The sequence below is a fragment of the Oenanthe melanoleuca genome, chromosome 2 (genome assembly GCF_029582105.1).
Source record: "Oenanthe melanoleuca isolate GR-GAL-2019-014 chromosome 2, OMel1.0, whole genome shotgun sequence".
Taxonomy (NCBI): Eukaryota; Metazoa; Chordata; class Aves; order Passeriformes; family Muscicapidae; genus Oenanthe; species Oenanthe melanoleuca.
The window spans coordinates 131,978,970-132,267,327 of NC_079335.1; the positions used below are offsets into that span (position 1 = coordinate 131,978,970).

Here is a 288,358-nt window from a genome sequence, read left to right on the forward strand (position 1 = left end):
TTTAAAATCAGTCTTTGTAGGATAAATTTCACTTTATGTTACAACTCAAAATACCAGAATCTTAAAAAAATCTTGTAATAAGCATTTTGTAGTTAATGTAATTAAGTTCCTTGGACTGCAAATAGAGAGTTTTATTTCCCTTTTGGAATCAGGTACTCTTTGAAATGTTCATGATGAAGTTCTGTAAACTGTGTTGTCATTCTGCTGACACTGTGTTGTCACTGTATTTCTTTCAAGAGAATTTTAAAAACTGCCATGAGTTCTGACTGAAAGAAAGTGTATGCATGCAACAATTTTCAGTAGAAAGGAAAACCAGAAGACATGATTTTGTTGTTATAACTTTACCTAAGGGGAAAAGAGGTGCTTATGTATGAGCGTGCAAATATTTGATAAGTTTATATCTTTCTCAGAAAGCTTGAAAGTGGTGATTTTTGCAAGATTTCAGATTGATTAGGGGATGCTGGGTTTTTTGTCCACCTTACTCCTATGCAAACTTATAAATGAATGACACATGAATTTTTAAAATCAGACTTCAGTGTGTAGAAAGTAAAAAGTGGGGAGAAAGAGTATCAAAAATCAGATCCAGTAGATACTCAGAAACTGGACACAATTCTGCTGAGTGTCTGTCAATTAAAGCCCAAGATTGAAATTCTGACCCTTTAAACAATTCCTTTAACCATAACTAGCCTTAATGTCTTACTATAAAAGTGGAGCTGTGGTTTTCTGGAGAGATTTGTGTAAAAGCCTGCTGCAGTGAGGCTGGGTACCAGGGAAGCAGCTTTTTGGGGGAGGGGGGGCTGAGAAGAGTGATTCTACTTTTTGTCTGGCAGTAATTTTGAGCTAAAAGAGGAAGAAAGCATTAAAAATTTTATTTAAACTTTTTTATTCAAAAATTGTGTTTAACATGGAATGAGGATTTATGGTTTAGCAGTCTATCTGAAGTTTATGGTTTTATGAATATGCACATGTATATATAATGTACATACCTACAGATTGTGTATGTATTTCAGTTTGTTGTGTGCATGGAATATCATGCTCACTGGATCAATGTGAAGGGATCAATCTTCACTGGTGCATCTCAGATCATGTGTTGAAAGAGATGTGCATACCCATGAAGAAAGAGATCCCTGTGGGTACCAGTCTGCTGCATCATCACACCCACATGGGATCTGGCCCATGCAGTTGTCCTTCCTACTCAATTTGTGAGTTTGATGTCACAGAGGGACCACAGGACTTCCCTGAGCTGTGTCAGGTTCAGAGCTCCTGCAGCCCAGGGCTCTAGCTGGCCTTGGCCCTTGGCTGGTTCTGTGCAGCTCCATTGCCTGACCTTGGTTCACTGTTGAGGAAGCTGTTGCTGAGCTCTGAGAGTCTGTAAACTGAAACTGCAAGATAAGAAAAGTAAAAACAAGCAAAACTGAACGTGCTGAGCTGGGAACACTGTCTCGGGGATTGGGGACAAATACTGACATGGAATCTAAAAGTGTAAGGGAGAAAGCAAAGACTTAGAAGATGGCATCTCTGCAACTATAAGGACTTGTACTGATTTACTGGGGTAATTTGACATGAATGAAATACATTTCTTATTAAATATGAAGTGTGCAACACCAATAAAAAGCAACAGAAACCACTTTATATGCTTTTCTATTCTTTTCCCTTCTCCCTTATCCTTTTCCATATGAATCCTCATCTCATCAGCTCCTTCCTGACCCATTTGAAGGATGCTTCTCTGATCAGCCTCTGGTCAAAAGTGCCTCTTGATACCCTTTACTTTTCTCATTTCACTCTGTGAATCATACAACCCCCAAGGCACACTTGGCATGTGGTACTGTTCTCTCACTGCTCTTGACCCCAATGTCCACACTGGTGTGGCATGGTGTGGTGGCCCTGGAGTGGCTGCAGTGACCAGCCAGCCCTCTGGCCACCCACACAGGTGCCCAGCTTGGCAGCGGGGCTGGAGGAGCAAGAACAACATTGTCAGCCCTGATGAGAGTATTTAGGGCTGGGATAGAGACTGGGGACCCAAAAGACTCTGCACTATTGCTTATACAAGCAGCCAGGTGAAAATAACTCTGGTTTCCAATCACAGCACTCACCAGTCTCTGCTGAGCCTTGGCAGAGGTTCCCCACCTTCCTGTCATAGCCTGAGTCACCAGCTGTCTCCAGAAGCTACATTTATACATGGCAGACTCTCTGCTGCCTTCAGATCCCTCTCATTAAAGAAGTAATGCCATTTTGGGAGTAGACTTTACAGGCTTCATGTTTGGATATACTATTTGTATAGATGTCATTGATATGCAGCCAAAGCCTTGCTGAACTTCTGTTGGTTTTCACTTGGTTTGGACATAGAAGAAATGTGTGTGTGGTTTCTGGCATGTGCTCTGCAGCTCCTCAGACCAAAGTGGAGATGCTGCATCTCCTTGTCTCTCGTGTCCTCCAGACCAGCACCATGTTTCTTGTTGCCAGTCTCTTCATCTCACTTCTGATGCCAGGTAATTAAGCAAGCAGAAGGACATTGGACAAAACACACAACCTGGACAATTTAAGCTGGACTTTAAACTGGTCCAAGGGAAGTGCAAGTATCCTGTGATTCCATACATTTTAATCTGAGGGCGTTTTGTTTGGTTGGGTTTTTTATTTGTTGATTGGTTTGTTTATTTTTAAATGAAGATGCTAACACAAAATGGCAATTTAGCTGTCCCTGAAATGTCAGTTCTGAAGAATGGATTTGGAATGGGATTTATGTCTGATTTTGTTGGAGAGTCCATTTAGGTATATAGTGGAAGTTGCATCTACTTCACTAGTTGCAATCAGACCAATCAATACCAATACCAATCAAATTTTTCTTTTATCCATACTGTGTGGATTTCAGCTGTAGTTTCCAATTCATGAACAATGCCTGCTATTTGCCAACTGACATTTAAAGAAAACCCTTAGAGGTTGGAAAATAGTAACATTCAAAGAAATTAGAGATATGATTTTGTATTTTAAGTGGTTAAGAAATTCCTTCTGTGTATTCTTAACTAAAGAGAGGAATAAAAAAGTGCTGGAGAATCAACCAAGAGGCAGAGGCAGAAGATAGAGAAGTGGTTGTAGTGTTAAGAAGGAAGATCATAACTCATTAATGTATGGGAATTATTTGAAGATATTAATGTTATGGTGTACAAGGGAAGTGCAACAGATTTCTACAGCTTTTGGCAAAATTTCAGATGTGAGTACAATGGCTACAAATAAATGGAAGTTCTTTCATTAAGTTGCTAATTAGGCAAAAAGCAGGGGGGGAAAAAAGCTGTAAAAAGGAGCTTCTTTTGTCTGGAAAAAAATTATAGTCATGTTGAAAGCTGTTTATTACAGAGAAACATATGACCTCCATCTGGCCTATAAACTTTGTACTTGGATGATTTTCTGTACAAGAAAAACCCCATGAATGTTAACTCTAAAGTAGCAGTGAGACATGATACTATTGAGAGGTCTCCAAAGTTAAAAAATATGAACTAGATATAGACAAAATATAAAAAATATATCCAGTAAACTAAACTGCCCACGTGGTTAAATCACTTGGGAACCTGGAGAAGTAGAATTTCATACACCAGAAAGAGACAAAGCTGGTCAGGAATAAAAGGCTTCCTAGTCACACTGAGCTTCTGCTGTGCAGAAACTGCTGCTGCCCAAACTCCTCTAAGGAAACCAGTCTTTGGTGTAGGCTGAAGGCAGAAATGTTATTGCACAGTGCACAATAGCATTTACCTTTGGGCACTTGCTAAAAAGGCAAAAGATACATTTTGGAGAGAGACTCACAGCAGTCTATCAACTGGAAAATAGATTATCCTCTTCTGCAGCCCACTCCATTATGCCCCTCTGCCCTTAGCTGCCTCCTTTGAACTTGGATTCACTACATTTCCAGGAACATCTGAGCTTAAAGAACATGTTATGTAGCACAAGGGAGAGCAGGTGGTCCTGTGCAGCCCTGTTTGTGTTCAGCCTAATCTGAAAGATTGGTTTTTGGAGGAGGGGCAGGGATCTGGGGGCAATGTATGCAATTCATCATTACTCTTTTCACTGACTGTGAGAAACTGCTACACCTGCTGCTCTGCTTCAGATGGGCTTTGAAATACTGGCAGGCTGAAGGACATAGGAGTTTTTCTTTCATGATAAGAAAAATAAGCACTTTGTTCTGGTATCTGTAAAGCCAAGGCAGTTTCCTACAAGCAGCGATAATTTGAGAGCCGTTTCTGGCTTGCAATTGATACATAAACAAGGGTATTTTTGGAAATGCTAGTTGCTTTTATTATTAAAAAAAAAAAAAGAAAAGAAAAAAAGAAGAAAAGAAAATCACTGCTAATTTTCAGTTTGCTGAGTCTTTTAAAACATAATTTTCAAAAGAAATGCTTTGAATTATCAGGCAGAATGGAAATAACTCTTTTCTGTGAGAGAAAACAGCAGTGCATAGTACAGAGTAACTACTAGAAGTCATTGTGCTCTCAGAAGGAGCCTGAGTGCCTTTATGCCACAAAAAGTTCAGTGTTCATCTGTGAACCAGAACCCAGAATATTGATGCAAAGCAAATGCTCATTGATGTACACAACCTGTCCAAGGAGAATCAGAGTGTGTTAGAGGACTGGCATGATGCCTAAAACCAAACTGCTGGTATGGCTGCCCTGATGGAAAAAAGACCCAATACACCATAGCTCAGAGTCTGTGTTGGAAGATGCAAGCTGTGAGTGCATTTTCTGTGTTTGCCAGGCACTTTCAGAGAAAACAGAGAAAAGTCACTCCTGATTCATCAAAGGTTTTCACAAATCTGCAGATGCCAGGCCTGACTCTGAGGTCCAGGAGAGGCCACGTGGTGCCTGTGTGACTTTAGAGGCAGCAAGACTGATGCATCCTCCCCAGTGCAGAGACTGGGGAACTCGGCTGCCCTGCCCAGGGTGTCACACCTGGGGTGAGATCAGGGCTCTGGTTCTGCTTTCCAGTGCTGGCTGCCCCATCCCATCGTGCCTGCCCCATCCTCTCCTGGCCCACTTCACCCTGTGCCTTGCTGCAATACCACAGCTGACTGCTCCACTCCCTGCAGTGAATGGTTTTACCTGCATTGCTGAGAGCCCTGGGGCTAATTTGGGCATTTAGGGAGGGCAGTAACAGATATGCTAACAGTGCATATAGATAAGTAATATTTTATTTTGGAAAAAAAATTGAAATACAGTTTCCAAACAGCATTTAAAAATGGATTGCAAGAAGAAGCTGAACTTCTCTTGTAAATAATAAACATTTAAAATTCTCCATTGTAAATACAACCTGTAGCTTCACTGAAGTGCATTTATTTAAGCAGGTTATGAATTATTCTAGTTTTGTTCATCCCCTGGCTATGTGACTGACTGTGTAATGTTAGCATCTACTTCTGTGTGGGATTAATATTACTGTGCATCTTTGAAGATGAACCTGGAATTTCAGAATAAAGGGTTTAATTAAGTGTTGGATTTTACTTTATGGAAACCCTGCAACCTGATTCATTTCAAGCGAATCACAAAAGTGCCATGGAGTCCAGTGGGAGCAAGATTGAATTATTGCAAAATGCAGGCTTAAAATTAATTATATATTTATTAACTTTAAAACAATTATCCATGACATTCCCTCTTAACCTGTTCATTATTGTTTTACACAGCCTAAAATAGCTACCCATGAGGTGGCTTTAAATGTGAACATGAACAGGACATCATGCTTTCCAAAACAATTAAAATTCTCATTCACCTTTTCCATCTCCTTCATGCTTGCTGTGTGTAATGAAGCTGAAAGACAATAAGGGACATGGTCACTGGAGATACTTGTCAAGTCTGTGATTGAAGCTATTGAAGCTACTAATATGGCACATGAAAACTTAGCTAAAGAAGTGCTACAGTTCCAAGGTCAAACATTCAGCTACTAGAAAGAACCAAGTCATACCTACCAAGGTAGCCTTAGCTCAATGTCCCTATTTAATACATATATGCTTTATAAATAGCATTTAATTACATCATCACAGAAAAGTTACTCCTGAAATTTTTTCCTAATACCTTCTCTGAGCATATGTATATCTATGTAGCCCAATGAGCTGGGTCTTAATTTCTTCCAGAGAGCATTGTATTAGAACCTGGCAGAGAGAGATTTGATCTGAACTTTTGACTTCCTAAAGTTTCAAAGGCAAAGTCAACCTGGTGTGGCTACCTTGACTGAGGAGAGCTGTGGGGGGCCCACAGAGGAGAGAGGAGCCACAGGTCTCTTTGTCCCATCCACTACTCTATATTTTGCTAGAAGGACACTGATCAAAGTGACAGTCCAGTGCCTTCCCAGCAATACAGCCCCACCACTCACTGATTAACCAAAGAAAAAGCCCCTTGGCCAGTTGGAAAGCTCATCCATGCTAGCTGAGCATCCAGGGGTTTGTTTTGCTCTAGAGACAGGGAAAATGCAGTGTGGTTTTAAATTCTGTCACAGAGGAAGGGTACACAGCAGGTAGGCAAACATGCCAAGAAGGGCTTTGGAATGAGGTTGGTCAGAAATTGGAAGGTGTCAGGAAACACCTTGCAAATCATTGGGAATGAGAGCAGAAGAGCAGCTCTGCAAATCTCTGTTTTCTTTTGGCAGTAGCTAATTAGTCTTGACTTCAGGAGCAGGTTTCTGGTGAAAAGCAAAGCCCTGCACTAGCTGTTACCAAGCAATTATTCATTGCCATTCAAGCAATTATTGCTGCCTCTGAGACTGCAGCTACTTTCTTCTTTGAGAAACATAGGAGATGACTTTCCATTAAGCAGTCAGTCTTGTTTACAGGAAAATTCATAAATAAATAATGGAAATAATCTACCAAGGCAAAATCTAATCTTTTTGATTTTTAAGTGAAAAACCTGAGGGAAGCCACTGAGGTAGAAAACAGTGAAGGTTTTTGACTCTACCTGAGAAAAAATAAAAGAAAAAGCCCGAATAATGTAAAACCTTTTTTTTTTGTATAAGATTTACCTAATGTTTTCAATAATTATGATAACTTCTCCAGTTGGGAAAAAAATATCCCAGCTCCTAGGTTGATGGGCAAACAAAGAGTTTGCAGTCTTTTCTGCCAAAGACTTAGTTGGTTTCAAATGTTCCAATTCCTGAATATTTTGCTAGGAACGCTGTGCCATGGCTCTGGGGGGAGGCATTGGCTCATTCACCCTGCACTGATAACATATTGCAGCTCTTTGGCAGAGCACAGCTGAGCTTTCTGGTGCCTCCCGAGACCTAAAGAGTGTTTTGTTCCTTTTGCCTTCACTGCTGGTTCCTCTGTGATACTTTGGAGGGCAGAACCTGTCATCCCACATGATATTACTCTGGTACATCTCCTCCTGTGAGAGAATTGGGGTGTTGGTTCTGCTGAAGAAATCAGAAAATCGCCTGTTAAAGGGGGTCTACTTGCCAAAAAAGTTACTATAGCACAACCTGCTATAAATGTTCTTAAAACTTTGGATTAATGCCTTAAAATCACCTTACATTACTTTATTGTGGTTCTATTATAGTCCACTACTTTAAATTCTCCTATTCTATTCTATTCTATTCTATTCTATTCTATTCTATTCTATTCTATTCTATTCTATTCTATTCTATTCTATTCTTTTAGTTTTATTTTCTTATTCTGTTATTTTATTTTATTTTATTTTATTTTATTTTATTTTATTTTATTTTATTTTATTTTATTTTATTTTATTTTATTTTATTTTATTCTTCAGCTTGCTTGTTATACTCCAACATTGCTCTTATGCATGCACCACATATGTTGCTATTTGTACACCAGGATCAAAGAAAAAAAGAAAGACACTCTATTGCTATCTCTTTTCATCCTCCCCTGAGGATGCTGTGATTTAGTCTCTAATCTGGAGGGCACTGTCATTGGGAACAATGCCAAGTCCTTTTTTCATAGCGTGTATGAGACTGAAATTACTCATTAAAATTCTTCCCCACCTTAGTGCACAGTGTTTGCTGTGGGCTGTGCTGCTGTTTGACTGTCTGTGTCAATACCATCTGGGCTCTCAGCATCTCTGGCCTGGGACTGCCTTGTTATCCCTCTCTGACCCTGCTTTGGAATACTTGCAGGATTGTTTTCGGATACCTTCCAAGTTTCAGCATCTTCCTTTTATAGATTTAATGGCCTCACCAGTTTTATCTGCTTCTGTTTTTTTCATCTCATTTATCTTGGTTACATTTAGTTAATTGAGACTAATGTTTTGTTGAAAAATATCTCTCTTGGTCCCCAAGCTGAGCTTTTGAAGTGAGTAGATTTGAGTAAAAATTTTCAAATGAGCTATTAATATCAGCTCTGCAAAGATACTCTCTCTTCACCCATCATTTCCACATTGGCCTGGAGGGGATTCCCTTTCCTGACTGGTAGTCAAACAGTTGCCAGCATGCCTGTAAGCCTAGTCTACTGCTGACTGCTCTACTAGAGCTAGTCTTTGTTCTGAAGGTGAGACTGATTTATATTACATTTTATCCCAAATGAAAGGAAAATATGTATTTTATCTTCAACTCCTTAGTATAGTTTTATAAATTAATCTGAATTCTGGTTTGGCTACTAAGTTTGAGTATCAGCAGATACTGCCTGGGAGCAGGAGGTAGAAGGAGCTACACCTGGAGGAGGAGGAATGTGTAAAACTGAGAGGTACTTGGGAGATCCCAGCAGTGCCAGAGGCCCACCTCCTGAGAAACACAGTTCAGCAACAGGGGAGCACTTGGTAATCTTTTTGGAATTTGTCTGTCCTTTTGCTTATAAAAGGATCTGCAGTTTTCTCATTTTTACAGGCTTAATGTAGCAAAGGGCATAAAGGTGCACTCATTTTTCTGTGTTAGAAGTAGTTCTTGGCATTCCTTCAAAGTGGGGGAACCTGGGTTTGTCTAAACTCCAGATTTGTGTGGCTGGGGATGCCTCTACTGCTGCCCTTTCCAGCCTGTCACTGTGACACACACTGTGCCAGGTCCCCATGGCCCAGGCACCACGAGGGTTGGTTGCTCAGCTGCTCTACAGCTGCAGCACTCTCTGTCCAGCTGGAGAAATGCCATGTGTACCAGCTGAAGTCTTTCTCAAATATTTAGTGGTCACATCTTTCACAGCTCCTGCCTATTTTTGTATCCTTAATGATGTGTGAGTGAATGCTTAAAAATCTTCTACTAAAAGTATAAAGATGTTTGGAAAAAGTTGAATCTACACCCCACAGAAGAAAGAAAAATGTCATAAGGTCTTGCACTTGGACTGAGAAACTGGTCACATTCTCAGAGATACAGATCAACCTGAAAAACAAATCTAATTTCCTAAAACTGGGAGAAAACTCAATAGACTGTATCTTAAGACAATAAATCATTTTATTAGGAGAGAACCAGGAGACAGAGACAGTCCAGGAGAAGAACAAGCTCCTCCATGTCAGTCTGACTGCAGGGCACTGCTGGGGCATGTGGGAGCAGAGAACTCAGGCAGGCACAAGCCTCTCTCTGGCTGGGAGTGGTGGCAGCACCCTGAGCAGGGGTGCCAGATTATTTTTTTTCTGTAAAGTGAAGGTGGGAATGTCCCATCAGTGAATTCACAGGCTGCATTTCAGTAGACTGCAGAGGCTAATAGCATGCCTGGAGACAGGGAAACAATCACAAGACCTAACTGCACCTTCAACCACCAGTTATCAGTGCAAGAGAGTTATGTGAGAGAGACCAGTCTGGAAGTGAGTTTACAGCTCTTCATCGTGATATTCTCACCAAAGACACATTAGCTGAAAAGCTGTGAGGCATTTCTAAAACTTTTATAATGACTTATTATCATGGCTGCTTTCTGCTGGATATTCCCAGCCTCACAGGCCTCTTAATATTTATAGCAGCTATCACCAAAATGAGTGCAATATGTCTTCAGTCTCTTAGTCCAGGATAGATGAGATTCAGAGAGCAGGGAAGGTGTTTCTCCTGGAGACCCTCATCTCCTGTGGTGATTTAGCCTAAACTGAAACTAATCAAGCAGGTTGTATCTTTTAAAAGGAATACTCCCAGATGGACAGGTAAACACATGCTTCAGAGTAAGGCAAGGTTAGGGGGTAGAGAAACATCCCTGATACTCAGGGGTGTTTAATGTGAAATGATAACTGAGGGCTTCGTTTTGGCAGGATAAAATGACCAGCCAGCATTTCTAGATTGCACAGCCAAGTTGATAACAGGTATTTTCCTCAGTTTTAGTCCATGAATTACCATCTAGTGACACCAAATTACTGCTAGTAATGCTAATCTGTGGCAGGGAGTTGAGAGCAGAAGGGCATCCCAGTGACCAAGGCAGGACTTGTGCTGAGCAGGGCACAAATTAACTCAACACATGTTGGCACAGATGGAAAATCTTCAGGACAAAGCATTTTCCTTTCCCTTTGGAGAGTGCTTTCTCCAAAAGCACTGCTTTGCCTTTAAGTGAAAAAATTGACTTCATGTTGCTAGGAGGATGTGCTGAATGAACAGAGTGGGATAACCACGTTATTATTGGATGTCTTGGAAGGATATTTATAAGGTAATAATGTATTATATTAATACCAAGAAAGTGTAGGGTCAGTGCTCCCTGGTCTTGCCTTCACAGACATGGAAGAAAGCAATCCCATGAGAGAAAATAAATCTCAATATTTCCATAAGAAACTTATGTTTGCTTGGATTTGCTTTTTAGTGCCCAGAATTAGACATTACAAAGATTTTTTTAGAAACTATTGATCATATTCCAGCTCTGAACATAAAGGCTCCTGGCAATTCTGCCATGGTCAGTATGCACAGTTCTGTATTTAGGTATCTGAATGTAAGGACCCTGATCTCCAAGACAACTTAATGAAAGCACACAGAGCAGCTGCAGCTCAGCTCAGTCTGCTATTTTCATGACCTTTTGTGCTCTGTAGGTAAATTTGTAATTGAAGGAAATTTGAAGGAAAACAGCCCTGTTTTATGGGAACTTTGGGAATGAAATAGCCTTCCTTGAATATGTCTTTGGTTTTGTTTTTTATTTTAAATCTGAACAGAGCACTGAAGCTTTTGGCTTCCGCAAGTTCAATAAAGTGTTTAAATACTGAAACATTTTCACTCTTGGCTCATTACTTGGGACTTTCATCATTGTGTTCGAAAGGGAGCTATTTATGGGTTATCAAACAACTGTGCTGGGAGAAAGGAATTTAAAGAATGTCCTTGAGCCTTTGGGGAGCTTTGCAGAACAGGAACAACACAATCTTGTGCCAACCCTTAGTGCGTCCCCAGCCAGAGTGCCCTTTGGCATTTGTCTGCTGCCACAGCAGGATCCTCCCCACAATGACATGGGGACAGGGTTCAGGAATGGAATCAGTACATCCCTTTAAAGATAGTTCAGGTGCTGTTCTTGAAGGGTTTTATTTGGGATAGACTAAAATAAAGAGTAGATGTCCCACAAGAGAAAATTCTGATCAAAACAGAGCCCTGACATTATTTCTTTGTACTTGGACAATATGCAGTGATGTTTAAAGCATGTTAATGAAATGTTTGTATGAATCTCTATTAAACACAGCAGATTTTGTAGATGACATGACAACAAGAAATCATGATAGAAAACTCACTTATTGCTCACGATTAACTTGAGTGATGGGCAGAAGGAAAGTGCCTCAGCCACCCGTGCAGGCTCATATGCCTATCCTGACCTCTTCTGGCTCCTGATCTCTTTCCCCATCAGGGCAATTTCATCAGGGAGACACAGATTTTGTCCCATCATTGGGGACAGGAGAGCAAGGATGCTCTGCCATTTGAGAGATGGCAGCACAGACCTCTTGCAGAGCTCTGTTAGCAAATCTTAGGGACATGTCAAGTCCAGCAAACCACTGTCCCTGCCTGCTGATGCACCAAAGGGAAAACACTGAGAAAACTATTGAAAGAGCAGTACCAGCCCACAAACTGGCATTCAGACAGGACATACACAGAGTACATTTCAGCCAGAAACCTTCTAACCCCCAGACACTGAGATTTTGCAATAAGCTCTCTAAGATTTCACAAAGCAGAAGCTTTGCTATTTTGCCAAAGAAAAGGGGCTAGCATCTGGAAGGTATGGCACCATCTGGGCTATGGGACAGCAGGGGATGAGACTTATAGACCTGGCTGGCTGTTCTAGGTCTCTGTTTTTCTCTGCTTTCAGGAACTTTCTCTCTCTGCTCCCCCAGTTACTCAGCATTTCTAAACTTGCTTATCCTCGAGTATAAATCCTACACTGTCTGTATAACTAGAGAAAGCATTATCCTCATCAAAACCAGGTATTAGTATCTTTTTGCAGCACAGCAACCTAAACTCTGGCTTAAACAGTTGATACTGGTGTTGTCTTGGTGTTTTGTGGCTCAGTAGGTAACAGCTGTATAAAGCCCCCTCTATTGAATCCAGTATCTCATGCTTTAAATATTCTCAGCAGTGCCTGAGGGATGCTCTTCCCACCTTAAACTCCTCCGTGCCCTGGATAACCACTTGTGGACAGCCAGGAAAAGCAATAGCTGCTGGCAGAAATCAGCTCCCCAAACCCTATAGTCCTGCTGTAAATCTGAGGAGATATGAGAGGGATATGTTAAGAGCTCTGCTTATATCCTAAGTCATCTACTGATGAATAACAACAGAAGACCTTTCTCCCATCTCTTCCCAGCCAAAACTTGACTCCAAGGAAGGGCTGTAAATCCAGCACGTTAATTTTGAATTTGTTTTACCAGCAATGACAATCTCTCCTGAGTAGGATGTGACAAACTAGGGAAAGAATTTGAACTCCAACTGGCTTCCCATGAGCCAGGGAGACCATAGAATCATTGCATGGTTTATGTTGGAAGGGACCCGAAGATCATCAAGTTCTACCCCCCCTGCTGTGGTGAGGGACAGCTTTCACAAAAACAGGCTGCTCAGAGCCCCATTTAACTTGGTCTTGAACACTTCCAGGGATAGGGCAATCCTGTCTTCTCTGGGCAACCTCTTTAGTGCCTCCCAAAGCTCACAGACAGGAATTTCTTTCTACTATCTAATTTAGACCTACTCTTTTATAGTTTGAAACTGCTGCCCCTTGTCCTGCCACTATATGCCCTTGTAAAAATTCCCTTTCCATCTTTCTTGTAGGGCCCCTTCAGGTACTGGAAGACACAATGAGGTCAGTCCAGAGCCTTCTCTTTTCCAGGCTGAACAATCCCAATTCTCCCTTTCCTCATAGCAGAGGTGCTCCAGTCTTATGGTCAAGTGGTGGTCCTCATCTGGACTTGCTCCAACAGGTGAATGTCCTTCCTGCTGGGATCCCAGAGGTGGATTCAGTGCCCCAGGTGGGGTCTCACAAGAATGGAGTAGAGGGGCAGAAGCAACTGCCTTGACCAGCTACTCTGCTGCTTTTAATACAGAAATGTACTGGAGAAATGCTGCTGACTGAGGAAATAGGCAGGCTGTTGCTTTAAGGGTATAAAAAGATCAGTGTCTGAAAGAACAGATCTCCTGACACTACAGGGATGACATTTGCTGTATTACATGAATTTTAAGATCATTTAGAGTGAGGGGCCCTCTTGGCTTTTACACTTCCACAGGACAGTGAGGTATTTCAAAGATGTGCAGAATCTGGCACTTGGGGACATGCTTTACTGTTGGGCTTGGAGTGTTAGGTTTAACACTTGGACTTGATGATCTTAAAGGTCTTTTCCATCCTAAATAATTCCATGATTCTATACTTGCTCAGTTGTTCCTGTTGGACAGCAGAGGCACAGCCAGGGTCCCTGCTATGCATTCGTAGGCATTTTCCAGATTTCCTGCCTTAAAGTAACCTGAATTTATCACCTGGCAAGCTCGGCAGTGAAGTGTAGTTTTTACCTGTCACAGAGCAGACAGCAGTGGAAATGGATGTTTATTACTTTCTCTTCAGGAGCTCAGTGCTCCCTGTTTCACCCACTGGCTGCTGGCTGCAGACTGGTCGCTCTGCACAGCTGACAGGGGCTGTTGCAGACACCAGCTCACCACTGATCTGATTATGTCGAGATGAGGGAGGATGTGGTTCTGAAACCTTGAACGCCCTTCACTCTCCAGCTGCTCTGCCGTGTGGCAGCTGCTGTGCAGCGTGGGCTCTTCAGTTGTCTCCTGGATGAAATGATCCCATTAGGTGATTTCAGTGAGCTGGATGGAGCAGAGCCACCTCCTTTCTCAGAAGGAGAGTCTCATCAGCTTTCCTGGAATTGATAAAGCATATGTGAAAGGGATGTCTGCATCCCATGAAAGCCTTACTTTAAAGACACAGCTCCAAGATTTCTTTGTTTGGACAGTAGTGAAATAGACCAGCCCTTTGCCTCTTCTCCCTCCAATACTTTCCCTCCCCTTTACCCAGGCTTTTTTGTTTACATTATACTTCCAACCAGCTTAGGAATATTTATCAGTCACCAATATTTTTATTCTAGTACATGTAAGCCAATATGGATACTCAGGAATAAATCCCCATAGGAAAACCCCACTTCTGGAATAAGGGAATTTCTAATCCACAGTGGTAAAATGAAAAAAATCAACCCCTTGATCCTGGAGTAAGACCATGTCTGGGAGTATATTACCAACATGGTTGTAATCACAGTGCCATGTCAACACATGCTGGTGCAGCTCTTCTACCAAGAAGAGCTGCTGTGTGGTTAGAAGTGCTGCTCCTGAGACTCCAGGAAGGCAAGTTCCTGTGCCTGCCTGTGCCTGCCTGTGCCTGCACTTGAGGAGTGCACTCTGGGCATCCACATTCCAGCCTGTCCATGGGCTGCACAGAAGAACCATTTCTGGGAACAGAGGGAGGCTTGGGACTAAATTGTCTCCGGTAAGAAAAACAATAGCTCTGATGGAGATTTTTCTAATGGGAGTATCTACTGCCTCCAAAGTGGGGTGATATTAGCAGCTCATTTCATGCAGGTCATAAGGTAGCTACCTAATCCACCTTTAAATGGCCTGCCTGGTTTTGTGTTGCAGTACCAGTTCCCAATTCTCCTTCTGTTCTGTAAAACAAGCAGTATTAGAGCTGTAACTGAAGCTACCACTTGTGGGGTGGCCTGTTATCTTTTTAATAAACACCATAGACTATTTGCTCAGCTTACAACTGACATTTTTTCATTGCAATCCTTTTAAACATCACCTGTGTTCTGGAAAGCCAGGCTGGCTTTCTGCAGTGTGTGCACATCAGTAGCTGTAAGGTAGAAGACAGCATTCAGTTTTCCTGATGATGCAAAGGGCAGACAGAATCTGCTGCTCTCCTCTTGTGCTACTGCCTTTGTGGGGCTGGCAGATCAAGGGTTTTTGGGTAGGAAACGTGGCTGGGTAAATCAGGAGAGATCATGTATGAGCAGAAGGAAAGTGCCATTCCATGAGGTTTTTTATCTTAATGGAATTTTTAAAATTACAGTTGGTTTAATCTTCTGTATTACTTTTGCTCGAAAGCTGAGGGGTTGCTAGTTAGATTATGGAAAACATGCATTCTCATGAGATGGTTTTCTAAGACATTCTCAGAGCTATTAGAGAAAAATACCCTTTTCTCTCAGCATCATGGGTATAGTCTGCTGTCTTCTCCTGTGATCTTCAGAATGGTTGCTATTTAATTATTGATATTTACAACATGGCAGTAGTTAAATGTGGCTGCTGTTCTGAAGGTAATCTTTATATGCCTACATTCAGCTAGAAAAATATTTGTGTTATGATGAGTCACAGGAACTGATTTAAAATGCTGCATGTAAACATCTATACAACCTCTATCTGCAGCCTGAAATTCCTGGCGTGAGCAGCGGGTGCTGACTGAAGTCTGCAGGGTTTAATCTGCCTGTTGTTTCCCTTTGCTGGCACGCAGGGAACTGTGCTTGCTCCTGTCTCTGTCTGTTCAGCAGTGGCTGTGGCTGGATCACTGCAGCAGGGGAGCCTCAGTAGCACCCCTGCAGCCAGCCCCTCCTGCTGCCTGCACCAGATGCATGAGACACCAGATGCCCTATGGCTGCCAAACCCTCTCTGCTTTTCTGCCTTTAGATTTTGGCGTTGCTTCCCTGAGGGATTTGCTTGTGGAAAAGCTCTCTGCAGTGACAGGAAAGGCACTGCTTTCCTCCTGAAAGGCATCCCCAGCCCTGGTCTTTGCTGCTGGGATTTCTCTGGGTGCTTGAACTTCCTCTGCCATTAGCAGCTGTGCTGGAGAGCAGCAGCTGAAGGCACCAAGAGCAGCTGAGCTGCTGGATGGGGAAATGTCCCCACTGGGGAAGCAGCAGTGACAGCAGCTCAGGCACTGCCTCTCTGAGGATGCTTTTGCCCTCCCTTCTGCTGAAAGCACTCTGGCTCTGGCTGCTGACAGCTGACATTCCTCCACTTGACATTCCTTCTCCCTGCCCATCCAGCTGCATGGTAGGTTTAGCTTTCAGTAAAAATCAGACCAAGGGACCCATTAAACAATCTCACATTAGGGCTTAGCAGTCTGGGTAGTCTCTCTTGCAGGCAGGTTCATCATGCCAGGATTTTACACTGGTGGATGGATGGGGCCCCATTCCCTAAAAGTGCCCTGGGTACCCATGGTTCACACTCTGGAAAAGTGGGCTGTTGCTCAGAGACCTCTGCTGTCTGCTGCTCTAGGGAGAGGCTGATGAGGATTAATTGATTCATCTGGGGCCACCAGCTTCCTCAGCTGGTTGCCACTCCCAGAGAAACAGTATTTTCCTTAATCAGATTTGACTAATTGCAAACCTTTAAAAATGGCAGTTCCAAAACGGAGGGACCTGCTGAGTGAGTTATTAGTCATCCTTATCTGGGAGGGAAGGGACAGTTGCTGCACCAGCTTCTTTATCTCTGCAGCACCATGTTCTCTGGAGAGGGGGCTATGGGATGCCAGGTGCAGGCAGCTGCCAAACACCTTCCTTCAAGGGGAGCAAAGGGTAGAACAGTTTGTTTCTGAAGGGTTGTCTCTGCACTCTTCAAACCATGGCTTTGTTTTTAAAAGCTGCTTATTTTTAACAGGTCATAACTAATAAAGCCACGTGTATTTTTCTGTTGATGTCTGACACAAGTTGAGTTTTGGGGTTTTTTATGCAAATAGAGGAAGCTGAGTGGATGGATGATCCAGCTCCACGTCTCAGAGCTTGCAGCAGACTCCAAATGTCTGACTGGGAATATTCTCACTCTGCAGAAGTGTGATCCTCTGTTTGCAGGCACAACGGAGCTCAGAACACATTTTGAAGGATGCTGTGGTTAAATTCACTTCAGTATGTCCTCTGATGCCCTTCCTCTTGGGTTCAAAATGGTTTCTCACATACTTTCCAGTCTTGACTGTGTTGTGACTCCTTTTCTGTGCTGATGAAGAAGCCTCCAGAAAGCATATTGAGCACATTATATACTACACATATGTGCAATCCACTGCTGGGAAATGGCAATGGCATGGGCAACTGGTCTTGTCCTAAATGGGAATGTGAGAGCATCACATTGTCTTCTCTCTGTAATCCTCATATGTCTTGAGAAAGGGAGAACAGCCTTGTTTGGAACCTCTCTTAGCTATGCCTCCTCACCCTCTCCATCCCACAGCAGCCCCAAGGAACCTCTGGAAAATGCTGCCCACCACAGCCATTCAGTGTAACTGGTAGATGTCATCAATCAAACAGTTTGGTCTGTGATTCAGACGTTCACTCATTGGCATTTCCCATCAATCAGCAAAATACTTGTTCTCCAGAAAAACTGGGCAGTGATCTGCCTGTCTGGAGTAACTGAATTGCTGTCAGACTGTCCATCCTGCCCCTCCTTTGCATAATGCACTCTCATACAGAGCCTGCTTAATACAGCAGCATTGCCTAAGAAATGACATTTGACTTTTGCCTTGACAAGAGTTTGACAGTATCTCACCACCTTTCCCATTATTTTCCCATTACAAGTTTTTTCTCTAATGAGGCTGAGAACAGGGGCTGCTTTGTCCTTCTCACAGAGATTGTCACAAATGAATTTACCCCCAGTTTCTTGGAAGGACCCATCAGCACCCATTTACTGATTAGACCTTGGGAGTCTAATCAGCAAATTCCTCTGGTACAGCAGAGAGATGTGTCTCTGCCAAGCCTTGGCTTCTGCAGGTTGAGGAGCTGCTCTGCTGTTTTCTTTAGCTGTGATATCCACATAGGCATTAATGGGTCAGGTTTTGTTCCTTATCTGTGACCTTCAGTCCTGTTTGTTAGGACACTTGTGTGATAAAGGAGTGCACCTCCTAGGTTGATAACATGGTTTGTTTTTCATGAGACATGTATTTGCATACCAAATACACAGTATTACTTGAAAAAAATGAATATAATTTTAAATTTAGTATCTCTCTTGTGTTTAAAACATTCCAGGCAAACTCTGTATCAAAAAGTACTCACAATTTCTGTTTCAGAATTTTTCTGGTCTTTTTTTCCATCAGCAGAATTGACCTCATCTGGGCACACAGAGGGGATGATGTCAGGGGCTGAGGTTAACATGAGGTTCCTAGGGCTGTCATCCTGTATGCTCTTTTTCCACTGAAAGAAAAACAGAAAAAAATGGCTTAAACAGAAAAAAAATGCATTAAACCATTTTAGAAGTCAGAGTATCTAATCAAATCCCTTCAAGCCTTTCTCTACAAGAAAAACATTGAAGTGCTGGAGCGAGAAGTGATGCTCCAGAGAACAGCAAAAAAGCTGGTGAAGGGTCTGGAGCACAGGTCTGATGAGGAGCATCTGAGGGAGCTGGGGGTGGTCAGTCTGGAGAAAAAGACACTCAAGGATGACCTTACTGCTCTCTACAAGCAACAGAAAAAAGTTTGAAGCAGGTTGGGAACTGGTGTCTTCTCTGAGGTAACAAGAAGAAACAGCCTCAAGTTGTTCCAGGGAAGGTTCAGACTGGATATTAGAAAAGAATTCATCACCAAGGACTGGAACATGCCACTCAGGAAGGCCATGTAGCTCTCATCCCTGGAAGCATTTAAATTACATGTAGACATGGCAGGAAGGTCTCTGGCAACTTAAACAATTCTATGATTCTATAAAAAGTCTTCTAATTCAGAATACACCACCTACTTATTGATCATGCTATTGATCATGAGTTTATAATTCTCCATACATTGCAAAAGGTTGTGAATAACTGATGATGTAATAAATTTTGCTTCAGCACATGCTTCTGGTTAAAGTCATATGTGAAAGTGCTCACAGTTTCCATTATGGTTTAAAAAACAGGACAAAAAGTCTAATGGAAAATTTGGATCACTTTGCTCAGAATTTAGCTAGGTTAAAAAGTTGCTGAAAAAGTACCTTTTTCATTTATACACATATAAATTCAGGGAGATTTCCCTTTTAATGATAGATCAGATATGAGATCACATCCCAGTGACAGCTAGCTAAGTCCCCTGGCTGACACAATACAGTTTGTCAAACAAATGGCAAGGAGAGCAGGTTGCAGGAGCCTCTCTGCCAATGAAACGCCTCCTGCCAGCGCCGTAGGTGGCTGATGGACAGCTCCTTCCAAAGAGGGACAGTTATGTAATAACAACTCCACTCTGTGTCACTGGTGATGCTAATGTATGCAAGTACTGCTGCAATGAATCAAATTAGATTTCTCTGTATACAGAAATATGTCAGACTAGCTGTATCTAATATCATGATAAGGAGAGAGAAGAGGAGTTCAGCCTTGGAGACATCACCCCTGTCTCTGCTCCTGCAGCTGCTCTGCACTGGGCTGGGATCCTGGTACACAGCAAAACTCCCAGCTCCTGCCAAGTCCTGGTGGCTGCTGCAGCTGCCTGGAAAATGCCTAGAAAAGAGGCATTGCAGCTGGGAGGCAGAGACTGGCATTGCCCACTTTACCAGGCTCAGTAGGTTCAGAGGTACATCTGGGCAAGGCCAACAGAGTAACAGAGACCTGTGGAGCCTGATCACCTGCTTTCTACTTTCAGTAGCTCATATTCACTTCTCTTACAGAATCATAGAAGAGCCCATGTTGGAAGCAGCCACAAAAGATCTTCTGGTCCAAGCTCTTATGGGAAAAGGAACCCTATCTTACACCCTGGGACTGGCCCAGCTTGAAGATCTCCAGTGATGGGGAGCCTACCGTATCCTTGTTTTTCCACTGTAAAAAATGTCTTTATTCCATCATGGTTAGGTTATTGCTTTCTCTTGGTTTCATACAAAGTTCTGTGAGTGTTTTCAGCCTAGTGAACAGACTGCTGTGCCAGGAGGCTGGAGGGGAAGCTGCTGTCTCAGTAGTCATGAATGAGACACTTCCAGACTTCATGAAAGAGAGGTTGTTATTTATTAAGGAAATTTTTCTTCAGGGCCTCCTGTATACTTACTGTGTTCTGGTTCCTGCTGATCAATGTTTCTGTTGTCTTGATTAATCAACTGATCTTGTGAAGAGTTTTAATCAGCTTCAGTGTTGCCAGGAACTAGCCCCAATTCAAGTGGAGGAAACACGACTGTCAGCAGCTGACAGGACACACAGCTGCTCAGTGGGCCTGAGGCTGGATGCTGGGGATGGTACAAAGGCAGATTCTGGGAGAAGGAAAGAAGATGCTGGGAAACACAAGAAAAGAAAAAAGGACAGGTGAAACCCCAGGAGGCCATTGCTGTGACTGTGGACAAGGCACTGGCACCATGAGCATGGCAACATGCAGGTGGCCAGACTGGTGTCCAGTGGGAATATCTACTGCTTGGTTTATTTAGGTCATGCTGTGAAAAATGAGTCAACCCTGCTTAGACTTCATTTAGCTGCATTTATACCATTGGCCCTGATCCTTAGGGGACAGATTGACTTAAAAACACAAGATTTTTCTATGTAATATATTTATATTCCTTTTTGTTTGTTTTGTAAGCTGTGGATTCACCCAAATTCATATGCTAATATTTTTCCCTTGTGATGACAGGAGCCACAGCAACAAGCACTGTGCATGTGTGACTTTGTCCAGCTGTTCAAAATTCAGTGAACCTGTGGGCACTGCTTCAGAGAGGCAGAGCATGCTGCTGCCACGTCTGGGCAGGGCAGCTGGCTCAGATGTGGCAGCCAGAGAGCTGTGGCCAGGCTGTGCCACACATCTGCACACAGCTCAAAGCACTTGGGGGCACTCAGCTTAATGCAGCCTGTGCCCCTTTAGATGGGCACTGCTGCAGTGGTTCATGTCAAATTCCTGCTCCCTGCCCTCCCAACACTAGACATCAGGCTCCATCTAAAAGTCCTGTTAGTTTCCCTGCTCAAATGGAGCACAACATAAATGGGATCAGGTTAGCCAGGTCCAAGCTGCTGGAAATGCTTGCTTTGATCCCCACAGTGCAGGGTTTCTGCAGTGCTTCCCTGGGCACACTGGAGCAGTTCCCCTGCACTCCCACACCCCCTGCAGGTTCACACCCCATCCCCTGGTGACCTGATGGCTGCATTTCACAATGAGGTTTGCTTTCTTTGCACTGGCAGGGCAGCTCCAGCCTGGTGCCCACCTGGTCTGGCTGGAGCTTTGCAAGGCACAAACTGTCTGCTTCACATATCTCATGGCACATCTCTTCCCACAATTTTAACTATTGGGTGGTTAAATTTATTTTACAGGATTTAATTAATGGATTTACATCCATTGCTGCTGGGTACCAGCCAAGGAGAAATGGCTTCTTTTCACCATCTTGTGTAAAAAATGCCCTTTCCAGGGCTGACTCCCTACCAGCCACCAGTGACAATAAACACTGGTCACCATCATGGGCAGCTGTGCTGGACCCTGCTTTAAAACCACATCTTTCTAGGACCAAACTTCCTCTGCCTTCGTGCCTTCAGCCTGGTACCAGAGTTGCACTGCAGATTTCTTACCCTGATGAGAGCAGAAAACTGATCAGCCACAAGGTGCAGCCAATGATCATCCCTTCCACAATCCAGTTCCTTCCCAATACATTCTTTTATGACTTTTCCTATTCCTACAATGCATTTTTCTAATGACTAAATTATATTATCTGAATGCCAAATATGTGCTGAGTGGGATCCTATTGTTTGCAGTTGTTGTTCTGTAAACATGAGCTGAAAGGAAGAAAGCCTAGGAATGCCCTCCACAGAAATGTTGCACTCACAGTTGTGGATGGAAAAGAGTAGAAAAAGGACAATCTGCTACTGCTAAAGTAAAATAGTTTCTATAAGGCTTCAGTACTAAATTTCTGATAACAGGCCCAGGAATGAGAATTACAGCTGGAAGCTCTGAGCCCTACCTTCAAGATTACTCACTGATAAAGAGGCCAGTTCTCTGGCAGAGGAGAATTCTTACTTGAATTTACCTGAGCTGTAAAGAAACTCTGAAGCCATTTGCTGATAGAAATCTTCACTTGAACATGAGCTCAGATATGGGTTGATCCTTCCTTTAATAGCTTACCTCTAATATGAAATTATCTCTCTTTTTAAGGCCAGCAGATATCCCTCTTTGCTGTTTGCAGTCCAGCTTCTTTCTGTTAATCCAGCAGATAGGATATCATAGTTCACCACTCACATCTGATGCTCTTTGCTTCTAATGCTTTCCTGTTAATTTATTTCCCATTAACATTAATTAGAATGATCAAAGTCAAGCTGAGGCTTGTGGTATCCTTCACTCATATTCTTCTACCTCTCCTACTTCCAACTGCATCTAGATTGCTTACTATGATTTAGCATAACAAGGCCCACAATACTGAATATTGAAATATATTGAATAATCAATATTGTCATGCTCCACAACTTTTAATGCCATATGTCACAGTTTCCTGGATCCTGCTCAGTGCTCATGTGCCACAGTTGTCTCACCTCAGCCTCTGTCAGTCCTTTGGGAGGTCACAGACAGGCACAACACCTGATTGTGCCTGTACCTGCCCCATGTCAAGCACACCACTGCTCCAGTGGCACACATGCAGCAATAAGGCTTCACAGCTTCACGGCTTGGAGGCTTCACTTTCACCTATCATGTAACCCTTGATCAAGGCCACCAGATATTTCAAGTCATCACAGTATTGAGTAGACACTAGCTGGTTTTACTCACCTGGCCACATTCTCTGCTGAAGGTTTCCTTTTGAGTAGGAGGTGCATAAGGCTTTAGCAAATCTTGGAATTTGCCTTTTGTCATTAACATTGGCATCTGCTCTCCAGCAGAACTGGAAAGACAGTGGCAAGAAAGGCACATTAGCCTCAAAAACTGAAATTTGTGATTTAATATGTAGTTGTCACTGCATACTGAGGGCTTGTGATAGAAGTTTGAAATTGAGATTTGTGGATTGCTGATAGACAGATTTCCAAAACTATTCCATTTACCACCAATCTGCCAGCATAAATGACTGACAAGGTATACAGGTGGTATAAAAATCTCTCTTATATCCCTTTTATCAGGCTTGGCTACACAATTCTGTCTGTTTTCCACAGAAAATCAATGGCAATAAATAGCTGTTGCATTAGGGCCATCACAGTGTCACTAACTCAGATTCTTTGCAGGGCCAAAATATTGGCTGGCCTATTTTTTCTTTCACATTTAGGGATCTAGAAACACCAGAGAGAGCTGTTCAAATTACTTTTGGAATATTTTTTTCAAAAGTCACAGCCTTCTTTATGAGAAGCTATGTGGATACTGGTGAAGACTCAGGGAAAGATGCAGCTTGGATTTTCCCAAGCTACTTAAAGGAAAACAGAGGCAAAGGAATTAATGACAGAGATTAGCACCTGCTGTTGTGACAGGAGAGTGCATGAGAGACATGATACTTTGGTAAAAGCATGTTTTCAAGAGGTGTAGCCTTCCTTGGGCCAATGAGCTTTTTCTATCCTTTGTTCCACAATCCAGTCTATAAAAGTGTGTCTAATTTTGCAATAAACTACTTCTTCTTCCTTCAGAAGAGATCAGTGCTGCTGTATCATTTTGCTGTTCCTAGCCCTATAGCAACAGAGCTGGGCTAATCTTCGAGACTAGTCCAGCAGTTCAGCATCTGCTTTTGTGCAGAAATAATCTTCTATCTAGAGCCTAGAATTTCAATTATCTTGACTATTTCCAAGAAAATTGATGATAAAATTAAATTAATGTTCCCATTTTATCTATTAAATATTCACTCAGACTCTGTAGCAAGGCCTTCTTACAAACTGAAAAAACACCAAAACAAGCCTTTCTTCTCTATGCGAGCTGGGCTGTGTGGAAAAGCCTCCAGGCAGGATCTTGAGGTTTTCTTGAGTTATTCGTGTTCCTTGGTGGGGCATTGCCTCCCTTTTGGCCTTGGTGCTGTGGAAGCCCTGTGTTCTGGCACTGAGCTCCTCCAGTACTCCTTTTCCAGGTCCATTTGTCTGTCCTTGGAGAACACTGTTGTACAGAGCTGGTTGAACCATGAGGTATCTGCAGCACCCTGGTATCACCTGCTCTTTCTGCCAGCAGCTGCCATTAAGGCAGGATTTGACTTTATTCCAAGGGTGCCCTGGGAGGGATCAGTGCTTGTTCTGAGCAGCAGTGACCTGCCAATTCTCCACCAACCTGACCCAGACCTGAAAAGTGTTCTGACTGAGAGAGCTGAGAGGTTGTGTGTGGAGACAAGGAGACAACAAAGCCAAGCAGCTGAGAAGGAAACTGTTTTCTGGAAGGAGCTGCTGTCGATTACATTTGGATTGAAGAATAAAACCAAAAAATAATTACAATTGTTTTGAAAAGTCTCTTTTCCAAAATCGTACTGCAGTTTTTAACTTGGGTGATTTAAAGGCTCTCTGGAAGGCTGCACTGGGGCTACCAAAGGGTGCTGAAATGAGTGGTCCTCCTGGGAGGGTCAGTCACATCCTCACAAAGATCAGCTTGCTTCTGAGTGCCATTAACACAAGGCTCAGTCCCTGCCTGGTCCTGAACACCACATTTGAGAGGTCAGTGTTGAAAGATCTACAATAAAAAAATCACATATTACTGTTAGTTTTTAAAAATGCTCCAGCCCTCTTAGAAAGCTGACAGCAGGCAGAGGATGCAATAGATCTTTGCCCAAGGTCATCCAGAAAAGCATCCTGACAGCAAACTGGGCAGAAGAATCATGCCTTGCCACCTCAGCCTGATCCCTGCAAGTGCCCTCAACTTTCACAGGGTTGGAGACCTCAAACTATACTGACTGTTTGGATTTCACTGATACAATGAACCTCAGCATCCTAACTCCAAGTGTGCATATCTTTTCTCCTTTTCCCATTCCTTTATGTGTAGGAAGAACCACACTATAGGGTGGATTTGATTGTGTTTATTTGACTTCATTTGAGCCTTGTAAGTCTATTTTATATCCCTCAAGTGAGACATTGCTCCACTGTAAGGCAAGAACAGCTTTTTGTCATTTATCACCCTGCTCTTTTATAAACAGACTGTGTTAGCACTAAATAGAATAGGAACTGCTCAGAAGAAACATCTATTTTCATGAGGGACGAGTCTGAGATCCTTCTATACAGGGTCATTGGAAAACCCAGGAGTCCCTGCCTCTGCAGAGATGTGCTGTGTGCACATTTAATCTCCCAACACTTGTGCTGACTGTCAGTGATGCTGATGCTTCCAACCTTCCCACCAGTGTGCAAACTGCTCGAGCCATTAAATAACTGCTGCCTTTCCACCCCATACTGGCTTGTACCTGTGGTGACAGGAATATTTCCTAGGACTATAAGTCTGTATATATTTTTGCATCTGCAGGCCAAGGGCAGAGTTTTAAACTGACTATGGCTACTGATAAAGAAGGGCTCCCAGAGACACTACCTTCTCCTTTTCCTCAGCAGCTCATAAGCAGAAATTACATAAACCAAAGAAATCTCCTAGGAGAATGAATGCAGGAATATCTCACTTTGCTGTTTGCCTCTCCAGCTCCTGTCCTTAATTATCTTTTTAGGGGATATGGACTCTGCAGAAGAATCTTGGTGTGTATGATTTCTATGAGGACAGCAGAACTGGAGGAGGCTGAAACTCCCTGGAATAGGTTGTGGAGAAGCAGGACATCTGTGTGGCTCTCCCTGGGCTGCACTGCTCTTCTCATTGCTGTGCAGATGCTACAGGATATTGGTGGTGGCCTTGTTTGCCTTGTTCCTGCCTTGTCCTTGGGAAGAAAAGAGATAAGAGTGTTTATATGGAGCAGGAAGAAAGGATAGGATGTTGTGAAGGGAAACTCACTGACTGCAGTGAACTGCACAGGAGTAACCTGAGATGGAATTTTCCACACTTTACACACTTTACAGACCAGGCAGTATTTTGTAATGCATCTGTGTATCCTTCAGTGCCAAGGTACCAAGCAAATGAGTCAAGACTACAGGTGGAAAAAAATAATTAGGAAGGCAAGACACCTCATTCTGATAATCTCATTTAATAATAACAACCTCCATTTCATCCTAACGGCTCTGAGGCTAATCTGGCAGTTTTATTTCTGAGCATTCTTGAGTGTGACTTTTAAAATCTCTTCAACTAATCCACTGCCTTCTATTTGGGGATAAGCCTTGAGAGGTGCTGCTAATGAAGACAAATGAAGGAAAAGGAACTTGACCCCAGAGTATGAAATTTTGCTCATTAACTTGCACTTCCAGTTGGCTGATTGATATTATTTGGATGTAGATGGGGTAATTAATGACAGGAAGTAATGCAGCAGGATATGTGTTGTGCAGAATGCACCTCAGTAGATCTACCTTTTATTATGCCTTGCCTTATTTATGTGCACTGTATTTGTTATGCCACTGCCTGATGTAGTTACCACCTTAATTTGGAATTTCCTTAACTTTATAGTTTTCTTAATCCTTTTATGCTATTTTGGGATTTTTTTGTTTATGTTTCTGTAAGTAACGATTTCCTAGTCTGTTTTTAGTAGCATGAGGATGCATTTTCATGGTCATATGGAACATTTCAGCATGTGAAACCCTTCTTACAATAGGAATTGCCATTGAGATGAACTATATTTCCTTCCTTCCTTCAGAGGAAAGGCTTTTGGGATTGCCAGTAAATTAACGGTCACAAATCTCCCATGTACTCTCACTCACATTATTTCTCTACTCCAGAAGGAAATGAGCTAAATATATATTTATTTTTTATTTTTTTTTTACATTTTTGAGGTGGGTGGAGGGTGAAAGAACTCTTTTAAAATGACACATTCTCCTGGGAAGGAAAATGTCTTATGGTTTAAGCCAAAGGATTTTAAAACTGTAAAATACCTCCTTGCTTTTGGTTTAGCTCCTTGATGTATGAACAGTATATATCACTAAAGGAAAAGATGAGCTTGGAACAGTGAATGATGTGAAATGACCTCTGGTAAGGTTCTGAAAGTATTTATGCATGGGAATAATTTTACATAAACTTACTGGGGTGATAAGAAAATCTACCCCCAAAAAAATTATTGACTTTAATCTTTGTCTGGATGATCAGGCTGTTGCTATGAGTGTTTTTACCCGGGTTTTTCAAATAATACTGTGTTTTGTACATTTGTCTGTCCACTTGTCTTTTACCACCCCAAACTGCTTTGAATCTTTTGACATAAACCTGGTACTTCCATTCGAGGTCATACAACCTTTTACATAATGAATAGCTCATAAAATTTAAAAAATGGAACAAAAACCGCATTCTTTTATGCAAGATGCAAAGCAGAAGATGAAAGAAAGTGCCAGGACAGATTAAGAATCTGAAATTAAGAATTAGTGTCTGTGTAAGTGGAGCTTCTATGGTCATTCAGCACATATCAGCACATTGTTCGGAGGCAGACAAAGTGGGAGTTATATCTTGGGCTACACAGCAATTGTTCTGTATCCACCTCTCTGTATCAAGGACACTGAGACTGCTTATCTGCGAGTTGAAGGGCGAAAATGAGCTCACACGTCCTGCAAGGAAGAACATTCAGATGAGCAATTATCAGACAATAGCTGACACTCTGGAATTTCCTCTAGTAACAATAACTTGATCGCTTGCATATTCACACACGCACTGAAAGGAGAGGTGGGGAGAATCAAGTACTCCAACCACTTTGATAGTCTCCATGATTTTATTTAGGACACATTGAGATAGAAAGTAGGAAGTGGTGTTATAGAATTGCATTCCTGCTGAGTATGACTGTGTGGATCGGGTCTGTGCTGCTTTTAGACTGCAGAAGTATCTTTCTCCATGGCAGATGTGCCATGCTCCATCCTGCTTACTTAAAACATGGGCACTGGATGTCCATGGATGCTGAGCATCATCCCAGACATAAACCTGAGATCTTTCCTCCTGAAGATACCCAATGCTGGCTTCAGATTCTTTGCTATAAACAGTGGTTTGTACTTACTTGTGTCCTGTACCTAGACATGGCATTTGCTTGTCATTTTGGATCACTGTGCAGTGAAGGTAGTGCAAAGTTTCCATTTCACCCCAGAACTGTCTTCATTCCTCACTTTTTATAAATGGAACACATTAGGAAGAAAAATACCTCTTTAAAATTACTTTAGGTATTGGAACATGTTTGGATTAGTTCAGGTATAGGCTCAGTGGGTGATCTGTAAGTGATCTTGTTCTTTAGTATGCTTCAAAGAACTAATTACACCTAAATAATGAATATTAATCAATGTGGACTATTTCTATGAGATAGTAGCAATCTGAAGTGAAAGTTCATCTTGCTGGAAATATGTAACATAGCCAAGAGAAAGAAAAGCTCTCACCCTCTCCAGTGCGAACTGCAGAAAGGAAAAAGCAGGCTTCCATCATTCAGAATTTACTGAAAACATGTTGAATGTTTATTTGAAATGAGAGGAATGGCCAGCCAGCTGGCAGCCTTCTGAAAGTCTGTGTGTCTCCTCTCAGCAGATGGTGCACACAGAACCCAAACACAGAGCCTCCTCCTTTTGTCTGAGGTGCTTAAAACATGCTTCAAGGCAGGAGTGTGGGCTGCTGTGTGACCACTGCTGCTGTCTGCAGGGGACTGGTGAGGGTAGGAAGTATTTTGAGTATAAGACCATTTCATTTAGTGTTAAGTATTTTATTATTTTCCTGTTTAAATAAGCTTAGAGTTGATCTTTTTGTCCCAGAGGAAAAAAAAAAAAAAAAAAAGGGAAAGAGAAGAAAAAGAGACAAAGACTTAAAAATCCCTCTGTGCAATACTAGCAGTCAATTGCACACACTTTTTTGTCACTTCCAGTCTCTCCTGCTCTTCTCCTTTCCCTAGAACACCCATCTTTGCTCCTCCCCAGAACAGCTCTGCTGTGATCTGCTCACATTCATTCTCTGTAACTCAAATTCATCCCATCTTCTTTGAATCAGAACTTCTCTTTTACTTTTTCTCCATTTCTTCTCTAATGATTATTTATGAAGTAAATTATGCACATTACAGCTTGTATGAAAATAATAAATGTTCCTGCATAATTACTATAGTAAACTGTCTGGGTAATAAGCCCTGAAAATTGCAGGGAAAATGCCAAAACATTTCATTGTGTAAGCGCCACAACCTGGGAGCAAGAAGTGCCCATGACTAATAATTGGTCTCATTAACTAATCCGCTGGTGGATATAAAGACAATAATTAAGTCTGTGGCATTTCTGACTTTTCAGCCTGAAATGGTGAAACCATCCTTGGTAATTGGCCACTTTGAGGGGTAGGATTAGCTGACGGCCAGTTTTCCTAGCAAGAAATGAAGCTGACCTTAGTGCTCGTGGGCGTTCGCTGTTCCCCCGGGCAGCTGAGCCGGGAGGGACAGATGGACAGGTGTCCCCAGGGCAGCCGGGAGGGACGGGACAGACGGACGTGTCCCCAGGACAGAAGGACACGGGTCCGCAGGACAGACGGACATGTGTCCCCAGGACAGATGGACACAGGTCCCCGGGACAGGCGGACACGCGTCCCCAGGACAGAAGGACACATGTCCGCAGGACAGGCGGACACGCGTCCCCAGGACAGACGGACACAGGTCCCCGGGACAGACGGACACAGGTCCCCGGGACAGACGGACACGCGTCCCCGGGACAGGCGGACACGCGTCCCCAGGACAGACGGACACAGGTCCCCAGGACAGGCTGACACGCGTCCCCGGGACAGGCGGACACAGGTCCCCGGGACAGACGGACACGCGTCCCCGGGACAGACTGACACGCGTCCCCGGGACAGACTGACACGCGTCCCCAGGACAGACGGACACGCGTCCCCAGGACAGACGGACACAGGTCCCCGGGACAGACTGACACGCGTCCCCAGGACAGGCGGACACGCGTCCCCGGGACAGGCGGACACAGGTCCCCGGGACAGACTGACACGCGTCCCCGGGACAGGCGGACACGCGTCCCCAGGACAGACGGACACGCGTCCCCCGGACGCCGCGGCTCTGCCCGTGCCCGAGCGGGAGCAGGGCACGGAGCTCCCCCTAATGTTGTTTCCCAATCCTACAGCCCCGGCTCCCGGCAGGGATGCTCAGGACACTAAACCCGAACCTGGAGCCCTTCCTGGCCCGCCCCAAAGGTGTTTGCCGGCTCCACTCTTAGGACTGGGCAATATTAGTGTAATCACAGACTCACAGAATGGTTTCTGTCGGAAAGCACCTTCCAAACACCATCTAATCAAACCCCCCTGCCACGGGCACCTTTGACTAAATCAGGTGTCTCAGAACCCCCTTCAGCTTGACCTTGAACACTTCCAGGGATTTGCCTCTCTGGGCAAATAATAAATAATTAATTAATCGAGTATTCTTGCTGTTAAGCCTCCTAGGAAAAGCTCTTCATAGCCAAGAAGGTGGTTATCACTAAAGCAGGAACAAAGTGAAAACTAAATTTCTATTTAAAGGATTAAAGGCAAACTCTGACATGTCAGAGGATTGCCTTTTACTACTGTGGGTCGCCAACACTTTCTGGGCCCAGCAATCAGGACAGTTTTTTACCAAGCAAAACCATTGAAAGGAGGGGAACAGACAAGTTTTAGAAAGATTTATTTGACCTTGTGTGATTTAAGAGCAAAACCTACAGATGAAGGAATCTTGAGTGCCAGAAGTGGTGTTGCTCATTCTCTTGGATTTATCTATCACAAAAGCAGTATTTCAGATTTTACAGTTCTCTCAGACTAATGTCTAAACTAATTTTAAGATATGGAATAGACTCTGTTGAGATTTGCAAAAAACAAAAGTTCAAAAGTTCACATTGTGACTTTAACATATTCTGTGTGTGTCTGTGGGTGGATATCCACCTCCAATAGCCCTTACCTGTCACTCAGAATGAATTCTCACCATTTATTTTACCGTGTTGCCCTTCAGGCTATCCTCATTTTCTACACTACCATCAGGACCCACAAAGTTATTGTAGGGAAATTACAGGTTTAACATTAGCTGCAACCTTTGTCACAACAAGAAGTTAGACAAGCTCTCAGAAAAATCTACCACAGGCAGCCAGCACCTCGTTAGAGGAAAAATCTGTCCAAATGTGGATTTTTTTATAAACAGTTTGAGCACTTTGCCCTGAGGATAGATGCAAAAGGTGTGAATAAATCAAGGGGTAAAATAACTGCTATAAAATCTTTTCTTGAAAACATTACACTAGGGATCCCAGATATTACTTTTCCCTATGCTTATATTTTTCATCCATCAGAGTTTTTTCAATGTGAGCTAGTTCTGCAAATCCTGAAAGGTCACCAATTGTAGGTGGATTTATATACTTCTGTTATTTCAAATAGAAATATAGCACTGAACTTTGTGTGTTTGGCCCTTTATATGTCTTCAGGAAATTCTAGAAATGAAATACTGATGGGTAACACAAATCCTATAACTAACCCTTGCCATTTTAGGGAGAAAGAAAACTGCTAGTGCAAATGAAATGGGCTTCTCAGCAGTAAAGTCTTGCAGACTGGAGGAATTGACAGTGAAACCAAGGATGCCCTCAGCCCAAAGTCACTGCTAAGAGAATAGAGTCAGGAAAAAGCAACATACCTGTGCTGAAAGGGTGGCTGAGGAGTGAAGGAAGCATGTCCTACATGATATCAGAATTATTCCAAATGCTTCAAAATATTTTAACAAGCATTCAGACTTATGTTTAAATCATATATACAAACCAAAGATCTCCATATTGAAATTTCCTCTCTAATACAGAAGAATATAAGTATAATGTTTACTGGGGAATGGGCAGACTAACAAAGGCTTCTCTTCAATAAAGCAGTGTTTGTTTGTTGGTGGGAATAATCAGGCAGGGAGGGACATCCTGAGGTGTGGGAGTCCAGGGTATTCCCCTGACTCCTTTGGGGATGCAAAAACCTACATGGCAGACCCCTCTGAGACCCCCAAATGGTGCCCAAGAGCTGCAGGGGCTGGATTTAGCTCCTTGGAAGAGTTTGCCAACACTGAGGGAAGAATTGCAAAACATGAAAGTTAGCAAAGTGTACATTAGAATATTAAAATATAAAATAAGTAAGTTTTTAGATTGTTTATATTAAGGGCCATGTGGTCAAGATGGAAAAACCTGGGTGTGGTGGACTCCTTCTTCCTTCTTCTTCATGTCACCCATGTTGGGGAGGCATCCTGGGAACCACAAATTAGATGGAGAAAAAACTGGACATTGTAAAGAAATTGCATAGCATTGGAAAGAGTCTGTAAACATTGTACACGTAGTTTTAGGTATAAAAGATTTAGCACAGCCCGCTCGGGGGCAGTTCTGTGATGGTCGCTTTGCAGAGCGGACCCTGAGGGACCTGGGGAGAGAGCACAAGAATGATCAGAGCTCTAGAAAATATAACCAAAGAAGAAAATGATTGAAATCGCTGTGGTAACTCAAACCAGAGAAGAGAAATCTGAAAGTGGATGTGTGCAAAACCTAAACGGTACCTGAAAAAAGGAGGGAATTAATAGTTCACCATATCCACTGTGTTAGCAAGAGAAAAATGGGCTGACATTGCAACAGGGATAAGCAAGGGTGGGGAGCAAGGTTACTGGGGCTGGCATCTGGTTGCTAGGGAAGGCTGTGGCAACTCCATCACTAAGAAATTTTGAGAAATTACCTAATCCTAGAATAAGAAGTATGCTTTCTGTTGCATTTTAATGGCAAAAGTGAGAGAGTGAATGGGGAAAAGCTTTAGGAAAATAACTCTTTTCAAGACTGATATAGAGGTACAGACATGGAAAAAGAGATAAACTGTGGGCCAAAACCTCTGAGCTAGACAGAGTTGATTGGCACTAACCCCAAGGATGAATAAGAACTCATGGGGACAAACCTTTCTCCAGTGCTCTAATTCATCAGAATCTGGAGAATCATGAATCTTTAATTCATCTGAATCTAAATTTAACAGTGTTTGCAATCTGGTATTCTCTAAAAGAAAATATTGAAAGAAAATTTCCTGTGGAAACAAGGCTCTTCTGCCTCTAGGATAAAAAGCAAGGGAGTCACAGTGCAGAGCAGATAAAAAAATGATGTGGGGAAAGCCATGAAAGGCACCAGGAAAACTAGACTATGCAAATGCAGACCAGATATAAAGTGAGAAGCTGGGGCACAAGAGATGACAGGTGTTGCACTGAGATTAACAGTTCCTGCAAAGATTAAGAGTGGCCGCTGCCTCTGAAAAAGAAGGAAAAAACTCCAAAGCTTGCAAAGCTGCAGAGGGAATAGCAGGGTGCTGGTGAGCTCTAAAAATGTAGGAAATGAAAATGAAATGGCTTGGAAAGAAAGTCAGTGGAGAAGATAACCAGAGAAAAAGGAATGAGGGAAGAATAAAAGAACTATGAGATTTAAAACCTTTACCATCACATATTATCACTTGCCAATAAAATGTGCCATTACGAGGGTTTTGCCACCAGAATCAACAGAAAAAAAAAAAAAAAAAAAAAAAAAAAAGAAGAAGAAGTGAAATAGCAAGGATGGAAGAGTACCAGGGATTTTCAAATTATTTGAAGGAGAGTGTTCAGATGACAAGAAATGGAAGATGGTAAGAGGTGGTCGACTGGCAAAACTGAACACAGGAAAGAGATCAATAAGGCAACACACAAGGGTTGTCTGCAAGTGAGAATGCAGAGCAGAGACAGAGAAAGAGAGAGAGATATCCTGTTTAGAGAGGTGCAGCTAACCTTGAAATGGCTGGATTTATGGGGTGAAAATAGCAAAGACAAGAGCAAATTCAGATGAGAGTTATAGGCTGTCTCACACTACAAAACATCCAAGGGACCACTTGGAGACTAACTGGCAGATTGCACCTATAGATGTAAATGTTCAGACCAGAATTGGATGGCTGTGACCAGAAAGCCTGTTGGAAATGTTCCCAAGTTGGCATTAATGTCCTAAAACTTCCATGGAAGGAGTGCTGGGCAAGGCCAGCACCCTCCCAGGATCTGCACTACCTGTGCAGGCTGGGTGCTGCTGCTCAGGGCTGTGCCCTTGCTCCTCCTGTCACAGATGACTCCCACAGAGGCCAACATATCAAGAGAGAGGGAAGATTAAGAGCCTGTGGAGGGTGTTTTACCATTGCTACTGAGAGGACCACACAAATTTCATTATCAAAAATAAGGTGGCTCAAACCAGAAAATATTAGGCAGCTGAATAGGATCATGAGTTAAAAGCCTGTTCAGGTAAATACATCATCATCATGTCACTGCCAGAAACAAAGGTAATCATTTCAGCTGACAGGAAGATGCAGAATTGAGTCCAACTGGCATAAATGTAGGACGTATGCATAATGCATATTCTTGGAGTAGCAGAAATGAAAATAGGCTTGGTATCATTCTATTTTGATAAACATGGAGCTTATCTTCTGTTTGCAATAGGAATTTATCAAGTCTGATGGCCTAGAGCAAAGTGACAGGGGAACATCTGCAGCGTAGCATGAACAGCAGCAATGGAAAGCACAGCAGAGGTGGCTGCACACCTTTGTGGAGTGCACAGGGTGCAGAAAAAAGAAAAGTTCTGCAAGCTTCAGTCAGAGGGTGTGCTCTGGAGCTCAGCTGATTTAACCCTTACCTCTCACCACTGCAGCCTTTGTTAGGTGCTACTCCTGGACATAATAGGGATGCTGGAAAGGCTTTTCCTCCTCTTTTGCCCCTGCTTCTTCCCAGCTGTGTGAAATGCTTCATCTTCCTCTTCCTGTCCTTGCAAACGCTGGCTCTGACCTTGCCCCAGCTGAGCAACTGAGTCTCCCAGGGCTGAAAATGCAGATGGGGCTGGAGTATAAAAGGAACATGGTTAGGACAATCCATTGGGTTTAAAGCATGTGGATATGTGTGTCTGTGTACGTACATAGTTGAATATATGAGTGTAATGGAAGAGACAAAAGCAGAGAACTTAATTAATATCAGAGGATCAGAGCTATTCACCAGAACAGGATGGCAAGGGAAGGAATTTTTTCCCCAGTTTTGGACTTTTTTTGCAGCACTTGGTCGTTTAATGGTGGTACCTGATGTGTTTGGTGTGTGACAGCTCACCAGCACAAAAGCATTGTCATTCACAGCAAAGACAAAGGCAATAGGAGACACAGCTGCAGCACCACTCCCAGACACCAAACCTGTGCTTGTATCACACTGAAAGGTGCTGCCTCTTCCTCTAACTGCACCTGGTTTCAGGCAGACCTTGGTAAACCCCAGCCCAGAGTACACAGTTCTGGCTTGCCTCAGGGTGGGACACACACTCCTGGAAGGTGGGCCCCACTGGAAGGTGGAAAGGTAACCTGACCCTGGGACACTGAGTTGCAGAGAGAGGATCTGATGGGCTTTAAGCAGATGATGTGAATTTTACCCTACAGGTACGTCACAATGCCTAGAGAAAATTTTTCATTTGGGCAGAAGTGGGGAAAGGAGAGTCCTCCTGCCTTGGATCACAGAGATGGAGGGACCAATCCAGCTGCTGGGTTTCCCAGTACAAGCTGCAGCATGCACAGGCTCTGAAGGCACTGAAGGCACCCTTCTCTTCTCTTCCCATCTTTAATGGCTTTAACTGAGCCCTAAAGCCTGCCAGTCTTCATTCTTTGGTCTTAATTTGTTGTGATTATTTCTATGCAGTCTTGGTAGACATTTAAGAGCCTAGTCCTAGAATATTTCCTTGTAGAGTTAGGAGGGAAGTTAATACAGCTGATTTTACTTTCAGAGAAAGAATGAACTCGCCAAATATCGCAGCTGATTTTTATAGAGAAATGTTTCTACACAAACTAATTTAGCATATTTAATTTGAAAAAGCATGAAACCCCCTTAAGTACAGTATTTTTGTCTTAAATGAAATTACAGAAAGTCAAATGGAATGGCTGGAAGAGGAAAAAATTATCTCATTTCATATTTGATTTCCCTGACTGCTTCTTGTTGGCTCACTGAGCACATTCACTTTTTCATCAAAATGGTCACCAGAATTTTGTTCTGCTCTGTTTGTTGCAGAGCATCACAGACACTGCAGATCTTAGGAAAAAACATCTATTTTCCCTCCTTCTCCCAATGTGTTAAACTGCCATCTTGTAAAATGAACTAACCTTGCAATTTGGTATTAAAATAAACCTCTATGCAAGTCGTTTTTACAGCAGGAACAAAATTTAAGCAATGAATGCTGATACGCCTACACAAATACACATACATGCACACACGCCCACACACAGCCATCCAAAGTGAAGACTCAGTTCCAGCCTCTCTAGAAATTTGATCTGGGTTGTGCTCATTTAGGATGTGGAAATCTGCAGGTTTTGTGGAAAATGCTTTAGAACAGCGTGCAGGGCAGTGATAACACATTTGCAGAAGGGCAGTATAAATAGCAGATCTGAGATAAGATGGCTGATAAGTTCTGGTTTATCAGACAGAAGATGCCTCTTCTGCTTGTGGAAGAGAATGGATGATTTACACATCTCTTAAGAAAATTCTTTCATAACTTTTAGGAAAAAAAGTAGAATGTTGTGAATTTTCCAAACCTACAGAGTCCAAGTCTCACTTTCCAAAATGATTTTTAACTAGAACATTGTGATTCAGAAGAATCAGAAGCATAGAGGCTGCTTACACTTGCTGAAATTATTAGCTACAAATGACTGATGCTGAAATCAAAGCTGAAGGTTATGTATCTTCTAATCACAGCAGGGTAAACCCAGATGACATTCTCTTGCAAGTAACTGAAAAAAAGACATTGACCTGAATTGTCCTTAGTGGAGTTATCTGTGAAGGGAGCCCACTTTCCACAAATGCCATCCAGCAGTGTGAGATTGGATATATTTGATCTGTCTCTTATCTAGCTGCTGTTTCAAACTTTGGAACATGCTCCAAGGGAGGACAGAATGAAGGACTTATAGTGTCAAAAGCTACATTAACCCATATCTTCTCCTCTCTGATGTTAAATGTTTGCAAGGCACAGAGTCAGCCCAGTGCAAAACTCGATGGCATCTCTTCTTTGTCAGCGTAGGCTAAATTACTGACTCTGGCAAAATCTGTAAGTGGTTTACCATTGATTGCAGTGTAAATAGATTTTAGCCTTTGCATCTAGTTGAAAATAAAGAGAGACTTTAGACAGATTAACTGAAAAAAAAAAAAAAAGTAGATTTTGAATAGGGAAGTAGCACTAATAATAGTGCACTTGTCAAAATAGGTCCCTGGATTATCTTACTACCACCAGTATTTTTACTGCTCTGAAAGTTGTAATTTGTGTTTCAATGAAATACCTAGAGCTGGCTGGCTTCTCTTACAGCTACTGGAAGTCTATTTTACGTGAAGAACTGCATGTCCTTATGTAGGTTACTCAGAATCAGTAAATTTACTGTACCTTAGTAAAACAAAAACAAACTTATGCTTGGTAAAAGTATTGTCTGTCTATGAAAACTGGCAGACTGCAGTCCTGTTACTCATGCTACAATCACAGTGGGTCACTACTTACACTCTTGGAAAAGGACACACTGATGTGGCTTCTTTGCCTTTAGTCTTTTGGTGCAGCTGAGTCAGAAGAGATGCAGGTTTAAGAAGTGACCCAGCTCATCCTTCTTTTTCTGGAGCACAGTGGAGATCAAGAAGAACCCTGATTCAAGAGAGAGTATTTTAGCCTGCACTGGCAAAAGAGAGGCATCATGCCCTGCACTGGACTGATGCTGTCCCTTGCAAACATTTAATGAAAGAGAATGGAAAGTACAGGTAGCAAAGCTCTCGACACTAAGTCCCAAGTCCTCCCCTCTGTCTGCCCTTGGTGTGTGTTCCATAGATTGAAACAACAGCTGGATAATACTGTCAAGACAACTCAAGTGCACCCATCCCACATTGCTGGACAGGATTTGTGAAAAATAGGCACCTTGCTCAAATTATGATTTGTAGTAAGCAAATATCAACTGTCTATTAGATGAAAACTGAATATGAACAAGTATGTCCTTGAAGCTACAACTTAATGTGTAGCTGACACACCTCTGTTTTGATTTCACTATTTGAATAGCCTTAAAAAAGTAATTGAGATAATCAGTGCAAAAACTAAACCACTGGCTATGTTATGCCTTAGAGAAAGGAATTGCAGGGTGAGATCAGATGTAGAATAACAGTTATCCTTCTTTTCTATTGCTGCAAAGTAGGTTGGGCTTTTTTTTCATGGGAAATCATCACTCTTTCTAAAGAAGGTAAATTGAAATGTTCCTCTGAAATAGCTTTCCTCTTGACAATAATGGCTGAATCCTCCCTCTACGTCATCAGTATTAGCTTTCAATCTTTTCAGAAGCCTCCAATTTCTAGAATCAGTGGGGAACAAGCAGTTTCTGCTGAACGCCATCCTTGCTCAGTTGAACCATAGATTCAAGTCTCCCCAATTTTACAGACATGTATGAAAATTCCCTTCAGCTCTTGATCTGACATTAATTTTGAATATAATTCTAGAGGAAGGCTGGATTGGCTGATGAGATTACTTTTCTATAGAGATTTCTTCTCAGTGCAAAGAACAAAGAACAAAAGTTCTTAGCTCCACAAGACCTCTTTACCATCTGTATTAATGATGTAGCTCTGTGCATCTTTATTCACTACAGGTCCTAGTGACCAGTGATCCACATCAGGAAATCTGAACACCGAAGCTGCAAATATAGGGCATTGGTGATGAGAGACCTGAAAGTGCATTTGTCAGGCTGCTCCTACCCACTGTCTGCCTTATTTCTTCATGTCATGCCTTCCTCTTCAGTGCCAGAGGATTGTCCAGACCAACCTTACAGAGTTCCCACTCCAACACTGGCGTGGCAAATGACTCTCTCATCTCACTTTTGCTGTCCCTGCTTTATAGGGTTTGTATGACTTTTGAAGTTTTGGCCCAAAGCTTATCTGGGCATGTGCCCTCTTGTCCATTAAAACTGCTTTCATCAATCAAAAACATGGGTGTTCTGGAGCCTTGTACACATGACAAAAGGCTGAATCATTATTTTCTTTTTCTCATTGTACTACCTCCAACACCTTACCTTTTTCCTCCAGAATGAAGTCTGTCTGACCTATAGTAAAGCAGAGCCTCTCTTATTCCAAGTTATGAAAAAAAGAGTCAGAAAAATGAAATTTCCTTGCCTCCACTTTCTCCTTTCATCTCTGATATCATTAATATGTCCCTCTCATTCATTGTTATAAAAAAAATCTCCGTCTCACCTCTTGCTTTTCTGTTGAACATGGGATGGGGCAGACGGACAGGAGTAGAGAGAGGATAGTCTGGTTTTCTTGCATAAATCTTGTTTCTTCCAAGAAGAAAGAGAAAAAGCAGCATTTTAACTGAAGGTTTATTTTGAATATTTTATCAGCATGAAAGCAAGGGCTGCCTCAGACTTCAGGGTCCATGATCAGTAGCTTCTATTATTTGCTTCTTATTTCAAGTGGACAGCTCTACATGAAACAGCAAAGCTTTTTAAAGACCCACTTAACAACACAGCATAAAGCAACCATTTCTAAACAGAACTTGTTCTGAGATTGTGATTTAACTCCAAATTAATTCAAATTATTCCTCCCTTAGAAGTTTATTTTCATTAGCTGACATCTGCAAATTCTTAGAACAAAATGTAACAGGATGTAGGTTTTCTTAACATTTTAATGGGAATTCTGTATTCGTCCTTCTGTATATGAGGTGAGTGGGCAAATACTTACCCATGTAAATTCATATAATTTCATTGGCTTCAGTAAAGATATGATAATCTACAACAGATTTGTTCTGTTTTACGTAATGCAGAGAAAATGCAAGATGATTTTAATCTAGAAACATATTTGAAAAAAAGTAATTGCCATAATAATTGGGAGGGAGAATATTTCATCATTCAGACAAAGTTAAATCCAAAGTAGTTACCATGTCATCATATTGTGGGTTACATCTTTGAAAGTTCAAAAAATATTTTTAATTTGCCTAAATCCCTAAAGCAGCAAAGAAGAACACAACAGCCAGCAATTTTGCTGTACAGACTGGATTAGGATTGTATGCATTCATGGTTTATTGCTCGATAACAAAATTATTTTTTCTTGAGATATTGTTGGATGAAGTATGGAAGTGCTATGAATGTTATTCTTGTAAGAGAACAAATAAACCCACCTTGTCTGTGCTCTTCTCCCAGTGATTATTCTTCCCTGATAGTTCTGAAGGATGTATACTTAGTTGTTAAAAAGCGCTGTATTAATTTGAATGCTCATTGTAATCAACTAGTTCATTACTGAAACCAAGGTGCTCAGAAGAAACTTAGCTACTTCATATAACATGTCCTGGTTGTGATGTTATTTTCTGATGCTTATAATATTTTTTTAACTTTCTTTTCCAGGTGATTCCTCCTTTATGTCATCTTAGTGCATTTATCTCTTGTTCATTTCTTGCCTACTTCATTCTGACCCTGACAAGGTGCTGGACTGCTGTTGGGCTGTCTCCTCAAAGCTGTGGGTTTGAAGCTCTTGTTAAGAAGGCTGTCTGACTTGCCATAGCAATGTTCTAGGCCCTGGCTATTAATCCAAAGAAAAGCACTCCTACCACCTCTGCCTGTGCTTCAGCAGACATCCAGTAATCTGTACTCAAATACTCAAGGTAGGTGGACAAGAAATATTTTTACCCCTTGAATGAATACTGCTCTTGCTGCAGCTGAGACTGATTATCAGGGGATGGAGCACTCCTCTCTGCATGAGTTACTGCTCACCCAGAGATGGCTGAGGGTCTGAGCTCAGCAGATCCTTCTGCTGCAGGGGCTGGCCATACATGCCAGCTTTTAGGCTTCATAAAACACAGCCAGAAACACTAATGTCTCCTTCTGGATACAGCAGTGAACCTTCTTCTACCATTACTAGGGGTGATGCTCACCTAATGTCCTTATTTAGCACTGGAAATTTATACTGGAAATTAAAGGGAAGTGGGATTTGCTTTGTGAAGGCAGCTCACCTACTACATTAGTCATTTATTCCATTTGCTGCATCTGCCTTAATTGTCACAGGAGTTTCTGGTTTACATTTGTTTTAATTTCAAATAAAGAATTAGTGGAAACTGTCTCAGGGTTCTGGCTGTTCTGGGTATGTGTTCTGAGCTGCAGTTTTGCTCTCCTCAGACCAATTTTGTTACACTGTGTGTTCTTGCCACAGAGGCTGAGGGCACCACCAGCTCTCAGTATATGTGCACAGTGTTTCCCAACATTTACATCATGTCTGTAAAATACAAGCAGAGTGGACTGTACTTTTATTTGTATTCCATATGGACTATATTTAGACCTGCATTTCAGTATCCCCCATATTTTCCCAACTGTGAATAAACTAACAAAGCTTTTGAATAGTGTTTATTTAAACTGTAGAGTCTGTATCTGCATATTAGATCCATCTGCATATCAGATGCAAGTTCTCCATAAACAATTAGGCATCAAAGTCATCAATGTATTTTCTGTCATTTTCTCCTAATCTAGAATAATATTCTCTGCTGGAGATAAGGTGTGATCTTTCAAGCATATACTACCACTTGCTATTTCAAGTGGTTGGAGGGGAGATTCTAAAGTTGGAAAAAAATCATGCTATGTATTTTCAGAAAAAGAGATGAGAGAAATTATAAAGAAACTAATGAAATAGATATCACCAGAAGACTCACAAAAGAATTATTAAGCTATTTTTTAGTAATCACCTAAAAATAATAAATTGATTAAGTTTAGCCATTGTGAGTTTGTCAAGAAAACTCCACATGAACAAGCTGAATTCTCTTCTTAGACTCATAACTGACCTCATGGACAGTGACAAAGCAGTAGATATGCTATATGTCTGCAAAAGCAGCATTCACTATATACTTGAGGTTCTTATCAGTAAGCTAAGGACATATTGTGTAGGTGATTCATGAGTGGGTAAGTAATTGACCCTGAACTAATTCTCAAAAGTAAGTATCAGTTGTGTATTATCAAACCAGGAAGATGTTTCTAAGTTCCTGAAGGGTTCTGATCTCAGATACATTCTGTTAAATAGGTTAATGAACAGACTGGCTAAGGAAATAAAAGGTCAAATCATTAGCAAATGACTACAAGAAAAAGGAGATAGCTATAAGCATTTTGAAAAATAGAATAGGAACAAAAATATAATTTGGAAAAATCAGAGGTTGCCTAAAATCACTTTGGTAAAATTCAGCAAATACTAGTACAAAATACTACCCAGAGGTAGCAGAGCTCAAATCCTCAAATAAAAATAGATAATAGATAACTGGGAAGCAATATGTTTTGAAAGGTTATGAGGATTACTCAGCATTACAGACTTGAGTAGTGGTTAATACTGTGATGAAGGTGAAAAAGCAGGCAGACCTCAATGTGGGGTACATTAACAGAGAATTTTACATGCTCTGGAGAAGATGCATAATGGGAGGCCTTGTCTGGGACACCTAGAGAAGCAGGCTAATGGAATCAAGAAGAGAACAGCAGGGCCAACAACAGTTTTGGAAAGCAAAGCATAACCTGTTAAGAAATTTCATTAATTTAGCTCAGATAAAGAAAAAAAGGAGTAAGTCAAAGTGGTCTTTTGCAGATAGATACTAGTTTATCGTGATTGTGCTCTGAGGAAAGAAAAAAAGAAACTGAAGAAGACTTTAAGTGTGTTATGGGGTCCCCTCACCCCACAGCTGCTGCTAAGGCAATGAAATGTGGAAGAAGGTAGTTAGGGTGGCTGTGGGGTCTACCTGGCTGGAAGCTCTGAGAGTAGGAAAGCAAGACCCTGCCAGAGACAGTTGTGCTGGATGTAGTCTTGCTGCAGTGCTGGAGTGCTCCACTACTACTACCTCTGACAGATTCCTTCTGTCCCAATGTTTCTAACAAAATATCCAGTGGGTTGGAAATTCTTCCTAACAGTGAACATCAAATGACAGGCAAGCTCTTGCTGCTTCTTTTGTCCACTTCCAAGTAAAAACTTTAGTACTTTGCATTTTGACTATTTCCTCCTGACATATTTAGCTGATGGTTTAAACTCATTTGTGAGAGAAAACAAGAGAAGCAACAAAGCCTGCTTTCCAGTGGATTCATGTTCACTTTTTCTCTCACCCTCTGCTGTAATATCAGTATTTCTCTCAGTCCCCATGGACTCTGCATTGTTTCTTAAAGTCTCATGGCTCTGTGCCCACTGTCAACAGTACTTGCAGCTCCCCCTTGTCTTTTTTGAGTTCTACCCTATCAGCCTCCTGTTGGATAGGGAGGCTGTTCACATGTTTCAGCTGTTTTGGGGTATATTTATACTTATTGGCCAATATAAGTGGCCAAATGAAAGACCAAAAAGACCTTTACACTGTTGAATTCACTTTGAAGCTTTTCCCTCAGCACAAAAATGAGCATGGGTTGCTTTCTCTGATCCAGCTGTGAGTTTCATGACAGCTTTTGTAGAAGCTTGTAGTCTGCTATCAAACTTACCTGAAATTAATTAAAGAGACCAGAAGTCATTAGCAGACAGACAAAAAATATTGCTGCCAGAATGTTATTTGTTTAAGTACTCAAGCTAAAGGTAGGAGCACTTTAAAGAATACTTTACTTTTCATGTGTTTTTAAATACCAAGAAACAGTTATTTTGATAAACATTTTGTCTCTGTTTTGTGAGAGAAATACAACACAATTTAAAAAGTTTTGGCAGTTACTCTTGTGGGTGTTCTCTGTATATGTCCTAAATATTTTAGGACAAAAACTAATAAACGAATCTTTAAATATATTTCCCAGCTACAACAGTCTTTCCTTGTTTCCAACTGGTTTAACAACACAGTAATTCTGATGCTTTTAGCATTTCAAATACTTCAGACAAACCAGGATCTTTTTGCATAGACCATATTTTAAGAAAGTAGGTTATACTTACTCTGTTCTGTTAATAACAGCTAACATTTTGCACTACTGTTCTTTCTTTACTGTAATTAGACTCATGTAGAGCTGACTTCAATCCTGATAGGTAATACAGTGAAATGAGATGCTTCATGTACAAGTGCATTGAGTGAAGCAATTGCAGTAGTTGTAGCAACTCAGAAATATTCAGGACAGTGGTCACATGCCTCCTGATTCCTTGCAGGATGGCTTGATGCAGCACCTCTGGCAGAACTGAGGCAGAAGCATAGGAAGCATTACTCAGTTACAGTAATCTTGTGTCTCTGGGGACCCCCAGTCCATTTTCACTTTGTCTTGGTCACAGCTGAACAGATTTCTGACACACTCAACTGATTACATACAACTGTCCAGAAATATTAATGCATTTTTATAGTAAAATAAAAATACAATGATCACAGGCTTCTACATCTCTTTCAGTCCTTAGTAAACTTGTGTAAATAAAATATTTGGTAGATTTCCCTAATCTAGGAGGATACTATATTTCCATATTGCCAGTTCCCTGGATCTGAGCCGTGAATGGTAAGTTGTGGGTCCCACAGCATAGTGCTTACAAAGTTGAAAGTTGATGCACATTTGCAATGTCTTAAAATCAGTTTGTGTCTCATTCTGGATCTGGCTGTACACAGTAGCTGTTTGGGATCAGCTCTGAACTGACTGCAGAAGGAAGCCCTACAGGATAAAGACGGCTTCTTGGAACCCTGTGTGACACAGCTGTACAAGACTCAGCCATGATCCTGAATGAGAAAATCCTCATTAAACTCCTCATCCTCTCCCTCTGACTCCAAAGTGCTAGCATAGAGACCAAACACACAGGACAGGAAAAAGAGAGACTTCTAATGCTTGAGATTAAGGGAGACTTCCAGCATCTGGAGGTTTGCACAAAGCCATTTGGGTCTTTGCTCCTGGCAAACCCTTGGGTTAAGAACTACAGCTTCTGGGGTGTTAGTGAGGGACAAGGGCAGGAGGAATGGTGGCTGCTACTGCAGAAGGGTATGTGGAAGGACTATGAAGTTATCAGGAAATACAAGGGACTTACCATGCAAGTACATTAAGGGGATATTTGATTATCCTGAGAATGTGTGAATGTGGCCATTGAGCAGGCCTAGTGCAATTCAGATGGGTATTAATAGTCAGGCTAAAGTAGGGAAAATGAATTTCCAAGAGGGAACTGATCTTTCCTTTACAGCAGCCCTTGTCTGTCAATAAAGAGAATCAGCCCAGGTACACCATTTAAAAAATGTGTTTATTTATGTTGCCAGTGATATCTCTCCACATAACAGATCCCACTTTACTTTAGCTTAGTCCTGAGAGCTGCTGCTGTCAAAAGCCCTAGTTCTCTCTTCTCCACAGCAAATGATGCATCTTTAGGTATTTGCTCAGAGCAGACTTGGAAATACAGAGTCCCTGTGCTGTACTAAACTGTAAATACCAGCTTCTGAGCTTCTCAGTATAAGCAGTTTCTAAATAATCTCACAAACTATTCACTTGAGGGAAATTTCAGTACAAGTAAATTATTCCTACGTGTTGAATATCCTCTTCTACTGCATGCAGCAAGAGAGAAAAAGCATTTATAACTTTCTCTCTTAACCAACATGTGATATTGCAATTATTAAAGGTGTCCACAGGTAAAGAAAAAGTGCACATCATCACTAAGATATATGGACTGCAAATGTAATTTACATTTAGCTATCGTAGAGTGACTAGTCTGTCAAGTGTCGTTTCAAATAATTCTAAAATAAGATTATGCTTTAAGAAGCAGATATAGCTTGTCAGTGATTTAAAACTAGATCATACATTCTGCATAGCTGAAATCTGCTCCTTATAGGATGTACATGCACGTGTACGTGTGTGGGGGAGAAAAGGAAAAAAAGATCCTCTTTTACTACTCTTTTCATCTGCACTTTTAAATTCCAAAATGGAACTTTATATAAAATGGGAATGTATGTAGTTAGAAGATTTTGCTGTGGACCATCTCCTCCAAAACTCACCCTTTGCTGTCTCCTGTCACAAATCCCTCATGCATTTGTAAGATGTTGAGCAGGTGCATACTTCTGCCAAAGAAAATGCACAAAGAAAATGCACACGTGTTGAAATGTTCTACTAAACTTGATCCTTATTACTGATCATGGTGGCTTATCTGGAAAATCCTAACTACATCTTCTAAGCATTTGTGCTATTCCAAGGGGGTTTCCACAGAGCAGGAAGAAAGCTGGGTGATCAGCCTGTTCTCCACACACATGCTCCGAAGGTCAGTGTTAAAAGCCACTGGATTAAGGGCTTCGTTTTGAAAACAGTTGTAGGAATTAGCTAGCACCTTGGAGTTAAAACACAAAGGGAAAAAAAAATCGTGGTTAGAGAAATGCAACCAGCCAGCCACCGTAGCCGCAGGGAGAGGGAAGGCGGCCCCGCGCCCGTTCCGGCGGGATGCTCTCCGTGCCGGGGCAGGTGAGGCGAGCAGGGCGGGCGGGGCAGCCCGGCCGAGCCCACGGGCCGGGGATCCCCAAGGCGCAGTTAGCTGCCCATTCCCACACAAACGTTCCCTTCGCCAAACGCCTCCGTCCTGGGCAGCCCGGCCGGTCCCACGCGTCCCTGGGCAGCCGAGCAGCCTGCGCCCCCTCCATCCACCCACCCTGCAAATGCTGGAAGCGGGAGCGCCTTCCCTCAGCGGCACGCAGCCCTGACAGGCACCAGCCCACGCTGCGGATCTAGCTGGAACTGCCTTCCCCCGCAGCGCCGGGCTTCTCCTGCTCCCCGCAGCGGCGGGGGAGGCTCGCAGGAGGGTATTTCGGGCACCCGGAGCCCCTCCTGCGCTCGCCCCGCGGGTGCCCCGCTCGCCCCGGCGCCGCCCCAGGCCCGGCCACCAGGTGTCGCTGCCACCCGCCGCGGGCGACCCCGGCCCGGGCGCGGCCGAGCCCTCACGGGTTCCCCGCCCGCGACCCCCGAGCCCCGGGAGAGCGGCGCGGCTCCCGCCGGGGCCGGCGCCTGCCCCGCCTCCGTCCCCGGCTGAGCCCGCTCAGGTGAAGCCAGGTGCCTCGACGCCTCTCCGCGGCAGCAGCACCGCCTCCCCCGGCACCGCACGGCGCCGTCCTCCTGCCCCGTGAGTGGCTGCCGGCTGACTGACAGGCGAGGCGGCCACATAGGGCGGCCGCTGCCTGCCGTACACCTATAAGGGCCGGCGGTGAGGGGCGCCGCGCGGAGCGGGGCTGCCCGTGGCAGAGCCTCCCGGCGAGCATCCGCCCTCCCACGGCCGGGCGTCCTCGCTCGCAGAGCCGAGCACTGGCGGGGGCGGGCGCTTGCCCGCTGGCTCCCCGGCAGCAGCCCCGTCCGCCGATCCCCGCAGCAAGTGGCAGTCCCGCGGCGCGGGCCCCGCTCTCCGGCAGCGGCGCCCGAAGGATGCGGAGCGGCGGAGCGCGGGCGGCGGCGGGGCTCCGCGGGGGGACCCGCCGCTGCGCCGGGCGCGGGCGCCGCCGCCCCTGCGCGCTGCGCCGGGCAGGAGCTCAGTGAGCGCGGTGGCCGCGGCGGGAGGAGGCGCAGGCGGGCTCGGCTCCGCTGTCGCCGGAGGGGCTGCGCGCCGCTCCGCGCCGGCGCTGGGGCTGTGCGGAGTCCCGCGCTGGGGCGGCTGCGGGCGGCACCGCCACAGGTGACTCGCGGGCCGGGGGTCGCGTTCCGCCCCGCTGCCGCTCGGCCGCCTCTGCGCGTTCGCACCCCTGCGCCGCGGCCGCCTGCGCGAAGCCGATCTCCGGCCGCCTCGCCGGCAGCACTGGGGGACATGGCTTTGCTCCGGCTCCTTCTCCTCTTGCTCCTCGCCCAGCGCGGGCTGGGGGCTGCCGCCGACCAAGGGCAGGCAGTGCGCGGCCGGGAGCGGGCGCTCGGAGGGAAGCATCCTATTTACAACCACATCAAGAGCCGGGAGCCTCTGCCGGCCCCGCGGAGCCGCTCTACAGAGAGCACCATCTTGGCGCAGCGGCTCGCCGAGGAGGTGCCCCAGGACGTGGCCTCGTTCCTCTACACGGGCGACTCCCGGGAGTTGCGGCGAGCCAACTGCTCCGGGCGGTACGAGCTGGCCAGCCTCGCCGGCAAGTCGCGCTTCACCTCGCACCCCTCCCTGCACGGCGCCCTGGGCACCCTCACCCACGCCACCAACTTACTCAACATGATCCTCCAGAGCAATAAGTCGCGGGAGCAGAACTTGCAGGAGGACCTGGAGTGGTACCGCGCCTTAATCAGGAGCCTGCTGGAGGAGGACCCCAACATCTCCAGGGCCGCTATCACTTTCAGCACGGAACCTTTCTCCTCCACTCCCCAGATTTTCCTCCAGGCCAGCAGGCACGAGAGCCAGGTTCTCCTGCAGGACTTGTCCTCCACGGCTCACCGCCTGGCCAACGCCTCTGTGGAAACTGAGTGGTTCCATAGCTTGAAGCGCAAGTGGAGGCCACATCTGCACAGGAAGGTCATAAACACGGGCCCCAAAACTTTGGAAAACAGTTGGAAGAGGCGGGAGAGCTTCACTGCTGAGAAGAACCACATCAGGTGGTCCTCACCATACCTGGAGTGTGAGAATGGGAATTACAAACCCGGCTGGCTAGTGACTCTCTCGGCGGCTTTCTATGGGCTGCGGCCAAACCTCCTGCCCGAGTTTAGGTAAGAGGAATGCTCTGCTTGCTTTCTGTCGAGAAGGGGAGGGGGCTTTAGTTCTGGCCCCCTCCTAAGGAAGGGCGTTCTGGTTTCTGGGTGACCTGCTCAGCCCCTGCCGCACGGGCTGCTCAGTCACACCGCAGAGCAGCCTCAGGCCTTCCTGATGAGCTGTGCCTTCGGGAGCTGTTGCTCTAGAAAAGAATTGCTGTCGTCTCCAGTAGTATTTGCTTTACCTGCTCCTATTGGAGCAGACGTGCATGTGGGTTACGTTCCTGGTGTGCCTCTGGGGGGGAGAGGGGAGCAGCAATTGCCAGTTGAAGTTTTTCTGTGTCTGCAAGAGGAAAATGCTCACTGAGATGTTATTTCTTACTATACTGTGAAATTGAACCTAGCTGAACCCCAGCTATGCTTTTAACCTGCTGGGAAATAGCATTGTTGTGCTGGTAAACTGCTGTGTCTGGTCTCCAGAGCACATCCACTGTGGGGTGCTCGAGCCTGGTCAGCGGTCAGTACACTTGTAGGTGAGTAAGTGTTGGTGACTGCAGTTCTGTCATAGTTCGTGTAGCTATAACCTGAACTGGCAGTAAGAAAGCTTTTCTTTGCACCACCATGTAAGGGTTTGCTTATTTTGTATTGCTTTATATACTTTGTTGCTTTTATATACTTTGCCACTGAAATGCAACTAACAGAGGAAGATACAAGAAAGAGCCTTTTTCTATCTTTGTATTTTAACATTGAAGAGAGATTTGGTCAAAGAATGAGAGCAACCTGTAGAGTGTGAGATGCCGGTTTTTCACCTGGCACTCCTCTGAGGGGTTCACAGGTACCTCTGTCCAGTGGGGAATGCCCACTGCACAGAAGCAGCTGGCATCTCTCAGGATGAGAGAGGAGCACAGGATTTCTTTTGTGTATGAATTAGTAGTAGGTAAAGATTGATTAGAACATAGCAGACACGGAAGAGATTTTGCCACACCTAGGTGGCGAGGCAGTAGTGTCTCAAAATGCTGTTTCTCTTGGCTTAGTCTGAAATCCAGTGAGGTCAAAGAGATAATGAGTGCAGTCATAAATTCTTGAAAAAGCCTGAAATTTGTTGAATGTATAATGGCTGCTTATTTCTCTGTTGAATTACATTTTGCCCTGAAATTTTCAAACCTATGGGGATGGTAGGGTTAAGGTAAAATGAGCTCATCTGTAGGCTGTTTGTTGCTGAATTGCTTTTGAGACCAAAACCCAGGAATAGGTCTGCTGCAGAGCTCTGCTGGACCCTAGGGAGTCCAGAGAAGTCAGGAAGCTTGTCAGAGATCATTGAAATGCAATGTTCAACATTTGATGAACTTCAGGATGAGGATGAAAGTTAATGTAGGCTGATATTCTCTTGTTGGGTATAGTTTTGCAGACCCACTAGGCTGTAGGTGCTGTAGCAGCTACAAACCAGCTCTTTGAGAATATAAATTTTGATATAAAGCTTACCTCAAAGAAGCTTCAATCTTGACTTAACTGAAGAGGAAGTAAACCCATGTTTAAAGCAAAAGAGTCTAAAGCTCCAATCCCAGCTTCATGCCAAGATTCTGTGTTGCCGGGAAGCATCTCAGTGGTGTAGGCTTCTGCTGTGGTAGCTTTGGTGTGCAGAACACACCAGGTCTGTTTTGGCATAACCCTGGCCAACCATGGCAACCAGTAGATGTCCTCCTGAATGCAGTACAGAGCACTGCCTTCCCTGCCTCTTCTTCCCAGCCTCTGTTTGCTGTGTAGGGGTCACTTCATTGAATAAATAGAATAACCTATTATAACTCTGATACTTCAAAGGGCATTCACTGAGCTCATCTAAGCATGGAGAACCACTTCTTATTTAGAAGATCTTGAGATGGAGTATGCTGTGCAAGTTCAAAGTGTTGTGTTGCTGTTAGACTGAACAGTTAGGACAAAACTAGCAAAGATTTGTTGTATCAACAGAGATAGTTTGTAAGCCTTTCTATAAAATGGCTGGAAGAAGTAAAATAATAAATACATACACATTCTGGCAAGGCTGAAAGATAGTTCCTGTCTTCCTGATTTGAAGTATGCTAGATGAAAGAAGGGCTTTAAGATTATTACTTGGGATATTGAGAAAGTAACTTCTCAGCTACACAGAAAATAGTATACACAAAATATGTTTCCAAGACTTGTTCGTCTCAGTATTTACAGTGTTTTCAGTACACAGCCTCAATGTGAATTTTTAAGAGAAAAAATGGTTTAAAGCATGAGCACATAATAGAAAAATGTAAAATCTAGTGTAGTTACTCGGAAATTAGTATAGAATTACTATAAGATATCTCTTGAAGTAAGCTTTACTTCCCTCACCATCAGTCTGAGTGACACAATATTTTGACTTTAAATTCTTATTTAAGGCCCTTATGAAGGAACAGTGATCATTAGCCTCCATCTTTTGGGGCAGCTATGTTGGTTCTCCCAAACATGTATCTTTGAACCATCTGTTAGAAACATTTTAATGAATCAGTTACCATGCTCCTCCCAGTTAGTGTTCTGACATGATACCATTAATGGTAACTTAGTGTATGCCTCTTCAATGTTATTCTAACAGTTTGTGTACTTTCTTTGCTCACATTAGGTTTAAGGAGTGGTACAACAGGGTGCGAGACATTCAGGAACATGCTACATCCGTGAAAGAGAGTTCTTTCACTTTACAGAAGGAAGAGCCATTGCTCCTTCTTGGTATCTCTTCTGTGGCAGTGACAGATGGGTTTGTTTGTGTGGCATAGCAATGGAAAGAGATTAATGAAGGCAATACTGATAACTACTCCTGGCTGTGTTCAGTGCATGCTGCTACTGCAGTGCTGTTCTCAATGATGTTCCAAAAGTGCAGCAAAAAGCAGCAAGCTTTGTTCTTAACATTGTGAAGACTTACAGTGCTTTTGGCCTGAGGCTGTGATATAGGCCAGGGGTTCTTGGAAACAGCTCATCTGTCCTCAGTTTCACCTCTCCCCTTCCCAAGAGATTACTGCCAAATTGCCTCAAGTGAAGGCCAAGGAGAGAATATAGTTAAGTTGTCTTGCCATGGCTTACACTGTAGACAAATACTGAGATGAAGTGGAGAAACCAAAGACAACTTAATTGAGCTGATGAAGCTGTTCAGGCCCAGTGGGGCCACATTAGGCTAGTACAGTGCTAAGCTAGCAGTGCTGCCTGTCTGCAGCTTCTTAGCAGTGCTTGCTGGTATTTTGTTGTCTGCATTTGCTGGTCTTTCCACCCAAAATGCATGGAGAGAACATTACTACTACCTGCTTATAAGATGCAGTGCGGCTCTTGTTCAGAAATCAGAATCCACAGAGACTCGAAGTCATCACTTGATGTTAACCATCCCTCCTGTCTAAACTGATGCTGTTTGCAGCTGAAATTCACCACCTAATGTGCCTAATCACTCTACTACTGTAGTGCTGCAGGGGGTAGCAGTACACCTATCACAGATCTTCTGTGCCCCTCCTCTGCTACTGCCTATCACATGGTCAGAATGAACCATATTTTATGGCATGTGGTGACCCAATTGTCCTCCTTGCAACCTTACTGAGAAACTAGAAAAATGTGAGGTGTTGCATGTTATAAGTACGATTCCTTTTCTAAAAGTATTTTCTTGGTGCCTGGAGAAGAAATGAGAGGTCTTCATTGCTTTAGCAGTCCAAGAGATAAGTGGGAAAGGTCACTTCATCTAGAAGAAAGATGACTAAATAGTCAGCTAATAGGAACACACAAGTTAAAATAAAGTCCTCCTGGGTCACTGAGTCAGTCTTCTGCTGTCACAAGCCCACTTGATGTCATCAGCTGACAAATCTCCATCTTTAAGTAGGTGAGTTTCTCTCTTGACTCTTCAGTTCACTGGCATGCCAGACCTAAGGGTTGGATAATGTCTCCTGATTTCTGATCTGAATTTATTTGCAGTCAGTTCTCATGAATTTGTTCTGATCCAAAACTCTTTCATCTGACTTGAGCACTTTTAGCTGTTTTTTACTGCCTTGACTTTATACACGGTGGCCCCTTTGTTTATTAGACTATACAAACTGGCTTTCTTTAGTCTCTGTCATAAGCTTGGTGTTGCCATGGTCCCTCTTCTCAAGTCCTGTTCCAGTATTTCCTGAGTGTAGTTAGTCAGATTCATGTGCACTATTTCAGCCTTGTGCAATGACATCAGTTATCCCCAAACTCTGATGAATGAGTTGCTGCTTTTGCAGTTCAAAATGTTCCCTTGTGTGCTGTTCTCATTTTCTTTAACATTGTGTTGTAATACATGTACATTTTGGGAACTGGTCATTGGTCTTGCATGGTTTCTCATTGTGGAGGTCAGATTGTCTTCAGCATATGAAGCGTTGGCTTTCTCCCACCATATTCCAGCAAATTTTTTGCCAAATTCAGCACAGCCTTTGCTCTATTTTAAAAAGGTTTTTAGGGGGAATCTAATGAAATAATGTCTGTTTTGGCAGAAAGGCACTCAATCAGCAAGCTGAATAAGTTGGGGGTGGGGTCTGTTTGTTTTGGATTTTGTTTTTTATTTTTATTTTGAATGGAATCTTGTTCTGGATCATTTACAGGTAACTTCATTCTGAAGTTTGGTCATATTTTGCTGCATCTTAATATTTTCTGTCTTCCAGAGGTTTGCTATTTCTCTCAGTTATTGGAAAGATATTCCTTGATGCAAAGATAATCTTTACTGCACAATTAAATTGATCTGTTTCTTCCCTAAAGGCAGTATAATGTAGTGATTTCCACTGTACCATTAACAACTACTTGGACCACTCCAGTATTCGACTATGATGGGACTCTTAGTTAAGGAAAAATTACTAAAGACAGATTAAACCATGGAGGTAGAAGTATTTATGCCAAAAAAGTAATTTCTTAGATATATTTTATATATATGGTATGTTTTATTATTCTGCTAAATATTTCACAGCTATTAAGTTACTTGGTAAAAATACCCTAAGCAACTGTAGACATGAAAAGAGAAATTTTAGAAATGGGTAATGTTTTTCTTTTAGACATGGTTTAATTTCTTCCTTTAGCCCCCTTTTTAAGTTTCCCCCAATCTCTCTTTAGTATTGAGCTAAGAGAAAATAAATTTTAATTGTTTAAGGAGACTTTAAATTCTTTTTGTACAATTATGTAATGCTGAAAATATTTTTAAATGATGAGGTTGACATTTTTTATAACATGTCCCAGTCCTTAACATGATTGAAGGTGTGGGTGGATTTAGAATAGGTTTCAAAAATGAAAAAGAATACTTTATTTCCTAGAATTTCTGAAAGTCTTAGATTTGTGTTCCTGAAAAGAAGTTAAAACAAAGAAGCCTCTTATTATACTGTCTGTTTGTGGAAACCCTCAGGATATTTTAAGTATTCTCTAGGCAATCAATTATGTCTCTGCCAGCATTTTTCATGAGGTCATGAATAGGGTAGAAAACTGGATGTAGATGAAACATAGGAAAGGAGCAATAAATAGGGATTTCTCTTTTAGAACCATGATTCAGGTTCCTCCAGTATTGGAGAAACAGAAGTGGGTCTTTGAAGAAAGCAGTTAAATATGGCTATGAGAGTATTGAAACACATATTGCATTCATGTCCACAATTACATGGCACATGCTAAGTTGCAATAAAAAGAACTGTTTTTTTGGGGTCAAACTTCTGTTTCCAACTCCTTTGTTCTCTACCCCCATCCCACTTGGGCCAGGCTTCCAGCACAGGAGGTTATCAAAGCTCTTCTGAAAGGGTGGACATGTGGCAGTCCTTACTATCTGAGATTCATCTCCAGAACTGTCATCTATTCTGTTTGTGAGTGTGGGCTCAGATAGAAATGTTCCTAAAGGTAAGAAAAAATGTATTGCTGTGTTGGGTCAGAGGAAAGGTTTCCACAGCCCTTTCTCCAAAAGCAGCTTCTGGCAGGTACTGAAGGGAAAACATCATGTTCTCCTATCCTGGTTATATCCAATTTACCAGTGATAAGCAGTAAAAAGATTGTTTTTTCAGACTTAATCTGAATGACTGGATAATAATTATATATTAAACTGACCTTCATGATTCTCATCCACATTTTAACTTATTTTTGTCTTCTGCAAAGTAGTTTGGCAGTGTATTCTGTAATATATTTATATATTCCATAATATCCATCTAATTCCATAATTTTCTGTTTTGAAATTCATTTAATGAATCTAAATTCATTAGGTGATCTCAGATTCTTAAATGAATACTTTCAAAATATGAAAGTATTTGAATATTGAAATGGAATTGAAAATTCATTCAAAATATTGAATGAATTTTTTTCAAAGTGTTTTATTGCATCATTTCTGTGTCAGCCAGGTTTAGTTGTGGATTATATTAAGCATTTTTATCACTTGCAGGCTTTGTCACTGGCCACCCATTTATGGTCATCTGTGAATGTGCCAAACAAAGGAGAGATAGTTGTGCTTGTTTACATCCCTGCTTGTGAAAGCTAATTTTTGTTTCATTGATTCTTTCAAGAGTGATGAAAGTAACTAATTTTTGTCAGAAGCTATCTCTACTCTGAGAAATTTTTATATCTTGGGTATTTATATCTTTGTATCTTGTGTATTGTGTTAGAGATTCTACTTCAGCCTTCTACTTCTTGAGTTATTTTAAATGTTTTTAATTAGTAGAGCCTATCCTTTTAACATGCTGTTTCTAAAAATATCTTGGTTTTGTCTTACATCCTTGCAACTAGTATGTTCCTCTTTGTCCAGGTTTATGCTTTTCCATTTTCTTTTTTTTTTTTTTTTTTTTTTTGAGGTTGGCTTCCACTTACTTTTGAGTTTTAAAATGACCTTGGTACCTTTAAATAAATCTTCAGGTTCACAGGATTTGGTATAGTTAGGCTGAGACTATCCCTCCTGTGCAGGATTCTTCTATTTCAAAGGTTCTTTGTGTTCCTAGCATATTTTCTTCTGTCATGCTCTATTCTTTGGATCCTTTTCTTTCCACCTGCCTCTTTGACCCCATGGATGGTAATGGAAACATTAAAAAAAAAAAGTAACCTGAATTTGGCTCCAAGATCTCTTTTCATAGGGATAATCTAATTTAAGTGGTACTCTATCATCACTGATACCTGGCATTTCTATACAAGCTGATGCTTTGTGACAGAGTTAAAATGCTAGCAGCAGCTTGAACATCCTAAAGCAAAAAATAAAAACCCAAACCATCCCTTCCCCTCAGAGTGTCAAAAAAACTCTAACTTCAGGGGGATCCCCAGGGAGGCAGCACTGCATGCCATAAATCTGAAGGCAGATTTAAATTTGAAATAGTTCTTCAGACAATAGAGAATTCAGCTTTAAGATTCTGCCCTTGTAGTACTGTTTCAAATGGCCTAGAGGGATTTTCTTTGCAGGTGAATCCTAATTTATGTGCCCACACTGCTATACTTTACTCCTCAGTTAAGTTTATTTTTAGTGAAAGCTGGTTCTCCTATGAAAATGTGTGTTGAAAAACATCAGTCATGCTATGGCTGAGGAATTAGGGAAGTGTCTGTCCTGTTAGTAAGGAATTGGTGGTAACTCTGTGACCAGGCCAAAATTGTGTGTCATGTCCCAGTAGCCTTTTGTGAATCTGGCTGGTTATGCATGGTAACAGCTCTAACACTGTCCAAGTGATGCAGAATCCTAAATCTTAACTTTTCAAAGGCAATTTCAACCTGCAGAAGCTGATGCTTGTCAGTAAGACTTGTAGCTGAAATTGATGTGTGAATTTGACACCAGGATTGTTTCTGGATGCTTGGTTGATGGTACCTGGGAGGAGCCTCAGGTGTCAGGTAGTATGCAGTATTTGAAGATTAATATTCTTGAAAGTGACAGCCTCCAAAATGAGAGTGGTCAGAAAATGCATCTGCCCTGAAAACATTGGCTAGGCTAGATACAGTGTGTATTTGTCTAGAGGAGCAGGCATTTGCAGATTTCTGACGACTGTAGAGAACTAGTTTTTCTTATATCCTTGTTTTCTGGTGAAGAGGACTTATGAAGGACAGCATGGAGGGCTGAATGAAAGTGACAGCAAGAATCTAAGCAGCTGTCTAGATGTGGGGGTTGATGCCCACTTCAGTGTGTAATAATCATCCCTTATACTTTAATTATGAGTGCTCACAATGCTTACAGACACAAAAGTGTACAAGCTTGGAGGGCAACCTGTGTGTGATGAGCTGAGCTGTGATGACCCCTGTGCCAGAAAAGCTTTTGAAGATCTAGAGCACAGGGATACTCTTTATCACCATTTAAATGTTGGCAGGCTATTATTTTGTATGGTTCTGGCTTAAGCTGACTAGGAGAAAAAAAACTTGTTCCTCTTGTTTTTGTTTTTTTTTATTTTTTAAAGTAGAGGAAAAAAAATTCTGTAGATAGGTTTTATAATGTGTTGTTAAAATGAAATATAACTACTGAAACTATCAAGATAGCTAGTAGTTTGGGAAAATAAGCTTAAATCAATTTCTGGCACAGATTTCAAGGCAAGCAGCATGCCAACAAACAGTAGTACTGGAAATACAGACAGGCATTAAAGCCTCTTAAATCAAACCTCTGACCTGACAGAAAATCCTTGATGACATCATTCTTCAATGATTATCTTATGTATAATTCAACTAAATCTTTCTTAACTGCATGTTTAACACGGACATGCAATCCTCAGATATCTCTTTTGTATTTGTAAGGACTATAAAATTGTGGCAGGAAACAAATATCTATTGTTACAAGGAGATTAACAAAATATACTTACCTGCCAGATGGTTCATGATTACCAATAATATTGTTACTAACTTATGACTATGGCTTGGGTTCAGCCAGGCAACATTGCCAGTGTGGATGAATGTGTTACGCTGACAAGCTGAGCCTACTCTTACACCCTTGATATGTCTTGATTGCTTCCACCAAGATAGCAACACTGCAATTATTCCCAATTAGCTCGATAAATATAACAGGGAGTTGGTCCATATACATTTTAGGAGGATGTGTTCTTCCATTTGTTTCATTTTCTGAATGTTGAATTAAAAATAACTGAAAATGTGGGTGGCTAAACAGGCTGAATCAGCTACTGTATTAAGCACAGATGAATTTCAGAAATATTTTGTGTACATATTGGTGGACTTTGTGTAATAGCAGTGGGGTGCAAGTCTGAGATGGTGTTTTAAAATGGCAAAGGATCTCAAATGAATGCAGTAGAAATCTTGTACCATCATGATACCTTTTATAAATGCTCATACATGCTTAAAGAAACTTTGCTTTTGAAAGCACTGCATCCGATCCTGGTGTCACTTCAGAACTGTGATGTTACTATGAAACACATATTGCAGAGGTCTAGTGAACAAAGAATCATGATGTGCACCGTGGGGGGAAACAGTTGAAATCCTGTGGCAGCTTGTAACTCTTAGGAGAGATTGCTTTCCTGCTCCTGCTCTGTCCTGTTTTCTTCTTGCTGTAGATTTTCACTCTAGAAACTCACAAAGCTCTGAGAAAAGGGAAAACCAGAACAGCTTAACCATGTCAAAAGTTCAGGTTGTGCTACAAAAGAACTGCAGATGGGAGAAGAGTGTCGGTAAAGAGGTTTGCACTGAGTTCATGAAGATTGAATTATGTGAAAGACTTTCTTGTAAGAAAAGCTGTAGTACAAGAGAAGCAAGAGGAACGTGTGTTTAGTTTGAAATTAAAGAATTTGGTAGTATTTGTGAAAGTAGTATTATGAAAATATTTTTGAGCTTGGATGGCTTGACAGGGTGATCCTGACAAACTTAAATATAAATTGAAAGTAGGGGTGGAAGTGGGACCAGATAACCTGGGAGGAATATGGAGACACTGTCTGAGAATGATTGATCATGAGTATCTTGTATCAGCAATATTGTGGCCAGCAGCACCAAGGAAGTGATCATTCTCCTGTACTCATCACTGCTGAGATTGTACCTCAAATCCTGAATTCAGTTTTGGGCCCCTCTCTGTAGAAAATATATTAAAGGGGCTGGAGCACAAGTCTAGAGAAGGGCAGTGGAGGTGGTGAGGGGTCTGGAGCACAAGTCCTGTGAGGAGCAGCTGAGGGAGATGGGGAAGTTCAGTCTGGAGAAAAGGAGGCTCAGGAGAGATCTTACTGCTCTACAACTGCCTGAAAGTAGATTGGGGTGAGGTCTCTTCTCTCAACTGACAAGTGATAGGACAAGAGGAAATGTCTTCAAGTTGTGCCAGAGGAGTTTTGCATTGGATATTAGGAAAACTTGTTTGACTGAAAGGATTGTCACCCACCAGAACTGGTGGGTTTGAGTAGCCATCCTGGAGGTATTTAGAAGTGGCACTTGGGACATGGTTTAGTGGTGGCTTTGGGAGTGGTTGGGACTGAATGATCTTAAAGGTCTTTTCCAAGGTCTTTGCTGAATGGAAAGCATATTTTGTGACAAAAGATGTTGAAAAGTCCAAGGTACTTCCCAGAACTGCAGGCTGATCAGTCTCACCTCAGTCCTTGGGAAGGTGATGGTGCGAATCATTGAGAGAATCCCTTCTGAAGCATGTGAAGAGGAGGGATGTGATTGGGAATAGTCAGCATGGATTTCTGAGGGGGAAATAGTGTTTAACCAACTCAGCAGCCTTCTGTGCATAGATAACTGGTGACCAATTGGAGGTCAGTCACTTGTGATGTACTCCTGGTGGACACCAGTTTGATATGAATCACAGTGTGCTTGTGGCAAAGAAAGCCAACAGTCTCCTGGTTGGTGAGAGGAAGTTTTGCCAGTGGGTTGAGGGATGTGATCCTTCCTCTTTACCCAGCCTGGTGGAGCTCCATCAAGAGTGCTGTGTCCACTTTTGGGCTCCTCAGCACAGGAGATATGGATGTACTGAAGCAAACCTAGAGAGGGGTCACACAGTTAAAGGTTAGAGCATCTGACACACAGGGAGGACTGAGTGAGCTGGTGCTGTTCAGCCTGGAGAAGAAAAGGCTCCAGGGGCATTTTACATGTAAGTACCCAGTGAAAAAGTGTAAAGGAGAGAGAGACAGACTTTTTTCAGCCTTGTCCAATGAAAACATGGAAAGCCCAAGAGGCACAAACTGAAATACAAGAAATTTCATTTAAACATCAGAAGTCTTTTTTTCTTTTGGACGTTATGAGTTTAGTCAGTCACTAGATCAGGTTTCCCAGACATGGTGAAGCCTCCATTATTGAAGATATAAAAAACCCCCCAACTTAACTGAGCCTGCTTTGAGCAGATAATTACACTATGGATGATCACAAGAGGCTTCTTCCAGTGTCAGTTGCTGAATGAACCTGATTTTCACATCTATTTTTAACAAAATAACTGTATTAAAGAGCTTTTAAAGGTTATAAGTTCTTCAATTCTGATGTGAGAAGTCCAGAACTATTTTCCTTTCTTTCTAGCACATGGCTCTGAGTGTTAGGATGCTCTCCTGCTTTCTGATGCTTGTCCCACTAGAAGATGCCATGAATTCTCCAAATTTAAGCACTTCTGGTACAAGGCCATACTCAAATACTTTCTCAGTGTACTTACTGACCCTAATTTCTTTGGCTTGTGTGTGTTGTCTTTCTCACAAGTAACCTCTAGGTAGGTTTTCTTTTGAGAATATTTATATACTTTTTTTACTGGCTCTCTGCTTCTACAGAGCTTGCTTGTGATACCACACAGCAAACTCTTGAAGGTGCTTCTTCTCTTCTGGCAGTGATTAGTTTGTCCTTTATTTTCAATCTGTACTTTTCTTTGCAGAAGTGTTTGAGGAGGGAAAGGTGAGTTTCCTCTCCTATCAGTTAAAAGCAAAATGTATATAAGGGAAAAACTTTCTGTGTAAAGGAAATAAAACCACCTTCCCTCAGGTGCTTCAGGTTTCCCAGGTGAATGGGTTTTTTTGGAGTTGAATCACCACTGCTTTTCCTACTGTATAAACGGATTTCTTTGGAATAGTTGGGATGATGTTAATCCTTGATAGCTTTGCCAATGTGACTGGTGTATAGCATGAATTAGGAGAGCAAGGAGTAGTGTTGGTCCTGGTCCTGCTGCCTGCTTTGTGCCTGTATGCAGCCATGAGGAGGTTATTCACTTGCAGTACAGGTCCTGTCCTCAGACTATGCACTAATATTGTATTGGCTCATAAAGGTCCAGAAAATATTAGAAATCTACCTGGTGGGATCTACACATGACCAGATGAGTGATCTGTTATCTCTACTGGTATGGGCATCTGATCAGGCACCTTCTTGCCAGGGTAAATTTATAATCTGCTGATATCCACATTTTAAAGAGGTAATCTGCAAGCATGGCAATTTTCCCTCTTGAGGTTATTGCTTACTGGAACATGGGAAAAACAGTTCTATGGAGTAGAAACATTGTTTTGAGCAGTCCTTGGTATTCAAAACAAGTGTACAAAGGCACAAATCTGTAAGCTAAAAATATATCAGAATATTCCGGAAGTGTGGTGTGTGCTACTTTAAATTTAAACTTGCAGGGACCAGCACTTAAATATTTCAAGTAATTTCTAAATATGCCCAGCATTAGATTGCTTAGATTCTAGTCAGGAGACCAAGTGGGATTAAGTGCTCCTGTACTGTCTAACTTCCTACTGCCTGTTTTTATGTAATTTTCTCATGCATTCTTCTGACCACTTATGTGATGTAGTTGATTTTCCATTTACTATATAGCATGCCTGAAGATGAACCTCCAAATTTAGCTGTTGTGAACTCTTGTTGTACTGGGATCACGTATGAGGGAACAGTATTGTCCTGGTTTTGATCAAGCTCACTCTTATGCCTGTTCTAACTTTGTCTGTATCCTCTCAAATATACAGCTCTGTAGCGGTCTTGTTACTATTATTTTGTTATGAGCAATAATTAAAAGAGGAAGCACACTTTGAGGTGAATGAGGTGCATTGAGATAGAGGCTGTGCTATGCCCTTGTTAGTTCACAGCCTGAAAGATGGGAGATGATGGTGTTTGTAGTTGTGGAAGACCAGAATTGTGGAAGAGAAAATGTTTGTCCTAAGTGGCTGAAATGATTGACTTGAAAGGAATGGCATTCTAGATTTAAGAAACTAGCACAGAGGATTCATCCTCTATGGATGAGTTTCTGTAATGGTTTAGCAACTAGAAGTTGTATATTGACATTTCTGTCAAGTCTGGACTGCAGCAAAGCAGTCATAGATGACATGCTCTGACAAAATGATGCTGTAAATATTCTAGGTCATTCTGAAGAATGTTAAGGCTTTTTTTTTTTTAAGATATAGAACTACAGTCTTTTTTCTTCTGATGATATTCAAGTTTTTTTAATAAAATAAAGTGTCAGCTTTGAAATTGGCTTGTTAGCTTTTCTTTCAAAATAATTTGAGGTAAGCTGTTGATCATGAAACCTAGAGACTTCTTGGTACAGACCTTACACAATTCAGATGGTCCTTCAGGATGTCTGTGTATGAAACTTTTTTTTTACTTCACAGACATCAATGGTCTGTTGCTGGCTTGTGCAGCTTTCTGATGTATCAGATTTTATTGCAGGGCCAGCTGGCTGAGGTGTGGGGGGAGGGTTTGGATGCTTGCTGGAGAAGGATGTTGAGCTGCAGAGAAGAGGCCTGAATGTCTCTGGAGCCTGGGTTGTCTCTGGGGAGAGTACAGAAAAAGGCTTTTGCCAGTTGTTTTGGGAAATAGGATTCCCTAGAGCAAAGGGGAGAATGTCGTTTTTGCTGGATATGGGGGGAGGTGCAGTGTCTGGTATCTTGCACTCAGATGGCTGGAAAAAGTAGTGCAGGTCTTTCACTGCATTTATTTTGGGTCTTTGCCTTGTAAATGTGAAGGGCATTACATTGTTTGAACATAAACTTGTTCTTAACTGCCAATTAATATGCTAGATTTACTGAGCTCTTGTCATAGTACATCTCAGTAAAGTCTAAAATAATATGTTTCTGTGACTGTGGCTCTGGGAGCACAAAAATGCTCTGGTTTTAGACATTTTATCAAATTCCATATTTAGAAGAAAGATGTAGTTCTGCTTTTCAGCCTACAGCAGAATTTAAATGTTTAACCTATTTCTGTAATTGCTCAAGGCTGTTTCTCTCTGTTTTCAGAGGTGTTGTCAAAGTTGACATCAATCTGCAGAAGGTGGACATTGACCAGTGTTCGAGCGAGGGATGGTTCTCAGGGACTCACAGGTGTCACCTCAACAATTCTGAGGTAGGTCTGTCCCCAAGGGACCTCACTTCAGTAACAAATCTTTACACTGAATTGTTTTGTAGTATCAATTTTTTTTTATTTATTTTATAGAAGTTAAATGTGGTGTGTAAGGCTGAAGAAATCTTTGTGTAAGGTGTTGTGGAAGGCATGAGTTTCAGGAGTTCCTACATTTCAGAATTATTGATGTTGAAACTAAAGCAAAGCTATTGTGAAGAGATAACAGTTACAGGGAAAAAGATTACCAATGAAGTTAAATTTGAGGTTCTGCTTTGCAAGTCAAACAATTATTTTGTGTTCAAAATCAAAACAGGATTTTAATGTCAGTGTCACTTTTGCTTGGACAGCTCTGCAAAATATAGTAGAAGTAGCTGAAATGCTAATGGTAATTATTCAGAAAAATATGATCATTTGATAGTGATGCAGAATAACAGGCAGAATTGGATACTGTAATTCCTTTTTAGTAGAATTGCCAACATTTTGACAGAGCTGACTAAAATGTTTGTGCTTATCTCCTTCCTGCTTCCCCTTTCTTCTGAAGGTCTGTGTCTGGTTCCATCTGTCAGCAAATCCATAGATCATTTGGTCTGGCCAGTCATATGTATTCAATGAAACTTGTAAACAAAATACATTTTGATTTTTCTTCTAATTCTGCTGTGTAAAGGTGATTTCAAAGGCATTCATTTATTTTCTGTGAGAGTAGGTACCTTGTGCACTTCTGCACTTTTGAAAAAGACAATTAAAATGTAGAGAAAGTTGACATTTTTCTACCAGAAGTCAGGAGATGTTTGCCTAATTTTCTGTAAAGTGCCAGTTTATCAAGTCTAAATTTAGAAAAACAGTTGGTTTTGATGAATTCAGCAGCTAACATTTTTGGGCAAGAACTACTCAGAATTTTTGTAAGCATCTTTTTTTTGGTATTTTTTTATAAAATAAACTTTAAATGCAAAATGAAGCCTTTGATAAAGACTGATTTAAGACTAAATATTTCTGCAAGTGAAAAAATGTTTTATTTTGTCGAGTACTTTTTGACTTCTGAATTCAAGGGAATGCTTTTTAAATTGCTTATGTTTCTTCCTAGAAGAAAATATTTTTTCCCATGTGGTCTGGTAAACTTTGTTTTTAATATATTCTGTATGATTATATACTTTGGCAGGTGCTCCTCCTTTTAATGTCTTATGAGCAAAATATGTCAGCAGAGGGGTGGGATTGTAAGTTGCATCTCTGCAACTGAGTATAAAAGGGAAAAAACCAGTCCTGGGTGCCTTGTGGTTTAGCCCCAGTTGGCAGCTGAGCACCACACAGTCATTCACTCATTTCCCCTGCTCCCACTGCCATGGGGAGGAGAATATGGGGGAAAAAAAACCTGGAGTGTTGAGATAAAAACAGTTTAATAATGAAAAAAAAGTACAATATAACAATACTAATGATAATAAAATATAGTACTACTGAAATGATGGGGGGGAAAAAAAAGGAAAATGAAACCAGAGAACTGGTGATGCACAGTATCACCTGCCTGTCCTGTCCCCCAGCAGCAAGTGGCCCCTCCTGCCCAACTCTTCCCAGCTTATATGCTGAGCATGGTGTTCCATGGTGTGGGATATCCCTTAGGCCAGTGCAGGTCAGCTGTGCTGGCTCTGCTTGCTTCTTGTACACCTCCTCACTGGCAGAGCAGGGAAAGCTGAACAGTCCTTGACTTAATGCAAGCATTGCTTAGCACTCTGGTGTTTTGGCTGTTGCTATCAACTTTACTCTCACAGAGAATCCAAAGCACAGCACTGCACCAGCTACTGAGGAGAAACTATCACAGCTGAACCCAGGAGAAGGTCCCATGTGCTGCTTGTCATACTTGTTTCACTGGAACCCACTGTATGGAATAAGGGTAACTTACACAGTTGTGCAACAATATTTTCCACACAGTTTTGCTTATCAGTGCTAATGAAATCATATTTCCTGTGTTCTCTTACCTAGCAGCAGTTAAACAAATACCTGCTGATGGTTGAATGCTCTGCCCCAATTTACAAAGTCTGTCTCCAGCAGAGTAGAAAGAGAATGGAGATCTCTGGATTTCCAGTTCTGCTTCAGTTAGACCCTCCTTGCTCACTTTAGTTTTTTTAGGTGACTTGAGTATTTACTGCAGCATAACCTCTGTGCAGACTGTTTGATAAGCCTTTGCCACAGTGAATTTCTGATTTGGCTCTGAAGGTGTTTACTGCATAGTCCATACCATTAAACCAAAGGCATAAAGCTCATTATTTCAGAATATTTAAAAATATTAGAAATAGAACTTCCTTCTTTCCTAATTCTGTGAAAACATAGAGAATGACTTTATGCAAGAATAAGAGGAAAAGACCAAAGTTATGGATTAATCAAAATGCTTTTATAGTGGCTAAAATCTACTAGGCACATGGCAGGCAAATTCTCCTACTTTCTGTGCTGTTCTGAAGTGTTTATTTTCTAAATAAAAATAGTTTGAAATGAAGGAGATGGCAGTGCATGACAGTGAATGGAAACATATGGTAAGCCAGTGGTCTGTATGTGCTAGACAGAAAAAGAGAAGGCATGGATGGGATCCAACTTCTACCAGAAAATAGAGGCTGTTGTTGAAAGTACTGTATTGCCTTCACATAGCCTGGCACAGCAGTGTTAGGAGATGATGCTAACTGTGGCACTGGGATTTGTCTGTCCAAGTCATCAAGAACAACCTGTTTGTGATGGAATAGTTGTAGTGCTGGTCCCTGCTTGGAAAAAAGTGCTGTCAGGTTGAGTGATTTAGGAATATTATGACTTAAATATGCAATGAGACATACTAATCTTCCTTAAACTTCCATCTGTATTTAGATTTAGGTGTTCCTTAGGATTGGTGGCTCTGAAGTATCTTGCTTTATGTATGGTGTTCTCAGGTACAAAACAAAAACTAGCACTGAGAACTTTGGATTCCTCATTTTTAATTCGACTACTTAAATTCCTAATATGTAATGAAATTTTTTCCTGATTTTTTCTCTTTTGTGGACAGTACACGTACAGCCCTGATTTCATAGCAGCCTGGATGAACAAGAGTGCCCTCCTTTAACCTCAGGGTAACTGGACACTGCTCAGCCTAATTAGTCAGGAAGTTAGGTGATACTTAACACAGGAAAGCAAATTACAGCCATGGCTAAAGTCTATTTTAGTAGTTATGTTTTTCTCCTTTTTTTTTAATAACTGGATCAGCCAGAAAGAGGCTGATGGCCAGGTGTTATTTTTGTGAGAGAGCTATGTTCTGCTTCCTGTGTTCTACCTTGACTCCCAAAGAGGCAACAGCTTCCACAAAAGCTATTGGGCAAGAGATTTGGATTCTCTGGGGCTGCAAGAAATATGACAGGTAATATCTGCAGGGTCAGAAATAATTAAGTTGGGTCGCTCATAAAATGATTCAGACAAGTCTGAAATTAGCAAACAGAACAAGTGTGGTTACCCAGTAACAAATGCAAAGTAATTTCATTGTACAGACAGTGCTGTACAATGAACAGTTAAGGCTGGCTATGGGAGTAAGAACATGCACTTTTACCCTGTTTGAAACCCTTGAAGACTTTTACTATATTGGATTTCTGCTCCATAAATACTGACAGCAGCTGCTGGCACTTTTAGTAACAACTTTAGAGTCCTTGTGGAGACACCAGCAATAATGTCAAAGCTGAGGAGCATCTGAAGAAATCAGTTGCTGTGGCCCCTTGAGCTCAGCTGGATCCTTCCAGCCAGCAGCATCAGTCTGTGAGCAGTGGCAGCAGACTCCATACTGTTCCCCTGGCCTTAATGAGCCTGCCAACAGCTTGCAGTGTGAGGCAGGCTCAGCTGACATCCCTTTGGGTTTCAACAGTATTCCACAAATGACAGCGTGCAAAAATATCTAGAGGAAACGAGGGAAGCAGAGCAAACAAAAAGCTGCATTGCTGTCTGTATATGGTGGCTGTATATCTGTGTTTGTAGAAGGATGCATAGCTACTGTGTGTTTATTGTGCACAAACACAAAACCAATTGTGAAGGGTAAACAAATGAGCAGTGCAGCCAAAAATATTTTTCCATTTTTTTTGCAAAACATTTGGGACCATCATATTTTTCAGTGTGTATGTGAGGTTACAAGCAACTGAACAAGGGGGAGGCGGGGGCTGATTAAAAATAGAATTGTAATGGGGACTGAGTTGGGAGAGAGGAGGGGAAAAAACCCAATGCTTTCCAGGTTTTTCATGCAAATGCTTTTTAGTGCCCTTGTCCAACTGGAAAAAGGCTATTAATGTGCACAGTCTGTAGGAGGGGGAACCATGGTAAGAGATTAGATCTCTTAGAGATCTAAGATTAGATATGATCTGAAGTCATAACACTGAGTATGACCCAGTGTGTCACTGATTTTGATTATTACTTGCATGTATTATCTGTCCTATCTATTAGGAAAAGTGCAGTCAGAATTAGAAGACTATGAAAGCAAAGCTGTTTGGTGATTCAGTCTGAGTGAATGGGTTTATGGACTATAGTTAGCTTCTAATTTAGAAATAATAATAATTCTTGAAGCTACAGATTGCATTCAACATAGGATAGATAAGAGCAGTACCCACCCAGAGCAGAGAGAATGTCAGGATATATTTTGTTTTAAATGACATCTTTAGTGGTAGAAAACAAATTCTAAATGCTACATCAAATCCTGGGCTGAAAGGGGAATCTAAGGCAGAAAAGGCAGTGACTCATTTCAGTACACAGGTAAACAAAACATACCCAGCAAAAGAAAACATAGCCAGTACTTCTTGGATTCAGAAGCAGACAGGTGTATCTGTTCTCTCCAACAGCTCAGGGCATTTGAAGAGGATGCATTAGACACAAAGAATGTTTCGGATGCTGTTTTAAAAATAACCTTTGCATCATTTGTGTTCATGGGAAAAGTCCTCTTATGACAATAAACCAGAGCTAATCTGGTACTCCCCCAGACACTGTTACATGAAATAAGGTGGAGATTTGTCAGAGTTCAGTGATAAACAAGGTGCTATGAAAACCAACTTTCAGTTTAAGAAAGAACCAGGTTGCTTAGCTACAGTATCTTTGCTTTAAAGGAAAAAATTTAAATGAGTCTGTGTTTTGCAGGAGCTAATCTTGGTTATCAATGTTTTCTTCAAAGAAGAAAACCTTTGCAAAAATTCCTTTCATCCTAGTTAGCAGTCTTAACTTGAGCATTTAAATTCATCTAGGTCAGTTCTATTTGCTTCTGTTTTTCCTTCTCCCAGAGTTAAAACATGAAGGGGGGTAGATGGTTGGCTCAATGATGTTGTCTGTCAAATTAAAATAGCCATGAGATTTTTGGTTTATCTTGCATATAACAGGTGGTGATAGCATTACAGCAGTTTCCAATTCTTTCAGATCTGTGACTACAATTTTTGGCTCTTTCTCTGCTGAACAGAAATGTTCAGATGATCCTGTCAGGCAATGCTGGTTAGTTGAACTGGTGCTTCTTCCTGTTGTGACTGGGGAGAGATGAGGCCCAGAAGTTTAGTTGGCTGCTGGAACATGAACAAAATATACCTGGTGGGAGCAAAGGGGAAGTTGCAGAGAGGGGGCTGGCTGCAGAAAAGAGCCCTTCCCAAGAGGGAGATTGAGAAGCTGTGGCAAGAGAAGGAAGATCAGGGTGTATTGGGAAGCACAGAAAATCTTGCAATGAGGAGCATGGGGACTGTAGCCAGGCTGCATCATTCTCATGCCAGACTGGCTGTGAATTGCCTTTCCCAGATGTGAAATGGCAGAAGCTGTAGCAAATCCACACATAAACAGTACACAGCTTCATTCAGAGTTCTCATTTGTTATCACTACATTTAGAGGCCTGTGCAATGTCTGAAAAATGCCTCTAGTAACATTACACACAATTAGATATATGAATTAGATAAAAATATGCAGCATTTTGGTTTCAAAGCATCTGACCCATTCTGTGAGAGTTTTGACAGTGCAAGTACTCCTGTATCTTGTGAGGTAGTGCAAAGACTATTACCTGCATTTTACAGCTGGCCCACAGGCAAAATTATTATCTCTAAACTGATAGACTGGAATTGAAGAGTGATCTCCAGGTGTGTGAATTAGCTTCTCCAGAGTCTGATTTCTGCAGAGAGGTGTGCCAAGCATGTGAGCTGATAGTCCTGATGTGCTCCAGCCAGGGCTCAGGCTGGGCTGTCTTCAGAATGGGGTTTTGGGGTGCATCACAGCATGTACCCACACCATGCTTCAGACACTTCCAGCAGGACATAAACATCCTGATATATTTTTGAAACCTGTGTCTGATGAACTTCATAGTTTTCTTGGTGATCTTGACTTGTGATAGAATTTTGGTCAAAAACGAAGTCACTCAAACTCCCCTTAGATAAACACTCTGTTGCTCTCATTGCAAAGGGTACAGCTTCTGATGAACTGTGCAGGCTCTGTTCTTGAGTTAATTTTCAGCTTGCTCCAGTAATATACTGCAGAGGGTTTTTTTCATTGTTAAAATAGGAAAATTCTACTCATGCATACATACTGCAGTTCATTTTTTCCTTGGAAAAAAACCTGTTTTTTTTTTTCAAGACTTGAGAAGCAGTTAACGAATAGAAAAAATGTAATGCCTATCTTACTTTTAAAAGCTTTTATCAGCTGTAGTAATGGTTTTTCCTACTTTTTTCATCCTTCATCATACCTACACAAGAGACAAGTTTAATTTAACTAAGAGAAGAAAGTTCATTCTTTTTTTTCCATAAAAAATTAAAATTAGCTTGAAAACATATTAAAGATCTCATGAAAAAAACCTAGAGACAATAGCTGCTGAATCTTTATATTCAAAGCGATTCACTGAATCATAGTAATAACCTTAATGGAAAAAAACTAATTTAACTTTATTTTTAAGCACAATTTTATAATGCTAGACATTCAAATAGTCATTTTTGTTGGTGGCTTCTGCTAGGAGGTAAATGCTTCTTTGCAAATGAAAAATGACTGCTTTTGGGTTATCTATGCTTTTGTTTAAATCTCAGGAATTTGTATAATTTTTTTCTTCTGGTTTGCATTTGCCAGTACTGGAAGCTGATGGCTATTAAGGATGGGTCTCCTGGAAATTTTAGTTTTTACTAACCCTACTTAGAATCATTTGTGTTTCTTTAATACTTGTCCTTTGCTGTTTGAGATCATGGATGTACTGAGTATAAGTACTAATATGGGAATGCAGAACATTTGATTTTTGATCTTCAGATTTGAGTATTACTGCCTTTCTGTGTTTCAACTATTTTGTAAGCTATTACTGAATTTCATCCTATTGCATTGTTATTGCTCATCTATAAGGATTTTATTCTTTTCTTCTATCACTGAAAAAATTAGTGAAAGGAAATACACTTCTTTCCAACATCCTACACATATAAACTTCCTAATATAAATAAGATAGTTGTCTTTGATTATTCCATAACTTCTAAAAGGTAAGGGAAAGTAGATATGTTTAGAGGTCAATCAGACATTGTTATACTGCTCTGTTTTCTTCTTGCAGCAAGACCAGAATCCCTCTGAAGTCAAATTTTATCCCCAGATTTACCATGACTATTCTCAAGGCAACCAGTTTTCATTTACTTGCATGAAATAGGTACTAGGATTTGCTTACTGAGCTCTACTGTTTTTGTCAGAATGTAATAGCTACTTTTTTTTTTTGCCACCAATTCCATCTAAACATTCCAATAATCTTTCCTTTTTCAAATATAGTTGGCTAGTGGAAAAAAGTATTTGTGAAGTGATATAACCATGCATTCTAATTTAAGCAAAATAAGTCACATAAGTCATCTTTACTAGTCTTACTGTACATTTTATATACTTTATATACATAATATACCTACTTACATTTTAAAATAAAACTAAGTTGGCTTGACCCAAGAAAAAAATTAAACTTTCTTCATAGCTAATAAACTGAAATATTTGCAACCCTCAAATATTTTTTTATATTAATGTGTATTTACTATTAGCATGGATATGTGTGCACATGTGAGTGTAAAATGTGTGTCTGAACATCTGTATATATGTGTGCTTGGAGCTGTGGATTACCTGGTCCTTTGCATAGAGGCATTCTGCCAGAGCAGCTTTGTGCTGAGATGTTAGAGAGGCTGGGGGATCCTGCTCCTTGTCTTACACCTCATCCCATGCACCAGCACAGGCTGCAGGGCCAAACAGCTTTGTGCAGGGGGTCCTGGTGGGTTGACCTTGGGTGAGCCAGCCTTGGGGATGTGTTAGCAGAGCTTTGCCAGCTGGTCAGGGCTGTGTCCACTTCTGGGCTTCTCAGTTTGAGACATGGATGCTCTGCAGGGAGTCCAGCCAGGGGCCACCACAATCATCAAGTGCTTGTAGTACCTGTTGATGAGGAGAGGCTGAGCAAGCTGGGACTGTACAGCATAGAGAAGAGAAGGTTTTGGGGACTTTCTCTATGTAAAGGAGGCAGACTCCTCTCGGGGGTAGGTGAGGGTAAGACCTTCAGACTGAGGCAGTAAAAAACCCCCTTTTTTTGATTACACTGCGATGAGAGACAGGCACCAGAGCAGGTTGTCCATAGATGTGGTGGAGTGACCACCATTGGTGATGTTCATGGCCCTGGGCAACCTGGTTTAGCTGAGCCAGGTTTAGAGACCCTGCTTTGAGTAGAGCTTGGGAGTGGTTGATTTTCAGAGGTGCCTTCCAGGCTCAGCTGCTGTGTGATTCTGTGGTCAGCTGCTCCTTCATCCTTCACATGATTCATTTTTCCTGTCTGATTTACATCCAGAAAACATGGCATCCCTTCTGACCTTTGCATTTCCACTCTGCTTTATTTATACTTGTGTCAAGACTCTCTTCCATTGCCAGCTACTTTTGCTCATTGCTTTTCATTTAAACTTCTAATAAGTATGTGAAAATTGCATATAATTTTTTTGAGAAATCATTTGCTTTAGACACTTTTTCTATAACAAGCTCAACACTTTGTTCTACTACAATAGAAGAGAGGGAATCAATATATACATATTCTTATTTTAATATACTAGATGCAAGTATCTCAACTTACTTTCAAAACTTCTCTGAAAGTTCATTTAGTTGATAATGCTAAATTTTGAATTATGGTGGCTTGCTGCTTGTGCAGGGTTTGAAATATTTTTATCCCTTCATACATATTATCTAAATCTAATGGTTGAATCTTTGCATGAAGGGAAGGTCTAAAATATAGATTTGGTGGTGCATTTGATTGAATAAAAAATTCTGCATTATAAATTGGGAATTTTCCAAATAGACTACAAGGTATAGAGTACTGTCCTAGAGTTAGAGGATTGCTAGGGCTGTTTAGTAAATTTTTATAGGCCCTTTTGAAAAAGGACACTCTGATATTTGTTTTCATCCTGGAACACAGTGAAGCAACGCCAGCAGTGCATTTTCCTGAATTAACATTTTAAAACAGTATAATTTTGAAACATGAAAGCATGTATTTCAGGTAGCTTCTTTTGGAAATCGTATAATTTGAAAGACTGGTAAATCTTGATTAAAGATGTGCATTAATCTTAATCCTTTCACGTGGGCAGAAAATGAAAAAACTGACACTTGGAGAGAGTTCTGCTGTATGATAACTGCATTGGCTTTGTGATGCATTTTGACCATTTCTAGAAACCTATCTACCAGTCAAAGCCCCACCAAATGCATGTCTGTTTTTCCTTTTGAAATGTTTAGAAACTTTTGATACCATTTGTCCAGTTCTATCACTAATCATATCTATCTTTATGCTGTTGGATATTCATTGTGTTACTTTAGCTCAAACAAAGCATCTTACCTCTCTTCCAAGAAAGGAAGTCAAAGAAAGCAGCACTCCAGAACTTGTAAATTTTGCCAGACATGACAAGACATCATTACCTTCCAATATTACAAGACATGGCACAAACCTGTTTTAAGTATGTGAGAGCAAATATTTGCTCTGTAGAGCTTAAATTCCATAATTCGTGTTGTTTCACTGCCTTTCAGAGTAAATACTGCATTGCACTGGCTGAAGGAGTAATTTCTTGGTAACTTAGTTAGGCAGAATTGTTGTATGGGTAACTAATATATGATGCTTGTTTGAAGTAAATGTCTAAATAAAATGCTGCCATCATCCTGGTATGAATATTCTGGAAAAATTTGTGAAAAATGATGAGGCGGATTTTTTTTCCCCTTGGTAGTAAATGAATTTCAATTTTTAAATTTGAGTTTGCTCTGTAATAATGATTCATTTCTAAGGGACCACTTTATTTCTACATAGACTGTGAATTATAAAAAGCAGTTTTCATGAAGTATTATTCAGTAAGCTACTTAAGGAAGAAATATTTTTGCATGTTTAATGCACATTTCAGTTATGTTTCATTTCCATAGGTGATTGAGAGTTGCTTTTAATTATGCATGTAAGTGGATTATTCTAACTGCCTTCTAACATTATTTTTTTAAAAAGGTACATTATGGCAGTCATTTTTGTTACAAGCGTAACCTAAAAATATTTTCTTTGTTGATTACATGATTGTATGGAGAGACATTTTGCATCTTTGTCTTGTACTGCAGCAAATTTGTTTCCCCTATTTATGTATCTTTGATGTAACACTAAGTCCAGTCCAGGAAAGAGTGATGGAAGAAGAGGAGGGTTTGAAGAGCATGAATTCCATACAACTGCTGTATACTTACCTTTTTAGTAAAAGTACATTGCTGTTCACTTATTACAAGGAAAGAATAGCTCACCTGTGCATTGAACACATCAAGCATTTGGCTGTGCTCTTGCTCTGCTCCATTTGTTTTCTCCAAAGATATAAACACTGTTACAAAGAACAGTCCTTGTGTTTTGTGAGGTTTTTTTCCCCCCTATTACTTCTTGCCTTGGTTAAGTTCCAAATAATTTTGGGTTGCAAGTGTGAGAATGTTTGTAATTATCCATTCAGATCATCCATAGTTTTATATTAGGAATTGATCTTTCAGTCTGTAGTGTGCAGACAGTTCTCACTAATATAATTTAAATCCTTGTTGATCCTGAACAGAGGCAGTGATCTGTGATCTCAGCAGCGAGGAGTGGAGCTGCTGACCTGTTGTGTTTGCCCTCAGAACTCCAGCTGTGCTTTGTTCTATGATCAACATTTTTGAGTGCATCCTCTGTAGAGAGATATTTTAGATCCTGGAGGGAGAATGAAGGCAGGTGGGATATGTTCTTCCCTCTTGCAGCAAAGGCTAATCAGCTCACCATTCAGGGGATCATTCTCTCTATCACCTTTCCAGGTACTATTGATCTTTATGTTCACTTTAACTATCAGTACAAACAACATGCTCTTAGTAAATGCAGGTCTGTGGACATGATCCAAATTGTTAACATCAGTCTGGTTTCTGGCAGGTCTTCATTCTGACTTCTGGAGTACCCTTGTGCAGGTTATAAGGAGTCTTTTTCTGCTTCCTCTTTTTAAAAAGAATGTTACCAATAATTATCTTGCCTTTTAATACAGTGTCATAACTGGGACAATCAGGCACTTTTCTTTTCACCTTCTCCCCCTACCAAATCTCACACCAAATGTTGCCTTTTCAGAAAAAAACAATGCCAAACAAGAGTATAAATTTTTCTTATTCAGTCTTATTTTAAATTGGAGTCTCTACTTAGCTTAGCCTTGGGTTTAGATTGTGTTCCTTGTTTTGGGAAGTATGCAGATGTAAATGCTGCTACCTGTGTGCAACTGTCTTAAATCTGGTTTTCCTTTTCTCCTCTCTAGATTGACTACCCACTGAAAGGCTTTCAAATTGCAGCTTTTCTAAGATTATTTATTTTGCCCTGATGACTGAGTGCAAACATGTTGCAATGCTGGGGATATTTGCATTGTTAACCAGGAAAATCAAGAGCAAATATGGCCCAACTTCTTCTCTCTATAGTGTTTAAATGCAGATAAGACCAGATACCTTCCTGGAAAACTCTTATTAGCCATTCCCATGCAGCTGGAATCCAGACAGAGATATTTTACTTGAATTTGTGTGGCCTGTTATTGTAGGTGGTCATATTATATCATCTAACACTTGCTTTTGTCTTAAAATATACTAGGAAGTCTCAGAAGTGATGAATCATTTCATCATAGGTATCGTTGGTCCTGTTCTTCTCCTTGGCAAGCACCACTGGACTGGTCACATCTATTCCTGAAAATAGTCTGTAAGAAGAAAAACAAGTAGATTTTGGATGCCTGCCTGAGACTGGCAGTTTGACCCTTTACAGAGGAAATGCTACACAGACAACTAAGTGAATCTTCTTCAGGATAGATAAAAGAAACATCCCAGCTTTTTAAGAACAGCTTGTAGAGTTTGCTCATTCACCTCAAATTGCTGTGGCCATCTGTAAGGAAAAAGTTCAGAGTCTGAACAGTGAGCACTAGACTAAATTTTTTTGACTATTTTCTCTACTTGTAGGAAGTAGTGTTGCCTTAAACTACTGTTAGCACTGATCTTGTGAGAGTTGACTCAAGAAACTGTGCTCTGACTGAAAGGAAAAGGTTATGTATTGGAAGGTTGGTGAGTTGTCAAAACACTTACATATTTAAATTGCTTCAAAAGTGACTGCCAAGTACAACTTCCTTTTAAAATTACTGTCCTTACACAAGAATTAAGTTAATGGCATACTTTTCAGGGACAGAGGCTGGCAGGGTAGTTCAACTACTGTTAGCTGTATTCATAAATATTTTTGCTGAAGTCATGAGAAAGAGTAGTTACCTTCCAAGCTTCCTATCTCTTTTCCTTGGCTTGCGTACAAAATACTTGGCTACCTTTTCCAGTCTGATTTACAATTGCTTTTAGGAACACTTACTTTTGTGACAATAAACGTGTCTGTATTCCTTAGGTCTGTGTTGTAAAACCCATCACACTTTTCTCAGTAAAAGTAGGCTTTTTAGGCAAGTGTTCTTAAAATTTGTTTCCACAGCTTCATAGAACTAGAGCAACTCTGGCACATTGCAAAATATATTCTCATTATAATTTCTCCTGAAGAAAAGTGCCAGGGGCCCTTCCTATGAAGATTGGATTGTGCCTTAACGTTCAGGACCATCAGAACTGAAATCTCAGTTAATGGCATTCTGACAGAGACAAACAATTCTTTGGGAGGAAGAGGAATAGATAAAATAATAAAAACACTATTTTGAAGGACTGCTGCAAAAAAAATACTCATTTTGGAATGTACCTTGAAAGGACAGATGCCCAGTTTGTCAATACACCCAAGAAAATCCTGACAGAGAAGCCATGTATTGTTGCTTTGTACAACACAGCTCAGCATCTTCCAGGTCGCAATGAGAAAATCCTTTCTTAAGAAAAAACACCCTAGAACTCAAAATCTAAAAGGTGCTTTTATATATAAGAAGTAATGAGGGAAAGAGATTAGGTAAAAAAGAAATTTATTTTAATGAAAGATAAATAACAGGAACCTCTTCTAGATGTAATTATTTGAGAGAGCATAGTGATGATATTAACAAAATCAATTAGATGGGCTAAAAAGCCATTTTACTAAGTTTCAAATTCGTAAACTGAGAAAAATACACATCTATTAAATGTAATTGTTTTTACTAAGTGAACCATTTCTATTCAGTAGAGCACAGCATAAAGTTTTTATATAACTAATAACTAACTTATATATTAGACTCTAAATTTAGACTTGTATATAAATCTCTATCAGGCAGTATTTTTTTATTGGTACGTCCCTGGGTTTAATGTTATTTTTAGATTAGCTAGAATGAAAGTAATGCTGAAATTGTCCTGTAATAAGATTTTTTTTTTACTCAATAAATTTAGTTCTGCCATTGCAGGAGACAAGGAGTTCTCAGCAATTTTCAGATAAAGCAGAAAAAGAAGTTGTTTCCACTGTGATGCTGCTGAGCACCTCTAAAGTTAGTTGGTCCACAGATGCTGTCAGGGTTTTCAACTATACCATGTGCATATACCCTAAAATTCTCCATGACATCATTGCACTGTCTGGGCAGGCCTGACCAACCCTTCTGAGTTCTGGTGTACTGACTTTATGTACTGTTTGTAGGACCACAGAAACGTGCCAACTGACAACTTATGGTTTGGGATGAAATGAGGGGAAAAATATGCTATGGCTGAAGAGTTACATCTTGGTTCACCTCTTTGTCACTGATGTTTGGCTGTAATTTTTTATGACAGCAGAGTAGCTTCAGTTGAGAAGCAGAAAATTCCTTCCCTACTGCAGAATGCCCTAGCAGAAAGTTAGCACACAGGAGCCACAGAGGAATCGTGTCTTTTGGTGTTGAGGTAAATGTCATCCTTTCAAGGGTAGTTTAAAATATTAAAAAAGGAGAAAAAAGAAAAAAGAAAAGTGGGCAGTACCATGTATACCTGCACAGGTAGAGCTACTACATGTAAAATCAACAGAAGCTGGTTTGGTCAGGTATGTAAATTTTCATCATTGGAGGGTGCTGCCCTTGACTTCAGTTTAGGACTGAACCTTTCTCTACATAACTTTGCTGTTCAAAAGATTGAACATAATCAAACAGCCTTTGAATTCATAAAGTAATGACAAAGACATTTGGAAGCATTGGAAGTTTCCAGAGCTTTCTAAAATGCTTACTTGGAGAGAAATGACTGTATTTGAAATTCACACAAGTATGTGTTGCTTATGGGCAAAAAGACCCTAAACCTGTTAAGATAACCCCTCTGAACCCCTTTGTTCTTCTTTTCCCTGTGCAAATTTTCTGTGCCATCTGACCACAAATGGACACTTGTCTGCCACCTCCTACATGAGTGTTTGAGCTTCACTTATTAAGAGGTGCCCAGTGGTTGGTGTCTTCCCAGAGGGCAAAATCACCTGTGCTATTTTACAGGTGTATCTGCAACAGTTCATTAGTATTCTATAGCATCCTTTGGCCTTTAAAAGGAGAGGAGTTTGAGGGCTTTCTTGGAAGAAGGTGGGAAAACCATTATGTTTTAGTTTTGACCTGCCTGAGAAGTCAAAGTAGAGCAAATAACTCCATTATGCAAACAAGTAATGGATGCATTATTCATCTCTGTCTCTCCCATTTCATGCATTTTGTATATGATCTATTTCCTTCCATTTAAGAAGATAAAACCCCCTTGGTCCTGCACTAAGTAGCTCTTTTTTTAATTCTTTTTCCCCCCCTTTTTTATTTTTACAGTGTTCTTTCCAATGCTGTCTGGTAGTAAGTCAAATCAAGGTCAGGGTGTCCAGTTTATCCAAAGTGAAAAGTCTGGACCTATTTGTAATTCTAAACTCCTGAAGGGGACACAATAGTTGAGATTTGTTTTACTGCTACAGCCAGTAATGAATACATAATTGCATGCCTGGATGGAATGAGAAGCACTTGATTTGAGAATTAGGAATTCTAAGAAAGAGCCCAACTGTATTACTGTGTGGCAGGGAGCATATCTTGCAGCTTGTTTCACACTTCACTCTTACTTTGGCAGGAGGACTTATAGAATTGTTGAAGATTAATAGTGATAAGCTGATAAAGGGTTACATTTCCTCCTTGTTTACACAGGGTTTACTTGTGTGACTGCCCAGATTCCAAGAAACTGCTTCTGGAGTTAGGTTGTGAATTCATCACCAAGTCTTGTGTTTCTGAGCAATTTCAACCTGAGTCATTCCTCTAGGAACTGGCATGAGTAGGGTGTTTAGTTCCCCCAAAAGTTTCAAAACATGACTCAGAGGTTTTTAAAATCATTGCTTCTTCACTTCCTTGCTGTTTTATATCTGTGTCTATTACCTAATTTCTGTGTTCATGATTTTTTTGTATATTTTCTATACTCTAACTTCTACCCATCCAAACTCAAGATCTCAAAATTAATCTGTGCTCTGGCTTCTTTATATGAGACAAAATCAGGTTTATGTTTGTCCAACCATATTAGTGTATTGTATAGATACCAAGGATTGAGTTCAGAGATAAGAATTAAATTCATTTGTTCACCTGAAACTAAGTTACTTTGTCTTTAAGGAACTTGAGGAGCATCCTTCTCTGAGGTTGTGTGTGTGTTACTGCTAAAATTAGAGGGAAAGATTTTCTGAATTTTCTTCTTATTCAGATCTATTGTAGGACCAAACTTACAAATATTTTGAACAATTCAGAACTGTTTTACACTGAGAATTAACTGCAGGTATGTATCTTAACAATTTACAGTTCAGTGTTTTAATGTTCCAGGTGTTGTTTTGAACTTGCTTTTCCCAAGTATTTTTCTGTACTTTGTCTACAGTATTTGTCAATTAGTCACTGAGTAGCAATACTAGTAAAGAAGGGTAAGCAAACTAATATATACATGTTTGTGGAGAGGTCACCAGGGCTTACCCTGTATGCTTGACTGTACCAAGATGGAATTTTTGTTTATGGACCATTACTATAATTAAATTCCCCCCTGCCCCTTTTTTTCTTTTTCTTTTTTTTTTTTTTCTTTTTATTTTTGTATCCTACCAGAAAATGAGGTCAGAAAGCATGATTATAAATACACAAACTGTTTTGGAAGCAGAGCTCAGCTCTTAAGGACTTTGAAAGTTCAGTTCCTTTGTGAAAGATAGGTGCTGAGCAGTCTAAATACTCTTTTTCTATGAGTGTAGTGAAAAATTAAGGAATTGCTTTTCTTGGGGATTTAATTACAGTTATCTGTGTTCTCTTTAGTGGCTGTAGGGTAGAAAGACCTTAATGACCTTTTTTTTAAAAATCTTACCATGTTAGGAAGCAGGCTTGAAAGCCTTGTTTCAGTTTAACACTGCAAACAACAATAAGAGAACCAGCAGTAAAGGAACCAACAATAAGGTTGGCTTTCACCCACAAGTGACGACTCTGGCCTTAAATCTTTTCTCAGATTGGTTCAAGGTCCTAGGTTAGACCTCTTCTTGCCCAGAGAAGTTGTGGATGTCCCATCCCTGGAAATGTTCAAGGCCTGGTTGGATGCAGCTCTGAGCAACCTGCAATAGTGAAAGGTGTCTGTGCCTGTTGGAGTCTGTAAATCAAAAGTCTCTCTGAATTCTTCAGAGAGAAATCAGAGTGAAGGAATTTAATTAAAACCTTTGGATGGATTGAAGTATATTAAGCCACTCACACATAAAGTAGAGGTGTAAGTTTAAGTTTTAGAATAAGTAAGCAAGTAAATAAGTAAGTAAAGAGCTTTAGAGAATAAAGATCTTAGATACCAGTGTAAAAGCATGAGTTCTAGTGAAGGCTGAAGAGCATAGTCCTAAACAGTAGTGTTTCTGTGGAGGCTCCAGGAACATAGTTTTAGACATAATAAAACTATGATAAAAAATATTGCTTACATTTTTAAAATAGAACAAGATAGACCATATGTGTAGCTTATACGTAACCTGGCATGCTAAAAACCTAACATTCTAATAAGTTAAGAAGAAATAGTTTGAGTTCATGTTTTTACCTTGTTGAATAATTTGTATACAAAAATGTATACATTAAAAAGAAAGTCACTTTTTGCTTTTGGTTTTATTCCTGCTCTCTTGCTTTTTTTCTCTTCTCACTGCCATCATCATCACCCAAAAAAAGAGAAAAGCTGCCAAGACCCCAACAGAAGCAGCTTCTACCTCTGATTAAAACTTTGCTTCCTTTCAAAACTCTATTCCAAAAGCTTTAACATAGACTTTAATGCTTATAACCCTATACCTTTCAAAACTAATGTACATTTACAATAAGCAACTTTATAACAACTAATAGCTGCTCAGCTCTTAAAAAAAAACCAACCACAACCCAACAAATAATACCCCCAAATACCAATAAATAACTTATAAGTGGTGCCCTGTGTCTGGTACCAGAGGGCCACAAATTATGCCCTGTTTTGACTCACTATGAAAAGAATTTCAAGCTACTTTGTTTCTATTTAAAATTCTATACCAAAAACTTTAACATAGACTTTAACACTTAAACTCTATACTTTTCAAAACTAATGTGCCTTTATGATAAACAGCTTTATGACGACTAATAGCTGCTCGGATCTTAAAAAAACAACCACAATAATACCTCAAATACCAATAAATAACCTACACCTGCCTATGGCAGTGGGGCTGGAGCAACATGGTCTCTAGGGTTCCTTCCAGCCAACAGCCATTCTTTGATTCCATGATCAGGAACACATTAGGAAGAGTCCAGAAGGAGTTAAACCTCAATGGTATTGAAATGCCACCTTAATTTTCTGCACAAGCTTAAGTGCATTCCTGATATGAAATCTGGCTTGGGAGCAACGGAAGGAATGAGGTCAGCACACTGTAAAACTTATCTTCAATCAGAAAAGTGTACAAGAGCATCTCTTTGGATTTGTGGGCTACCCATCTTTGTAGTGCATTTTTTATATGCCTCCAGGAGGAGACTTACAATACTGATTAGGATTGTTTGATAGGAGAGGTATTTTTGCACTTTAGTAAAGATAAAAGTGACAAAAGTTCATCTATTAGACAACTTTCATCTGCCTAGACCAGTTAGCAGTGGTAGAGAATAAATAAGTAACACAGAATTTGGGGCAGTTTGCACCAGTTCAGTCAGGTCTTCATGCTGCATGGTCAGATACAGATAGCTGAGTTGTTCCTGGTCATGCTGAATGTATGAGTTCTTGAGTGTTGCATAAATACACACAGGACACCACATCTCAAAAGTAATGTCCAAAAACTATGAACAATATCAAGAGGAAAAAACCTGAGGAAAATACCACAATGGATGGCATAGCCTTGTCTGTGTAATCAAATGGATTTGTCAGCATTTGTCTCAGTAATTGAACACTAAGTAATCTAATTATGTTTGACACACACAAAGCAACCCATTTTTATTTGAAGACTGATAAGGGCATAGAAAGAATGCTGAGAGTGCTTATATATCATCTGTTGAGTTTGGTGAGACTCCTCAGGAAAGGAAAACTATGTTTAGAGTTTGTTTAATAGTGGGGACAATAAGAGAAGTTGAGGAAATCAGAGATGGGTTGAGCCCTGTGGTTCTCATTTGTTATCTACTGAGAATCTTTTCAGTATCTCTTCTCTGGCAGAAATGATATCTTCCCTACTCATTAAGTCAATTTTTTTGGCTTGTCAGCATTGTCACAGTAGTAGAACTGATTACTAGTTTTAATAGACCAGAAAGAAGTAATAGACTTTTCTTACTGATGTGGGTCAATGTCTCTTGGTAGAAATATGGAAAGATTTTTATGTACTCAGAAAGAAGAGTAAATTGTATCACAGCTTTGTTGTTAGAAGCATGATGAATTTAAATTTAATGAAATACAGGACAATTTCCATTGCATTTTCTGAGAAAGATGCTTATTGCCATTCTCTATGTTAGTTACACCTCAATTCACGGGCTAATGGGTGTAGCAAGGTGATATTAGGAAAAAGTGCTTTTTCATATAAGACTTGCAGAATGTAGAAATCTTGATTTATTTGTTACACAAGATAGAGTATATTTTAAAAGATCAATTTTTATTTAATGACAAATCATTGAAAGCTATTTTCTAGCATTTTTTTTTTCTTTTATCCTTCCACCTTCAGTCTCACATCTTGGCAGTCTTCAGGTTTCTTAAAATATAGAAACATTTCAGGTTGAGCAGTGCTTTTTGCAGGGTCTGATATGAGCTGATTCCAAGGGATCCAATTTCTCATTAAAGAAGGGGACCCAAGAGTCTTACCATGTTCCTGAGAGGTAGATCCCCTTTTATTTTTAGATTTCAAATGGAAAATGAACTGTTTGATGGTATTGTGGGTTTTTCAGCAAAAGTAACTCTCTTATTCTATATCTCCTTTACTGTTGGCTAACTTGTGCTATAGATACTTGTTAACCAAATGAAGTTTGCCTTGTTTGTGAAAATGGGTTTCAATCTTAACTATCCAGACTTTTTTTTATCATGAAGTAAGTCTTCTTGAAAAGCCCATTTTCTGGTGTTCAGCTCATTTTTATGAGTCTTTCTCTGGATTTACTCTAGTGTACCACTGATCTGTCACAAACTGTGTACACCAAGAATGGGCACACATCCCAGAATATGCTTCACCATGGCTGAATTCAGAGATGATGTAATATCCTTACTTCACTACTTGATATTTTTGGTGGCACTATATGTTATCAATTAGTATTTCAGGTGACTTGAATGTTTGCCTTTTGGGTTTTTTACATATTTTGACTTCTAAGTGGATCAAAACTTAAGAAAGAAAAAATTTTAAAAATTTATTGGCATCCTTGAATGGAGCCTTTAGTGAAATAGGAAGTGGTTTTCATAAGTTCTCTATGCATTGATATTTTAACTCGGCTTTCTGCTGCTCCTGAGAAATTGGAATTTGAATTACATGCAAGTGTTGTATTTGTATATCTGTAACTGATATGAAAAAGTAAAAGAAAAGAAAATTTGAAGTGAACTGCACTTTCAGATCCATAATGCTCCAGTGTTTATCCAGGATGCTTCTCTAAGCAGGTGGAACCTGCTTGAACCAGCTGTGATTATTTTTTTGATTGGCCTGTTGCTGGTGTGTCTATTACATCTTGCAGCACTTAAAAAGTATCACTGAAAATAGCAGGTGGCATAATACCAAATGATTTTACTTAAGACCCTTATGAGGCAATATTCAACAACATAAATTGCCTAGGTATTACCACAGTATCACTTTTAAGGAAAAGTTTGCAAATGTATTTACTTCATATTGAACTGGATGTTGTGAGCTGTGATGGGTTACTGAGTCACTGTACCAGTGCTTCATGTCAGGTGTATTGCAGTGAATCTTGGATAAATTACCTGAAATCAATGAAGTTGCCCTGATGAACTGAATTTTAAAACTTAAGAGTGAGAGGAACCACTGGTTTTGTATCACTTCAGTTTAAAAAACAGTCATTTGTCTCTTTGGCATGTTTGTAATTACTCATTCAGTTTCAATGAGGTTTCCATAAGAGTATTTGGTCATGGCTGACTTTCTTACAGTCGTCTCTTACCAGCCACAGGAGGCAACAGGTTGTTGCAAAAGTCTTTAAATGGCAAAAGTAATAAACTTATTTACATTTTGAGCATATGTAACTTCAGTTTCTAATAATTGAAATTACTCAGGACATTTTGTTGGATCAAGGCAACCAGTAATAGAAGTCTGTCTGGCAGGAAAGTATTTTTGAAAATAATTGATTGTTACTTTATTTTTTATAAATTGGAATATCATTATCTGCCAACCTTTAACTAATTCCTGCAGCAATTTTTGACTGTTTTGTTTTATTTTTCCTTATATTTTCTGATATTTGGATGCTAGGACAAGATGCTACCTTTTAATTATGGCTTCATGAATGCCACAATATTATATTAATGTTGTCTCTTCACTCTTGCAGTATTCCATCTTGATATATGTCAAGATTAACTCTGCTGTCATAGCAGTGAAAAGTAATTGGTGATGATTTTTGACCACTGATTTCTAATCATTTAAAAAGTCCTTCAGAGTTTTCTTTTGCTAATTTTAAGTTAAGTGGTTAGCAGATTCCTGTGTATTTTCTGAAGATCTGAACTTCAGTCATATTCTGTGTAATGTCTTTCTCTGACACTCTTTCATATATTGTAGCTCCTTGGTCCTTAAGGTGTAAAAATTCAGATTGCATGCTCTATGAACCTCCTTAACTGGCTATGAAATTCCTGTTTTTCCTATATAGTCTTGGTAGCATTTTTTCCTGATTATGCCTTCCTTTTAAACTGTGGTTTTCCAAGTTTGACTCTACATTTCCTAGAACATCAGGAGGAGTTTTCTATATATTCCTCTTTTGTAGAAAATTTTTTATATTAACTACTTATGCATTTGATGCTAGGGGAAGAAGGTAACTGAATTTATTCATTCAAATTAGGTATCCTCAATATATAGCTGAGTTACCTATCCAAGCCTGGTTTCATTTAAATATCAGAAGACTTGAGAACCAGACTGCTGGCCCTGAATTTCTTGCTTCTAGGAGTTAATGCTTGTTGTTCTTCAGAATGGAAGAATTTTGAATTCTTATTTTAGGTAAAATTTTGTCCTGCTTATAAAGGTGGGAAATGTTTGCAGATGTTTCTGTAGCAGAAGGGCAGTGTAGCCTGTTGGACATACACTCTTTCCTTTGTAGTTTCAGCAGTATCCTGGAAGTACCAGCAACCAGGGCACAGATGAAGTTTGATGTCTGTAGTAGCTAGATAACAGGTCTAGACATCCCTGTCTGGCTAGGACAGTTCTGAAAACAGAATATCCTGGCATCCTAATGGAAATGGTCAGGGTGGTTTTGTGCTGTTTCTCAGGGTATGAGATTTTCTTTCTACAAACTACACCTCCCTCCCCCTCCCTGCAGCTGTAGGAATTAAGCAGTTTCTGGGGCTCGACTGTGAAATGTAATTATGCACTGGGTTATGGAACCTGACATAGAACAGGTCCCTGTCACATCTACTAAGTAGCCCTAACAAATCCAGGGAAAAAAATTACAAAAATTGCAAACAGGAAAAGAAAAAGTGCATATATTTAGAAGAAATTACTTTGTGTTTCTAAGGTTGCTCATTGAATGCTTGAATTGCCTCTAAATATTAGCTATTGCTCTTCATTATAGATCTTTCTTGATAAAACTGACTATTGAATGTTCTGTGGCCTTATAAAACTGACAGCATTTAATTTTGAAGATCTACAAATTAATAAGATCCAGCCAAATGAATGAGTCAGTAAAGAGATGCAGCCTCCTGTTCCTGTCTGCTCTGTAGCCATATCACCACCCTTTTCTTGTGTGTTGGAGACACCCATAGCACTTTTTCTTCAGTCAGTAATTTGGAGCATAGACATCACAGTAAGTTGCTGAAGCACCCATCACTTGAAGAATTTAAGATCAGCAGTGGAAACAATTTGCAGGCTGGTTAGGACTACATATTTTCTAATTACTTTTCCAGATATCTTGGCCCATACTCCAAACATATTATCCTGAAGTTGCTGACCTGCTTCTGCCCAGGGCTTGTCTTGTCATCCAAATGCTTTTCTCTTTCTCCTCTCTGATACAGTTAAATATTTCCAAAAGGGTGACCTGGTGGGTCAAAATGCATCTTGTCATAAACATAAATTAAAAAATGGTGAATGAAAAATGGTGAATCCTTTACAGTCTGTAGAGTAAGGACAGTTCTTCATCCTGATGTAATTGTTGGCTGGGAGAAGCAGATCTGCCTCTGTTAGCACAGAAAGGCTAGATCTATGATCTTTAAAAGTATTCTCAGCTTTTTGAACCAAGTTCTGACAGTTTATTCATATATAGTGTAATATATTTTGCTTTCAATTAGTGACCATTGCCTATGTAGAACCAGCATTTGCTGAAAAATGGATATTTTCTGTGATTGTATTTTTTTTGTTTTATCTGGAAACTTGCTCATTGATAATTTCAGCCTTTTCTTGTCTCTACATGTTTCTAATTTTTGCTCTGTTTTCTTGCTTGTGTCTGGAAAGTTTTATTATTTCCTGCTGGCTAACGGCTTCTAGTAGGAATGGCTGCTGCTGTAGAAATGGGTTTTGATAGGCACATTTCAAAACTTCAGGAAAGCAAATATGATCTACTTAGGTTGTCTTTAATGTAACAGAAGAAAGATAATTCTGTAGAACAAATGGAATGCCTTTGGTCTTATGAAATTTGGTGTCTGCTCTTCTGGAGAAGTTTTCTTAGAACTGATACTCTGCTATGCTGAGAACAGCAAAACCACTAACTATATTTATTAATATTTATGTCTGTGATTTCTCTGTTTAAACTGATACACACAAAATCCTTCTAGGCTGATCAGGGTTCAGTGCTGACTTGACTGGGGTTAAAAGTCTCAGTTCCTCACACCTGCTTGGTATAGTACATCTTATGGGGAAAAGTAGTTTTCTTCTGCCTCCAGCTGTGTCGTAAAAAATTGTGAATTGTTCCTCCCTGCTCACTTGCTTGGTGTTTGTCATTTTGAAAACATCAATAATACCTCTAGTGAAGCAGGACTCTGCCAAGCTGGAGAGTCAGTGAAAACACTGCTTAGAATACATGCTGGGTATGGTAAACACCAGCAGAACTCACTGGATGATGTTTGAAAAGCAGAATGCACAGTTTGTCATCAAGCATTATTCCCAAATTCAATCAGCTACTAATAAAGTAAACAGACAGTAATTGAAACTAAATCAAATGGGAGTAAAATCAGAATGAAAAATCTAAAGTTGTCCTTGTTACGAATGTCTGGTTATTTTTTACTATTTAAGCATTAAATTGAATTTCATGTTGATGGAACATAGTGTGAGATGCTCATGAAATAAACAGCCAAATGAGATGGTGAGTAAATAGGAAAGGGAAGAGATTTTGGAATCCCTTGTGAACATATCTCTGTTCTTGCTTTGTATTAGTGAAAACAGCATGATTTTTCATTAGATGGAGAGAGTTGAAAATTGTCTTGGGAATGTGCCTGATTTTGACTGAGGGCTGTCTTTAAAACAGTGGATGTGAAAAGGCATATCTCTCTCAGTGTGTATGTGTGTACATAACCTAGCTGTTGAAGATTTGCATTTTATTTTATTTAAAGAAAGGTTAAGAGTAAAGGATATTTATTCCTTTATCCAAATAACAAAATAGACAAATGCAAAACCATAAAAATTTAAAACATGATATGCAGCAAAATCAAAGTGGAGCTTTATTTCTGAAATAGGTGAATATCTCTTAAGTTCAGAGATTTTTTAAAAACAGTTCTGTACAGTATGGACTAGGTGTCTACAGGGGATTTTGTGTGTGGTGTGTAAGAACTGCAGGGCTGCACTCCTTGTTGGAATGGGGGAGGAATGCTTGCAGTGAATGAAATCTGCCTCCAAGCCCAAAGTGTGCTGTACCCAAAGTGTGCCATCAGACAGGCTGTGCCTTTCCTGAGCTCTCAGGTGCAGGTGAGCTCTGCTCCCCAAATATTCATAGCAGTGGCTACTTTTAAGGATCTACTGTCTGTCTCCCAGGATGATACGACATTAGGAGATGCCTGTGGTGACAAAAGCTCTGCAATTTTTCTTCTTGTTTTAGGCTAGTTATTTTCTCATTACTTTCAGCTCCCTTCATTTGGATTAGCTCTATATTAGTTAAATTTTCTTAGTCCATGCTTATTGACCCTCACATATTTATTTAATTGCCTGCCGTGTTCACCTGAGAAATGCAGTTAGAAGGAGTTTTCTTGGGAAAATATGTTGAGCATTTCTGTTTCTCCTGGGAATATTCTTTCAGAATTTATGTAAAATTCTTGTTAAGTGGCTGGTTATAAATAGACATTGAAGCATGCACATAAGTCCTTTGAATGTGAGTAATTTATTGATTAGTCTGTTAAGTGTATATAATGTTTCCTCCCATCACTCCCAAAGAGGCTGAGAGACCCAGAAACAATTCAGGTTCCTCTCTGGCTGTGACATTTGTGGCAATGACTTGACTTTTTTACAAGAGCCCAGGTAGGCAGAGCCCTGCAATCTCTGCTACTGACTACAATCACAACCACCAGCTTTAATTGTTTGCTGTAGCTTTTTGGATACAGCTCTGCCCAGAGGTACTTTCTCTTTCCATAATAGTGAGTCTGGGAAGGAAAATACCAAAGGCATCAAGCAGGTGACAAAAAGAAGAGAGGATTCCTTTGTTTGCTGAATAACTGTGCACTGAAATGCCTTGAGAGGGAGCACTGTGGTGGCTAAAAGCTCACTTATGTTCAAAAACTGTCTGGATATGTGAAGGGAAGCAAAATCAAATGGGGATTAAATCAAATGGGTATTATGAAATTCAGCAATATGGCCTCGTAGAGCAGTATCACTGTATATTGTTCCAGTCCATATGGGCTTTCCTACATTTCCTCGTAGCCATGGTATCAGACTGGATGCTAAGCATCTTCTTGCTCTGATTTAATGTGGCTATCCTGTCCTCTTGACAATTTTCTTTAAAGGATGCTCGTAATAGCACCAGATGAGGTCAGAAAGTAGAATTGTTGGCACAATGCACCTTTATGGAGAATGAGAAGAGTTGAAGTAGTGAATTTCTCTCCTTTGCTCAATTTTCTGAAGCCTTGTTCTCTATCACCATACCTTACTGAATCCTAAACCTATGGGTTTTTTTTTGGTTTTTCTTTTAAGAGATCCTCTTAAAAGCAAATTTTGGACAGGACACATACAGCTGTAGAGGGATCTCTTAAAGGTGGAAACATTATAAAAATCCATGTTAAAATTGAAAATCTACACTACAAGTTGCACAAAATACATGGGTAGATTAAGAAATTTTATCCTTCTGCTGAGCATGATTATGTTTTATTTTTCTTCTAAGTCTGCCGCATATGTGGTTATCAATTGTCAATGGCTAACAGCTTTTTGAGCTCTGCTACAGTCAACTTGTGCTGTCCCTCAAGTCAGGAGTGGTTCCTAATGCAGGCCTGGCCCACTGGTCTGCTCATCTGGGGCTGTGCTGAAGGTGATACAGGCTCTTCCATACAACCCTGCATTTTCAGGATGAAAAAAGGAGTAGATGACCATTTCTTCTTTTCTCTGCAGTTTTTTAGAGCTGGTAACTCCTACCAACACGGGGCCTTACTAACTTGTCTGCAGCTCTCACTGTATGCAGGTACTCTCCTCCTGGAGCTGAGCAGCACCTCTGCATGGTGCAGCTTTCCACGGCAAGCTGTGACCTTGCTCTTGCCTTTCAGCCTCTATGATTTCAGGACCATTAAGCCATGGACATGATCCAACAGCAGAATTCCCCCACAGACACAGCACCTCCAGGAGCCACACAGGTTCAGCTTTCCTACCCAGCATCTTGGTTTATGTAGCTCTTTTTTTACCCAGTACACCTCCCAGCATATCACGTCAGGCAATTGCTACTTTTCACACTCCACATACATATTTGTGCTCAGTGCAAAAATATGGCAAATTTACTCCTTTTATTCTTTCATGTTTTGTGTACACCTAGAGTCTGTAGCTGTTTCAAATTATTACAGTGTGCAAAAAATACATATTGTCAGTCCAGATCTAGTTATTTTCAGTTAAAATGACAAGTACAACAATTCGATTGAAAGCATTCTATTTTTGTTAGCTGTAAGAGCCAAAATGAGGGATGCTGGGCTCCAGGCCCCAGCTTTAAAATGCTGTTTATTGTGTCCAAATGATACAGCAATTCACGGGTCGTGGGTGACAAGAGCCCAGCCCACAGCCTTTTCAGTCACAGCTGTGGGTTCCTTTGAAGCTAACTCTAGTTCTGGTTATAATGCATTATATACTTTTCCTTGCAGAGCATTTTAAAATATAACAAATAATCAATACTTTTACTTATAGCCTGTTGTAACTACTAGCATTACCATAGTCATGTTACTATTTTCTAATCACAAAACGTATATTACTGTTTAAGTTAAAAGTTGTCTTTCAGTTTTCTCACAGTGGAAAATTTGAAATCTTTTTTTCTACTTGCAACATGGCACTTTTGTTTGCCTGTGAAAATCTTTTTGCTTGGCAAAAACGTCTGTTTGAGGTGGATTTATCTTTTGCTCAGAGTCATAAAAGCCCCTTCAACTCATTTGCTCTTTGCCTTCTAGTTATCCAGTAAGACTGGCTCAACAATTCTTTTCTTGTATATCAAAACTTGCTTCCTTCTTCAGATTCTACATTCAGAGATCTTTCTGTTATACATACATGTCTGTGAGACCCTCCTGTCAAATTCTTATCTTTTCCAACAGTTAGTTTTGCTAGATCTACCTGCTTGCTCAACCCCATCTGTACTACTGGGATGATCATTATTATTTTAACTCCTCTACAAGTTTATGCAATTAGCATAGTCTCTCCTCAGTGTGAAGCAGTTTTGCCTGTTGGCATGTGCACTATTTTTTTTTAATGTATGAAATATCAAGCTGTCTGAGACCTTGCTGAGCTGTCATAAAAACACAGCGAAAAATCGCACTGCCTGATATCCATATGCTCAGCTGGCATCATCCTTCAGTCACTCTGAGTGGTTGTTTTGGATGGAAATGGTCAAGTGGTTATAATACCTTTGACCCTTGCAGTAATGCCAAAGTGGTGACAAATCACTTTTATGGAAAGATACTCTGGGTTCTCCTGTGGTCTTCGGTTTGCACTGTGTTTGAAAGGAGACTTGGACATGATTTCTCACAAGAGTTTGGATAGGACAGTAACAGTACAGAGTTCAGGATATCATTCTGCACTGCCATTGGAACAGGCAAGATTGCTAAGATCAAAGTATTAAATAAAAAATTATTGGTTTTTTGGGTTTTTTTTAATCTCTATGTAGGTACTGAAAAAAATAGAGACTTCAAATTTCATGTGTAGTGGGATCACTGGAAGATTGCTACAACTTCTGTATTGTTTCTTTGAAGTTTTTTAAGGATTCTATCTTTTTTTTTGGTCAATTTTGAGAATCCTTTAGAGTGAGACAGAAAATAGGACAATTCTATTTAACTCCACAGATTTAAATTTCCTCTAGATAAGGCCTGAATAGGGCCCTATATTTATCCCCTTTTGCTGCCACTGGAGTGTGGTATCACAGAAGGACTGAGTAGTCCCTGTTTACTTGCCTTGGTCAAATTTAGCCTTAATGATATTTTTTTCATTACAGTGGTTACTGCAGTGTGAAAAGCAATGAGACAAGGAGTATATTGGTTACAAAGTGCTTTATGGTGCAGCTAGAGAAAGAGCTTTTAGGGTATACTTGGAAATTCTTATGTAACCTTGTATCATTGATGCCTTTGCCAGAGTATTTACTTACTGTGAATTGTGAGACGTGAACCTTTGATATCTGCTTCTAATCTTGCCTCCTTCCAGTTCAATTATAACTTAAGGATCCAGTATGTACAATTTCTCTAAAAAAATTAAAGGAGAAGGTTAATGCTCCATAGCCTTTGAAATGTTTTTAAGCTATTCTTAGCTAATGCAAGGATCTGATTTCTGTTTTTGGCTGTACTTGAATTATTGGTTGCTAATATTGCATCCAATAAGGGGAAAGGAAAGTAAAAATGTTATAAAAATGAACTTATGTGATTTTAATGTCTGCTATTGTGCCACTTGCCAGGAATAGAATAAAATGCTTTCTACCATTTGGTAATTGAGAATTGCTGTGTTCCATTAGCACAGCCAGTGTTCTGCTGCTGCTGGCCCATGAGATATTAACTTTCCCAGCCTTGAACGATTTTCTGTGGGGAGCTGTGGAAATTTGAGTTCACTGAATCTTGCAGTGTAACATTTAATCTTTGAGCTCTTCAAAGACATAAAAGTAATATGCTAAAGATTACAAAATCACTTAGTATTCACCTGTCTCAAAATAATTGCAGGTTAAATGTAGTTATAAAAATAAATGTATTAATGTTACTAGAAGAAAATATTGGTGGATTTTGTTTCTCATGGTGCAGTTTTTTTCAAACTGTAATTCTCAACTTGGTGAAAAATGTGCACAGTGATGTGAAATGGCTAAATTATGGTAGACTGGAGACCAGCACTGTCACAATATAGAGATGGACAGGACACTTGTTTCTTCAAGCAGAAGAGCCCATCTTTACTGCACACAGCTCATCTTTATATGGTGTCAGAAGGCACCATGTTTGAATCTAATTGGCCAGCAATGCAGTGAAACTCAGTTCTTTGGTTGGTAAAGGCCAGTGTCTATCATGTCTTTCACGTCTATCATGTCTGTCAAACCTTTTTCTTTCTAGATAGTTTACATTCTTTCTTCACGAACTCTCATGGGATAGACTTCTTATTTTTGCAGGTGTGAACTGTTTTCTTAGAAGAATAGATTGTTATGCAAACTGATTCTCATTCTTATGATTCTTTTCTCATGGGAACTTAACAGGCTATCTTAGCCAGAACAGCAAGGCCTGAACTATGTTTTACAACCCCTTTCTTTTATAGTTTTGCCTATATGTGACACCACAGGAAATAAAATTACCAGAGAAGAGACAATGAAAGGAGAGAATATCAACCATGGGAAGCATGTCATCCTGTGATACAGTGAATATTGCAACTTGTTGGCCAATGGGCAGAAGTGGTGTATGTCAGCTGAGATAATTAGTGGTGTTGAAATCATCAAAGTTGTTTAAGTTTGATTGAGAACAGAATTTGGCCACTTACGATCCATTTTTAGCATATTACTCATATAAAAACACAAAGATGGGTTTAGTTTTTTGAACAGATGTCCTTAATGTTTATTTGAGCAGTTCCATCCAAATGTTCTGGAACTTCTGCTCATCATGCAGGGTGTTTCTTGAAGCTCTAATTGCAAAACTCTTTGATAAGGAAAAGGATGTTAGGTCTTGGAATGCAAGTGTGAGTTTAAGACTGCAAACCAGCCTGTATTTTGAGCTTGGAATTGTGGACAAGGTGATAGGAAGTTATCTCGCTTATCTCTTTATTGATTCAGGAAGGCTTAGCAAGGCAGGATTTTGAAAGACACATCTCTGGCTTTTGAATTTAGCAAGACTCTTCCTTGTCTGCTGCGCTTAGTTATTTTTACTTTCTCACTAATTCTCACCTGACCTTTTGGTAACTCTTCTATTAACAACTGTTAATTTCTGGATACTGAGCTTTGGAATGTTTTGCAATAGGAAATACTTTGGGAGGGGTTGTTTTTCCTAATGTCACCCATCTCTCTTGCACTTCTGTCTCTCTGAAAATCTGATTACAAATGAATGATCATGCTGTAATTCCAGCCTGCAATATGGTGACACCATTTTTGGTACAGCCAACTACTTTGTCAGAATTAATAAACTGTAAAGTGGTTTTATAGAGGTAATTTCTGTATATGACATACTGCAGGTTTTCAGAGTCTTCCAGTTGCAGTGCTGCCCAACATCTAGAATGCTGAAAGATTCAAATATGCTCCTTTATCCACACAACTTTACATCATGTTTCAGCTGGCTATGTCAACAAGAAATATAACAATATAATCTAATTTTGCATATTTTTGTAATAAGGAACATTTTATAAGAAATATTACTTTCAATTTTCTTCAGAACATGTTTACAATTACCAATGTATTATGTATCTGACTGCTGTACATACTGCTGTATTCTGACCTGTGTTCTTAAGCAGTGAAAACCATTTACAATTTCCTCTTATTTCCAATTTAACAAGACACTGGTCTGGTACCTTAAGGCATAGACAGATGTCTCTAGCAGTATTTATTTATTTATTTATATTCAAACATAATGCCAACACTTGTGAGTTTAGTTTTGTCAGCAATGTTGTTTTGGAGAATTTAGATGGGTTATTCTGATCCCTGAATGCAAGGGGGATCTTTAGCATCCATGAGCTCAGCAGCCAGAGATAGGCAGAAGGGACTTAGTTTTATCCTCTTATCAAGGCTATAAATAGCTTTGTAATTAAAACATACAGCCTTTGCGAGTTGAGGTTCTGAAGTAATTTCGATGTTGAATAGTGTTGGTGCCTTATCATTAAATACATGGTTTGCTAATTATGTCTGATTTGGGTTATTCCTGGAGTCTCCTGTAAGTGAGAATGAATTTTGGCCTTGCTTTCGTGGAGGTTGTGGATTAATAGAAGCATTAGCATTGCTTGCAACAGCTCCCATTTCTGTTGTTGATGTAATTCAGTATCTTATCAATTGTCTGCAGAAGCAGCTTGTAAAGGTGGGGTGTGATGCAGAGGATAAGAAGTGTCCTCACTGTTCATTCGGCATCTTTGTGTGGGTTTTTGCAGAGGGAATGACAAGAGCTAAAGAAAGAGCAAAGTTTCTTGCACTGGAAGACCAGAGGGCTCACAGATTGAGCCAAGAGTATGGACAAGCCTGAGCCTAATCCAGATTTTAGCTCCTGGAGCTGCTGAAGTTCTGTTTATCAGTTCTCCTTAAGAATATGTGTGTACTTGCCAAAGTGTAAATGCATTTTCTAAGATACAGTGACTTCACTGTTCTCCATCCCAGCCTTACTTTGCAATAGCTCCTGAAGTTTCCTATAAATTATTCTGGCTAGTGAGAGAAATAATAGCAGGGGGCCATGCAGTGACACTGAAGATGCTTAAATATAAAAGAGCAGCCAAATGAGGGAAGAGCCACTCTGGCTCAGGAGGCTTGTGCTTTCTTGGAGCAGCCTGGAGTTCAGTCCTGGCTGTGCTGCCTGACTGCTCTGCAGAGAGCTCTGCCTCTGCTACTGCTTGAACTTTTCCACATGGTTTGCACACTGGCTGAGATCAGCACCATTGCAACCTGCTTCAGCGTGCTCCCATCACACTGACTTCAGCACTACAGTCAGGGAAACAGGGATTAATGAAAAAAAGGGTTTTGAAAGTCCTAAGGAGTTAGCATGCAAACCTGGGTGGGTGTGGTGGTCCCAGCTGGTGCTCTGTGCTGCTGCAGCACTGTGGCTTCCCAGAGTGCCAGCCAGGCTGTTTGAAGATGGTATCTCTCTGCTGCATTGCATCCTGCAGCACCAACACACCCACTGTCTCCTGCTGTTTGATTCCTCCTGTGCTCAGGGAAATAGGACTTTTATAAATATAAACTCACTTGTGTCAGAGGATTTGTGGATCTCAAATCAATTGTTTCTCTTTCTGTGGACAGCCCTCAAGCCATTGATTCTCATAATGTGTATCAGAAAAAGTAACAGTGACATGCAGTCACAAATTATATACACACAGATTAGCAAGTCACTTTGGCTTGTTTTGTACTTCTGTTTTTAAGCTTTTTTTTCTAAGCTGCCTTTACTTGCTGCTTCAAGATAAGTGCTCTGTGGTGTGACATCAAGCTTGTTTCTAAGAGCTGGCAAAAAAATATGGAAAACTGAGACAACTGAAGGGCAACATGTGTGTCAACTGAAGAAGAAAATCCTCAAGAAGATGGTCCGAAAATTTCTATTACCAGTGGAAATTTTGCTGATTCATGCCTGCCACAGATCTCCTAATGAAGAAGAGTCAGGGAGACTGAATGTTTTGGCTGTGCAGAGGGACCAGGGGGCTTGGCTTCCTCCACCTGACCTGTTTCTGCAGAGCTGGCGTTTGTGTGTTGGTGTGTTTGTTAGCAGGGCCTTTTCAAGTGTATCGAGCTGAAGCACCCTGGAATCAGAGCACACACAAGAGCAGGCTGTTGTACAAAATGTTACCAAATTCTACTAATACCTTTGAGGTAGCAATAGAAATGTCAGAGGGAGCATTACTCCACCTGCATCCATAGGAAAATAAACAATTATCTGAATTTAAGTCCGGGGAATTGGCAGATGTTTCCTAGCTAACCTGTGTATGACTGAAGCACTGCTACCCCCAGCCTCGTATGTCCCTGCTGTCAGAGACTTACACTCCTGCCACAGGGTGCTGCCAAGAGATTGTGGGCAGGTACATTACCTGCATCAATTTTCCATCCTGAGCTTTAATGCAAACCCACCTTTACCAGCTGCTGATGATAAAGCCATCTGTCTGAGGCAGAATAAAGAGCCAGGGCAGCAGCATCTTTAGTAGTGGCAGCTGGAGTCAGCCCTGCTGACTGTCAGGCTAAATATTCAAGATAATTAACAACAGGTAGATTCTCCAGGGAACATCTGCAAAACCTGTCTGTTTAGCATGTTTATGTGCCTCCTTTCCTTGTGAAGTATCTGAACACTTCCAGCCTTTTTCACAGCCCTTTAGGCATGTGCTGTAAGCAGTACCTTCAAATGTTGATGTGGTCTCAGAAAAACGTCAAAATTATGTTGGGGTAACAGACTGCTGCTTTTTATTTGAGGCACCGTGACTATCAACCTGATTGATTCCCAGAGTAATTCTGGAAGGCCCTCAGGAGTTCATTTGGATATTCCTAGTCTCCATGAGTAAAATGTACTAGCTTTAACCTTTTTGCTGAGGTTTTAAGTGAAGTTGCATTGCTTTATATCTTTAAGTCAAATATGGGGAATTGAAACATAAAAGGAAATTTGGACGGGAAGCAGGTTGAGGACAAGACATTTAGAGACAGCCATTGATTAGTCTAGTCCATGAGACAGGGTGATTGAAGAATATTGCTGGAACAGACATGGGTAAAATGGTGAATTTGAAGGAAGAAAAGTCAGATTTCTAGTGCCAAATCTGGCAGCAAGAGTAAAATCTTGAAGAATAGTGATTCTTAACACTGGAAGTACTCAAATGGCAGTTTAATCAACAGCAGTGCAGACCCTAAGGGCAGCAGTAAAAAAATGAATGAGATCATCTTCACATTGTTCAGAAAAGGAAACTGTTGCACATTGAGGTTCACATAGTCTGAACCACATATGATCCATAGATGGGAATTAGCAGGGCTTCTGCCATCACATTTGGGTTGTGACTAGATCTTTGAACAGTTTCTGATAAGCAGACTTAAAATTTCTGGTTTATATGTAAATTATGATAAACAGACTTACAAGTTCATGCTGTTTCAGGTTATCCTGTCTGATACTTTTACTACCATTGTGTGAACCATGTTGACATCTAAAAACATTGAAATTTGAAAGGAAGAAGTTATATATTATATGGAAGAGCTAATAAATATGACATGCCACCATGTAACTGGTGGGTTTCTTTTCTTTCAATAATATACATGTTGTCTTTTAAATTTTTTACATAATTCTACATCACTCCTTGCTCCTCCCCTCCCCCTGATTCAATCTGCCCCTATGGGAAACTCCTCTCTAAGTTACATATTTGGAAAAGTAGGACAATTTCAATTCTTCCTCCCAGAAAGGTGCCTTCTTCTCAGGCTTCTGAGTCACCATGGCTGTGACTCACATGGCTTCCTTTCATGAAGATGAGTCACTCAAATTTTCTGGCATTAAGACTGTCCCACTCTCTATCAGTGTGTTATCTGCTGTACATTGGAAATGTTCTGGAGCACAGTTTTAAGTAAGCAATAGTGAGGGATAACAAATGAGAGGGAAAATCTTCAAGTCATAGTTTGATTTATCTTCTTGGGAGAGACAGGAAGTGGAAGAAAATTATAAAGGTGATAAGGTATAGATTATTCTGGTGACATTAGCTGATGTTCTTCCTTGGGCTGCAAAGTTCCATGGATAACAGTTCATGAGACTGTTTAAGAGAAATTTTTTGCAAGTGAACTGTGAGAAAGAGATAGAAAAATCTTTTTAGAGGCTGAAATAGCTGATGTCTGAAAATAAGCCTCTCTACCTTCCAATAACTGTAAGAAGCAGGTACAGCAAAAGCCAAAGTGGGATAATGATCAAGTGTTGTATAAACTACAAGAGTAAATATTTACCTTTCTTGTGAGATAGTATTTCTCCTCTTCAGAGGACCTACAGGAGAGTGGTAACAGCAAAACTGGTTTTGTTTTGATCATGTGACCACAGCCATGCACTCTGAAAAGGCGCCCCAGAGCCTGGGCAGGTTGTCTCTTTGAATCTTCTCCCACTTGGCTTTTTTTCTCCTTTGTCCTTTTCCTGAATGTGCTGAAGAGCTTCAGGAGCCTGCAAGGCAAACTTAATTAAAGCTGATGAATCTTGGGTGGCTGAGCTCTTCTTCAGCACTGAAAGATGGGAGGTCAGAAGATGCAGCAGAAAGGGCACTGGGTTAGGAAGCAGATTTAGATCCAGTTCCCCATTGTATGACTTCTGGCAAGTCACTGAAGGCAGCAAAAGGGTTTCTTTCTGTCATGCTGAGCACCCCCTGTATTATGGGCAGCCTATTTTTATGTTTTTTTTTGCCATGGAACCTCACCATGCCTCACTCTTTCAATTTAAAACACAGCTGGAGGAACAGTTCCAGCTAATATCCTCGTGCTGCAATAGCCCAGTAATTAAAGCTCTCAGACAAGAAGAAGGAGACCAGATTCTGATATTATTCTTTCTGAGTTAATATAAAACCACTAGATCAGAGGAGGAGCATGCCACCTGAGTAGTGCTGTTCTTAGGTGGGACACTAACCATCTTCTTGTTGACTTGTGTAACCAAGAAACCAAGATGAATCAGATGGCAGAAAAGGGTTGTGGAAAGCTCTGTTCTGGAGCCAGATGGGCAGAAACCTCACTAGATCTGGAGGAAATTTGTCCTCTTCCTTCTGCATGTGTAATTTCTGGATCTTGTGCAATGAACCTTTAATTGTGTTGAATAATACTTCAGATACATGGCTGAGGAGCACTCTTGCTTCTTTGTGCCCTTCATCTCCTATCATATGTGCAGAGTCTGGTGAGTAATGCTTTTTCTTGGGATTTACATGGTGAGGATTGAACCATGTTCAGACAAGAGGGACCTAAATCTATGTCTTTCTGTGTCCTGTGCAATTGTTTGCAATTGTTCTGTTCCAAAAACAGCTAGAGAAAAGGTAGGAGGTGGCAACTAGGTGGTAACTAGGCAAGTGCAGCAGCTGCCTTGGGCAGGGACCTGCTCCTGTGAGCACCAATGTGCCTGCCAGGTACAGCTGCAGTAAGGTCAGGAGTACTTGAGTTCTGCACCTTGCTCAGGTGTCAGCATCTGTTCAGTGTGTAAAAGCCAGGTGAGCTCTTGTTACGAGGCACTGTCAACAGACCAAGGGTCTTCTGTACTCTATGGCCCAAGTTCTCACTTTTTTGCAGGCAATGGAATGGAATGAGTGTTAAGATTGAAATCCACCTGCCATTTTTGGATGTTGTCCTGAGTGGACAAATAATGGATACTCAGAGCTGAAGGCTGGGGAGAGTTATGTCACCGAGACCAAAAAGTTTTCAGACTTAACCAAGATGCTTGAGCTTCCCTGCAGTATCATCTTTTCTTTAGAGAAATCTTTTCAGAAGACAGCAACAAAGGAGCAAAGAAAGATCTTTGCTTGGGAATGTTCATGCAAAAAAACATTTAAAGTAATTTTAAAAATTACATCATTTTGATTATGTAACAGAGTTTGCATAGTTCTTTCTATTACGTACTTGTTTTGTCATGGTCATGTTTTGGAAGGGGTTCTCAACTTTATGGAAGATAATTTGAAGGAATTCAGTTTATTCTGAATTAAAGTTTATTATTTGTTGCAACATGCATTTTTGTAGTTATTAGACTTAACATCCAACATTTCCAAACCTATGCTGAATTTGCATCAAAACAGTTGATAGTATCTCTTTAAATTTATTGCAGTGCTTTCACCAAGCTAACTAGCACAATAGTCAGTGCCATGAGAAGCTTAAAGCATGCATATTTTATGAGTATTTCAGAGAGCTGCCACACAAAAAGAGAAGTAGGCTATGTCTACAGCACTATCACTTCACCTATTGTAACCTTCTCTAGGTTTTTTTTAGATGAAAAGAAAACTGCAGTGTATGATCACTGCAGAGCAGGGTCAGAGATCATAAGTGGGAGGGAAACAATGCCTTGTGTCTGAGGGCACTTCTTGTCACCTTGGTGCATGCCATCTGATCATCAAACTGTTCAGAGCTTTATTCAAGGGTTATTATTGGAGTCATTAAGGGCATGTTAACACCCAATACTTGTTTCTGGATTTTGTTTGTTTTTTTTTTTCCCTAAATGGTTTGAAATGTTGTCTGGGTGTTTTCTGTTTTTTGTTGACTCTGAAGGCTTGTGACAGCTGGGAACCACACAGGATTCATAAGTTATATATAGCATCCTTTACTCAGTTTCTATGAATCCCTGCAAAAACAGCTTTTCCCTTTAATGAGAATGAAGGGAAAGGCTTGCTAGAATGAAATGCAGTAGTTGCCTATTTAAAAATAAGCCAGCACCCTGTGCATCCTAGAATATTTACAGGTAAATTCAACTATAAAACACCGTTGGGAATAGTAGTTTAGATCTAGCATTAGCAAGTAAAACCATGTATGCAATACACCTTATGTTTGCTAGGCCATGCAGGAACGTGTGGAGCAGTATTATGTCATGTGAATATATAGGAAGAGCTGCAGCTGTTTTTATCTGTTGGCAAAGGCACAGCCAGGGACAGGGGTGACCTCCATACAAGATGTAGCTGGTGTGTGCAGAGTGCTTGGGAACTGGGTGGTGTGCAGGGCAGCCAGCAGAGCTTCTTCCTGCTGCCAGGGCTGAGTGGTGTCAGGGTCTGTGTGACTTGTGGACTGGGAGGGTGAATGAGCAGCTGGTGAGTCCGTGAGGATGCTGCTCCATGTGCAGGATGCTCCTAGTCTGTGACAAGCTGCAGGCTGCTGAGTCTTGCCTAACATTTATTTCAGATTTCTCATGAGGTGACCTTTGAAGGACTATTTACACAGGAGTTTTGGAGGCACTATGAGATAGCTCTCCCTGGAATTATTTTCCATTTTTTATTCATCAGCTTTGTTAGTATGCCATCTTTTCTTGTTCATGCTCCTGTCTGGCTGGTCATACCATGTGTGATTATCAGACTGCTTCAGCTGGCTTTCCTCACAGCAACAAAAATGTGTGATTCCAATAGCATCTTTTTTCTTTCTTCTGATCTCTGCTGCTTGGTTTAAGCAAAATCCTTTGTGCCCAGGCTTTAGCAGATCTCTGCATCTTGGAAAACTCTTATTTTCCACACCTTGATAGGATAGCTGTCAGGAGGATTCAGGAGTGCTCTGAGCTGCACACCTTCCTTATAGCTGTTGAGACAGGGCGTGAGCTATCCCTGACTATGATGGGGTTCAACAAACAGACCTCAGTAGAAGAAATCACATTCTTAATACTTCACTATACTGACTTCAGACACTTTACATGCAGCCAAGAGCCGACTTCCTGCACAGGGCATGTGAGCCTGGGCTTTGTGCTCTGGGTAGGCAGAGTCTTGGATCAGCTCACTGGCAAGGTGAGCTCAAGACTGCCAGATTGACTGCAGTACCCTTTGCAGCATGGGCTGGGACAGGAGCTTGTTCTTCATAGTTATCTGAATCATTAAATCATCCTGCAAAACCTCTCACATTTGCCTCATTTTCAGTGTCCTGCTCAACTGCAGCAGCAAATGAAGGTTACTCAGAAAGCAGGCACTGTCAGCACTGAGATTTGTCCCAAATCCAGGTTTAACCTGTGTCCTGAATGAAGAAGAGGCAACAGCCTTGGACTTGCACAATTACAGACACTATTGTGTGATTCTTTTGTTTGTCTCAGTGTTTGGTGATCCATCCTAAATTTCTCTCCTTGCTTCTCCTGTGAGATAAAGCAGATGCAGAACAGTGAATTTCAGGACTGTGGGGTGGAGGTAGATGTGATCAGACAAGCTATCCTAGAAATTCTATTGCTATGTGAAAAAATAAATTAAAAGAAGTCCAGATAATTTAGTTGGAAATGGCAACAGGATACCGCTGAATGCAATTTGTAATGGAACAATCAGTCATGAAATTCAGAGCAAGTAGAGGTGTAATGTTTATGGTATATAACTTGAGAAAATGGTAGGAAAAGGAGCCCAGTGCAGGGCATTCAGAAATGTAGGTAATGGCAGGGCTGTGAAAGGACAGTCCAGAGTCTGCAATGGAGACCAAGGCTGGCATGTCCCCTGAGTGTCACAAGATGGTCATCAGGAATGGTCCTCACCTGCTGGCATGGTACATCTTGGTGAGCTGTGTTGGAAAAATCAGAAAACAAAGGGAATCACAAGAGGGAAGTGAGGCTGCAGCTTGTTCTCCCCAGCTTTCCCAGGAGCAGCCTTTCTGACTGATGTCCCCCATAGGAAGGAACTGTGACTGAGCAAGGGGGCTCCTGGGAGCCATGGTATGAGGCAGGGCTGGGACTAAAAACACCCAGTGAGTAGTTAATTGCTCCTTCCCATCAGTCAGCAGCTGCAGCAGAGCTGGTCAGAACTGGGGGCAAACTGGTCACAGTGCACACTGCAGTCCCTTGAAGTGCCAGGTAGATATTGTGTGTGAGACAGACTCATGCCTTCTGCAAGTAAAGCATTCTAAGTACAGAAAGATGATTTATTTTTTGGTCTAGAAGTGATGGCAGAGAGACCAATGATCTCTCATGATTCTGGTTTCCACACTCCAAAATCACTGGTTTAGATACATAATGATACTCCTGGCAGTCTAATAATACAGCTGGTAGAATTATGTGTAATACATCTGTGAGTGAGATGACTTGCTTGCATCATTTGAATGAACAGAGTTTCTCTGAAAACTTAATGGTGGTCTTGTTGCTTCCACAAATTGCTCAAATGGCAGGAGACAAACCCCAGCATGACTGTGAAGCATTGCATAGGTAACACTGGATTTCACTTTTATGATGAATAACAGGATGGGTAACAGCTTCTAATGGGAATGAGTAGCCAATAATGACAGAAATGATCCTGGGGCAGACTGAAGTTATTCCCATATGGTCTGGGAAAGATTTGTGGTATCTATAAATATGCAATTAATCTTGTGAGGGAAGAAAAAAAAGCAAAAGAAGAAAACTACCACTACTTGAGTAACCTTAGTCTAGCAGTGTAAAGGAGTGATGAAATGGGAAAGGAGAAAAAAAAACCAGCAAAGATGTTGTGCAACCAATTATCTAGTAAGGCAAAAAGAAAACAGGATGCTATGAACTATTTTTCTGCAGAAATCTGTGGTGTCTTCATGTTGATATTGGTTTAAAGCTTGTTTCAAACATAAGGCAAGAGGGGTTTTACTACTAACTTGGAATGTATTTGATTTAAATTCTTTATTGCACAAATTTTTTATTCTTTTATTTCATGCATACTAGAACTGAAAAAGATCTGAAAAATGTACAGGTTTGTTTTAGAAATTGACTTGGTAGATATGGTTTTTTCTTGGTTTTCTCCATAATGTAATATTCCAAATTCAAGCAATCTCTGTTGGTTTTCTTGGAACACATTTGTCTCATATGTTCTGTACTCTTATTTATCTTACAAATATCCAGCTATTAGGCATTTGTCATTTGGTTTTCATTGCATGCACCGTTGTTTCTTTCGGTAAACTGTTTAGCTGTTTATATGTGGGTGTTTAAATAATAGAAGATTCATTGAAGCTTTTAATTATTCCACAGTATTATGTGAAAATGTTATGAAAATATATCAAATTTCTATTTAATTATTTATAACAATTCTTATGAATGATAAAGATAATGTGTATTTGGAATGATAGCTATTTATATTGGTAGAGTTAAAGAAAGCATGACTTCTTATTTATGAGAGTGATACAAAAAAATGGTCCTAATATAAGCACTTTATTCTGAGTAAATGATTTTTTTTAACTGCTTAATCAAATATGAAGAAGGGATATAAAATTTAAATCCTCTTAATGATAGTCACTTCTAGAGAAGTATCAGCATTGTGTGCTTTCAGTCCACATCCACTGAGAAATTAAATGAAAAATCATGTAATTCCCAAACCAAAAACCCACCTTAATTTAGCTGAAAGTTTAAATACATATCTGCTAATTAGAAATCTTGTTAGAGTGTTATTAGAATTTCCCAATACACCAAAAAGCAAGTCTTAAGTTCAAACAGAAAGCTAAACACAAATGCAAATGTGTTACCTGTATTTTCACCGGAAGGAGTAGCAGCACACAAATGAAAGACATTTTCCTCTGTCAGTAAGGATAATGGCAAAACCCAATATTGATTTACTCAACCTTGAACTTTATTTTATTTTTTTAAAATTATGAAATTTCCTTAGTGAATTGATACTTCAATTCCTATGTTTTCCTTGCTATTTATGTGTTTCTGTTCTGGCATTGAAACTCTTCCTTAGTGAAGGCATCTAATAATTGTTAAAACCCTGGGGAGTTACTAAGAGGAAAAAGAAAATAGATGTTGCTGTGCCCTAGACTCTGACTTCTATTTCTCCTAGAAATCTTTTGACACCATTGTTGCAGTGCTTAGAGAACAGCAAAGAAATATTCCTCATATGTTGGAGAAAGAATATAGATTTCTTGCTGTGTGCTTGCTTTTAAACATAGCAAACCAGAATGTCTTGAATGGAATCCATCAGGAAAATGAGACTAGAAAGCACATTTTTGTTCATAAGTGTTTTTCTGTAGTCCATTCTCATATTATATCCATAAAGTTGCATCTGCAGCCTTGGCAAGGTTGAGGACACTCTGATTAACAATGTCTGTCTCAACAAGGTGCAGCAGTCCCCCAGCTGTGAGGAAATTTCCAGTGATTCTCAAATTGGCATGATGCAGGTCATAGCTGCTCAGCTTGCTGTCAAGGCTGCAAAGGTGGCAGATGATGGATCAAATGCTAATGTGGTTTTTGGCTGGGAGTACTTACTAAAGGGTAGTGGTACTAACTAAACTGTTTAGGCTACTTTGTATTGGACACTTGGATTTAGGTCAGATTCTTTTATACTGCAGATGAGTGATCTCCCTGCTTGGGAAGGGGGTTCATGAAGAAACAATTATGGCAATTATGAATGCTTTGTTGTTGTTGTTGTTGTTGTTGTTGTTGTTGTTGTTGTTGTTGTTGTTGAGGGAAGGATAGAGTATCTAATGGTGAGGCTGTTGGATAAATTTTGCTCAGGAAGCTGGTTTCTGCTGCTGATAATCAAATTAATTGACGATTGATAAGCAATTTGGATTGTATAATGATCCTTGCTTTGTGTCTGCTTTGAAATGATTGGAAATTATTTTATAATCCCCTTGCTCAGAAAGCAAGTTTTGGGCAGTTCTGTGTCTTTCAAAGTTTTGGGCAATTCTTTGTCTTTTCGAGATACCATCAATCAGCAGGTGCCCATCTAATTTCTGTTGTTGGGTACTTGCAGCAGCTATTAGTGTGCTAATGTAATGAGTTTTATCTGATGTACTTCACTGAAGTGGTGGTGCTGGACACAGGAGACGTGCTCTTGATTAGCTGTAGTGAGATGACCCAATCTACGAAATGTGGAAGCTGTGGTAGAGATAATTCTAAGAAGAATTATGTGTTTGGTGGGTTTTTTTCTGATGATTTCTTCTAACTGATAAAATATCAAACATATAAGAAAATTCCATCTTTCTACAATCACTTTTCTATCCAGGTCACACAGTTGAAGTTGTGATTGCAGAAATCTACAAGCTCAACAGTAAAGAAGTGCTGAAATAGAGCTGTCCGTGCAGCCCTGGGATAAAGAGAATCAGACCATGTCAAATTTGTCAACACATTCCAATATCACAATTTTACTAAACTGGAAGTCCACTCGGAAGTGTTTCAGAGGTCAGTCCAGGTTGAGCTGGGACCGTCTCATAGCTCAGTGGGCAATAAGCACAACAACCTAGGTCTGTGAGTGACAGGGGCAGGGGGAGACTGTGTTATTGTTGGATGTATTTCTGCTGTAATTTTAGCCTGGATTCCCACAGAAAAGATGTATTCACCAACCATGTTGTGTGACTGTCAGGTCATCTCACAAAAAAATATTGAGCTGTTTGCCAATGACAGTGAAGTCACAAATATGTTCTGGTCTTATGTGTTTTATGAAAAGAAAGGAGTGGAGGAAAGGGGAAGCTCTCCATGAGGTGAAAGGTGTGGAGTGACTTCATATGTTTCAGGCAGGAGATGTTGTCAGCCACGTGAGATGATTGAAGTAGAGCTCACAGTGAAAGATGAGGTACATCTCTTAAGAAACCAGACTTCCTTCATTGTACTGACTGTAGAGATTTTTTTTAGATGGTAACAATGGCATCCAGAGTAGAAGAAACCCTATTGCCAAGCACCCTTTATATAGTCTAAGGTCTAAGAGCAGGGACTTTATAATCTGTCAATGCTATAAGGCACTGTGCAGCCTGGACAAGCCTTTTTCGGAAAACTAATTTCTAACAAAATTCAAGGGACAAAGCTTTGTGCCATCGCATGAGCTTGCTAAATTCTTGCCTGCTAATCACAAAAGGTACCTCTGCAGATTGCTTTGATGGAGCTCTGTTCCTCTGTGGCCTTTTGACGATTTTCTATTCCTATAGCACACCAGTGGGTAGTAAAGTGTTACACAAAACAGCATTTCACTTGTCAGCTGCACCCCTGCTGTTGATGCTTCCCTTTAGGGAGCCATTGAGTTAAATGCTGCATAGTCAGCTGGATGTATTTTTCTTCTCTCCCATGCAATGACTTCACCTCATTTACTTCCCAGGTGAAACTGGATCTGTCTGCATCAGCAACCTGCTTCTGATTTCAAAGAATGAGTTAGAATTTATGGCTGTTGACTGTGTGAGGCAGGGACATTGGAGCACTAGCCTATTTAAAATCTATTAGACCAACTTTCTGTTGCAATCACTGCTTTTGGAATTAATTGTTGGGCTTTGTTGGTCAGTTTTGTTTTCAAGTACCACAATAAGAAGTCGAAAAACATAGGAAAGAAAAGGAGGGCAACACTACAGAAGAAAATTTAAACTCTTCCCTGTGACTCCTGGGAAATGGCACAGTAGTCTTAGATGTAGATGTACTCTTGTAGATCTCCATTTATCAGTTTAAAAAGTGTATTGCTAAAAATTGAAGTACGCAGAACATAAAAATACCTTAGGAAAAGAAAGGGGACTCATACTGGTTTGTTTACTTCTCTGCTTTAGCAGCTTAGATAACACAGGTTGAATGCTTTAAATTGTAAGATAGGTTTGAAAATTCTAAAGCAGTTATTTAAAAATATGTAACTCCTTTCATTTCTATGGAGATGAGCAGTAACAAATTATTACAAGTGAAAGCTAGGATCCAGTGTATCTGCAATGAAAAGCCTGTGCTCTCCCAGGGTGTCTGCATTTCCAGAGTGCCTGAATCCAGGCTGCCCAGTGTGAGATTCCCTGGCATTTATCTCTTAGCAGACTAATCTTACACTGACAGCTTTTAAGAAGAAATCTTTTTTGTTCATTGTCCCTCAGCATTCAATATAACCTATTTAATGCAGAGGCAACAGCTAAAATAAAAAATAACACACTCAGCTGGTTCTGTTACTGTAAAAGCCAGTGCAGAAACTGAAGAAGTTGGATCACATGGGGCAATTTCAGGTGTATTTACAGCAGCAGCAAGCAAAGAGTGAGTAGACTGAAAAAACATTCTCAGATTCTGTCCCCAGGTGTTGTTTCATACTTCTGCATGTGATTCTATTTGCAGCACTGTTTCTTACAGAGCCCAGGTGGGAGAAGCATTTCCCACAGAGCCCTTGGGAGTGCTTAGTGTGGTGGTGCTCTATCAGCCTACACACCTTGTTTCTATTTCCCTTGGAGCTTGCCAGCTCTCCATTAGCAGCTGCTCTGATGACACAAAAATGCTCTAAGTGTGATACAGATCTCTGGAGACAAAGTGCCTGGAGAGGTGGACAGAAGTTGTTTGGGGTTGAAGGGTGCTGGTTCATCCTGCCTGAGGATGCCCAGCTTCTCCAGCCAACATAAAGATGCCTTCTAAGTTGCTGTTCTTTTTAGATTGTGTAGTTCCTTTGCAAAATAGCTCCCATAAACTTCTGCTTGATGACTGCTTAACTCTTAAGCAATTCATGTAACCTGTGTTATTGGGAAGAACAGTGTTTTTGGAGTTTGTCCTTAATTCATTAATCAAAAATGGTAATCATATCAAACTGATCTAATGACAGAATTGAAAAGAAAGGAAAAGTCAGAAGCAGAAAAAGATTCTGAAGGAAATTAAGAAATGTAAAAAATTGATCAGCAGAGTAATTTCTGCAGATGCAGCTCAGAACTGTGAAGATGCCTCTTTCTGAAAGACAAGTGCTCTAGAAGGCAGACAGGAGAGTATGTAGCACTGAGTGAATTCCCAGGCAAAAGCCTGGGAAGGGCATATCGCAGAACTTAGAAATTCTGACACTGACTGCTTCTGCTATCCTGCTGCCTTGTCCCTGCCTGCTTCTCCAGGCTGTGAGTTCCTTGGGCAGGGATCATGTGTCTCTGCCATCCAGCGCTCTCATGAGTGCTATAAAATATTTCAGTGCTCTGGTGAAATGTGAAAACTGAGAGGGCACCTTGAGGAGGGAAGTGTGTGATAAAAAATGTAACAGGGTTTTTTGGTGTGAGGAAATGGGACACTTCAACTACACCCTACTAAGTGTCAGTTAATAAATTACTTAGAGTGCTGCCATGAGGCTTGGAAGCACCAAGGAGGTGTGAATGGATTAGCTGCTGGTAGCTAAAGGGTGCATTTGAGAGATGAGGTGCTTTTTCTAAGACACATTCAGACACCTGAACTAAAATGCCCAGAGATCATTATTTTACATTGCTCTATTGAATCTGAGACAAGCTACTTCCAGAATAACTCTGGAGCATTCTCTGGAGATGGGAGATGCAAGTTGGAGTCCTTAAACACAAGAGAAGGACCTGCAGCTGTGGTGCCTACAGTTCGATGGTAGGTGTAGGTTCTCTTGGCTTTTCAGTGCCCAGTTCTGCAGCCATTATTGAATCTGTGTTTTAATCATACAAAATTTAAGCTCTCCTTCTTCTCAGCAGTATTTTTTCACTGGAGTGGATTCAGACAGTTAAATAATTTAAATATGACCCAGACAATTTTTATTTTGCAAGTAGCAGTAGAAAAGTATTTGCTCAGCCCTGACCTAAGTTAGTGCTAGAGCTTTCCTTCAGTCCATGTCTCGTAGGTGTAAGTTAGCAAAATAAGAATGGCCCCCATTTTTCAATGGAGGCCCTGGTTCTGCTCTCCTCAGTTGGTAGAATTCAAGTATTTGGGATACATCCCTTACACGACATAGGTTTGTTAGGGAAAAAGTGGTGTCACAGCTGCATTGCCATCAGCACTTGCAGGCAGACTGGTACACATCTGTAGGATAGGGCATGAAGCAGCTGAGCATGACAGGAGGTGTGGGAAGGGTCTTCAGTTTGATCTGCTGACTGCAGGAAACGTGTGTGGATAGCTGGAGAGATGGTCCTTTGCTCCTGAAGAAGGATGGCTATGGTCCCTGTGTAGTCAGCAGGGGCCCCAAACAGGCAGGAGGGTGAGAAGGAGGAGCCCAAACCTCCATCAGGCAGGAGGGAGGGGGAGCTCAGGGGAGGTCAGGAGCATCTCTGCTGTTGGAACTCTTTGGAACTGAACATTTTCCTCTTGCTCTTGTTGGAATAAATAATACTTACATCTCTCAGGCATGCTTTTTAGGCAGGATTCTCTCTGGTTAAATTGGGGAGGACCATGGACTGCCTTTGCCACTGGGTGGGACTGATGCTTTCAGACCACTCACTACCTCCTTCTGATCCACATTAAATAGGGCAGAAAGTAACATAGTGCTGTGCTAGGTATTTTTTGGCAGAAAAAATGCGATTTGCTGATGGCCTTTCCCCAGTTAAATGCTGTTCAACTACATTCTTGTAATTAATATTTAATCAGACACTAATAGTACTTTATGCAGCATTCAGATACGCTGGTGAGACTTTGATGCATCTCTCTAGATCTGTGCTGCTCAGAGAACAGTTGTGTCTATATTTTAAAATGGTACATTGACAGATAGATCTGCTTGCATCTCTGCAGTTAATGTAGAGGAAATGTATTATAACCCAGGTAAACATGACTGCAATTTGCTTTGCTCTATGAAATTTCACAACACTGACAGAAAAAGAGCTTTGGGGTCTACAGTTCCTTCAGAAAACTGGACAGCACATTTAGAAAAATATAATGAATATTGGAGTGGAACCAGCATTTACTATTTAGTTTGGTTTTTTTTACTGTTGGTTACGTTCTGAAAATTTTACCTACAAAATTGAAAGTTAATAAAAATTATAGTAAGTTTTCCTTTCTTTCTTCTCGATTCTGACCATCAGATCTCAACTGTGCTCTTGGGCAGTGGGCTTGATCTCTTGTTTTCCTGAGAATAAAACTTTGCACTGCACTGCCAAACAGAAAACCTCAAACTATGATTAAAATAGCCAGTGAAATCAAACTGAAAGGTACATGTGTACAGTTAAGAATAATAATGGGGAAAATCAATCTTCCTGGTGAAGCAAGTGTTGACATAGCAGATACTGCCTTTCAGGTTTGAATGAGGCTGCTTATAATGTTTTTCTTCAGCTGTCATTCAACACAACGTTAATTACACTGTGGGGTTTCCCCAATGACATGTTTGTTGAGCTCTGTGTAAGTGACAAGATGATTATGTCTAAATGATTGGTAAATGTTTTGGCTTTGAGGGCTTAAATATTTGTATAAATGATCCTCCAAAATCTGAGAAACACTTGACATCTTCACAGGATAACAGCTTTGTTACACACCTTATTTTAGAACTGTATTTTATTTGCCTTGCTCGTTTTGGTAGTTTATTACACCAGCAAAGCAACCATGAGAATCCACGGGGTTATTCCAGCATAAGAAGCAAATCAGGATAGGGAAGATGGCAGACTCTCTCATGCAAAGAAAGTATTTCTTTATAAGTAGCCATAAGACATATGCAGCCATGACACCTACTTGTCTTAAGAGTATTTTCTCCTTCTCAAATTAGCAGAAAGTCTATCTCAAGTTAGTGTCTCCAAGTGCAGAGTACTTCTTAGCTCCATGAAAGGGTGTAATAGAATTCTGCAGTTATTTTAAAGGATGAAATTTTGAATCCAGACTGAAATCTGAAATGTAATCCTAATAGGAATATTCGAATGATTTTCATTTCTAAGGAGCTGCTAACACATCCAGTCAAGGAGATGTGTAAGGAATGTGAATTCCAGGGTGGTTGCCTAAAAATGTTTAGTGACTTTCCACCAGTTTTTGTATAAATTGAGAAGCATATCTTGGACTGAATTGAAAAGTAGAACAGAGGACTATGTGAAGTGGGAAGGAGAGAGTTTTAACTGGCACAATTTCAGGTTGTGCAGGTAGGGAAACCTCCCAAGGCAGCAAACGGGCTGCAGACATTAGGGGGAGAGGGCAAACCCAACCTGTGCTTTGGTGCAGATGGCATTTCCAGCCCTGCAGGCAGCTCTCATGAAAAATGAGCTGGGCATGAAAAGCACTGTGGATTTACACAGTAAAGGGAGAGGATGCTGTCTACAGAGAGATAGGGGTGATGAAGGGGAAATTCTCACAGCTCAGGTGAGTGTTACTGCTGTGTAAAAACTTGCAGATTTACTGATAGGGAAAAGGCATCTCTGGGCTGTCAGTTCTGCCAGTGAAGCTGCTTTTTTCAGAGGATTTTGCAATTTAATATCTCTTTTTGTTGTCTAATAAACTGGGAGTCAGGCATAGCACAGAAGGCAACAACCCTAACTTATGTGCGTAAGTTCCACCTGAATGTGAGAAGAACTTTGCTGTGTGATGACCATGCACTGGAACAGGCTGCCCAGAGAGGGTGTGGAGTCTCCCTCACTGGAGATACTCAAGAACCATCTGGTCACAGCCCCAATTAATGTGATCTAGGGGAACCTGCTTAAGCAGGGAGGCTGGACCAAAGACTTCCAGTGGCCCCTTCCAACCTTAACCATTCTGTGATTGTATTCTGAGGCTACTTTTACTGTAAACTCGAGTGATACTATAAATAAATTTTCCAAAGGATCTTTGATTTTCATGGAAAGCACAATTGTATAATTCTCTTCCTCCCTCAGAGATCCCACAATCCACTTTATTGAGTTCAAGAAGAGCCCAGGAATTTTCCCCCACCTGCTAACACAGAAATGCAGCTGTTTCAATGGCAGAACTTGGCAATTGGCTGGAACCTCAAGGCAAGTTTGCAGTTTACAGCTAGGAGAGGGGCTTGCTCAAGCTGTGGATTGAAAAGGAAGATTTTGGCATTAAACAGTTTTAGGAAAGTATTCATTGATGAAGATGGAATTTGGTGGGGACCAGGGAGCTCATGTGGCTTAACGAGTGTTATTTGTTAATTGGCAATAGTAGCAGAGCTGCCCTACTTTCTCATCCTTCTGGAATCTGCTGGAAGCTGGTGTCAAAGGTGGCACTTAATGCTGAGGTGATCTTCATTCTTTAGGTTTTATAACTTCTTAATATTCTCAACAAATGAATTCATATTAAAGAATCTGGGTATAAATTAAAAGCAGAGGGAGACAAAGTGGGTTTGATTCAAGCATCATTAGCCAGTAATTTCAGTGAGGTGACTGGAAGCACTGGAGTCACTGGAATTTTGGTTTATTTAAAATATGGGCAAATAGAATAGAGTTGGATCCTTCTCATTTTGTCTTTCAAGTGTCTCTTACAATAAACATCATGTGACAAGGACTGTATATGTCTTTTGTTGTGCAGATCTATGCATATTATTGTGATTCTGAAAATAGCCACTAATCATTTCTGTAGAATTGTTCTTTTCTATGAACTGCTGTGTATTTTCAGCTGCTTTTGATATGCCACTAAAAGCTGGTTTGCCTTTCAAATATGTTTACACAGTTTTAGTTTGGGGTTCAGCAGCACAGGATAAATGGCTTTGTCAGGAAGATTTAGAGGCTACAAGAGGTATGAGGGAGGAAGATACTGAATGGGGTCCTTTTTTATATTAGCTTTATATGGTTGGTAATCATGTAGATTTATATAATTCATATTTATTATTGTAAATTAATGGTAGTGTTTACTTTTATTGCTAAGAGATTAGTACAAGACGAGATTTTTTTTCCCTTTCTGTGTATTTATTTTGGAGTTTTATAATAGGAGTTAGTTAGGAGATGTGGCTGAGGAGGCTGTGGCATATTTCTAGGACGAAAGACAGTTTTGAGAATAGTAATAGTTTGTATGGATACCTGGGTAAAATTTTGTAAAGTGCTAAAGAGTGCAGGTGAAGATAGTTTCTGTGTTCTGTTTTGTAGCTGTGGAAACTGTAGGAGAAAAGCCTGATGGGTGCAGTGTGTGCAGGCCCTCCCTTCTCCTGTCTCACATGTGGCAGCTGGGGGCAGAGGAAGGGGCACTAGCACTCACCTGGCTGCTGCTGCAGGGATGTGTTCTGTATGTGGGGGTGTTTAATTGCCCACTCACTTCTTTCCTTGGTCCTTACACAGGGAACTTCATGTTCACAAAACTAATCGCTCTACCACAAGTCTATAAAAATGGGGGATTGTAATTTGAAAAGTAGCCAAATGCTGAGTGCATCCCAATGTGTTTCCCAAATTTGATTTAATTTGAAAATAATTAATTTTAGTATCTATAACTTGCTCAGTCAGTACCAGCATCACTACCAAGAGTAAGTGTTTAGGGTTTTTTTTTACAGGTAAGAATAATTATAAGCAACTTAAAAGTCTCAAAAGATAGCAAAACCTAAGTACAATTTAGCTTATCAGGTGGCTTTTTGCATGTCATAGGAATACTTTAAAAATATTTGCATTAGAGTTGTTTTTTTTTCCCCCCTTCTTATTTCCCTTTGGGTATGATGCTGACTAAACAGCCTGGTATGTATACTACTTCACCAAAACATTCCTCATGGTACAAGGCTATATGAAATCCCTAATCTTGAAATGTCTTGAGAATTTGAAAGTGGGATCAAAAAAGAAAGTTCCCCACTTCAGAGAAGTCCATAGATAAGGAAAAGACCTATCATCTACCAGATAAGTGAGAAAGAAGCCTGTAAATAAGTAAAGGAAACATTTTCCTGGTGAGAGATGAGTAAGGATTGTTAGTAGGTAGGTCACCTTGACAGTCTGTGGAAGCATTTAACCTGGAGTGACCATTATGAACTTCTGAGCATTTTGAACCTTACCAAGAACCTCTGAACTTGACCTGGAAGCTCGCAGGCACTGCAAGGCTCTCAGGCTGCCAAGAGAGAACACTTTGCTTTTTCCTCTGATGTTTCTGAATTTTTTGAGCTTTCAAAACTTTGCCTCTGGGTTTTAGGGTTTTCATTGCATATTCTGTAGCTGACTCACTGAAAGGTTGATATGAGAGAGAGTAGGATTTCACCATAAGCTTCTGCCATGGTCCATTCATGCAGTTTTGTAATTCTATAATACAGTGAATGCAATCCTATAATAAGATAACTAAGATTGAACTTTTGGGTATAGTTACCATATTATGGGATTGTATTCACTGTATTATAGAATTACAACTTTGATATATAGAATTCAGAAGTTTCCTGGAATCTGTGAAGCAATAACAGCATTTTTTGAGAGTTTGTTCAGACTCAAGGAAATTCCATAGAAGCTCTTGCCTGAAAACTTAGCTGGTTTATAATTTGCTTACCATGCAGAAACATCTTAATACAATTTACCTGGTGGTTTGTGTTTGTGTTTGTTTCTTTGTTTGTTTGTTTTAATAAAGTGAATGGTTGAGATGGAATTTTTCAAGTCTCAGGATAGAAATCTGGAAGACCCAGTTTGAGTCCTTTTTGCACTTTTAGAAGATTGGGAAAATGTATTTAAACTGGAAAGGCTCTTCAGACTAAACGGACTGGGTCCTGGGCTTGTGTCTTGCTTTGTAAGTGTTTGAAATACGAGTCTGTTGGAGTGAGGCAAATGGAGAGTCTGTGCTGTTCCTGGGGATGAGGTGGGAGGCTTTTCTGGGGAAGTGGGTCACAAGTCCCATGCCCTTAGCAATGTGTTGTGTTTTGTAGAATAAGAGATGAAAGGACAATAACAGAGCAACATAATAGTAAGGGAATTTTACAAGCCTCTGTGCTATAATATCATTGTTTTGGAATTGTTAACCCAGGAAACTGCAAGCAGTATTTATTTATAAATATGAAACAAAATCTGATGCCTTTAAAGTGCATGTTAATGAAGTTACCAAGCAAAAATTTTCTCTCTTAACCTGTAAGTTGGTTCCTTTTCCACTGTGACCTTTATAACTTCTACATGTTACCAATAAAAATCTATGGATATGTGAAAGGACTTGTTTCCACATGGATTTGTCTCGGCTGTAGCTTTGCTAGTCTCCAGGATTTTTGCTGGTGGGTAGAAGTGGTAACTGTTGCCACATCTTCAAGTTACTTCAAAATGATAGCTAAAAAATAATAATAGAGGGTGAGGGTGGATGGCTGTGTGCACACCCCTGTGTCACATTAGGGCTGGCAGTCTTTGGTGCTATTTCTGTAGTGCTTCCAATAAAAATGAGTTTACTCTGTCGGATGGAAAGTAAACTTGACATTTTGTTTAGTCTGAAGCAAACTCTTCCAAGCATCCTATTGTCTACTGAGGTTTATATGTCTACAGTGTACTGCTACCAGATGCTGTTTCACCATTTCTAAGACCTCTGAAAACAAAAGGGACATTTCTATAATTCATAATTGAAAACAATTTCACTTTTAATTTTGACAATGTCAAAAAGATCCAGTCCATCATGCTTTGTGAATCAGCTCCTGCCAGTTGCTGAGTAATGGAGAGAAAACTCCAGCTTGCTTTCTCTTCAGATGATGTACTATGTTTTTTGTTATTCATTAAGCCCTGTTTTCATGCATTAAATAGAATTGGTGAGTGATAGGTACTGTTCTGCCTGAGGGCCACTTTGATTCCTGAGTTTTAGCGTTTGTTGCTCTTCTGCCACTTCTTGCCAGTGCTTGAGGAAGAAATAATTACAGTGCAAGTAAACTTGCTGGTTGTTCTGACACTCTTAATGATTCCTAGGAAATTGGTTTCCAAATTTGCAGTCACGTGTGTTTCAAATAGTATTAACAGTAGTTATCCTACCAGGAGAAGGAATAGAAAGTTCCAGAGTCTCTGGTTCCAGAGATTGATGCTCTGCTTTAGCTTTGTGCTGCAAGCCGGAACATCATCATCTATCTCTGTGGTGTGGCCATCTGCTGTTTTGGTTAGCAGGGAACTCATTCTGGAACTGGGCAATCTGTCCCAAGGTTTGGGACCTTGGCTCAAAAACAGGGCATTGCTGAACTAAGGGAAAGCACAGTACTGAACAAATTGAAAAAGAAAAAAAGTATATTTTTTTCATCCTTCCAGCCTACATTTGAACTTAACCATAGTTTTGGAATGTATAGTGTTATGCATCTCAGGAGATTGATTAAATGTGGCTGCACTTCTGGTAAAAATCAGTTATACTATAGGTTCATAGCAGAAGAAGGCTGGAGCTCTCAGTGCAGGAATCTGTACTTCATATGAAGAAAGCTGTCCTGCTTAAAGATCTCACAGCAGAGGAGGGCTGCTACCAACATTTTAAGCCACTTTGGCACATGTATGAGTCTGGGCTGTTCCATGGATTCCCTGGCATAACACTGTGCCAAAGCCCCTGCAGGGCTCTGGGAGCAGGTAAGCTGTGGGTGATGTGATCCAGCAGACACCCACTTAGAACTCCTGTGGATGTGAGAGAACTGTGACACAGGGACTCCCTGTTAGGGACAGGACAAGGGCATATTTCCATCCTATGGATATCTGGACACAACCCTTATTCTTAGTCTGAATGCTCTTTATATGGCTGTATCAAAGCTTGTGTGACACTGTGACTTTCAGAGAACAGCTTTACAGTGTGTGGCTTTCCTAATGTTAAATGAAGGAAGGCTGTAGCCTTGTATGAAGGAGGAGCTCAGCTTGGGCTGGAAATGGCAGTCAAGTAGAACAGGAAAAAGTGTCTCTTAATCACCAGGGCACAGGAATAGCCTTGTTGGAGTAAGTGCAAGCCTGAAGGAAAAATAATGATGGGCAGAGAGAAGCATCATTAAATACCAAAAGCAGACATTTAGAATGAAATTCTAAGGAATTTGCATTCATGGCCAAACCCTCCAGCTCCAGAAGGCAATGGAGGAGTGAGACATGAGTCATCAAGGCTACATTGGCTTTGGACAAAAAGTAACAATCTAGATTTGAAATAAGTGAAGCAGAAGAATAGAGGAAATATTTTCAAGGTGTCTGTCTAGAATATGATGGCTTCATACATGGGGCTTGATTACCAACCCTCTGGCTAGCCTTAGACCTTGAAGTGAGGACTTGACTATAGAACAGTTACTACTCAAAATTAGAATATTTTTCATCAAATCGATAAAAGTTACAGGAAAAAAATGCAAGCATTCAGAGCAAAAGGCAGGTTTCATTTTACTGGCTGATCTCTGGGTTGTCCTGGATGAGAAGCAGTAAGCAACTAGACAGGTATTAATTTATCAAGTGCATTTCTGTTTCATATTAGGTTTTTATTACATTTTGCTTCTGATTTGTTGCTCAAAAGTTTAACTGTCTTGCCCAAAGCATTTTTAAAAACTCTTGTGCTTGCCTAGTGCTGAAGAAGAGGTGGAATGAGCTATCAACAGCTGGCAAATAGTGGGTGCTCTGTTTTCATGGTGCTAGTGGGGCATAGAGCACCTCTGTGGGACTTGTGCCTCGTAATGAGTGAGTGTGCAGCTCCAGGCTGTGGAGATCAGTGTGAGGCTGTTGCTGTCAAGCAGTGGGATTTGGAGAGGATCTTTTTCTGACAGCAACAATATGGTGCTTCCTCTCACTGTGGGATGGAAAGCAGTCAAGGAGAATCTGTAATTTAACAGACTTTAGATCATGCTTAAACCCAGAAACTGTGCTCTGAACTTTAATTCTGAGGCATTCCAATCCTGAGGATGGGAGATTTGTGCCTGAACATGGAAATATGCTTGACAAGTAGAAAAACCCATATTCTGGTAGTATCTTGTAAGAAAGAGTACCTTTCTTGACGAGTTGACACATTGTCAAACTGTAGAGGTTACAGTCCAGAATGAAGCAAAATTAATAAAAGGATATTGATCAGGTTGTGGACAGAGCAACCACTCTGCTGCAGGATTTGGCTGTCCTCTCAAATTGAAGAAAAATATTTTTAAAATGCATGCTGCTGCTAGGCAGAACATAGCAGAGAATTTAGTTTCACCAATGACCAGCAAATGGACAGAAAGACTCCTGCAATTAACTGTGTCAGGCTCTGTTTTGTAGTACAAGATGCTGTGTCTTCATTCAAGTACTAGTGAGGTGGGTGTTTTCCTTCAATTTCTGTCTAATGTGACACTACTATAAAATGGTGTAAAATTGACCAAATATATTTAAATTTGAGCCTTTATATAGTTGTCTTCTCGACCAGCTTTTACACAAAATCCTCAAGTAGAGTTTCAGTAAGAGTTAATTTTGTAACTTGGAACATAATTTATTTAACTTTGCCCAGTTGGACGCAACTCAAGACTCCTGGCAGCCTTGAGTAGTCAAAACCTCTGGAAAAATAGGCCAAGTCCTAAAGATGGGCTGAATACCAAGGAACAGGAACATCAGATTATTATAGCCTGATTTCCTAATATGTTTTCTTATCACAGATCACAGAATGGGTCAGGTTGGAAGGAACCACAGTGTGTTATCTGGCCCAAACTCCCTGCTCAGCCTGGGTATTTCTAGAGCACATTGCACAGGATTGTGTACAGATGATTCTTGAGGACTTGCCCTTGTTGTATTTCAGTCAGTCTCTCTCTGTCCATCTCTCCAACCTGTCAAGGTCCCTCTGAAGGGCTGCACAACTCTCTGGGGTATCAGCCCCTCCTCCCAGCTCTGTGTTGACAGTGACCTTGCTGAGGAGGCCTCTGCCCCTTCATCCAAGCCATTGGTGAATAAACTAAACAATCCCCCAGGGGATACCACTAGTGACCCAGGGGATGACACTAGGCCTCCAACTAGACCCTGTGCCACTGATTATCACCCTCTGAGACCTGCCATTCAGCCAGTTCTTAATCCACTTCTCTGTCCCCTCATCCAGCCCACACTTCCTGAGTTTGTCTATGATGATGTTATGCTGTTCACTGATGTCTAAGACAGCACCAGTGCCAGCTAAAGCTTTCCTTGTGACTGTGGCATGCTCAAAGAGCATTCTCTGGTGTCTGATAAAAGATATGTCCTTGTCATGTAGTCTCCCCCTCAGCAGGGACACTCAGAGAGTCTCTCTTTTCCAGTAGGATGTTATTTGCATGAAGTTTGTGGGAACTTAGATAGTTTCTAACCCCTGCTGCACTGTCTGGAGCCATGCAGTAAATCCAGAAAGTGATGGCGGGCTGGGATAACAGACTCAAACTGTTGCAGATCTTTTCAATGTGGTTATTTATGTCTTTCTAGTGTGTGCAGTCAGCCTAAAAATCCTGTTTTAGGAATAAAGAAGTAATTACATGAATGGTTGCTATGAAATGCAATATAAATGACAAATACATCTGCTAGCTAGAAAATGTTCGTTTAGCAGTGTCCATTAAGATATCATGCACTGTGTTCTACCATTTTATTCTCCTCTTTGAATTATGCATCTAAATTACCTACTGATCATAGCAGCTATTTGTTAGCTTTTGGATGAACCATAGGAAATTTTTTCCCTTTCCTGCTAGCAGGGTGAGCAGGCTGTCCATGCTGGAAGCACTTCAAGAGTCAGATTCTTTCCAAAGAATGGTGCAGTCTCCTGGATGTTTGGCTGTGCCCTTCTCTGAGATAAGCTGTGCAATTCCTGTGCACCCCAACCCCCTGTTACTTTTTCCTATTCTGAGTAAGTTTTCTGTGCTTAAGCACCACTATTGTCTTGATGAGTTACTGGGTGGATTGACTATTCTAGTATTTCTTATTGGCCTTTAGAAGAAAATGTGAAAGTCTGTTTTTAGTACTGTAAATGCATATTTTTAATAAAGTTTATAAATGTGCAGAATGGATTTCAGAATGGAAATAGTTTGTATTGTCATAGAGCAAAGTTAAAGGTTTCTGCATGTCTTAAATTTTCTTAAAACATTGCATCTTTTGTAGGGTCAGGAATAGATACAGCTTTCCTCTCCATCCCCCTCCTTGAATGATTTCGGAAATTACTCACATTCTTGCAGATTTTGGCAAGCTTTCTTAATCCCCTGTCTCACTGTGTGGCTCATCTTCCAGGCAAACTTTGGAGCAGTTGCTGCCAAGCTACAGATGAATGCAGAAGTAGCTGGCAGAACCAGACATCCAGAGGTAAAGAACCTCTGTGTGTTTTAGCATGTTACTTGACAGCTTCTGGAAGGTATTGTGCAGATAATGTTTGATATTTCCAGTATTGCCCATGTCTAGAGCTTGCAATTACCCTAGTATTAGGAAGAAAGGATTAGAGAGACAGTATGAAGAGAATTTTCTCTTAGTTAAGACACTGAGGAAATGAATTAAACTTTGCTCTAAATGAAGTTTAACCTGTGCTAATGGTGAAAAATATCTTAACTCATCTTCAAAGCCAAGGATATGTAGCTCTGAGAAAGTGCCTTCAAATTAATTACACTGCATTATTTAATGGCTATAAAATTCTCAGTCCCTTTGGTGTCTGTTAACAGGTTCCCCTGTAATTGCAGTGCAGTTTTCTAGGAGAGGAGACATTGTAATTTTATTGTTTAGTATATTAATCAGACGCAAAGTTTGATGTGTTCTAAAATAATATTCAGGTTATCAATGTCAATTCCAGACTATCAGATAGAGAGATTTTGATTTTTAAAGTAGTCTGCTTGTAGACTGCACAGGTATTTTCAGCAGTAATGAAAAATCTGTGTTAAAAATATCGTTGCTGAGAACCTATGAGTGTCCTAGCTACCCACCTTCTGAAAACTCCTGCAATTGTTATAGTTTTATTTGTCTGGGAAGGATCCTGACTGTGGATCCTTAGTTTGTAAGCTGACCACAGGTTCTCCATGTCCATGACAACAGCTGTTGATGAGTTTTCTGCTCCTCATCCCCACCATGGCCCCCATATAACCTGCTTTCAACACTCCTCAATTAAACTTACTCCCCTTTCACCATCTTCTAAGAAGATACTATGATTCACACATATTTCTAGTCTCCTCTCTTCATTTCTTTGCAAAATGCTCCATTTCCACCATTATTTTTTTCACTAGTGCTTGCAGATTTTGCAGTGTTTGTCCACCAATGGGCTGATAACATCATTGTGCAAGTGAGGAAGAGGAGAACCAGAAGGGAGTCAATCCTATGTATCCTCAAACATGCAGCCTGATCACCAAACTGAGACACATTTCAAAAGAGGTTAACTAGATGTTAAGGACTCTACAGTCCCTTACATTTAGTGAATGACATTAACTTTTCTGCTCATGGTTTGTCAGTAGTCATGTGTCACCATTATTTGAATGAATGATCTGAGGCTCCTTTCCATCCCTGTTTATTCTCATCCTCTGCTTAAGAAAATCAGAATAATGAAAAATAAAATTAAAAAGCATTGAAGAATTTTTAGGAAAGCATCAAACTATAAAGACAAATATTGTCCTGACAACTACATTTGCTCTAAGCTGAATAAGATCAGCTATTGCTGTGTTTTGATGGACTCAGATTTGAGCAACTCAATGTTATTCTAAGTCTCTTGTTGCTGGAAAACACATTTTTAACTTGAATATAAAAAGTAATTAACTCCACCAATGCATTCAGAAAGGAGGATAAGAGCTACAGGGGCCTAAGTAACCCTGCAGTAAAAGTATAGAGTGGCCAACCCTGTCCTGTCTCTTTGAACCTAAGTGTTGTGTTTGAAAACAGAAGTTAATGAGTAGTGTGATTGGTAAGCTGGCTGCCTCCCAAGGTCTCTGGAGGCAAGCAGGGCTTTCCAGGTGATGCACGAGGTTCTTGGATGTGTGGATGTGCTCACTGCTCGTTGTGAGGCTGCAAACACAGTGTAACACAACACTCTGTCTTGACGGGTACATGCAAAAAAAAGAGACAAGACAATGGTTAAAGCCTTTTCAATGACAGAGCTGCAGAGCTGACACTGACTTTTGGCTTTTATCTTCTTTTTCTTTCCTGTTTTTTTTTTATTATTAGGTGTTGTGTGGGGGATTTGTTTGGTTTGATGGGGTTTTTTGTTGTTTATTTGGTTTTTGTTATTTGTTCTTTTGGGTTTTTTTAATGAGTGAGTGTGCTTGACTTGAGTGGTAAACAGTATCAGAAAAATCCTCCTGGGGTTTTGCAGGACACCAACCTGCTCCAGCTGCTATTGTGTGCCAGGTACAAAATTACTCTATACATTGCATTTTCTAGAAATCCTTTATGTGCTGCCCCTAACCAGAGCAAAGAAACATTGGCTTACTTGTATTATCTTTGTTGTGCTTTATCTATCATGACATTGCTCTTAGTATGTCCTTTGAACAAGGAGTTGACTTCAGAAAAGGGAGACATTCTCATTGCTTTATGCATGTGGAAATACAGATTTTGAAAGCTGCTCTTTGAAAAGCTTGAAGTATCCCAACTCAAGGCTGGCTCTATTTTTAGTATTTTTTGTTGTTGTTTTATTTTCTTTCTCTTTTTTTTTTTTCTTAAATTGGAAAATTTCTGGCTTGTCCCCTCTGCTCCAGAATGTCACAGTATGGATTTGTTTAGTTCTTTATCTGAGTGTCTAAATTAGATGTGGGACATGATGCCACGTGTTTTCTCTTAAACTACTTGTTTGGTTTTGCCCTGTTCTCCCCTTCTGGATGTCTCACCTGCTTTGAGTGTCTGCTGAATACTTCATCACTTGGTTTCTGACTAATCACATCTGATGAAGGGCTTTGTCTCTCTTGTGCCACAAGATTTGGCTCAGACTTCCAAAGCAATTGTACAGGTTATTTGAAGGGTTTATTTTCTTTCCAACAGAGATAATCTTTATCACAATAGCTTTTACCAACTTTCATTTACAACAAGCAGCATAAAATTTAACCAATACCAACTTCTAAAAAACTGGTTTAGATGCTGTGTTTAAATGTGTCAGAATCTTGTGTTGATTCAAGAGCTATTTGTTTATAAATATTCTCAAGATAAATATTCATGAAATATTTAAGGGTTTTTTTGGTCTGAATGTATGATTTAAAACTTACTATAAAAAGCTTGGCAGTTGATACATTATACTAATACTAAAAAGCTAAAAAGCTATTTTTAGCTGTAAAGCTAAAAATATAATACCAGGGAACAGGCAGGTGGAATAAATGCGCTCTGTGAATTCTAAAGACACCTATTACTCTTTCTGTAGCAAACATGATGATAAAGCTGATCTTAATTGTAACCAAGCCATCTATAAGAGCTGGAAGTTAAAGCGATACAAATTCCATTTAGGAGCTGGTGTCCTGAAGGGCAGATCGGTGCAGGATCACTCAATAGCCACCTGCATCTTTCACTGTTTGCCTCAACACTGGCTGCTGGCACACTGGAGGTGTGATGCAAGCCTAATTGGGGCTTCTGATCCAACCTAAGGCAGCTGCTTTTATGAATTGATTAAAGTATGATTTTTTTAAAAGCTGATGACTACTGATGAGGCAAAAATACTCAGGAATATGGTGGGTTTATTCCCAGAACTGTGCTTGCCCATTTATAATGAAATTTGAAACCAGGTCAGTTTTATGCTTCTTTTTTTTTGTTTTTTTTTTTTGTTTTTTTTTTTTTTTTTTTTTTTTTGCTTGTGTAGAAGCAGATATTTTTCACACATCTGTTTTTATTCAATGCCAAGTTCTGTATGAATCAAATCTTAAGTAATTTAGCAGCGGATTAATATTTTACTGGCTGTGTCTACAGAGCCTGCTGTGTGTCACTCAGTTTCTGTGCTCCTGAGGGTCTGAAGCCCAAATCCAATCCTGGGGGCTGAGCTAGGCTCAAGGCTCTGCAAGGCTTGAGCTCAAAGTCTGCCACTGGGGCCACTGGAGCCAGGTGCCACTTGTCAGGGCAAGGACAAAAGCTGCTTGCTTGTGCCTGCTATGTGTCACATAGATTCACCTATGGACAGCCAGGAAAAGCCTCTATCTGTAAATAAACATAACAAAAATCTAGACTTTCTTTGCTAAACTCCTTTTGTACACCAGAAAACAGTTTACTTATTACCCTTTTCACCATAGTGTTTGTCACCATTGGTTAAAAAAATATTATCTGTTAAATCTTTTGTAAAAAGAGTGAATTTTTTTCTTTCCAGAGAAAGTATTTTTCCCTTTTTTTTACCTTGTAGTGATTTTCCTGTTTAGGTGCTGCAATTTCTTTTAAAAAATCAGGCTGTATATTGTTATGTTTCCATGCAATGTTGAGCACAATGGACTTTCAGTCTGAAATTGCATCTAGAGGGATGTAGGCTTCTTTCTCTCCTTCTCTCCAACCTACCTGTCAACATGATATTCTGACCAACATTGCATGCTTACCTGGGATCATGTGGACTGCAAAAAACAATTTGACTGATGTTTTTTAAGCTGTATTACAGCTGCCAAATTCTAGAAAAAAGAGTAATGTCCTAGACCAATGAAAGATAACAGCATTTGGAGTGTTTTGTCCATTTTCAAGTTCTAGACTGGTCAGTGACAATAAAATAAAAGCTTCAGGTTTTTGTTTGGTGTGGATATTGAATGTTTGTGAAAGATTGATCAGTAAAGCATTTGTTTTTAATGCAGAACAGATTAGTGAGCCTGCAGCATAGTTGATATGAGCAACTCTGTGATTCTATAAATTTGTTCAGTGGCAAAGGATTATGAATACAGTACTTGGGGTGCTGCACATTCACATAATCCAATAGGAGCTACTTCTTTTCTTCCTTTTCTTCAAAAAGAAAGTGCTGTCTTCTAGAGCAGCATGTACCTTCATCCTACAAAGCAAGAAGCCAGAATGCTGAAGAGAATTTTTCTCTGAAAAAGTCTTTTTACTACATTCCTGTGCTTGGTTGAAAAGGCTTGGCTATCATTGGACTTGCACACACACTCATCCCACTTCAGTTTGTCCTGCCCTCCACCCTGTCAAGAGTCACGTTTCTGCAGGGTGAAGATAAAGTGTGGGGAAAAAATAGCTTTGAGCCTTCTCTTTCTTTTTTTTTTTTTTTTTTTCTTCTTCTTTCTTTCTTATACAAAGGCTGAAAGAATTTTCAGTGTTCTTGCATTCCAGTTTCGTACTTACTAGTTGTTTTCCAATAGCATCTGCAGGCCTGCACTGCCTGCACTGACATCAGACTGACAAAGGGTATGAGAAGAGATGATGCTGTCAGGGGAATTGAGACAAAGAAAAGCAAAGTGACTTCCCTAACATCAGTCAGAATTATGTCACAAAGCTGAAATTTGAGATGATAAGAAACTCTTAGCATTTTTCTCCAAGTTTTTCTTGAGTGTCTACAGAGCAGACTGTCCTCTCTTGGTGTATGTTTAACTTCTTTATACTCAGGTATTTTTTACTAAACCCTGTCCTCTGCATCTTCCTTCCAGTCACAGGCAGTTAGATATTGAAACATATCCTAAAGTCACAGACGGTCACAAGCAAGTGAAAAATATGGAGGTGAGAGGACAGAGGCTGTTTTAGTTAAATCATTCAATGGGTCACTGAGGAACTGCTAGTGTCTAGTTCATACTCACCTACACTGTAGGTACACCTATACTCATGGGAAAGGCATCTAGTCTAGTAGTCTACTTTCATCTGATGAAGTGAAATAAACTATCCTGGCAATCATCATTGTACAAGTGTTTCTACCTTTACGTTGCTGGACTGTTTCTTCCCTTTGTACTAGGCAAAGTCCATTTGATGTACGAAATGGTCTAATAGATGTTCTGTCATGCTAATAAATTTTCTGTGGCTGACCTGATGTCAAAACTAAGCAAGAGTGAGGCTCAGTTTAAGTAAAACTTGATTCACGTTATTGCTATTTCAAAAAATTACAAGATATTTTAAAAGTATGGGGCTCCTGTTGGAATAGGTTTTTGCACTTTCAGCCAGGTCAGATTTATGTCTGCAGCCATTTTCTCTAACAAGTAATTGTCTTTTTCTTAGCTGGGCTAGCTGTTGTTGTGGGGGCACCAGCATGTGCAAAAGGTTGGGGCTTGGCTGCAGGTGTTCATGTTCTTCCTCACATAGTGTGAGCTCCTGCTGTCTGGAACCATCCTGCTGTGCTGGGTAAAAGTGCTGGAAACCCTTCAGGAAAAAAACACAGCTGTCTAATGTCCTGCCTATGTGCAAGAGTCAGATTTGTCTCTTGGTCAGTTTATAAGTGGGACAGGCTTGATTATAGCTGTCTTTGCTGTTTGTTGGAGATGAACAGCAAGGCAAAAAAACTGGAGTGATATATGACTATGGGAAAAGATGCTGAGAAAATACTGTCAGTCTGGAAGGAGTGCCTATTTGTTCTTAGAAGTCTGTGCTGAGTATCTTGTAATGTTTTTATGCTTGAATGTACATCTGAGTATACAGTTGTGTGATCATTTGCATGACATTTATTTTTTTTCCTTTCTCACAGTGCATGCCAATTAAAGGCCTTGGATTTGTGCTTGGAGCCTACAAATGTATTTGCAAGGCTGGATTCTATCATCCCAACATCTTCTCAGTGAACAGCTTTCAGAGTAAGTGCCTTTGCTGGAGTCAAAAAAAGAGGAAAACAGAGCATTAATAATGCAGGGCTTCTTTTTATCCTCATCAGGGTTATACAGTAAAATCCCAGTGGTTTGCAACTCTTGGATTATATAATCACTTAAGGAGTTCTAGCCCTTTGGTTTGTCATTCACGGTACTCTTGAGGATCCTGTAAAACATACCCACTTGAAGAATATTTGATTTGTAAATAAATTAAAAAACATGAAAAGAAGCCTTGCTAAGGGGAAATAGAGATTTCTGGCATTTGTGCTCATGTACAAGTATTCTTGAAATTAATCTACTCATTTTCTGTTTAGCCAGAGGAAATGAGAATGCCCTAGCTTTGTGCGGGCTTTAATTGTTTTCATTTTACTTCATTTGCAAAGGAGAATTCAAAGGAGCATCCAAACTCTAATATGTGCTGATGAGGTAATAGAGATGGTTCCAGCCTAGGAGTCTGTTTGGCTGGATATATGGATAACATACATCCTACATATGCCCAGGACACACATTGTATGATTCTTAGACTGAATTGCCCACAACACGAGAAAAAAACTTGGTTGATGCTCGTCAGGGAAAATAGACAAACTGCATGCCTGATGTCTGTTGCTGTTATCATGTGACAAAATCTGTATGGATTTAGTGCTGAAATTGTTGCAGTTGTACTGGTAGAGCTCAGGTTGCAGTCACAGGTGCAAAGCTGCTGCTTGGAGGTGTAACAGGGCATCCTTCTCTGCCTCCTGCTTGCAGGTTCATCTCATGCCCAGATTCTTTGCACCATCTTTTAGCCAGAGGTTCATGTCATCAGCTCTTGCTGTGAGATCAGTCTGTGTGAGATATCCAGGGAATGGCAGTGAGTGATTTTCACTGAGTTTGGTCCAGGACTGCATGGGTTGTCTCCTGCCTTGTGTGAAAACAACTGTTTCTGTTTCCCAAAAGAAATACTTCCAGTACTAATCATCACTTAATGGACATATATATATATGCATATAATATATATATAATATGTTTATATATATATATATATATATATATATATACACATTTTAAATATGTATATGTATATTCATATGTATATGTATATTTTATATATATATAGGGCCTGTACATATTTGTAGAATAAATGGCACAGTTTGTTCAACAGTTTATCTGCTGAGTGTTTTGAGTGCTGCCCTTGTCTTTTCATATTGTAAAGTGTTGCAGAAGGCAGCCTTGTGATAGTGCTATTTCTTTGGGCTGTGTGAATCTGTTGCTAGAGTAAGGAGGATGTTTGATTCTTCCTGGAGTGCAGTGAGTTCTGGTGCAGTTAGAATTTAATTCCTTGAGAGAGCATATAAAGAAAACTTCATACCAAATACCATTGAAACACACAAAAACTGTGGCTAGAGATCATAACAACGTTGATCATTAGGGATGAGATTAACTTTATTTCATATCAGTTTTGCAAAATACATATGCTTGGTATCTATTAGTCACCCAGGTTTCAACTGCAGTCAGCATCAAGAGCGTGGTTTTCTTGGAGGGTAATTTGTCTTTCGATGGTAAAAGCAATACCTCCATCTTTTTTTTCATTTGCCTTAAAGTGAAGAGCCTTAAAATGGCTATTTAGCTCCTAATAAAGTGAAATCTGTCTTAAGGAAGTTTGTAAATGCTGATATTGAAGGATGTAGGGGGCCAGTTTGATTTGAGCTTTTGCTGCTGTGAGGTAACCTGAGTTTTGAAACAGTAATGAAGAACTTTTTAAATTCATCCAGATGCCGCTCCATCTGCCAAGTTGTGTAGATGATTTCAAAAAGTGAACAGCGAGATTGGAAATGACTAAAGTAATGAGAAAAGCCTGTGATTCAAAGGAAACTTGGCCTTGTCACACAGCTGCATTCTGTAAAAAGAAAAAGAAAAAATGACATGGCTAAAACAGCTGTAGTATGTATTTGGTGTTTCAAAATGATGTTAGCATAGGAATTCTAGACACGAATTCTGTAAGCAGTTTTGACAGAAGCTGTCTGACCTGGAGATCTCTTTGTGGAGCTAGGTTGGTGAAATCTGATGATAAAAGAGTTGAAACTGAATAGGAATGTTAATCATTTAGAAAGTATGCCTAGTGGAAAAAAATAAAGAGCCAGCAAAGATTTGCAGGTCTCAAGGTATTATAAAGGAGATAGATAGAAAGAAATAACCAGCTTTGTACTTCATTCAGTTGAAAAATTGGATTGTGTTGTGTCCTGAAATGGGAATATTTCTCAGTCATGCTGGAATTCTGCACCACAGCAAAATAGATAACTACAGTTGCACATTGTGTGTGAAGTGTTCACCTTTTGAATGAGGGAAAGGTTCTGCTTTTGGCAAACATTAATGTTTTGGTTTGAGTGTGAAAGATAACTGCATAATACAGAGATGTTGAACACTCTACACAGTTTGCTGGTGGCTCTCTGGGAACCTGCAGTGTCACATAAACAGTGTCCTGTGTAGGAAAGATTCTGCACATCAGTTGTTTTTTTTAAAGCAGTATGGTGTTGCTGCTCCCAGGGAGGATGCACATGTTGTAGACTCCCAAAGAGTGTGTGGGATGGACACAGCTGGAATTCAGGCTGTTCTCTCACTGAATAAGAAGCCAGGTAGAGAGCATTTCCCTCCCAAGTCTGCGTTCGTTCTTCAGAACTGACAGTGCCAAAACATGTAAAACCTTTCTATTTTTTCTGCGTGTGTTAATGAGGACCTTGGGTACTAGAAGAGGACAAAGTTATTACCATACTTCCAGGGTGTCTTTTGAGGCTGGAAATAGATTTTACAACAGAACACATTTCATGTACACAGGTTGTATTAACCTGTAAGTGCTTGAATACATGGTTATGCACTTTCTCTTAATGGCTTATTTTTAGATAGCATTATCAGTATAGGTAGAATAGACTAGCTGATGATTACTTATATGCTTATATAACATTCCTGTAACATCCTTCTCCAAAGCACTTCTGTTCTCTGTCTCATGGGGTAATCAGGTTTGCATTGAAAAATCTTTAGCAGAGCAATGGTGTTCTGTTCAGCCTTGAATCTGCTCTTTAGCAGTGCCTCATCCATATACTGCAGAAATTCTCAGCTCTTGCTGTTTGGATGTGGAACCCACCCTGCTTGCATCAGAAGTGGCTCTTTTGTCTGAATATGGGACTTTGCTGTCTCTAACACTGCCATGATCACATAAAAATTTCCAAGAGATGTTTCCAGTTCTGTAGGAATTCTCATTTTTTACACCTGTCCTTTGGCTTTGGTTCTTCAGCAGAAACTGCACATATATCTTTGCATATATGAAGGTTGTTACTGACTTCCATGATCTCTTTCTGGGATGAGGCTTATGACCATGGCTGATAATCAGGTTTTGGTGCCAAGTGGTCAAGTTATATTCTCACCAAATTACTGTAACATCACTGCTGCAACTGGAGTGTTCCTTAATTTACTCTATTATAGAACAGGAGCAGAATCAGTCTTTTGCTCCTCTCAGTGCTCAGCATGCACTGCACTGTCTGTGTTCATGTGCTGATTTCTGACTGGAGTGCAGGATGATTTGGTTTGGGACAAGGCAGTCCCTGCCCTGGCTCTCAGCAGTCTGTGGTGCCATTCTTACTTTGCAGGAAGATCTCAGCTGGCAGTGTTGCAGCTGCTGAGGCATCCCTTGCGTGGCAAAGTGTCCTTAGGAGAACCAAAGCTGATGAAGAGTTACCCTCAGGAGAACATTTCAAAAACAGATGGGCCAATCAGACAGAAAAAGAAGACTGGGATAGAAGAGAGAGAGCTAGGAAAAAAAATATGGTAGAGGAAATAGCTGAAACATCTAAGCTTTTTGGTTTATTTTATTATACTTCATGTTAGTTTGTGTCCCTATTCCTACTTTGCACCTAATTTGTTTTGTTCTGTTCTCCTTCCTTTTTATCCTTTTTATTTTTTGGTTACTGCATTTTATTTCTGTTCTTTTCTTTTTTTACACCTTCCTCATTTTCAGTTTTAACTCCTGCAGCACAGTGTTTGCTTCAATCTCATTTGTGGCAGTGCAAAAACTGCTGCTGCCTTACACAGAGCATAAATGACTTATTTTCCATCCACCTTACCAGTGTCTAGAATATTTTGTCATCTTTTGGGAGGAAAAACTGGTTTTATTCACTGCAGGAGACATGTAATCCCAAAGAACTGCTGAGATAGGACAAGGCACTGTGAAACATCTAGCTGTTCTATTAGAGGCACTCCAGGCTTGGCTTGGACTATCTGTGTCTTGAACTGATTGACTTTGGTGAGGGGCCAGGACCAGACAAAAAGAGCAGAAATGTTCAACTATGCATTGGGTAGCTGTGCCCTGAGACACAGAGTCAGGTCAAGGGTGTGGGTGGACAAGATCCCTGTCAGTGTATATATAATGAACAGTTCTTCCCTGAAAATTTATTTTGGAGGGTCTGAATAAAGTTCCTTCTTTTTGTCAAGGAGAAAAAAAAAAATAAAACAAAAACATAGTGATTGTTAATTGTTCCTCATTGCATTCTGGAAAATTTCACGTAGATCCAATTTTTTCGATCTTTCTTTTATTTGCTGTAAGGAAGAACCCCACAGAATCACCAAATCCAGTAGGAAAAGACCTCTAAGATCACCAAATCCAACCTGTGAGCAATCTCCACTTTGTTAACCAGACCAGAGCACTGGGTGCCACATCCAGTTGTCCCTCAGACACCTCCACCTCCATTTGATAGTCAAGAGATATTCACAGAAGAATCAGTCCTGGCTGGCTGTGCAGACAGTGCAGATGTGCATCAGTGATCTTCCTTTGTATACAACAGACAATATCACAGAAGCAATAGATTGGAAAAGACCTCTGAGATCACTGAGTCCCCCCATGACCAAACACTGCCATAGACTAGACCATAGCACTGAGTGCCACATCCAGTCTTTCCTTAAGCTCCTCCAGGGATGGTGACTCCACCACCTCCTTGTGCAGCCCATCCCAATCTCTAAACATGTCACCAGACACATCTAAACAAAAGCTTGCTGTGGGATATTTCCTTCAACATGCAGCTGTTTATTTAACTGTTATCCCTGTAGTATGTGATGAGCATCCACATGAAGACATTCCCACATAGGATTCAGATAAGAAAGTACTTGGATAAAATGGAATATAGTGTATTTGTAATGGCTTTCCAGGTTGAACATTTCAGAAATAAAGTAAGTGCATCAAGTTTAGATCATGCTAAATTACCAAGCCATATTCATATAAAATTTCTGGCAAGTAGTCTCATAACTGTGGGGCTTGAATTGTATTTTTTTCTGTGTGTAAGTTTTTATACTGCAAATAATTTATTGAGTTGACGCAATAAAAATATATTAACAAATGGCTTAGGGGGCTCAGAAATGTGAGGTTTTAAAGAGATGGGCTAATTAAAGGGCAAGTATAGAAATGCTAAAGAAGCAGCTATGTGGTGGAAAATCAGGTTGACATGAGCTTAAATGTTGAGGAAATAGAAGTGGAAAACTTGGAGAGTAGAGAATGCAGTCTTGGTTTGGATATGGAGATGGGAGGTGGGAGACTGTGACTTCTGTCTCTGGCAGAGGACAGTGTGGGTCTGTTGCTCTAGCTGTAATTAAGAAAGCAGGGATCTGATGTCAGACTTGGGGAAGGTGGTTTCTGTTAAAGTTCTTGGAATGACAATAGGCTGAGATCCATGGGTGTGCTCTGAAGAGATGTTCCTGTCCTAGAATATCTTCAACATTGGTGTTCCTTAAAGGTTCTCCGCCTGCTTGGTATGCCCAAGCATGGTTATTTTCCAAGATTTCCATTCCTGTCTCACACAGGCTGGGTCAAAAAGATCTCTTCTTGCTGACTCCTTGTATCTGAAAATCTGACTTCCAATATGAGTCAGCACTCTACTTTGCTATATTCAGGTTTCCAATATCTAGTTTAGAATCCAACTCCAAAGAGAAATTCACGATCTGCATGAGAAATACCATCCTGTTCTCTACTCACTCTGGGATGTGGGAGCAAAGCATCCTACACTGAGGACAAGGAGCATGTCCTCTGTCCCTTTCCCAGGCTTTGCCTGGCAGCAGATGTGTGCTCATGAGCACTCGGATATAGATTTGAAAAAGCAAGAAGTAATTACCCTCGTATATAACCTTCTGCATCATTTCAAGCTAAAAGTCTGAAGAGAGTTGCATAAGCCTCCGTGTATGTGCAGCCTAGGTGGAGTAGGTTGTCTCTTGAAGGACTCAGCAATGCATGATTTTCACTGTCAGAGGAGAATTTCAAAGAAATTTGAGCAGTTCTCTAGAATTGTGAAAAGTGAGAGGAGTTATCACACATTATAACACACCATTGATTTGGCTTCAGCCGCATTTTGTTGTTTCTGTGAGCTCCTAAGGCTGTCTTGCCTATAAAAAACATTTTCAACAAATTCATTTTTTCCTTTTATTTAAAAATATTCTCTTTTTTTGCCCCCTTTCTCTTTCACCTTTTAACTCTCTTCATGACCTATAGGGTAAGCAGCCTTACAGGGGTTTATGGGCAAGTGTCATGGGTCAGAAAAATTAGGATTCCTTCTGTGTGTGCTCTTGATGGGTTCACATTGATGGATGAGATGTCAGTTCAAGAGTCATTGATTTTCCTAGACAAAATGTTAAATTTCCAATAGATTTTCTTCCTGTTGTGCTTGTGTGAACAATGGAAAACTATATTTAGTCTAAGTGCACTGGTTTTGCTTTGAGGACAGTGCAATCATGCAACATCCTGTTGAACAAATGTTAATTAAGAAGGGTTTAATCTCATTTGAAACTCATTAATTCACTAGATAACATTTTTATAAAATTGAGGAACAATCTGAAATAGGATCAGAGCTTTTACTATGAACATTAGGTAGTTAATGGGTCTACCCTTCATCTATCTGTAAAATCCTTTCCTTATTCCCAAATATTTAATGTAACTTTTTCCCCATTCAAAATTCTTCTTCATAGAATTTCCCGCGCAGATTTAGCCCATTTTAAATATAACAGGAAAGCATTTGATGTTTCATAAGCTCACTTTCCCCATTGGTCTGCATTTTCTGAATGTTACAAAGGATGATTCAGTGAGAAAAGCAGCACTGGGCAAGCTATTTTGTAACCTATTGAGAGAGAACAGGAGGGAAAGGAAGAGCAGCAGAGGACTGGTGATGAGCTCCCCATCCCATACAGCTAAAGGTGTCTCTCCTCGTTCTGCTGCTTTCAGGAAAGGATGCAGAAAATCGCTTTTCTGGTGGTGAATTGTCAGAGGAAGTCTACACCTGCCTACCCTGCAGAGAAGGATGTTCTTTCTGCACAGATGATACTCCCTGCTATGCACAGGAGGACAAGTATTTACGGCTGGCTATCATCTCCTTCCAAACGCTCTGCATGCTGCTGGATTTCATCAGCATGCTGGTGGTCTACCATTTCCGCAAGGCTAAGGTAAAGCCATGTGTTTTGCTTTGATTTTCCTCCTCACTGGTTGGTTTATCTTGGGTGTGTAACTTCCCTCTTTGAGAGTCAGTTTCTCAGGCAATGAACGCAGCTCAGGGGGAAGATGGGATTTCCAAACTGGAATGTTTATGTGGTTTTGGGAAAAGAAAAAAAAAAAAAAAAAAAGTTGAATAATTTGTATCTTCCAATGAAACATGCTTGCACTTATAGATGTTCAGCAAAAATCAAGGAAACTGTTGAATAATTTTGGAAACTCAGGCCAATTAATTATGCACATATCTAAGGGGACATGGGTCATTTAGAAACTTGGGATCCTGAAAGTCTCTGTGTTACCACTACTGGGAATGATGTTTGGTTTCAATATATTTGAGAGATTAGCTGGAAAATAATTATGGCAAAGAGAAATCTTTCTGAATAAATCTAGTTCCTAGAGAGTTTAAATGTGATTCTGTGGTTAAAGATTATTATTTTTTTCAGTAAAGCATGAGTATAGTAAGGAGTGTCAGTAAATCACTGATGCAGCATTTATGTACTAAGTTAATGAACTTTCTGCTTTTACCTCACTGAAAATCTGGTAACATCTCTTGGAATCTCACTATTGCCTCAGTAAATGCAGAATATTCTCTGAAACTTCAAATTTACTATAAAGAAATTAACTGAAGCTGGCATATATTCACTACTTAAATTTGGGAAACGTAGGTGTGCACACAGTATTGAAATTAATAGTTTCATCCACTTTCTATAACTAGATAAGTATTTCCATTTTGGATTTTGGGACACTTAATCCCACAGTCTTCCTGATCCTGCAGTGTCTGTGTTACAAATGCGTGGCTCATTTTGAAAGACTTTAATATCCTGCCAGGAAATCACAGAACAAGCAATAACATTCCTTTTTTTTTATTTTTTCCTCTTCTGTTTCTAACAATGTCTTTGTATTTAATGATATTATATTAAATGATTCAAATTACAGACTTAATTGTATTAATAAAGTTTTTTGTTATGGAAAGTTTGTTGTAGGCATCTGTTTAGTTGATTGACATTAACTTAGCAGAAGAACTTCATTCCAATTTTTTGAGGTTTTAATCTGGTAATGTTACTCACTTTTAAGGTCACAACATCATGACAAGAATTTCTTGTAAGTGAAAACTTCTTCTAGACTTAAAGAGTGATATGCAGCTACTGCAATCTGGCCTTGACTTCTTTTGTACATACTGAAATATTGATTGTTTTATAGGAAATATTTAAGTTTTCTCACAAATAAGTTGCAAAATAGTTTTCACTCTTGCATTTGTACACTTGCATATGTTCTGATATAGATATCTGCTAGAGAAAAAGATATATCTTTATTAGACATAACACAAAAAATCTTGTGTTTCACAAAACCTTGCTAGTCGTTAAAAGCACATTTTTTACATTTGTAATGATTAGTAATTTCTCCAAAGTATGAGTATGAGTAAAGAAACACATGGAATCTGAATCTTTAATACCAAAGCAATACTAAAGAGGCATATACACATCTTTCATTGTTTCTAAAGTGCTTTTCAGTCATTAGGAAAGGGTTTGTGCTTATTTTTTTCCAGATTCCCTCTTGCCATTAGAAATCATATCATATGAATGAGTGAGAATTAGACATAAAACAAAGCATTCCTTTTCCCTTAAAGAAAAATTATGCCTTTGAGACATTGCAATTCATTTAGTTGACCAGAGATAGATTCAGTTATAATTTTGGTACCTTACAGGAACGCTGACTTTTCTCTAAATATTTATCTCACAAGGAAAAGGGAAGGGAGCATGAGAAAAAAGAAATAATATGGTGGTTAACAAAGCTTTCCATTATGATTGGTGTTTTCAAGGAGTAGAAACTGATAGATTTTTCATTGCTTTTCATGTCATTGAGTTGAATTTTTCTTGGATATTCCTTTAGTGTACTTTATCTTGTTGCTACAGCAGGAAAAAGATCTGGTGTGTTTACCATGAAATGAGAAGTTGTGTAAAGAGCAGACATACTGACAACAATGAGAATTTGCATAAGAAAACTGCTGGTTACATTGGGAAATTACAGAAATTCGGAGTGAAGCAAGAAAACTAGTAGCTTACTATGTACTCTCTGCCAAGGAGGTAAAATCATGAAAATGAAAGAACACATATTGAAGTATATTCAAAATATCTGTCTTTTTGAGAATTTCCAACTGTTAGTGAAGTAAACCACAATTAGCTTAGTATATATGTCTGTGATTAAAGCTGCTGTGTTAAACTGCTCATTTCCATTGTGCTGTGTGGGAGTCAGAGAAGAGCATTTCTTTGGATTCTCTCCCACGTGTAGCACTGTAATATTCAAATGGTTGCAAAAAATAGTTTTAATCCAACATTTTAACAGAAAGAACAATGTACTGCTACTATATCAAGAAGCAAACTTCAAAGTGTTCAAGGGAGCAAAAGATGGGAGGTGAAAATTAAAGGTGTTAAGTTCAGGTGCTTTCAGTGCTGAAAGGAATGAACAGAAGATATGTGGCATTTTGATCTGGCTGTTGATCAGTAAAATCAGAAGGTAAATGGGATCAGTTACCTCTTTAGTAAAAGTGACTGCAGAAGATTTCTCAGTGCTTGTACTTCATGGGGTCTCCTGGTAATTACTACCTTCAAAAAACTAAGGTCCTGAAAAGTTAAGGTCTGCCAACAGAAAGCACTTGGGAAGAAACATTGCAGGCACCTTGGCAGTGATACTGTAAGTATAATAATTCACAAAAAGAATTTATAAAGGTCCATAAGCATCCTTTAGCTTCTGACAGAAGTGGCAAGACATGTTTTTGTCTTAAAATAGATCAACGTATCAGTAAGAGCAGATGCAGATCATAAGTATTTTAGGGAAGTGGAGAAATACCTCAGCTATTCAGATTACACTGGTTGCACTTCTTATGACCAGGCAGTACCTGCAATCAGAAATTGCCATCAGCCTGGTTTTGTCAACAGTGTGGAGTATGTGTGAGATCCAAGGCAGCTGCTAAAAGACCAACCACAGGAAAAAGATGGAGCTCTGCACTGCCACAGAGCATAGCCCATGAGAACAGAGACCTTCTGGACAATGCTGAAGTGTTACTGACAAAATGTGATTATACAACTTTCATTTTGACATGATCTTTATTACTGACCTAGGCCATAATAAGACTCTACAGAGAAAGTGGTAAGTACCAGCTCATGAGTTCCCACTCAGATCTTGACAAAATGAATGGCAATAAATAGATAAAGCCTATAGCAGGCTTCTCTTTGGGGGACTTTTGCAAGTCTCTGAAATTTTAAGTCTGTTCTGCTAGAACTTCTTAGAGTTTCTGTAGAGAATCTTCTTCCAACTTCTGTCTAGAAAAATAATGAACTATTTATTGTGTAACAAGTTTACATAAATAGCAGTAAAGGAGCAATGGACGATAGGAAATGTGACATCTGTATTTATAAAGACTCCTTATAATAGTTGCAAGAACTAAAGATCAATAGGTCCAACTTACACATTTGCAAATTCAGAGTAATGGTAATAAATAATAGAACTGCTGGGGCAAGTGTGGGAAGTGGGCTTTTGGAGAATGTGATACCCTTCAAATGTAGCTCTGTGAAGGGGGATTATGAGCATGTGGATATGAGAATACTTCTTCCAAGATCTGCCAAGGTCTGCCAGGATCAAAGCTCTTGAAATTTTGATCCCAAGGGACTAGGTGAGCTGCACTATTTGTAGATAACCAAGGGGTGGCAGAGGAAAAGACAAGGGCAAGAAGTATGGCATAAAATAATGCACAACAGTGAGATGTTGATGTGTGAACATAGATGTATATTCATGGTTCCTCTTAGGGTATCAGTAGAGGGATTAAGGATCAAGGGATCTCTCAAATGTGTAATACTACTACTTAATTTTTTAAAAACAACTTTTAGTTGCTTTATGTCACTCACTGGCAAAGAATATCATAGATCCCAAAGTATAAAGCAATTCAAATAGGAAGGAATCATGGAGAATATTTCTCTCTATATATGTCTATATATGTTTTTGTATTTCTAAAGGATTTAAGCACAGTGGTTTTGGTGAAATATCTGATGCTTCAATACCATGATTTTATTTTTGGAAACTTGGAGGATAGATCAAGAAGGATCACTCTCTTCTTTATCAGGAAGGATCATTGTGCTTCACAGGCTGTGAAGTGAGGTACGACACTAGAGTCTAAATCAGAATATATTTTTTTTCTCTTGACAAAGAGTCATTAAGTTAGATTTCATGTCTGTTCTTGAAAACCCTGTAGTTACTCATGTAGACTTGCACATTTGATAGGTGACAAAACAAAATTCAGCTTTTTCATCCAAAACACAGTTGATCTAAAGTACTGGTGCCACTGACCAATTTGACCATAGCCAAACTGTAAATGTAACTGCAAAGTAGTGACTTCAAGCAGTTGTTGGAATTGGCCTAAAGAGAAAAATGGAATGGCAAAAAGATACTATGACAAAGCTCCAGTCAGTGCTGTGGGATTCATTTGAGACTGTCAAACAGAGGTGAAAGTGACTCAGCAGCCCTGAGATCAGCTCAGCAGTAATGTTATTAAACTGCAAGAGTCATAACTGGAGAAAGTCACAGACAGAAAAGGTGGCTCACTGCCAAGAGAAGGAAGAACTCCAAAATGATAAGAACAAAAAAAATTTGGAAGAAGGCACAGAAGGAGTAGCAGAAGCTAAACCACTAGTGAAAAGATTTGTAGGGAAAGATAGAAAAAGATGAAAAATATAACAGATAAAGAGGAGATGCTACTGCTATAATGGGAAAAGATTAAGCATTTCAGCAGGAGAGTAAATGGGGGAAGTGTGCTGAACAGAGAATAAAGAGGAAAGATTATTCATAGCTAATACAGAAGGGGAATCAGATATGTAGATCACTTCAAAGAAATCTTTGCTGTGGTCAGCCCTCATGCCAATCAGTAGTGAAAGCTGGAAGCCATGAACCTGATATTGACACAAGGTGCAAGAGGCTCAAAAACTCAAGGGAGATGAAAATTTGTGAAATCCCATCAGAAAAGCTGACAGCACCTGACAGCACCAGTTTAGTGCCTCTGAGGGAATAGTGTGATGAAGCCTGGGGAAAAGAGATCTTTCCTGAATAGTGAAAATGCTGGAATTCTATTTTGACTGCTCTGACAGAGTGATTTTCCTGAATCTGACGTGGGAAGATGATGAGGCTTCTCTAGTGTCAGAGAAGTAAGGGGACACTGGATGCAAAACAAGGAACAGGCTGTTGATGGTCATTTTATCTGTCTTGGCAATCACAGAGGATCCTGTGAAGGAACAGACTCTTCTTATTTCCTTGATTTTCAAAGGCTTTGGCAGAGTTTGAGTGTGAGAGGATCTTGCAGAATAACTTCCAGCCTCACCAGGTCAGATTTTCATGGCTATGTACAGAGGTGAAAAGTATTCTCTAAGTTGAACTACTAAGGAAACAAAACAGCTCAAGGTGATGCTAGCAAACGTCTTTATGTGTTGTGGCGTTATTATTGATTTAATAATGCAAACATCACTACAAAAAACATATCCAAAAAAGTATGAGACTAAGCTAACAAAAGTAGCTTTTTAGACAAGGAGAGAAATCATGGATATTAAAACATATATTCTCAAAAATGAGAAGCTGAACAGTAATTTTGTAAGAAAAAGCATCAGCAAAATAGGAGAATTTATCTGTGAGCAGTGCTGTGTGGACCAAGGGAGAGCTCAAACAGGGAGTGACCAACTGCAGCATTGATTACATGCAGTGTAAGGGTAGCAAAGCTACTGGAAAGAAACAGAGCATTTAAATAACTTGAATAAAAATGAGATCTCTTTTTAATTTCAGACTTAACATAGGGCTAGAAATCTACCAGAGCCTTAAAGAGAAAACCAACTGCATTGTAATCATATTTTTGTAAAAGTACTGGACTGTGGAAAGGACATTACCTGCAAAGAATCTAAAGGGCTCATCAGTTATCAGGCTGCCTTTTCAAATGAATCAGAAAGAAGAGCTGAAAATAACTGACCTTTGCATAGCAGCCTACCACCTCAAACAGGGAGCAGAATACAACTGCTGTGAGGAAGTGTAAGTGCCCTTAAGAAATGCCAAGAACCTCTACTGGCAAAGAGAACAGAGAAGTTGATCTCAGCCATGGAGTGAAGAGACTAATTGCTACTGCAGAGATGAGAATGTGCTGCCAGCCTTGACTCATGCTAGACCTTTTCAGAAGGGTCTTGTTTGCTGGGAATTCTCACTTAGATCAATGCTAAAGGCTTCAAAGTAGTTGCACTAAAGCCAAACTACTTTGCCCTCATTTCACCACCTTGTGGTGCTGCCAGGTTCTGAAAATAGGGGAGAGCAAGCATGGGGATCTGGTATTTCCATCTTCCTGATGCACCTGTGGCCAGTGGCTCTGGAATTAAATCCAGCATGTCAAGATAAAATTGGTAGAAGTGAGCACACAAGCGCACTTGGAGAAGGTTTTTTTCAGCTCTGAAGAAAAATGGAAAAAGTGCTTAGGGTTCAACACAGTAATTTGGAATGGTGTTGTCATATAGCATTGACTGTGATAGAGCCCATTGCCCTGTTCCAGACCATTTCCAATCCCAAATATTGGAATTTTTTAACTAAATGATATTTTATTTTACTAGTCTTCTCCACTTCTCCCCTCTCAAACTCCCCCTCCTTTTATTCAGGAACTGTTGCAAATATTGAAATACAAATACTTTTAATGTGAGGAGGAAAATATACATCTTGAACATTTATCAAGGTAAATACAGTTAACAGGACCAAACGGCTAATCATCAACGGGAATAAATAGTTTTCCTTTCTTGAGGGAAATGTGGCAAATAATAGCTACAGACTGATTTTATATGGTTTTTATCCTGTCGAATACAGGTTTCCAGTTTAGAATTCAGAGTGGCTAGATACGCTCTGCCACCACTATCCCATTTTTTTATTTAGTGTAAATATATTTAAGTGTTCTGCTAAATATAATTTCAAAACTGTGAACATAGTCCCTAAGCAGTGCAATTTTAAACACTGTAGAGAACTGCACATAGATGGAAAGGCAAGATGCAAATTTATGCTGTAGTTCCCCTTTCTAATATTGAGAAATCAAGAGCATCTTCTCTCCCTTACTGAAGCCGTGATAGGATACAGTAATTTAGAATGAGGTAATCACAGACTATTGATGTGATACGTCTTTAAATATTGAAGCTTGCTGGCTTTGCAAACCTATCTCTTTTTCGAATGTAAATCAGCCAATCCTTTTTTTGATTCTACAGTGGCATCTTGATGTGCTTATGCCTGGATAGCTTTCATCTTTGGTGCACATTCTGCTTTTTTCTCTCCCTAGACAACAATTTCTGACATTTCAGTTGAAGTGGAAACTTGATAGAGGGAAGAGATCTTGTGCAGATGGAGCAGCTGCCTTTACATGCTGTGCTGGTGGGCATACCTGGTAGTTCACTCAGCATATACACATTCTGTGCAGTCCATTAGACACCCTTTCTTCACCCTATCCTAGGGTGAGAACCTGGCTTCTTGTGATTTCTCAGGAAGTTTATTGTAGTCTTCAGCTGTGCAAGTTTAAAGACATTGCCAATGTTGTTTTCAAAACTGTTGTTTTTAGTGGAATTCTCATTTCCTTTATTTGCATATCCCTTCCCTTTTTTCTGTGTAGTTAAGATGTGCCTTTAGGGATGCTGTACTTAACTCCCACATAAATAGGGTCCCGTATTGGCAAATAAGAAGTGGAGGGGCTGTTAGCCTGCAGCAATAGTTGAGTCTCAGGGGGGATGTACTGGCTGCTGGAGCTCCTAGAGACAGCAGGTGTTGGTAGGCATGGCTGCAGTGTTTGCAAGGTATTGTGTGTATTCACTTCATAAGGCCAAAGGTTTCACATGAGTATGCATTTGTATTCTAATACAGAGTTTAGTGGCATCAAGTACTTGTGAATAGAAAAATAAACTGCAGACACTTTAGGCCTAATGAAAACTGAAGTGTGAAGAAAATAAACATCTAGATATGAAATATGTTCATCGATTTCAGTTAAGTCTCATAAAAAAGAGCTAATGAGAAGAGCAGGGTGGTAGGAAGCAGAAAAAAGTGCTCTAGTTAGAATCTACTCCTAATGGACAAGGTAGGTCATAAAAATAACTTTTCATCAATACTCAGCAGAAGCTGTAAGGATCCAAAAGCTATAATCTTCTCTGTATAACTTTATATTAAGCCAATGCTTGCCTCTACAAAGTTGAATTGCACAGTGCCTTAGGGGCCCATCGGGAAAACAGTCATGGTTTTTCAAGGAGTTCACTGCCTTCAAAGTGATGTCAATCAGCCATGGATTGTGACACATTTGCTCCACTTTGACATTGAAACTGATTCCTTGACTTTGCTTTCTTAATGTTTTGCTGCATAAGACCTTGCAGACTGTGAATCATTGTTACCTTCTGTTCCACCAGTACTCCACAAAACTCTGCAACACAGAGCCCCAAAGTTCAAATGAATGGAGTTGGTAGTGCACTTTCAGTGTAGGGTGCTGGCCAAGGATATAGTTGTCACCAAAGGAAAAGCTGTAGCAACCTTGAAGACCTGTGTTCATTTAATTCTTTTACAGTATGATTTCTCTTTAAAAAGAAATTATGAAAAAATAAGTAGTTGAATTCTTGAATTGCAGCAAATATTTTCCTACAATGACAACTATTACATCCTAGAAAAGTTTTTTCAAGGTTGTTTCAGAGTCATCAGTTAAACTGCTAAGATTTTTGCTTGTCTGTTACCCTGATTCCTGCTGAGTCTTGTATTTATACCCCTTATAGGGTATCTGAGTAGACTGATTGGTCTGTCACATGATAATAAGCTTTCCACTGATTCTTTGATGCAGTAACTTCAGGACAGTTGCATTTATCTGAAGTTTCCTTTGGGCTTCTGAACGGGCATTTACAGTTTTGCTGGGAAGAGACATCCTATCATGTCAGCAGAATAACAGCAACATTATTTATTTATCCTGCTATTTGTTTTGGACTTGTATCCTGCTGTGAACCTTCCTTGTACAATCAATAGCAATAGCAAAGCCCCTGGTGGCTTGCATGAGGTCTTTGGCAAGCCTCCCTCTCCAAGAGGACTTCTGTCTGAAGCAGCTTTCTTTTTGTTTTAAGGGTCTAATAGTAAGACCCCATTTTAATGTTGTAAAACTGATTTAACTAAGGAGATACTTATGAAAATGAGAAGATAGGGTTTTTTAGAAGTTTCACCCAGAGAGAAGAAAGAAGGAACATAAATTACAAAACAGGGAAAGAAAACACCAGAAAAAAATGTAGTATGAGAACTTTCAAATAGTAGAACTGTATTAGAAACCTTATTCTTGGAAAAGTCTTGCATTTTTTACTGCATATTTGTAACTGCAAACCTTTTAGTTAATAACAGAATGTTCGGATAAACTTTGTGCTGTTTTTAATATTTTGGTTATTTGGTTGGATTTGGCTATGCCATGTGGTACAAGCTGAACACATCTCTCAGACTAAAACATATCCCTGTTCTTCATTCTTTTCTTCGTTTCTTTGGGTAAAAGTTGAAGGTTTTTAGGAGCAGGCTCATGCTGTCAGCTAGGACTTTTTGCTATGAACTCATTGCTTTTTGCCTTCCTTGCTCCAGTCATGCTTCCCCCTGTTTTGAATAAAATCATGACATTTTTCTCTGACATCTTCTCATCAACTTCAATATAGCAGGATATAGCAGGAAAGAAACCTTGATCTCCTCCTGCTTCCCTCTAGGACATCACAGCTTCTGCTTTCATAGTTACTGTAGCAACCTGCTTGTTACCAAACGTCATTTTGGACTCTGGAGCTCACTGTGCCTCTGGCTATGTCTAAGCCTTGCTGAACTCCTTCTGAGCTCTCTTTTAATACTTGTTTTCTGCTACTCTGCAGCCCTAGGTTTGTGGTCTCAGCTTGGTGTCTTGTGTCTCGACTATTGCAGTGTCCTTTCAGCTGGCCTTGGCAGATGCAGTCACTGCTCCTGTCTGTTAGAAATGATGCTGCACTTCATTTACTGCTCTGCCACTTTCTGTCGTCCTTGTTTCATCTCCCTCTTGATATCATACATGAGCTGTACATCTCTGTTTTTCTCAACTCCCACATCACCTTTTTCCTGTCTTCTATTGCCATTTCTTTGATGAGAAGTGTCAACACCAGCCTCATCTTGTTACCTTGTCCCAAAAACACCCCTAGTTCCTTTCATACTTTCCTCATGCTTGGTGGTGGCTTTTTGAGAGCATCCCCTGCTCTCCAAATTGATTTTTCCACACAGCACTTTTACTAAGAAAAATAATAGTGTCTTTGTATTTGGGAAAAGGTATATGGGATAAGACAGAGGAAAAAGGTTCAATGGGCTTTAGAATAACAGCAAATGGAAATCAAGACAAAAATATAGTCATACTAGAAAAAAATTATATTTTGGGAAGGTATGTTTTAGTAAGAAAAGCAACTGGTAATAAAACATTTCAACCAGCTCCACTTCAGACTACATGTTTTCAACTTGACAAAAATCTCTTCTCACTCCTTTCATTAAATAGAAGTAAAGAACCACTTGTACCAGAAATAAAAAGAATTTGAACAGGAAGGGTTTTCAGAGAAGTAAGAGATAGATTTGGGAATACAGTCCTGTAAGGTCTCATCACATCTCCCATGTCCTCGTGTGCAGGGTTTCTCATATGCTTTATTTATCTGAAAGGCAAGATAGTTTTTGGTGAAACTAGCTTTTTTTCTGTAAATCACAGCCCTCTTTGGTCATTCTTTATATTGCAGAAGTGGCAAAACTGTTGACAAAAATGAAAAAAATCAAAATGTGTCAATTTTTTCCGCTCACTAGGTTTCCATGGTACCATGCTCATATAATACACAGTGACATGTGGCCCTGGAGGAGCCTGCAGTCTTCCTGGACTGACACCAAAAGTCTACAGTTCAGTTAATTCAGTATTATGCAATGTAACTGATACAGGATTTAACTTTATTTTGGCTTTTTTTTTTTTTTTCTCCACTAAGAAATACTCTTACACTCTTTTCACTGCTTTATCTGATGACATCCAGGAATTCAGTGCTAATTAATGCTGTTATATTTCCTGGATTTGATCCACAGACAAATGAAATGCAGTACCTTCTGTGCTTGTTTATACATCATTTCAGCTTTTGTTTTGTTATACTTGATGCAGCTTGGGCAGCTACACTTTTAAAATTTTCCTTGTGCAAATAATTATTGAACATTTATTTATAACCTTTTAGCAGTGGCCAAGAGGAATGTATGACTTTCTTAATGGGATTTTTCACAGAAATGGTGTTACTTTCTGAGATTCAAGGATAAGGAATGACTGTTTGTCTCAAAGGCTACTAATGTGGCCTGGATAGAATGAATGGATGGAAGACTGAGCAAATCCTAAGGCATAAATCAGTTCTTCACAAACAGTACTCTTTGCAGACCTAGGTGAGTGAGTGGTATAGGTAGCTAAGTATGAGAGTTAGTATGAAACTAGAAGCAAAATAAATTGCAGTATTGCTTAGGTGTCAACAATGTGCTACAATTGAGTGAGACAAGGAAATTCAGAAAGGACAGTTCTACTGACACAAATAAGTAAAGATAGAAATGAAACACTGAATGGGAAATGAACACACAGACAAAGTGGCAATAAACAAACCAAGCACAAAATGAACAGCCAGAGAAATAAACAAGTAAAACCGCAATAAATGCCAACAAGCAAGACAGATGCAAAACACCCCAAGCATCTGTTGAAAAATGAAAAAGAAAAAAAAGAAAAAAACAACCACACAAATATTACACTCAAGCAGAAGAAATTCCCACTGCATGAAATTTCAGGGCTGTGTCCTAAGATGCCCTAATTTCTGTGAATTCCATTGGAGAATTTTATTTGTGCAGCCTGTATATGTGAACGCCAGCTGGTGGAGACTTTGGGCTATCATTGGTTTCCTTTCTTTCATTTATTTTCTTAAAGGAGCAAGGGCTTTTTTTCCCTGAGATATGTGGGCATATTCACTGCTTGTAAGTTGCAGATGCCCATAAAGTGAAGCATTTGTGATCCTGCCCCAGCCATGCCTTAGGGACTTGTATTTGCAAAGTTTATACAGTGAAAGATTCAGCTTCTGGTGGAAAACCTATTACTCACACACTTCTGGAAATACCTGTGTATCTAATAAATTTTTTTTAGTAAATTAATTTTGAAACATTCTGCTTTAGTTTTGTTTTCTTCTCTTGTAATCCCTGTTATTAAAGTTTCAGTGCTGGATAATGTTTTCTTCCTAGACTTCCTAGATTTTTGAATTCCAGCTCTGTAGCCCACACTTCTTTAGGACAGGAAGCAGAAGTGCATAGATAGAATTTGCAGGGAATGGTCCCTACCAGAACACAGGTGAGAAGAAAATAATGGGATAATTTATTGTTATGGAAGAAGAACTAGAAATGCTGAAGTTCTTTGCCCCAACAGGTTATCTTATGATCGTGCTGCCCAGAAACAAGCTTCATAAGAAAAGATTGATCAGGATGTGACAGACTTGTTTAGAAAAGAGTGTCCATGTGGGGGTTAAATGGGCTTTAGGTGTTTTAGATAATTTCCATCTTCTCTATATGGAGCTCATTTCAGTTGCTTTGTTGGACATTCTGGTATATAGAGATTAATTGTACATAATAAGAAAAAAATATTCTTTAGCGTTGAGTATTATTATTATTATTGAGAATGTTAAAACATTCTTGGTTTTGAGTATGGTTCAGTCGTGAGAAGACATGAGCTCACTGAGCTCTGCCAGTGTCTTGTACGATGTTGGAGCCGCTCATGGAAGGGAGGGCACTGATAAAAAGCATTATCCCACCTCTCAGGATCTGCTTCTTATTGGCCTCTTCCCTCATCTGGCTCAAACTCAGCTTCTTGCTAAGCAAAGATTGATTTGTTATGGTCATCCTTTGGTGCTCACAGCTTCTGCACCTGGGCACATATCAGCAAAGCACCCCTGCTTTTGCAGTGGTTGATTCTTTGAGTCATTAACCCTTAACATTTGTTTCTCACAAGTGTTAGGTTTTGTCTCTAAGATTAGTCACAGTTGCACTGTACATAAATCATCAAACTTATTTGTATAGGATTTTTTTTTTTTATTATTTTAAAATGTAAGAAAACCTTGTTGGTTTTTTTAAACAACATGTGGTAAGGAAATGGTGCAGCATTTTACAATTCTGGCAAGTTAATGAATCAACATCTTTGTACAAAAAAGTACCTTTATGAAAATGGCATACAGAGAGAATTTTCTAATATTTTGGTTTGGTTTTTGTCTTCTAGAGTATCAGGGCCTCAGGGCTGGTGCTGTTGGAAACCATTCTTTTTGGATCACTTCTTCTGTACTTCCCAGTAAGTCAAACTATAGTTTTAAAAAAATATTATACCCTTACCGACATTTTAAAACATTGTATGAATGATTCTGGTGAAAATATAAATGTAAAAGCTATTTATTAATTATTAGTTTAATCTGACTACAACATGTGCCGTGCTCTGTAAATATTCTTAAAAACACTCAAATGTTTTACTATATTTGTAAAAATTCTCCATTTTCAATTTGGTAAAAATTGTCAGTTGTTTAATTGGACATTTTTGGGTGTTCTGGGCTAAGATGAGATTTTGCTTTGAAAGACAGTACCTCTCTCATCTATGGAAAAAAACAAGGTATGTAAAAGGAAGACACTGATTATACCAAATATTTCTCTGGAATGTAGTATAAAGGAGATTAATTATTTCAGTGCATTCCTGGCTGTATTTTGATGTTTCTGAAGGTATGTGGCATCTTAAATATTATGTCTTTGATAAAATTAAGTGGCGTTACCCTTACCCTGTTCATGGAAAAAAAAAAAGTAATTCACAGTCATGTGAGAAATATATCAGAAAACTCATAGAAATATGTGTCCATTCTCTTTACAAAAGTCCCAGAAAAACTGAATTTGTTAACTGCCACATAAATCCAAAACAATGACTAGATAAAGCAAGACATCAGAGTGTATATTGAATGAAGTTGATAGAAAGCATGCAGATTGGGAGACAATCAAAGATGGAGTTGTGGACTGTTTTAAAATATATTTATGTTCTCCTTCCCTCAGTAGTCAGAATTTTTTGTGCTTTTACAGACCATCATGTAGTTACTGAAAGATGAACTGGATAACAAAACTCTGGTAGCTGCAGAACAAGTAGGAAATAAACTGCAGTAGAATGTGTGAAGAATACTATAAATAAACACAAACCCTGGTGGAATTTTAATACATTCTTTTTTTGAATTGTGTGGGCCTTCCAAGTTCTAAAGAAAAAGTGCATGCATTTCTTTATGTATTTTTTCATCTTTCACTTTGTAGAAGTCAGGGAAATGAAAGTTTTTGGTTTTTTTTTCATGCTGACAAATGTTTTTTACAACTTGCAATAAATACATCTCCCATGGGTTTTCAGAACTTCTTTCATATTTTTTCTCAGGGAACAGAACAGAAAGCCCATGCTCTGCTTCCTCAGCTGGTGCTGGGGAACATTTACAGAAATTCATATCATAAAGCATTATGCAAGGGTTTTCCTTTCCATGGCTGTCTCCTCTTTGCTTTCTCAGAGAGCCTGGAGCCAGCTAAGGGCTTCCCCAGGCAGATGCTCAGGTAGAACCAGTCAGTGTCTCTAGAGCCTCAGCTCCAAAGTGGGAGAAGCCTCATCATAGCTCATCAGAATTGTGTCTGTGGTCTGCTCACCTGTCACCCATTCTTCAGTTCATTTCACAGTTCTTGTCTTGGTTCTCCATTTGTTGAGTTTCACAAAGGATGAACATCCTTTGGTCTTTCTTCAGGCTTCAGGTGCTCAGCACCTGGACACTGAGACACTGCTGTGGAAAAAGGCTTCTCTCAGCAGTTGCCTTGAAGGACCATGCTGTTGAATGCAAGAGCTGGTGACCATCCACAACCTATCAGTGCAGAGGGAGAAGAAAGGAAGTGGTTCTGGAAGGTTGCAGTTCAATAACCCAAGTGCCCCCTCAGCTCTTCATTGACATTTAAGCCTCTTTTTTTTTCACTAACATTAAGCATATCAAATGTACAGCGAGTTCAGAATGACAATTTGATGTATTCTGAGGAAAAAAAAAGATGGCTGGAAATTCCTGATTAGCCCATGTCTCAGATGGGATGTAGATACTTGACCAGAGTTTATCTTTCTCTGCACATCTCAAGCTCCTGCTATAAAACTGTCTGCTGGGACCACATTCAATTAGAAATGAATTGGCAAAGTGTATTATAACTTGGCTTCTCTCTTCTAGCAGTTTTATGTTCCCACAGTCTTTGCTGGGGCACTCTTCTTTCTTATACAGGGAATTACTAATCAGGCTGTTACTCCTACAGAATTGGGGAAAAAAAAGAGCAATTTTATCATTTCTATTTTGAGGGTTTTAGGGGAGGGATGTAGCAAATGTGATAGTGGGAGGTCCTTTGCATTTTCAGACAGAGAAATTAATACTAATTTCACCAACCAGAAAAATATGGTTTTGTAAAATCAAAGAAGATCAGAAAGATCAGCTTTTCCCTGTTCCTCAATTTACTGCAAGGAAGTTTCCATCAATTTCTGCTTCACGGCAAGACAGTGAAACAGTAAATATGTGAAAGCTATAAGGCATAGTCTTTTGAAGAAAGAAAAGCTGAAATGTGTGAATTATGAGGGGTGAGTCCTTGGAATGTGAACTCTTGATGTTTTGCTGTACATGGTCAGACTCTAAATGTACTCACCTGCTGATTGTCTGGGGAAGGAGGACAAAGCAAAGCAGAATGACACAAGAAAGAAAACTCAGGCTTTAAACAGTCTTTCACCAGCTGACATTCACACACATATTCACTCATAGCAGGGTGTAGAGTATGTATTATAAATATGTGTGTTGGTCATAAGTCATGTACCTGCAAAGCAGAGTTTGTTTTTCCTGAGTCATATTTATTTACTCCTTCATGTTATTTGGTGTTTTCATTTGCTTCCGAGAAGAATTGGGAATATTTTGTGACCTAGAGATGTGATTAAAGACATAGTAGCATGTGCCCAGAGGTCAATTTTTCAGCTATTTGATTTGGTCCTCATTTCGTGCTAGAGGAGTACATTAGAGCTCTAAGACTAGTTAATACAGCTCTCACATCTTATGCACCAAAATTAGGCTGTGTTTTCCACAGGTAGTATGAAATGGGAATTAATGTATGAAATGGAGTTTATAAGCACCACTGCAGTAGGATGTTGTCTTTTAACATAAGGCTGTTTTCCTTTGGTATCATCTCTTCTTCTATTGTGATTTGGAATGTAAAACTAAAAAGATTTGCTTTTGCACTCAACCAAGTGTGGAATTGCACAGCTTGGCTTAGTGTGTGTAACCATGTTAAGGTATTATGGAGTGGCGTTTCGGTTCTAAATAACTGAAATCTCTATTCATTTGAGGATTCAGTGCAAAATTACATTCTTATTTAAAAAACAAAATCCTCTTAGATTTTCTCGACTCTGCTTTAAGTCTTTGGCATCCTTGTTCTCCACTCTTCTGCACTTCCCTAATTCTTTTTCTAGATCTGTTTACTAGATCTGTCTCAGATTGTTTTGAGAGCCTTCAGCATACAAATTTCACTGTGTCTAGAAGGGGTTTATTGCATCTCTGACTTTCCCTACCCTCTAATTAAATGGAAACCAAAACCTGCTTTGTTACATTGCTGAATTTCTTTCACTAATTGTTGTTGTTTTCATGCCTATATGCAGTAATCTATTCATGGTGTAACATCATTAATTGAAAAATAATATCACCAGTCAGCTGCTTTTGGTGAGAAAAACAGCTGTTACAATGCCCTTCTAACCAAATGGGAAGTGCAAATGATGGTCTCCACCTAAATTTATTATTCAAGTTCTGCTATACTCATAACAACACTGATCTTTCCTGAATTATAAGTAGGCAGATGAGCTTTGTCTATTACAAATGTGCATAGATTTTACTCAGAAGTTGCTGGACAGCTCACATTTCTGAAGCTCTCATTTCCTATATTTTCTGTAGTCTCCTAGTAACGTCTCTAATTTGCCTTTACTTAGTCTTTCCAATTATCAATGGATCTCCTCCAAATGAACACTAGGCTTCCTAATTGATTTCATTTATATTTCTTTGTTCTTAAATTTTGAACAGAAAGCCAAAACCCAACTATCTTATGGATGAGTCCCTTAATTTCTGTACTTGGCATCTGAGGGGAAGAATCTCATTACTTTCCTTGCCCAGAAATACAAACTACTTTGAAACTTTTAGACCTTTCTTAACTCCCTGTCTTGCCAATTCTTAGAACACACTACCACAAGTTTAAAGACTCTTTGCTTGCTACAAAGACCTTCAAATAAAGTGAGCAGTAGCACCATATTGTAAGAGAGTAGCCTGTTAATTGCATTAGGGGTCAGAGCTCAGGTGATTTTACACATCTGGAATGAGCACAAGTTGGAAAATAGGAGATTCTGACAAGATATCAATAACTTTTTTTTTAAGCTGTGAGGATTGTCAATTACCAAAAACTCTTTGTCCAGAGTTTATGAAGTATCCATCTTTGGAGGTGTCAGGAATTGACTGGGCCCACGTCTGAGCAACCTGACCTGGTTTTGGGTAGGAGGCTGGGCTAGATGGCCTCCAAAGCTCTCTTGCAAATGAAATTCTGTGAGTTTGTGTTTTTTATGTATGCATCCATCCTGAGACAGTCACCCTATGCTCATCAAATCCTGAAGACGAACTGGGCCTTTTATGATTTGTTTTAGACTTGGAACTTGAAGATGAGGTGCATCATGGCCAAGTCTTCATGGACTGTAAATGAAGTCTGAGGTACTTGCCTCAGATGGTGATGAATTCCACCCTAGGCAGCTAGCATTACCTGATATATTAAATAGTTCCCATACTGCTAGTCTACATTAACTGAAACTCCAAAATACATGCAACAGATTGCATGATATAATGATATGATACCATTTCTACAGTCAGTAATTAAAGCTAAGTGAGCATGGTGATGCAAAGACCAAGGGAATAATTTCTTCTTTATGTTCTTGATATAGCAGGGAAGAAGTACTAGACTTAGATTCCAGCAAGTGAAAGTTATTAGACAGTGAGGCTCAATCTTGCAACAGTGAGGTCAGCTAGATGATAAGATGGACTAGCTTTGGAAGCTGCAGAGTATCTTTTTAAAAACTTACAATTTTCCTTCACTCTTCCTTTGGCTAAAAAAATCTAAATTCATTACAGCTTTCCCGTTTTTCCAAACTGCAAGTTATAACAAGGCAATACTGTTATCAGTTTAGAGAAATGGAGCTGTGAGATGGGGGGGCTTGATTTCCTAATGCTCATGAAGTATTTCAGTAGTGAATCCTGGCATAAACTTTGTGCTCAGACATTTTGTTGCATGTGTTAGATGTTAAGATCTGTTCCTGGGATTGTCTTACTCCATCTTTCACACTCAAGCTAAAATCACCCACCCTTTTGTTTTATGAGAAGTAATAGAAAGTGGGGAGCCTTGGAGCTTGGATATGGGGGATTTTTTTCCCCTCAAATGATCTGTATGTGCATTAGCATGGAAGAAATGAGCTGTGAAGTTTGGGAGCATGAGACTATGGTAGGTCCATAAGTGATAAGAGTCCTGAGCAGGGCAAGGTCACTGGAAAGCTCTGGTTTTGACATTGTTGAATGTGAAAATAGAACACTACAAAATACTCTTATGCATTTTTTCCTCAAATAAGGGATGTGTTACAAAAGCTCAGACATTGTTTATTCCATACACATTGATATGCACTGAGGCCAACTGAAAAATGTGCTTTTTCCAACACATTTAGCACTGCAAGTCTGTTCTGATACCCCAGATGTTTCAGGTTGATTCTTTCTCAGGATATAACTGTATTGCCTTTACTCACAAAATAGTGTTTAAAGCTTTTAGAATGAACACTCATAATTTTATTCTTGTTCAGGGAAAAAAACAAGCCTGTCTTTGGTGTCCATGTCATGAAAGTCTAAGGACACTATAAATATCTGCTCTAAAATAACCACTACAAATTTCCATAGTACTCTAGGAAAGGGTATTTTCATTTTATTTGGATCACAGTAGATTAGGTATCAAGCCAATGCAAAAGGCTTTAAAAGATTTTAAATACCATGTTGCAAGGTTTTTTAATATACAGTGTATGCTTGGGCCTAGAGGTGTGGGAGCGAGGCAGAAGATGATGCAGTAGGTTGTCTCTCTTGGTCAGTGTCCTTGTCAGATGAGCATATTTTTTGGAGTTAACATGCACCCAGTTAACCAATACCTTTTTTTGCGAGCCAGCTTGCTTTAAATGCAAAAACCAGAAGTCAGCTTGTGTAGCCTCTGCATTACAGGCTACAAAGTACAGACAGAAACCTCATAGGTACTGGAAACACTTGTGCCCTTGCCCTGAACCATGCTAATAAAAATGTTTGTATTTACTGATAGGAAGAAAGCATTGAATATTTTGTGCTTTTTAAAATGCATTTATTTAAAATGTCAGAAAAATAAGATACATGTGATAGTTCTTCATGGTTCTGTTGTCAATAATTTACATAGCTATCCTAAAAAATTCTGGCAGCTACTGTCTGGGAGATAACTGGAGGCTATTGTATAAGTGATAATCCACATTAAGAACTGTGATTAGACAGAGCTATATGCCTCCTGATCTTAGTTACTTTTTGGCATCTCTGTGTATGTTAGAAATTTAGGTTATTGGAAATTCAGTAGAGCTATGACATCATAAATTCTAAGAGATTATACAGGTGGAATTTGGTGAGGGGTATTTGTGCATGTTCTCTGTGTTTCTGAATGTCTGTGTGCTGTGTTCCCATGTTACCTTAATCTGGAAGGAACCTCAGGAGGCATCTACTCCACCTTCCTGCACAAAGGACAGTCAGCTGTAAGATTTTACACAAGACAAGGTTACTAAGGGCTTTGTCCAATAGATCTTAAAAACCTGCAGGGATGGAGACTACCCAATCAGGCAGTGTGCAGGCATGCAGTGAAGTCACATGGCTGTAGTTTTTTTGGATAGTGGTGAAATATGGGATGTTGCTGGAACATAGCATGGGGCTTCTACATGGCAGGCTGAAGATAGGTCAGTGGAGGTACAGGTACTGATTTTACTGTTTCACATCTTGGGCTCCCATGCTCATCTTTGTGGCATGACTTGTGTCATGACAAAACTCCATATTCCCCTTTCATGGATTTGAAGATGCCTTAGGTACTGTAGAAGGACATTGCTATTTTTGCTACTCTGAAAGCCTTTTTGGAGGACTAAGTTCAAAGTGCACATTTGTCAGAGTCTGGGTTCACTGAATAGCCAAGTAAATGTGTGAAGGGTTTGAGAGTAGGGGAGAAAAGGCCAGCATTCAGTGACCTGAGCCAACTTCCACATTGGGTTTTCCTTGACCTTTTTATTTTAAATTAATATCCTGCACTGCCAGCTTGCCGGCACTTACATGGTACAGTCTTGCCAGCCCTTCATTCAGGAAAATTAGTCTTGTAGTGAGGGGAGCAGGGCAAGATCTTGTGGTCTTTCCTCTTTACAAATAATTCCACTGAAGTAACTTGCATGAATAAACTTACACAAATAAGAATTTGTAGATAAAACTCTACCTTAATATACTCTTTTCAAAGAAGTGATGTAAAACCAGACTACAGTCCTGAAAAACAGTTCACAGGGATTTAAATTTCTTTTGGATAGAGTTTGAGCAGTAGCAAGTTAAAAATGTGCTACATTTGAAAAATGAACGTGTGGGGAACTCTTTCTGATCATAAAAAGCTTTGAAACACAAAAATTATCAGAGAGTAAAATGTGGGTGCATTCAAATGGAGGAAAATAGTGCTGGGACATATTTGCAGTATGTTCCTTACTAAAGCCTGGAACCATGCTCTGATAATCCATTCTCATTGCTCTGCTCTCTAAAGCTGAACCTTTTGTTGCCTGGCAAGCACTCGACCACAGCAGGGCCACTTCCATGCCAAAGAATTACTGAAGAACACATGATTGAAAAAAATTAATCAGTGAAAACCTTCACTTGGCCCACTGTTTCTGCTGAATTAGAGCTAGAAAACAGGAAGAAAGTATTTTGTATAAATCTTTTATGTTTAGTCTTTTATATAATTCTTGTTGGGTCTCAGTGCATATAAGCTAAAAAGGATTGGAATAATTTCTGCCAAATTTTTTGATGACCACTTTGATCACTTGGCAAGTGAACTGAGTCAATAGCAAGATGCTTAGAATATGTTTGAATTTTATTCTAATGACTTAATTTTATGAAAAAATTGACACATGAAAAAAGGCACACTCATATATTAGTTCAAAATATGTGATAGAACTTTTACAGGAAAAATATTATGAGACAGAATATTACATTTTTGTTAAATTGTAAAAGTAAAGAGGTGAGAGGTTTTGATAGTATAGATGAGCCAAGATTGAACTGTGCCAGAAAGTAAAGTATAAAAAATTCTAGACACCACAAACATATTCTTAGTAGGGCATAGCCCTTGCATCAGTGATTTCCCTTCTCTCATTAGTTTAGTACCTGAGAGACTGCATATTTGTGGCAGGTAAAATTCAGTCATTCTTTTTCACTTATCCAAGTGTCTGTCAGTGAAATTTGGGGGCATGTTCCTTTTTTTTTTCCATCAGATGCCTTTTCTCTTTGTTTATTCATGCTTTCATACCTAAGACCCAAGGAGCAGCACCTATAGTCAAGTGAGAGGCCTGTAAATTGTCTTGCTGAACTTGCTAGATTCAGCTGTTGCCTGTTTTGTGGTTGTTGTGATCTGCATCAATGAGAATCTGAAGCAGAATGAAAGCAGAAGCAGTTCATGCTTAAGGGAGGCTTGAGTTAGATAAGCTGATACTACCATGCTGCTTCTGGTAGGAATTTGGGTACAGCTGTAAACCAATGCTGTCAGAGGGAAACTGGCAATGATATAACTCACCATGCCTTGGAATATGAGGTTGAAATTGGACATTGACCAGTATAATATGTACAGGTGAATGACAAAACATGGCATCCTACCTGTCATCTTCCATGTCACTTGACAGACTACTCTGCATCAACACAGAGGAAAGGCAAAAGACAGAATCTCCATCTCAAGCCTGTTCCCTATGAATAATACAGGGGCTGAATTATGGAGTTTTTTTCTCCTTTTGTTTTTCTTCTCAGTCTCTCTTCTTTTATGGATGAATGCATTAGGTATTTCCTATCTGTCTACTCAGATTTTAAATGTTGCAACATGAAGGATGATTAATGGTTAATGATTAGGAGAGAGGAGAAATGCAATACCTTACAATGGAGAGGGAAAAGAGTTGATGTTTTTGGAAGAGATCCTTAAGAAAGACGATTTCATCCATCAGAGATGAGGCTGTCCATAGTCTTCTACAAGCTGAGAACTAAGCTGATGCAGGCAATGGTATCTTTATGGTTTTTAATATCAACTTCTAGAAGTTAAGCAGTTTGCAGGCAAAAGTTTATGCAACTGGTGAAATCTTTGCACTGGAAAAAAATGTTCCAGAATTGTAATAACGATAGTGCAAAGTTTTTATTACTGTGTAGCACTTCTAAACATCTTTCTAAACCCTGAGATAAATCAGTGGAATTTTAATTGGTGCTTTTAATCCAAGGCCACATATCAACTGATGTAAATAGGAAATTAGCGTTTTGCTTGTAGAGAGGAACTGGAAAAAGATAATATAAACATTTATGAGAGTAGACACAAATTTACAATATAATATATAAGTTACAATATGAAATTATCAAAACATATCAACAAATACCAGTGTACAAGCTATTTTGTATTTCTGCTAGTATTGATAATAGTAGAGTTGTCTGAAAAAAAAAATTCAAAATTTTAGTTTGCCAGGGTTAAAAAAATGAAGATTTAGGGGTCAGCAGGTCAAAAATTTGCAATATAACTAACCAGATGGATTTCTGAAAATGAGACATTCAAACTATCAGTGCCTAGATGTAAATCTACGTCACATCAAGTAGGGAGAGATGAGATTTCTGTTCTTAAAAGTAACAACAGTACTGCAGATGCAACAAAAGATGTTCATTAGAGCAAGCAATAAATATTTACAAAAAGCAGTTTTATCCTGTGTGATAAAAACTTTCTCATTTCTTGGATATAACTCTGCTTATTAGAACCACATACAAAAAGCACTGTTTTCAGCAACAATGTTTTGTAAAAACTCTTAAATTTCTAGATTTTCTGCCTTTGTGGGGCTAAGCACAGATCTGCAAATATATGCAAGTTTTGAGGAAGCTATTAGGAAATATCATATCCTTATAACCAATATGCAGTATCCATGTGCTGATCTCTCTGAAATCTGAATCCAAAGTACATCTCTTGTAGTGACATGATGCTGTGCAGTTCTGCATATTTTTGATGGGAAAAAAAATGAAAGGCAAAGAGAAATATGTCAATTTGATCAAAGCTCTTGTCAGAAATGGATGGCAGGATTTCCAAGCTAAAAAAATTTAGAGAAATTCCAAAGTAATACATATGGACAAAATACCTACAGAAAAGAAAAAGATTAAATGAGTCTTTCATTACACAAAAGGTTGTAAGTGGAAGAAAATTCTATTACATAGCCTTACATGATAATTTCCCAAAATTAAATTATTTCAATCATTCACAATTTTCATTATTATTTGGTGTTAATATTTTAAACAATCCAGGATGCCAGAGCCTTAAACCTATTAAACATATTGCATGTGGTTTAATCTGTAAAAGGAATGAGAAAAGGAAAAGAATGATAGTGAGAAAATAGAATAGAGAACTTTCTCCTGAGAATTCAAACACAGCAGAAAGGAACTGGAAAATTAAACCAAAATTGAGCAACCAAACAGTATAGAAATAAAAACAAGACACAAATGAAACCTTGTACCTTAATACAGTCAGGGCTCTTATTGTCACGACTACATGTTATAGAAGGTATTTATAAAACCAGTGATTGTACATTCAGTGCTTGTTCTTTTCTTGCAATATTTACTTCTCACTACTCCTTGCAATCTTTCTTCTTCTTTTCTAAAACACCACTTACATAATTGTAGAAGATAAATCTTTTATTCTTTCCTTTTGCTTCCTCTGTATTGATGTGTGGTTTCTCATCTCATATTTAAATTATGAACCCTTTGGTACAGGGATGTTTGGTATTGCTGCACCGTGCACAGCAGGATCCTGATCAATGAGCAAGAATCACATTACAAATGACTGTTACTAATAATAGCAGTGAAAGTGTTTAAAAATATTTATTAAAGGTGTGAGCAAGGATACAGTTAATAGTGAATTTCCCATCTTCAGATGGGAGCATGCAACTGTTTTTATACTTCTAGAGAGTATAAGTACTTTAAGAGAATTATCTTAGAACATTTGAGTTATGCTTGAAAAGATTAAGCCATAAAAATACTAATAGAAAAAAGCCTAATAGTGGTTCCATGTTAAATTGCTCTGCTAATTTCTATGGAGCTGTATCCAGCTCGTATGTGAAGACATGCATTAGATGATAAACAAAGTAGTTGGAAACAGTAGAAGAAAATTCATTGCCCTCAATAGAAAACATGAGTCTGTGGGATTTAAGGTTACAGAGGGAATAGTGGAAAAGCTGGCAATGTGAAGGGGCAACAGCAAGAAGAGGTCCCAGTTCTACTCAAATGAGTATTTCTGTCCTCTTCTGAACAGACAGAGAATGTGGAATTTGTCCATTTTTAGGGGCCTGACCTGAGCTCATAAGGTACAGGCTGTCCCAGTGAGTGCATTCAAGCATTCTGTGTAAACTGGGGCAGCTCTGTTGGCGTGGGTTGAAACCAGGACAGCTTCAGATCCCTGAGCTGCCTCGTGGGGGGAATGCCTTTACACATAAGGGACTTTGGGCTCTCTCAAGCTAATCAGGGATTTAAAACTGCTTTTCCATGGTCTGAGTAGGGTTACTCAGTCCCTTGTTTTGGCCTTGCCAGCAATACTGGATCCTACACGTTGCCAGCTGAATAGGGCTCAGAAGGGAGGAGTTAGATCCTACAGAGCTTGGCACCAGGATGAGTTGGGAGGGTTCAGATACACATAGGTTAGACAAGGTTTTGTGACTTACAGCAGCCAATAGTCTTGAAGCTAGTTCTTTAGATGCCTTAGACCCCCTGGCAAGTGATGATTACTGGGTTACTTGTCTGGTTTTCTCTTATATATTGCAGGCAATAGAGGGTCCTTGCTTTGTATGTTCCATGTGAGATTTACTCAAGTCTGGTGAGAAAGGCAGTGACCCAAAAAGCAGGCATAAGTGAACCTAAGAAGTTACTTGGAATACCTGGAATCTTTAACAGTGTCAGGATCACTGTTTTTAAAAGTAATCTTAAAGGGCCAAATGCCTTGGGAAATGCAAACCATAGTCATGGCATACACACACACATCAATTCTGACATATTCTGAATGTGTTTCACTGGTGCTCGTGGGCAAATCCACCACAAAGGCTGAGTGTGTTTCCTGGGTGTGCTGTAATCTCCATGCTTTGTGGTGGAATGCAATTTGTTAGGAATTTCTGGCAGGAGAGCATTCCCTGTGCTGCTGCCATGGCTGGCTGCCGTTCCAGCAGCAGTGCTTCATCTCTGACAGCATTTGCCAACTGAGAGGTTGTTACAAAGAGGTTTGGATCTACTTTGTGGTGTGCACAAAGTTTGGAGAAAAAATAGTTTTTCATAAAGGGATCTTAATAGTTCTTTAACTTCTTTTTTTAATTACATTTGTATCAATACAGTTTTCCTGTATGATCAAAAATCAAAGGATTTTTGATAATTTTCACTGAAATAAATGTTTAAACCTGTTACATGTATATCATAAAGGTATAATTTGTGTAGCATATGCTGGTACTTATGCAGAATGTGATTAAATTAGTAAAAAAAATATAGAAAGATAAGATAAATATAAGAAAGATACTACCCAAAGGGTGGTTGAGCACTGGAGCAGCTTGGTCACAGCACCAAGCCTGAGAGTCTTCAATAAGTCTTTGACCAATGCTCTCAGGCACATGGTGTGATTCTTGGGGTGTGCTGTGCAGAGCCAGGAGTTGGACTCAATGATCCTTGTGGATCCCTTCCAACTCAGCATATTCTGTGGTTCTGTGATTCCGTGACATTTAGGAAGAAAGGTAAACGAAGTTATGTTGGCACATGGAAGTCCTTTTCACTTTTCCTTCAAGCATTGTATCTTGTTTAAACTTTAATCTTCCTTTTAAATTTTGGAATTTTTTATAGGAAATAATTTTTTTTCTGAATATCCACAGTTTTTAAGCCATGGGTCAATGATTTAACATTCAGATCTCTTCTTCTATGTCAATCTAAGTGTATAAATTGTCACATTAATCAGAGTAAAAAAAAAGAAGTTTATATATTCCAGCAGTATGTTGTTGAATGTATAAGTATTGTTTAATTTATTAACAGTCTAATCCCCAGAACATTTTGGAGTGCTATATACATAGCAAGTGTTCCAAATGTTCAACTCTCTCTTAAATTCTTAATCTGGCATCACCAGCATGCTGAACCCTTGAAATGTGGGTTTTAAAAAAAATCTGACACGGTTTGCTGGCCCTGTCAGCCTTTTTTTTCTGCCTTTATTGATGGCATTGCCTTGAAATCTGTAGAGAACTGATCTATAAAAGTCTGTGTGGTGGATTATTTAATCAGCTATTTATATCCATATTTATTAAACTTGTATCTACTTTCCAGGCCTTAAGGCATTTTTACATCTTTGAAATCATAATCAACATAAGTTACTGCCATAGTGGCAGGCACTCTCAGTTCAAGTAATCACCAATTGTTGCTACAAGAAGGCAAAATGCTGTCATAACAAGTGTTTTAAAACCCTAAGGAACATGTTTATTAACCATTAATTCAATGTAAGTCTCTGTTAGAACATCATATGCTCAGTTGTTTGAAGACCCAGGAATGTTGAAAGAAAGCTGGATCAGAAAGATATTCTAAATGCTTACCATGTAAGTCTTAAGCAAGATTAATAAGTTAATTATTGGCAACAATAAGGTATCTGCCAATTTCAGATGTCACCAAGAATACATAGAAAAATCAAAATTTCTCTTTTAGCTGCTCTTCATGTAACTTTTCTGGAGCCAAAACACATTCCAAATTACTAGATCTGCAGGACAAGAAACTTGATCTGTTTTGATGCTGGTCCTGAACTGAGATGTCTTTATATGGGCTGTAATTACTGCTGTTGGTTGTGGGATTAATAAATAAGGAGCACATCTTTTCTCAGGCAGGATATTTTGTCTGTTTAGGATAAGGGACATCAGTGCCTACTACATTTGAAAAGGAAACCTCTAGTATATTATATTTTTCACAAATGTCTATGAGCTGGGCTGACATGTAGCTGTGAAAGGCATTCATTTCTGGTTTGACTCTCCAGTGTGTATAGCAGACATCAGATGTGATCAAGAACTTGTAGACATGAAATTGATACATAACTAATTATATTTGATACCATAATCAGTATGTGTTACTGTTAATACTTATAATAATAATAATGGATCAGATTAAACAAGGAAGATGACAGAATGAATTCTTGAGATGAGAAAAATTGGGAGGGAGAAAAATTGTCTGTTACTTTCAATAAATGCAAGAAGTTTGGAACCTTGATCCAACTTCAAGTAAAGTTTAGTCTTAAATCATTAAAAAAAGAGGTTAGAGAACAGGAAGAAGTTGAAAAAAGTTGAAAGCATTCTCTGTGAAAGAGAGAAAATTGTATAGAGTACAGAGAAGGCCCTGTTGCTAAACACTGAGTGGCTCTATTGGTCCAGAGAGCACAGCAGACATTCTTGGGATTTTGAGTTATCTTGAGTTATCTAAGCAAGCTCAAAGAAATGTTCTTTTTTTACCCTCCATGTATATCTTTCATAAAGTTGATGAAATTTTGTGGCGTGATACAGTGAATCTGCTAGGTTCATTTCCTCAGACTGTTTAAACTAATGCATTTTTCTCAGACATGTCACAAGCAATCCTGTCAAAATCTGGCTGAATGGATTTGTTTTAAATCATAAATACTTGTGTTATATATAGTAAATGTTCAAGAACCTTGAAGAAAAAGAAGGTCATGGCCTTCTGAGTGCTCACAACTCCTCAACTAAATATGAGTCTTGAAATGTTTGGTTTGGGCAGTCTCACATATGGGGTCTCACCACTTGGTTGGTTTATCTCATTGTTATCTCTCTATCTATCTTAGCAGCCTGACTTCTCTTTTTAAAAATTGCCATGTATCTCCCTGGTCCCCTGGAGTTCTGTTATTTTGGTTTCTCTTTGCCATCTCATTCTTAGTTCTGGTGATAACTGTTAATTTTGTTCTTAAATATTCTGCTTTTATGCTGTTTTTGTTATACAGTTGTTTATTTAACATCACAAGCATCTTGGTAGGAAGGATGGAGAAGGAAGTTCATATAAATAAATAATTGCAGTTAAATGCAGAGGACTGCCTAGCAACAAAATGCAGTGGAATATCTCTCTCCTGCTAGAAGGTGGGCCTTTTCTTTGATAAATCAGTGAAATGTTTGGAGGACTCCCCCTGTGCTCAGAAAGAAGTGGAACATTTGAAAAAAGGCTCCTTCTGCTGTTTTGTTATCTGTTAATGAATGCATTTTGTGGACCGTGCAAGTGAGCTGTGCCAGGAATGCAGATAAGCAATCTTTGGGAAGGCTGCTATTTCTAATGCCTTATTTTTGCAGCTGCAGCAGCAGGAGGGAACCAGCAGGTACTGGTTATATGTATTTTGGTTGGTGTCTCTCAAAGGAGGAGACCAAAGATGCTTGAATAGTTTAGCCATTAGTAGGGAGCATGTTTCCTCGTACACCTTCAATTTTAATCGTGGCAAGTCTTTTAAGCACTGAGCTTACCATTGGGTAAGCATTGCAATCACTGATTGCTGGGCTCAGTTTTGGTGCCTTGAGGTCAAGTGAGGTACTCTGTGCTCAGTCAGGGACACAGACACCAGCACGGCTGCTCTGCTTGTAGGCAGCTGGATGTCCTGGAGAGAGGAGGATTTGTGCTCATCATCTGCCTGGCTTTTCTACATGGGAAAATGCCTTCCTTCACCAGGGCTGCAGACCTGAACTCTCTTCAAGGACCTCATGCAATCTTAACTTTCTTACCAAGTACGGGTGGTAAAACACTCAGCCTATAGACAGCATTTTTATACAATATCCCACTTGTTTTCTTTCTTTCTGTTCCCCTCTCTGGCTCAGAGGATACAAACCTGTACCACCTTGAAGAAAGTTTTACTGATTTGTCTCTAGGATGCCATAGCATGAGAGGTGTTTGTTGTGCTGATACTGTTCCATTTCATATTAAACAGTAGTAAATGGGTATAAGCACAAGTATTAATCCAACTACAGAGCAGTAGGAAAGGTGTTGTACCCATTGGTTAGATTACATATTGGTTAAAATGAGGTGACCTGGCTTTATAACTGCTTCAGGGAATGGTTAGGTTATTTTTAGGTATGAGCAGAAAGTAGCATATGGGCCTCAACTGTTGTCTCTGAAAAAACATAGCTTGAATTTGGTTGTTTTCCAGGCTAAATTATTCACTGTCAAGAGCTTTGCTCAGAAACCTGCTAATTGTTGCACTGCAGACAGGTGTGTTGTTTTGTCTAATCCCACTATTTTCAAAATAATAAAAAAATTGTTCCTCTGAGGTTTGTTTTCTTATTCACAATTAATTCCTTTATAGTTAATGTACATGTTTGAAATAAATGTCAGTTACAATCACATTAAACAAACCCTAAATTACAGAGGAAGCATAGTACAGCAAAACAAACTACAAGTCCTAGAGTTTTTCTGAGTGTCTGAGTTCAAATCTTTAGGACGTGAAAGGACTTCATATCATGTGAGGAAAATTATTCAAGTTTTTAATGATAACTGAAAAAGACATTAAATATCAAAGATATGCTTGTGTAGTGCAACCTTTCATCTCAAATGTTTTTGTGGTGTCTCTTTCTTTTTGGAAAATAAATTGCCAGTGTCAATTAAGTATTCATCAATACATGCATTTGGTAATGCAGTTTTCTGGAAAACCTGAATGTATGCAAAGGCTAGAAAATGCAATATGAAAATGCAGTATCTGGAAGATGAGATGTGCCTCCTATTCCTTAGGGGTTTTACTGTTGCTGATTGTTCAAGTCATGAGCAGCTATACAGGTCATTGAGGTGTCATGAAACTTTGTTTCCAAGAGGAGGAGAATTTACTACCCTTAGTTTCAATAATGTCACTTCGTGCAAACTGGTTCCTCTCTTTCCTGCATCATTGTACTTCAGACTTCACTGTGCAGTGACCTCCAGAGACTCTCTGAAGTTTTTCATGGTCCATACTCAACTTCCTGAAAATCTGCTTCAAGATTCTTCTCTCCTACTTTCCACTTCCATGCAGTGTTTCAAAGGGGAGAGCTCTGTTCTGAGTCCTTCTGTTGGTTTGCACCTACACGTGTTGAAGCTTTTGAAGACTGCTCTTTCAGAGTCGAGTGTGTTGTTCCCAAACTCTCAAAGAAATATTCTTCTGAGGTCTGTAATGAAGGGTTCTTCTCAGGCTCCTCTCAGTCCATCCAGCTTTCGTGCTGATACATTGCTTGAGATTGGTCCATGACAGCTTGTGTGCCTAATCTTGAGATCAGTACCTTCCATTATAGAACTTTTAAATTTTTGTTCTGTAATGGAAATGTCACCTGCCCATTAAGAATATGACTCTCAATGTGCTCAATGTTACTTTCTATACCATCTTATTTCTGTGCTTCTGCATTTTTCAAGAGTTGCCTTAAAATCCATGGAACATAACTTTTGTTCTAGGTCCATTTCATTCCAAATCAGTTCAGTGTCTTAAAGTTCTTTGCTTCCTTTAAGACACCCAGCTTAAAATAGCAATAAATATTAAATTAGACTAAATAGTTCTGAAGGTTTTTCCAGGTTATTCTCTTCTTTAGTGTATCAGAGTTGAAGGATGGGCTTTACATGGTCTGACAGATTACTAGCAGATGCCTGCACTTCAGAAAGAGGAAGCACTGAAAACTCTGAATAAAACTTTGGAGTGGCTATTTGCAGTGCAGGGATTTTATTTTTTAATTAATTTTGACTCTGAACATCACATTTAACAGTAGGTTCCCTTTAGCCTGTGGAGAGAGCTAGGCACCTCTGGAGGACAGCACTCAGGTGCCTGTAGAAGGATGATACCCTCTGCTACAGTGCTCCCCATTGAATCCAGAGGGAGCTTGGGCTGACTGTCTTGGAATTTAGTTATTCACTTGTCTTCCCTGGCTCAGGTGTGTAGGATATCTGCTCCAAATTCCTAGTCCCAATAGAAATAGCTGGATTGTAATATCAAACTACCCTAATTGATTGTGGTGAGGAGAGGAATAGAGAGAGTGAGGCTTTCTCACATGCTGTGTGAAGGAGTGTTTTATGGCTCATGGAGATGCCCTGTGAATCGTTCTGCAGTAAAGTGTATTTTAGGGCTGCTTAGGGTTGCAGAACACTGATACTGGTGTGTGCTGCTTTTCATAAAGCAGAAAACATTGGCACAGATACATTCAAATTATGCTGCTGTTTTGGAATCAATGTGCTTTAGAATCAATGTGCATGAAAAATAACTAACTTTCGAAAGAGAATCATGATTTTACAGGAAAAAAAGAAATGACAACAAATGCACCAAAGCTATTTCTGTAATTAAGTGTATATGTATTCAAATATTTATACAAGCATGTGATTAATTTTATACTTTTCTTTAAAAATCACCTGGGTGGCAAAAGAAAATGACAGAAGAGCCTGATCACCTTGAATATAGAAATTAATTTTACTACATTTTTTAAAATTTCTCAGTTATAATAATTTTTTAATATCTGCTCAACACTGTAAACTTTTCATGCATAGATTTCTATTAATTTTTTTTGCCTTTTGACTAGACCAAAAATTATGAGAATTCTCACTCTTTTAGCCAAGCAAACTGTCCAAGCAATTCTTTTGGAAGGTAAAAATGTTCATATTCATGTGATTTAAGAACTGTTAAGAATGTCTTCCTCCTAGGAGGAAAAAGAGAGGTTCATTCCTCTTTCCATAGTTTCTGCTGTGGAGTGAATTTTGAGTTGCAGATGTGGCTGGCTTCTTCTGGACTTAATTAATTACCCATAATGAATTAATTATGTTAATAACATAATTTGCTTGATATGATTAGTGTAGATTGAAGATTAATGTAGAGCATGCCAGCAGAGGTATGTCACTCATTTTTGCAATTCATCCAATTACCGGTAGCTTCAGTTTACCTAAAGCAGATTTAGCAGACAGACATCCAGTCCTCCTTAGGGAACATTAGGAGATGGAGTGTTCCCAGCACTTCTTCTGGAGGCTGGTCACGCCACGGGCTCTGGCTTGTGCCCACTGCTGTTGTTGCTACAGGTGCATAAGCTGAAAATGAAAAGTCAATAGTTCCAGCAGAGATGTCTGCAGTAAACTAATCAGCACTGTCTGGATTGAGATGTCCGGCTGGTATTTTGTGGAGAGAGTTTTTCTAAATTGCTTGTTGTCAAAATAAATACCAACAAAAACTATCCTGAGGAGGATAGCAGACGGTTCTGTCCTGCTCTTTGCTGTGGTTTAGAAGGCTATTTCAGAGTCCTGGTGTGTCCCCATTATCTTTTCCAAATAACCTTCTTAATAGTTGATGTCAATAAAATTCTCACCTTGACTCGGGAACCTGCCACGTGCAATTCAGAGAGAGCATGGGCAGCAAGGAAGGAGGTATTTCTGAAGAACCTAAACCATCAGATAGGTTTTTTTTTCCCCCCACAAAGTTTGTGTTAAATACTTCTCTGGCTTTGCTAGATTAAGACAAGGAGTTAAGTTTTTTTGGAGCTCTAAATATTACATGTTTTCTTTTCCCCAGGTAGTAGTCACTATTTTGAAACACTCAAATAGCACCCCCACACACACCTTAGCTGTATATTTGTAGGGATTTCAGCTACAGTGTAACAGGATAAAAAAGTCTGAGTATCTTTTATGACCTGTGTCTTGCATTAAGTATACTTGACAAGTTGCTCTGAATAATTTAATCTGTTATGTCTGTATTTAGCTGCAGCTCTTGCAAGATTTATTTTAATATAAACTACATTACCATTATGTTTTTAAAAGATTCCTTTTCCTAAAATGACATATGTGGTCTTAAAATTAATTGTTAGATTTTCCTTTTAATAAAATAATGAAAATACATATCCTTAAAACTATTTTTAAATGTGTCAGTAGTTTGGCAAATGAAGAAGCTGAAGAGATGTCAGGATTTTTTCATAAGAGATGGTTCACTTAGAATGTTAAAATGTTTCTCTTTCTGCTTCTTTGGTTACCACATTTCTTTTAAGAAAAGAGTGAAAGAGTGTAGTAATGCACCCAAGAATTAAGTTTTGGGGATTTTTTTCAGGTATGAAGTAATTAAACGAAGACATTCACTTGACTGTTGTGATTTACCCAAGTGTCATGTCACATGGAAGAAAATGTATCTGAACAGATGAAAGAAGCAATTGGATTATAAAAGTTAACTGGCAGAAGAAGCAGATATTTTAGAAGATATTTTGACTTTGCAGCTTCCTTTGATTTTCCACTTTTAAATTTTGCATCAGCAGGAACAATTTTTGGTGTGCCTATACATTGCTGAGATAAAACGTCCTGATGAAATTATTTCTGTTAATTTTGAACTATGTTTCTTGAATGTAATGCAAACTATCAAACTATGAAAATAGAAGCTATGAATGATTAAGGAGCTCAGCTTCTCCTCTATATTTCACATGTGCTTCTTTCTCAGCCTTAGTGTGCATGAGGCTGGAGCCCTGAATGCCCTGTCTCCTCATATTTGCTTTTAGTGTTGCTGCTAGCAGATCATGTCTAATAATCTTCACTTGAAACCTGACCATTTTCTGGATCAGGAAACCCACATTTTCATGTATCTTTCAGTATCTAACTGGAAAGTAATTGAAGACCTTTTTGGAAAAGTTAAAAAAAAACATCAAATGAAAGAGTGCAGAGCATCAGTGCTATGTAGTCTGCTCTTAGCACTCTTTTTGAAGACAGGAACACAGATATTTTTTAAATATTTGGATAGTTGCCTTTCAGTGAAGTCAGCAGCTCCTGACTCCCTTACTAGACCCTAAGTATCTTTAAAATCAGATCAACAACTGTGCATTAATTTTGTGATTTCAGGCTGTGGTTGGTGACTTACATGGGTCAGGGAATGCATTTTGCTCTGTACACAGCTAGTTAGGTAGATTCAGGTAGGCTTTAAATTTTCAAACACAACAGTTATTGTTGTTTTTAAAGAATCTTGTTTAAATGCATTTTAAACTTTCTGAGGCAATGTCTTGATTTCAGTGGAAGCTTCAGATATCCAGCCAAGTCCACATCTGGCCAGTTCAAGTGTCTGAATTGCTGAGATGTCTCAAGTCCTCAGGGACTGACTTCTGAGGCAGTTCAGGCTACTTTTAGGGTAGCTGCATTGAAGACTGTGAGGTTGTCAGGAGGAAGCCAACCTGTGTGTGAGGGATAGACATCTGCCAAAGACAGAGAAATAGCTGGCATGTCAAAGCAGGTGGGTAGGAAGGTCATTTGGGCCAAGCAAGCTCATTACTTTCTGGTCTCCCCTCTTTTGCTTTATGATACTGGTGAGTTAGAAGTGCACTTGAGTGAGAACAGGAAAAGCATAGTGTGCAATTCAGACTTATTTTCTCTTCTGCCTCACATGGGGCATGATTAAAGCTAATAGACTTTTTTTTTCAGCCTGGATTTTTCAGTGTTAGGTAATTTGTTCATTGTGCTACACTTAGGCATGATATCAATTGAACTTCTGAGATTCAGACTTTCTCCCTGTCTTGTACTGCTTCTATGGAAGCATCCAATAACCAGCAGTTATCAAGAAGACACCTCCTAAGGTACTTTCCACCTCCAGCACTTCAGTGCCTATAGCCCCTTGGGCTGGGAGACCTCATACTTCCTGAATGATCATGTTTTACCTGTTTAGTATCACCACTCCCTGGGCCAGTACATTGAAATCTCTCATTGTATTTGAGAAGTTTGCAGCTGAAGTTAAATAGTTTCTTCTCTTACACTGAAATGCTAAGCATGATCTCTGTGTTTGGAAATAAATGCAGAGAATATACATGATAATTCAGTGTTTCAAGTTGATTTCTGTTTCTCCTCAGTTCCTTAGAGGGTTCCCAAGGCAGTCTGGGGTAGAGGTCTAGTCCTTTTGGTAATGCTTGTTTTTATGCTTTATTTTTCCCCAAAGAGGGTGTAGACCTGGTGTGCTGTCTTTCTGTATCTCTTTTCTCTTGTTGGTTGTGAATTGACACTTGGAGTACCTTTCATCCCTTAGGATTTATAACCAGTTCAGCCAGGGCATCAGTTGATGTCTCTCATAAGCTAATGAACTGTTTTGTGACAAAGTTTTATCCTTTATTAGGAAAAAGTCCTGGATTGCTTTTCTCTACTGTGTGGGCCTTGTTGGGCATAAAAGTTCATGTGTTGTGATCAAATCTGTCTACAGAGTGCAAGCAAGTCTCTTTTTAAAGCCATTTTGGACTACATGTTAATTTTTTATTACTTGATTTTAGAATACTATTCGCTAGGTCAAAGCAAATAGGAACAGTGAAACTGGATCTTTAGTAAGTCTTAAGAAAAAGCTAGAATTTATAGTGAATAAATGCATTTTCAGGCCATGTGTTCAAGTCACTTATAAAAAAATATTTCCAGAGCTCGTAGGATCTGTGGCACATCACTTTTTCTCTTTAAATTGGAGGAGATACATGACAGCATCTTGGAAAGCACATGTTTATATTCCTAAAAATAGCCTATTCAGTGTGTCTTGTCAGTAATTAGTTGAGATCTCCCTTATAAACAGAGGAAGGAAAAAAATAGAGGGAAAATAATTGAAGATATATCCGTAAAAAGACATTCTAAGTATGCAGTTTTTTGTCAAGTCAGAATGATCTTGAAGGTTCTGTTTGCTTAATCTCCTGTTAAATTTCTCAGGGGGCTAAATGAGCTCCACTGTAAAATATGTATTCCATAAAGAACTTTAGAGATCTGTTTTTACTGCCGGATGGGGATGAATCCATTGTGTAATGAAACCTAGTGGTAACAAATCATTCTGATTAATGAAGTTCTAGAAGTCTGCCCACTGGTGCTGGTGATTATGTGGTTATACTGGGTCACAGTCTTCCAAAAGACTTTATAGGCAAGACATGTCTTTGCTGAAACACAGACAGAGGTTTACTATATATTAATAGATATAAGATAGGCAATGAAAGAAAGACCAATTTGAAAGTATAGTGGGAGGGAAAAGAGAATTTCTGTAGGCAGAATTTCAAGCTGGACTTCGTGTGGGTGGTGAGGAAAAAATTGTCTTCTTATATGAAGAAACCCAGAAGATCTTACTTAAAGCATTGCTAGGATTTTGCTTGTGACATGCATCCTGTCTGAAATGCATTGCCCCCAGCAGCAGAGTTCTTCCAATTCTATGTACTGGGAGGTTGATTCAGTTCCAATTCAGAGGAAGAATAAAACCTACTGAGTAGGTACTGTGGTTTTGTGCAGCAAGTATGTGCTTTGCAGAGGCATTTGAGCTAATGATCCGGTGCAGCTCTGCTTTAAAATTGTGAGATTTGCAAGGATAGCAAGGTTTGATGGTACTGTATGCACAGAGGCCTATTATAGTAAGATGTAATGACTTAAAAAGCACACATGGTTTAAAAAAATGGGATGGAAATGGAAGGAAATGTTCTTCCATAATTAGCCTAAGTACCTATTGAGCTGCTATCATACCTCTGAAACGCTGTGTGTAGCTGCACCGGAAATACTCGTGGATGGAGCAGAGCTGGATAAGGAGCTGTGCCTTGGCTAATATTTAAGCAGATGATCTGAGCTGTGACTCATGGTTGGAGCAGAGCTATGTGGTGCCCGTAGTGTGCACAGGCTCATGAATGCCTTCATTCATCCCATCTGTTGAGATGGCACTGTGCCCACATAGAAGTGGATTAGTCCCTTTCCTGGGAAGCGTAGTGCCAGACTGCTAGGAGTTTGGATGGCAAGCTTATCTAACATTGCAGACAGCATCTCTGCTGCAGGAAATCCCTTCTCAGTGTTAGGACTGAGGCATTAATAGGTGACTTGATGTACCCTGCAGGATATTTGGTGTGTTGAAAGAAACTACTGAAACATGGCAGAAGGAGGAAGGCTGCCCATCCCTCAGCACGGCAGGATACTGAGAGGAAGTGTCTGATGGCTTATTGCATAGCAGAATTGCCTGCAGACAGCCCTAGACAGCTGTTGCAGTCAGGCAAGGGCAGATGGTGTTGGGCAGTGGAACAGATAAGATGGATCTCTTCACAGTATCTCCTCGATGCTTGTTAATGGAATTAGCCCAAAAGGCATTATCTTGAATAGCTGTGTCATGTCCTGCGTTGAACTGTGCAGAGTACTTGCAGAAAATTCTGAAGTTCAATTTAAAAGTAGGTAGTTTTCCTGTAAAGTTCTTTGGGTTAAGTGAGCACAATTTTAAGGTGAATTTAGTTATTTGCAAATGAGAAAAAAAAAAATTACTTTTGCATCACTTTTGTCTAAAATGGGTGACTTGCACCTCAGATCCATCAGCAGATGATGCTGATGCTCACATTCTAAGCTCTGAATTTCCTTTCCATCTATATTATATGGATAATATCCCTGTCCACAGCACTAGGAACTAGATGATCTTTAAAGGTCCATTTCAACCTAAACCTTAGTATGATTCTACAGGGGTTAAAATAAGAAGAGTTCAAGAATTTTGAACACTTTGGCTCTTTTGGAACTAAGGTCCTGCTCAAAATTTTTCATGTTTAGTTTCAGGATTTTTAGCACTGACAACACATGTATTTTTTAAAGCTCTTTGGCTTCTGATCTTTTGAGACATTATAGTGTTGCCCATTTCCTCTCAACATGAAGTATAGCTGTTTGATGATTGTAGAGGAAAATGAGTTTTTGATCTATTCATGTGACTTCTATGGCTTAAGAATTGAAGTAGAAGTACTTGTCTTAAATACATTACAAAATTGTTACAGCTGGCTATAAAGTGCTTGGCTTAGTCCTCCTAATGCAGATTATTAATTGACGTATAGTGGAGCAAATTCCCTAAAAGAAATGCTGTAGTGCCTTTCTAATCAATGGAGATGTGTACATGAAGCCTTTAGGCCAAGCTCCTGTCCAAGTAGCTGAAGCTGAACTTTTTCAAGGTACTTGCTTTTACCCCTGGGTTATCTATGGAACTTGCATTAGGCCTGATTTACTAGACTCTCCTAAAACAGTGTAAGAAGAAATTATATGTTTGATTCAGGCAGACTGAATCCCAGTCAGTGCACCTTGGGGAAGTGCACAGTATTAAAGTATTTTTGCCTGGATTGAGTGCCAAGGTGAAGGGCAGAATTAACCATATTTTAATGTGCACAGTAAAGTTAATCTGAAAGACAAAAGAGCATTTTGCAATGCACGGTTTTGCTCACTATTAGCATTATAGGACTGTAATAAGGTGGATTTTTATTTTTTTAAGAATTTTTCTAAATGCTGTTTATCTTTTAAGAAGCAATGGCATGGAGCCTATAAAACTCATTTTTTTGTATGGATGAACTCTGTTATATTTTTGAATGTTCAATTGCTCAGTGTTAGTTCTCTTTGCACTTTTACTTTCCTACCTGTCCAGATAAGAAAAAATTTCTGTAATGTGTGAGGTGCTTTTATTGACTTCAGCTGTTGTCTTTGTAGTGTGTGTGTCTGCTCATCACATCAGATGAATAACTGATCGCTGTGTCAGCAAGCTAAGCCCCTCTTCCGTGTCCGTAATTCGCCAGCTCTAAACACACTTGACACTTAGCTGATGACCTTAGGAAGTCTTTTCATCTCTGACTCCACAAGTGGTAGCGTGACTACTGGAACAATGTTTTGGCCAGGATAGTAATAGCTTTAACCACACAGAGTTTAAAAGCAAACATCTAAATGCATTTGTGCAAATGACAAAGATGAGTCACAGTTCATGAAGTCTCACGCACAGCTGCAGTAACTGGGACATGAAGAGCCACTGCTTGGCTTATCTTCTTCTGATTTCCAAATAATTTTCCCCAGATCTTTTTGTTTAAGTAACAGAAACTGATGTCTAATATTTAAGTGGATGCCAGAAGCTGGCAAAACTGACAGTAGAACATTTCTTTATGTGCAGTAATGATGTTTTGTTCCATTAATCAGCAAAACCTTCCAGAATTTTTAAGAAGATCATGATTTAATGCATCATAAATGCAAAAAGAGAAAATGAAATTGTCAGATTTTTGGTGGGCAGAGTAGTCTTTTAGAACTGAGGGATTCCCTTGTTCTGCTGAGAGCAGCCTGGGTATGTGGGTGAATCTGGTGCTCATCCTACGTTCCTCACTTGGTGCTCAGCAGCCTTTTGCTGCACATTTGTTGTCACTTGAAGAAGACAGCTCTGGGGATAACAGTAGGGAATGTAGGTTTTGATAAGGTAGAAGAGGCTGATATGAAACAAACCCAAAACTTCTCTGTGTTATGTTCCTCTTTTATGGTTTGTGGTTTTTTGTGGGTTTTTTTAGGTGGTTTTGTTTATTTGTTTGTTTGTCTGGGGTTTTTTTGGTTTTTGTTTTTTGGGGGGTTTTGGGGTTTTTTGCTAGGGAGAGTGAGAGATGGAGTGCAGCAGCCATACTTGGGACCAGATTCTTTGCAAGAATTGTATTCCACTTGGATTAAAAAATTGAGCAAGGCTTCCAGGGCAGTGTTTCTATAGCCCCTTGGCTCCAATCCATTAAAGATTGCTCTGTTTAAAAATTATACCTCTAAAATTAATGGTGCTTATAAGACACACTATTCTGATAAGAGTTTAGAGAAGTCAGTCACCTTAACATCCTGGTGAGCCCTGATGGGAGTGGGAATGACATATTCTTAGAATAGCCTTCTGCAGTGCCTAAGAGAGCAAAATGTACATATAGAAACCTGGCTCTTCAGAGCCTGGGTTGTGACAGACCACGTGCAAGAACAGGTAGAAACAGACACTGGCTCTTGTGAAGGCACTGTTACGATTCTCCATCATATAAACACAGAAAGATCCAAAAGAGACTCAAACTTGAATGAAGTCTTACTTCTATAGTATCTTTCACCACTGGGTGAAGGAGCAGTTAAAATGTGTCTGTTTCAAATGGAAAAATGAAAACTGTTTTCTCCAACAGAGCCTTGCCTCTGCAGCTTTCACGGTGAGCGGCCACGCCAGCTCACACCAGGCTGCATTTGAAGTGGTGGTTTCTTGGTTGATATCTAGCCAAATGCCTCAGCTGCTCATACAAATGATTCAATGCAAATCAATGAGATTTTTCTAGACACAAGCAGTTAATGTTTCAACAAGCAGCAGCAGATGAAATTGCTGTGTCAGATTGCATGGCAAAGAGAGCTGTTGCCCTTGTTCACAAAATTCTATGCCTGGAGAGTTTTCAGACCTTCCCATTTCAATTATCTGAAAAATTCTGCTTTCAAATCAACTTTGAAATGTACAGAGTCTCTGTATGCCAGTCTTTTTTTGACATTGTTTTTCTTGTTTGGAAGAATAAAAGATGAAACATGATGTTTTCTACCCCCTGGCAAACTTCAGGAAACAAGTTACTACTACAGACTTTGCTCTGATTTTGCAGCTGTCCTAATGTATATTACTGTACTGTATATTAGGATAAGAGGTCATTGCTGCCATTCAGGTCTTTCTGAGGAACATTTTGCTGGATGCCCTCTTTGCCCAAGCACGTTCATGCATATGTGGATGCATTTTGGTTTTCCAGCTGATTTCCCAATCCCAGAAAATGTCTATATTGAAGCATGTCAAATCAGGACAAGGTTTTTCACCCAAAGGGTGGTCAGGCAGTGGAACAGGCTCCCCAGGGCGATGGTCACAGTACCAAGCCTGACAAAGTTCAAGCAGCACTGGGACAATACTCTCAGGCACATGGTGTGACTCTCGGGGTGTCCTGTGCAGGGCCAAGAGTTGGACTTGATGATCCTTGTGGGTCCTTTCCAGTTCAGTACATTCTGTGATTCTATGTCAGTCCAATAACAGTGAAAAAAGGCAGACTAAATTTTGCACCACAGTTTGATTCAGCAAATCATATTTTTAAAAGAAATAGTTTGATTTTGCTGTATAAAAAAGCATTCCAGTGAAGCACAGCAGCTTGCGTCTCTCTCAGCCCACATCTGCCATTTTTGCCCCTACTCTTCTAAAGAAGTCTGTGTTACCCAAAGGATGTAGTCCTGGGCTTTTAGCCAATATCCTGAACTTGAATTCCCACATAGAAGAGCATTTACTTAGGAAAATAATATGTGGCAGCCAGTAGGCACAATACTACCTCTGCTGCCAGAATGTACTGACTGTAAATGAAGCTGTGACAGATGGCCTGAAATGTTTCATTGCTTGCTTTCTCTAGAGCAGGATTATCTAATTAATTTGTACTATAGTGCATTGGGTTGTTTGACCAGGTTCTGGTCAGACACATTGAATGCATGGGATCTGGGTTTGCTGGACCAAGCAGGGTCCCTACAAATGGGATAGGGGCAATTTTCCAGCAAATCCCTGGGACAGCAGGCTCCTGGTGGGACCAGGTGAGTGGGAAGGAATATGGGATCAACCCTCAGGACACCAGGGACAATGTCTGCTGGAATGAGAAAAAATGGACTCCTGATTCAAATTGTGACTGAGTTCACTGAGCAACTCTGTTTTAGAGAATATTTTACTTGATAGTGAGACTTCTATATGCTTTATACCTATAGAAATAGCTTTCTCTTACTGCTTATGGAGTGTTGTCCCTGTGCATGGTCCTTGGTAGACAGGGCAAAAGGCTAGTAGGACTTTTTTAATAGTGATTAGAGAAATGCATAGGTGGAAAAGCAAAGGCTGTTTTTCTTAAGAAAGTGATGATGCATAGGGAGATTTGAAATAGCTTAGATGAAATATATGGGGAAGAAAGAGTTAAATGTGTCATAAATATTTCATATTTTGGGTAGAAAGAGGCTACTGCAATAATTTTTAGTTTGGCAGAGAAAAATGAGCAGCTATCATTCCACTAGGTTTATTAGGAATGACTTTGAAGCATAACCTAGTAAATACATCCTATCAAGCCAGAATTAAACCAGCTGCACATTACTTGAATAGCTCAAGGAAAAAGTCCTTGTCTGTTCTATCTTCCTCTCTGGGTACATGTTTTCACTCAGTTAAGAAAAGTCAGTGGAATTGCATTTAAAAGTGTTGTCACTTCACAGTCTGTCACAGGGCTTTTGCCAGCTCTCTTCAAAAAGGAGTTGGTGCCTAGAACTGTGCCAGCTGGTTGATTTGATCATCCTGATGCTTTACTAGAAAATCTAAATATACAGCAGTACGAGTTCAAATGTGTCTGCTGTCCTGTTTTGCAACTATTCTGCATTTGAATGAAGAACTACTTTCTCATGAAAGCAGTACTGAAGCTCTCTCTGTCTTTCTGTTCTATAGGTTGTCATTTTGTATTTTGAGCCAAGTATATTTCGCTGTGTTCTCCTAAGATGGGTTCGTCTTCTGGGCTTTGCTACTGTTTATGGAACTGTGACACTCAAGCTGCACAGGTATTTCACATATTAATTTCCATCTCTGTGGGAGTATGTGCAATCTGTGTGGGTACTTAGATGGAAGAGCTACAAATATTATCATAAATAAGTGCCATTTCTGATTTTAAACCCACTGTGTATTTCTCCTCAATTTTCCTGCTCGAATTATATGCTACTAATCTGAGTTGAGAGCTATGAATGCTGACAGGATTTGATGAAAAATATATGTACATAAACTGTTAAATTGTGCAAGAATGCCTTTTCACAGGAGGTGAATGTGTTTTCCTTGATTATAAAAAACCCAGAAGTATTCATAGTGTTCAAAAGTTTCACTGTGAAGTGTTTCATAGAGAGATGCTTCTGAAGTGTTTTGATGCAGCAATGGTAGGTAAAGCAATAGACTATGGTGTATGTACTTACTGTGTTTTCTTATGGCTCTTAAATCAAGGGCTGTTTTCTTCAGGCAATCATAGCAGACAAGATACACATTCACAAGCATCAGCACCTGCCAGCAAAACTATGAGGCAGATTCTGGGTTCCATGGGATTGGCAGTGCATTCACACAGGACTCGGAGATTTAATATTTAGAGGCCCAGCTTAAATTCCCATTTCTGCATCCCCTTAAAAATCGAAGCCTTTTCTATGTATGCTGGATAAAATTCTAATACTTTGCCCTCTTTAAACTTTAATGAAAAAAATTACTGATATAGTCTGTAAGTATTTTTATTCAAGCAAAGAGATAAGCAGTATACTGATATTTGGACATATTGGATGGAGTATGCTCACTCATCTTTTTATTGTAGTTTCGTTACTGTGTTGGCATATTAGAGGAGGTTTGATATTATGCTCAAAAACTGAATGAGAACTAAAAATATCTTGTGTTTCATTATGCATTATTGACTTGTCACATTTTAGGTGAAACCCCAGTTTTCCCATTGAAACAGAGCTCCTTCTTGCAGTTCCCTTTAATTTGTGTCCCTGGTTACAAGTGTACACTTAGGCTAGTAAACTGTAATTGTAAAATGCTGTATCTGGCCACATCTTTGCATTGAAATTGACCTAGAAAATCCCACACCCCCATAGTGTTTTCTGGGATGAACAATTTCTGATGCAAAAACTAAAACAAGTAGAGCAGTAGAGAAGAGAGGGAGCTGGTGACTTTGCTTGGATGCTTTATTATCTATAACTCAGATAGATAAAAAAGCCTAAGACTATGGGTGGCTCATGTTGTCACTGCAGTTCTGCTATCCTAACAGGTTCTTTATATGATTTTATATGATGTGAGGAAGCAGCTATCCTGACAGGACACTTGATCTTCCATTCATATTGAGGATAGGCTGCAAAATTGGGCAGAAAGTCTTCTGCTTTGCTCATTCAGCTGTTTGATGTTACTTGACACCTGTGCTGACAAGGTCAGCAAACAAGACAAAATTGAATAAGAAACCAAGAATGCACTACATCCTCATCCTTGATCATCACAAAGCAATGAAGGATAGCAGCAGACTGGACTGTATCAACAGGACGGTAGCCTGAAGGCTGAGGGAAGTGATTATTCTCCTTTACTCAGACCATATCTACAGTGATATGTCCAGATGTCAGTGAACTTAGATGAGTTCAGTGAAAGGCCATCAAAATGGTCAGGGCTTGGAGCACTGGTCCTGCAAAGAGAGGTTGAGATAGCAGGGCTTGTTTAGCATTAAGGAAATATAGCATTGGAGGTATCTGACATGAGCTATCCAACACCTACAGGGAGGTGAAGCAGTGTTCTTTACAGCAGTGTATAGGGGGAGAACAAAAGACAATGACAATTCAAAATAGATGATTTCAACTTTATACAATATGAATGAATATCGGGGTCAGTGTTATACAAGGAAAGCATTTTCAGTGTCAGGGTGATCAAGCAGTGGAGTTGGTTGCTCATGAGGTCATGAATTTCCATACTTGGAGGTTTTCAAGACCTAACTGGATAAAGCCCTGAGCAACCTGGTCTGGATTCACTGTTAACCCTGCTGTGATCACTGGCTTTCTGAATAATGCTGTATTTCTCTGTGTAACACAAAGAGAGAAAAAACCTATTCAGTATGTTAATGTAGAATTGCTTTCTCTAGGAATCTTTTGTTTTCCACCCAGATATCCTGACCATTCCTTTCCTACATTTGTGATATTGTGGTCTTTTTTGGTACTGGATATCTCAGTCCCAGATTGTGCCTTGCAGAAGACCGAGTCAAGTTAGATGTATGTTTTATTATTCACAGCAATTATGCTGTTAGGAGCAATGTGATGTTAATAGAAATTTGATAGAAAATTTTGGCAGACCTAATTCAATCCACAGATCTTACAAGGTTGAGGAATGGCTTACTGCAGACATCACAAATAGTCCTGACAAGAACTGGTTGCCTCCTGCAGCTAAACTGTGTCCTGCCTGGGGGGAAGAACCAATTGCCAGCAAGGAACTTGTGACTTTTCTGAGTTAAATGGGAAAACCAATATTGTGTAAAGGTAGCTATTAATGATAATGAGATGGTCTAATGCTATAGTTCTCAACAAATGAGGTGCTTTGAGTAGCACTGAAGCATGAAGGTTAACCAAAGCCAAGTAGGAGTCACTGGAAAAAACACCTGGGGTTTTTGTAGCTTTTTTAATTTTCCTGTAGCTCCTCACTTCCCAAGGAGGTCTCAGAGGTTTTGTTAGGATCAAGCATCAAGAGGAAATTAGAAAAGAAGTCAAAAGCGGGTGCTTAAGGAAGAGTAAAAGAACTGGGAAGTCATGTACTCATTCATTCTTTGAACACCTGTCACAGTCAATTTCTACAGTGCCTCATCCTTAATTGCCTCTTTCTTATTCACTGTGCATTTTTAAAATAATGAGCTGATGTTTATGTGGGTGGAAGGATGGGGACATGGAAATGAGCTTAATTTAAGAAGTCTAGATGAAGAGCTATGAACATAAAATACAATACTTTCCTTAACAATGAATTTTTCAAAATAATTCCTTCAAGAAATAATGATGTTTCAAATTTAACCTTTTGGTTTAAAGTAGCTGCTGGCATTACACCTTTCAGTAACTGAATTTCTGTAACTGAAGACTCTCTATATCGTTTTTAAAGCCCTGTATTTTATGAACAGGTTATCTCATTTTTAATATTGTGTGAACTTCTGTAACCTTCATATCAGGATTAATGCAGAATCCTTAATTCTGGACTAAAGCATAAGAAGGAGACAAAGTAACATACACCCAGACAAATGTATGCACTTTTGTGTGTATACATAAGATAGTTTTCAGATACTTTAGGAAAAGGAAACCCTTGAATAGGATCTCTAGTTTATGGGAATCTCCATTTCTTATATTAGTTGGTGAAACAGAGGAGAGTGGGGAGAATGAGAAGATGTGGGGAAGGTGATGTTTCAGGTATGAGAAACATGACAATGACATAATCCATGCTTTTTTTGTAAGCAGTGATGGTGGGATGGGAGTGTTAGTGGGAGAAGAAGATGTTAACACTATGATGCAATTCTGCATTTCATCTAAATGCTGTGCTAAGATTATATTGCTGTGCTTTGCCATCTGGTACAGTTGGAGCAAGTAGTGGACCTTCCTACAGGTTTTGGAGGAAGGAGGAGAAAAGCAATGTGGGTAGTATGCAGGTGTTTAGAGACATGTTTTAGTGTGGGACATGGATTAGTGGCTCATTTGGCAGTTTTATATTTATGGCTGGACTTGATGATCTTGAGGGTCCTTTCCACCATAAACAATTCAATGATTCTGTGGTTCTCTGGCTTGTGATCTTACTGAATCTTACTGTAACTTACTGAAGAGAAGACCCATGCTAGCAGAGAACCCAAAGAAGATGTGAGTTTGCTTCTTGAAGCAAAAGTGGTGAGGACATGGTGTCCTGTTCCAGCCAGGAGAGGGTTAAAGTTGGCAGCAGCCAGGAGGGGCACAGCCAGGACCCTGAGGTTATTGGATATGGCCTCACACCATGTACAGGGGGAACAAGGGTGCAGGGTGGGTGGCACGTGGGTGCAACTCATGTGATCTTTACCTTTTTGTGCTTTCAGTTCTTCTCTTCATCCTGCCACAGGGGGAGGTGGGTGGAAGTGAGCAAGCAGCATGTAGTCTGGGGTTTTACAGTGGGAACACTAAATTTGGGAATACCATTCCTAACCACAACATATGACATATATCACCTCCCCTAGGTCATCTAGAGCTGGGAAAGAAGATACAGATGATCTTGTCTAAAAGGGTCTGGTGGGAATGTGGTGCAGAAAGGGGCAGAAGGTATCTTGCAGTTGGAACCTGTATGGCTGGGTTATCACATGGCCAATGTTTCACAGGTCATAGGGCCAATAGGTGACAGTTCCATGGTGCCAATACGCCACTACCCAGTGGTTCTGTGAAATGGGACACCAGTGATGAAGCACTGCAGAAAGAAATTTTGTCTAGGAGAAGTGGTTACTGTGTAATTCAGCTTAAATTGGCAAGGAAAGTGAGATGAGCATGGGCTGTAGTGGTGAACCACCCTGGTTTTTTTGAAATGAGTCAGTCTTCATGGTTATGTTGGTTGAGAATTCAAGAAAAGTGGAGGATTTACTTCCTGTTGAATATCCTTTTTGCTTGTGGAAGGTGAGAGTGAAATGCCTTTAGACAGATGCATTCACCGTTGGATTTTGACACTAGATGTTCCATAGTGATTTCTGTTGTTGTTGTTGTTATCTCACATGAAACAAGAGGAAAAATTGTTTTCAAGGCAGATGTTCCTGTTGCAGAAATGCAGTCTCCAGAGTGCTGGTCCAACACTGCCTTGTTGAATTGTTTGGATTTTTACTGCTTTAACTTGACTGACAGGATTTCAGCCTGTTTGCAATACAGGAAAAGGAGTGTTTTGGTCAAGCTGTAGAGATTTTTATACTGTAGGGGTTTTCTATAACTATTCCAACCATTTCTCTGTCTCTTCCTTAGAAGTGGCATATTTTAGCACCTGAGGTCATATGAACTGAGTCCTACAGAACTTTGTGAAAAACAGTTTTGGGGCAGAAAACAGACTTATGCATTCTCCCACAGAGTAAAGGCTGAAACCCATGGCACCAGCAGGTCCCTTTTTGCCTGGTCTGCCCTGGGTGGTCAGTGGGCTCACTGTGCTGGTGGCTCCTAAACTGTGCTGGTGGCTCCCAAACTGTGCTGATGGCTCTCACACTGTGCCTCAGGCCTGGCTGCTGGAAAAAATAGCAGAGAAATGAAGATTTTAGGGGCTGGGTACAGAAAGGCTGGGGGATGTAGGTTAGGGAGGGAAGCTGGGCTTGCTGGAAAAGTGTCTGCACATACAGTAGGAGTTCATAAGGAATGAAGTTTCAATAATTGGACCAGTCATGGAAAAATATTTTCTTGTTAGCATGCCCTAACCTAATTAATTAATTTCATGAGTATAATTCATGCCTCATGTCTGCTGCAAACCTTTGCTACTTTATTTACTTATTTTTATGGTATACAACAAAACAAGGCTTTAGATCGTAAACTCCACATAGTATTCTTGCATGATGCACATTCAAGATGAAATTCTTATTGTTGCAGTTTTTCTAGATTAAATGAGTCATATTCTGTTGCACTGTGGCTTTTTTCTCAATAAAACCTGCATTATTAAAATCCTATTTAGCTCTTCTGTATCCCTGCCATTCTCAAGCAATAACTACTCTTAACAAGACAGTATGATGGTTCCGTTTCATATTTTGGAATAAAATACCTAAATATTTCTGAATAAAATATCTTCTTATGTATAAATTTGCAAAATGTAGCACAGCTGTTAAAAAACAGTGCAAAATTAATCTTGATGGAGCACCATGTAGAAGTAAGACTAATAAACATCTTAAAGCAAAAAAATCAGCAGCATAGAATGTATTTAAGATTAATAGGGTACTGGGATCCTGTAAAATATTCTCATCCATATTCCTATTAGCATTTAATTTATATAAATTGTTGTAGGTACATCTGTACAGTTCCATGGGCTGGTGTTTTAATCACCTTAATGTAGCAAACATTCTGCTTTATCATAGATTGAGTTTGGCTAGGAAAGTTCAAAGAGAAGATAAAGAAATTATCTGGTGTTTTAATATTCATTTACATTGTTATCATGGTTTTAAAAAAACAGCAGTGGATTGGAAGGCACTTTGTAATGATCCACAGGTATCACAAAACCTCTCAGATGTCTTTTGATGGCATGCAAGAGCATCCTGGCAGATACTGTGAGAAAGGACTGGACTTTCACATTAGGTTAACATGATAGCAGAAGGGCTTCAGAGCTGGAACTGGAATTTATCCTTTCCAAGGAGATCCAAGTCCAGGCCCTCCCTCAAGTAACAAAACTGCCCTGTGAGGCAATACCTTCAAGGTAGGTGTGCAGTATTGCTTCATTATGCAGTAACAATAGCTCTACAGACCGGTCTTTCTCATTAGTGGGAAGGATGGAATTGGTCAGTGGAACAAGGTATCTCTGCTGAGTGGGATTACAGTGTAAAAGAGAAACCAGGCATTACACTGCAATCCTTGAGTTACAGCTGCTTGTGGAGGAGCCTGAGGAGGGAGTGAAGTATGTGACTCACAGATGGGCTGATCACAGTGGAAGCAGGGATTTGCAGATCACATACACTGACTGTCAGTGAAGAATCATGACTGGAGAGAGGCTTCTGGTGGGCTACTGTGAAGGATGAGGAGTAAGCTTGATGCTATTTAGCATTTTCAGTTGCACTGAACAGCCAAGAGCAAGATGATGATTCACAAAATTTGTAGGTAATGAAGCTTGGCAAAATAGTAACTTCTGTTTCAGAAAGTCTAGTAATGAAAAGTATTCTTTACTAGAATCATAGAATATCTTGAGTTGGAAGGGATCCATAAGATTCATCTAAGTCCATCTCCTGCCCCACACAGGACAGCACCAGGAGTCCCACCATGAGCCTGGCAGCATTATCCCAACACTTTTTGAACTTAGACAAGCTTGGTGCCATGGCCACTGGCCTGGGGAAGCTGTTTACCCTCTGGGTAAAGCAAGTTTTCCTAATATCCAGTTTAAACCTCCCTGACACAAACTCAGGCCGTTCCCTTGGGTCCTGTCTCTGGTTACCACAGAGAAGAGATCAGTGTCTGCCCCTCATGGGGAAGCTGTAACTGCAGTGAGGTCTCCTCTCAATCTCAGACCCATGAGCCAGATCAGTCCCATCACATGATGTGTTTTTCCAACTGTGAGCTGGACATCTTGTGCAGAAGGACACTGTGAGAGACAGCACTGAAAACTTTGCTGAAGTCCAGATAGATTATATCAACTGGCTTTCCTGGATCAACTAGTGAGTTACGTTGTCATAAAAGGAAATTAAGTTTCATAAGCAGATTTTCCCCTAGTGAAGCCATGTTGGCTGTGACCCATAACTGTGTTGTTCTTCAGGTGTCTTTCAATAATTCCCAGAATAATCTTCTGAATTCCACCAGTCGCTGAAGAGACACTAAAAGGCCTGTAGTTTCCAGGGTCATCCTTTTTGGGACATTGGGACATTAGCCATCTTCCTATAAACTCCCCAGATTCCCAAGACTGTTCAAAAAGCATTACAAGAGGCCTTGCAATGAATCACCCAGCTCTTTGAATGTTCTTTGAATCCTATCAGGCCCCATAGACTTGGAGGGATCCAGCTGGAACAGCAGATGCTGTAAAGTTCAGGGTTAGCTGGGAGTTTTTCATTCTCACAGTCATTCTCTCCAGCTCAGGGCACTGGGACCCTCTTAGCTCATCATCAGTGTTGCAGACAGAGGCAATGAAAGCATTAAGCATCTCTGCCATGTCCATGTCCATGATCATGTCCATGTTATTGTCTTAGTCAAAGAGATGCATTTGACTGCAGCCAAAAGGCAAATTATAACAAGGGACTATTTAAAGACAAAAAGTTATGGGGAATGGGAGGTTAATCAGCAGGGAATTGATTTTACAACAGGAGACGTCTTTGAAACTCATAAATGCAGTATGTCCTATTCTTGAGATGCATTTTTAAAGGAGATATACAGTAGGTGGTTGTGGTTCAGAAAGTATTTTAGGGCTGGGAAAATGCTTGATACTCTGGAAGCTAATCTGTTTTTTAGATCCACAAGAAGATTGAGAGATGACTTCTTCTGTGGTGCATAAACAAGCAGGGAGAGGAAAAGTAGTCACAAAAGACTCTTTAATCTATTGGACTGAGGTTTAATAACATCTGGTAGCTGGAAGCCAGAGAAATTCAAATGAGCAATCTGGCATGCATTTTTCTCAGAAGGGTGCTCAGCTATTGAAAAATCCAAATAGATTGGAGGAGCAATGAGAAATTTTTTGTGCTGCTTTCAGTTCAAGACTGATTCCTCTCTTGGAAGATTCTGTAGTTAAGAACTATTACAAATGGCAGGAGTTGCAATAGAAAAATGTAATGGTCTGTGTTGTACAACTGATGAAGCTGTGTAATTTAGTGGTTAGTCCAATACTTGGCCTTTATTTTACAAATATGCAATAAAAATTATATTTAATCATTCTTTCTAGTATAGATCTGTTAAGATATTAAGCATATTTATAGACTGAAATGACGTATAGTGATTCTGTTTGTTGGAGTGCACCAGTTGCTTTGACATTCATTATTCCTCATCATTTGCTCTAGTGTAGATCTTAAGTACTGGGGAAACCAGTCCCTGGACCAAATATTCTCACATAGTAGTTGCTCTTTTCTGGACTTCTATGAACAAAAAATTGCCATGATGTTCTTGAAGAATTCAGTATCTGATCAGTGGTAACCAAGCACTGGTGATATAAAATGCTGTATTGCTCTGCTGCATGTGCACAGGGGTAAAGCTCATTTAGCATCTGCACATTGGTGAGTTATTCTCGTAGATGCTTTTCTGAAAGAGTCATGAAATGCTCTAAGAATTTTACATGCAATATATTGGATCCATGATCTGAGCTGGAAAGACCAAGATAATGCTGACTTGACTGCTTGAAGCTTGGGAATATATACACAGTAGGTCCCATAGAAAGTTTCAGTCATAATTCAGTTGTAAGTATTAAGCTATTTGTTTTAGAACTAATCTGTAAGGTTTTCACTTAATATTTACTACCAAAAAATTGTATTAAAAATTAAAACTGTTTTTCTGCACTAGAGTATTACAGCACAGAACAAGTTTTAGATGTTCTTGAGTCCTACCCCCATTGTGTGCACACTGTGAGCCTCTGTTCATACTTGCATTTACTGTATATGTTTCAAGCTGGAGCCTCTGTTTGTGGCAAATCTAAAAATCATAGCTGTTAATAATCAGTGTAAAATTTTGAGTGCCTATTTCCAATGTGTGAATTAGGTTAGCTGGGAGTTGGTTCTGATGCTGAGCTCCATCACTCAGGGGTCTCTGAGTCTCTTCCCAGCCATCAGCAGTGCTATGCTCTGGCAGCACAGGGTGGAGCCCCGTTCTGCTCTTGGCCCCTGCTACAGCAACCTCTGTTCTTCTGAGATCTTCTGGAGCAAAAAAGTCCTTCTCCCTCTTTCTGGGCATTTGGGGAGATGCCACATGTTCCTCCCAGCTGTGCCTAGGGGAGGTTACAATTTCATGTGAGTGCAGGGCTGCTGGTGGGGAGGCTCTGCTCTTGGCAGGCTGTGCCTCAAGCACTGGCTAGCACAGTTGTGGGGAAGTGGCAGCCACTCTTGTGACCACAGATCTTACTAAGCTTTTTGTTTCTCCTTGCCTGTCTTTTTATACAACCATTCTAAAAAATGTCAGGCATTGGCAACCAGGGATTCACTGGCTCTGCCTTGTTGCTGCATGTGGATCAGGGTCATTGTCATAGATGTTTTTCAACATTTCTTTGATATTATTTTCTGCTGTTCACTTGTGAATAATGCAAATAGGCATTACACATCTGAAATCCTACTTCAGTTCAAACTACATAAATTCATGACCTCTAAACAAAGAGCAATGTCAGAAGGTACTGTGACAATTTCACCAGGGCTAGTAACAAGAATGTTGATATGTATAAGCATGTATGGTACCATTGTCTTACTGAAACAAGGCTAAAGATCTATGAACTGTTTACTTCTAGATGTTGTAGTCAAATTTGTGAGCACATTTTTTGCAGATCTTCTGTTCTTCTCCTTGACTTGCTTTTCTAGTTTTTGCATGTGACAACCTTTTAGATCTTTTTTCATGCTAGTTTTGTGAAATTATATATTAAAACTTAATATTTTACGTTATTTTTCTTAAACCATGTATTTTCTAGCTCTCCTATGGTTTCCTTTACTCTGTAAATGACCATCATATATTCCTGAGATATTTATCTAGCACCTCAGAAATCAGTCTCTTGTTGGCTTTGAACAAAACTCCGTATGGTGCTCAGAAGCTTGAAATTGATAAAAGAGCTGGAATTACACTGTCCCAACCATCCCTTAGTAAAAGCCTTAATTGCTTTGTGCAGGATCTTGCCTCAGCAGTAAGTCTCCCTTCTATCTTAGACTGGACAGGCTTTTTTTTCCTTTAAATCGGATTAACATAATCCAGCTCTGGACTTTGCTCCTCTGCTCTGTTTCAAATGCTTTGGAGAATGTGGCTGCAGTGACCAAATCTCAATTCTGAGTTTCTATTCAATTTGCAAATGATACTTTGCTAGTTGAGAAAATGGCCTGTGTGTTGCTCTGGGATCCTTGTAGGGCGTGACTGTCAAATTTGTGTTAAAGTAGCAATTGATGGTTATGGTGAGTGTCAGCTGCCATTGGCCTGTGAGGAGCAAAAGTCCATTTGTGTTGATTGGTAAACCATGACACTGTTGTACCCAGGAAAAGAGACATTGACTGGTTTACCATGAATGAATGTGTGAAAATGTAGGGGTTTGCAAGAACATGTACTAAGTAATGTTCAGTTTTGTCTCTGGCTCAGTCTGTTGCAATGAAATTTTGTCAGTGCACATCCTCAGAAATACTGGCTGGTGCTCAGTGTGTTTGCTTCCTAAGATGTTGCCTCAGGTCTGGAAGCTCAATCAACAAACTCCTACTGTTTTTTGCATTCTTTATTGGGATTTGCACTCACATGTGCTCCACAGCTGCATCATCAGGACCAGAGACTGTGAGCAAGGCACAAAGTCTGTTTGACCATTCTGTGTGTTTTCATGCTCTTTTTAATTTGGGTGGCAAACACGATGGTGATGCCCACTGATTATTTATACTCATCTTTGAACTTTGTTTCTGTGCTTGCTATTTCTCTCATGTGGCATTCTGATATTTGTTTATCTTTGCTCAGAACTCTTCAGAGTCTCAGGTCTCATCAGAGACTCTCAGGATCTTGGACAACTAAAATATCTGTCCTGGAGTTCTTCCTGAATGGTTTTTATGCTAACAAATGGCTTTTTTGTTTCTGGTTGAAAATTTAGGTATGCCAAAGATAAACTGTCTTGCCCAAAGGAGAATGTGAGTATGTGCCATGGATAGAAGCATGGGGCAGGTCTACCCAAACAAATGTTATTACTTGGTTTTTTTCCACAAGATACAATGTCATGTGGATACCTAAAAGCCATAAAAATGTGCAGCAGTGTGCCAAACACAGAATCCTAGAACCATTTAGATTGAAAAATACCTTTAAAATCATTGAGACCAACCATAAACTTAACACTGACGGGCTCACCACGAAACTATATTCTTTCCTGCATGCCACACTTACACATACATCTTTTAAGTATCTCCAGGGTTGGACTCAACCACTTCCCTGGGCAGCCTGTTCCAATGCCTGATAATCCTTTCCAGGAAGAAATTTTTCCTAATATTCAATCTGAACCTCCCTTGGCACAACCTGAGGCCAAACTGAAGAAAAAACCCAATTATTAACAAATAGCTGAGGTGTGCATCTCACTAACATAGGGATGGTGCTTCCAGTTGTGATACTGGTGTGCTTCTTTGCTAATATAGCATTTCTGTGCCATACCCATAATGTCTCTTGAAGATGAGAGTATCCCACAGATGTCTGAGCATTGGCCTAGTCCGTGTCCTCCAGGCTTTCCTTGGTTAGGGGACCCAAATATTTCTTTCAAATTCATATTTGTATTTAGCCTTAGAGGCAGGATTGCAAATTTAGCTGTCTTTATTTCCCTTCTGTAGAATCAGAACTACCTACTTCCTTGCTTGTTTGTCTGAGCACCAAGTGAGTCTCTCCGTTTAAGCTGTTGCCCTGTGGCAAGCAGCATAAATCACCATAAAACTGTAGGTCATTTGTATTCTTATGAATGTGCTGTGTTCTGCCAGGATGTTCCTCAGTTGTTTGTTCCTTGTCTCTCCAAAGCTGAGAAATACCAAGAATGAGGCATGCTATTATCCTCTTAATTCATAGCTGTTTTTGTTGATAAAAGCTATAAACTGACCAATTTCCAATTATCTGTTTATCTATATGTATATTTAACTTGCCAGCTACAGGATGTTTGATCACTAATTAACTCTAGAACTACACTTATTTTACATTAGCTGTGCATTTACTTTGAGCACTAGGCATTATTTCAGCTGCCATTTTGACTTGTGAGCCCTAGATCACCTTAAGCTTAATCTTAGGATGCTTCATTGGTTCATTCATCACTCCTGTGGAGCCAGCAGCATTGCTGGTTTAGTCCTGTGCAGAGTGTAAGAGCAGGCAGGCTTGTCACTTCTCAATCTTTCTTCAAACAGGCATGGCTCTAGGTAAGGCATCTTTTTCTTGAAACTCTATGACTGGTGTTTGAAGAATATAGATGTCCTGTCTAGCACCATCAGATGCAGTACAGTGTTTACTGTAGATTTTTTCACATGCCTTTTTGCCCTGCAGGTCTTCTGATCCCAAGTTCTATTTGGGTAATTTAATTGCTAGACAAATTCTAGAGGCTAATTCTGGGATCCCAGGAATTCCTTTCTGAATTTTTTTCAATTGGATGTCAGCCACCAGCTGTTGTCAGCCACAACCAGGTCTGTTGTTCAGTTTCTCCACCTCAAATGACAATTCTTTCTGATAGGTATGTTTCAAACTCTCTTCTTCCCTCCTTCTTTGGGCTGTCTGTTTGAAATGCCACTCCTATGAAGGAAATCCTGCACTTTGAAATGTCAGTGCAGCAGTTCCATAGCTCACTGCTGCTGTCTGTGCCTGCTGCCCATGTCTCAGTGCTCCTGGCTGCACATGCACAGCTTGCCTGGGTTTAACTCCAGGCACCATGAAACACTTAAACTGCTGCTTGAGCTGAGAAAGGTAGATTGGCCACAGAGAACTGAGAGTTTTCTGTGTTTCATTTGTTTTCCTTTTATAGTGCTCAGAAATCATGCAAAGTCTGCTTTACCCAGTGGGCACAATCCAGTGTTGTGTGGCAGGAGGGGCACAGCCACCAGCTGCAGTAGCTCTCTGCCACACCTTCCTGAAGATGCAGGTGCCCTCAGCTGACTAACCTTGATCAGAGTCACAGTGGTCAGAATGTCCTGTCTGTGACATCTGCAGTGCAGCCAGAGTGCACAGGCCTTCTGAACAAAACCAAACAAAAAACCCAACCCAAAGCTCTTGAGATTTCAGCTGCGAGGCTTTTTTGTAAGGAAAAAAAGTAATATTTCTAAATCAAGCCAGTGAACTTTGTAGTTGTTTTCTGCACCTTTTAATAGAAGCGTTGTGGCTGTAGTAAAGCCACTGACAAAGGTCATTCTGCAAACCCAAACAATACTATTTATCCCAAATCCCAGGAGGGTTTCCTGGGTGAGCTCATCTGTTTCTGGAATAAATGCAAGACTGTCAAGAACAGCAGGATTGAGTACCCTGAAAGATATTGGGAATGGAGAGCAGCGAGGCAGGTTTTGTAGCTGTCTTTCAGAGTGCAGTGAGCATTGAAGCTTAGCTGTTTCCTTGGCTTGCAGCCTGGGTGCAGCCCTAGCAGGCTCAGGTGCAGGAAGAGCTGGCAGCACCCCTGCCCTGGACAGCCTCAGGTCTGTCATCATGCATCATTAGCATGAAAAGTCAGAGGCATCAGTGTCATTGGCAAGACTTATCAGATAAAATACAGAAACCAAGTTATGTATCAAGACTATTTTCAGTGAAAACAGTGTGTATGCTCTGTTCCTTTTTGTCTCCATGCTCAGTTAGACCAGGCTTATTTGTTTTATTTTCATGTTCATGCTACATGAAACACCACATTTAAGCTGTTAGTTATATTCGAGTCCAAATCTGTTTCTTGTGTAATTAGGTCTTGTTGCATGGATGTCACCAAGTCTGAATTTGAGTCAATGTCTATTAATTAAAAATTAATCTTATTAATTCCCCCGTTTTTCCCTCTGTTTTCTTCCTTAGGTTATTTGTTGTGAAGCAAGATCATTGCCACTTCATTTCTTACCACTATTTAAGTCTCTCTAATTGCAATATTTCTTTTTAAACTACTACTTTCTAAAAAACAGCATGGCTATCAACACTGCTAATGTGTATGTGACCACAAAGGGAAAATGGGACTTTGCCCTTAGTTTCTCTTTGTAGATATTATGGACCTTCAAGCTTATTGCATTTTACTCCCATTCTGTTCAGTCCATGTTGTTGGCAATAAGGTCTCATTGCTCTAGATTGCCTATGTCTGTATTTTTTGCATCTTTTACATTTGATTTCAGTGAGAATACAGGAGTGTTTTATCTGTCTCATAGCAATCAACTGTTACTCTTTTGTCCTGAGAATTGTGACATTTAGATTAGCTTTCATTGTTCTTGTTTTTCTTGACAGCTAAACCTTTGGCTGCTATTTAAGTTATAATTTCTTTCATTATTTTATGGTGAAAACAGAAAACAACAGTTTTTGGAATTCAGTATGTCAAATGATGCTATTTCTTCCTCTGCGAGATGAAACAGGAGATGAGAGTTAGTATCTCTTGTAGTTGGCTTTTTTAACTTGAGTATTTTATTGCAGAATGACAAATAAAGAGAACATTTCATTTATTTATTGAAGTTGTATGTTGCAGTGATATATATAACCATGCAGAGGGGTCTGAGTAATTGCATTGCCCTCTTCATTAGAATGGGTGATGGTACTATATAGTAATAAATTTGAAAAATAAAAGTGAAAATGTGTACTTTAGTGGGCCCCTGAATGCATAATTTGTGATGCCTTGTAGAATATCCAGTCAAAGCTCAGAGGAAGATCATAGAACAAGTCATACAAAAAAGCTTCTACTGCTAACTGAGTTTTTAATACTAATACAGTTCTAAAACATATTAAATATTGAGATTTAAGGCCTGATTAAAAAGCTTGTTACAGAAAGCACACCAAGAAAATCTCGTTTTTTTCCATCTATACATCTGTATATCAACTGTAAGAAGATTATAGAGTCACAGAAAAGCTGAGGCTGGGAAGAACTTCTGGAGATCAGAGTCCAACTCGCCTGCTCAGAGCAGGCTCAGCCAGATCAGAATACTCTGAACTATGTACAGTCAGGTTCTGAATTTCTCCAAGTTTTTTCTTATGTTTATATGGATTTTCCAGGATTTCAGTTTGTGCCCATTGCCTCTTATGTGGACATAGGGCGCCACTCAGAAGAGTCTGGCTCAATCATCTTTACTCCCTCCCATCAGGTATTTATATACATGGGTAAATTTCTTTCTGAGCCTTCTCTTCTCCAGGCTGAACAGTCCCCAGCTTCTCCCCTTTAAGGTGATCAAGTCCTTCAGTCATCTTTGTGGCCCTTCACAGGGCTTATCTCCATGATGTCCCTGTCTCTCTTGTACTGGGGAGCCTGGACTGGACACAGCACCCAGCTCAGGTCCCACCAACAGCGAGTGAAGCACAGGATCACCCCCTCACCTTGCTGAGCATGCTCTGCCTGGTATGGTCCAGAGGGCCTTCCTTGCCACAAGGGAACACTGCTGCTCATGGTCAGTTTGATGTCCCCCAGCATCCCCAAGTCATCCTCTGCAAAGCTGCTCTCCAGCCAGCCAGCGAGGAATGTGCTGCTGCATGGGATTGTTCTTGCCCAGCAAGTAATTATCAAGACATGCAACTTTAATTATTTTCACAAAATTTACATTCAAACAGACTTTTGGAAACAAGTTTCCAAAAAATGTAGCTTCCTCAGAAGTACTCATGATAAACCTAATTAGCATTTTTTTCTGATTGCCATATATGCTGAGGGTAAACATAGTAGATTGAGCATTTACCTGGCAATAGATGGTGGAAGTTTATCAAACAATTAATTTTAATCAGATATAGCTGACACTATATGTACACTATACAATGATTCCATGCTACTATTATTTAAATTTCTTATAACTGTGTGTTTTATTTTATATGCCAGAACAGGAATTTCTTTTGTACTGCTGTGTATTGTGCTGCTTACACAAGTCAAGCTGAAGTTAATCAGAGCACAGGAATGCATTTTATCAGGTGTCAGTTTTATACAACTGGGGCTTTTTGACTGCTGGATTTTCTAGTTATTTGTCTTTTTACTATGGTATTACAAACTGAAGAAGTGCATTCTTCTCTTTCTTCTGTATTAGTCTGTTCTGACCAGAATTTGTTTTCTGCTTTAGCTGTGAAACTGTTTTGCACATACTGATGTTCATTTTCTTACGCAGGCACTTGTTCTTCCATCTGAAGAGGTGTTTGGCATACTAAAGTACCTAAAAAATTCTAATTTGGTCTGCTTACCTTTACTGTGGAATTTTTTTTTTAATTGAGCAATTTGTCAGGGAATTAATGTGACTCTCAGCTTGGTTATGAACTAATGTCTGTTTGTCCTCTGCATCACGTGTATTTAAAAGAAAAGACATGAGTTTGAAGTAATGAAGGCTTTGGACCTTTGTCATTGTTGCTTTTAAGAATGGAAAATGTAAAATAAGATGACTAACAAAGCAAGGCAAGGTCTGTAGTGGTACTGCAATCTCTAATAGCTATATCTGAACCCCTGTATTGATAGATTAGAGGCATATTTTTATATGATGTTGTTCCTTCATGTTAAGTATCTCCTGAGAGCCTGGAACTTGCAGTGAAAGATGTGAAGCTTCTGTGGAAACCTTTGCTATTTAATTTCATGTTAGAGTCTCTATTCTACAGAGGGTCACTGCTCCTCCATGCCAGAAACTGGCCTCTTGCTTTCCCCTCTGTAGGAGATGCTTGACATAGTCTAACAACCCCAACTCAGTAAGGCCCTCAGTAACCTGCTGTCATTGATCCAGCTTGGATCAGGGTTGTATCAGAGAATTTCTCAATTCCTCTTTTCCAGCCTTGGCTATTCTGTGAGTTAATCAACCAGAGATGTAATAACTCCCCAGATGCCTGATGAGCTTTAATAATCTTGCCAGCATTTTCACTCTGTTCTGTGTAAGCTACTCCAGGTGCACTTTTACTGAGGAATATTTTAATAACAACAATACTTTATAATCTGGAAATTTTATTCAATGAAGTTAACATTGTTTATAGTTTCAATTTCTATTGGTGTTGACACTGCTGTATCTTGTGACAGGTGGAGATGTTCCTGATTTTATCTTTTATAAAAGTGGTTTGAATCTTATCTTTTGCTGGCAAGCTGAAGAATAAACTTTCCTTTCAAATACACATGAAGGCCTTAGCCAGGATACCTGCAAGCACAACCACGAGATAAAGTTAATATTTATTCCACAAGTGGAAGGAGAACACAATGCTGATAAATAGCTTCTTTTGCAGTAGAGTTGATACAAAACACTGCTGCCTGTCAATCACATTATAAATTGGTAAACCTTTGTTTTATTAAAATGGGCACAAAAGCAGCAACAAATATTATAACTAAATAATGCAGTTACATGTCTTTCTGTACCACATTTCATTAACTCCTGTCAACATAGAATGAGCTCTGCTAAGTACAGCTGTCTGTGTTGTGGATCTGAGGGAAGGACTGTGTCCAGTGGATGTGATTATTAGTCTTTCTCATACCTAAAGGAAGTAAAATAGTCAAGATAATCTCTTTCTGCTACAGCTGAGCTTTTTAATTATCTGGCATGGCAGTGAAAGTATTTAAGTGAGAGCACAACTCATCAAAGACTGGGCCTTTCAGTGTATCCTCCTCCTTTGTCTTCATGGTTCAAAAGAAATGCATATTTACAATTATCAATGAAGTGGTAAGATTAGGAGGATAATGAGTTTAAAAAGTGAACATTTAAATGGGTTCATTTGGATATGTAAAGATGAACATGCTTCTGGTCATTCTAAATGGAAGCAATTTAGCCAGTTCACAGTAACTTCCAGCACTGAAACACTCTGACAGAAAGGAAAAAACACACTCCAAAAGATATATGGGCATAAAAATGGTGGCTTGTTGCAGGGTATAAAAACAGGACAGGCTCCTGTCCCTTTGACTGCTGATGTTTGCTTCCTGCATGTTAAATAATGCATTGCCATTTTACAGTAGTGTATAAGAACGTCATTGCACAGCAGAAAAGGAAGTGCTTGCAAGTAAATCTGTGAGGGGACAGTTTAGTGCCAAAAGATTTTCTGTATGGTGCTTTAGTCAGTGCTTCACAGATACAGTTCTTTTCCTAGTCTCTTTCTTTTTACTGGATTTTTTTCAATGCAGTATACTTAAACCAGCTTATTTTGAAAAATATTTCTCTTGAGCATCCTCTGGAAATGCAGCTGGTCCCACCATCAGTGGCACCTTTGCACTGTGTGCAGCTGCTCCTGCAGGATCCTCCATCGAAAAGACAAAGAGAAAACTCAGAAAACTGACTGATGAGTCAAGCAGGTGACTTATTTTTTTAATGGAAAGCCTCAAAGCAATGACATGTGCCAGACCAGAAGTAGCAATGCTTGTGCCTAATTCTTGATTTGTGTGCCATGCTCTTGCACGGTGGTCTTGGTTTGATCTGGCTTCATGAATTTTGAATTTTACATCAAATTCTCCACAATCTTTGTTTCTTGGGAATTTTGTTTTTCTAGATTCCTGCATCTGCTCCAGGTTTCCTACTGTTACCTGCTGCTGTCACCCAGATCTGAGCTTGCTCAGCAGTCAGTAGTTTGACAGAGAAATAGCACTTCCATCAGAGAAGTCTACTGACTGCATTGTTTCTTTAAAAAATTATATCTTTAATGTCTTACAAATGCAGATAATGCCAGACATCATACAAAGTTTGAAGATCCACCAGAAAATACCACCATGAGAAACTTCAAAAAGGAAACACAATTTGACTTCCAAGGAGAAATCAATTTTCCTGCTTTTCATCTCCTGCAAGTGGAATATTAAAAAAAATCATTAGGTCACTGAAGCTTCTGTGATGGCAAATCCAAACCCAGACTCTGTGGTTAGATCTTGTAAATCAGTGTATTTGTTCCTTTAGAACAGGATGGAAGCTCCTCTTTGCTGGGGATGTGGAGACCATGCAAACGCCTGTACTGCTCTGTGCATTAATGGGTTCCCAGGGATGTCAGCCATGAACTGTCAGCCTCAGTGAAATAAAGAGCTACATCTGCCCTGCAAGCTGCAGGATCTCAGGTGCTGCTCTGGAAAATTCAGTAACATAGCTGTATGATATTATTAGAATAACACTAATAAATAGTTTTTAATTTTCTTAAAACAACTTATAAGACAAATAGCAACACATTTCAATTTATTCTGCTTCAGTGTAGAAACTTGCTATGTAATTAGGATTAAAAGTAAGTAAAGGATGAGATATTTTTAGTGAAATTTTTTTATCTTGTTCAAATCCACACAGTAGCATACCCAAACTAACAGTTGCAGTATCACATAAACCACTAGTGAAGTAGGATATGGATACAAAGGGTCAAACAAGTTGGTGTCTACCTGTGAACATGAAAACAAATAATTTATCTGTGAAATTATGGTTGTTTTCCTTCAGCTACTGACTACTGTTTAGTGCAGTTCTTAAAACACAAAGTATATGATCTGTAAATATGCTATGGATATATAGTTCAGTCCTCACAGTAAATAACTGCTTGCAGGGTGAATTATAACTCACTCAAGTCCACTACATTTTTATTCACTGTTTTTTAATCCAGTGAAAAGTCTTAGACTCTTCTTATATAGTACCTGAATAAATTTTTCTAATACATTTATAGAAGTGGTGAACAACATAGTGCAGCTGCAGTAGAGTGCTACATCTTTATTAAAGCAGCAACTTTTCACATCATGAAGATGGACCAGAATATTTACCATCTTTAGCTTAAAAGGAGTGAGGTATTTTGGTTTTCTGACCCCATTAAAAATGCTGGAAGTACTGTCTCTTCAAAGTGGGGCTAACCATTCTCTGATAGGAAGTACAATGTTTGCCAGTGAATTTAAGGAGGAGAAGAAAGGAAAGAGAATCACAGAATATTCTGAGCTGGAAGGGACCCACAAGGTTCATCAAGTCCAGCTCTTAAAGGAATTGCCCATGAGGGGGAAAAAACCCATCCTTGGTGTTATTAGCATCATGATCTGTTTACATCAATATAAATAGCCACTCTCAAATTTACTTTGGTTTGGATTTGGGTTTTATCCATTTCAAGACTTCCCCTGTTTGTAGTATGACTATATTAAGACCAAAGCTACAAGCTTTGGTGTGAGTTTTTGCCCAGCTACCTTATTGATGATGCTAGAAAATGCCTCTGAAAATTGAAAAGGTTGTTGAAATTGTCTGTGAATGTTTTCAGTGGTAGAGGAGCAGTGTCAGACAGAGCAGCACTAACAAGGAGGGAAATTTTTCATCCCAGCTGGTTTTACTCATCAGCCTTTGTTAAATGAAACATTGTGAGCCAGGTTCACAAGGGGAGTTGCCTTTTGTACCTTCAGCTCCACAGTAGTCTGTGAAGTAAATTTTGGAATGAAAACCTTGAAAATGTTCTTGACCTGTTGTAGGAAAAGATTACCAGGAGGCAGTTCTTGCATCTGTTTTCACAGTGTAAGCTTCCTGATAAATACTGACCTTGAGATCTTTTGTACTGCCTATTCTGAAAATTTGTGATAAGGGTAAAGAACTCAATGGCTTTGGATTTGCAAAAAAGACAATAACCACCTGATTAAATTTAAGAAGCAAATATTTAACTTAGCCAGACCTTATATAGAGTGAAGGATTTGTAATCTTTAGACCAAACTACTAGCGGCAGAAGTCTTTGGGATCCATGAAGTAAAGTTTTTGTCACAAAATCTTTACAAATTTGAATGAAGGAAAGACTTCAACTTCAAGATTGGTTTGCTTATGGAGAAAATTGTCTGAGGAGCTGACCTCATTTTTCACTGAGTGAGAGATGTAGTTATTTAAACATCTGTTAGGAGGAAGATACTGAAATGGCTCTGTTAACCATTCAATAGCAGACTTGGAAAGAAATGGCTTTGTGCCTCTCCCAAGGACCTGTGATTTTCAGAACTTTAGGCATCAGATTCTGTGATCACGAGCTCTGTGTGATATAACCTTAAGCCCAAGTAGTTGACAAAGAGGAGACATTAAAGTGCTCAAGGCCAGGTTGGATGGGGCTTTCAGCAACCTTGTATAGTGGAAGCTGTCCCTGCCCATGTCACCAGGGTGGAATGAGATAATCTGTAAGGTCCCTTCCAAACCTAACCATCCTGTGATATGTCACTGCTAGTTGTTTGGGGACAGATTGATGGGCTTTTTGTTTAATGGTTTACAGGGTACTCTGTAGCAGCTCTGCCTTGTCAGTTTGACAGCAGTGTCAGACATTTCACTGGCACTCTGTAGTTCTGCTAATCTCAGCAGGATTCGTGGGAGTATTAGTGCAGTAAGTGGTTTATTATAAGAGATAATTAGCACAAAGCAGATGAGGATTTAATAAATAAGGAGACTTGGTCTGCATCACTGAAACCTAGATACGTGACTTGTTGAGCCTTCTTACCTCTCAGCTCCCCAGTGCTTAGTACCTCCATCAGCACACATTCAGCATGGCCAAATCCTGTTGAGGAGTGGCCATTTCTGATGAGACCTACCTTATGGTGATATAAACAAAAGCACTTCAAAAAGCAGGCAACCCAGGCAGAAGCTTCAGTGTCTCCTGCAATGGGAGCTGGGAGGCAGCTGGAACAGATGCAGGCAGCAGGGCTGTGAGCTGGGGAGCAAGGAGGCACTGGGGAAAAGCATGGCTCAGCTGGTCTGTCAAAAGACTCCAGCTGCAGTTCTTGGAACTGGCTGCAGGCAGAGAAAGCTTTTTGTTCTATAATCCACCAGGAAATTGAGCTTTTCTCAGGTGGGAATTTACACTTGCAGGTGAAAGGAGAAAACAAAACCTATGCATAGCATGAAATAAAGTCAGAATCCTTGGCTTCATTTAAAGAAATAATGCTCACTCCAGACTTACCTACAGATTGGCAGACAAAAGCTACTTCAAATGAATAAATTTTCATCAAAGCAAGTAGCAGTTTTAGACCTTTTCCATGTTATTAGATATGCAAGAAAATGTTAATCCAGTGCTACTTACATGGGAGTGAGTGAGTGGATCTGGTTGCAGTGGGAAATCTATTGTTGTCCTGTTGCCTCCCAATACCCAGAGCCTTTCCTTGAACTGCAACTGATTTCTCTCCCACCTTCCTCAGTCTGCTCAAACTCCTGGAAATTATGTCAGAAATTGTCCCCTGTTTATCCAGGAAGGGAATTTTCATTCAAGCACTGTAGGATTACCTTTATATGTGTAGCATTAAAACTAATCTAGGAAACTACTGTGTGAAGTAGGTTAGCATTAAGTCATGACACATGTCACTTTGCTTACTAGAGTTTGATTTTACCAGGCACTGAGGTAAAATACATCTTCACAGCTTGTTATTCTAGCTATACATTGTAAATTTGTACTGCATTAATTTCCCACATCAGCAAATCACTATAAGACTCTAGGAAAGATGTTAAGGAAACTGTACTTTCAAAATCAAAATTTTGAACGTAAATGTAATTTGTTGCAGAAACATTTTCTGCAACAGAAAGGTTGCAGAACATGTTTCAGAAACAGCACTGCTTCTCTCATTACTTAATACACAAAATTATCTGATTGGGGATTTTTACTGTACCATTAAGATATCCTCACGTATTAATATTGCTGTTTATCAAACACAGACCTCCAGGTAAGGATTTGAAGCCAGGTACATTTCCAGTACAGAGGAAACAATCCTGCAGCACAATCTCCCTCCCTGTATTTCCAGTACTATTGGTACCTATAGTTTACCTTGCAACTATGGAGCAAGTTTATGGTACAGTTAGTGGCCTCTGTGCAGACCAGCCTTCACAGAATCACAGAGTGGGGCAGGTTGGAAGGGACCACAGTGTTCAACTGGCTCAGCCTCCCTGCTCCAGCAGGGTTATCCTAGGGCACATTGCACAGGATTGCATCCAGATGATTCTTGGATATCTTCAGTGGGGGAGACTCCACAGCCTCTCTCAGCAACCTGTTCTGGTGTGTGATCACCTGCACCGTGAAGAATTTCTTCCTCAGGTATTCAGGTGGAACCTCCTGTGCATCAGTTTCTGCTCATTGCCTCTTGTCCTATTGCTTGACAGCACTTAAGTGTTGATATTTTTTATTCAGTCATCTTTCCTGATGTGGAAATTATACCTGCACACACCTCTGTGTGTGTGTGTGTGTGTGTGTGTGTGTGAAGTGTGAAGCAGGCACTCTTCTGTATTGAAATGGTGCCATACATGTCCCTCTGGTACCTTTTCACTTTTAGTAGAACCACACCAGTTACTAACCCAAAGTAACTAGTGGCATATTCACTGTTAGTCCAGAAAAGTAGATAAGACATAATCCCTGCACTGTAGGAGGGCAATATACTTCCGAAGGGCTTGACCTGTTATCTTTCTGATGTAGCTTTTGTATCATAATGAAAATCACCAGTCTGGAACAGAGCAGTTTGACAGAATGACTCAGTAGAGTCACAAAATGACAGATGCTGGAAATAAAAAATAAACAAATTGTGCCAGGTCATTGCTGTCAAAGCAGGATCCTTCACCTGTTGTTCCTGCTGTTTATGCAGTCACTGGTAGTTTGGGGGCAATCTTTTCATTGATATGACATGAAAATTTAATATGGTTTTATTTATTTTCTAAGGTTACACATTGAATCTTAGGATATAACTACAGCAGCAGCAGCCACATGCTTCACTTGATTTTCCAAGCTGGTGATCCCAGCCTGTCCTGTGAGCCAGCGGGCTCTGTCCCTCTGCCTCAGATCCACTTGCAGCATCACTTCCCTTCCCACTGCTGGGCTTCCCTTGGCTCTCAGTGTTTGCAACCAAGCCCTCCCCTTCTCCATTTATACAGAGCTAGGCAACCCAAAGAAAATCCTCAGACCATGTAGCTTAATTCTCCCCAGACTTGATGGTGCAGCCAGCAGAGTTGGGAGTTATGTGCCGTGGTCTCCAGGCAGTTCATTCAGCCTAAACTGCACCTTCTGTTTACTCTGTAAAAGGAATGGCTGTTGCATATCAGCTTTAACCCTGGCTGTAGCTGTCTGTGAGTCAAAGCTTTGCTCGAAGGCAGCTGTGTCTTCCAGAAAAGCAGGTAGAACACATTGCAGTGTTCTGTCTGATCTGCCTATAAACAGTGCTGATGACATGTCACTGGAAATGATTGTTCAATTATCCAATAACACGGCAGAAAAGTGGATTGCAAGTGCTGGTTTTAGATGGGAGTATATCTAGAAGATGCTGAGGAACATGGTTAAGTTTCCTCTTCTGCTTTAGATCAAAGACCATATGTCTGAAACAGACCCCCGAGCCTCTACCAGGGCACTGACTGGCTCTGCCAGTAATTTTATCTGCAGAATAGGACAGGGGAAGGAGTCTGTCCAGTTTTCCTTACTTGGTACTCATAATTAAACATTAATTTGCCCAGGAACTTGAATCTGGGGCTACATCTATATTCATAAATTAAGTAGCATCTGAGAACATTCCTGGGCACTGGGACTCCATCCTCTATCCTGCCAAATTGTAATGCTAAGGGTAATAGTATGGATGCTGGCTGTTCTCTGCCAGTTGGCTTCAGTGCCAAGGATGACCCAGGACATATTTGGTTTCCTAGCAGCAATGCAGCCCACCAGCCCCACTTCTTGCCTCCCTGTAAGAATTCTCTTTTGTTTGTTCAATACCTAGTTTGACCCAATATAGAGATATTGTGCAGTGTGGAAAAGGCAGGTTTGAACATTGTCTACCCAGGAATCAGGGCAGGGATTTGAATCAAGAATTCCCCTGTTTTCTGACAGAGGGTACCAGTAATCAAACACCATGTGTTTGCTGAGGCAGTCTGGTCTCACACTACAGTGATTCAACTTTTTTACAGTGAACTTTGATAGTATGAGTCAGATGTACAGGAAAGATAATGACCCTCCAGTCTGGTGAGATGTGCCATTGGGAGAGGAACTCCTGGGCAGTTGTCTCTGCTTTGATACATGTTCAATAATACATAGAAGGTGAGAGCAGACAGAGCATGTAAGTCAATGCTGGGGTGGTGAGCAGTGAGGCTTTGGATTCACACTGTGGCAGGAGGATGAGGGAATTGCAACTTGGTAGCTTGTGTTCTGCTTGACTGCTTTTATACCAGAACCTCTGAAAAGGAGATTTACAACATTACATTACCCAACTTTTTTACAGCTTTTCAGAAAAAAGAATGTTTGAAAAAAGAAGTGTAAAAGTTGGCTTACATGAAAGCCTACGAGTCCAAGGTAGAAAGGATTGTGTTGGGGGATGCTTATTTTTGTGAAGAAGAAGGGGAAAAAAGAAATGTGATTTGATCCAAATTGGAGGGGATTTGACAGTTGTATTTCAAAATATTATTTGTTTCACTGTGCTTTAGCTAAATATAACAGCAGCCCACACCTCTCCCTTAGAAAGCTGTCTCCCAGGCAGCAGTTAATGAACTAGTAATGAAAAAAAATCTAATGGATTCTGCCTTATTATGCCCAAAATAGGCTCACATGTTGGCTTTCAGCAGAATCATCAAGAATATACTTTGGAGTCAAAACACAAAAAATTTCTAATAGTTCTCAGCTGGTTTGTGTGATTTCTGTAATAATTAAACATTCATAAAAAAGTATGATGAGATTTTTCTCAAATGACAAACTATAACTTTGAAATTTTCCAGTTCATTACAAAAAAAATGCATTTTTCTTCCCTTCAGAGGAGCTAACCACTGACCAGAATTCAAAACAGGGAGAAGGGAAGCCTTTACTTCCTGATTTTAGAAAAAATTAGGAATTTAGTGTTTAGAAAACAAGGGTTCAGCAGTGCTGCCCTGGAACAGTAGTGCTGTGGCTGAGCAATGCAGGGGGAAGTGGCCTGCCTTGCCTCTGTGGAGTTTTCTGCCTCTCTGGGATGAAGTCTTTGGGAGTCTGCTTCCAACATGAGGCACTTAGCATCTGTAAAGGGAGAGCAGAACATCTATCAAACATGGAAAGATCAAAAACTGTGACTCCCTGTGGAGGGACTGTTGGGAGGGAAACAGCTGAATAATGTTGAACATATTCAGACCTCTGGCTTCACCTAATGCACACTGTGAAGTCTGTGTTTGTAGTCAAATGCTGATTCATTGTTATGGATGTGGAAAACCTTTTGTGCTTCTGCCTTTAAAGACTCTGCTCTATTAGTTTTTTGAGAGGCAACACTGGTTGCTTCTGCCTTCTCTCAGGCAAATATAAGCATAAATTTTAATCTGAAGTGTGATTTTATATTGCTAAAAAGAATGGCCTGGTTGTAAATGTCTTGGGAGGCGGATTGATGCTTGGTACACTGAAATTGCTTAAGCACTGACAAAAAATCAACTTTAGGAAAAAAAATAATCATGATCCCAAAACCTCAGTGATAGTTTTCTCATCGTGGATATCAAGAATGGATATTGTCATGCTCAGGAGTCAGGAACCGCTGTGGTTTTGAGGACAAAATCACTGAAACAGTTGAACTTTTCACTTTGAAAAGTGAAAAAGACTCCTCACCTCAGTTTAAAGCAGACTTTAAACTTCAGCTCATCTGCTTCTAATGGTCTGGGTACATAAAAACTTCCACAACAGCCTTTCCTCAGGGCTCATCCTTGTTAGCTTAGCAGGGCCAAGGCAGGAGCACTGCAATGCTCCCAGAAGATGCTTCTGGCAGATCCCATGGTGCAGGAGAGATATTTTGTGCTACATGAAGAATAAACTACTCCCTCTTCCCAAGGGGATTTCCTCAATTTTTGCTTGTTCTCATGCTCCTGATCTTTTTCTGCATTAGCAGGTGGGGATGGGTAGAAAATGCAGGTGCTATTTCCTTGAACAGTTCTTGGTGGGAGTAGATTTATCCTAATAATAAGTGCAATTATTTTTGAAGTTTTACATGTTCAGTAGCTGTTAAATGGTGTAAGTGCTTGATGTGTGGTGTGGCTTTTCTTACAATGGTTCTGTCCTAGCTCAAAAAACATGTTGTTGCCTCTACACAAATCAAACCCCATTTAATTAGCAAAGTGCCTTCCACAGTTATTTCTATGATGATAGGTTATTGTCTCAGCAGCATCAGTGGGAAAAATATCTCAGATGTGTTAGTTTGTTCTTTGGAAATTGTAGGATTGGGGATGAGCAGACAGCATAAAAACAGAATAAAATCTCACATACATGGTTTCTGGTTTATGGAAATGACCTTTCATCTTTCAAAGACAGAAGTTTTCCACTGGGAGATGGAATGTACAAAACAACTTGACAAGACAGCCTGTAAAGACATGTCTCTAACATAAGCATAGCTAATATTTTCTATTATTGCTATATAACACTCTCTGGGCAGCAATCAGTTCCATTTAAATATGATTAATATGAAAGTAATAATGTTCCAAACTTCATTCTTGTACACACTGTCAGAGGAAAGACTGTTGATTTGTTTTTTAAATAATGTGGTACCCAAATAAAATGAAAGTCTAATTCCTGTGACACTACTACTTCTCCTTTTAATTCTGCACTGTCTGAATTTTTCAGGGTTTTGAAGGTATTCCTGTCCCGAACAGCTCAGCGTATCCCATACATGACAGGTGGGAGAGTGATGAGGATGCTGTCTGTTATTCTTCTGGTAGTCTTTTGGTTTCTCATTGGCTGGACTTCTGCAATAACCCAAAATTTGGAGAGAAACATTCCACTCATTGGTCAAGGGCAAACATCTGACCATCTGATCTTCAATATGTGCCTCATAGACCGCTGGGATTACATGATGGCTGTTGGTATGTTCATTTTCTAGCTTATCTTTAATTTTTAAAACAAAGCTTGGTTGCCTTTTAATTTTTCTTCTTTTAGAATATCTTAAAGTTTTGTCAGATTGCCTAATATATGAGAACTGTGACAGTAAAATATCAGCATATATGTTTTTTAAATGGGCTGAGAAGTAAAACAAAATATGCTGACACTTCTATGACTTTCAAAGGTTTGTAACTTGGATTGTAGTAATAAAGTGGTGGGTGGTCAAGACATTTCATCTTCTAAGGCAGAAGGAAGAAGTAGCTCTTCTACTGTTGAAGCTCTTCAATGGTTCTTCTACTATTGCAGTGAGAAATTGTGACTAGTTTAATGAAGGCTTTTTGATTTTGCACCACAGAACTGAGCAGAATTCTTGTGTGAGGAGGGAAAGAACTTCCAATGCCACTCATTCATAACCTTACAGAAATTGGTATCAAAGTACAGGGAACAGGAAATGAACATCAAATGCACCAACTTGATGTATTTGTTAGATGTGCTCTTAGTGCATGGAATAGGCAGGTGCTAAAAACGACACTGCAGAAGTCATATAAAGCAGAGCAGGTAATGTGCTTTCTCCCACACACTGCTTTTACCTAAAGCCAGTGTTTCTTGTATAGCCCAGGCTAGCCACCTGCTGTCTCAAATACTTCAGTGTTTTGAAATCTGAAATAAATTCCTGCTTTTCTGCCCTTTCTCTGCTTCTCCCATGGACATGCCACTGACAGAGCTTTGTTACTGAGGATTAGGGAGAGGTAATGGTGGCTTCTCCATGTGAGAGTGCAAATGAGATGGACAGAAGTGTTTTCTCAGAGACTGGAGTACAGAAAGTCAGTATATGACAAAACAGTGCTGCCAGCTTCACTGAGGAGCTTCCATGGCTCCAGGGTGCCCCTGTGCTCTGCTTTTGTCTCCTTTCTGTAAGATCTCAGAGGCAGTCAGGCACTGGGGTACCCCATCTGTCAATATGCTCACTGGTAAACCATGCAGAAAGGAGTAGAAAGGAGCATCTCAATTTGGGTCATTTTGGAGGGTGTACTTTGCAGTAATGGAATAGTAGTATTGCCAGAGATGTTGTAAAATTTAAAAAAATAATTAAATGTGAAACACTTATGTCATCTGCACTAATCCATTTTGGATCAAAATTTTGGTGCATTTGACAGTGTCGTTTTATTAGTATTTTGATAGTGGTGGTTTTTGCATAATGACAACAAATGTTTTTAGTCTCTGTGTTTTATAATTCTGATGGTGTAGTGATTAACAGTTCAGATCTTAATGCCCAATTATGATCAATTGTGTCTTTTGGCAAGAAAATACATAAGTTGCTGTCTGCCTAGTTTTGAAAAAAAAAGGAAAGATAGTTTTTTTAAGGTGTGTTTACATTTAGAAGAGTTTTTAATGTTTTTTGAAATACACTTGGGGTAGTAGAACCAAAGTGAGCTCTCGAGCCTGGCTAATTGGGCAGAATTTCTTTTGTTCGGTCATTTTGTCTTCTTACTCAAGCTACCTCATAAAAAGAATTATGCAACTCTTCAATAAACTATGCAGTCATATTAGTGGTACCAGGAGATGTGCACCTATAAGACTGTAGCAGCATATGTGGTCTATATACATATTTATTTATACGTGTGTATTTGTGCATGCATGTGACTTCAAGATTTTTATTGCCAATAGCAGCCTGAAAAGCTTGCAGTCAATAGGAACTGGTCCCAAACTTAGATACTTAATCTCAGAAATGTGTCAGAAGGAATGTCCTTAACACAGAATTTTTTTTGTTCCTATGGCAGCACCCTTGCAAAATATAATATGCAAAAAAATTAATTGATAGATTCTGCTATTTGGTTTCAAATCCTAAAATTAAAATGGTGGATGGTATTGTATTAAAGACTTGCTATTTCATTTAAGTTAGCCAGGCACAGTATTTTATATAAATCTAGTGAGTGTTTTGCAATACATTCTGTCACTTGTAGCCCTTGCTGGAATTCTTCCCTGTTTCACTCGGCTGTCAACACTTCACTGAAATGCAGACAGGGAATTTTCAAGGTCACAGATTGGTGAAGTGAGAATTAACAAGGCTCTGCTAGAAAGTCATAATGAGATGAATCCTTTATGCTACCAGAGATTATTGGAATCGGGATTTATGGAGCATTTTCCATACTAATGACGCTACTTAGACTCTATCTCTGGAGACTTTTATTGCAGTGAATGTTTTATATTTACATTTCCATTAAGTTTAAGAGGATGGTCTCTGTGAGAGACATGGGGACTTACACACAAGGGTTATCACTATTTCTGGCATTGCCTCTGTACTCTGTGATATGCTGATGAGAAAAATTAGTGTTCAGTAAATCTTATTTTATCTACATAATGTAATGTAAGTTACTGTGTATTTTTCTTTGGGTTTGTAAGTTAGTGTGTATTTTCCTTAGGGTTGAATGTGTGTGGGTAGCTTATTTGTTACTTGCCTTATTCTTTTATTTCCTTTGTATTAGTTTCTCCATCCCTTTCAAGGTCAGGGCATCTGTCTCATTGAAAAGCCACGGCATGGTTGACAGTCTGAGATTGCAGAGAAAGACCTGAGGCCTTTCTCAGAAGAAGAAAATACTCACCACAAAGCCTTTTTCCTATGGTCTGAATATATTTTATACCTCTACCTGTCACCATCAGATTTTGACTTAGAAAACAACTCCAAGTGATAAACTTCTGGTACCTAAGGGCTTGTAGTGTTGCAAATCAAACTATTGTTCTTTATCCTGAGGGGAAGACATCCTGTAAGTGTAATGGGTGTTGGCACAGGATTTAAGAGCTTCCCAGAAACTAGAAAAAGAGACAATATAATAAGTTTAATGAACAAAGCCCCAGGGAGGAGACAAAGGCAGGCAGAGAGATAAACATGCATGCACAAGCACAAAAGCAGAGGTGGATGTTGACAGGTGAATGTTCCTGACTTCAACAGGGCCAGTTCTACTCCGAACAGATAGGAAAGTTTGTAAAAATCCACCATGCATTCTGTGTGTGTTTTTCAGTTTTTATTTAGACCAAAAGTGAATGACAGGTATTAACTAAGCACAGGGAGGTGTTTTTCCCCTGCAGCTGTTTGATTTGTGGCTGGCAGGAGCAGTGCTGCTCCATTATGCTGAGCTGCTGCCATGACCCACACATCCTTAGGTCATGCTTTGGGTCTTGGGCATCAGGAGAGTTTCAAATATGACACTTCCTCATAATTATTTGATGCTGTCAGCCAGGAAGAGGAACAAAGTGAGTATTTTTGGACTGTTCCCTGAAGAACTCCCTCCCACTGTTCATTTGTTGATATTTAACATATACAATCTTTGCATCTAGAGAGGGCATGAGCTGCCAGGACAGGCTTGGACAAATTGGACATTAGGACTGCCTGTATAGTTTTGAGCTAGGGCATTGTATTATGTCCTTATGAGGCCCTTCTATTAAATTTTCTACAGGCCCTCTGCTGCATTCAGTGAATGAGTGATTATTATTTCTTTTTGTTATCCCCATTTGATGTGGCCCTATGCCATATTTGGGATGTGATGTTCAGAGCACGTAATGAATAAAGAACTGTGTGTTTTCAAATGGGCGTTTTTAAACATGTTCCTCTTAGCATCAATGTACAAAGATCAAAGCCAAAATTACCCATTTTTAGTGTCTGTCTTGAGACATCAAGGGACTGATTTTTCAGAGTACTGTTTATAGCCTCCTCTATGGAAAGCACAACCAGGAGATGCTTAGAATTCAGCACTGGTATGGATCTGGCTTCATTTCTCACATTAGATACTAAAAAAATGTATCATGTAAAAATAGTGATCACTTGTGAAAAGCTTATTCTAAGTGATAAGGCCAGGGATGTATAAAATGTTTGCAGCAATAATAGGAAAAGAAGTGTTTTACAAAGTACCTTCAGCTCTGTCTCTTTTCTTTGGTTTGTCACCCTGTATACCTCAGTCCTTCCACAGCCCCCATCACCAGCACTGTGTGCAGTTTTATGTCACTCAGCTCTAGGATAAGGTAAATCTGGAAGAGTATGAGGGACAGCACCAAAGATGGGGAGTGCTGCTGGACCCCCCCCAGGCTCAGGAGTTTGAGTTGCATTGCCACACTTTTTCTTGTTACCTGTTACATGATAAGTGAAATCCCATATCCTTTATTTAGGCATGATTTCTACAAAATATTTTTGCTCAGGAAACCATGTTTGTGTTGCCTGGGCTGCATGTTTATGTATTGGTGAATGCCATATTTAGTTGCTTCTGCAAGTCCCCTGTGGTTTGGGAGAGGCTGGAAGGTGCTCTGACTTCCTCTTGTCTTTGCACCACTCTTTTTGGAGTCCACTACTAGTACTGCTCCAAATCTTTCCAGCACTTCATATACTTTGGATGCCATTGGCATTTGCTTGCATCTTCTTGAAGATGTGCGAGAAGAGGCCTCACACTCAGCCAGTTTTCAGCTAACCCTGTTCTCCCTCTTTCATCCACACACAAGTGAAGAGGATGATGGGGCACATGGAGACAAGAAGAGTGTCCAGCTGACTTTAATAATGACAGTGAGCTATGGAAATCATACGGCAGGACAGCACATCTGTCTAGAGGAATTAAGAAAATGCAGGAGTATAAGGGCTAAAAGAAGTGCATAAATGAGAGGAGCTCCTAGAGACCTGAGACTGGTGTGTGTTTAGTGCAGTGAGACTCCTAGGTCTGTTGCTCACACTCAAGTCAGTGGATATGTTCCACTGCCCGCAAAAGCCATCTCTAGGGCATCCTGAAGCCATGGGACCCACAGAGCATGGTCTGCATGTCCCTTTTATCACTTTGAATAGACCTGCCAAGGCAGTCTTGTGGCAGTGGGGAGGACAGTGTATGCTGTGCCTCCCAGCAGCCCAAAGACCCCACTCTTCTTTCTCAGCCTTCATAGCCACAGGCCATGGAAGTTCTGGAAGGAAAAAAGTCTGAATCTGGCACCATCAATTCTTTCTCCACAAATAGCTGTCTTTATTGCTGTGCATAGCTAATTAAAATGATGCTGAGAGATGGTGGGAGAGACAGATAAACCTCTGGTAATTTATAATTTGCTAGGAATAACTCAACACTAAAGACTTGTAATCACAGTTCATTGAAATATATGAAAATCCTTTCAGCTGAAGAAAAAAGCTTCTCCTATGACATGGTGCAACTCTCCAGGTGGGAGATTGGACACAGCGATGCAGAAAGAGATTGCGTTGGCTGGAAACTCAGGAGCAATTGAGGACACAATTTTTTCCAGTTTTAAAAGGGTGCATGCTCAGCTCCAGCTGGCACCCTGAGTGAATGAACGGATGGAAGAGCTGCACTTCCAGATCCATAGCTCACTTCATTTCAGTAAATGGGATTTAAAATGTAGTGAAGGGTGGTAGAGAAATAGATGAGTTGCCATAGCTGTGTTATGAATGTAAGTAAAGTGGTAATCAGTAATTAGAGTTTAAAACCTGGAGAAAAAATGGTATAATTGTTGGAACAGTACTATTTTACCAACAGTGTAGAGTTCAGAATACTAACATAGGCAAGTCACACCTTTAATGTCACCATCCCTGGGGAGCCATGGCCTGGTTTTGCCTGTGGTGGTGCTTTTTAAACAAGTAAGTGCAGTCCGACAATAAAGCTTCATACAGAGCCATGAAAATGGGCTTTAATCTTTTAGGGCTGTCTTCTTTCTGCAAGTAGCTTCTGGACAGCAGAGTGCAAGCAAGCACAGGAATGGATGTCCTGGCTCCAGGGAGCCCACAGCCATCTTCACCAAGGGGCTGGCATGAAGAGAGAATGAAGAGAAAGGCATTTTTGCCAGGGTAGGAGGACTGAAAAGCAACCAGGACAGTCTGAAATAATTCACTTTCCTCTCCTGACCATGGCAGGAAGGAAACCCACAGTTTAGGACTTAAGCTCTTCACAAACATGGGTAAATTTATTTACACTGCTGTCCTGCAATGGCAGGGTGGCATTATCCCCATTTTACACAGGCAGAGCTGAGGCACAGTGAGATTAGGGTTATATGGTCCATTTAATGTGGTTGTCCATGTTGCAATGCCTTTGGCTCAGTTACAGAACTTAGTCAAATATATTTGCAGCATTTGCAGTATGGTCTCACTGGCTACAAATACAGCCCTACATGCTTATTTTTGCTGCAAATCACAGGAAAAAATGCTTATTTGGCACCCAAATAGCAAGAAAAATGCTCCCACTTCTGCAAAAAATTATCACTTCTGCAAAGTTTGGATTGAATGGGGTCCTCAAATGGGGTTTTTTCATATTCATAGGAGCCTTAGAAGTTAGTTGTACATGTGTGCTAGACCACTTTCCCCCCTTGCAGTCTTTCCTGTCATTCACTAGAGATCCAAACGTCATTTGCAACAAATTGCAGAGCTTTCTTCATTAGGCAGCCTTGATTAGCTAAAGTACAGACATCTGCATAGCAGGAGTGAAAGCAGCGATGGGGATTTCCTTCTGCTCAGAGCAGCACAGACCACTGCATTTTTAGCAAATCCTAGAAAATATATTAACCCAGATCTTTTGAGAAAGTTTGATTAAGTTGGTAATAACAACACTGAGTTCATCCTTTTCTGCAAAGCAGATACATACCACAAACTGTGGATATATATCATTGTCCTCCATTATCAGAAGATGCAGAATATGAGCAGTGGCCTAAAAAGATCTCAGGTGAGTAGGCATGGCACACTCTTTGTTGTAACAGGCCGGTGACATCAGGGGAGTCTGGCCAGTGTATTGGATGATCAAGCTAAGTACTCCAAATTGCTTCATTTTCTAAAAATATAATCAGCATCATGAAGACAAGGAAGAATCCTGGTTTTTAAACACCAGCGAATATACTAAGCAGGTTGATCAGATAATGCAAGGACCAGATAAAAGGTTCCGTGGATAAGAAGTAGGTAGTGACTAAGAGAGATATTTAAAGACTAAGTCATTTGTGCACATGACATATTGAGGTCACTTTTCATTTTCATCTCCTTCCTTTCATTCATATCTGCATACATTTATGCCTTTAAAGTAACTGTTCCTTTTCTTAATCTCTTATCTATCAGAGATTTTCTTCCAAATCTGAATGCCTGTTTTGGACAATTATAGAATAACTACTGCAAGGGTTTTTCAGAGCTCTTTTATGTTTTATTGTTTCGATTCTGCGTTTTCTGTCCAGAGAACAGTTGGCAGCTCTCTCTCCTAGGAATTTCCATAATTTTTTCAGAAGGGGAAAGGAACGTTTTTCTGGTTTTGTGCTTAATATGTGAAATGGGATAATTTATAGGCCTTGTGCCAAATCATAGGAATAAGATCATGTGTTTTGAGCTTTACAGGTATGCAGTATGCTAAGATATTCCCTTAGTGGTCAGAAAGTCATTTTTCTACACCAGACTTTTAGTGGAAAATTATTCAGCAAGCCAAATAGAAATTTCATATCACATTTCACAGATTTTGACCAATAAATATACTTGGTGCAAAGCAATCATTGGTGTCCCATAAACAACCTAATCAGAGATGAATTGTACATTAGAACCTTGCTGCATGGCCAGATGTTCTCAATTATCTATCTATCTATCTGTCTGTCTGTCTGTCTGTCTGTGTATTGTTAGTTATATCTTTGTTATTCATTGGAGTAATAAATACATTAATATGTTACCTTACCTTATATTGAGAAAGTAAAAAGGCTATGTAGGAAAACAACACAGCAAAAATTTATAACACCTTCAGGTTTTTGTTGCAAATTGCACTAACGATCTGTAGCTAATTATAGGAGCTTGACCTTCCCCCCAAACACAACTTTTACATGATACATTTAAGCTGTTTAATTAGTGGTTTAGATAATAAATTGGTTTTCTATCAGTCTGTTTTGTTTTGTCATTGCTGATGAAATTATTGTAATGTTGGTCTTAGCAAGTAAAGAGCTCTGTTATTTTACCTTATGTTTTAAGAGCTCTTCCGTATTTGTGTTCCATACCAGATGTCACAGTAATTATTATCTGCAGACAGGAATGCCAACTCTGCTCTAAATGTAAAGCTTTTCTAAAAGCATTATGCCATGAATGGTACAAACTACTGTTATGCTGAAGTATATTAACGCTTTTAAATTGCCTCTTGTCTTAATAACTCCTTGTAACTATGATTGTGAAACTGAAAACTGAAATTTTCAGAATTAAGCAGATCTGGAGATCAGATGCTACCTACCTTCCTAGTTAGCTCAGCTAGTTAGAATATTTGGGTTGTAAGGGTTTGTTGTTTTTTTAATTGAAGTATGTTTTTTTCATTTTCATTTGCTCTGTATGCAAAAATAAAAAAATAAAAAAATAAAAAAAAAAAAGAAGAACCAAACCAAAACAAAACAAAACAAAACAAACCAAAAAAAACCACCAAAGCCCACTAATTCAAAAGTACAGAAATTTTATTTTTTCTTCTAAAAGTAAGGAGAGGAGCCCTGCTGAACAGTAATAGTATGAAGGAGTTCCACAGAAGACAGGACAGTAAGATATACTGATCTGGCTTTAGCAGCCTAATTCTAACAATTTTCTGCTTTTCAATTTCTTCTAAATCATTATGGAGCAATTAAAGCAATAAATTACAGTCATTTGAAGAGCAATACATTTCAGTGGCATGATGTGCCATATGTGATACAACTACTGAAAGAAAAAGACCCAAACTGGTAAGATTTGTAAAAAACCTTTATTCTTATTTCGTTGAAGCCAAATTTGTATTCCACTTGGTCAGGAAAGACTTCAGGATCAAGATGCCTTGGTAAGTCATTCTGTGCAGGAGTTTTTAAGAAACCAGAATTATAGACTTCATTCATATCATAGCTAATTATCTAGAAATTAAATGGAAGTAGCAGCCAGTTTGCCCAACTGTGTGAGAAATTTGGGAAAAACATATCTGCATGTGTGCTTTTGTTGAGCTCAAAACCAGGCTGAGACACACAGTCTCAGCAGATTAATATCAAGATGTTTTTATTTTGGCACTCACTTAGGCCTCAAATCATACTATTACTTAGTCAAAAGATCAAAAAGTTTATTATTGTTAGGATTTGGTGTGGAAGAACAGAAAAACAGCAGTATGGATGGATTATGCCCCTTCAGATGTTCAGGTTTATGTAACTGGTAAGGCTGAGTCTATGAAGGATGTGTTCTAGTAAAGGTTATGATCTTGGAGATAGGACATGTATTTTTCATTAAGAAATGTGCAAAGTATTGTTCAGAGTTCAAACTGAACTCTTGTCATAGCGCAGAAAGTTCTATGTAATTGAATTAATTTTATCCAGAGTTGTTTCTTATTGATTTTAGCTGGAATTCATAGCAAAATTAGAAGTTTCAAAATGGTATAACAATATATTATAGGTAAGTTACAGCAGTCATGGACTACTAAAAGTGGAGGAACTGGAGGACCTGTTCTAAGGAGATATCAAGTGCTGATGTTATATTTTAGTGTGTTGTTAATGGTGGGGGTCACAACCTTTTGTGTCGATAGTGAAACCATTATTTGCTGATCACTTCCACAGGGTCATGTCACTGATCTTCTGGTTTAGTTACAGTATAGAAAAAATATTGGCAAAAATAAGTCTGAAACAGAATTAATTTTCTTTTATATTGCATTTGATTGTAGTTTTAATTGATAAAATTCAACAAGACATAAGCAGTGTATGTCTTGTTTCCGAAGCTCATCTGGAGCAGTGCTGGCTTTGCAGGGGTCTAAAATGGAACTGCACTTTGCTGGGTGAGACTCAAACACTTCCAGCCATTGTCAACCCAGACTGCAAGGCAAGAGGGACTGACACCAGCTCTAGTCATAGCCACATGACAGAGCTGCAGGGGTTTTTTCTGGGAGTTTTTTCAAGGTGGTTAGGAAATCACTTCATTCATATCAAGATCAAAATTATGTCACATCAGGCTGTCCACTGGGAGCTGAAGTCAGCATACTGCTGGGTGCAGATGAGCTATCTCTAACTGAATCATTTAGGCTGATCCAGACACCCTACTTTTCCTCTTTTCTTCCTTTACTCATTTTTCTCTTAACAGAAATAATCACTTGTTTTAAGTGCATTAGATCTCAGAAGTGACTCGTCATACTGTGGGTACCAGCAGAATTAACTATCATGAACAGAGGAATTTTTTAACACAAAATATTTTGTTTTATCTAAGTTATAAACCTTTGAAATGAAAGTGTTGTCTTAAAAAGCATACAGTCTGGTAGTAGCACTCTGTCTGTCTCTGTAACAAGAACCAGAGCTAAAATTAAAAATACTTGTTATTTGAAGTGATGTCAGACTTCTGTAATACCGACTATGAAAGCAAGCAATGTATTTTTAGACACTGTCTATAAGTTTGTCAATTAAAAAACTGAAATACCATGAATGCAAAGGTTCCTGATCTGGAAAAATATGTGTATAATTAAAACCAAATGTATCATGTACAGTGACAATATCCAAAAGAGTTTGAATGCCTATGGGAGTACTTATATACATGTGTATTGTCTTTGCATAGATACTCACACATACAGAAGATACTGTAGTGCTTCAAATTTCCTTCCATCTATAAAACTAATTGCAAATTATTTCTTTCTGTTCTTCTCACAGCTGAATTTTTATTCCTCTTGTGGGGTGTTTATCTCTGCTATGCAGTGCGGACAGTCCCATCAGCATTTCATGAGCCACGTTATATGGCTGTTGCAGTTCACAATGAGCTCATTATCTCTGCTATATTCCATACAATTAGGCAAGTGATCTGTAGATCTAGTAATTAACCATTTATCTTTCAGGTTTCATATGGTGCCACTTAGAATGGGTGAATGGGATAGGATCCATAATGGAAGGTCTTATAAATATTTGTTTCCACAAATTAAGTGCTTACTAAACTTAAAACTGTTCCCATGGGATTCAAGAATATGAAATTTTGTAATTAGGTGTTTTTCAGTGTAGTTAGGTGATATTTTCTTGGATCACAATTCATTATATGATAAATTAGGTGTAGCTAAACAACTGTCTTCAGTCATCTACATACCCCTCACTGTTTTGTATCCCTAGAAAAAATGCAGGTAAGAATGTTGTTTTGTATGAATTTTGCTGGTGTGGAACAGATTGGTGAGCTGCAGCTATATGTTAAGATTATTGTACTGGTTTGGGCATGAAGCAGTGTTTTATATGCTGACATAAAAAAAATGTTATGCATATGATGCTGTATCAGTAATATAAAGCCCATGTTTCTTCTAAAATCTATAATGAGCTTTACATTTCATTCTTGTAAATTATTTGGGTAAGTAACAAATAAATAAGGGTCTGTGCTAGAGCTACATGAAAATTTACTAAATCTGGCTTTCCTACAGAGTACTCTGTAAAAATGAATTGATTCTAGAAAATGTAAAAGAGCAAGTTAACGTGAGTTTCATCTTGTCTTGTAAATCTCTTAAGACTTTTTTCTGACATTCTCACACCTTCTTTTGCCTTCTAACAGACATTATCTACTAAGATTTTTTTTCTTTTCTTTTTCCTACATTGCTTCACTGACAGTCTTCAAATACTCTTCTCTGTTCCTTGGTCTGTCTTGGCACTAACATTGCTCCTTGTCTTCTTGATTTTTGCTTTCGTGATTTTTTTCTGAGTAAACAACAGCAAAGCAAATCCTTCATCTCTGTTCCTTCCTGCTGCTCTTTTCTCTTATCATTGTTTTACAGTTCACTGCATTTTTCAGGCATGCCATTTTTTTTCCTTCCCTTTTTCGTAATCCTGTATCTCAACACTCACATGCACTCAAAATCTATACTCCCAAACACAAACATTTGTAAAGTTATTGTTAAAAATCTTTATTTGATGGAAGCATTTTTTTTTAATTCTGATAGATGTAAAATTCACTTACAATGCTTTTGAGTTTATTATAACCAATATGATTGTTTCTCAGTTTTTTCGCCATTAATTTATATTCCTAAACTGTGTGTTGAGCTGTGTTAGAAGATACAGTTCAGAGCTATTTTTTGGGCTGCAAGTTTCTTTTAACAATAGAACAGGAGGCAAGTAACCTTGGATGAGAGGGGGAAAGGGGAAAACATGGCATTTTAAGACATGCCTTATGAAGGAGACAGAAAGGGATTAAGTCTTTCTGTTTGTCTTATTGACAATCCTGTGCCTGCAGGTCCGCTGATCCTATTCTTCCTTTTTTTTTTTTTTTTTTTTTTTTTTTTTTTGTGTACATTTCCTATTGATTCTTTCCCATCTGTCTGATACATGCTGGTTTGTTGAAGAAATATTGCATAGTTTTTATAGATAAGATTTAAAACATATGTACACAATCCCTCCTGAGATTACGTCCATTTCTGCATGCACAATTCTTAATTCATTTCCTTACCCTTTTTTTTTTTTTTTTTTCTTCCATCTTCCATGCCAAGTTCTGGATACAACTGAAAGGGCAGAAATGTAAAACTTAGATTTATGTGACATACTTGAATTGTCATGAAGTTGAAAGTACTGGAGCCTTGAAGGACACTTACAAGGCAGCCATCCAGTTTGAAAACTCCCAAAGCTCATAGAAGATTGATGTGAGCACTAAATAAAACCTTGAACTGTTTGCATTTTGTTTTCCTTTGAAAGTATTCCCATTTTAGAAACAGAGGATTCTGGATTATCTTCAGATCAGCACAATATTAAATTCCTGCATTTCTCTTTCTCTTAGTTTACTGAGAAACCCAAAACGTTTATGGAAAAAATCTCATTAAAATAGAAATCCTATCTTTGCTAGGGCTAATGGCTGCTACAAATGGGATTTTGCATTGAGGCATGGTATGGCATGGATACCTTAATCAGTCAAGGTCTCGAGCATAAAACAAGCAAAGCAGCCTTCACAGAATCTGAGGATTGGATCTGTTAAGGGTTAACCAAATCCAGCGGCCATCAGGACGTGGATGCTTTCTCCCCTCTGATGGATCTGGCTGCTGGTTCCATTGCAGGTTGAGCAAATCCACATTGGGGCAGTCACACAGCACCTGGCTGGCCACAGGGACCAGTGCAGGTCCAACACGCACAGCCTGCTCCTGCTCCTCCTCTGACACTTTGGGTCTTCCCAGGGGTGGTCACCTATGTTCTGCCTGAGTTTGTTGATCAATTGCACACATGCACCTTGGAGAGAGTGGTATCACTCATAAGAAGGATTTAATGGGAAGATGGGAGATAGGTCAGGTGCAGAGCTCAGTGACAACTTGCTTACATGTCACTGGCCATTTTATGCCACTCTTTCCATGCTTGTTTCCCCCCCACCCCACCTTATCCCCTATCTGTCCCAGTCCTTGCCTTCTCCCAAAATAAACAACCCACCCTCATTATTCTTTTTCCTGTTGGTCAGTTTTGCTGCATCTGTAGTCAAATCTGGCATTCGTGATGCCATTTGCTAGGTAATAACAATCTTACCTGCTGTTGCTGATATAGTTACATCAGTGCCACTGACCTTGCAAGTTCTGCTCCCTCAAAGGTCCATCAAATTACCAATGAAGTTTGGCCATCTTTCAAATGACTCCCTATTAACCACCTGTGAAAGCTTGCCATCCCTTACAGCACTGTTCATAACTTTTGTTCACTTTTTGCTCTGTTATTTGTTACATCCATCAGTTTCTCATGTCATCTTCATCAGTTCAATTGTGTTCAGTTTATTAAATCTCAGGCCTGAGCCTCCGCATATTCCTGCACACCCCAAAGCAACATCTCTCTAGAAATTAATGAATTGGAATATTTTGTTGTGTTCTTAAAATATTGCATTTACAAAATTTTAAACAAGTAATTATTACTTGTATTATTACAGCATGTAGGGCAGTGTTTCATGCCAGAACTATTTCTGTTAACAAAGGCTTCTTCAAAATGTGCATCTGTGAACTTGGATAAGTTGCAAATGTCATTTCTATCTGAATGATTTTTGTAAACCTGGAAATGCAAGCCAGCAGTACATCCGTTCATCCGCTGCACTGCTTACTGCTTCTATCTTTGGGAGTTCACTAAAGCAGACAAGCCAAGCATGCTTCAGCTTTAACTGCACTGCTTGTTCTACCACTCCTTTAGAAAGCTCAGCAAGGAACTGTCTTGTTTGAGAAGTTCAGCCACTCATTTCCAAGCATTCACAGGCTCTTGGACTCTGCAGCAGTGAGCTGGGTGCTCCTGCAATAAACACCATTTCTCTGCTCCCTGCTAAAATGCATTTCAGTTCTGTTCTCCCTTGAATGGCTTATCAGCTGTACTCGGTAGCTGTGATCTGTGGACATCCTGTGTTTATAAAGTGCACTGCAATTCATCAGAGTACATGTGCTTAACCTAAAACCATCCCTTCAGCTCCTTAATGTATGTAAGCTGCCATAACTCGGGCCAAAGAAGCTGTGACAATATACACAAAACAAAAAGACAGCTCAGTGAGAAAGATGGAATAAGCAGTATAATTTAAGGTCTGTTGTTTCTTTTTATATTTTGGTTTGTAGATTGGTTTTTTTTCAGAGTTGTTTTGAAGCTTTAGCATATAGGGAAAGCATATGGATGTAATTTTTAGTCTGTATGAAAGCAGTACAGAACAAAACCAGTTGTGTTTGGCCATTCAGTGAACAGAAACCTAAGGAATACTAAAGATATTAAATCTGATGCACTGGAGAAATGCAGTGAATTGCAACCCTGAATTCTATTTTCAGATTCATTCTTGCTTCAAGACTTCAGTCTGACTGGATGCTGATGCTGTTTTTTGCACACACACATTTGACTGTGACAGTCACTGTTGGGCTACTTCTGATCCCTAAGGTATTTGAGTCTGCTGTCTCTTTCCTTTTGTCAAGACTGAGGAAGATAAATGTTGTCATGCAGAAGCAATTCTGTGTAAATCTAGCAGCAGCTGATAGAAAAGGAGGATGTGAAATTTGGCTGTTTAACCTTGAAAGCTGTATTGTTTTTATTTTTAAAAAGTATACGTTTTCAAAGTTTCTTTCCTTCAGCTTTCAAAATTCCAGGAGTTTAAAGTACTTTAAGTGTTGATGTGATTAATACAAGAAGGAAAGAATCCTGCCTAACTGTGCTTTTTTTAGGTATTTTTGTGACTGTGCTGCTGCAAGAGTTAGCTGAGATCAGCAAAGAATTTAGGCAAGGGCATAGAAACACTGGAACCAGGAGGCTGGACTAGCCATGAGATAGGGAGGTAGGGATTTAAACCAGGCAGTTTCAGACTGAAAAAGGAGAACCCTTTGCAAGTGAGAGCCTGGGACAGACAGATGCTGCACACTGGGAGAAGGCATGGCCATTGCAGGGAGCCAGGAGCGGTGCTGGCTGCCAGGATGGGTGTTTGGGGCACAGGTGGATGGGGATGGCAGGAGTCAGGGAGGGGCAGAGAAACCCCTCGAGCTGCAGCCTGGACACCTCCCATGGAGTGCCAGGAGCAAAGCCCTGTTGTTGTCTCACCTGCAGGCAGCTCCTCCTGCCCCTAGCAACAGACCCCAGCAATGGAGTGGGACTTCTTCTTAGGACAGTACCCCAGCAAAAGGAATGACTTTCTAATGGGTTTTGAAATAACTAATTGTAATAATCAAAAGCTCAAGAGTCAAAATAGCAGTAAAGTTGAAAGCTACATATGAAGAAAGAGCATTAAGCAGTTCAGGCTGATAGAATTTTCAGATTAATGAAGCTATTCCTGCCTTTTTCCTGTGAGTCAGAATAGGGTATGCTGATGACTGTCAAATATATGTACATTGAACAGTCGTAACAAGCGACTCATTGATGCAGTCTTAATGCTGCATAACATTGTTTCATTTTCAATTACTTTTCTGGTCTTTAGCAATAATCTTATATTTTCTATTTTATATTAATGTGCTTTACAGTATATCTTCAGAGGTGTCTTTCTAAACTGGCCTTGAAAATTTGTTGACCTTTCTGAAGCTGACTCATAACTACTGATCAACAGTTTCATTTTTAGCTTATTATCTGTGTTACACTGCAAAGACATTTCTTCCAACACACCAAAGAATTCAGAGAATTAAGATTCACAAGGTTTAGTTCTATTCATAAAGTCCTGAGGACAGATGACTATGTGGACAATAGTAACTTCAGATGAGTGAATCAATATGAACAAAACAATAATGACAACCTCACTCCAACTCCTGATTCAAGGATTTGGTGAAACATAGGAGAAAAAAGTTGTCTACTTTTTGTTGGTTTCTTTCTTTTTTTACTTCTCCTTTCTTGGTTTTTTTTTTGGGGGTGGGGGGGTTGTTTGGTTTTATTTGGGGTTTTTTGTTGTTTTTTTTTCCTACCTTATGTCTTCCTTTGCAGGGTTAGGATCTAAAAATGGAGCATTGCTTTCTGCAGGATTATAAAGTCGTATGTTGTATAAAATAGCATCTTACTTTTTTAGCAGCCTAATTTGAAATAATGTCTGAAAGTCTATTTTCATGCCAGCTTAATTGAAATGCCATTTAAAGAAGTTACAAGTATCAAAATAAGTAGAAATTTTTTTCCTTATGCACATCTCTAAGATTTATCAAGTTAAGTCATCATTAATATGAGTTCCTTCCATATAATACTGAGACTTTACTTAAGCCAATGAAGCTTACAGTAATGTTTTGAGTATGAGAATCACATCAAATCTATAGAAGGGTCATTGTACCATAAAAACTGTTGTAAGCTCTTACACTGATGTTGAAGCAAAGTTTTGCACTCATGATAACATATTTTTTGTTAATACTTATTGCAGTTTTCACATTCAAGCAATAACCCAAGAGATGATATAGCTACAGAAGCTTATGAAGATGAGCTTGATATGGGTCGGTCTGGATCCTATCTGAACAGCAGTATCAACTCAGCATGGAGTGAGCACAGTTTGGATCCTGAAGATATTCGGGTACATATAACTCATTTAAATAGCTTTTGTTTTCAAGAACACTTTTTCCTACAAGAAAACTCCAACTTGCATGCAACTTGCAGACATCAGCTGAAAAATGCCAGCTTAGATCTTTTATGATTGTGGTATCAGGTCATGTAAACTCTCATGAGAAGTATTTACTAATGTGAAGAGATGCAGCATTGCTTGTTGTAGTAAAAGTCATAGTGGTGGCCAAGTAGGAGGAATCATCCTCAGCAAGAGCTATTACTCAGATTACATAGATTACACAGATTTACATAGATAGTTTATATAGATTCTTTGAATTATCATGAAGTGCAAACAGCTTTTGGTTTCAGTTTAATTAGTCATTTCTATGTAACATATACATAAGCATACATTACTATAAAGATAAAATTTTAAGAACTTGATTAATGGAGACTACTGTATTCTTATCTTACATGATTAAAGGCCTTACGTTCTGAGAATAACAATCAGCTACAAATTTCAGCAGGAAAGTATACATTACAGCACTGGGAAATCTGGGACAGCATAAACTAATATGAAGTGTGCATGCTGTGGAAAGTAACATGTTTGTGCACGAGGGTTGAACTTTTTTGTAAAGTGGAAAAAAACAGGATTCGAGTTGATGGAGAAATGGAATATTCAAGAGTTAGAAAAGACAGTGAAATGAGTTTAATGCCCTTTTTAGAGCAGTAGGTCTTGCATTCATCAGGCTGCTAGTTGATTGTACTCACTGTGTAAATACCAGTTTTGCCATTCACTTTGCTTTGCAGGATGAGTTGAAGAAACTATATGCTCAGCTTGAAATCTATAAAAGGAAAAAGATGATTGCTAACAATCCACATCTCCAGAAAAAAAGGTGCTCTAAAAAAGGCTTGGGGCGCTCCATAATGCGGCGTATTACAGAAATTCCTGAGACGGTCACCAGGCAGTGCTCCAGGGATGAGAAGGACTTGATGGAGCACAGTGCTGTGAAGAACTTGGCCACACTGAAGAAAAACCCACCGGATTCCACAAGTTCTGCAAAGCCAAAAGAAGAGACTTTGAAAAACAGAGTCTTTTCCTTAAAAAAGTCCCACAGCACTTACGATCATGTTAGGGATCAAACAGAAGAACCAAATGGCTTAACTACAGAAAGTGCAGAAGTTATAGCTGCTGAAAAAACACTTCTGGAATCCTTGAATGGTAACAAATTAACCAAAAATGCTCCTGAAAAGGTCGAAGCTGTCTCCACTGAATCGGTCCCTTTGGTGTGCAAATCAGTAAGTGCACATAATTTAAGTGCCGATAAGAAGCCTCTGCATCCAAGAACATCCGTGTTACAAAAATCCCTCAGTGTTATTGCTAGTGCCAAGGAAAAGACTCTGGGACTAACGGGTAAAACACAAAGTCTAGAAGAAAGCACTAAATCTCATAAATCTCATCAGAAGGGTAAGGAGGCCAGCAAAAAGCACTCAGTCTCCGATAAAGGGGAACATAAGGATTCCCACCGGAAAAACTCTACCCAGTCTGAGGAAACAAAGAAAACCCATAAATCTGGAATTATTAAACAGCAAAAAGTTAGTCAAACACCTGCAAATCCAGACACAGGCCCAGGTAAGTCTCTGCACAAGGACAATTTCGACATAGGAGAAGTTTGTCCTTGGGAGATATATGACCAAATTCCTGGTCCTGTGCCTTTTGACTCTAAAGCTCAAAAACATGTGTCTATTGCTTCCTCAGAGCCAGAGAAAAACCACCCTTCCCAGCCAAAGGGGAAGACTCATCATAAGCTGAAGACACCTGAGGGGCACCAACAGTCAAACCAAAAGAGCTTAGAGAAGGTGGAAGCAGCCACTCAGGAGAAACAAGAGCAGCAGATCTTTGAAAATGAAAAAAATCAGTCAAATTCCAAGTCCCAGGTCTCTCCTGGGCAGAAGTGTGAGAATGTTAATAGGTATAATACCCGTGCTGGGGAGCGGGAGGAGCTGCCCCAGAAAACAGCAGAAAAGGAAAACCTCAATAAATTGGCTGAACAGAAAAAAATTGCCTCTTCTGAGGGAAATGTGCTTTCATCTAACTCCCATAAGCCAAGTAGTTACCTACAGCAACCTTTAGCATCTCGAGCTGAAGTCTGCCCTTGGGAGTTTGATACAGCAGATTTACCAAATGCAGAAAGAAGTGTAGCTTTATTGAACACCTCTGCTATAAGTGCAAATAAAACAGCAGCACCTCGAAAATAGGCTTTTGGACTGAGGAGAGTAGCAACATTGAGAAGACAGACAACAGGAAAGACAGAGAGGACTTAGGCCAAAAGGATCTGAAAATTCCTAAGGAGCATCACTTAAATCAAGGGAATCAGCACTACAAATAAGTAGGAGTTAAGCAAAGTAAATCATCATTATTGTTGTTATTATTTATATGTTGAGTGCCAACAATGTGATTAGCAGTGCCCAGAGCATGGTCCCTGCTCTGAGGATTTTACTGTGTCAATGAGGGAAATCTGCCTTTGTGAAATCAATTCTCTTTTAAAAGAAAATAATAATAAGATTATAACAAACGCACAGTGTAGATCTTAACCAAATTATTTCTGGCTGTAACTGGCTGTAACTTGCCCTTGGGACTTTAAAGATCCAGCAGAAGTGGGGCACAGAAAATGTCCTGATGGCAAAAAGGGTATCAATGAGCAGCTTATTAAAGTGACAACTTTTCATTTTACATATTAAATCTAAACAGCACTGCTAACTCAATGCATCCAAAAAATATTTTATAAAATTATTGCTTTCATTTTCTTATTACTGTGTGTTTAAGTACATTGTTGTGTCTCATATTAAAGCATTCCAGATTGTATAATTTTTGCAAATAACTTTGATATTATGTGACACAACAACATATTTATGCAATCTACAGATACTGTCTTCTAATTGCAAGTTAAAATACCTGCTGTAGATCTTTTTTTTATATACAGAATTGCAGTAATCTTTCACTGGCTATGGAAGCTGCAATTCATATTGGGAAATTCTTTTGGGCTTTGGAGATTATTTTATTTTCTTTCCTGTGATTTATATAGTGATTTTTTTTTGTTTACTCTCTGTTATTTATATTTATAATTTGATACTGTATTGTTGAGGGGTTTTATATGCAGTAAGTTATGCACTTCCCTGTTAATGCTCATAGACTTTGATAGTAGTGGAAATTCAGTCATCTTAGCTGCATATATTGGTAAGTCCTAGGACAACTTATCTGGGTTTTTTGTTACTAATTGGAAAATATCATCTAAGAGACAAGAAATCTTACTTTAAACATCGATGGTGATGATTTTGTTACTGAACTTACCCTGTTAAATAAGACAGGCAAGAATGACAATGAATATACTCCAGAAATGATCACATGTTTTTTCTAAAACCAGACAGCTCTGGGAGGTATTTTATTTATGAAGCAACACTGTATTGTTTATCCCTGTTGGCAAACCTCAAAAAATTGGCTCTTGGAGTGAGGAGAGAACTCCAAAATACTACTCTTCCCCCATATATGCAAATGTAAGTGATACTGGGAACAGAAATGATGGTATATCTCTCCAACTCTCCAAAATGCTTTGCCTTTTTTAAAATTTATATGTACATTTACAGTAAAAGTTAGTGTTTGATACAGTGCTACTTTTCAGCAATAGCTACAGTCCTCATTGTGCATATGAGCTTAATTCATAGGTGGCCCATTCACAACTATGAGTCTTAGTGACAGTTCACCTTCAGGGCCTGAGGACATGTTGAACAGTTCTGAGGAGTGTCAGCAGTAATGAAACAGCCCCAGCCATCTCCATGCAGTAGCAGTAAAGTGCTGTTCACAGGAATTGGCTATACATAGTGTACTCTAAAACTAAGACAGCTCAGTCCTAAAGAACTTGTGCAATTTGAGAGAAGTGATGGGATTCGGTGGGAGAACATGAAATGTGGATGACTGAATAGAATGTGTTGTTTAAAATATATATAATATATATAAAAATAGATATTTATATATGTTTAATATATATATATAAATGTCATATCTAATACACACATGCACATACACGTATGTAGTATAAACTGATTTTTGTGGCATCATAGAAAAAGTGGCTTAAGATAAAATGCAATGAGCAGAGGGACTTAGACAACCTGGGCATGAGGACGACTTTTTCTGTCCTTTAAAAAGGAGAACAGTCTATGGGCATGTCTAGACTGACAGATCAAAATGGTTCTGATTTTCCTACTGCCACTGCTAAGCCCAAACCTGGAATGTGCCAACACCTGAACCAGCTGGGGACAAGTTGACTCAGGTCTTGGTGCTGTCTAAACACATTACCTCACTTATAAATTCTGCTCATTAGCTCCAGATTAAGTGACTGAACTGCCCCAGCCAACCTGGTTATCCAGGATAGGGTCCAGTTCCACCATGGGAATGTGCTGACTTTACTACCCTGCTCTTGTCTGACTCTTCCACCCATCTTTTGTAGGGCATAATTATGGTCTAGGAGATCTGACTGGGACCCTTCAACCCAGAATCCCTGTTCCACCCATGAAAGGGAGTCAGACTTGTGAGTCTGGGTGCTTTGGGCATCAGTGACCCTTTGCACACACAGTGCCACCGGCATCCCATGTGCAGCCCAAACCCAGCTCTGTCCTTAGTGTGGAAGAAATTGAGATTAGACCTGGTGTGCTCAGATTCTCCCTTCACAATCCCAGACACTCATGGGATTTGTCTGTAACTTGTCTTGTCAGCTTCAGTGGGACTTGATCAGCTTTTCAGAGAGAAAATAACCCTGTATTTCCATGGGAAGAAGTCTATCCTAGGAACAGAGCTTTCTGGGAGGACTCCAGGAGCACACTGACCCTGTGTACAGAGAAATACACATTTTTAAACCTCCTGAAATAGTGACCATGTTCACACCTGTCCTATCTTTGAAGGAAAGTTCTGCAGTCTCAGCAGTGGTTTTTGGGATTGGGATGGGAGAGCGGCTTATGGCAGACTGCCCTGTCTCATTTACGAGAGCCCAGCTGTGAGGTTAGAAATGGGCATCCATGGAAGGATCATGGAAGGAGATGTTTGTTTGTACTCACTGCCTCTTGGAGACAGATGGCTGCAAGGAGCAGGCAGCAGCCCTCGTGCCCTTGCTCATCTGGCCCTCCATCCTTTAGCTGGAATCTGAGCAAGGCCACACTGCCCATGCCCTGCTCTGCAGGAGCTGTGGAGAGGTGCACTGAGCACCAAGGGACCCACAGAACCACTGCCCCTTGCATTCCTGGCAGGATCAAGCCCTTCGTGCATGACTGTGTCTGTGCCACCACTATATATCTGTACTCGCTCAGTTTCTTTTCCCTTTCTTTCTTTTTTAAAAGATTACTTCATTAGAAACACAGAAACAAAGCCCACCCTTGGCTGGTGTGAAACAGCCCAGCTGCACAGCAAGCAAAAAGCGATGGCTGGTTAACCAGGGAAGGCATTGGCTTGTATATTCTCATTTGTTTTAGATTTCTTTTGTCCTCACCCTTTCCCTCACTTCTTAAAAACTGTCTGTTGTGGTTCTTTAGGCTCGTTGTAGTCACATCCCCTAAGACTGACACAACTGGAAAACTTTCCTTTAGAAAACAAAAAAGCTTTCCCCAGTTTATTAAGCAACTGGCTTTTGGGCTACAGATTCAATTGGGAATTAAATTATTTCACATTTAAGAAAATGAGGGGCCAAACTTCACTTAACTATCCTATTTCACTATGATGCTGCTAGAAGCATTGCTTAATGAAGACATACTAAGTTAGACATAAATAATGTTTTCTATTTCATAGATTTTTCTCCACCAGCATATATTGACTAGATTGCTTAGATGTCTTTTTCTGGAATTTCATTGTCATTGTTCAGCCAAGAGAAGTGCAACTCTAGAGTAAAGATGTTATAAACATGTTTTCTAGCAGGTCAGCTAAGAGAAAAGACAATAAACATGAAGGTCACAAACATTTGCTAGGTTGTCCTTCTAAATGCATGTGCAAGCTGCATTTCTTCTTTATTTCTTAGCCATGGTTTATAAATAATTAGATTTATACCAATCTTATTAGACTTGTATAATTTATGCAAGATTATGTGCTTTAAAATATGAAGCAGTACACACCTATCATCAGCTTTGGTGGCATCATAGACCTGAAACCAGACAAGACATTTATATTTGCTCTCCTTAGGCTTTTGCATGCATATGACAACAGGCAGGCCTGAGCAAACACTGCCTTTGACTTTTAAAATTTTAGCTACTCCAAGTTGTAGAGTATATAAAGCTGTAAGTCTCTTCACTTTATAATGTGGTTCTTATGACAATGTTATCTGGCAACCAACAGCATCCACCATGAAATACTTGATAGATTTATGTTGTAATGTGTTGCAGCATGTAAATAATGTAACTTCTCTGCAATAAAGCACATTTATATTAAATCTGTCTCCAGACTTTTGTGTTGTGATTTTCTGAAGTCATTACTGATCCAAGTTGAACAGGTTTTCCATCAAACTTGCAAATTAGCTAACTTTACAGCTTCTATGGTCAGATCATGCCATTTTCTGAGTTTTCCTTACGTTTTCATCAGAGCAGATACATACTGTGTTCAGGATTTCATGTTAGGGAAATAGCTCTGTTTTCTCAGTGGTTGCAATTTTGACTCTCAAAATTCCAGAGTCCATTCTATATTCTTTTGAATTTATTGGTAATCACGGTGTTAGAAAACAAGAGCGAATAAATAGACCACCTTTTACTGTCATTATAAAATCCTATAGCTTGTCTGTACTATGTGTTTGCATGCCTGAATTCCTCATCTCAAGTATGTGTCTAACAAGTATAGGAAAGATACAAAGAATGGGAACAAAAAAGATGACAGAGAATGGCAGCTGTGTAAGTGCAACCTTGGGAGAGAGATGACTCAGAAAGAGGGATGAGACCTATAAAATTTTTGAATGATTCAAGGGTAATCAGGAGTCTGGAATTTGCTGGATTTTGTTCTGCGGGAACTACAGAGCACCCAGGGTGGCCATCATGCAGCAGCTTAAAATAAATGAAATTTTCTTCTGCATATGTCACAAATAAATTGTGGAGCTCACTTTAACAGATTGCTGTGCATATAATGGGTTCAAAAAGCTTCGGAGAGCTCATGGAAGACAAATCCATCAAGATCCCTGAACTTGGTAGATAGAAAACTCTTAAACCCCTGACCTCTAGATGGCTGATAAGTAATATGATTCTCTTTGCATAATCACCCAGTTCTCTTTCCTTAATCACCCACTGCTGGATATGGTGCTGCATGAACATTTCATCCAGCACAACCTCTAAGCATTCATATGTCTACATAAATACAGATAGTTTAGGCTCACTTAATTTATTTACATTTGTCATCCTGGTGGTTTATAGTGACTAATTATTGATGCACAAGTTCTGATGGGTTCCTGCATGGACATATGTACGTGTTCTCATGTGCCTCCCCAGTGTCTCCCAGGTTCAAAAGCTGCCATTTGGGCAACGAGGGTGAGCCATGCTGTCAGGTGTAATGGAAACATGAAGGGAAGGAAATTACTAATGTTCTTTAAATGTACTGTATACAAGTCTTTTGAAAGCAAAAAGTCCAGATATCAGAAAAATAAGGCCTGGAGATTTTTCACTGAACGACTTCAGGGCGCTCGGCTCAAACTGGGGGCAGTTTTGCTCTTTCAGGTGCTGGGTGCCTTTTGAGCCCCACTTCTAAAGTTTTCACCGGTTTTAAGAAGTAAGGAAATTATTTCCACAGTTTTGTGGCTTTGGAAATCATTCAGATGTATTTTCACACACCCTCTTGCTTCTCCTGTTAAATTTCATGAAAGGAGACTGTGGCTGCACCTGCAGAGCCATGAAAGGCTGGGCAGGGGGTGTCCCACCATCAGTTTGCTGGCACCAGGGGCAGGGCATGGAGAAGACAGATGGGTGCTTCACAATGGTGCACAGTGGGAGGAAGAGAGATGCAGGCATAGACTCGAACAAGAGAGGCTCAGAATGAACACTCAGAAAACTTTTTAACCATGAGAAGTCAAACAGTGGAGAAGGTTACTCAGAGGGTGTGCCATTCCCATCCTTGGGACTTTTCTTGGATAAAGCCCTGATCTTGTAGCTTTGGGCTGCAGGTTGGCCTGGAGACCTCCTGAATGATCCTATCATCCTACGAAGAGTGTTCACTACTAGAATTTACTTTTCCCATTGTCCTCTGGAAAGCCTGTAGGCAGATTCCAGGCAGGAGCACAGGAATGAGATTCATTTATATTGTCCATAACTCTGGGCAAGCCCTCCTAACAAACACCAGCTGCTGAAATAGAAAGGCATTTGGCTTCTCCTCTGACCCCACAGCCCAGAATTACCATGGCAACAAAGTGATGAGGAAAATAATTTTGTTAGAGCTGGTTAGGAAGAAGTTTTCCTGCCCGTGTTTAGTGAGTACTTGAGCTGCTGCACAGTTGAAAGAAACCCTGTAAAATTTTTTGTGTTTTTCTCTAACAATTTGAGGATTTTTTTGAAAATCAGTACTGGAATGGATGCAGAAGAGACCATTAAAGAAATTCCAAATTTGGGGGGTTTTGTGAATGCAATTCTTCAGAAAGGCAGTTGATTTGATTCAGGGTTACAGGTCTGCCTGCCTGTCTGCAGAGAAGTTATTTCTAGCTGAATGTGCTTTTTTTACAATAAAATAGGATTTCTGACAGATTGAAGCCAACTTTTCCCAATTCTGAAGGAGCTTTTTCATCAGCTTGAAAATTAGCTTTACCAATGCTTGAAATTCAGTAAAAGATACTGATTATTTCACTATGTTGGCAAGCTGCCATCATGTTGCAATATTCAATCTCCTGGTTCTTTTAACACCTGGAAGATTAAACATTGTCTCTCCATTTATGCAGGTGATTTTTCTTTTTGAACTGTTTCATTTATTTGTGAGATAGCTCTTTTAGTCACTGAAAGTGTACAAACAAATCAAACCCTGGACATTTTGCCATGAAATTACTCGATTTTAGATTTCTGGATATATGAATTAGGTTAAATTTTGCACTGTGTCAAAGCATGAGAAAACATTACACTGTACCCCAAATAGTCATATATATTTTTGAAATGTGCATTTATGATCTTCTGTATAATATAGATACACGTATCTTATATAGAAGCACAGAATCATTCCTGCAGCCTTGAAGCTGCAGAAGGCAAGGTTTCCCAGTAGAGGGGCAGCTGCTTCTAGGAGCAATTAAAAGAGAAAATTGCTAAGCCTGCTTAATGGGAGTCTTATAATGAAATGCAAACTGCTGGGTGTCTTTCAGATCTATGGGTATAAAATGTGTGTGAAGTTAGGGCTTGCCTGTTCCTTGGCTTCTTGGCTGTTGGGGAGATGTTCAGAGGAAGAGCAAATGCAGACACTCTGCCCACGTGTGACCTCTTGCTCTCCTGCTTACAGTTCACCTGCTGTGCCCTTATTTAATGATGCTGAATCGTGGAGTACACTTAAGAACCTGGTTTTGGCTGATCTGCTAGGCAAACACCCATGGTGGTGGCTCCCTGCAGAGGTGACAAGAGCAGTGGCCATGAGGTGGCTTTGGATGCTGCAGGGTTCCCAAAGCAGGGCAGGGTGAAGCTGCCTGACTGTTTGAACACTGTTAGTTGTACTGCTTGACAGATGATGTTGGCAGGGAGTTCAGACTGGCTGCAGTACTACAGATAAAAGCCAGGGTGATTTGACATATTTCAGTGGTAAAAATAGTATCATGTAATGATGTCTTTGTCATGAAAGTTTTTTTTAAGCTGCAGGGGGGTTCCAAAGCATTCATCTTGGAGACATCATCAAAGGAAAATCACACATCATGTTTTATGATGTCCTTGGCAAGTGCATAGGATTTGTGTAAGGCAGCAAAATTGTGCTAGTGCTACTCTGCAATGTATTTTATGCTTATATTCCCTTTAATGCTTTTGGTTTACAATGTTTCTGTTCCTCTTTGTTTATATCTGTTTTGTTATCTCTGATGATTTTTTTATTCTTTAACAGGAACTTGCTACCAAACTTGATTTGTATCTTAGCAACTCCATTGCAAGACCAGCATTATCCCCACAAAATTATTTGTGTTTGAAGTCAGAAAACACAGTTTCACAATATATGAAATTTTGCTTCAGAAATAGCTAAATATTTTAAAATACAAATTTCGTTATTTTTATTCTATTTTACTTATTCTGTTTCCATGACCAACAAAATTGCAGCAAGTAACATAAAGGTACATTCATTACTTTCTAGGCTTCATTTAGAAGCATTTTTCCTTCTAGAATTTATGATGAATTGTAGATTGCAATTGTGCATTGCACGACCTTCCCATGCAAGTGTTTGTTGTCTACATTACAACTAGAATTGCAAAGTCATATTACAAACAATCATTGCCTAGGTAGGGATTGGGTTTTTTGGATTTGCCATCCCATCCATGTATGACAAAAATTTTTACACACAAGCTAAACTACTTGCTAAACTACTTGTTTTGGTGTTTTATTCATTGTCTTGTAAAAGTAGACAGTATTCTTAATTCATTGGGAACAGCATTATAATTCAGTATAATGGACAAGCAGATGACAATCAAAAATTGATTTAAAAAACTGCATATTCTTTATTTTTTAAAAAATGTGAAGTGAGAATGTGAAAACCTTGGCATCTCTGAGGAAGAAACCAGAAGAAACCAATGAGGATTTTATTTATTACTTTCACATTCAGAGCTAATTATTATAGTATTAAGGAGCTTAGAGAAAACTTGTACGTTTCTGATGATTGATCGAATACTGCTCTGTACGTTGCCTCTATTTAAAATACTTGTGATTTCAGCTGAAACAAATATGCATCTTGTGGTTCTTGCCCCAGTTTTTACTAAGGATAAAAATTACCCAGTGAGGATAAATTTCAAAAGAAGATGCAGAAACCACATATATATATTAAAGTTCTGTGTCTGCTTATGATTTTTGGGTTTTATGCACCGTTTTATGCTGTTCCTGCTTTTACCTTACAGGAAATTGCCTTTTTCTGGAAGTAAATTATTTGGATATTGTTTCTTCAAAAGTGTGTGCGTGTTTGAAGTGTCAAGCAGGTAGGTTATAAAAGGAAATACTTTTATACAAAACAAACTCTGCAGCATTTTAGGGGCTGCTTAAGCAGAGCTTCCACTTTCCTCTGCTAATTTGTTGTCTCCTGATGTGGAAAACATTTTTTTTCCTGTAAATTAGTATTACCCAAAAGAAGATCGAGGGGACAAAGAGGTAATCAGTTACTGAGAGGCAAAGTATAAGTTAATTCTTAGCACAGGGATTACTGGTTTTCAAAGCCACCAGAGAAGGAATTTAGTCCCCAGTTCTCTCTGAATTCAGTGATTTCTTTGAAAACTCCAGTCTGACAGATGGGATTATTGGTTTTGGTGCCGTGCCAAGTCTTTACAAATAGCAATAACAAATCTGCAAAGTCAGCAACAGAGGCCATGCCCTTGTACAACCCCTTGGAGAAACAAGCTGGTGGGAAGCCAGGTGGGCTCTTGGCATGGGAAACTGTTGGTAACAACACACAGGACCACACATTGACTGCATCCAGAATTAATTTTGCACTACTAGGAATGAGTTATTAGAGCCAAACAGGAAAGGAAATTTTTGACAGCATAAACACTTTTTCGGTAACACTTTTTCTCTCAGGATGGAAAATCCATAGGCTCATACAAACTAGGCCAGCAAATAAGTCAGGATCTGGTTCATATTCATACCAGGGAAACAGAAACCTGCTGTCAGCAATCCATCCACCTGATACAAAACTCTTAAGAAGCAAAAAAGCATTCATCATTCCAAGAGCTGCCACTGCCCATTCACTTCCCTGCTTTCCAGCTGGTGGTCCCACCAGGTGCTTACTGCCCTCTGTCACCCTGCAGGTAGTACAAAAGGTTTGTCTTTTCACTGGAAATGTCAAAGCTCCTTATGCTTGCTTCTGCTCTCTTTTCAGCCAGGGGCCAGAAGCATTGTGCTGCAAACTAAAGCTCTTTTCAGCTTTTTCTCCTGCCTGTTCAGCTCCCTTCAGCTCCCTTTAATCACTTCCCCCAGCTCAAGTCCTGAGCAGATGGCTGCACTATTATCCTCAACTCCTTCAAACATTTCACTTTATTTTTAAAAAAGCATGCTACCATACAGACCAAGGCCATCCTTGTGAACACTTTACCCTGTCCCAAACCAGGACAAAGCCACACTCATCTACTTTTCTGCCTAGTTGTAAATTCCCAATGTAATATTTGGCAAACCATTAAGGGGCACATATTTTTACATAGGTACTGATCTGGCTCCCAGGCTCCCTTGATTTTCTATCATAGTGTGAGGAAGACCTGACTGCTTCCTACTGATGGGAAAAAGGATGCAGATAAAATCTCAGAGTCTTCAGGTACTTTTGATAGCATGAAGAAACCCATGTATGATACTGCTCCTCACCTTCTACATGACAAAGGATTATATAGTGTTGAATGACACTAAAAGGTGATTCATGAAGCAGGTTTTCATCAGCTTTCAGGTTATAGAAGCTTGGTTACTGAAAGCCATTTTACACTGTGTGAAATTTCCTCTTGGCTCCTTTATAATTTGCATTTTTTCTTAGCAAAATAGCTAAAACCTAGACAAACTCAAAGCTGAAGTGACTTGACCTTTTCCTACATGAAAATTAATGCAGGGTCCTAAGTTGTTTAGATGTAGGACATGAATACTTGATGGTGTTTAGCACCAGTGCAGGAATTGTCCAGGATATCCCCTGCCCACCTGCACAGCTTACTGGTGCTATTGCAGCATTCCTGTGTACACATGAAAAGCAAATTAAAAATCCTCCTTGTTTCTTCAAATACTATCTAAATGTCACAAGGAGGGTCTTGGGTATTCGTGCCTCTGGTACATCTGGTACAGTTTTATATGTCTGTTTAATTTCAACAGGTCTTCGCCTCTGTTCAATTCCATGGAGCCAAGTAAACTCAAATAAATTATATTAAAGGCTGTTCCTGTTTACATCCTTAACTAAAATACCTGGGCTGTGTTAAACTAAGCTGACTCTGCTCAGAAGAAAAGTAAGTTGTGGCACAATGTGGAGATCAAATCTGTTGTAAGCATCCAGTTTGTTTGTGTTTAATGTCACTGTCACAGCTTTCATGCATAGTGAACCCAGATCTTCAAGAAAGTTTTAGATGCGTTTCCTGATCCTCCTTTTCAGTGTTCTCTACTGACGTCCTTCAACAGCAGGGGCATTTTCTCCCCCTCTTCTCTTACAAAGAGTGATCACAACAAGCTCATGTACCAGCACTGGCTCAGATGCACTGATATCTCCTAGACTTGCATATTTCTTTTGTAACCCCTTTTGCATGCCTGGTGTCCAGCTCTTGCTCAGCCTGATTGGAGTTCTTTTTCAGGGGGATTTGTCAGCTCAACCTGTTGCTTCCAAGTAGGGCACTGAAAGCAAGAGACAGAAGTCCTAAGAATTTAGGTGTTCTCAAAAATCTTATTTACCCCATCTCTTCCTTGTGCTGCCTTGTCTTTTATTCTCAGCTTCTCCATCAGACGCAGAAACTTCATGTTACAGCTGTCCTCTGCCTTTTCCACTAGGTCTGTGCTTGTGCGTTTGCTAAAGCCTGCTATTTTTTCCTATTCTTTCAGCTTCAAAATAATTACTGCCAGCAAAAACCATGTGCTCCCTTCTGATATCCCAAACATTTATCACCCCTCACCTTGACATTTGCTCTGAATTTTCCTCATGGACACGTTTTGCTCAAGACACTGCTGCCCACCTGAGCAAACCCTCCTCTGCCTCATCCTCTCCAGTCTTTCTGAATCCTCTGAGCTGCACAGGCAGGAGTGACAGCATCATTGCATCAATTTAGTTTGTGCTGGAAACTGTACAAAAATGCACATGCAAAATTAAGTGCCAATTTTATCCTTTTTTTAGTCTTTACAGCCTACGATTATGGGAAGACAAAGACAAAAGCAAAAAGGAAGAAGGATAACTATCACGTGAGTATAATGAACACATCACTGACACTAAAAAAATGTTCCTGGTTTTCCAGCTATATTTGCCTACTAAGATATTGTTAAAGAACCATAAAGGGTATTTTTCAGGAAACAAAAGAGATAAAAATAATTTTAAATTATTAAAATTGTTCTGTTGATGAAACTAAATTCTGCATGTATCCATACTGATTCATGAACCAGGAACTCTGCAATAACGTAGGAAGGCTCCATACTTGTTTACTTACATGAACTACAGATTCTTAAGAGAATTTTGTATTGATTGATTTTTCCATTGATTTTGGATTTAATTTCTTTTTCTAAATGCTTTGCTTTCTAAATGTAGCTATGTGTACAGACTGCTGCTTCTTTCAGGTCCAGCTCCCAAACCCATGATTTTCCTTTCTTCAGACCATGCTGGATTAGAATTTGCTTTGTTTAGAAAAAGCTGTTTCAGTGGCAGCTGGCTGTAGCAGGGGCTGTGGTTCTGATAAATGAATCATGGTGAAGGACAAAGTCTCTGCTGCTGTTCAGCTGTACCTTCCAGATCTATCCTTTGAGTGTCTTGGATTTTGCACTGAATGCTCTTTTGTTATTATTACTACCAGAAGGAGGAATCCTTTCACCTTGCTGCTGCTATCCCTCTGCTGTGTGAGGTTCTGATGGTACTGTTCATACACTCTGCTTTTCCCAGCTCTGTAATGCCAGACTTCTCTGCCTTGTTGCTCCTAACCAGATCAGCTTTCTGGATGAGGTACTGCCTGTCTCCTGCTGCTTTGCAGTGAATTTAATGCCTTGCTTTTTGGAGTCAGTAGACACCTTTTATACATGCCATGTAAGTGTGGTTGTGGTTAGCAAGTTGTTCATTTAACTGGACATTTTCTCTTGCATGCAGCCTTACAGGGGGCTTACAGTCTATTCATTGAAGGGTTTTGTGCTCCCTCAGTGTCTGTGGCAGACTCAGCTTCCTCAGGGGTGAACTGCAGTGGTTTAGCATTGCCAAGGAGGAATTCTGCCTTTTTGGTGGCGTTGTATACTGGCAACTTGGTATTTCTCTTGCCTTGTGGTGCCCAGCAGCAGATGCTTTTGGGACTGCCTTGAATGAATATCCCCATGTAAAAACCTACATGTAGGTGATTATACTTTGGGCTCTTGTATGGTCAATGGAGCCTTATTCAGTATATTCCCTGGATTTGGTGGCATAATTCCTCTCACACTAGAGATAGTGCCTACAGGAGGTAGGTGCCATCTATCCATTTTCTACGGGAGATTAGGATGACTTTCTCAGATTTAGAGGTATCCAAGATGTCTCATACTAGGTGAGATGTGGGATCCCACATAGGACATGATTCATCCTGTATTGTACATATTGGCACTGCCAATGCCTTAGACTTCTTTCCTGCCTCCCAACTTTTCATCAGACAAGTATAATTCAAATGTCTGATCTTACATCACTGGTGACTGTCTGAGTAAGGCCAGAAAAAATCCTTCACTTTTAAACAGAACCCATCGTACCTAATAGTATTCAGTATAGAGTGGTCATGTACACAGAAATAATGCCCTTCTTATCATTTAAAGGGCACTCTATCTTTAGTGATCTTTCCAGGAGCTGAAGAGGGTTTTCATTAAATTGAAGTGTGTCCATTTGGGTACTGCTCACTCTGTTTATTGCACACTTTGTATGGTTGCATGTTGTATGTATACTCTCATTGGGTCCCTTGCACCCAGCAAAGTGGGTATCAGCCTACCAAGGGATCACCAAACCCCCCAACAAGTTCAAGCAATAATTATTCCACTCTCTCTGCAGCAGGGAAAATGTTGTGCTTTCTGCAGTAAGAGGTGTCTGAAGGAATAAAATGTAATTACAGTTCCACCTAGAGCTTGGTCAAGCTCCATCTGTCTTGCTGAGATGAACGTTACAGCTAAAGACTGTGCCAGGAGCTGATGTGTAGGAGTCTGCCTGAGTTACCAGCCTGTTGTCTGCTCCTTTCATGAGTGTGCTTCTGTTATTTAGTGCCAGTCTGATAGGAAGCCCAGCAAAGCCACAGGCAGTTTTTCCACTGACTTAAGTAGGTTTAAATTAGGCCCCACAATAAAAATTCTCTCTTTAGAAAACAGGATATAACAGAATGGTGAGGAGCTGTGAGTGGCTTAATCATTACATTTACTCAGCTTTATGACTAATGCCTGTGTCAGTTAACAAGTTTTATTAACAATATAGTGACCTTGAAAACTCTGTACATCTGACTAACTCATTCTCTTATATGACTAAATGCTCTCTGTATTGATCAAGGATGTAATTGAAATTATGTCATGTAAAGTGACTGGAAGCTCAGAATTATTTAAATAATGTATGAATTGCAATTTCACTTGAAATTGATACAGTTTTTAAACACTGGAATAACACTGAATTACTGAAATTAAGGGAGTCAGTATCAGATAAAATGTATGTGTATAGTGAGATGAATATTAAGGCTATTAATCATAGGTATGAAGTGTTAGGTAGTACAGTATTATTCCAGCACTGAAAACCATTAAATGTGGATATGATGAATTTGGGGTCTATAATTTGCCACAATTGAAGATCTGTATGACAGTGAGAATGGATATTCATGAAGTGTATGGATTATAATGCTAATGTTGTGACAGGTCATGTTTAATGTGAGGTAGGCCTTAAAGATGCTCCATGCACAAACAAGTGCAGAAAGCTGGACAGTTACTGTGAAGTTATGAGGAGCAGCTGAGATTCACTGTATCAATGGTGAGAGTAAAAATTGTACATCATACTCTAACCCACTCAGAGATTCAACCACCCCTTTGTTCTGCCCCTGAAATGTCACTTATCACTGAGGTAAATCAGCACATATACTTAGCCATTTCAGTTCTTTCTCTTCCTCTGAAACTTATATGAAATAGCACAAGTGTGATATATGTGGTGTGATCACACCTCCCAATATACATAGCTGGTCTGCTTGCTGTTGAAGCCAATCTTCTACACTACTCAACAAAATAACATTCTTGGAGAAATGAATATCCATACATTTTTCTGTGCATGAATGTTGTGGTTTGCCCTGCATTATATAATATGCAGTCCATAACAACCATCAAAGGAGTAAACTATTTGCAGCTGTAATGCATGGTCAAGCACCATGACACCATGTTCCCCCAATGGCCTCATTGATTCCAGAAACAGACACCAGAGCCACACACAGATGAGACCTGACCTCCTTCCAAACACTTTCTTACTTAAACCCTCTATTTAACCCTGCTTAAATGTGCAAGGACAGCCCTCCCGTATCAATGTCTTCATTCAGGAATACAATAATGGCACCAAATGTTTCTGAATGGCAGCAGGACTCTGCAGCTTACCTGTCGTCACACTGCACAGAGAGGCTCCTCTCAGCTCCTCACCTCTTTAGCACATCTAGTGTGGGAGATTGGCATCATGAGCTGGTGAAGGGGCTGAGCCCAGTGCAGGCAGGTGAAATGGAGCTTTCTGTCAAATCTGCTGTACAGATCACAATGGGTCACTGAGAGAACCACCCTGCACATCACATTCCAGCCAAATCTGTGCTGGAAACCAAGAGAAGCCATGATTTTCATGTGCTGCAGGGGTTGGGGGAAAAAGCAGCAAGTCAGAGAACACCATGAAAGACGTGTGGGAGGGATGAGGGAGGGAACTGCAGAAACCTGGGGAGTATCATCAACTTACTTTGCAAAGACTCCAAAATAGTATCCATCTGAGTAAGAGCCAGCATCTCTGTGAGTCTCCCTGGGTCCCCTTTACAGACATAGAACCAATAAAGGAGATTGAGTCTGGAACACAATCAGTCTCCTCTTAAACTCTAAGACATCAAATAAAACACCCCCCAAAATCTCTTGCAAAGCATTGGAACAGGCTGCCCAGGGAAGTGGTTGAGTCATAATTTCTGGAAGTATTTAAAAGGTGTAGATGTGGTGCTTAGGGACAAGGTTTACTGGTGGACTTACCAGTGCTGGGTCAACAGCTGGACTTGATCCTAAGGATCTTTTCCAACCTAAATGACTCTGTAATGGTATTAATTTCTCTTTCTTGCATGTGAAGGATGTCAAGGTTCAAGTTCAAGCAACAATGCTGACCATGTACAAGTCAAAAGGTTAACTGAGGTAAAAGCCCCAGTGCTGTGTTTACTGAGAAAGCCACATTTTCTTCCCAGAATGCTGTTAAGCAGAATTACTACTTAATTATGAGTAAAAACACCTTTGTATGTCAGGTTTGTCAAAAACTGTAATTGCTAAGTTTCATTGAACTTTAGTGGGTATGCTGTAATTTTTTCCCCAATTTTCCAGAATGGTAATTAGCCATTTTAATCTTATTTTGAATATGCTTGAAACATTTCACAGAAATATGTGGGAATCTCAAGTTTGCATCAATGCAATTAGTTTGCTGTCAGTAGGGGAGTGAAGTCCTTATTCTTCGTGCTGTCCCTGTGCCTGCTGGCCACCCCAGGCTCTTCTCTGTGCTGTGCTCTCCTGCTCCATGAAGGCTGCCTTGGCTTCAGCCAGAATCCATCTGGGACAATTGACAGTAGGCGGCCAGCAGTGGATCACAACTCTCTGCCAAGAGTCTTTAAGCTCTCTCTTGTACCATACTTTCATGAATAGCCAACTAAAATGCACAGCAATTTATGCGGAAAAATAGTTTGTGCATGTGTTTATATATATAATGTATATATATGTGTGTATGGTGTGTATGTATATACATATATATTACACATAGGCAGACACAGAATCATACACAACTATATCTAGCTATCCCTGGTTTATCTCCTAGGTGCTGCCTAAAGACCCTGACATATAACAGCAGTTATTAAAAAAAAAATCCAACCAAAAGCTCTAAAAGCAGGAGGCTGGTACTGCATGGTAACTTTCTTGTCATGCAGATGTATCCCATCATCCCTGTAGCTGCAAATCCATCAGGCTGCACCTTCCTTCAGTGATGTTTATGCAATGCTCCAGAATTTAATTGATCAAGTAAGATGACAGTCCATGTACATTGAATAGATGCTACTTTGGAAAACTGTGACTCAGAATGAAGTGCTGTTGGGGAGGTTTTCAGTCTTCTATCCACTAAAGTGAGTCACTGTGGAGTGAACTGCTGCTTTTTGCAGGAAGACCTTTAGACAAGAGACTGAAATATCAAGAAGCTCTGAAACATGAGCCTCGCTCTAGAAATCCTTTAATGTAAAAAGAAGCCTATCTACTCCAATGTACTCTGGCATGAGATGTTAATCCAAGTCGGCTTCTGTCTCAGTTTATTTGGTCATATCTGGCAGTGTTTTTTTCCAGAGTCAAGGAAGGTTCTGATGCTGTTACCTTTCTCATTTAGAGGTTACCAATGCATGTACATTTGTAGATGAGTGTTCTAGCTGACTGTGGTATTGCAGCTCTAGCCTTGATAGATGCTGGCAATATACTGTGTTCTTAGGATTGTACTGAACATGGTTAAGGTTCATCATATAGGGCAGCAGCCTAAAGAGAGCTAAAATGTTTAAGTTACAAGAAAACCTGTAGCAACTTACGACTTCAGCCTCTTTCTAAAATCTAAAATATGAGCATTTTTGAAAGTAAAGCAATGCATAGCAAAAATACCTTGGAAACCCCAGCTCTGCCCCTCGAGCAACAGCAATCCTACTTCCTTCCTCCTGACAGAGCTTCTCCAAGATATCTGTACTTTGAGTGGACACGCAGTGTGTTGCCATTAGGAAGAGACTAAGGAGAGCTGCAGAAATAAAAACTGTGTTCTGTGGAGAGTATCATCATTGCTTATGTGGGGCTTTTTCCAGTTTAATTTAAAAAATCTGGGAAGAGTGACTGCAGCTTGGAAATCATGGCAACATCCTGGAGCATTGCTGTCCCTTGTTTGACCACGTGTACATTATGAATTCAAGAAGCTCCTGCTGAGGAAAGGTACATCAGTACACTGTCATCAAAACATTCAATGGATGGCATTTTCTGGCAGCAGTATAAAAGGCTTCATGAAAAATAAACCTTAACATTCTCAAGTGAGGGTGTCTGTGCTATTGTCCTGGCACAATAAGCATCCTCTGTAGCTTAGCTTTTACCCTTTGATATGCTGCTTTCAGAAAGGCATAAAAAAACTTCCTGTAGCTATTGCTGCCGTCTCTCACTAAGCCAGATCTCTGTGTGGTATTACTTCTCTTCCTCAAACTTAGTGCTGAGGAAGTCAACAATACTGAGAAATTCAACAATAAGATGAAAAAGTGATCTTAAAACTGTGTCCAAGAACCATTGTTTGCTAGGAAGAGAGCTGGAGGGGCAGCTTAACTTAGGTTTTGCACCTCTGTGGTTGAATCAGAAATGCATTCTTTCCCTCTCCTCCTCCTACACCCTCAAGTAATAATGCAGGAAGGCATCTGAAATTAACAGTTCCTCGATAGAAATATGTATCTTTAGTTTCCTTTCTTAAATGAAGGGACTTTATTAGGTGGAAAAAGATCAGCTTTTGTTTGCATTAATTTGTATGAAATAAATAGCTGCAAGGAGGACAATTAAACCATGAATCCTAAAGGCTCAAACATCAGAGGCAATGAAAACTTTAGGCTTTGAACATACTGAGAGAAAGAGTGGCTATACAAAAATAACTTTGAGGAGGATATTTCCATGGCAGAGAAGCAGCTAACTCCTACATGCAGCAACACATACATGCAGCCTACTTTTTCTCAGGAATGGATTCCAGGGTCTCAGGGGTCCTGTGTGAATATTGTCACTCTGCATTCACAGCTTCACACACAAGAAAATCTACTGCAACGTGCATTTAATCCTTCACAGAAGCCTGGGAAATCCATCTGGACTTTGCTACATTTCAGAAATCTTACAAACCTGTGCCCACCCCACTGCAGGTTTCATAAGGACTCCTTCACTGCACAGGTGAGTTAATTCTTCTCATCTCCTCCTCCTTTTCCAGTAGCACTGGCCTCTGGGAAGTAAAAATTCAGGCAACAATCAAAATCTTTCCTTCTTGCAGAGGTGGTTATACCTGAGTGAGTATTTAGGTCGCCTAAGAATATGAAACTGCACTGTTCCAGCCCTTTCCCACACAGCTGGGGCATCACTGATATTAGCTGCTCAATTTTCAGCATCTCTAAAATACTCTTTTTACAACATTCTTTCAGAAAAAAGCCACAATAAACACTTCAGATTCCCAGTCTGATTAAAGTATTCATTGAACTCTATTTAAATCAGGTGCAAAACAACAACATCTCCAGCACCAGTGACTGTATCAATTAGTAAAAGATGATATTTTAAGCAGAATTCTCTGTGGGAGGCTCCATTTTCACATTAGAAACTTCCTGATCCTTGATTATTTCTCCGTCATCACTGTGTTTATAATTCTCCTCATTTGCTGAGAATATCATTAAATTATGCACCAGATAGGTAACAAAGTGACTTTTAAAAAAGGCTAAACTAATTCATTGTAGGAAGGCAGAATTGTACTAGGCTGTGCATAAATCTGTAAAAAGGATCTCAAATTATGAGGCCAGAATCTCACAGCTACCTATGTGGATGTGTATTTACAACTGTGTCTTATTAATTTATTTATTCTTTCTCTGAGCCTCAACTAACATTACCTCGCTGTGAGGCTCTGAATTAATTCATATATGAATGCATTAATAGTGGACATAAACTAGGGAAAAAATTGTCCCAGCATGTTTCCATCCAAAGATGTAAAAAACTGATTATTCATTAGGCAAGAAAGAGCAATAATAAAATTCCTTTTCTTGTATTAAAATTAAATTAGAAATGCAGGAAAGAGCATCTTGCCACCAGCCTGATTGTTCCAAGGGGTGCAGTTTGGGCCAACACTGAGACAAGTGTATTTTTTAATAATTTATAATTTTAAAAATAATATAATTATTTACCTAATTCTGTTGGGAGACAGTCCCTCAGGGCTTGAGACGTCATCTTCCTCTCTACTGTGTTTTCTTTATTTCTCTATAAATTTTTAACACCCAAGTATGAATCTGGAAGTTTAATCTGTATGGGGTTTGTGTATATTTGAGATGGTTTTGTTAAATGAATCTTCCTGGAGTACCATGATACTTGCCATGTTACAAGAAGCACTTGATTCTCTGAGAAATTTGGGATAAAAACAGATCCTTCTTATCCTTGGGCTTTCCACTTGGGTGTTGTCGCTTCCTTCCTCTCCTTCAATAGGGAGCACCAAAATCCTGTGAACACCATGTTTGGGTCATTTGCTGTAGAAAGACAACCTGGAAATGAAATGTTTCTCTTTACTATGATAATTTCTGTAAGTCAAAACATGACTGGTAAAAGATGTGAGACAATTTTCTCACTCAAATGTAATTCTTAATAAATAAATAGTTTTCACAAACAGGAATAAAAATATGATGTATCACTAATCTGCAGTTTTCTCTTTTTAGTCCTCCTAAATAAACGATCTGTATAGACAAATTATATTGCACACATGAGGTCAGTGAAAACATACAAAATAGGTTGATAAAATTCCTCCTATTTTGTGACTCCAAGAGTTAACATGGGTATTATCTTCAGAAAATAAAACATGATTGAACAGTCAAAACTATCATAGTTGTTGGAATAATAATGCTTAATGTGAATAAACCTTAATATGGAAACTTAAATACACCTCTGACCCAGTAGACTGACAGAAAGGAGCCAAGTGGAGAATCCTAGAGGGAGAACACAAATAGGTCATCACTGCTTTCATAAGTCATTATAGAATGAGCACCCTGTCAGGAGGTAGCCCCCACTCACAATATCTGTATCCTGGCATTCATTCTCCTGTTGTTAAATCCTGCTTTGTTGTGGTGACCAGATTTTAATTCCTTTTTCTGGTCGCAGATTGACAATTTGTGACCTGCAGAAAACAAACTCCCAGGGCAATCTCTTATGCCACTTTCTTTTCATTCTCTGATTCTTCTTAATCTAATTTTCCGATGCCTTTCCCTGCTGCCACTGCATGCTGAGCATTAGGAAAGCTACTGCCAAGCTTGGGGCTGTGCCTGTCCTGGGAGGCTGTGGAGCTTGGAGGCCTCTCAGGGAGCATAGGAGAGGAGTTACCACAGGCCACCCAAGATCCCCCTCAAGCACCTGAACTGTGTTTACCCAATTCAGGTAAACCTAGTTTTTCAAACTAGTTCTTCAAACCTAGTTTGTAACTGGCAGAACTAATTCAGATTAACATAAACAATTATTCCTGCCAACCACCACTCTCTGCATGGCATATCCCACCTCATTGCTCATGCAATTTTGCTGCAGTAAAGCTTCCTGAACTGTTCTCCATTTCTTATATTTTAATGTAAATATTTTTGGAGGGCAGTGTTATCTGCAAATGATCTCATTTTACTCTACTTTTCCCAAAGAAGTTTTTAAGCAGATTACATGCCATTCCTGTAGAGAATATTGAAGGTTTACCTTGTGCCTGGCTGAAAAAATAGGTATTCTGATTGTTTCATTAACTGCAATTGACTCTGGTAAAAAAAAAAACAAAAGCAAACAAACAAACAAACAAACAAACAAACAAAAAAACCCCAACAAACTTACATAAGAGAGCCACCATTTTTCTTTATCAACGTTCCGGAAAGAACCTCCTGATACCATGACTATGTAACAGTTTTACCATTTCACATTTAAAATTATTGTTACAGTGAGTAATACACCTCTGAAAATAACCATGGGTGATGTATGTTTTTCCTGAGTTATTTGTTAATGATAAGGACAGACACCTGTGGCTTTCTGCTTACCTGTTACAGCCATTGCATTTTAAGAGCTGAAAAAATCAAACTGAGAAGTGGGAGATCCCGACAGCATGGAGGTGTTTAAGCCCACTGCAATTGGGCCACGTCCAAAGTGAGACTGTGAGCAGACGTGGTGCACAAGCTGCAGACAATGATTCAGATCCTGGTGATGTAGGACACAGTACTGAGCATAACATAAGGCTGTAAAGGAAACAGGTAATGCCCTACTCCTATTAAATACAGCATGAAGTATCCAAAATTTAACCATAAGTGTTTAGTGGTGACACCTGATTAAAAACATGGTAAGATACACAAACCAGGACATTTTGTCAGTCTATTTGTTCTGCATTTTTTGCTATCTGAATGAAAAAAGCCTGAGGGGGTATCCTGTATGAAAAACACTGCTTGTCTTGAAAGTTCAGTTCATTAAATCAAATTCTGACCTTTTAGAGTTTATGCTAGCTGAGCTTTTCTGGTCCCTGGATAGCAAAACTGTTAGTCCACAGATCTGACTTTTTCGTCAAACATTCCTTAACTTCCCAACCATTAAATAACCCTTCTTGTTCTTGAAGTGGTTTCTGATGCATCAAAATGCAAACAACAATAGGTCAGCTGTTGAAACAATATGTCTTCAGTTCTAAAGGAAATGCTTTGGAAAATAAAATAATTCCTACAATCACAAATTTCCAAATCAGCATGAATGATTGTGAGAACATCTGCACACATTTATAGGCACACATGTACTATATAAAAATATATGTGTAGCCACATGAACACTCAAGCAGATAAGACAGTTTATCTGGCTGTGCTGTACTGGAGCCCTCACCTGAATGTATCATGTATCTTTAACTCCAGCCTGAGATGAACAGATTGCTGGCTGAATGGAGTCTTTTTATAGCACTAGTCCATGGGGAAATTCTTCAACAAAAATGCTTTTCTGATCACATTTGCAATTCATATATGCTATGAACAGGATTTTATTAATTGAACATTGAAAAACATTCCTAATTATTGCATATATTATTAATGACCTTCATGCCTCTACAATAAGCAAACCAGCAATGTTCAGTACCAATGTATGTTCTGAGTTTTCTCACTGTGAATTCTGTGCAACTGCTCTTCAAATAGTTATTTTTTTCCTAAGGATTTCTGCATTTAGATGACAAATCAAGCTTCTCTAATTGCCAAATTGTATCTGCTCCTTCACCAAGAGACACCTTACAGAGTTTCTGAGTCAGAGTAACCAGGCAACCCTAAGCCTCTAGACTAGGAGGCAAAGGAAAATGTGTACTCCTACAGCAAGAAGAAAAATTATCATTTCAATCTCTATTCAAAAATTTGTCATAATAGAAATAATGTTTGCTGTGACTCAAAGACTTCAAAGGGTGATATAAATCCTCAAGCTCAAGATGTCCCAGTCAGAAGCTGAGGAGTTCCTTGACAATTCTCCCAATGATGCTGGGCAAACTGGAATCCTGGCAAGAGCTGGTCAGACAGCTCTGGGCCTCTGAGTTCCAGCATGGTAATTTCTTTTGATTCCTGTTACCTGTGTAAAGTCATACCAGGAAGATACCAAGTGCCAATGTCTTGTTTTTCCTGTTGTTTTCCAATAAAAGCAAAATCTTTCAAGTGCAAATTTCTGCCAATTCCAATTATGACCTTCCACCAAGGGCAGCTGCATAAGCCCAGATTTGCTTTGATTCCCTAAGATTTATCCAACGACCTGGCAGAGACCACAAAATCATATTTATTTTAAAAAAATCCAAACCTTAAAAATAACTATTTATGTATATGTATCTTGGAAGAAGAAGCCAGAGGAAAGGACCATCAGCACTGGTTCAAAAGGTGGCTAAACTGAGAAGCCAGGGCATTACTTGCGATGCTCCCCCTTCCTGGGGAGTGCTGTCTCTGTTGTGGGAAGTGCAAAGAGCAGTGCTGCCATGGCTTCAGCAAGGAAAGCAGCAGTTTGGAGGGCCAAATATTCCATGGTGATTGTGTGCATGTCCCTCTCTCAGAGCATTTCCCACAGCCAGGTTGGGAGACCTAAATGAAATCCACTTTCCACAGAAGCAGCAGTTTAGGCCATCAAACCCCTGTCCTGATTGCTTCTGATCAGCTTGGCTGCTGGATGCAGAGTGCTAAAATAGCAGCAAAGTGACAGTCCTTCCCCCAGCTCTCCAACCTTCCCTTCTCTAAAAGGATGTGTGTGCTTGCTGATGCCTCCTCCCTGCTCCCTCTGGAGCTTTTCCCCCACTTGTGGTTGTCAGTGAGGTCTAGAGAGTCTCTTTTGCACCAGTGGCTGTAGTTTAGTCTTTCATCACAGCCTAAAGAAATGCTCTTCTGCCTTTAAAAAGCTGACACGACACCCCCAGATTATTCAACAGCACTTAGGCACCACAGGGTGCCTCAGGTTCAATAACACAAGACCATGAAATGTCTCAGCTACACTGTAGGTACACAATTCCCAGGGGAGCAATGATTTCTGCAAGTGAACATCAGACTTCCTTTACCTAAAAAAGGAAAATAAAAACTAAATACTGGAATCTTCTTTGCATATATGTGTTGTGTTTAGTCTCCTGTTTTCAATGCCAGAGAGCTACCTTATGGCAAAGACATAACAAAATCCTCTGTGACTATTACTCCTTGCACCTGTTTGCAGGACTGTTCTCTCCCTGGGGGCGCAGGAGAGAGCAACAGACTTTGGTGATCCCTCTGGTATCCTCTGATAAGGCTCTTGAAGATATTCACAGATCTTGGAAGAATCACCTATTTCCTTTTCCTCTTCCTTTTCCTCTTCCTTTTCCTTTTCCTTTTCCTCTTCCTTTTCCCTCTCCTCTCCTCTCCTCTCCTCTCCTCTCCTCTCCTCTCCTCTCCTCTCCTCTCCTCTCCTCTCCTCTCCTCTCCTCTCCTCTCCTCTCCTCTCCTCTCCTCTCCTCTCCTCTCCTCTCCTCTCCTCTCCTCTCCTCTCCTCTCCTCTCCTCTCCTCTCCTCTCCTCTCCTCTCCTCTCCTCATTTTCCGTTTCTTCTTCACTCCTCACCTTGCATCTCCTCTCTATTTTCTTTCTCACACAGACCCATTAGTTTCTTCCAGTCACTTGCACACTGGGCACTGGCCCAAGGACTGACACTGGTGCCTCTGCCACAGAATTCAACATCCTCACAAAGAAAGATTCTGCTCAGAGCATTTCCCCTCATAACCCCATGAGGTGAAGAGGAAGAGGACAGGGCCCCAGTCCTGAGCAGCAACCAGCTGCATGCTTAACCTCAGCCCTGGACCTAGCTCTGCTGGTTTCACTGGAACATACATAGGTAAAGGTATCTAGATACTTGTAAAGATGCATAAATTAAGGCCTTAATTGACCATTTGTTTGAAGTAAGGTTGTTCCTGGATTTTGATGCAGTTTGAGGCACAAAGGGATGTGACTGGGGCTCATACTGAGTTATTTTTGATTCCTGCTGTGGTTGGAAGCATATTGGATTACTGTGTTGGTGTGTTGGGAAAAAGATGACAGCATGAGAAATGCTGGGATCCTGGTACCCGACTCCGGGCAGCCTGGCCGGACAAGCCTGCACACAGCAGCAGGGAGGGCAGGAGAGAACATTGGCGGGGCAGAACTGAACGACGGGCGAAAGGAAGGCGCAGTGCCGGGCTCCCGCAGCTGGGCTGGAAACCGGAGTGACTGGCAGAGAAAGGGCTGTTCCCTGCAAATCCCCCGCCGCGGGCAGGCACGGAAGCACCTTGCAGCGCCCCGGTGCCCTTTGTCAGCGAGCAGAGAGCTCGGACTCGCTCCCGGAGCGGCGGCCGCAGCAGCTCCGCGCTCTGTGGGAGCGTTTGTGGGCCGGCCGCGGGGCAGGGCGCCCCCTGGCGGCGGCTGCGCTCTGCTGCCCGCTGCCCTCAGCGCTTCCTCAGCCCTCCCTCAGCGCTTCTTCCGCGCTGCTGCCCGCTCCCCTCAGCGCTCCTTCCGCGCTGCTGCCCGCGTCCCTCAGCGCTCCTTTCCGCTCCCCTCAGCGCTCCTTTCCGCTCCCCTCAGCTCTCCTTCCGCGCTCCTTCCCGCGCCCCTCAGCGCTCCTTCCGCGCCTCTCCACGCTCCTTCCGCACTGCTGCCCGCGCCCCTCCTCTCTCCTTCCCCTCTCCTTTCCGCGCTCCCTTCGCTCTCCTTCCTGCTCCTTCCGCGGTGCTGCCCGCGCTCCTTCCTGCGCTGCTTCCGCGCTCCTTCCGCTCGCACCCTCCGCCCTGGAGGGCCCGAGCACTGCTTTAAATAAAGGAGTTATGAACGGGAAAATGCATACACGATCTGCACTGATTTGTGCCGAGCAATTTCCATCATGGCAATAGCTGTTCACAGCACCACCGAGTCCTATTTAGCAACCAAATAACATTTTCCCATTTGCGTAGGTCACGACGCAGCTCAAGACTTTAAAAGAGTTCTTTCAGTGTCAGTTCAATGCTTAATAAGCCACTCTTATTTCCCAACTTTCCCAAACTATACGATCAGAGTAACGAATCTAAAGAATATTTTATCTGCAAATTTCCTAAGTATTTAACGCTTCTTAGTGAAATCTGCGGGATTTCTGTGATATGCAGTGCTCATAAAAGCAGCTTAATCAGATCAGTAGCTATTTTTGATAAAACAGTCTTTTACCTGTAATTAACTGCAATGGGAAAAGTTCCCCCAAGTGGTTTCCAAGTCTATTGCAGCGTAAGGTAAAAGATGTGGATGGCAGTGGAAGGAAAAATTCCTTTATTTATATAATGGTTACAAAATAATAGAAAAGAGAGATGCCAGGTAAGTAAGTAAATACGTAAGGATGCTAAGCAGTATTTATGCCTCTCCTCTTTACTGTATTGCCCAGTTATTTCCTGGAGACATTTTGGTAATCAGAACAAAAGGAACTGCCTGTGCTTCCAGGACAGATGTTTCACACCTCGGTTTTAGGCTATGAGAGTGCAAGTGGAGCACCCTCCCCAAGGCTGCCCCTAGCCCAGGTGCAGAGGGTGGGCACAGGCACTGAGAGCAGCCCTGTGCACAGAACTGTGTGGGCAGCACTTCATCACACCCGTGGGGCAGCCCCTCTGAACAGGGATGGGAAGAGCAAGTCACTACAGCAAATTTCTGGACAGCCAAGGGTAAAGAACAGGGCAAAAAATGAAGATGGAGGCTTAAATACTCCTCTTTTTCTCCTGCGAGCAACTCCGTAGACTCCTTGGGCTCTGCTTGGGCACAAGGCATGTGAGGCTCAAGGGATTTCATTATACAAAACAAAACCCCAGCATCTATAGCTCATGTTCTGGTGGTTTCTGAGACCCTGCAAGTAAAGAATGACAGCAAAAAAGTTTAGCATTTAGGATAATGTGTCTGCAAACAGACATAAAATCACATTGGTTGTAGGCAGTGGGAGGACAGGATTATTTAAACAAGTCTGTCTAAGGTATGGACTGACAAGCACCACAGTTTCCATACATTAAAATCAGCTTCTCAAACAAGAGTGGATGCAGAGTGAAAAGGAGCAGTATCTACCTGAGCATTTTGTGCAGCTCTGGGGGCTCTCATCATAAAAGCAAGAGCTGGTCTTTGTCAAAATGCACAGGGTAAAGGAATGAAAAGTAGAGCAGAGACAGTGGAGATGTAACAGCTGGGACACATCAGTTCCTTATTACTTCCATTCTTATCCTCTTACTCCAAAAGGGCATTTAGCCTACCGGTTAGTGAGCACAAATTTAGGAAAAATGGGGGGTTTAATTTTAAACAAATAGCCAAAGTTTTGATGTCAGGATGCTGATGGCACTGAGGTGCCAGACCTTGCTGGGGCCCCCATAATCCTCTCAGGACATGCAGGTGGCTGTGCCTTAGGAGACAGGAGACAAAATACAAGCTGCAAATGGAAAATGGCCCCTGAATAAGTGAGAAAAACTTCAGCTCTATTCCTGATAGCAGCCAAAGAGGAAAATTCAATATTCAGGATTTAACAGCAGGAGAATAGTAACTTAAAGAGACAATGCCACATGCCACAGTGTAAATACTGTAAAAATTTGGAGCCACCTTCTTTCCCCACACTATAAAAGAATAAAATAGGCCTAAAAAATGTATTCTTTAAGACGATCAGTGTATGTAGTAACTACTTTTTGAAGACAGTATCACTGAAAACATTATGATCAAAGAGAGAATCACTAGAACATTTTATAAGTGACAGCTTTTACAAGGTGAGCAGTTATTCAGCAGGGCTCCACCTACAACAGCTGGGAGTCACTCTGCAAAATTTGTACACAAAAGTCTTAGAACAAAATGGAGGCTTTAAATTTTTTTTTATTCACCCACTATGGGAATGACAGCGCAAGAGAGTGGAGCAGCAACCTTTGCTCCTTCCCATGGCCGAAACCCTTGGAGCCACACACATTTTCTTCATATTTGAAATTCAACCTGTGGATTTGGCACCGTGTTTTTCACAGTGGCAGCTGTTTCTCTCATAGCTATTACATCCTCTTTCTGCCTCAGTTTCAAAACATGCACTTCTATGAAATTAGCAAAATGAGAATGTTTTTAACTGTATATGAAATGGAGATGGGCAGGTTTGGGTGGCAGAGGCAGCCCTGGCCGAGCTGCAGGGCTGCTGTTGGCCGAGCTGTGCACAAGGAGATCCAAAACTCATTGTGAGTGGGGATGGTGTGTGAGGTGACAGGGAAGCCCACAACCTTTGCAGAGTGAGTTTTGGCCCCTCCAGGAAGGCAAAAGGAGCGAGAGAGTTCAGTGAGGTTCCAGATGATCAAATGGTATTTCTTAGATCTTCAAGTTTTCATCTTTGAGCAAAGACCATGAGACAATGTGCATTTCAGTCATGCTTTGAGAGAGAGAAGTGGGCTTAGGACAAGTTCATCCAGTCACCTCTGAAGCTGGGTTTCCACAGAAAATTTATGAGGAATATTAATTTTCCTTCAGCCTGCCCTCATAGTTATACTCTAAATCTGCTTTGTTGCAATTAAATTGTTCTAATCATACCAATTTTGCCTCCTTCGGTGGATGTACCTCCCTATAAAAAATTGCCCCCCGACATTTTAAACCATATAATGAAACACCAGAATGTGCTTGAAATTGCATTAGTTATTTTCTTGTGGTTGGGAAAGAATAATGGAAATACCAAGATATGTTAGCTTCTGGGAAGGAAAAAATGAGATACTGAGAGTGGCAAAGGTCTCTAAATTTTCCATGCACATTTCATTTAGAAGGCAATATAGTGATAAAATAAATATAAAATACTTACTAGATTTAATTTCAATATACAAAACATATTAAGCATCACTCCCCCTTTTTCATAAAGAATGCCTCTCTTTGCTCATCTCACAAAGAGGTGCATAAATATTTCATGTGACTAGAATAAAGATTGTGAGATATTTTATTTAAGGAAAGGTCTATGGAAAGAAATCTGAAAGCATTGGTATACCCTAAAAGGACATGGTTAACAAATGCCCTCATTACAAGTAATTCAGTTCAAGCTGCAGAGCTGTGTATGGAAGTCTGTGCTTGAGCAGCCATAAAATCAGAGCCTCATTTAGGCTGGAAGGGACCTTCAGAAGTCCAATGTGTGATGGCAGGAGGGCTGGAGAGAGCAAATGTCATACACTTACAGCACAGGAATGGAAATCACAGCACAGCTGTTGATCTTGTTCTTGGCATTCTAATAAGATGTTGCCAAGGCAGATCACAGCATCTTTCAATGAGTTGAAAGAAAGCTTTCACTAAGAGACATTCAGCTGAGAGTTCAGTACAAGGCCAGACTGAGATTAGTACAAAACCCAATTTCTTAACTTCATATGTCACCCTTATAAATTCACACGCCAAACAAGAATACTTGGAATATAACAATTCTAAAAGGATACTAAACCTGCACAACATGAGACAAGCTACAGAGACAAGCTGTTATGTGACAGGGCAAGTATTGTAGATGTATGTGACTGCCCAGGAGGGTGTGAGGTGCTCCCTAAAACCAGTGTCCATCGGTCCATGGGGTGAGAAGTGAGTAAAAAATGTTGTGCCCTAACACATGTGCTGGGTAGCAAAGACCAGCTGGGTGCCCAGTGGAGGTTTTCTCTCTGCTCTGACATGGGAGACCATCACAGAGTATTTGCCAGGGGAAGGGATGTGGATGCCAGGGCTGGCTCTGCTTTGGCAGCTGCAGCATCTCCCTGACACCCCTTTAGTTTACATTTGCAATATGAAATATCTCTACTCTGGATCTGGGGAAAATCATGACGCTCAGAGTTATGTGCCATCTTCTTCTTCCTATTTCAGTAGTGAGGACAAGACAGGATTCAAATAGCAAAAAATTCTATTTTAGAAGGTAAAGTCTGGCCAAATCTGGCGCGTTTTTTGCCACAATAACATGTAAACTTGCCTCATTCACTCTTGTCATCACAGGTGGACATCACTCTCATAAGGTGATGGCAATGTGTTTTGGTAGCACGTTTTCCACCTTCTTCCTCCCTGCAGGAATGTTACTTCACCTCCTGCTGCTGTGATCGAAACATTTAAAACGACAAAGCCTCTGTCAGGTCCCCAGGCATGCTGTGAGTCACACTCCAAGGTGGCATTGAAGCCGTGGGACTCCCAGTAGTGAAGAGGGAGCACTGGGCAAACACTGCCTCCCTCCTGTCCTCCCCACAGCCACTCTTAAGGAACTAAAACAAGTTTGGGGTTTTTTGTAGGGGGAGGATGCTTTACTTGTCCTTGGGTGAGCAGAGAAATCTGTGGAGGAGAGAGGGAACCTCATCTGGACAAAGAGAGGCACCTCAAAACAGGAAACCTCTGTGGTGAGGGGTTAGTTCTCAAATCCTCTGCAAATACCTGCCTTGGGTAGGAGTGGATTCTTAAGGAATTCTTCAGGCCTGTCTTGAGCCACTGATTTTCACTGAGGTAATTATTTCAGAAATATTTGCATTTTAGTTTTCTTAAATTAGACAAGAGAGATCTCAGGGACAGACAAAGAACAGCACAGGCACAGACATGGACACAACAGAAATACCAAGGATGACTGGACAGATGTAGACAAATCTTGAAGTTCAAGACTGTAGAATATTTTCTGTCTTTCTCTAATATAACTTAAAAACAGGCTACAGTATTCCTATAACAATAGCAGTGCAGGAATACTCATTACTGACACTGACTCTATTTTATTTCTATATTTTTAATTTCTGAAAAGACTAACACTAGGCCCATCAGAAACTAGACTTTCTCAAAAAGATGCAATTGTTCACATTTTGATCCACTCAAAGAAAGATCCACTCTAATATTTGAGAAAACACAAATAATCCTGTATCCAAGAGGCAGGGGCAGAGTGAGGAGGGAAGGTGGAGGAGCCTGTGTGGCCATGGAAGGGGATAAGGCACTGGCCATTCTTTCTGCTACAGCTGCCCACATTGCCAAGTCACAGTCAGTCCTGCCAGGGATTTGAAGGAAAACTGCCAGTTCTGTGTTTTCTGCAATCCCCATCAAATCCAACTCCCTGTCTTTTTCCACAGGAGCTAACAAACTGGTGACAATATAAAGAAATATCTTCGACACTGCAAAGAAATGACTTTGAAAGACACAAAAACAAGTAGATCACAATGTTTCCACAAGCCACTGTGCAAACATCATTTGGCATTGAGCTCCTCATACCCCAGCACAGAAATCCATCCAGCACCCACACTGTTGTCAGCAGGGTTAAAGAGCTCAAGCTTCTGCACATTTTCTGACTTAATCTTTTTAAGGAGTAGATGTGGATGGAGATGAAAAGTTTTGCTTTGTTTGAAAAACAGACCCTTGTGAGTGCATTCTTCTGAGATACAGAGCATATATTTTTCAATCAGACCAGCAATTCCTGCACCTGATACCCAGATCCCCCCCAAAAAATCCTAGAGTGAAAATATCTCATTTCCAGGAAAGCAAGGCTCCATCACACATAATGATTATTTTGGAAGGCAAGCACCAAATATCACCCCTTTCTTCTTTTTTTACCTCCATGTAATTCAGTATGAGATCCCTCTGGTCAGTCCCAACCCTGTCCCTGCCCAGCACCTTGGCCACTGCCAGCATACTTGCTGAGGGAGGAGCATGACAAAAAGAACAGGTATAGAAGGTATGCATTTTTGCAAGCACTATTAAGAAACAACCAAAATATTGGTGTATTATCAACACTGTTTTGGTCACAAATCCAAAGCACAGCACAATCTGGACTGCTGCACAGGAAATAAACTCCATCCCAGCCAAAATCAGTACACATGGAGAGGACATTTGTGATACCTACAGTCCCTAATTATAGATGATCATTCACAATTCTATTACCATCATTCAGCACAAATTACAATTTGCAGGTTGCCCTCCTGTGGCATTCTGTCATAGACAAGCAATGAAATTGTTCCATTGGTTGCTCACCTAATCCAAAACTGGAATTTAGTCAATGACAGCATTATGTAGACATTTTGCTTCCTTTGAAAACTTAACATGGCCCCTGAGAAATTAACAATACCACATCTTCCTCCACTGGCTGCTCTGAACAGTCACAAACTGAGAGTTAGTATATGGATCTGGATTTGTCATGCAGAAAGCCAGTCTGGCCAGCTCAGCATTACTTCCTCAGGAGTGTAGGCAAATTTACTGATAGAGTAAACCAAATTAGCTAGGAGTCATTTCGCCTAGTCTGGTGGTAAGTATAAACTGCCCTGAAAGCTGATACTCATCCCAGGTATAAGGTCATGCATATTGGAAGCTGCCTGCTATCAGGTACAATTTACAGAGCCTTTTTGGAGAAAGCATTCTAGCTCTACATGTCTTCTCAGAGCCAGACAGGTATTTGTGCCATCACAGCACACCAGTACCATTGGTCACTGGTGGCAGGGGATGGCTGGTGCTCCTGGGCTGAGCAGCAGCAGGCCCGTGGTGGCTCAGCAAATGCTCACCCAGCCCTGGTGTGTGCAATTGGGAGCCCTTTGCTGGTGAGTGAGCACCACTGTTCTGTGATACATGGACAGGGCACTGCAGGCTTCCCTGGGGGCCAGGTGGAGACAAACTGGTATCAACCGAGTGCTTTCTGTTGGGGCACTTAGAAATTGAGTCCAGGCCATTTCACTGCCAGTTGGTTACTGACAAAAGAGCTAAACAAATGTCAGGGGAACAGAACACAATGTTAATTACATAGTTCTTGAAGGCTCCTAAAAAATTATACAAAAGCCAGCAGGCAGAGGGGTGGCTCCCTGTGAAAGCACCAGAGTAGATGGCAAAGTTCAGTAAAAGACTGAAAATTATATAGTTTTGCTTAAGCAGCATTTTTACTGCTTAATGTTTAAATCATTCTATAAACCAGTTATTTTTAGCATTAAGATTTTGCTTGCTAAATGCTATAGCTACTCAGCTAATCATGTACACGCTCAGTTCAAAGATAACTGCACTTGGGGTTCAGATGCAGCCTCAGGCAAGCACAAAGCCTTCACTTAACCAGGGCAATGCCAGCAGCCCCCACTGAGCCAGGGGAGTTAGCAGGGATGTCCAGGAGTGTCTTGGTTCTCAGGGGTGCTGGTCAGTCACAGCCCAGGTGGGGGCACAATAGTGCCAATGTTTGTGAAATCCAGACCCTGCAAGGTTTCCAGAGGAGGGAGAACCCTACACGTCATCCAGAGTGGGATTCTGCTTATATCTGAGACATGGAAATGTAGATGTAGCCACTGAGATCTGAGCTCCACTAACTTCAGCTCCATCAGGATGAGGGGGAGCAGAGGTGCCTGACCCAGTCCCATGGCCAGATTCCCAACCAACCAACATGGCTTTGAGCAGTCTGGCCTTTGGAGCCTGAGAAGGATGAAGCCCACTCTGCCAGGGAAGCCAAGTCTGTGAGAGCCTCAGTCACACCCTACGCTTCACCAATTATTGACTTCTCATGGAATGTGAGTTACATGCTTAGCTCACAGATATATGTATATATAGATATGGATTACTCTCATGCTGAATTCAAGCACATGCAAAGGCCCAGGCAGTGAAAGACCAAGCCACTGACTTCCAGCTTAATTATAGAGATACATGTATATTTAGGAGAGGATAAGTGGAACAGCTTAATGTAACACCATAATAAAAGATGGGGTAACTCTTCTTAGAGCTGTAAGGCTTATTTATTTTCCCTCAAACGAAGAATAAATAAAGCAGTGTCTTTCTGCATTGAGGAAATCTAGAGAACTATGCCATGTATTTTCTCCCTTGCACAGCATAAGATCATTATTGCTTCATCTGACATGGGGATACCGTGGGGATACCATGCATACAGTGCATACTAACCTACTTCCAGACCTTCTCCTTGATGCTCCTGCACCCACAATCCAAATTGCAATTGGTTTCCTCATCAAAAGGCTGCAGAAAAAAAAATGAAATGAAGGCAGGCTGCTACACTGAGGAGATGCCAGCATGGCCATAACACTGTTGCCAAGTGAGTGTAAGTGATCCCAGCTGCAAAATAGACTAGCTGGCTGTTAGATCATCTTTTAAAGTAGCCCCCCAATATGTTAAATTCTATCTCATATCTTAAATATGTTTTGTGCTACCACTATGATGGAGCCAGCCTTGTTAGCTTTTTCTTTTGACAGGCTGTGTCAAAGCCCCAAACACAAATACTAATACCCTCTGCTGTGCTGTGCCTCATTTAAAAATAATAAATGAAAAAGCTCCACCTTAAATGTTTGTTCCTAAAATGGGTGCATCTCTGTACAAATGCAAAGAAGGTGACAAAATGTTCTAGGACATGTGGCATGGTGACAGTCTAAATCAGGTGCTGTAATCACCAATTTGCTTATCCTATGGGTATCCAATCTGAGCCATTCAACATCCTGAACTGTGCCAGCTGTGAGCATGGTGCCTTGCAACTCTACACTACAGATTTATGATGCATTTTGGTTTCTTTCTTGTACTCCACCAGCAGGTGTATAGGCACTGCCCTTGCTGGTGTGCTGTCACTGTTCTGATAGCACTTACCCATTTATCCTGGCTGAAGGTGTATCACAGCAAACCTGTCAGAGCTCAATCACATTATACATGTGCTTTTGGATTCCTGAGCAGTGAAACTGGTGATAATCTCACAAGGCTCAACAAACTTCCTCTTCTTACATGGGGCAGCATTCTGCTGCCATTTTTAAGCACTGATATTTAAGCAGCATCTACCTGTCCACCATATCCAGGACATTTTGCTTCAGGCTTATGGGTGCAAAGGGAGGAAAGCAGAGCCACCTGCAGTTATAACCACTCCTGAAGGGGCTGATTCTCCTTCCCCTCTGGCTGGGGAAGAGATGGGAACTGTGAGGTTTGAAAGGCCACTTGCACCTGCTGCAGCACCCAGCAGAGCTGTCAGAGTGACACTGTCCCATGAGCCATGGACATGTCCCCTGGGGCAAGGCAGCACTGCCTCTGAGCAGCTGTGAGACCATCCAGCCACACAGGGGCACTTACAGTACAGGATAATTCACACTTACGTAATAATACAGGTTTTATAAGTTGTGGATTCCCACTCAGCTACTTCTACAGGCTGGTCATGATTTACTGAAAAGCTCATTTCACTCTGAATAAGAAATAAAAATTATAAATTATTGGTATATTTGAGGGTACTCTCAGGCTTATCATATTCATTTGAATGCTGACTGGACTTAAATGATGCTTTCCAAATGAACAGAACTTTAGGATAATTAAAAACTCCAAAGGAGGGAAAGTCACCAGTGGTATGGCAGTTACTTAGTGCAGATTAGTTAGAAATAGAATAACACTTGCACAAGGCTGTATATGCCATTCAGAACATAAAACTCATATTTGGCATGTAAGTCACAACATTGGAGCATTTTGGTCCTTTCTGTAGCATCAATAAATATTTTGAAAGTTAAATATTGAAACATATGGTCTCATCCTCCAAATTATGAGAACGGAGTTCAAATATTTCAGTTGAGGATTAAAAAAAATTATTTTTGGCTAAAATTTATAAAATAAAGCAGAAACTGAAATGCTGAGGATGTCCTGTGTCCAGGAACTGAGATTTTAGAAGAACACAAAATATTAGAGGAAAACTGAAAAACTTGTGAGAGTTGGCACAGGTAGAACACTACATAAACAGACATGTAATATTGTGCTAACTCTGCCAGAATGAGTAAAATGCTGCTTTGACTCAATAAAAAGTTAAAATAGATTGCACAAAGCAGTTGAAATTCTTTTATTTAAGGCTGCCATATCCATCTCCCATAAATGTGTAAATGAGGTAATCTATTAGCACACCACTCACTGAGACATCAGTTCCCAGTTCCTGCCACCAGCTCCAGCATCCCACACATCTCCCTGTCAGCATTTTCCTGCCCTCAGACACTTAACAACCTTGTTAAGAGTCAATCTATTACATAGCTGCATGGAAATTTGTGGTGAAATATCTGTTTCTGCTTGAAGAGACTGGGGCTTCAGTTTGTTGCCCTGCTCTACATTGGCCTGGTAGCTTCCACAGGGACCTCCCAGGATCATGCACTGCCAAAGCCAAGGACTTTGTGGAGGTAAAGCTCCACAGAAGGCATTTCCCTCTGGGGAGCTTCCTTCTGGTCAGCAGTGTAGAGGAAAGCCCTTTCTGTGTCATTCTACATGTCATTTGGGCATCAGTTGAACAAATGAATAAAGTCACAAGAGCATTTTCTGTGTCACTTGAGGCAAGCAGCCAGGGAAGAGGAGCTCCCACCCTGGGGGTTTGAATCTGTAAGCAGGAATAGCAGCACATTCCCTCTGTTGTATATCTGGGTGAGGGGAGTGCAGATACCTCACACTAATTAAAGTCCCTGAAGACTTAAGCTGCAAGGTCTGACCCACTTTTCTTCTGACAACACTAAAGAACTGCTTTGAAGGCTCACTTGCACTGGGCCTGCCCTGTGCCTACAGCCTTAGCTCTGCAGGGAAATCTCCCAGCCACTCTATTTACCCCAGCAGGTAAATTGTAAAGTGAATATCAGAGGTGGGGCACACAGAGGTGGTGTCCTCACAAAGCTGTCTCTTTAGCAGTAGAGAAGCTACTCATGTGGTCTCTGATGAAGAAGCTCTGCTCATGAATCCCCAAATTCCCAAGACTGGCTCTCCTACCAGAGGTCATTCCTAGAAGCATTCAGGAGACGGTGGAGAAAACATGCAGGGATGGAAAAAACCTGAACTAGGATATGATTTTGGTGTGAGGGTGTACACTGCCCAGCCACCCACCTGCTAAAGACTTGAAAACACAATGCAAGAACAGTCTTAGGCACAAAATTGAAAATACCCATCATGCTTCCACTGTAAAGGGAGTCAGTTCATTTTCATTTTTGTCTGTTAATGAGATGGTTCAGAAACTTTGCAGTGTTTTCAGGCTCAGAATGACTGGGAGGGGACTGTTCCAGAAAAGCCTGGGCTGCTGAAGTGAAGCCAGTGGTACTAATGAAAGTGAAGTTTGCAAAATCAAACTTTTAAAATGCACATAAGCAAAACAAATGAGATTTGTCATACTTTCAGGGTCTCTTTAAGTAGTTGCCTTTCCTGCAGTGAATGCTATCCATCCTGCAATGAGGCAGTGCTGCTAATGTAAGCAACTACCTGCACCCACCATGACTCTAAATCCAGATTCTCAGAAATTTCATCTGTATGAAATAGTGGTGTCAGTTTTAGGAGCTCAGCCTGCCCTGGGACTGCACATCACAACAATCCCAGCATTGTTGTTCCCTGGTTGAGTTCAGAAATGCACTTTCTAGGTACTTTATGGCACCAAATGTCATCTTGACTGCATTGAGATGAAGATTATGGATTGCTTCTATTAATTGACTTGTGAAGCAGAGCAGCAGTCATGTGTCTGGCATATGGAGGCATGGGGCTCCTATTTTCACCAGGAGTGTCCACCCTGTCCAGCCAGCACTGCCCACCTCCATAACAGGAGTCCAGATCCCCACCAACCCACTGAGGCCGATGTTGTAACTTTGGCTTATCCTGTATTTACAGCTCTTACTTATAGAAGATTATTTTGCTTTTTTATCAACTGGTTTTGAGATATGTCTTTTACATTTCCATGATATTAACAATTGTTTGTTTCTAATGCAGAACCCATTTATATTTATGAAAAGGAATGTGTCAGAAAGTACCAGCAAATTATACCAAGGAAATCTCAAGATGGTTTCACAAGTCATTATTATCATCCTGTGAGGTCAGGAGGAATCTGGTTTGTTTAGTGACACATTGTTTGATTTAGCAGCTGAGTGACTCACACCAAATTGAAGATTTGTTGCTACATTGAATGCTTAATTGCAAAGATAAGCTGTGCTGTTAGTTCAAAGATAGTGTGTAGGCTGAGATGAGCAGATGCCAAAATTGTGAAGACAATTGCTGAAGTTTAAATTACAAAGTCTGAATTGAAAGCTGTGGTTAAATAAGGACTGTTCTTCATTAATCACTATTTAGGTTTTCCCCTCTTTGTTTCATTCTTCATTTCGACAGAAGCAACACTATAGAGAGGACCTGAAGCAAAGCTAAATATCAGTGACTGATTTGAATCTTGCTTACACAGATCCTCCATTTCCACTATGTAATTAACACCAGTGAAACTACCCAGGTGCAAAAGTAATCAGAATTTTGGCTTTATTCATTCATTTATTCTGAGATGGGTTGACAGCACACAGGCCCCTCCCATTACCTCTGTGTTCTGTGCTTGTCCCAAAAGGCATGTATGGGAGCATCATGTACCGTTCCATGTAATTACTGAAGCTCACTCCCTCCTCACTTGCTGTCTCTGCTGCAAACAGGAGCAGCTCAACCAAGCACCCAATATGAGCTCTGTCTCACTGGTGGCAGAGAGTTGGCAGGGTCATGGAAAAACTGGGATACTGATTTGAGTGCAGCTAGAGCCCTCTTGCTGGGGCTGCCCGGGGCTGGGCAGGAGGACAACAGGGAGGAGAAAGAGACACTCCTCTTAAGAGTCAGTTTTAAAAGTGCTGGCAGAGGCAACACTGTTTCTTACCTGGGAGCTGAAGTCTTGTCTCTGTTTCCCGATGTCCTTGGGAATTTAGAAGGGAGGTAACAGAGATGAAGCTCTCTCTGGAATCAACTATATATGTTTAATCTTAACTTTTCTTCTGGTAAATCCAGGAATGACATAAATCTTGGGGGCAGGAGAAGTGTGTTTGGTCTCGAGCAGCAGGTGGAGACAGAGGGATTCACCACAGTGGGTTGGCAGAACGAAGGGCTCCCGGTACCTTTGGGGAGCCATGGGCACCAGAAATGGCCGAGACACTAATACTATACCAATACCAATACCAATACCAATACCAATACCAATACCAATACCAATACCAATACCAATACTAACACTCCTCTTCTGTACAGCTGCTATCTCATTGCTTGGACCAGTCATGCTGGGGAAGGTCGATGATGTCTTAAAGAAGTCTGTAACACTGCTGCTCGGAATGGGTGTGAGAGGCAGAACAGTTTACAGAGCTGAGCTATATTCATGCAAATAGAGGACCACTTTCTCAGCATTGCATTTCATGTCCACGGTAGGGGGGACAAGAAGCAGAAACTCCCTCTCGTTGCTGCGAGCTCCTTGCTTTGCTCACCAGCAGATGGGGTAATGTCTGACACCAGCAGCAGCTCGAGGTATAAAATAGGAAAAGCTTAACTATTCATGAAGGAGAACCCGGATGCTCCCCGCTTCCCCTCCGTCCCCAGCTTGAGCCCTGGCTGCTGGCTGCTGCCCGCTCGGATACAGAGGAGCGTATTCGCTGTCTCAATCGGGTGCTGTAATGTGGCTGTGGCTGACAGAAACAAAGATAAAACGGTGCGGTGCAATGGTGCCGACACCACCCGCGCCGTGCTGGCGGGGACACTGCTCGTGCTCATTTCCACGAGAACCACGGCGCCCAGCTCGGGGCGGCAGCTCCGCTCCGGGTGCCTCGATCACGCAGCGGGATCCGCCCGTGCTGCGCCTCGGGAAACGCGCCTGCCGCAGCACTGCCCGCCTGTTTCTCTGAGAGCACACCGGCTTAAAAACGCCTGAGCATTTCCCGCAGCCCGGAGGAGACCGCACACGCTGTCAATTGCCGCGGCTCCCCAGCAAGCTGCAGCAGGGCCGTCTGGCTGCTGTCGGCGGCGTGGCTCGGCTCGGCTCGGCTCGGCTGCCAGCCCCGCAGCACGAGTTTGGCTCGAGGAGGTTCTTGAACAGGGTAAGCACACAGTGAAATCATCGATAAATAAACCCCAGAGCTGTTGGCTGAAATCCCATGAGATGGGCGCCAGGAAAGGCGCAGGCGTAGGTTTGTGATGCTGTCGGCACGGCACTGCGCGGTCCGTGCCACAGACCGGGACAACACCCGGAGGGGAGGCGACGCGGCTCTCAGTGTCCCTGGCTGTCACCACAAACCCAAACCTGAGCGGAGATGACAGAGCCCTTCATCTGCAGAGGGCACCCCAAGCACACCCCGTTGCTCTCATCACACTCCACATCAGAACTCAATAGCTATTGTAGTTTTATGGAAATTACAGAAAACAGTATTGTCAACCCAAAGCCAACAGTTTTCCATCGCCTTGGGGAAGATTAAATAAGGACCCATGAGTGGGATGTAAAGAAGCAAAGCGATTATTTGATTCAGAAATCATGGGGTTGGGGGGAGGGCAAATTTCAAAGCAAAGCTTTTCCTTTTTCTAAGAGGGGTACAACAGCACCGAGTGAATCATCACTCCCAGGGGAAAAACAGGAGGATGCAAACCCTCCTACCTCTCCTGTGAAAGCGCTGTCTGTGCCCCGTTGTTCCCGTGAAATAACAATATTGGCTGCAGGGCTTGTTCTCCCTTGCAAATAGATTAGGCTGCTGCGGTTTAAGCTTATTGGAGATATTGCCCTCAGCTCCCAGGATTACCTTATCAGCAGCAACCAGATGGAGCGTATCAGTCGTTCCATACCTGTTGATCCTACACGGGAGCCAAAAAATTAATTGCTTCGAAATGTAAAAGTGAAAACCTAAAATCATAGGGGGGGAAAAAAAAGTGGGGAGGGATGGGAACTTCTTGCTTCATACTGGTATGAGTGCCAGCACATTTTGGAGGGTGTCTTATGCGGCATCTGATGCAGTTTGCGAACGCGAGAGGGTGGAGACCCCGGAGAGCAGATATTTTTGGCAAGAAATACCTATTTAGCGGCTACCAGCCGTGTTTAATTTGCATACATATGACTCGTGGAGATAACAGCAAATGCAAAAAGCTTTCTAAAAGGATGCTGCACAGTGATGCTGTCAGCTTGCCGCTCCCGGGGTGCCGCTTCGCCGCCTGGAAGCGCTCCCAGCGGGAATGGGGCTCCGCGTTCGGAGCCGCGAGGAGGAGCTCCCGCATCGGCTGATGCCATGGCAGGGCTCAGCCCGGTGCGTGTGTGCTCCCAGCTCAGCGCTGGGCAGCGCGGAGCCCCTGACAACCTCCGAGTGCCGACCACCGGCGTGAAGCAGATTAGATCTCGACGGCTGCCACGGGAGCGTGTACCGTGAAACAGCTCGGGAAGCTAACACATAAGGGAAGGAGGATCAGGCTGGTTCCATCTTCTGTAGTGAGATTTTGAGTGACGGGAATAATGGCACCAAATTAGGGTAAAATTCATACAATGACAAATATAGAGAACCTGATATTTTTAGTGCTGCCCTCTGTCCTGGGGAGCCCCGGAGCTGGGGACGAAGCGAGGGTACAGGGATGTTACTCGGCTCCCTGCACCCGTGGGCATCATGCAACCACTGGAGGAGGCAGCGGGGTGGAATCCCACCTCGCACGTCCCTCTGGGCAGTCTGCAGGCTGCATTTCATACGCTTTATGATTATGTTTCATTGTACGATGTGACCGCAGCTCTCCTGTGGGCGGGCTGTGGCCGGGCAGGAGCGCAGCCCCGGCTCCCCGCAGCCCCCAGGGCGAGCAGGACGCGCTGGGAGCCCGGCTGGAGCCCCGGAGCACCGAGCACTCCCAGCAGTGCCCGAGGCACTGGCAGGTACAAACCTCCTGGCCATCACGGTAAGGCGTAGAAGATGCAGCTAGGGTGCGTGTGCATCACTGGGGAGACAAGTTTCCTGCCTTTGTCTCTGTAGGCAGCAGTAGGCCACAGGGGCAGGTGGTGGCAGAGCTTTGTGCCGTGGAGAAATGGGGGAATTGCCTATCACACCCCAGGGGAGCCCCACTCCAAGCAGTTACTGTATAAAGCTTCATTTTTAGACATGTCTTATCATTTCGATTCCCTGAACCTAACTCCGCATGATTCAGATGTTTTGCTGTGCTATATTGAATGACAGCAGTCTTTCCACACTCCTTTATTTATGGATACGAAATTAAAAGAGTGCTGCTAGAAGCAGCAGGGACTTAAGAGTCTCCTGTTCAATTTGCACAGCACACATTATTCCTCCTTGTTGTTTTAACATAATTTTTAATTAAAATTGGCAAACCTCTTAGGCCGGTCCGCATTCATGACCTTTAGCCCCAAATATGTTAACTCCTCACTGGAATAATTAGGCATTTATTCTCAATCTTTGTTTCTTATTTAAATTTTCTCCCATTGAGTGATACAGGAAACTGTCAGAAATTTCTTATTCTCCTTATTCACCCTATTCAGACTTGCCTGACCTCTTAAGAGTTCCTTAACAGGAGCTGGACTCTCCTACTCCACTTCTGTACAGGAGTCCACAGCTGCTATCTCATTGAATGGACCAGTCATGCTGGGGAAGGTCAATGATGCCTTAAAGAAGTCTATAACACTTGCTTGGAATGGAGGTGAGAGGAAGAACAGTTTACAGAGCTGGTCTATTTTCATACAAATAGAGGACAACTTTATCAGTATTGCATTTCATATTCTGTGATACATAACAACAGTTTTGTTGTCCTCAGTGTACCAGATAAAGCTCTGGGAGCTGGGAACTGAAATGTAGCTGCCACCCACAGAATTTTACTTTTTTTTCCCCCCTAAGCTGCAGTACTGATTATGAAATGGCACCAGAAGCCTTGCTGGGAGCAGCAGTGCCCTGTCCATACTGCCAAATTGTTGGGTCAGCTCCTGGCGTGTTTCAGCAGGGCTATTGAGGGCTCTCTTGATTCATTCTCAGTCCCTGGATGGAGCTAGCAGAGCACCTGATGGGCAGTTTGGGGTGAGTCACTGAGCATCATGTGCCTTTCCTGGCATGTTCAGCATTAGGGAAATATGTAGAAGGTTGCCTCAAAGACGATTAATAATGGAGTGGGGTTTATGTAGGAAACATCTGCATACTGGTTCACAAAAAACATGCTGTAGAAGTTCCTATACTAGGAAAAATGGGTAGGAATCCTCTTGGTCACTGAAGCTTTCTGCAGTGTTACTTGGCAGAAATAGATGCCTAAAAGCCTTTACCTACCTCACCTGTCTGTTACAAGTGTTCTTTCAGATGGGATGAATCACTTTCCTGGAATTGCCTGTTCCACTTCACTGACTTTAAAGAGAGTTATTTGTCTTCATTTGGCCAGCTAAATACAACCCCGGGCAACCAATGGGGAAGAAAAAAGAGCTTTTTCCTCTGTAAAGAATAGGGTCTGAGTTCTCACTGATTCTCAGTACCGGAGGTACAGGAGATTTAGGGTCAGTCTCTGTACACTCTGTAACAGTGGAGGAAAGCAGATGCTTCCAGGGTAATCCTGATTTATGGGCAGCACTGCCCTGGCAGTGCCCACCTCTCTGGGCTCCACACTGACAGCACCAGATGCTGCTGCTCCACAGGCAGCTCACCCCTCTGCCCCAACACAGCTGCAATCAGTCCAGCTGAGGTGAGTTGAAATAATTCCCTGGAAATAAAGCAAATGGAAGAAAAGAAACCCCAAACCAACTGAAATCTATTGTGGCTCTACATCTACCACAGCAGAAACCAATCCATTTTGGAAGAGATGCCTCTTGGAGTGTCACAAAAGGACCCATAAACACAGTCTCTATAAAAATGGTCATCAAAAATGTGAGTGAGAGCCAGGAGGCTGCACAGACTTTCTGTAATTTCAATCCTCATGCAGAAAATATGTGGGAAAGAGAATATAAATACATGTGAATATAAATACATGTATATATCTATGTACTAAACATTATCTGTCAAAAAGATCACAGTAAGATTTTTGTCTTTCATGAAACAACAGTGACATCCAGTGGTACTGTAGTTATAGCCAAGGAAAGGTAAAGCTTTTCACCCTGGGACAGGCTCCCTGTGCCCTGCCCCTCGTGGGAGGCTGGCAGGACACTGGCAGCTCCAGCTGCCCATGGCCTTGAGCAGCTCCTCTGTAAGGGATGAACCTGTAAAGGAAAAGAGAGAGAGAAAAAAACATGGAGTGAGGACACATGCATTTCAGAGGCTTTGTAACAGCACATACAGGTAAAAAAACCCAGCCAGTTTTCAGAAAAACAACATCTTTATGTCAATTAAAGTCTACTTCCATGAAAACAAATGCATCCTATTAAAAAAAAAAAAAAAACAAACCCTACTCCCAGGCACTTAATTTCACTTACTTTAAGACATAATTAAAATTGCCATTTTCCTTTCTTTAATTTGCCTCCCATTTTCTGTTGTGTGTACTGATTTATAACCTTCTTAAAAAGTTTTTCCTTTGGCTTTCTCTCTAATCTCTTCCAATTTCCCCTTATTTTTCTACCATTTAGATTTGGATTGGCTCAATTAAATTTTCTTTTCTACTTCTGACTGGTTCTCTTGAATAAGCTCTCAGGGAGTGTCTGCCTCCTTCTGCTGTCATTCTGACTTGCCTGCTTATCGCTTTCCATCGATTTTCCCATAGGATTTAATTTTAATCCAATTTACAGCGTCAGTAATCTGGGTAGCTTCTTTCAGTTAGATCTAGATTCCAACTAATTTCCTTTCCATTGACAACTGTCCAACTTGCTCCATTTAAATCATTGTAATCACTCTGTCTCAGCCACGCTGTTCCTTTTCCAGCTGGGGCTTGCTGGCTCTCGCCTGCTGCTGGCTGGGAAGGGGAGGGAAGGACTGGATGGCTGGGAGATCAGGTGGCAGGAGGCAGGGCATGGGAGGCAGACACCCTCCTCACCCTGGGCTTCAGTGATTATTTGTGGCTAGAGAAAGAGGTGGGAGTGCAAATCTTTCCTCTGTGCCAGCATCCCCAGCAGTGTCCGTGTGAGTCCCGCTGGGTGCAGGAGCACAGTGCCAGAGATATTGGTCTGACAACATCCCCAGGGACATCAGTTCCAGTATCTCATGGACACAGTGACAGAGACATCAGTCCAGCAACATCCCAGGGACATCATCTCCAGCTGATGGGCACTGATGAGAGCCAGGCTCTGTCTGCATGGGTGTACCACTCCTCGGGTTTGTCAAGGAAGATGTGGAGGGGCATATCTAAAGAGCCATTAAGTGGTGTGAAGCCAATACTCAGTAACAAAAGCATTTGAAATCTCTTCCCTAGTCCCTGAACCATAATGCATGCCCTTGTTCCCAGAGTAAAATGGTCAAAATTTGTTTGTCAGGCATGAAGCTACAATGAGCTGTGAATGCTTTTCTTTCCAGGGTAACTCCAGGAGGTATTTGTAGCTGTATGATGCTCCTCTCACTTTCGTTTAGCTATTTTTCTTCTGTCTTATATTCTTTCCTTGCATAATTCACCCATCCAATTCCCTCTTTGAAATGTAAATGAAGAAGCTGTTTCATCAGATCTATATGGAAAATCATAAATGCTCTTATCTCTAACTGTCTAACCACACATTTTGGAGAAAAAACCCCGATAAAATAAAATAAAATAAAATAAAATAAAATAAAATAAAATAAAATAAAATAAAATAAAATAAAATAAAATAAAATAATAAAAAAACTCATAAAAACTATAATATGAGCACTTTTTTTTTTTTTTCTCAGAAGTGTATTTCTTTATAATATTTAATTAAAGATATAAAAATAGTCTCTCCAGCTATTTTCCAATAGATCTGTCTTGGCTCTCTTCTGTAGAAATATTAGGGAAATTGTTAAAAAGTAATTAAAAAATAGCTGTGCTTGGAAGCAAAGCTGCAGTTTTTAGTGCAGCTTACATTGAACATCACGACCACAAACCTCAGCTGAATCTATTAGAAAACATTATGTGCTCTTTCCCTGCCACACACCCATCTTTTGTCCAGTTGCCAACTGGCTAAATCTTTCATCAGCAAATAATTTTCACTTAATGAGAATTTACTCTTAAGTGCCTTTTCCCTTAGGAACACACATTTCCCCTTTATCCAGCATGAGACTTCCTAGGCAGATTGCAGCATTTATTGGAGCATGATGAGCCTTATTACAGGTATTGATCTGTCTTAGGCTGCTGCCTGGACAACTATTTGCTCTGAACCACCACACCATCATGCACAAGGATCTGCCTTCATTTTTCAGTGGCTGCTTGTTTTCCTGGTGGGGGCACAGGCAGGCTCACCTGGTCAGCTCCAGTGATCCCCCTCAGCCACACTGCTCTGTTTTGTGAGGACACTGAGCAAAGGAAGGTGGAGGCTGTAATGGGCTCTCACCCCTCACAGGCTGTCCAGGGTTATTTTTAGACCTGCACATCAGACAGAGTTTTGACTGATGGGAGCTTGCTTTCAGCTGCTCCATCTCTAAGTGACTTTTGGAAGCAGCTCTGTGCTGCCCCCACAATGACTCCTCTGGGTTTCCATTCCTCAGAGCCAGAACAGCAACAGCTGCTGAACTCTTCAGGAGGAAGCTAGAGAGAGATAAGAGGACAGCAAGGGTAGCACCTTGTTGTAAACATGGGCAGGGTGAAAGTCATTGTAAATATCTTCAAGGTGTCCTGTAATATTCTTATCATGACAAGGGCCCACTTCTTGCTATAATCCATGCACTTGCTTAATTTTTATCAAATGACAATCCCACCAGGATCTAATAGCATTCAAAAACACTTGAAGGAAGTTGCTGGAGCAATATCCTACTATTGCTCTGCACCTCTGCACTGATACTTGCTGCATTGCATATTAAATGTGTAAACACTTGCTCTCAAGCTGTCTCACTTGTGAGGAAACTGCTGCCATAGCACCCTGAGCTGGATGCAGCTCTGGGCACAACTTTCTGAGAAGCATTTTGCAAACAAAGAGAAGGTCATTTCCTTCCAAAAAGATTCTCACAGAGACAAATCTTGCAGAAAAAGAATCTCAGATAGATGAATCCTGTTTCCTAACTGTCTGTAACTTCACACTAGGTCTGGTATTCATGTACCTGGAGGTCTTTACTGAAGTGCTGTTCAGTACATCTGTTCAATGTTTGTGCCTTCATTTTTTTAAGGGCCGCAGTGTTATTTGCAGTCTCCATTTTTCTTCTTTTAAAGGGGAAAAATGAGCACTATTATCTTGTCTGGTAAAAGATGAAAGCAGGCTTACTCTAGGACAATTTTAAAAACATGAGGCTGTTCCTTTTTAACAAGGTATGTTATAGCTGTGCTTTATCTCCTTCTCACCTCTGCTGGACCTCTGGTCTCAGCTTCCCAGAGTCTGTGGTCCTGTGACTGAAGGAGAAGCACGCCAGGCTGGGAACAGGACCTCAGCTGTCCCCTCTGCAGCTTTCTTTGGGCTGACCCTGGTCTCTCAGGCCTCCCCAGGCTGCCAATGCAGGGAGTGAGGCTCTCACATGGGCTGGGATAGTCTTTATCTACAGCACCTTTCTCCATGGGATACAGAAACTGGGAGAGCCAACAGTCCCTGCCCTAATGTTCTGGAGACACAGCAGCCAAATTAAACTCCTAAAGTGAAGATAGATCTACCTTACACATACCCTAAAAACATAGAGCTGCCAGATACCCTTCCCTTCTCTGCTGTGACCAATGTACCAAGTTGGGACATTAGGATTAATTAGCTTTACTGCTGCATTTGCAATCAATTTAAAATTAGCAACTTTAGTCTGTTTGTTTGTTTGTTTGCTATCAATGAAGCTCTCCAAGGGTTTAAAAGAAAGTGCAATTTAACTGCAGAGGTTTATAGTTCAGGTCAGGCAATTTCCTTAGGGATTTGGAGGCTGTTTAAAAGATACCTGTTTTCAATCACCACTGGACCCTGATCCCACCAGCACTTGTGTGCACACAGTCAGCAGATTACATTTCCAGAAACAATTACTGCTCATTGAAGTTTAATATGAAGGAATCTGCCTGCACACACCTACTATAGTGCCTGACATCAGACCTCAAAAATGCAGACTTGCAAGGCCACTGGCTGCTTTGTCAGTACAAGGTAAAATACATCTATTGTTTTCAGATCTTTAGTTTAGTTCCTTGTATTTCATGGACAACTTGCAAAGTAGGGTAATAGAACCATGAGTAAATCTAAGATGCAGAAGTAGTGGGTGTTCAACCCTGAGTAAAGGAGGTTTTTTCAAAGAAATTCTCAATTTTAACTGACATCATTTGGATGCATGCTCCCTTAAAAACCTTTCCTTGAAGGGAAATTTTCTGGAGGAAGACTATCCTGCGTTGACACAGAAGCAGAGGGAGTGATTTCATGATGCTTGAAATGCTGGTGGCTCTTCCAGTGGAACTGGATGGGAGTGAAGCTGGTGTTTGATGGTTCTTGCTTCAGTGCAGCTCACACAGGCAAGCAGCTCTGTTACCATAGCACCAGGCTCTCCTGCAGCACATTTTCCATCAAGTGCTGGTTAAGATCTTTTCTCTTAAATCCAAGAATCCAAAGCAAGTGACTTGTTAATGATATGTCTTCAAAAGAAAATATACATTCTGATACTATTATATTGTAATAAAGATGCTGAATCTGCAAGTTTCCCTTTGATTTTTCTGTCTCCCCTCTCTCAAGATTTTGAATCATCTTCCATCAATATACTATAATTTTCACTAGCTGGAGTGGAAATTTGCCATGAACAATGGAAAATGGGTAAGAGAATAAATATAGGTGCTCCATCTTAGCACAGCACACTGGATTTTGTTTCTTATCATGGCATGTATTACAGACACTGAACAAACTGATGGATAGTAAGGGAAAATCCCTATTCAGTCTTGGTTCAAGACCAAATTCAACATATAAAATAACAAAGGAATGGCAACATGGCAGTAATGCCTCCTTATATTTTCAACCTATGGCCTGGACTTAGGGGCTTCAGGAATTTTTGTGCATTGTAAAGAACAGAAGCCTGATCACCCCATATCACTCAGTCCTGAGTAAAGAAATAGTCACCTTCAGAGCACTTCTGATCCCACTGCACCAAGAAATAGCCCAGGATGTTGATGGTCAGACAGGTGTTATTATTAAATAGAATAACATCAGCCCCATGCACACAGCTTTTAAGTAGGAAGATATTTTTAAAAGTGTAAGTCCAGGAAGCAGTTCATCATTTACAAATATTTAAAAGCATATTTTTTCGCTCCATCATAAAGGTTTTGACTCAATTTATACATTTTTATTAGATTCTCTGCTCTCATAAATCAGTTTGCTCTCAATAATGTCAGGAAGGTGTATCACTGCTGTCTTCCCATAAATTTAGTACCTTTTAATCAAAGAAGGAAGCTTTGTATTGTAGCAGGCAGCTTATAAAGTGGCTTTTACCAAGCTGAGCCACTTATTTGTAAGCCTCTCTATTAGGGAGCTACAGATAAGCCATTTGAGAACTGAGCAAGGTCTGATGGCTGCACACAGGGGCTGTTCCCAGTGCTACTGATGCAGATTTAGAGCAACTGCCCTGGAGTTAACAGCTGGATGGATAAAAGCTGAAAATCCCTCCAGCCACATGTTCATCTACCTCAATGTGCAGGTGCTTCTTCTCTAGAGCTTCCTGTTGTTATGAAATGAAATATTTTGTTCAGAGGGAAATAGGAGCACCACTTTGTTTTCCAGCACCCTTTTAATCTTGCAGCAGGATTAAAATGCTTTTTGGTTTAATGCTAATCATATGCCCCCTGATTTTAGAGTGGCCTGGAGTTCCTCTAAATGGTTTGTGTGGCGTGACGAGGCTGCTTCTGAGAGGATTAGGGAATTGTGGGTGTCATTTAAGGTCAAACAGTCCTCCCATGCATTTTCAAAATAACAAAACTCCTTTTCCTAAAAATTCAGTCTCCCTGTAAATACATCAATGATAATAATAACAACAACAACAACAATAATAATAATAATGATAATAATAATAATAATAATGAAAGTTAGGAGACATTTTGTCCACTTCAGAGGCCCTGCTGGTAAGGGAAGCACCCCACATGTGATCAGCAGTGATTACTGTGTGCTCTCACTGACAGAGGGGATGCCCTGAGGTACCCCCAGCCTCGTTCCTGGGTTATAATCCCCTTTGGCACCCTGGTGTCACCAGCAGGGCATATCCCAGGCATGGGGCTGGTTTATTATGAGACTTCTCCTTTCATCATCTTGGGATAGTGATATTTCTTTCATGTATTCCTATTTCCTCTACCTTGTTTTTCCCCTCAGGCAAGGCCACCTAAAAACTTGGGTTCAGGGTTGTGCAAACATGGATTTAAATCTCCTTGAGGACCAAAATATCTGTCTGCAGATCTACTGCACCTTTTGAAAAGAGCTATTTTGCTTACATAGTTTGCTAATTACCTAGACACAGTCATGAAAGATAGACTAAATTACCTTGGAGAATGAAATTATTCTCTTATAAATTAGCCCTTGCCACTTTTCTAGTTGATAAATTTAGCAAAAATTTTTAATATCTATTCTTAACCCTCTGTTACATTTTATTTTAGCTTATGCAATATGGCATGATGCAAGATATTTGAAGGTTTGGAGTCAGCAGAAATGATTGGCAGCCTGAAGCAAAAATAGCTCATTATAATGGGAAATAAATAGAATAGATTAATTTCTTTTTGCATTCAAATTATTTTGGGGAGGGAATTTTCTATGTTAGGTTAAACTCCTACTCCCTTTCCTCCTGCCTCCTCTCACTTCTCCCACACATACTTAGGTGGTTCCTGCTGATATTTTTACTGCTTCTTTATTGCAATATACATTTTCAAATATTTGAGTATTTTAATTTGTCTCAAGAGCAAGGAATTGAACAGTGAAATGAATCTTACCTATCTCAGTGTGATCTGAACTGATCTCTGTCTTAAAATAGGTATTCTTCTGAGGCACATTAGCTTTATTTAAAAACATTTCATTAAGTTACTTGATTTGCAAATTAGTCATTTAACATTCAAATCTTTTCTGTGGGAATATGTTCCATATAAGATCAGATCAAAACCCCTGACTTGGGAAAGAGACATACAGGGAAGGTGAAAAGGTAGTGACTGTTCTCACTAGCAGCAACTAAAGGATGTTAAATGACATTTCCAGCAAGTCTCAAAAGATGAAGTAATTTGCTACAGAATCCATAAAGAAACTGTGGAATCAGTTGCTGCCACAAAATACCAAATGTGGATACTCATGCAATGCTGGGCACTGATGATATGGTAATGACCTCACTTGAGCTTTTGTCCAGCTCAGCCTGTTGGGTCTTACACTCTCAAGTTCCTGTTGTTTCTCACTCTGCATCTAGAAAATTAATCTAATTTCAGAATAACGGATCACAAGGAAGTTCATGCTAATCCATGGAATTCTTCCTGTAGATGCTGAAGGCAAAACTCCCTCACTCCATGGGGGCAGGACACATAAGGCTCAAGACAACCTCCTTGTCCTATCCTCATGGCCCATTCAGCATGTGAAACAGATTCACACTTTTGTTTCTTAGCCCTCAAGGAGATTGATTACAGTCAGATGGTAGATGGCTTTTTGAAAATAAGAAAACAGAAGTTGAATAGACATGCACCAACACTTTGGCAGGGAAAAATGTTTCCTTTCTGTGCCAGTCCTTCACTGTCCTATCAGGTAAATATACTGCCTGCCAAGGAGATCTACTCTCTGCACATAGACAGAAATATGTAAATCCTCACCACTGGGTTCCAGGGCAGGCAATACAAATGAAGAAATCCAGACTTGAAAAACCTAGTCATGGTCAGACATCAGATCCATGTCTTTCCCCTCCCTCAAAAAAAAGAAAGAATACATCTGTGTTTCTTGGGAAGTTGTGCCTGAAAGCTGCTGGCAGTAAGTGTTTTGCATCATCCACTGTCACAAGCAGCCCAAACCCTGGTGAGGGGAGCATTGCACAGTCCCAGGACGTGGCTCAGCAGAGAAACCCAGCTCAGGGCTGCTCCTGCCTGATCTCTCTGCTCCAGTGCTCTGGGGGAGGAGCATTCGTGATGTTACCAGGCGGAACTTTTTGGAAAAACTTGGATGCATTAAAGTAACCACTGCCTATTCTTGGGGGTCAGCTATGAAAGGCACCTCAGGAAGCTCTGTGCCCTCTTTTCCTTTGCAAACTGTGCACCTGTGGATTAGCTAAACTGAGGACATGACCTGAACTCCATGACCTGAGCTCATGGCTAAGCTGACCTCCATGGCCCTGACCTGAGCTGCATGGCCAAGCTAGCTCAGCAGATAAATGGCATTTTCTTTACTTCAAGGGAAATCATGTGGCTTGGCAGCCTATTATAAGAGAAAGGAAAATTTGATCTCTTTGATTCCTTGTGCCCTAATGATTTAAAAATATCAGACTTTCCAGGTGAGTCCCACTTCCTTAGGAGTCGAGTGTGCTGTGATTCTCTCCTCCCTCCTAATTACAGCAGAGCTTAAAAATAATATTTATATACCTTTTTATATGTATAGCTTATTTGTGCAAATTTTTTTTTTTTGCAAGGTCAGAAGAGTATTTGACAGCTCACAGGAGGAAGTGCCTCTGTCATTCTGTGGCTGCCTATGTTGCCAGTGACCATTTGCCCACCAGAAAGGATTGCCTTTTGTAGAAAAGAAAGTCAGACTGTGCAGTGCAGAAGGAAGCTCCACAGCATTTCCCCAGCACTTTGGCACTTAGGACTCCCTGAAGGATCAGTACACATCCATTTGTTGTAACGCTGGGGAAGACACAACCCTCCTTTATGGTCACCCTAACGCTGTTTTTCTACACTGATGCACTATGTCAAAGTCAGGCAGCTGCACACAGCTGCACTTTGGCTCCTTCTGATTGAGTTTTTTGTCTCCTCCATCTTGGCAGCTCAAAAAATCAGCTCCATTTAATTTGAAATAAAGACAATGGATGTCAACACTGAAAATTTCCAGTCTTTGAGAGGAGAGGAAGGAGTCAAGCAGCTGCCACGTGCACAAGCCTTCTGTGAGGGTTTTTCTCAGACTCAGCAGGGAAAATGAGATTCAGGCAGACTGTGTAATCAGTGATTCTTTCCAGCTCCCGAAAAAGGGCAAATAGATTTAAACATCCAAATTTAAAACTACAGCTGAATGGGTTGTGAAATACTGTACCTACAAAACTAGCCTGGTTTGAGCTGTGCTCTTTGCAGAGAATGTGGCTCCTGTGCATGAATAGCTGCGAGGAGAAAATAAAGAAAATAGAAGACAGCTGTGCAAAATAAATATTACTTTTCTTCTCCTTTAAGAATAAGTTATCTGTAGGCTCATCTAGATCTAATCTCTAGAGTTTGTAATAGAGGGGTATTATTTTTTGTAAATGAAAATGTCAGAAGTCCAATGTACAGGTTTGTGAATTTAATAGAAATGGTTTCTGTTGTGATGATAAGCTTTATATTCTAGTCACGATGCATCAGCAGTTTATTCTGGAGTTCATTCTGAGGAGGTAATGACTAGGAAAATGACAAAGAAAACTGTTACTGACCATTAGTGAGCAATCACTCTGTCATATTACCAAGATAATTTAGATAAATATAGGGTTTAGCTGTCTCCAAGGGAGACGGGATGCTGATATCTTAGATAGTGCTGCTTTTTAAAGCTTTTCCATTTGATGAATATATATTTTTGCCTCAAAGACACATACTAGCTCCCCATATCTTCCTGATAGAAATAGTAACAGCTCGTTTCAGTGCTGTCATCTTTGCTCAGTAGTGTAAAGCATGAAGCTACAGAGTTTTGCAGCAAATATGGAAAGCTCTGTTTGGAAACATAAGGTATCTAATAAATGAATGTAGAGCATACCGTGTTTTTCTTCAATTGGCTTCCATTATTTTAGCAGCTGCTAATTATGCAGTGTTGATATTTAGAGAAAGAGTAACAGATTTATCTGTTCCATCTGGATAATCAGGCTTTTAGAGCATGTCCTTCTACCAACATCAGACTTAACTCTTCCTGTTTCTTTTTTTGATCCTGAGGCCATGTCAAGCAAAATTAAAAGGTGAAAATTTCAGTTGAAACAACTAGACAATTTTGTTCTAGTTTTTAAGAGTAGTTTCACTCTAGTCATCACTGGCATAAGTTGGCTTAGAAGGAGCTGCATTGGATAAGCTGGATATTAAGATTTGGATTCATAATACACAGTCCAAAGACTTCCAAGATCCATCTGCCAACACTAGGTTTAGGCACCCCGTATAATATGTGTTTTTCCATGTTGTACATCAAATATCACATTTTTCCCCAAAAGCATACAGTTTTGCAGGAAGGCTTTGCAGCAGCCAGCTGATTGCTCAGGTCTAAAATCGGATATTCAGGTGCAGAGGAGACAGAAAAGCAGCATTTGCACTTTGTACAGGCAGCTGCACTACACGTGTGTGAGACAATCCTGCCCAGCATGTGGAGGTGCTGTAAAGCCACTGCTGTAAAGAATTCAGTCACCATTGTACCCACAACCTCCATAGGTCCATGAACAGCCCCAAAATGGGCCTGCTACACATCATGCTTGGCACAAGCCACTCAGCTCCTGTTCTGTAATCTGAGCTTTCATCTTTAAATTCATTCTTGAGCATTGTCAGAGTGATGAGATCTACCTGGAGCAGAAAATATCCAGATCCAGGACCAGAAGGAGGTGCAAATCATCCTGATTCACCTCCAAGGACATTAAGTCTCCAGGCACAAAGACAATTTGTGTCTTCAACTTCAGTAATCTTTTAACTAGGGATCAAATGAAACAACAGAAGGGCTTAAGAGTCTCAATAATTGATGCAGCATCAGACCCTGCTACTCCTGAACTTGTGGTCAGTTTCCTCCTTGCGGAGTGATGCTTTTGCATCAATTTATGTGGCACAGCTGTTGAATATTAGGTCAAAATTAAGTCAATGGATGGGATGTGATGGAGCTGAAAGGACAGAACTGGCACAGAGGAGTTGTCAGATGGGTGAGCTGGAGACACAGACTACCATGTCTTTGTTGTATTTCACTGATTTAGTTTGTGCCTTGGAGTTGGATGGGACAGAAATAATATCTGTACAGTGCACCTGATTTAATTTGGGATGTAGAATAAACTGCTACAGGCTTTCTTATGGGGCCCTGCCAATCCATGAGAATAATCATTAGCCCTGATTGCAATCCCCATTCACACAGTCCCCCAGAGCAGGGAGCCTTTGCTCTCTAAAAACAACATTATTTTTTGCAGACTTAAGTGATGATTTCTAAACCCTTAGTGTCAGCACTTCTGAGTGAGAGCAGATATAACCACTCCAACTAAACATATACTCTGAAAAACCATGAACTCATTTTGGGTACTTGGGGGCAAGTAATTCCTCTCTGTTGCACTCACCCTGTCTGGTGGGAGGCAGTTCCTCTGCCTGCAGGCAAAAATGAGCCAATGAAAACATAATTAATAAAGGCTAAATTTTCACCATTAATGTATCATTGATGCAATTCACTCAATTTGCTTACTCTGTTGTTTTATTTTACTCAGGCCAGACTTCCCTGTTTTTTCAACCTATTTTTAGCACAGCAGAAGTCAAATTGGATGCCATGGCTATTTCCATAGCAACAGGCTGTTCTAAATCTTGATTAGGATTTCTTGGCAGTGCTGTTTTCTCAGTGTCTGTTTTTTGAAGAAGGAGGCTTTAGCCAAGCACAAACCTTTAAAGAAGACATACACCAAGAAAACAACTGTTAGTGGATATAATTATTTTCTGGAAAAGAACACCAGAATTTAGTAGGATGTGTTTTTATAGGATTCTTGAACATAGAACTGTGAGACAACATGTATATTAAATATATCACACAGTATAGAAGATGAGTAAAAACATCAGCCTCAGGAGAACACTTGTTCCTTCATGTTTAATCCACCCACCTTTCCCCCAGTTGGTGTGTCACAGTGCTTTGTGTCTTTCTGTACAAGGGATTTTTCCAGTGTTCAGGCTCCTCTTTTGGATTTTCACCAAGGCTGTCTGGCCTTTAACTAGGGACCAAGGGGAGATTATATTCATCTGAAGTCACTGAGCAGGCACTCAATTTTGTTTGTTTTCTTCCCCCCCGTCTCTACTTTTCTGACTCTTTCAGCCTCTATTGTTTAATTCACTGGAAGTACAGCTCTCAAAGGGGTTAAGGAAAGGATATATACTCATTATGCACTCAGAAAACTTTGTGGCTAGAGTTGCTGATGAACTGGCATGATCTCTGTAATAATGTGTAAAGGTTTCAGGAGCTTTCAGATTAATCTGAATTAATCCTAAGAAATAACAGAAGAATAACAAAGTCCCAGTGCACTTTCTGCAAACAGTAGCATAAAGGCCAGAAATTATTTAATTTGTTTATCTTGTATAAGCAAAAATTTTTCATTTATTCTAGCTAGTAAATTAATATGAGCATGATGGTCCTCCAGGTTCCAATCAGTTCTGTGCTGGCAGGGTAGAGCTGCAGAGCTGGGTCTGGGTAAGTTATAAAATTACCAGTTTTTTCCTCTTTGTCAGGCTGAACACTGCAGGTTAACTTAACAGAAAGTCCCTGTTTGGTCAGCCTGATCATTGGTCAAAATGTTCATGCCTGCTACATATAGACAAAACATATAAGTATGTATCTCTCAGACAGTGGACACAGGATCCACTACTGCATGGTAAGACACTTGTCACTTTACTAATTTTTCAATTATTTTCTTATATTTGTATTTAAATAACTACTGTAAAATGTGGAAAAGTGTATTTATAGTTCAACACTTTTCTGACAAGAGTGGTAGTAGTGGCCAGATCACAACCACAGGCAGCCCAGGGCCTTGCCCTGAGCAGTGCCCAGCAGCTAGAGAGCAGTAAAAGCACAGGCCAAGCTTGGAATAATGCCTTCCAGATATACCATTCCAGCCTATGAAAAATTACACCTCTGAAACTTTTGGAAAGAGAAACAAATATATATTTCATTTTTGTCAGTGGATTTTTCTTCAAGGAATTTGCCTTATTGGTCCTGTGGAAATGACACTTAGAAGTAGTAATTCTGCAGCAAGGAATAGCAGTTTTACTCTACATAATGGAGGAGAAAAAGCCCTTACTTGATTTGTTTTGGGCTGTGAAGTTTTCATCTGAAGTCCATCTATTCTTTCCTCACTGTTATGTTCATTTTGTCCAGGACACTTGTACTCATAGAGAGTAACTCTTTCCTTTATTGTTAAGGAAATGCATTCCAGTGTAATTAGTGGAAGTTGCATTATATCCATAAGTGTTGTATTTCCCTCCCTTTAAACTTTTTGCAGTTCCAATATGCTCCCTGTGGGCAGAAATCTGTGGAACAGAACTACCTATACAAGTGAAATTCAAATACATCATGCATTGCTACCAGGGCACAACTATGTTTGCTGGTTTGTTCTCTGTTCCTTTCATGTAATTCCTCATGTTTGGTGCATTTTTTTGACTGCTGAACTTTGAGCTTGCTATTTTAATATGATACTTACAGACCAAGTTTTTGCTTGTCAGGCCAAACAAATTTTCATTGTGCTTTATATTTATCTAAATTTAACCTCATTTCCTTTTTTTTTTTTTTTTTTTTTTTTTTTTTTTTTTTTTTTTTTTTTTTTATCCAGTCCCTCATCACTTTCAAGTTCTTCTGCTGCTCTTAATAACCAGCCCTAGTTTGTTTTGGTTTTTTTGCTATCTGAATAACTCTGAATAACTCTGTGTCATCAGCAGACCACATCCCCTCCCTGCTCATTCCATTTCCAGGTTGTCTATGTTTATGCAGCACTCAGACCCCACTAGCAAACACCTCTACTGTTAAAACTGGTTACTTATTCTCTTTTTTGTACTCTGAAACCAATGAATATGTTCAGGCCAGAGCCATCTTTCTTCTGCCCTTGCAGCTGAACTATTTTGACAAGCCCGTTGTCCAGTGGTCGTCCAGGAACATTTGGGTGTCTAAATACACAACTCCATGTGTGTTGATGTCTAGATCTATTGATGCTGGTTGGAAATTATCTGATCTTATCAAGCTGTTGCAGTTTGCTTTGCCCATATTTGCTCCCTAACTTTGCTCACTGGCCCTTCATTATGTTTTTGCACATGTATTTGTATCCGAGTGTCACCAGTACAATCTGGTATCTCCCAATTGAGACCTGGAGCACAGGTGGGTTGGGGCACAGCTGTGCAAGATCACTGAAGATAAAACAACATGACAATTACCAGGGCTCTCATTTCACACCTTTCTCACTTTTGAAAGTGTTTCTAACACTTGTGTTTTCATGAATAATATGGGTACAGCTCCTAACACACACTTGCTCATTGTTGACAACTGGGTAAGTTATTTAATGAATACAGTAACTGTCATGTTGGAAAAAGGAAAAAGGTGTCATGCTTGTAGACACCTCCACAGCCACCCCTGCAGGTACCCTTACAGACAGCCCTGCAGCCCTGTATGCCCCAGCCTCCCCCCAGCCAGCTGCACAGAATTGCTTTAATATGGCAGGAGGGAAAACACAGACTGAAACAGAACAGCCACTGCCAGTCAAATCACCCTGCAAGCTGTTATGCTTCCCTGAAATGGTGATGCTCTTACACAGCCTAGGGAGATCTTTAAATTGGTGTTTCTCACAAAACCATTATTCAGGTTGTGGATACCTGATAGCAGAGAGGGACAGACTGTGCTGATGGCAAAATGGGGTGTTCACCTGCAGCTGGGGAGAGACAGGACACAGAGTTGCAAGATAAAAAGCAGTGTCTTTATTTTCTTCTATTTTTAATGGTGAAAACAATTTGATTTTATATGTAGTAAGTGACACTACAACACTATTTTCATTTTCTGTCAACAGACATTTCCCCCATAGTGTCTTTATTTTACAAAAACAGGAGGAAAAAAAATCAGCCTTCTGTCAGTTTTCTAACATTTTGTAGTCAGCTGCTTGATGACACCATTACATGCCAGCCCTTTTGTGAGCAGGGATTTTTGTATATCACAGCCAGTGTTTATATTCTTGCATTAGTCTATTTGGGGATAGAACATCTTTGCAGGATTTATGAAGGAAAAGGATCTGTGGGAAGTAAATGTGTTCCCATTCTGGTTGAGTCATGCATAAGATAAGGTCACACAAGACAAAATAGGGTCACTTTCAGATAAAATACATGCAATAATATCAGCAGAGATTTTCTTTGATTAAAGGTATCTTCTAGAGGAATTAAGTGATGTTGTGAAAGGGATTTCCAAATATAGTTGCAAGATAACCTTTACTGCACTGCTTTTATGGCTATCAATTAAAATACATATCCCCATGAAATTTAATATGTCAGTTGTAATAGCTTTGTAAATCTTAATGTTCTTCCATCTGTAGTTCAAGAGGTAAATTCATGGTAAAAAAGAGGACATACTATTTCCTACAGGAGTATCTGGTACTCCACAGACATGCTAAGTGTAAATAAACATAAGCTTTTACACATACTATGTACATATATGCATGCAAATACATGAAAATAAGTTAATCAAAACCTTGTTCTTCTTTTAAATGTGCTGCTTCCATGGTGCTCTTGTTGAATTAGGGGATTATTGATTACTGTTATTTGGGGGAATATGATTTCAACACTGTTCACATCTTCCTTTGGTCATAAACTCAGCATAAACTAGACAGATATGGATTCTTGATAGCTAGTGTACTTTAAACAAGAGAGAGAAATTAATAAAGAAAGAGGTGTCATTATCTGCTTAGGTTTATTTTCAATAGACAGAGTCCTGAGCAAACCAAGCTATTGTTTTTGGAGGACTGCTCAGTGCCCAGGGTGGTTTTGATGATTTTGGTCCCTCATTTCTTTTGCCTACCCTGGGTACTTCAGTCCCTAGGGGTCAAGTGTGGCCTCCTAGCCCCACACATTTCAGCTGGGGCTGGCCCACATCTGCCCTGCCAGAGCTGCTTTTGCCTCTGTGTTCACTGGCAGGACAGTCAGGTTACATGGTGGTGTGCTCCTGTGCTGCCTTAATAAGTCCCCCTGTCTCAATTTACCCAAGGAAATCACCATCAATTTTCCCTTTCCCTGAAAAGAACCTCTGGCCAAACTTTAGGAAAATTCAGCATACACCAGAAAATACACTTTGTGAGAGAGACACAATGTAGTGAGTCTAGCTATATTGCTTTGCTCTCCAGTAAACTTTTATTATTATGTCATGGTAACCTGGTGTGCTGCTTTGGGATGGGGTGGAGGTAATTTTCTTCACAGCAGCTGGTACTCTTCCCACAGCAGGGTTATGTTTTAAATTTGTGCTGAACACAGAGTTGATAATAGAGGGATGTTTTTGTTATTGCTGAGCAGGGCTCACACAGAGCCAAGGTTTTTTCAGCTTTTCCTATGGGCACACTGGCAAGGAAAATGGGGGTGAATGGGAAGGTGGGAGAAGACACAGCTGGGACAGGTGACCCAAACTGACCAAAGGGATATTCCAAACCATATGACATCATGCTCAGTATATCCAGCTGTTGGGAAGGAGGAGGAAGAGGAGTACATTTGAAATTATGGCATTTTTCTTCCCAGGTAACCATTGCACATGATGGGATCCTGCTCTCCTGGAGATGCCTGAACACCTGCCTGCCCATGGGAAGAAGTGAATTAATTCCTTGTTTTCTCTATTTGTGTGCACATCTTTTGCTTTCCCTGTTAAACTGTCTTTATGCCAATCCCCATTTTGTTGGCTTTGCCCTCTCAATTCTCTCCCCAGTCCCTGGTGAGGGAGTGAGTGAGCAGCTGTGTGTGTGGTTGCTGACTGGGGTTAAACCACAACACCTGGATGGGACAATACAACCTCTTTATGCTCACTGATCCCACGCATTTAACTAATTTTGCTTTCAAAATGCTAGTGGGGACATTTGTTCTCCAAGACTTGCATCATGGACATGCCATAATCTCAATTAAAGCAATATACAATATTCAACCATTATCAAACTTGTTTTAAGTTGTTTTAATTTATGGTTCACCACCATAAATTTTATGGTAACATTTCTCCAGAATAATGCAGATATCTCAGGTAAATGTTGCCACTGTTATGACAGAATCTTTTATACTCCTACAATCTTAGCAGATTTATTATTTTCTTCCCTCAAATCTTCACAGTTTACTGTATGTGACAAATATAAACCCAGAAGACTGACCCTTCATAAATGCCAAGCAAATATAAAAACATTGCAATGCCTTTTGCAAACACATCAGCCACTCATCTCCCAAGGCTGCAAGTTTTTGATTTAAGTTATTGCAGCCTTTCCTACTTCTTGTTTTCTGTCTCCTTTGCCAGGTTTAGGATTGTGTCAAGCCCCAAATGAGTGTGCTCTGCTTGCCCTACTCCTCCAAAAAATCATCTGCTTCACTTCAATGGGAACAGACTATTTGGCTTTTGTGCAGTTATCCTGCTCCCTCCAGAAAGTCCTGGCACATCACAATATACTTTCATTAGGCAATAGTCAACTAAAAGGATGTGACTTCTTTAATTTTGCATGCTAACCTCAGACCCCAGTACTTTTTTTGTGTGTATGGTTTTCAGTGTTTCTCCCAATTGTAAGAAATTACTTTCTACTAAACCAAAATCTCAGCAAATTATGTCCAGCCTTTGGCTTTATAGGATACCCCAATTCAACAGAATGTTCACACCAAATTCAGTCCAAAAGTTGCTCCTTCTCAGTCTGATGGAAATGTAAAGAGCTGATGGTTTTATTATAAAACATGACACAAATCAATCTGTTCAGTGTCATGTTTGACTTCTGGATTCTGATCTCCCAGATGGCATTGATCACTCTGCATCAAGCAATTTAGTATCAATCTTTCTGACATTCTGGGGTCTCCACAGATAGAGATATCAATGCTCTAATTTAACGGACTGACATTTTCTTCTGCTATAAAACAAAAAGAAAAGGAAGACTTGAATGCCAGTGCTCATCAGAATAGTTATTTCTGCTTCAGTCATTGACTATCCAGAGTATAAATATAGTTGCTTCATGTAGGAGCAAGATGTATTGCTTGCAGTTTTGCATCCAGGGAACAGATCATTCAATTCCCATTGCATTTAGTTTTACCATAGGGAAAAAGTTAATGTGAGTTATGAATAAAATCATTATAATCATGATTACTGAGCAAGATGAGAATAAAGTTTGCCAGGAACTGAGCAATTTCAGTTCCTTGGCTTCATATTCTATTTACTGAATAATAATGTCATTTGGAAAGACTAAGAATAGTCTTGCTAAAGAGAAGACAAGAACTGCTATTTAGCAACATTTTCTTTCAGGTTGTTAGAAATAATATTCCATATGTTTCAGCATTTCTAGTGTTGTAAATATTTTTCTTTTTACAAAACTGACTTAAACCATATGTCCTAGAGATGAGCCAGATCCTGCTATTATCTCAAAACTGATTAAGCCTAAGTCCATATCAAAGTGTCATGCTGTTGGCCATGGGAATCACAAGATGCAATTTTTCCTGCTTCTTGAGGACCCAGTGTTGATTGTTATCAGAGTCCAGGCTTCCCCTGGACTGGGGCATTTCAGTGCCATGCTCTGGTTGTGTATCCACATCACCACTGTGGTTTGACCACGAGACTGCAGTTTGAGCAAATCATCACCACTTATCATGCAGGGTAGTCTGAGAGCTGCAAAGTGTCTACCTTTTGGGTGAAACAGAGAAGAAGGTCTGCAGGAACACCTCAGGTGCTTTGATCAGCCCTGTGTATTTGGAGACTGCCCAAAGTGGCCACCAACAGTGGGCACATGGAAATCTGGCCCTCAGCACACACTGCTTCTGTTGTGCCACTCTTCCTGCCAACTAAGAGAGAAGTTTTATACTCGTTCATCATGTCAGGAAAATTATGTTAGATGAGAAACCAAAAGTATTTTGAGATGTAACTGATAGGAGTCACAGGATTAACAGGCCAGTCTATTGTAAGGGCAGAAAGACACTGCTGTGTTTGCTATTGCATAGTGCAAAGGAGAAGGATCCCTCTCATCATTAATATCTGAGTTACCCAGCTGTAACACCTGCAAAAGTTGGAGGAAGCAGGGGAAATATTTCAAAAAGAAAGTCAAAATTTTACATTTTCAAGTGGTGGCAGCAAGGACACTTTATATGTAAAGATTTGTTCCATGACTTATTATTCCCACTACTTCAAAAAGGTTTGATTTCAAAACTGCTCAGTTTGCTGAGCTTCAGCTGCTCACCTTGGCATCTGTGTAGCAGTCAGCTCATCCTGGATTTCTGCAGGGCTCTCTTGTAGAGGCTGCCCCACCCCTGACCAGCCCATGTCTCATCCAAACATTCCTCCATGGCCCTCAGCCATGCTTGTACATGGGTTGTTGCTGCACTCCTGGCTTTGCTGTCATGCAACACAAGAGGTTTCTCAGGAGAAAGGAAGTAGTCTGAGGATTAAGCTCCTTTCCCTGAGCACCACAGCAAGAGCAAAGGCAATGCATTATCTCTGCAGGTGACTAGAAAATTTCCCAGCTGGTTCAGCAGCAGAGTATCCTCGAGGCATTGTTGGTCTAGATATCCAGAGCAAAGCAATGCATGTAGCAAAGGAATTTGTTTCCCAGGTGCTACCACCAAGTTCTGAGACACAGGCATAGACTCAGACCCATCTCAGCCTTGGAACTGAGGGCTGCCTCTGCAAGGAGCTGCTGCCTAAAGTAAATATTCTCTCTGGACTTTAGCATCAGGATCCACATGTATTTGTAATGTAAAGGGCAGCTCTGTATCCAAGAGATAAAAAAAACCCAAAACATAAGTCAGACAATTGTGTGTGTGCTATACTGATTTAAAAAAAATGTTGTCTCACTTGACATTTTCTCCCATAATGTGGCCTTTGAATAAAGAGGGGTGTGTGGAGGGAGGAAAGTGTTGCTCTTATGCCCTGTCTTTCAAAACTTGTATCCAAATAATGTTAAATTGCATAATCCCACCCAGGACAATTGCTTGGAATCTAATAAAATATGTAAATATGGTAAGGATTAAGATCCTCTAGTCAATAAAGAATTTGAATCTTTAAAAGTTCACATTAAACCAGTGGGAATATCTCCTGACAAAGGCATTTCAGGTTGGCAGGATGCTATGACTGTGGCTTTGCAGTGGAAATCTGGTGAAGAAACCAACTGCTGTTCTGCTGTTCCACCTGCATCCTCCTGCACACATAATAATGTCAATTAGCTGAAGGGCTTGCAAGGCTTTCACTGCTACTGTGCACTCATTTCAGCTCTGCAGGCACATCTGGCAGGGTCACACTTCACTAACACTAAGCAGTAGCATATAAATAGGTGAGAAACAAATGGAGGGATATTATTAGCCAATATGAAACTGCATCAGTCATGTTAAGACAGTTTTAAATTAATGGTTTTTATCATTTTAATTA

At 40.2% G+C, this 288,358-nt stretch overlaps 1 protein-coding gene across 1 annotated transcript; it reads left to right on the plus strand.

Moving 5' to 3' along the window:
* The first annotated feature begins 47,623 nt into the window (after nt 1-47,623).
* On the plus strand, nt 47,624-228,415 carry GPR158 (G protein-coupled receptor 158). The gene is made up of 11 exons (XM_056483286.1): nt 47,624-48,736; nt 62,803-62,908; nt 126,650-126,752; nt 133,993-134,210; nt 147,572-147,640; nt 176,875-176,984; nt 204,864-205,102; nt 215,727-215,865; nt 219,800-219,905; nt 221,845-221,991; nt 222,768-228,415. The coding sequence occupies exons 1-11, from the start codon at nt 47,865-47,867 to the stop codon at nt 224,214-224,216; spliced, it is 3,558 nt and encodes a 1,185-aa protein (XP_056339261.1). The 5' UTR covers nt 47,624-47,864; the 3' UTR covers nt 224,217-228,415.
* Nucleotides 228,416-288,358: the final 59,943 nt, after the last annotated feature.

Bases quoted from the DNA above. Each gene is read 5' to 3' on its own strand.
- GPR158 (XM_056483286.1), top strand. From the start codon at position 47,865: ATGGCTTTGCTCCGGCTCCTTCTCCTCTTGCTCCTCGCCCAGCGCGGG. The intron at 126,753-133,992 runs GTAAGTGCCTTT...TGCTGCTTTCAG, and splicing joins CTCAGTGAACAGCTTTCAGA to GAAAGGATGCAGAAAATCGC. The intron at 215,866-219,799 runs GCAAGTGATCTG...TTCTATTTTCAG, and splicing joins GCTATATTCCATACAATTAG to ATTCATTCTTGCTTCAAGAC.